The 212496-nt window shown below is 45.8% G+C and overlaps 2 protein-coding genes and 1 pseudogene across 4 annotated transcripts; all 3 read left to right on the plus strand.

Moving 5' to 3' along the window:
- Window positions 1-17660: 17660 nt before the first annotated feature.
- LOC129497685 (anaphase-promoting complex subunit 15-like) lies at window positions 17661-18025 on the plus strand (annotated as a pseudogene).
- A 6523-nt stretch (window positions 18026-24548) lies between these two features.
- On the plus strand, window positions 24549-161343 carry UBASH3B (ubiquitin associated and SH3 domain containing B). 3 transcript variants are annotated; one of them, XM_055306931.1, is made up of 14 exons: window positions 24549-24995; window positions 130286-130339; window positions 131097-131283; window positions 132555-132753; window positions 135842-136011; window positions 140262-140470; window positions 144740-144869; window positions 146411-146531; window positions 147161-147283; window positions 148762-148854; window positions 150030-150174; window positions 156959-157065; window positions 158592-158701; window positions 159947-161343. In XM_055306931.1, the coding sequence occupies exons 1-14, from the start codon at window positions 24835-24837 to the stop codon at window positions 160082-160084; spliced, it is 1947 nt and encodes a 648-aa protein (XP_055162906.1). In that variant the 5' UTR covers window positions 24549-24834; the 3' UTR covers window positions 160085-161343. The 3 variants fall into 3 exon arrangements, with proteins under 3 accessions (XP_055162906.1, XP_055162908.1, XP_055162907.1); XM_055306933.1 differs by having other exon boundaries at window positions 24944-24995; window positions 130286-130343; XM_055306932.1 differs by lacking the exon at window positions 24549-24995 and adding an exon at window positions 105794-105872.
- Window positions 161344-175546: 14203 nt separating this feature from the next.
- On the plus strand, window positions 175547-202636 carry CRTAM (cytotoxic and regulatory T cell molecule). The gene is made up of 10 exons (XM_055306928.1): window positions 175547-175592; window positions 182574-182720; window positions 185728-185880; window positions 188361-188504; window positions 189442-189603; window positions 194497-194577; window positions 196993-197076; window positions 198871-199017; window positions 200474-200560; window positions 202506-202636. The coding sequence occupies exons 1-10, from the start codon at window positions 175547-175549 to the stop codon at window positions 202634-202636; spliced, it is 1182 nt and encodes a 393-aa protein (XP_055162903.1).
- Window positions 202637-212496: the final 9860 nt, after the last annotated feature.

Raw genomic sequence — 212496 nt, forward strand, 5'->3', positions numbered from 1 at the left:
GCATCTCCTGGTAAGACTTCAGAATGAGAAAAAAAAAAAAAAAGACTTCAGAATGAGTGCTTTACCTATTTACCTACAGTGTAGAGGATGGATGACAGTCCAGACTGACTCCTTTCCTAACTCCACCTTCAAGATTGTCACCAGGCTTGTCCTGCCCTTGGGCATTCCACAGTCTGGGTCTCTCCAGAACCCCCTAACCCCCCCCCAAAGCTGACTGGCCCTGGAGCTTTGGGGTCTGGTTCTGTGACAGCAGTCACATAACTAATCTGCTAATGTGCTTATAGGGATCAGAGTTCTTCCAGATAAGGAAGTAGGGTGCAGAGAACATGGTCCAGAGTCAGGACACCCGAAGTTAATTTTGGTTTCAATTATAGCCAGCTATGGCACCTGGGGTGAGACACTTGTGGCCCTACCCTCCAGGCAGGGTTGCTGCGAGGATTAAAATCAAAGTGACTTTGAGTTTCAGAGAAGAGAAAAAGGGTTTTTTTTCCCACCAAGAGGAGAAGGGAACTAGAAATGTTTCATGGAAAAAAAAAAAAAAGGAAAGAAAAGAAATGTTTCATGGCATAAGTACCATTTGAGCTATGCAAAAGCCTAGATCAGAGTACCTGGGAATTTTTGAAGGGTTTATTCTCAGGGAACAGAAAATAATTTAAATATCATCTCAAGAGTAGCTTTGGAGATTGTTATAAACTGAGTGTGTGTTCTTTACCTACCCTCCGCCCACCCCCCCCCCAAACTCATATGTTGAAACCTAATTCCCATTGTGATAGGATCTGAGGGTGGGACCTTGGGGATGATCTGGTCATAAAGGTGAAGCCTTCAAGAATGGGATTAGTGCCCTATGAAAGAGACCCAGAGAGCTCCCCTGCCCCTTCTGCTATGTGAGGGCACAGCAAGGAAACAGCCATCTAGGAACCAAGAACTGGGCTTTCGTCAGACACTGAATATGCTGGTGCCTTAATCTTAAACTTCCTGGCTTCCAGAACTGTGAGAAGTAAATCTCTGTTGTCTGTAAGCCACCCAGTCTATGGTATTTGCTTGGGTTAAGACAGAGATCCAGATGAGTAAGATTTGATCTCAAAATATTTGTCCTAGGGATCTAGACATCCTGGCTTCTGAACAAGGCTCAGGTGGTGCTGGTTTTTACTGTTTTGGCTCCCTTTTGCTTATGCTTTTAGAAGACCACCCTGCCCTGAATTAATACACTATTATCTACAACTCCATTCCTAATTTAATTGAAAACATGACAGCCACTTTTTAAAAAATAGATTTATTTATTTACTTACTTACTTATTTTTATATAGAGAGAGCACGCACAGGCAGGGGGAGGAACAGAGGGAGAGAATCTCAAGCAGACTCTTCTGCCCTGAGGGCGGAGCCTGACACAGGACCAGATCTCATGACGCTGCAATCATGACCTGAGCTGAAACCAAGAGTTGGTGCCCCAATGGACTGAGCCACCAGGTGCCCCCATGACAGCCCTTTTAACATTAACCATGTTCTAGGCTCTTGCTTGGATTTGGGTCAAATTCTGATTATCTTAGTACAGGTGTAAGAAATCTTCTAAGTGAACAAATGTGTGGATGAGCTCAAACATGGCTGAGCTCATGTTTGTTCTACTGGATTCTAAGTCACATGGTGACATTTTCCAATTCTATCCTTCCATCTGGGAGAAAGGAAGACACTACCACATTCAGGATCCACAGGCTTCTGCACACCTCACACTCTGGATGGAACCAAGTAGGAAAGCCAGATACTTCCATTCATCTAAGATAATACATTTTTAGGGGGTGCCTGGGTGGCTCAGTCATTTAAGTGTCTGCCTTGAGCTCAGGTCATGATCCCAGGGTCCTGGGATTGAGCCTCACGTTGGGCCCTCTTCCTGGTAGGGAGTGTGCTTCTCCCTCTCCCTCTGCCTGCCTCTCCCCCTACTTGTGTTCTCTCTCTCTCTCTCTGTCAAAGGAATACATAAAAATCTTTTTTAAAAAAGTTAGTACGTTTTTAGGTATCTCCTTAACTGACCAAAGCACTGAGAAATGCTTATGATTTTTCCAACAGGGTGATTCCGAATTTCCTTGAGAAACAAGACAATGCTTAGGGTTGGGCAGGGTTAGTGGAGGGGTGATATGTCTAGAACATTTCCACTCTTTTGTGGATCATTCTTATTCCAGTTCTGTTAAGGTGCAAATTTCATCAGAGAATTGTCTCCTTCCACCTCACACACACTCACCACTTCTCTCCTGAGCCAGACATAGAAGAGAAGGGAAAAGTCAGGGTTTGGAGCCAGAATCCCTGGGGTGGAACCCCAGTTCTGGCACTTACAAGCTACATGATTATAGGTTAATCTGTTCACCTCACAGAACCACAGTCTCTCACTTGTCCAATGGGGCTAACAATAGTAAGAGACTTTCTGGGGTCCCACATAGTGTCATGAATGCAGAACGACTGTAAATGGTGGTATTCAAATGCTCATGCACTTACTTGCCATTATCTCTCCTTTTTCAACCCCTCTCTGTCTGCATAGCTCAAGTGCAACTGAGGTAGAGGCTGATGAGTTGATGAAAATGGAGGACTAAGAACCCTGGGGTAATGAACGATGCAAGAAGATGCTGGGGTGATGTGAAGAGGGTGAGCAGAGTAGAGGCTGCAGCAAGCATAAGTAAATGGGAAACCAGCCCCCCTTCCTTTGTTCCTACCTCCCCTCCCGCCTTCCTTCTCCCCCGATATAGCCTTACTTGAAGAAAGCGATCAGAGAGCAGACACTGCATCTTTCATCCAGTGCCTCTGCAGTCAGGTAAGAGGAGGGTGGGAGAAGGGGGCTTGCAGGGACAAGTGGGGGCATGAGTGGCCCTGCAGGTCATGAGCCAGCATCAGCAGTGCCCCTTGTGGAGAACCCGATGTGTCCATAAATGGGAAATGGCTGGAAAGTGCAGGTGTTCTGTAGAGAATGCACTTGCTGGGGTTGTTGCACCAGATGCTGTTCTTCTGGAACCCTCTTGCAACAACATGTCTTCTAGTCATTTCTAGAAAACCCTAAGAGTAGCTTACATGTGTGTGTGTTTCAGTTACAAGGTATTTCATTTATTTTCAACAACTTTATGCTCTAAATGGTATGATCTCCATTTTACAGGTGAAGAATCAGAGCCCCAGTGGTTACATGACTTACCCAAGGCCACCCTTCAGGAAAGCAAGAGAAGCCAAACCAAATATCAAGCCCAGAGACTAAACCCAGCGATTGAGGGACATCAAACCATAGGTGCTGCTCAGAAACCCTTGGACTTGCACATGAGGAAGCAGCCTTGGTGGGAGGGGAATAGTCTTGAGCCACCACCCCTGTGGCTCTTTCCCACCCTCCTCCTATGCTCTGCTAGCTCTTTTCTCTCTCCAGAGTGTCCACCGGCCCACACCATCCCCCACAGCTGCAATTCTATGACCACAAAACACTTCCCACTTCGCATCCTGCCACAGCCCTAGAAGAGCAAGAGCCACCACAACAAAAGGAAGCAGTTGAAGTAGCCAGTCCCACTGTGTCTCCTTCCTTCTCTCCTCCCCAAACAGCCCCTCCATGTCTACCTTCTACATACAGCAAGGCTTCTAAAACTCCTCAGACTCACAGTGAGGGACATCAGTGAGGGGGCTTCTGGAACTGGCTTCTCTCCCATCTGATGGGCCCAGGAGATTTGAAGTTACCAGGCATTTCAAGAAACTTACTTATTTTCATTTCTGACCCATCATTCCTGCAAAACCCTGCACCAGCTTTCATTCCATGGTTGTTACTCAAAGGGATTAGTATTACACAGAGAACTATCACCCTCAGGTTTTAATGAGTAAGAGAAGGAAAACTCTGGAATTTGCAGGTGCATGGGCCCAGACTCTGTTTTTGCCCAAACCTGTTTGTTTCCTCTTTTCCTGTCCTCCCTCCCAGTCTAATCCCGGTATTACTGGCCATCAGCAAGTCAGCTGGACTGAATCCCATTGTAAAGCCTGACTCCTCTCTCTACAGCAAACATCTGCCAACCAGATGCCCTTTAGGGGCAGCCTGACTTTAAGTGTCATGTCTTATTGTCAGGTCATGTCAGCTGATGTTGGGTCAGAAGATACCATCACCTGGTTTATAGGTGGCTACATACCTTCCCCTGGGGCCTAGCAAGGCTTATTTCCCACCATATGTTTCTTGGAGAAGAAAGCCAGCCTGGCTGCCTCCACCTTGTCTTCATTTTTGAGGTGTGTGCTCTCACATCCTGAGTTGAAAGGGGCCTTAGCAATGAGGAGAAGCTAAGAAGATGAAAGGCACCTATGTGAACATCCACTGTCCAAGTCCTTATGAGCGACAGCCTTGCCCTTCAGTGGCTCCCCACCCCCCCCACCCCTGGTAGTGGAGGCAGGCATGTACCTCACATGTAAGCATGGTCATTTCAGGCATGTCATAAAGGTGATCCCCCAGTGTCCTCATCTGTCAAATGGCAGCAGTACTGCAAACTTCTCAAGGCTCTTGGGGTATAAATTTTTTTTAATATTTTATTTATTTATTCATGAGAGAGACACACAGAGGGAGGTAGGGACATAGGTAGATGGAGAAGCAGGCCCCCCGCAGGGAGCCTGATGTGGGACTCGATCTCAGAACCCCGGGATCATGACATGAGGCAAAGGCAGATGCTCAACCACTGAGTCACTCAGGCAATAATTAATTATTCAGGTGTAATTAACGTGATAACTGTAAAGCACACACAAATGAGAGCTGTCCCAATGCCTTCAGTACCCCAAATAATGAATGAGTCCTCTGTGCTGCCAGAGCCAGCAGGACCATGAATGAAGAAATAAAGAAATGTAAGAAACAGTGAGTGAATAAATGAAAGTAATAGTTTTTTTGGTCAGTATAGGAGGAATGATGTGCTCACTCACCTTTTATGGGATTTTATAGTCTGCATGGCACATGTACACACTGCCTTATTTTAATATTCAAGGTCCTTTAACATAGCTTTTTACTCGTTTCTTTCTGCAGACTGGAAATGCAAGATCCAGACTTGTCTACAACGAACAAGGTGAGAAATAGCAGAATGGGAACTCGAGCTCAGGGCTTCCCCACTGAAGCCCAGCACCACTGCCATTCTCTGGCATGTCTATACCTCCTGTTGAATATTTGGGTTTGAGCTTCAACTTCACCTCTTCAGCGCCAGCCTTCCCTGTCTGCTCTGCCAAGTGTTCTCCTCTATCTCACCCTCTTTCCTACTCACCTGTTTTACATCCTTCACCTCATCACCAGTGCTATTTGACTTCATCATTGTTGTTTTTAGGTCTGTAAGGCATTCTCTGGGCTGACTTTGACCTTCATTCTTTAATAAAAGAATCACAAGAGACTTAGGAAGCTAGTACACTTTTATCTCTATGTTACCCATGCAAAATCAAAGTTTATGGAGTTTAGGTTGCTTTCAATATTTTTTAAGGATTTTATTTATTTATTCATGAGAGACACAGAAAGAGGCAGAGACACAGGCAGAGGGAGAAGCAGGCTTCCTGCGGGGAGCCTGATGCGGGACTCGATTCCAGGACCATGGGATCATGACCTAAGCCAAAGGCAGATGTTCAACCACTGAGCCACCCAGGCGCCCCTCTGAGTTGAAACAGTAATAGCAGAGCTAGTATAAAAAGAAGAGTTCAGATATTTGCTTGCAAAGGTCACAATTTTCAATTCTGCACAGTCCCCTAAAAATGCCTTTTGGTTGTTTTTACAACATGGGTGTTCGCTGTTATTATTTTCAGAATGAATGTGCAACTTCTACAATACCTCTTAAGAAAATTGGTGACATCCTAATATCTACCGACTTTGGGAAGATTGAGAGTTATTGAAATCGGTGATTTCATTGATGGATACAATTACGGAGTGATTCAAGTGATTTTTCAGAATAATGGAGACAAGCAGCTGTCTGGGCCTCATTAATATCTGGCTTGAAAATGCATGTTCTGATTCTTCCCTACAGATTTTACTGAAGATCATTTCATTAGAAGCAGACACTGATTGGCCCTGAGGAGAAGACGGCCCAAGAAGAAGATGTCTGGGGGTGAAAGGAAATTAGCAATTTAAAACCTGCTGGCTATCACCTGTCAAGCAAACACTAGCGTTGACCATAAATTACTGGAAACAGTAGACAGAGCATGGATTTCACTGTCCAGTCTTTCTAACCATTTTTGGGTAAGTCCCTTAACTCTCTGAGTTTACTTTTCTTATCTGTAAGATGAAAAAAAATAAAACCTTATTTACAGGGATGTTATAAGGATTAAATTAAACAACCTAGTGTGCAGTTGGTGATAAGTTTGCTCAGAACATTTCTGGAATGCTTCTCTCTACCAGTCAGAACTCTATGCAGAAGATACTCACAGGAAGTGAAATCAACAAGTGGTTATTCATCCATCACCGATTGTTACTCATCCTGAACAAGTGAACGAGTGATTATTTTTCAAAACAGACCAACAGACAAGCAAGCCACAACACTAACACCACTTTACTGAGTGGCCATTCAGCAACCCCATCAAGTATCACTCAACTTTCCAGAACTTTTGCCAGATATGCTCAGAGAAGAAGCACTCCTTGGCGACTTCACCAAGGAACCACTTTCTAAATGGGGAAGTGGATTGGCCTGAGGACCAAAGCATGTATTAGTCACAGGAGGTGAGAGATGGTGACATTCTTGAAAACAGAGGGGACCAGAGATAGAATTACAAATATCTAGAACATTGTTTTCTCTAGGGAAAAGTTCAAAGGCACTAGTTGTGATGAGGAAGAGTTGGTGGTGTGTAATCAGGCTAATGTGGGAGTGAGACAGCCCCATTTCAGGGAATAGAGCTTCCCTGGAGATGGTCTCAAGAGTCCTTATTTACAGAAATGTTTGCTTTGACTATGAGCATCCTGAAGAAAAACCACTTTAGTTAGATTTCAAAGGCCGACCATGTGGATGCTGTCAACTAGTGATTGCTAACTAGATCTGTGGATTTATGAGAAGCCTGAATCGTGGTGTGAAAGAGGAAAAGTCCATGAATAAGAAGCCAAGCAGCAAGAATGGCTCTGAGGCTTTGGGGCTCTTGCTGCTTAGGCTAGGAAGACCTGCATCTCCAATTTCATCTCTAGTTGTGCTAGCTCTGCCCCAAGGCCACAGATCATCCTCTGTTGGAGTTTGACATCTTTCCTGCAAACACATCACCACTACTAGAGAGAACCCAAAGTAATTTGCAAGGCTTAAGTGCAATTTCTTACTTTTTTTTTAATTTGAAAATTTTTAAACTCATAGGAAAGTTGAAAGAATAATATAGAAAATACCCATATGTCCCTTTACCTAGGTTCACCAATGGACACATTTTTGCCGTACCCATCTTACTTCACGCTGTACATATTGATACATAGACCATCCTTTATCTCAACCGTTCAAAAGCAGGCTTTCCCAAATCACGATATTTCACCCTTAAAAGCCAGCTTGGGATGCCTGGGTGGCTCAGTTAGGTAAACATCTGACTGTTGATTTCAGCTCAGGTCATGATCTCAGGGTTGTGAGATTGAGCCCTGTACTGGGCTCCATGCTGAGGGTGGAGCCTACTTAGGATTTTCTCTCTCCGTCTTCCTGGGCCCCTCCCCAGAGTACATCCTCACTATTAATTAATTAATTAATTAATTAATTAAAATAAAATAAATGAAAAAATAAAGGGGGCACCTGAGTGACTCAGTCAGTTAAGTGTCCAATTCTTGATCTTAGCTCAGGTCTTGATCTCAGGGTCAAGAGTTTCAGCCCCATGTTGGGCTTCATGCTGGGCAGGGAGCCTACTTAAAACTAAACAAAAAACTTCAGCTTGCATATCCCAAGGACAAGAATATTCTCTCATATAATCACAACACCACTATCACCCCTTAAGAAAACCCACGGTAATAATATAATAGCATCCAACGTTGAGCCCATACTCACATTTCCTAAATTGTCCCCAAATGTCCTTTAGAGCATTTCTTTCTTTCTTTCTTTCTTTTTTTTTTTTTTTGGATCTAGGATCACATCAAAGTCTAACATTGAATTTGGCTGTTATGTCTCTCTACCTTTCCCAGTGTAGAACAGTCCTCTGCTCATTCCAATGTCCTTGACACCATGTCCTTCCATGAGCCTAGGCTATCTGTCCTGTAGAAGGTCCCACATTTTGGATAAATGACTATTTCCTTGGGAGACGATCCTGACAAAGGCACCTCATTGGCTATGATGAGTCCCTCCCACAGCATCTCATCTCAGGAGTCACAAGTCAGGCCACCCCACAATCGCCAATGCCAATGTTGAGTTCTTGGTTAAGGAGGGAACTACTAGATCTCTCCATTGTAATGGCCTGTTTCTCCCTCTGTAATTAATAAATAATCTATGGTGAGGAGCGTATTTGTGGTGATGAGCACCAGGTGTTGTATGGAAGTGATGAATCACTAAATTGTACACCTGAAACTAATGTTGCACTATGTTAACTAACTGGAATTTAAATAAAAACTTGGGAAAAAGGTTAAAATACATGAAAAAAAAATCATCTATGGGATGATACTTTGAAGCAATGTGAATATCCTGTTCCCTAACAACCCTTCTACTCAGTGATTTTAACATCTATTGTTATTCTTACCTGAATCTGGCATTACACTGAGGGCTACAAAATGGGGATTTTCTAATTATATCAACATTTCTATATTTATCTGTCAGCATTAAAGAACAACTTCCCCCTTTCTCTCCCTACTTTTCCCTCTCTCTTTACCTATTAGAGTATCACTATGGACTTAGGGATTTTTTTTTCTGCTACAGCCTACTATAATCCAATATCATCATTTGCGGGCAGGAAGAGGAATGATCAACATGGATTTGGCTCTGGGAGTTCCTTCAAGCTGGCTCTTGGTTTTTTTGTTTTTTTTTTTTAGCTCTTGTTCATATAATCCCACTGATCTTAGGGGAATCCTCTACTTTATGGCACAAGATATCCCAGGCCAACCTTGTGCTCTCCCTATCTCTGACCTGGAAGCAACATCTTTTCTTTCCATGGAGTCCTGGTTCTTTTTAGTAGGAAATTGTACTTAGCGATCAAAATCTATGCACCTGGTGTGCTCTCAGCTGCAATTTTTCTAAAGATTTTATTTATTTATTTGAGAGAGGGGGAGAGAGAAAGAGTGCAAGCAGAGGGATGAGCAGAGGGAGAGGGAGAAGCAGACTCCCCACTGAGCAGGGAGCCCGACGCAGGACTCGATCCCAGGACTCCAGAATCACGACCTGAGCCGAAGACAGATGCTTAACTGACTGAGCCACCCAGGTGCCCCTCAACTGCAATTTTGAATTCACTTGGCCTCACCAGAGAGATTGGTCTAGAGTGCTTTAAGGAACTTGCCCTACCCTTGTGAGAGTACCAAGTCATAAGACATTTTTGGAAGCAGTCCAAGAAAGAGAGCGGACCATTACTAGAACGGCTTTCATTTCTGAAAAAGTTGAGTTTAAATACTGACTTACTCTCCTGTGTCACTGTGGTATCGTGGGTCTGTTGCTTCATTTTTCTGAGCTGGGTCCTTTTTTTTGGTCCCTAAGAAAAATGGATTTAGTGTAACTTCTTCATATTGTTTTGTTTTCTAAAGAGGGATAATAATTAAACAAGATACAGTGCCTGAAAGTGCTTAAAAATTGTAAAGAGTGATGTAAACACAGAATAGGAACAAGAGTGCAACATTTTGGGGAGGCAGAAGCAGCATAGATCATTGAAGTTCAAGAAAAAACTCAGTCCCAGCTCTGTAATTAGTTTTTAACTAAGGGGCTGATTTGAACTTGTATTTCTTCTTCTCTCTTGGCTTCTCTTTATATGAGCTTCCCACTAAGGAGCAGAGAGCAGGCTGTAAGGAAATTCTAGGAGTGGCCTGGAGGCTCCATTCATGCTCACATGGGACATTTGACCCCAGGAGCACCCACACTTAGTTAGCCTGGTGGGAGGACAATGACTAATGTAAAAGTCAGGGCCTGAAACAACAGAGTCATTGTCATCTAGAGACACATGTCTCCCAAACCATTCTTGCCCCTGGACATTGGAGATTAACTGTCACTCTCTTCCTGGTTCAGACCAGCCCATTCAAGGAGGGTCATTTTCCCTCCTATGGTCTCTACCAGCTTCCTGTCACAGGATCACCACTCCCGGTGTGTGCCCCTGGGACCTTTCCACAAAGACTGCTGTGAGGACACTGACTCCTGGGCTGTTCACAGGATTCTCAGCAGCAGGGACACAAGCTAGGGATGAAGATGTGTTAAATCACTGAGGAAACTGAGGCAGGGAGATGAAGATTTTGATCAGGGCTCTGAGCCAGGCCAGCCAGGGTAGGGCTGAGGGGTGGCAGAGGGAGTCGCTTGGCCTTTGTTTCAAAATCAGAGAAGCGAGGAAATGCAATTGCACTGGTACTGCCAGGATGCCTCTCATCTCAGCTGGAACGCAATTCAAGTCCGATCAGCAGACACTTATTAAGCACCTACTGAGAGCGCAGCTCTGGGCAAGGCACAAGGAATTTTAAGGAGCTTACATTCCACTCTGGAGGGGAGCAATAAGTATATGATATGCCTTTCACTGTGCTTTGTGCAGTTATAAAGGGGGCAGAGGACAGGTGGGTCATAGATTTCACCCATGAGGTAGGGGCAAGGAAGGGAGGTGAGGTCAGGCAAGGCCTCAGAGGAGGTCAAGGGAAGGAAGGGTTTTAGACAGAGGGAACAGGATAAATTGAAGAAGGCAGTTTTTTCTAGAAGGACCGGGAAAGTATGAGTTACTTACTCATTTCCTGCCCCTCTCCATGATCTATCTCCACCCCTTTACCCAAATCATGAGCTCCAAGAAGCTTCTGAGCCATGAAGTCCATCCAGCCTCCAAATTAACTGCTGTAAGGAATACTAGTACAGTAGGCTAAAGAATATCCGCCCACAGATAGCAGGTCCCCATCTCTGGGGAGTGTAAACATTTCTTTATAAAGAAAACAGGGTTCTTGCAGATGTAATGAAATTAAGAGTTTTGAGACAGAGACATTCTCCTGGATTATCCGGGTGGGCCCTAAATGCAAACACAGGATTCCCACAAGGAAGAGGCAAAAGGAGATTTCAGACAGACGCACACAGAGGAGAAGGTGACGTGAAGATGGAGCAGAGGAAGATTTGCAGATGCTGCCTTGAAGAATGGAGTGACATGGCCACAAGCCATGAACACCAGCAGCCACCAGAAAAGGGGAGGCAGGAAGTGGATTCTCCCCTAGAACCTCCAGCAGCAGTACAGCCCCGCTGCCAGCTTGATTTCAGCCCAGTGACGCTGATTTAGGGCTCTGGCCTCCAGGACTGAGAGAGAATAGATTTCTGTTGTTCGAAACCACACAATTTGTGACGATTTGTTATAGCAGCCACAGGAAACAACAGATTCCTACAGAGATCAAGCATCAGTTTTGCCCGGTCTTTTGAAAGAAAGAGGGATAGGAGAGAGAGAGAGGGTAATCTGTTGCTTGCTTTATTAATTTTGCTCTTTATTTTTCAAGTGGTAGTCTGGCCACCCACGCCAGAGGTGGATCCAGCGTCCCTCTGGGATATTAGACAACACTGGGGGTTTCCATTCTAAAGAAACACACTTGTGTAAAGACAGTCCTGTACTTTTGAAGATGACAAGGCTATGTCCTCTTCTCTTCTGGGCTTTTCACACTACCCACTCGGGGCACAAACATGCGAGCAAATCTACATTACCACGCTCTTCGGTCACTTGCCCTGGTCCCAAGTAGCTGGGAGCTCATAATCCATTGAGCACTGTCTCCATCAATGACAGTATTTAAGGGGCTCACATGAAAGGTAAAATGTGCTACAGTGAGAGTGTGTGATCCCTACTCTCGAGTCATTTAGAGGTGATTTAAGTAGACCAGACCATTGATTATCAATTTTACTAAAAATGATAGAAGGAAATGTGTTAAAATGTTACCTTGGATCACTTCTACTTGAAGTGATTTTTCCTTTTTTTTTTGGACATTAACTTTATGATAAATAAATGCCTTATTGAATTGCTTATATATATACACATATATATTGCATATATATATTTATATCTTTAAAGTATTTACATTTAAATGAGAGAATGAAGAAGTAAAGAGATGAAAAAGGCAGTATATTATACATTATCTACAAGATCTTAGGGTTTATTTATTTTTTATAAGATTTTATTTACTTATTTCTGAGAATACACAGAGAGGAGAGAGAGAAGCAGAGACACAGGCAAAGGGAGAAGAAGGTGCCAGGCAAGGAGCCTGACGCGGGACTCGATCCTGGGTCTCCAGGATCAGGCCCTGGGCCGAAGGCAGCGCTAAACCACTTGAGCCACCCGGCTGCCCAAGATCTTAGGGTTTTAAAAGTACCCTGAGGCGCACCTGGGTGGCTCAGTGGTTGAACTTCTGCCTTTGGCGCAGGGCACTATCCTGGGGTCAGGGCATAATACAACGGTCCTGGGATCGAGTCCCTCATCAGGTTCCCCACAAGGAGCCTGCTTCTCCCTCTGCCTATGTCTCTGCCTCTCTCTCTCTGTCTCTCATGAATAAATAAAATCTTTTAAAATATATATATATATATATAAAGTACTCTGAGAGTTCTAAATAAATTGGCCTTGGGAAAACCTTCCCAGAAATTTCAGGACTTCAGTTGAACCTTGAAGAATGAGCAGTATGTTGAGATTGAACTTTGATTTGCCCTTGTGTCTTAGTCTGTTTAGCTGCTGTAACAAAATACCACAGACTGAGTGGCTAATAAACAACAGAAGTTTATTTCTCACAGTTCCAGAGGCTAAAAATCTGAGACCAGGGTGCCAGCGTGCTCAGGTGAGGAGGGCCCTCTTTGGTGTTGCAGCCTTCTCCCTATGCCCTCACGTGGTGGAAGGGGAGAGGCAGCTCTCTGGGGCTTCATTTATAAGGACGCTCACTAATCCCATTCATGGGGGCTGTACCCTCATGACCTATCACCCACCCACACACCCCACCCTACTACCTCCTACTACCAGCACACTGGGACTTAGGATTTCAACATACTAATTTGGTGAAGAGACAAACACTCAGACCATAGCAGCTTGGATTCTAAGTGGCTTTGGATTGCTACTAGTCATCAGGTAATGATGGATTTCTCAATAGGGTGTCTAAGCCAAGTAGACATCAGCTAGGGAAATATTACCTGTAAAGAAGTCTGGTGGCACAGACTTGTGTGGCACAGTGGGTTAAGCATCCGACTCTTGGTTTCAGCTCAGGTCATGATCTCAGAGTCCCCTGTGTTGGGCCCTAAGCTCAGCAAGAAGTCTACTTGGGATTCTCTCTCTGCCCGCCCCCACCCCCCATCCCCCACTCTGCTTCTCCCTGTGCTTGCTCTTTCTCTCTCTAAAATAAATAGATATATATTTTTTTAAAATAGGACTCTGGTTCTGTAGTAACCTAAATTCTCCAACACTGTGCCAGTATCTGAATTTCCTTTATTCCCTCCAAACCCTATGTTTCTGCCATGTATATCTTCACAGATAACCTGATCCCTCCCATCTCTGGCCTTTTTAGTGTGTGGCATATTTCCTGCCAGGGAACATCCTTCCTTTCATCTCTTTCTACCCAGCCTCACCTTACCCCTACCATGCCAGTCTTTATCTCGTTAACTTCTATTCAGCTCCCAATGTCCAGCTGGGTGTCACCTTCCCTGGGAGACCTCTCTAAGCCTTTGTCCCAACATTTTGCCCCAGGGCCAACCTAAGGCAAACATCTATGTCTCTCAATCATCCTGTGTGGTCTAGGCTTGGTCGTGCCACTCTCCCTGTAAACTTGAGGCCAACACTCTCTTGGAGCCCAGTGTCCAGACAGAGTAGGTATCCAATTACTGTAGAAGGGAAGAAAGAAGGCAGAGGGAAGAATTTGGTCACCTACTTGTTAGTCACCTGAAGACCTAATGAGTTTAGTAAAGGTTACTTTGATACCAGATTTGCTGCATCCACTTTGACTCACGTTATCTTCACCAAATAGTCTTGACCTGTGGGTTCAAGCAGTCATGTGGTTCACTGAACTACATTACCCACTGAAATGAGTGGCCAATTAAAATATTTTGATTGATATTAATTTCACGAAGGCTAATTGTAATAGATCCTGATGTCAGATTTAGATGTTTTAGTTTTTCATGCCAGTTCCAACACTTAGTGGCTGTGTGACCTTGGGCATGTAAAATAACCTCTCTGAACCTTACCAGGTGGGTCAGTAAACTGCCGTTATAGATATCTGCCTGACACGTATGAAGCAATGATATGTGAGAGTCTGAGCCTAAAGCAACCACTCAACATATGTTTGTTCTTCTTCCTCCAAGGACCACCATGAACGGAGTGTCGGAGGGCCACGAGGCTGCGGAAGGAGCTCGAAAATTGGCAGAAACAGGCCAAGTCTCTTTCATCATTTTCATCACACTTGGCATGTGCTCTGGGCTTTATGCATACCAGCTTATTTAATTCCCACAGCAACCCCTGGAGGTTACATTCTGAGAGGTTAAGTAACTGGGACTCACTTTTTAACTGCATCTGTTCACAGACTCACGCTCAGGGCCGGTGGGGAGCAGCCCCAAAGAAGCACTTGCCAGGTAGTAGTGTAGATACTCCCACTGTGGCTGAATTCCAGCAGCTAATGGTTCCACCACTGGCTCCAGGTACTCCCGGGGATTTGACAGGGGGCTCTGACACACCCGCTGTCTGCCTTAACTCTCCAGACACCACACGATCCCACCTCCGTGCCCTTCCTTATGTTCCTTTTTTGGTTTTTACATTTTTATTTAATTCAATTTAATTAGCATATGCTGTATTATTAGTTCAGGGATGGAATTTAGTGATTCATCAGTTGCATATAACACCCGGTGATCATTCCATCACGTGCCCTCCTTAATGCCCATCACCCAGTTACCCTGTCCCTCCTCCCCGCTCCCCTCCAGCAACCCTCAGTTTGTTTCCTAGAATTAAGAGTCTCTTATGGTTTGTCTCCCTCTCTGTTTTCATCTTATTTTGTTTTTCCTTCCCTTACCCTCTGTTCATCTGCTCCTTAAATTCCACATGTGAGTCAAATCATAGGGTATTTGTCTTTCTCTGACTTATTTCTCTTAGCATAATAACCTCTAGTTCCATCCACATCAGTGTAAATGGCAAGATTTCTTTCTTTCTGATGGCTGAGTAATATTCCACTGTATATAGATACCACATCTTTATCCATTCATCTGTTGATGGGCATCTGGGCTCTTTCCATAGTTTGGCTATTGTGGACATTGCTACTATAAACATTGGGGTGCAGGTGCCCCTTCGGATCACTATGTTTATATCCTTTGGGTAAGAACCTACTAGTGCAATTACTGGCTCATAGGGTTGCTCTATTTTTAACTTTTTGAGGATGCTCCATACCATTTTCTAGAGTGGCTGCATCAGTTTGCGTTCTCACCAACAGTGTGAGAAGATACCCCTTTCTCTGCATCCTTGTCTTTGAACAGTCTCACCTGAGAGCTTCCACATTTGCTGTGCCCTCTGCCTCCAGCTCCCACCGTCCACATCTTCATTGGCCTTTCCTTCTTGTCATTCAGACCTGAGCTCTGAAGTTCCCTCCACACAGGTGACCCTCCCTACCTACATGGGCTAAAGTAGCTCCACCCTCAGTCACTCTTTAGCACATCATGGCTTTCCTTTCTTCATAGCACATACCACTGTATGGAATGTCTATTTACTCATCATTGTCTGCCCCTCCCTAGCAATGGAGACTCCGGGGGAACAGGGACCTTATCTTGTTTATTTTTGTGTCTTCAGCACACAGTAGATGTTCAGTGAATAATTGTTGAATGGATGAATTTGTTCAAGGGTCACATTAAGGAAGAAAACAGAAGTCAAACATAGGCCCCATATCTTCTTCTTTTTTTTTCTTTAAAAAAATTTTGTTTGTTTAATCATGAGAGACACAGAGAGAGAGGCAGAGACATAAGCAGAGGGAGAAGCAAGCTCCTCGCAGGGAGCCTGATACGGGACTCAATCCCAGGACCCCAGGATCATGACCTGAGCCAAAGGCAGACACTCAATCTGAGCCGCCCCTAGGTGCCCCTAGACCCCATATTCTTGATCTCTCTAACAATATTACCTCATCCTCAAGTGGCTTGTAGAATAGTCTAGAACATAGAATAATTACCTAGCTACAGGAAACTACAGTGCAAAGAGATCTCTTATGTGCTGCTGGTGGGAATGTAAATCGGTGTAACTGATGCTGGCAGAGCAGTCCAAGGACTGAACAGGGGTCCTGCAGGACCAGCTGAGAAGGTCTCTGGCTGTGCACAGGATAGAAATCAAATGGGAGCCAGCAGGAGGCGAAAGCAGACTTTACTGAAGGTCTGGAGAGAGTGCCAGTAATGAGTGTCCAGGAGACTCAGAAAGAAAAGCAGGGAGTCTTGCCTATGTTCAGGGTCTGGGGTTTTTACTGAGGATGACAGTCTAGAATATGTGTCCTCTCTGGCATTCAGAAATGGTGAGAACAAAGATGAGGGCACAAGTGTTATTCCTTGGAGCTAGAGAGTCCTTGGCATGGAGATGTCCATGCTGGTGGTCTGATGCATATGATGGCTTCACCTTGTCATTCTCACCTGGTCCTTCCTTAGATGTTATCTGTTCTAGAGAACTCATTCACTCCTTGTCCCTTACAAGGAGGACAACACTATTTGCATTATGACACATGTATAAAGTAGGGGGTGCAGGTCCTAGCAAGAATAGAAACAAGAAAAGGAATAAAGTGCAGATTTTTATGGACTCCTGAAATTTCGTCTTATAACAACTTTGGAGAACATTTTGCCTACCTTCTAAGTTGAAGATGATTTCTTCTAGGAATATACCCAAGAGTAATTCTTATACGCATATGGCTGGAGGCAGTGAACAGTGTTCATAGTGGCAGAGTCAAACAAGCAAAAATTTATAAATAATCCAAACATGAATGAGAAGGAGAGTGGACAATCATACAGCAACCGTGTCAATGAACTACCCCACATTCACCAGTCTGGCTACACTTTGGCCATACACTACTGAACAAAAGACAGGAAACCCCAAAGGACTTCAAACAGCATTATATCTTTCTGTGATATTAAAAATATCTAAAAAATTTTAAATATCCTTTTTAAGAATACTTACAGATTCACTAAAGTTAAATGAAAAGGAAAACAAGAAAATGATGACTATAAAATACAAGATAAAGATCCTGGGGCATAAGGAAGGCAGGGGATGGGCTCCTTGGGGGAGAGAGTGGTATCTGGTAACATGCAGATTGTTGTCAAGGTCCTAACCTTTGCTTAGATGAAGGGTTCGTGGGTGATTATTGTATTTTTAAGAATAAACTGATAGCTGGCTGTTGCCCTTCTGCATAAGGAAACCGAGGTTCAGAGGAGTTCAGTGACTTGGCCAAGGTCAACCAGCTACCAGCTGGTTGTGGTGGAGCTAGGACTCAAACCCAGGTCCGTCTGACGCCCACAGGGAATAGTTACTTCTCCGCTATCTTCAACTCCACCCCATCCCCAAGTCATACTGTAACCAAATAAAAACCCAAACTAAATACATCTGAAAACTGAATTCATCTGATCCTTTACCTCCATTTAGAAGCCATGCCCACTTTTTTTCCCTCACTCTTCCCCTGTATGACCGAGACACTGTGGTTTAATCTGGATCAACTCTGTGTGGATGAGATGGAGCCACAGCAAAAGCAAGAACAAGCCCATTGGGCCTGGCTCTAGAACATCACAGAGACCACAACCTGGTACCTATTGGCAAGCTGGCCTAAGAGCACTATCACAACCAGAAGGAGGAGGAGGAAGAGGATGATGAGGATAATAAAGAGGACTCAGAAGAAAATGAGGACATGCAGGACAGGGATGAGATGAGTGACTACATGGAGTCACCCAAAGTTGGAGAGGTCAGTGAGGTGGACAAGGGAGGCAATGAACAGGATTAGGACCAGTGGATGATCTAGGTAGACAAGGCAAGTGGCTGAGCCCAGCTCACCCTGCACCCCCTGCAGAACCAGCTGGTTGCCTGGGTGCCTGAAAGCTCACCTTTGGGTATCTCTTCAGGTGCTGCCAGGAACTGGTCTCCTGGGCCCCTCCAGGGGCCATTGGTTTGCCCTTGAATTCCCAGGGCCTGAGTCCACCCCACCTTTCTGCCCAATACCTTACTCCTTAGTTGCCAGGTATAGTCTCCTTCTAACTCTTTTTAATAAAGACACAGGATTTGAAAAAAATAAAATAAAATAAAAATAAAAATGAACGGATAACAGAAACTAGCTAAACAGCTAAAGTTAAGCCCTATGGGCCATGGATTGGGATTAATTTAATTCTGCAGTCCTAAAATCTAAGTAAACAAAGAAACTACAGTCATGAGAATGGGAAGGGGGAATCGTATATAGGGCAAAAACAGTTTCATTATGAGGGAGGTGTTTTTAATATTTTCATCCCTAGAATGAAGATGTAAGACATGTTGATGGGGGAACAGAGGACTAGTTGAGGACAAAACGCACTGACAAATCCTTGAAACACGCAGAGTGACATTCCTCTAGGGACTCAGCTGCCTTGCCATACTTTGCTAAGGGCAAAAGGCAATCTTAGCCCAACCCCCAAGATCCTGGAAGTCTACTTTAACATATAAAAATTCCTTTAGAAATTTCCTTTATCTCTAAACCCCCCAAGATACATGTTGACAATCATCCCCCAAGCACATGGCCCACCAATAGACATCTGAAGGGTCTCATGACTAACGTCTTATTAGATGGTAATAAATGACCTTTTCCCAACACTAGCTAGCCCCCTCAAGGTCCTGGAAACCTGGCTTCCAAAATTCCTTACAGAGTAAGCTGTCCTCAAACCCCTCCCAACTCCCAGGTATATAATCAGCCACCCCTCACCGCCCTGGGCAGCAGCTCTTCCTGCCTACGGGTCCTGTCCCCATGCTTTAATAAAACCACCATTTTACACCAAAAACATCTCAAGAATTCTTTCTTGGTCATCGGCTCTGGACCTCACCCCACCAAGCCTCATCTATATTCCAAAACTTCATCGATATCACTAGCCAGAATGTCATTCTGCCTATGGTTTGGCTTAAACAAAATTTTCCCTATTTGTATAGCTCACAAGTTATTTATGTTTATATTATTTAGAAACAAAATTAAACTGAGTAAAAGTGAAGGTCAGATTGGGTTTATTCAACAATTTATGAATTGGGCAGCATCCCATTTAGCACGGAGAGAGGGACACCCAGAAGCTGTGCGAAATGGATGGATTTTTCTAGGCAGAACCAGGAAGCGACCAGGGGGTTAATTAGCAAAAGAAAAGCAAGGATTGTTCAAGGCAAGGTCACCTTCCCTTAGGGGGAAGGCAGGGGTCTTAGGTAGATTACTTCACTAGTGCTGATCAGCATATTCTGGACTGATTGGTTTAAAATTCCACTCCTGAGAGAGGCTGAAATTGCAGTTACGTTAATCTTGGTGGGGTTTAGCAAAAGTGACTCCATCTGAGGCCCGTTGTTTCTTTTTAACAATATATTATGCATGAATTAGATATGAAACATATCTAAAGCAATGTACACAAGCCCACAAAGATTCACTAAAATGTCTTTTATAGAATTTTAAAATAAACTTACATTTTTAAAAACAAATATTCAAAAATTATATCTTGCAACCCCTGAGATCACTGCATTTTTATTTTTCATTTTATTCATTTTTTTTATTTTCTTAAGTAGGGTCCATACCCAGGATGGAGCCCAACTCAGGTCTTGAACTCATGACCCTGAGATCAAGACCTGGGCTGAAATCAAGAGTCTGGCACTGAACTGACTAAGCCACCTAGGCACCTAGGCACTGAATTTTTAAAGGTTGAAAATTATTTTTCCAACTATCTTGGTCCATGACTATTGTTTCCACTCTTTTACTTTTTTTTTTTTTTTTTTTACTTTTGTGATATTTTCTTTTTAAGTAGTCTCTAAACCCAACAGGCGGTGGAACCTACAACCAGTGGAAAAAAGTGGCATGCTCTATCTACGGAGCCAGCCAGAAGCTTCTCCATTCTTTTAAATCAAGGGGAAGGTTTGTCTGTTTGCCTCATACCTCGCTATTTAATTTTATTCTATTTCTTAGAAATAAAATTTCCCTTTTGCTGCTTTTACAGAAAGGAAGTTGTGTGAGAAGAGGAAAACCATTTTTTTTTTTTTTTGTGCTTGTACCATATTTCACAATACTTCTATTGTTCTGCAGCAAGTCAGAAACACAAACCCTAGGGCAATGACATTTGGGATGAGGCTTTTGCCAAGAGAAAACAGGGACAATGAAGTGTCCCCTACAAGGATTCCAGAATGACACACTGGGATTTTTGCTCAGAGATGGGCAGGGGTAAATTAATTAATTAATTAATTAATTATGCTCCCTTCCTACATCCTCCACCCCGCTTCCTTTTGCAATGGAAGGAGGGATCTTAATTTTTCCAATGTGTGAGAAAAATATAAGGTTTTTGTTGGTTTGGAGTGATGCTCCAAACTGTGTTTCTGTCTTAGTTTTTCCAACTGCGTGACATGGCTTCATAGATTAAACGACTCATCAATAATTGTAGAAACACTACCACAGACTTACTATGTGCCTGTACTAAGTCCTAAGGACGAGTATAACACTGTGAAATAGTCACCAATCTCCGGGTCCTTGGATCTGTTAGGACTGTGCTTCAGGATGGGGTAGGACTGACATGAGTTTTTTAATTTTTTTTTTTCTATTGAGGTGTCATTGTCATATAACATAGTGTAAATTCAAGGTGTATAACACATGGATTTGATACCATTTATATTGCAATATGATTCACATTGTAGCATTCTGTTGAGTCGCGTACTTATCATTTCTTCTGGTGGTAGAGTCTGTTTCTCTAACATGTGACCTGTGTGGAACCTTCTCTCTCTCCAGCCCACCCCTCACCTGTCCATCTCTTCCCAGCAGCCTCCTCCCCTTTTGCCAAATCCACTCCATTCCTCTTGACTTTCCCTTTTATTAAACTATCGTCTCTGTGAACTAGACTGGGTCTTAAAGATCAGCTCGATTACTGGGTTTCAAGATGTTTTTTGATCCTCTAAACCATCTCCCCACAGAAAACCTTACATAAAATGCCCATGATACCTGTACCCACTCCAAGAAGAGGAAGAGAAGGATGCCATGCTTCACCCACACAATCTTCAGGTGATAACCCCAACAACCCCTGTCTATGAAGGGTCCCTGAGCATCCGTTGGCACAGTCCACGGGCTCCCCATCTTAAACCAACACCCTCATTTGGCAGGTGAGGTAGTGGAAGCCCAGAAATGGGCAGAGAACATAACCAAGTCACAGCCAACACCTTGACATCCCAATTCCTAGTTCTGGAGTCTTCTCATGCCTGTCCTTTCTTTTCCTTCCCACACAGTTTCAAAATCTTCTGGCCATGAGGAATCCCCTTGAAGTTTGGGGGCTAAATCCATGCCCAGTGACTCAATAACTGCCTTCAATTGCCAAAGCAACATCCCAACCCTTGGGACTGGGAACATTTTGCAGTCACTTGACCTTTTCTCAAAGACAGAGAGAAGAAAAAGGCATGAGACAGGCTTCAGAACTTAGGAGTATGGTTCACTGGACTCATCCTCAGCACCCCTGTGTCCAGGAGGGCACCACTCCAAGATAGTGTCTGGGGACAGCAGAGTGGACTTACACAGTGCTCACAAGAGCAAAAAGAAGTTCACAGGCCAGGGTGGACTCTGATATGACCTGTTGGTGCCGGGGGACATGACGGTGTGCTTTCCCTTGGTGCTGATGTGTTGGGACCCCTGTCCTGCCTCCCTCCTCCCCACTGCTGTCAGACATCCTGTCTTGTGAACAGTCACCCCTCTTTCCTGTGTGATATAATGATGTGGACATGTATAAAGCTTCCCCTAGCTTTTCAAAGTTAGTACAATTGAAATACAAGTCATCCTAATTGCCAGCCCTCCATCCCGTGCAGAACAAACGGCAGCAGTTCTAAATCTAAGGAGTGCCAACACCGAGCTGAAGCAAGGTAAGGAAGCCAGGCTGGGATTTCTGTAAAAGTGCTCCAGACCAAACAGTTCCCATTGAAGGAGTCTGGTTTTCCATGGTGATTTTTCCAGGCTACCTAAAACTATTTTTATATCCATCACTTCCTCTCACAGTTTGCTTCAAGGCAGGGAGAAAGACAATTAATTCAATTTTTCTGGAGAAACAGAGATTCAGCAATTTTGTGTCCAGGGGCGTAGGACGAGTCCAAAAGGTAACCAAGTTCTTTTAATGGTTGACATCTCTTCGCCATCCTAACAGTGGCAGTAAGTGGTTGTTTGGACACATTTTAAAAGTTCAAAACCTGGCTCTACCATTTACTAGCACTTTGACCTTGGACAAGATGCTTGACCTCTGTCTGCTTCAATATCCTCGCTGGTAAAGTGGCCAAGTGACAAAATGGCAGTACCTACTTCAGTGTCTTGTCAAGGGATTAAATGAGTTATATATATAAGAAGCTAAGAACACCACCAGCATATAGTAAGTCCTCGATATTATTTGCTTTGTACTTCCACAAAATGCTTCCACAGACATTATTACCTCCTGACTAGCCTCCGGATCGTTTGACTCTCAGCCCAGGCATTTGGAAGAAATTCAGAATATTGGGAAAGGTCCAGCATCCTTTACTGAACACGCTCCCCGGAGGCCAGTCTACTAGGTATGGTTTCCTCAGTCCAGTACTGTCTTTTTGCTTCATGATCTGGAAAAGCACTCTGCGAGGCTCCAGGCAGCTTCCTCAACTCTGGCAGAAGCCCTCACCCAGGAAGCATGAACTTTCCCTCATCCCTTATACAAGCAGAAGGGAAAATTATGCACATTGTTACTTAATCCCTGGTAGCCCTTATCTCCCCATTTTTAACATCACCGGACATTCTTTAGAAAAGGGATGCTAGCCCAAGAGATTTAAGCTGTGTCATTTCCCCTGGTAAAACCTTTCAGATGCCTTACAAACCAGCATCAAAAAAAAAAAAAAAAAAACTATTCTGTGAGTTCTAGTCACCATCTCTTCTCCACGCTCCAGGCAGGGAAAGGAGTTGACTCTTTTGGAGAACCCCACGTGCGTGAGCTAGGTTACTATGCTGCACACAGTTGAGGGCATGGGGCTGTAGAGGACAGAGAAGCAGCTTACCGGGGCACCACAGTGGATAAAAGCTTTCCTTACATACACTTACCAGCTCTCTATGATCTTCCTCAACCTTTCTGAGCTGAGTTTTGCCATCTGTAAACCGGGGTAATTGTACACACCCCGTAAGGGTCATAAACATTCAATGGGTCAATTCATTTACTATGCTTAGCACCATGACTGGCACGAGAGTCCAATAAACGTTAGGTAGCATTATTATTATTACCTGAAAAAGAGCAGAGAAGGTCTACTCTTCCTCTTTTCCATGAAACCAAGCCCTTGTCCTTGACTGAGGACAATAAGTCTGTCTCCAAAGGAAAGAGCATAAAGACCCCTAAGCCAAGTTCATGGTGTGGAGTTATGGGGGGTGGTGGTGGGGGGTGAGTGTGGTTCAGACTCCCGCCTTCTTTGGGGTGGGAGTAGTTTTGTTCAACCTACGATGCAAATTCACTTAGGTCACCACGGAGCAAAGATGATCTAGTCTTTCCTTGAATCCTTTCATTGACGAGGTGCTCATTCCCTAACGAAAACCAACCCCTTCCCTTTTGAACACCTTTTAAAATTAGAAAGTGTTCTTTCTCTGTTCCTTCTTCCGCCCCCTCCTTCCACTTCCCACTTTCCCTGTCCTCCTCCTTCCTCCTTCCATCTTCCCCTTTCTCTTTTTTTTTCTTCTTTTCTTTTTTTTTTCCACCCTGCCCTCTCTCTCTCCTTCCTTCCCCCTCCCAGGCCAGAGAGCCCGAGAGTCCCCTATCTTTGTCCCGAAGTCGCTCTCTCAGCCCTGGACAGCCTGGTAGGTCTTTAGGGTGGCCAGTCGGCCCGCTGATGGGAGCTTGGGCGCCCATGGCCATGCCCGCGGTCCGGATGTTGCAGGGTCTTTCGGAAGCAAAACCTTTCATCTGGGCTTGGCCTTCTGGTTCATTAATGCCATCCATCAGTTCGCCCAATTTCCATGATTAACCCGTCTGGAACCGCAGGAACCACACGAAACTTGGCGCGGCTCGCTGCGGCGTCCGGAGGCCCCGCGGGCTGCAGGCGCAGGCGGCGGCGAAGGCGGGGCCCGGGGCGCGGCTCCCCGGCCCCAGGCGCGCGGGCGGCCCCCGGCGGTTGGGACCCTCCGCGCCGCAGCCCCGCCGCGCCCGCCCTGCCCGGCCCCGGGGCGCGCCGGCCGCGCTGTCGCTTTAAGAGAGGGGCGGGGCCCGGGACGGCGAGGCAGGGCCGGCCCACCCGGCTCCTTTTCCTTTTTGATCCATTCAAAAATTACTCATTGCAAATTCCCGGACCGCTGGGAGCGGAGAGGGAAGGGGGCGGCGGGCCGAGGGCTGCTGCGGGCGCCGCGCGGGGGCCCCGGGGGGCGCGAGCAGCTGACCGCGGGCCCGGCCCGTGCAGCCCGGGGGCCTCACCAGGAAGCGTCCGCCTCGGCCCCGGGGAAGCTCCGAGCGCCGCCTCCCGCCTCCCGCCTCCCGCCCTCCGCCCTCCGCCTCCCGCCTCCCGCCGCCGCCGCCGCCTGGCGCCCGGCCCCCGAGCCCCTCCGCGGCTCCCCCCGGACGCTCGGGCTCGGGCGCCGGCCCCGGCATGGCTGGCCGCTGAGCCATGGCTCAGTACGGCGCCCCCGGGCCGCTCGGCATGGCCGCGAGAGAGGAGCTGTACAGCAAAGTCACCCCGCGCAGGAGCCGCCAGCAGCGCGCGGGCACCATCAAGCATGGGTCGGCGCTGGACGTGCTGCTCTCCATGGGCTTCCCCAGAGCCCGCGCGTAAGTGGCTTCCTCGCGCCCGCGCACCCGGCCCCCGGCTTCGCCCCGGCTCGCCTCCCCGCGCCCGCCGCACGGGCGGCGCGCTCCCCGCTGCCCCCCACCTGCCGGGGCGGGGCGCCGCCTGCCTGCGCCGGGTCGGGCCCCCAGGTGCGGCGCCCGGGTCTCGCGGGCTCCCCGAGGTCCCCGGCGCCCCGGGGAGGCGGCCCCCCCCCCCCGGGTGCGGGACGCTGGGCCGCCTTCGGGTCCTCCGAGGGCTGGGAAGGGGCGCGGAGAGGCCGGCGCTCTCCGTGCAGCGGCTTCCAGCTCCGGATGTCGCTCGGGTTCGGGCCCCCTCCGGAGTAGGAGGAGCGGGAGCGTGGGTGTTGCTGCGTGTTCATTGATGGGGAGGATGGAACGAGAAGGAGACGCGATCCCTCCTGGGGACCCGGGTGCTCGTCAGTGGTGACGGCAGCGCGGAAATCTGTGGGTGCCTGAGAGTAGGGAAGGGAACTGTGGTCCCGCATCCTTCTGCCCCTGGAGGGTGGGGTGGGGAAGGGCCCGGAGCGCAGGTGGCTGTCCCTGCAGCCCGCTGGGAAGAGGCCTGGCCGCCCGCGCAAGGCAGCGGCAGCAGGAGGCTCCTCCAGCTTCCGAAGCTGGTCAGCCGAGACCGTGGGGCTGGAACCCTGCCGAGGAGGAAGCCGTGGCCCGGCGGCCGGGTGGCCGGGTGGCCTAGTGGCCGGGCGGCCGGGCCCTCCTCCCTTGGTTAATTTCTCCGTGCGGATTTCTTAGGTAGGGGACACCAGGCCTGCGATCCGGTGGGGGCGCTCCTTCTTTGAATGACATCACCTGAACGGCAGAGTTGGGCAAACTTTATCAGAAAGGGCCAAGTTAATGAAAAAAAAAATTTTTTTTTCCTCCCTCTTTTCTTTTCAGGTAGTAAGTCTAGGTTACCCTTCCCCAGCCTCTGGGCAAATCTCGCTTACTCTATTCTTTGCAAACTTGGCTGTGAACCCGGAGCCAAAAGCACACCCCTGGTTTTACCTTTCCACCCAGCCGGCTGGGACAGTCAGGAAAGTGGGCCCTTGGGAAGTCAGGAAATAGGCCGATGCTTTTGACTTGGGTTGACTTCCAAGCAGTGGGGCTCGTTTTCCATTAAGGAGGGAAAATTCGGTGGGCTCTGCAGGGCTGTGTCAGGTGTGGATGCTGCAAGGTATGCCCTGATTCTGGCTGATGGACGTGCACACCTCTCCTTAAGCACGGGAGGTGGGGCCTGGGGAGTCTGCTGGACAATGCTGCAGAATTAGCACAGTCCCTGGCATCTAGGCCAACATTAAGGACCTAAGTTGCTCAATGTAGGGAAGAAATACTTAAGTGAACTCCTCAGACTGTCGTGTTTGCTATTCAGACCTGCTTTCAAGGGGCATCTTTTGTCCTGCACTCGGTCCGGGAGGCCTCGTCCATGTCCCCACAGATTAGCATGATGGTCTAATTTTGACTGGCTCAACCCCTGAGATCTCCTAATGGCTAGCATTTATTGAATATTTATGATATACGATTCTAAGTGCTTTACCTTTATTAACCATTGTGCCCTAGCAACACAGTGAGAAAGCTAACACACATGCCCATCTTATGCATTTAGAAACGGAGGTTTAGTAAGGTTATATAACTTGCCCAGAGTCACAACACCAAGCAATAAGGCTGAGGGTTGGATCCACGGTGTGTCTGCTTAACCTCACATCCAGAGCCAGTATGTAATGAGTTAATGTAAGCGAAATGCTTAGTTGCAATGCCTGGCACATTGTGAAAGATTATTAAGCGTTAGTTGTTACCGCATTCGTTTCTGTGGCTGCTAGAACAAATGACCACAAATTGGCGGGCTTAAAACAACAGAGATTTATTTTCTCCTGGTTCTGGAGGCGAGAAGCCCTAAATCGGGGTCACTGGGCTGAAATCAGATGTCAGCATGGCTGTGCTGCCTCTGGAGGTTCCAGGGGAGAATCCACTCCTTGCCTCATCTAAGTCTTGGCGGCGGCTGGCATTGCTTGGCTCGTGGTGGCATCACTCGGATCTCTGCCTGCCCGGTCCCATTGCCGAGCTGTCTGTGTCAGATCTCCTTCTGCCTTTTTACTGTAAGAGTGACTGCTCTTAGGGCTTCTCCAGATAATTCAGGTTAGCCCTCCCATCTCAGGATCCTTTATCACATCTACAAAACATTTTTTTCCCCCTCTTTTTTATTTTTACCATATGGGGATGTTCACGGTTCCAGGGATTAGGACTTGGAGAACTTTTGGGGAGCTCTTTTCAGCCTGTCACAGCTCTGAGCATTCTGACTAGCACTGCCTCTCTTTACTGAAGGGGTGACCGAGTGGGTCCTGATGGAACAGTCTGAGCAGGAGGGAAGTTGGCTTTGCTGTTCCGTCTCCATCAGAGCCCCTGCCTGGGAGGGGGCGGAGCCCCTGGCTGTCACCTAATCTAGTTCTCCTCTCACCAGGGCTGCCAACTTGAAAAGACAGACAGCCAGGGCATCAGGCTGAGCTTCTGAGAAGCCTCTTTCTTAGGCCTTAAGCCTGGAGGAAGGCACATGAAGAAATTTGCAAGCAGCAGGGAGCAGAGACAGTTTCCTGGGTTCTGGGAGATCTGGCTGGGATGCCTTGAGAAGGGATGAGAGCGATGTCTGGAACATGGCCCTTTGGAGAGGCTGATGCAGTAGCCAAGGCTACAGCTCTGGTTTCCCTTTGGGTGTGACCAGCTCTGGTGTCCTGCAGCAGCAGGAAGGGACCTTCCACGGGGCTCTGAGGGGCGGGCAGAGAGCTCCGGCCAGCCAGGCCCAGGTCCCATTCCAGCCCGGGCTGTGGTCTTGGATAAGTCACCTACCCTTTCCAGGCCTCACTGGCTCCCTCTGAGGGGAACGGAATTAATTAGTGCATGCTTATTAACTGCTCAACAGAGCTAAGGGAGAGGAGTGCTGAGCCAGCAGGGTGACCTCAGGGTATGTTCCTTCTAGCTCATCACTCCCCCGAGCTGTGTTAGGTTTTTTCCATCCCACCCTATTACCTTCGGTTCAAAAACACTGCTGTAGAAAGACCTGCCATTTGGAGGATTGAGAAGTAGCGGTTTTTTCAGGGTGTGTGTGTGTGTGTGTGTGTGTGCATAAGGTGAGGAGGTGTTAGGGAAGCCTCAGGGAGGAAACCTTCAAGGGACCAACATGATCTGTCCCTCTCCCCCCTTTTTTTTCTATACCTATCAGCTCTTCTAAAAGTTCCTGTTCCGAAAGTTCTAAAAATAAAGATCTAGCTTGTTCAAGACCGGAGGGAGATTTGTCGGAAGGAAAAGGAACCGTGTGCAGAGCAAAGGCCTTCGGGGAGGAGGATGCCCGGGGGTCAGGAGAGGAGGCAGGAGGGGAACTCTCATGGGGATTGTTGCTTTGCTACCTGTTTCCACACCTTCCCCTACTGGCCTCTGTGGTTTGTGGGGGAGTGAGACTCTTATCTCTGATCTCTTCTGCAGCTTGAGGCCAACTGTGGGAGCATCACTTAACCAGTGAATTTGAGGAGTCTTTGCTGATACACCTCTGACCTATTATTTTGTTTTGGTTGGGTTTGTTTGAGGCTGCCTGTGACGCTAGAACTCTGTCTCTAGCAAATGACTCTAAGGTTTGCTAATGATCGAGAGATACAGTCTTGCAAGAGTACATGGTGGCAGGGATTCCATGGCCCAAGTGCTAGTCCAGCTCCTGACAGAGGAAGCTTGTAGGACTTCTGTTTTCCTCAATATCCTGATCAGCTTCTGTGCACGGTGACACCTGTCCTGTGTAACTCAACGAGGCTCTGTGAAGACAAAAATGAGACACGGGACAGATAGGATTACGGTATCATTGTGTTGGATGGGAAGAAAAGGAGGTGGGGTGGTTGCTGGCTGTAGGCTCCAGCAAATATTTACATGTGCTATTAGGCGGTCCTTCTTTCCTATGGAGAATATTTGAACAATGCCTGGTTTAAGAGCAGGACGGTGGAAGAAAGAAAGTGCTGGAACAAGCACCACTGACTGCTTTGAACAGTAGTGGCGTTAGGTATGCCTCGCTGCCCAGAGATAGAAACATCCTCAGAGCTGGCGGGACGGGGAACCGTCAGGCACCTTGCAGGGCCCATGAATGAAAGTATCCAGTTTCTCGGGCCTTCTCCAGATTACCTGCTAGGTTGACAATGGATCCTCTCAAAGTACTTGGTCCACTCAGTGTCTGAGGGGTGGCCGGTTCTGGGTTGGGGCCTAGCCACTTTCCCCCGGGGCCTTGAGTAGCGAGAGAAGGCAAACCATGGCCCACCTGGAGCCGAAGGGACCTTACAGGTGGACAGGGCAAAGAACTCTCAGCTACCCGGCCTCACCATGCACTCACACAATAGCCCTCTACGTCTGTGTGCTATTTTGCAGTTGGAAAATGGCTCTCACCTGCACCAAATAGCCCATTCTGTTGGCACTGCAGTCCTGTGAGGTAAAGCACAGGATGAAAGCCTTGTTTTATTTTTTTAAGATTTATTTATTTGAGAGAGAGCAAGAGCACAAGCAGGAGCAGAGGGAGAGGGAGGAGCAGGCTCCCCCTGAGTAGGAGTCCGATGTGGGGGCTCGATCCCAGGACCCTTGGATCATGACCTGAGCTGAAGGAGGCAGAGCTTAACCGGCTGAGCCACCCAGGCATCCTGCGAGCCTCATTTTTTAAAAAATATTTTATTTATTTATTTATTCATGAGAATACACAGAGAGGAGAGAGAGAGAGAGGCAGAGAGCCAGGCAGAGGGAAAAGCAGGCTCCATGCAGGGAGCCCGACGTGTGGGACTCAATCCCGGGTCTCCAGGATCAGGCCCTGGGCTGAAGGCGGCCCTAAGCCGCTGAGCCACCCTGGCTGCGAGCCTCATTTTAAAGATGAAGAAGCTTAAGGCTTGGAGGAGCTTGGGAACTTGCCCTGCGAAGGGCCTGGTCACCATGAGAGTCCTGAGCTAAAACTGCAAGCCCAGTGCACTTCCCAGCCTGTACAGAGGCCTTGGTTCACAAGGGGAGACTTTGACGTGCATTTTTATTTTTAGCTTTATTGAGTTATCATTTATATACCGTAAACTAAATCTATTTACAGATTGACCCGGTTGACAAATGCATATACCCGTGGAATCACCACCGCCAGACCCAGCACCTGCCTGTCACCCTTAGAACTTTCCTTGTGCCCCTTTGCAGTCCTTCACTCCTGCACCCTCTTCCTGGGGAACTATATATTAATATTTGCATTTTCTAGCCTTGCATGTAAGTGGAATCCTACCATGCATACTCTTATGCCCACCTGGCCTCTTCCTTTCAGCTTAGTTTTTTTTAAGATTTTATTTTTTCATGAGAGACACAGAGCGAGAGGCAGAGATACAGGCAGAGAGAGAAGCAGGCTCCATGCGGGGAGCTCGATGCGGGACTTGATCCCAGGACCCCGGGATCATGCCCTGAGCCGAAGGCAGACGCTCAGCCACCAGCCACCCAGGTGTCCCTCTTCAGCTTAGTATTTTCGAGATTATTCCATGATGCTGCCTGAATCGGTAGTTCACCTCCTTTTATTGATAGTAGATCTCTATGTATCTGAACTTGTTGGTAATGTCATTGTAATCCCTTGCACAGGGCTTCTATGGAAATTCCACAACGCCCTAATAATATTACCCTAGGTTTTTAGGCCACTTTAGCGATGACAAAGCAGATTTGTATGCATCACTACTATCAAGGCTCCGACGTTGATAGTTTCATGAGAAAACTAAGGTTCAGAAGAGTTAAGCGCCACAGTGAAGAGCATCATGCTCCGTGACTCTGCCCTGTGGTTTTTGTCACCACCCCGCCCCCTGGCCTCAGCTGCCTCAAACTCCAGCTGCTTTCCACTGAGTGCGCAATATTTAGTTCTCAGAGCTAACGGCTTGGCTTTTCAGAAAAGCAACCAACCTAGGGAATCTGCATCTCCTGCCAGCTCTCCTCCGGCCGGTGACAGTGGTGGCAGAGGTGTCAGTGTCACCGGGAATCCCAGCAGGCACCTGCTACGCGCGTGCGTCTGTGTGTGTGACGGGGCGTCCCTCTGCCTGGGTGGCGGGGAACCGAGGAGGCCCCCCCACTCTCTGCCTGAGACAAAGAAGTCTAGACTGTGGCTGGTCTGACAGCCGGGGACACTTTGGGCGAGTTGCTGGCAGGGCCAGTGCTTGAATTTCCTGGCCTGTGAAATGTTGATGATAACAGTACTTACCTTGAGGGATGGTTGTCAAGGCCAGTGATGCCATTCCCTGCAAACAGCCCCAGACTCTGTGGCTTTCACAGGCTGACTGTCATGTCCACCTGGATGTACCTGCTACTCTGGGGGCAAGGCTCCTTTGTCACCTGGTCCCTGGGGATGGCTCCACGGGTCCTCTCCCTGGTCCTCACTGCACAGTGGGCGTAAGGTAGTGAGGAGGAGGTGGGGCTGCACCTTCCCCTGGTACTTGGGTTCAGTTTCCCTGCACCCAGGTCTGCAGAGTGCCCCGAGGGGTGCTAGGCTGAGTAGAAGCAGGCCCACGGCACAGCCAGTGCCGCCCAAGCTGCTGATTATAATAAATGGCCTGGGTTGGGGATTTGCGGGAGTGCCATCTGGTCGTCTTCTGATTAGTCTCAAATGGAATCAGACTCCAGCCCTGGAGAGCGAGGGGAAAAAACAAAAAAACAAAAACAAAAAAAACAACCATCCCACTCAAGAATGGCTTTCCTGCATTGTGATGGGCACAGTTCCAGCAGGACCGAGTGGCTGCTGGAGAGTGAAGATGCTTGTGGTCCCCATCAGGGCTGGAAGCTCTTGTCTTCTTCTTTGGAGGATTTTCTCAGGGGCCACTTCTGGGTGTCCCTCAGAGGCTTATGGGAGAAGTCCCTGGAGGAGGGATGGACAGATGGAGCGCTGGCCTCAGGCCTCCAGGCCTTCCGTCAGGTGCTCAGGGTTTTGAGATAGGAGACCTTTCTTGTTGGCCCCTCTCGCTAACATCCCCATTTTCCTGATGACGCTGTGCCCGCATGCTCTTTGCCACCTACTGTCTATGGGGATGCGGCCTCTTGTGACTGCCTCAGATGAACATCCGGAAATTGCCCGAGCTCTTACTACGTGCCCGGTATCCTACTAAATTCTGTGTGCTTCTCAGGAGGAAAAGATGAGTGCCAAGTTTCACCACCTGGCGCTCTGAAGTCAGCTGTCAGAGGCAGCCTGGCACTCTCTCTAGCTGGCTGCGCATCCCCCACAGTGACCCTTTGGGGAGCAGGTGTGCTTTCTCTAGGCCTGGGTGAACAACACTTTACAGATAGTGTGAAGCCTCTGCACTCAGCTCACACCCCACCAGCAGCCCAGTGGTAACGGAAAGCAAATTTAGTTTGCCTTTCTTTCAGACCCTGGCTTTGCGCTCTTGCTCTGCCCTCCCTTACTGGCTGTTTGGGTTTACCCCCATCTTTGTCCTTCCCCAGGCCTCAGTCTTCCCAACTCTAAAAGTGGGTTTACCCCCATCTTTGTCCTTCCCCAGGCCTCAGTCTTCCCAACTCTAAAAGGGATCGAAGTCAATCGCATCCCAGGCATTCTGGGGACTCGAGGGTGACACGGACAAGTGTTTTTGGACAGCACAGGAGGTTTCCACTGCTTCTCGTAGGCTTTTCAGTTCCAGAGCATTTAGCTTTTCAGTTTTTGTTTTATTTTCTCCAAGTGCTTTACCATCAAATTCTTCTCCCCTCCTTTTAAAGAGAACTCTTCAGGACTGATTATTTATTATTATTTACTCTAGAGAGTAAATAAACAGAAAGAACGATAGGAGCCAATTACAATGGGGGGGTCATTTAAGTAGTATACAATAGTATAATTTTCAAATTGGTACATAATGTGCTTTCTTGCATAAAACAACCAAAGTGCTAGTTAAATGAAAGAAGAGGTTAGTACCTTGAGCCCCACCCCTGGGGGGACATAAATTGCTCATGGGCACCGTTTTTGTTTTTCTTTTTTTTTTAAAAGATTTTATATATTTATTCGTGAGAGACCCAGAGAGAGAGGCAGAGACACAGGCAGAGGGAGAAGCAGGCTCCCTGCGGGGAATGCGGGACTCGATCCCAGGACCCCAGGATCACGCCCTGGGTAGGCCCTCCACCATTGAGCCCCTCAGGCGCCCCTCTCACGGACACCTTTTTAATGAAAGGGCCACCTTCCCTCCTGGAAGCCACCAGCTGTTTGTGTAACAATTCACATTGTGTTCGTTGCCCCAGTGGAAGTGTGAACATTCTCGTACATGAAGCAACAGTGGCGGTGAACTCCACCAGGACTAGGGCTGTTGCCACACACGGTGGGACGCTGGAGGAAACACCGGCAGCGAGCAGCAGTCTGGAAAATGCCAAGGGGAAGCTGATAGCACAGATGGCCAGAGGCAGCCGAACATTTCAGATTTCTTTTTAGGTTTTGTGGGATCAACCTTCACTGTGAATCAGTTAGCAGGCTTATTTAGGATCCTGCTTCCGTGTGGCCTGCGCCCCACTCAAAAACATTTAGGGTGAGCGTTCACTCTCTAAGCATTTACTCTCTTTTTTTTAAAATTTTTATTTATTTATGATAGTCACAGAGAGAGAGAGAGAGAGAGAGAGAGAGAGAGAGGCAGAGACACAGGCAGAGGGAGAAGCAGGCTCCATGCACCGGGAGCCCGACGTGGGACCTGATCCCGGGTCTCCAAGATTGCGCCCTGGGCCAAAGGCAGGCGCCAAACCACTGCGCCACCCAGGGATCCCAACATTTACTCTCTGATCTTGGCTGGGAGGCACTCGCCGAGCAGGGAAGGAGTCTGCCTCCGACGGCTGCTTTTGTGTGCAGTCCATTGAAACATGGACCCACGCACCCAGAACAGCACAGAGTTGCTGGAGTCCTGAACCAGAAGCATCTCCTACGTCATCTCTTAACCAGCCTATCCTTGAATTGACTGGGGGACCCAGCGTTTGCTTTCTGCCTAAGCAGATTCGCCCACCCTGGGGAAACCAGTTCAATCACAATGCATTTGCCTTCTCTTCCCTGTGTTTCCCTCACTGCCTCCCTTCCTCTTTATTCCTCCTTTTTTTTTCCCCTAGTCCTTTCTTCCCCAAACCTTATTAGGCTTCACCCTATGAAGCAAGCAGGAAAAGAGAGAGGGTCATTCCTCTATTGCCTGCAAGGATACCAAATACTTTGTCCAAGGTCTGTAGCCACTTCAACCCAGTGTGATATATATATATATATATATATATATATATATTTTTTTTTTGTCTTCGGGGGCCTCTTCTGATGTATCTTGACAAATGAAATCCAAAGAATGAGACAAGAAGAAGAAGAAAAAAAAAAACCCAGGGGGATACCATATGGTTTTACATATATGTAGAACCTAAAAGACAAAACCAGCGAATCAACAAACAAACAAAAAGCAGAAACAGGCCCATAAATACAGAGAACAACACTGATGGTTGCCAAAAGCGGGGGGACGGGCCACATGGGTGGAGGGGAGTGGGAGATAGAGGCACAGGCCTCCAGTTAGGGAATGAATAAGTCACAGGGGTAAAAGGCACAGCACGGGGACTATAGGCAATGGTACCACACATAGTAGTGTTGTATGGTAACTGATGGTGGCCGCACTTGCACAGCATCACGTACAGTCTTGCCAAATCACTATGTCATACGCCTGGAACTAATATAACATTGTGTGTCAACGGGACTTCAACAAAATTTAAAAAACAGCAACCCAATATGGCATATGTCTCCATCAAACGTTTCCTTGACAATGCCAATTTTTTTTTTAAATATGTACTACTTCACCACATATTTATGGGCAACTATGATAGCCTGTTGCAACGGGAGCAAGAAGGAGGACAAAGTATCCTTATATATGGTCTCTGCCCTCAGGAGCTGGCAATCTAGTGTGGAAGGCAGAAAATTATGATAACATGTGATCGTGTGCTCCAAGAGATAGAAGCAGGGCATGTGTGTGTGAGGAGAGGAGGAGGGGGCTGTGAGCAGACCAGGGAGCCCTGTGGGAAATTCAAGGTGTGAACAAGATTGGCAGCAGTTTGAGAGGTGGGAGTTTGGGAAGATCAGTGGACCAGTTGAATGATTTCATATTATCCACATGTGAAGACAGAGCAGATTTCAATTTAAACTTGGGTATCTTGGGGTGCCTAGGTGGCTCAGTGGTTGAGCATTTGCCCTTGGCTCAGGTCTTGATCCTGGGGTCCTGGGATTGAGTCCCACATCGGGCTCCCTGCAGGGAGCCTGCTTCTCCCTCTGCCTGTGTCTCTGCCTCTCTCTGTGTCTCTCATGAATAAATAAATAAAATCTTAAAAATAAATAAATAAACTTGGGTCTCTTGACTCACTCTACTCATCACTCTTCACCTTTTCCTTCTGTTACCATCTAGCTTAGAAAGAAGAGGAAACATAGTGGCCAATAAAAGACATAGCTGGCGCATAGTTGGGCCTGACTTTATTGATGTTACTTTGTTCGCTCTTCCCCTGGACATTTACTGAGTGCCTCCTCTGTGCCAGGAGCTTGTTAGGGATGCGAAGGGTATCTTTCTTCTCCAAGAGCTCAGCCTTCCTCAAGAGAGAAGGACATAGAAATCTTAAATGTGATATAACAGTAGGATTATTGCTGTAGTTGAGGTTTGGAAAAAACCCTGTGGGATCACAGAAAAAACAATTAGTGTAACTTGAGAGAGTTGAGGAAAGAAGAGGAGGTGATAATTAAGGCAGACCTTAAGTAATGAGTAGGGATTTTCCTGGATGGAGAGGAGAGGAGGGGGGAGGGTTTCCAGTCGAGGGAACAGCTTGACTTCAGAGCAAGCTGCCCAGGGGGCTGGGTTTGGTGGGAAGGAGACAGAGAAGTAGTGAGAGGTGAGGTGGTGAGATTAGTTAGGACCAGACTGCTTCCTGGAGGTTGTGGGAAATAACTTCTTAATGAGAGAAGTCTGTAAAGAGTGGACCAGAGCAGGGATGCCTGGGTGGCTCAGTGGTTGAGCATCTGCCTTCAGCTCAGGGTGTGATCTCGGGGTCCCGCAGGGAGCCTGCTTCTCCCTCTGCCTGTGTCTCTGCCTTTCTCTCTCTCTCATGAATAAATGCATAAAATTAAAAAAAAAAAAAGGATGAGGTGGAGCAGAACACCACCATACATGGAAGCCGGTGAGAAGGTTCAGGTGGAAGATGAGTAGTACTTGGATTAAGGGGAACAAGGACCAGATTCTAGAGATATTTTTGACATTGAATTGATGGGATTTATGAGCTACTGAGTGGGAAGAAGAGGACAGCAGAGAGGTAGCCCAAGGTTTCGAGCCTGGGAGACTAGAAAGGTGGAGGTGGAGACGTTACTAACCAAGTTAGGACACCCAGGAGGTTGGGTGATGTAGAGGATGAGGTGATGAGTGTGCTCTGAGACATGTTATAGGTTCTGTGAGCACACAGATCAGGAAATAGGGCTCCGGAGCTCAGAGGGGAGGTCAGGCCAGGAACCGATGGCAGCAGAAGGCATGGCAGTAGGTGTAAAGAATGGAGTGAAAAGAAAAGGAAAGGAGCCAACCCCCCAGGATAGCATTGTGGGGGACCAGCTGGTGGGTAGAGAAGAAAGAAGGTGAAGGAAGCTAAGAGGGATGGTTCAAGAGGCAGGGAAAGGACAAAATGACAGGTGTTGTGGAAGAAGACAGGGGAGAAGAGAGTTTCATGAACAAGACTGAGGTCAACAAAACCTTCTGTTCCCTTTGCAATTCCAAAGTGAGTGAACTTGTTGGTTGTGAATGAGGTGTTCCCAGATGAAGATTGCAAAGCCTCTCCGTAGGGTTTCTGGTAATCCTTTTGGGCACGCCCAAGCTCCTGAGGATCAGGACCCTGGGATACTGCTCCACTCTCTCATAGCTCCCTCCTTGGACAGCTGGAATCTTCTTCCTGAAACAGGCAGCTGAGATCTGACTGTAAATGGACCTATTGTCTGGAATCTCTGACGGAATAATCATCTTCCCTTTAGAATTCCCTCCCTGCTAGAGATTTTACATGCTCCCCCTCCTGTACCTCGGTACCCCCCCTCCACCCAACCATATCTGAACTTACCTGCCCTCACTGGAACCCATGCCGAGATCACCTGATCATCCTCACTGGAGCGCCCCTTTCCTTCACTTCTTTATTCAACAAACCTCTCCCGATGATCACTGCATACCAGTCAAGGCATTAGGTGCTGTGGCTCAAGCACTGAGAAACCTTCTCAGCTCCTCCTTTCTTTGGTCCCCAGCTGCTGACAACTCAGCCTGCCATGTTCTAAGCTCATTTTCTCCAATTTCTTCTCTTTAGTAAGCTCCGGCCACCAGCACCTCGCCATCAGAAATAGCTCATCAAGGAATGCTGGGGATCTATGCTGTGTTTGTGAGACATCAGGATTCATGAGGTGGCCAGTGGCCAGGGACCAGAGCAACTTCTGTGTCCCAAGGGAAGGTGTTGTCCAGTCTTCTAAGTCACTGCAAGTTGTCCTGCACACATGGGTCTCCTGTGCTCACCTACAGCCTGGAGATGAGTGGGGATATGTGGAATATGAATGGGCGGTGGCTTTATTGGGTGCTCTGGAAGGAAATGCTAGAGGAAAGCAGAGGGAGAAGGAAACAAGCAGAAGACCTTGAAATGAGCATACCTGAATCAAGGCTGGAGAAAGTACATCTACCCCAAAGAAAGGGAAGTTGTACTTTACGTGGTAGGTTTTATGTTTGTGGGAATTGAATTGCTGAGAGCTGATGGACATGGGCAATGCAGACACAGAAGATCTGGTTTTCGCTTTGGGTGGTTTGGCAAGTGAGGACTCTTCAGGGGTTGCCAAAGGTTGTGAAGATGAACAATGTCTTGAACACAATACTTTGTGAAAGCTCTAGATCACAGAAAGTGTGAGTAGATAAGAGTGTTTAAGAAATGTTAGTTATTCACATCTCAGACTGTGCCTCGTGTTTAACTGCAGGATAGAGATCACTGGCCCCTGGCTTGAGGGTTACGTATGACAGACGAGAAGATTTCCTTCAGGGTGAAGAAGCCCATAGAAGGGTCCTGCCCTAGAATAAGAAGCTCATAGAAGGTTCCAGTATCTCTCTTGAAATAGAATATTCCTGCCTAGAAAAGACCGGTAGAGGTAAAATCTCAGAAGTGTATAGCTAGAATTGCCGGCGGAGCTTATCCAGTCCAACTTCCTCTTTTTACATAGAAATAAAATGAAACAAACAAATGAAGTGACTTTTTCAAGACTAACAGCTGGTCTGTGACAGAAGCAGACCTTAGGCCTCCTGACTCCCAGGCCAGAACATGGTTTCTTTTTTATATACACCAGGCTACTTCCCTGAGTCCAGGCTCTGCCTCCAAGAAGGAGATTGCTAACAAGGCTTTTTGGCTCTGTTTTCCGGAGGAATGGTCTGGACTATTATCTTGATTAACCCTGTCGCACGGTTCCTCTGCCTTTTCTTTCTCTTTGGCTCCCCTCCTTCTACCTGCCATGTGTTTAGATCTCAGCCTGTGGAAGAGGCAGCTAACTTGTCTATGGCCAGTTGGAGTGGTCATCTCTGAGAAGGAGGGTGGGCTGAGCGGGTGAGGGAGTGTCACACCAGTGGTACAGGCGGTGTTGGAGGGGACCCATAGTTGTCTCGGTCACCTGCCTAGGAGGGTAAGAACAAATGTTGCCTTCTGCTATGGCAGAAAGAAGACTGGCTTTAGAGACAAAAGACTGGCTTCAAATTCTGGATCCGTCACTTTTTCAGGATGCGGTTTTGATCAAGCATTTCGATAGGTTGGATGAATCAAAATGAGGCGATGTATATACGTATAATAAAAATCACAAAAGTCATGTACATGTAAAGTGATACTACTTGTCAGTGATTGGGTCCTGGTACCTTGAGGCTCTTGCAGAGAGTCTGTGAACTGTTGGTTTTGTGTGACATTTGGTGAACTGCTCTAGTCCTCCCTAACCAAGCTCTGTTGCTTCAGAGAAGCTAATTTTGTGAACGAGGAACATGAGGAGCCACTTGACAGGCTAGTTCCATCAAAGTGAACGCTTCCTTCTGGAAGTTTAAATTTTCACTTCACCCCTTTTAGGAAGTAGGGACGTGAGTCACAATGAGTTAGCAAGTGGCTTTTGTGAACAATAAGAGGTTTTGTGAAATACAGTACATGTGACCAAAAGCATCTGTAGTATAGTTTCCTATTGCTACGCAAAAAAATTTACTGACTTAAAACAACACACATTTGTCCTCTTAACATCAGGAGATCAGAAGTCCAAAATGGACATCATGGCCTAAAATCAAGATGGCAACAGAGCTGTGCTCTTGCTGGAGGCTCTAGGAGGGAGCCTGTTTCCTTGACTTTGCCAGCTTCCAGAGCGCACCTGCATTCCTTGGCTCATCACCTCTTCCTCCACCGGCAGAATGCACCACTCCCATTTCTGCTTCCACCTGTCTCTGCCTCTCCTGCCTCACCGTCTCCCTCAGAAAGGCCCTAACAACTGCAACACTCTAGCTCAAGATGCTGAACTTGGCCATGTCTGCAAAGTCCCTTTCGCCCCAGAAGGGAACAAATTCATAGGTTCTGGGGATTAGGACGAGGCTATCTTTGGGGACCATTGTTGTTCTACATAGCATGTGTGTGTGACACTCTCAGTCTGCATGTCCTCTTAGTGCGTGATGTTTCATGCACAACAGAGATCCACCAAGTCTCTTCATTCGCCTTTCCTATTCCTAACTCCTCACTGGTTGTCTCGTTGCCCTCGTCACTACAACCCCAGCACCGAGTATACATCGCTGATCCTCACTGAGTGCCTACTGTGCGCCAGGGAGGATCTTAAAGCTTTGCATGGGCATTATTTTGTCGATTCTTCATAACAACCTCATGAGATGGGAACTGTCATCATACCCATTTTACAGGTGAGACAACTGAGGCACAGAAATTTTTGAGTTGCCCAAGACCACACAGCTAGTAAGTGGTAGACCCAAAGGGCAAACCTCAGGTGGTTAGATTCTCAGGTCTGAGTTCCTAACCAGCACCCACTGTGTTGATGTGTAGCTGGTGTTTAGTAAAGTTTGAGAGTATCAGGAGGAAGCAAACTTGAGGTCCAGAGAAATAACGTGGTGCCCTTAGATTCGTAGAACTGGGGTCAGGAAGGCAACCTGATTTGCTCATTGGTTTAATCCCTTACTGGGCCCAAATAGTTGCAGTGTGGTTGGCTGTCTACTGATTTCCTATAGAGTTACAGTGATATCATCCTTTCTGAAAGTGTGTGTGTGTGTGTGTGTGTGTGTGTGTGTGTGTGTGTGTGTACACTACCCATCTCACCTCCAGACTTTGAGAAGACAGGCACAGGATTATACTCAGGGAGTTTACAGAACCCTCCTGGCTGCTACCTGTGTTGCAAATTGAACCCTCCACAGTAGAAATAGGAAGTGTCCTCCTGTTGCGTGGCCTGCATGAGGGGCTCCTTGGACAGAGTATGTGGTGGTTTGCCTATGAAATAATACACACAAAATAGTGCAGAGCCCAACTCTTCAGTGCACAATAAATAGTAGATATATGGTGGTTCAGATCACTAGCTTTGGAATCACAGGGTTATATGGGACACAGTCAGGGGGACTCTGGGTATAAGTTAACGAGCCACTGTAAATCTGTGCATTCCTAAGTTCTCTTCCCAACATCCTTAAGACCTGGGCCTAGGGATGATTTGTATCGCATTCGGTTGATTGGATAAGTGTTCTGGGGAGGGACAAGGGGATGAGAGGGGTTGGTCCAGGCCTGTGGAACGGCTCTTTGCCCTGGTGCAGAACTCCACGCACAGCCACACCACTCCTGGCTCACAAGTACACAGAGCTACTCTCCTTCTCAGGAAGAATTCCCGACACGTCAGCAGTGTGGTGATGATGGCAGGGGACCCCGGGTAGTCAGCTTTTAGGTGGTGCTTATAGATCAACAGATCATCAAGATGAGCCTTTAGGGACCTCCAGCCTCCCCCAGACCTTCAGCAACTCTGTGCATCAGGATGGAGGAGCACGTTTGAAGTTCTTATCTTCCTCCAACTGTAAGATCACAGGGCTCTCAACTGTAAGGCTGAACAGACGGGCCTACCCCTCTGCTGTCTGACTGCTTTAGGCACTGCAGACCTCTGGGTGTCACTTCATCCATCAAACCATGGCAGGGAGGCAGCAAGGGCGCCTGTCCTGTCATGGCCTGTGGCTGCCAGCCTGTGGGCCTGCAGAGTGGGGAGGTGGGCCAGCGGGGGGAAGAGGGGCTGGATGCCAGGGAATCCACTTCAGCAACATAGCGTAATTGGTGGAGGCTTTCAAATCGAATGACTCTCAGGGGACCTTGAATAAACAAAGAAGGTTGATGCTTGCTAGACAGCTGGCTCTGAAAGATATGGGAGATAAAGGGGCGAGTCTCATTTGAATTTCTTAATTTCTCCTTTCCATCTTAGGCATGCTGGGGAACTAGCCACTGCTTTTTTCAGTTGACCCAGGAAACAGATAGTGTGGGGCTAACTGTGTTTAGTCTGAAGATTTTTTGTTTTTAAAGATTTTATTTATTCATGAAAGACAGAGAGAGAGAGGCAGAGACCTAGGCAGAAGGAGAAGCAGGCTCCCTGCGGGGAGCCCCATGTGGGACTTGATCCCAGGGCCCTGGGATCACACCCTGAGCTGAAGGCAGACGCTCAACCGCTGAGCCCCCAAGCATCCCTAGTCTGAAAGAAGATCCTATAATTCAACAAAAAGTTACTGAGCAACGATTTGGTGCCAGGCACCTGGGATTTGTGCTGAGCATTGGAGGTACTGATATGAGTAAGACCCCGTCCCTGACCACAAAGAGCTCTCAAGCTCTTGGGTAAGATAGATGCAAGCAGAAGCCTGCAATATCATGTGATAAGATAGAGAGGGAGGAAGGTTCTCTCCTCTGATGTCTAGAGGGCTGCCGTAAGAAAAGAGGATGCTTATTTTGTGGACTTCAGTGGGTTAGTTACATTGTTGGGGGTGAGAGGAGTGGTTTGGTGGGGGCAGACTCTAGTTCACCAGAAAAACAGTTTGGAAACCAGTGGCCCAACTGTGCTGTGCTCTGCATCCCGAGGTAGTATTTTCTCTGCCAGTTATGACTGTGACTGAGCTTCCTTTTCAGCCTCCTCAGAAGGATTGGAGTTCTAGGTTGGAGAGCATATCTGAAGTCCCTGCAGGGAGTAGGCTGGGCCAGCCTGGGATCTGAGGTCTGTGTAGAAGGATATGAAATCTGAGGGTGTCCTTTATGAGGAAGCTTCTGGATAGGTGCTTTCACATGCATGATTCTACAGCTCTGACTGTATAACCGATCATTTCCTCTATTTAAAATATGGATGGGTGAAGGGATGGGGTACCTGGGTGATGGGCATTAAGGAGGAGACTTGATGGAATGAGCACTGGGTGTTATATGCATTTGATGAATGACTGAATTCCACCTCAAACTAAATAATAATAAAATAAATAAAATGAAATAAAATAGGAAAAAAGGCCTACAGAAGTGAAATGCACCCAAAACTATTAAGGGGTGCAACTAGGCAATCCCAGGATCATGAACATACAGATATTGGATAGCCAAGAGGTAGGGAGAGCTCGTGAGGGGGGTGGATCTGACCTCCAAGCCTGCTCTCTTTAAAATGTCTTGGTGCCAAGTCTCTGGATTCTCTGATCACCCCCTTCCCAGGCATCCTTTCTGGAGCAGCCCCAGTGGGGTTGGTTAGAAATGGATCATCCACACGCAAGGGTTGAAGGGACATGTAGTGCTGAACTCAGGGAGTCAGACGAGGGGCTTGGAAGGGTGAGCCTCAAGCACTCACTTGTTGGGTACGTACTCACTGATGTGCAATCATCTCTAGGCATGTGATCACTTTGGGACGGAGGGAGTGGGCAGAGGGTCAGAGAAGCAGCAGCAGTGAGCCGCATGCAGAGGAGATGTACAAGTCCAGTGTAACCAAGTCAGGGTAAAACAGCCGCCCTAAGAATCGGCCCTGAGAAAGAACTTGTAAGTTGGACAGAATGGGCAGGAGGGTGGCTTTGAGTTTATAACACATTTAGGAGGCTGGAGATTTCAGCCATAAAAGAAATAGCCTTAAGTCAGCCTTGAACTCTTTGCAACAGAAAATTCTAGAAGGGCTGATGTCCTTTCCGTTGTCACTGCAGTTTCTGATGATGGAGAGAACGTATGTTGCAACACGTTTTGCTAAAGAATCCAAGGTTATTTCCTTGTTTGGTTTTCTTTGCTCTGGGATTGCCTTTCTACAAAGGGAGTTTTCTCCTTTAAACAAAAAGGAAGAAGGTCACCATGAAGGAGGAAGTACTACCATGTTTTTTTAGCCTTTCTCTGCTCACTGCGGGACTCCTGCCAAAATGTTGGGAGTACCATCAGAGAGTTGTATGTCGGGGTCCAGGGTGCCTCTTTCTCCCCCGTGCACCAATTTCCTGTTCATGGGGTGGTTTTGTTTGTTTGTTTTTTAAACACACAATTATCAGGCTTGCACCCTGCCAGGATCAAAAGAAAAAATGATGTGTAAGGAATGGCCCCTGCTGCCTTGGTGCCCTCAGTCTACTAGGGAGGAACAAGACGTGATCAAATAAGTGCATTGCACACTGCTATGTGCCAAGAAACAGAGAGATGTAGACTGTGCTGTGGAATGGCCCAGGAGCTAGCAAATCACTCTGCCTGGAGACCCATGGTTCTTCCGAAGATCCGGACAGTGTGAAGTGCATTTTAAATACAATTTTTTAGGGGATCCCTGGGTGGCTCAGCAGTTTAGCGCCTGCCTTCGGCACAGGGCGTGATCCCAAGGTCCCAGGATCGAGTCCCACATTGGGCTCCCTGCATAGAGCCTGCTTCTCCTTCTGCCTATGTCTCTGTCTCTCTCTCTCTCTCTATGTCTCTCATGAATAAATAAATAAAATCTTAAAAAAAAACAAAGACTATTTTTAGAGGTGTTTTAGGTTAATAACAAAATACAGAGATTTCCCATTACCCCTTGCCCCCACACATGCCCTAGCCTCTTCCATCCTCAACACCACTCACCAGAGTGGTATCTTTGTTACAACAAACGAATCTATAGTGACACATGACAATCACCCAAAGCCTGTAGTTTACCTTGGGGTTCACTGTTGGCATCATATATTTTATGAGTTGGGACAAATGTAAAATGGACACGTATCCATCCTAATAGTGTCATACAGAGTATTTTCATTGCCCTGAAAAAGCCTCTGTATCCTACCTATTGCCTATGCATCCCCCCACCCCTACCCCCACAACCCCGGGCATTCCTCCTCCTCCAGCCACTCCATAGTTTTGCCTTTTCCAATATATCATATAGTTGGAACCCTACACCATGCAGCCTTTCCAGACAGGCTTCTCTTACTTGATAATATAATTTGATGTCACTCCGTGTCTTCATGGCTTGATAGTCCATTTCTTTTGAGCACTGATTAATATTCCAGTGTCTGGATGACCACAGTTTATTTATCCATTCACCAAATAAAGGACAACTTGGTCGCTTTCAAGTTTTGGCAGTTATGAATAAAGCTGCCATACACATCTGCGTGCAGGTTTTGGTGTGGCCATAAGTATATTCAACTCCTTTGGGGAAACATCAAGGACCATGATGTTAAATGCCATTTATAATCATCTCATATGTGCCAGTCACTAGCCTCAGCGCCTTACAAACACTATGTCGGTTACTCTTCACTGAAAACCCGTGCAGTTAGTATTAATAGACCCATTTGCAAATGAGCAAATAGGGCCTCAAAAGGTGATTTACCATGCCTCATGAATATGTGACAGAGCTGGGTCTCTAACCCTAGGGTTTATTTTCTTTCTTTATTTCTTTCCTTTTTTTTTTTTTTAAGATTTTATTTATTCATGAGAGACACAGAGAGAAGCAGAGACACAGGCAGAGGGAGAAGCAGACTCCCTGTGGGGATCCCGTCCTGGGACTCGATCCTGGGACTCTAGAATCATGCCCTGAGCCAAAGGCAGAGGCTCAACCACTGAGCTCCCCAGGCGTCCCTAACCCTAGGGTTTCTGACGCCAAAGCCCTTTCCGTTAGACCTTCAGTCAGGGTGCCTCAATTGCTGCTTTACTGGTTTATTTTTGTTCCTGGATGACAGCTTTAAGCTCACACACAGAGCTCTAGCACCCTGACTGGCAAATAAACGTTACTGGCAGCTCAGCCAGCTGCTGCTTCCTGTGTTTATAGCCCACATCGCAGGAAGGTGTCTTAAGAGTTGTTTCGAGTGTTGTGTCTGCTTCTCCTTGTGAAAGTGTGGATGCCACCTCTGAGAGGGAGGAAGATGACATGGGCTGCTCAGTGTTGGGTGGCAGTTCCCATGTGGTGGGGACTTGGAGAGGAATGTGTCTGTCCCCGGATGAGATCAGAGGCTTTGTTCTGTTTGGTCTGTAACCATGTGGTCTCAAGAAGTCAATGGACTGTGAGGTCAAAGTTCTAGAACGTGCTCCTCGGCTGATCTTTCCTGTGACTTTGGGTAAGACGGTTTATGGCTGCTTTGCCCATCTGTGCAATTAATTATCCAGAGTTTCCAGGAGCGCCTCGGATGCGCCCAGGGTCATGTAGATTGAGGAGCCTCAGAGAAACAGGATGCATTCCTGGCCCCCCGTGGATCCCTGAGATTAGGAGAGGGGCAGACAGATACAGAAGCAGTGGATAATCACCAAACAAGGAGGTAGGACGCGCTGCAAGGGGAGCCAGCTTTCCTCCAAGCTTTCTTTCTTTTTTTTTTATCTTTTTATTTTTATTATTTTTTTATTTATGATAGTCACATACAGAGAGAGAGAGAGGCAGAGACACAGGCAGAGGGAGAAGCAGGCTCCATGCCGGGAGCCTGACGTGGGACTTGATCCCGGAACTCCAGGATCGCGCCCTGGGCCAAAGGCAGGCGCCAAACCGCTGCGCCACCCAGGGATCCCTCCTCCAAACTTTCAAACGGCTGTCTTGAGACTGCAGGGTTTTTTTTTTTCTTGGAGCTTCTTAATTAGAGATAGCTAGTAAGATCTTACTTTTGTTGTGAACCTACTGTGTGTGTGTGTGTGTGTGTGTGTGTGTTACTCTTTTCTTCATCCTGAGGGGACCACTAGGTAGTGTTTCCATTTTACAAATGAGAAATGCCAGGCAGATCAATCAAAAACTTTTTGTAACTTGTGAATGGCTACACCAACATGGCCAGGTCAGGCTGGTTTTGGAGCCTTTCCCTTCCCACCTCCTCCTAAAGATTCTTTGAAGATTTTATTTTAAGGGTTCAAGAGTACCCAGCAGGCCCATGGTGGGCTGCTGCTGAAAGGCCTTCTGCTACTTTCCCTTTGGCTCCCTTGTCTGTGTTTCCAGGTATCATTTAGGAGGTGATCACCACTTGGTGCTTGCCTGTCCTTCCAGCCCCCTCATCCTCACCTACCCCCGCCACCCCCCCCCCCCCGTACTCTGTAGAGCTCAGCTGTCTTTGCTCAAGTTCCCACAATTTGAACACAGTGTTAATCGATGAATCAACAGGAGCCTTCTTCCTGGGTGTGCTTTTTTTCTCAAGTGAAATCATAAACGTCCTTTTCACACGGGCCACCCTTTGAGAACATTTCTCAGATTGCAGTACTCGTTTCTCACTTCTGGGTCAGGCTGTCCCCACTGCCATCCTGGGGCAGGACAAGGGTGCACAGAGGTGGTGGGTATATGTGTGGGCATGCACATCTGTGTGTCCTGCCCCAGCACGCTAGATGCGCCCCATCCCATGCCTCTTTGGAGCGCTTTGCCTATCACATCATCATGGTTGGTTTACACGTCTCTCCCAGACTGGACTGTGTCTCCTTGAAGTGATGGTGCCTTAGTTTTTCTTGTTTCCCTAGTACTTTGCATGGTGCTTAGTACTTAGTGAGCACTCAGTATGCTCATTCCTTTATTAACATTTATTATTTCTTCTCTTTATATATTTATTCATTTGAGAGAGAGCAAGCATCAAGAGCACCAGGGTGGGGACAGAGGGAGAGAGAGCCTTTAAACAGATTCCACTTAGCATGTAGCCCTTTACCAGGCTCAGTCTAATGACCCTGAGATCATGACCTGAGCCCAAACTAAGAGCTAGACGCTTAACCGACTGAACCATCCAGGCGCCCCAACATTTATTATTTGTGTGCTCTATACTACGTGCCAGGGGGACAATGGCAAGCAGAACTGGACTGGTCCCTGCTGCCTTCATGAGCTTAATGATGAAGATTCATTAAAGGAAATGGAGCTTGATCAGATTATCTGTGAAGGGAAGCTGCGGTGTAGTCACCCTGGGCTGCCCGGATAAAGTGCCACGGACTGGGCAGTTAAACCACCGTCAGCTACTCTCTCATAGGTGTGCAGGCTGGAAATCCAAGATCAAGGCCTGGCAGGGTTAGGGTTCTGGCGAGGGCCCTCTTCCTGGCTTGCAGATGGCTCCCTCCTCCCCGCATCTTCACATGGCCTTGCCCTGGGCAGGTGCCTGTGGAGAGAAGTGCCTCATCTTACACGGACCCCGAATCCTATCAGATCTGTGCTCCCCGCTCATGAACTTATCTAACCCTCGTGGCCTCGCAGAGGCCTCATTTTCAAATACCATCAGATGCTCACATTGGAGGGTAGGGCTTCACGTGTGAGATTGGAGGGGACACAATTCAGTCCAATCCGTAGCAGCTCTCAATGGTCTTCTGGAGAGAGCAGCTCTGGGAAGTTAAGGATGGAACTTTCGGCCAGGTGGAGGAGAGGTGGGGAAGATGCCACACCAGGCATCCAGCACCCTCCACACAGACTGCCCCCGACCCACCCCCCCAGCACCCTCCACACACACTCCCCCCGACCCCCCCCCCCCCCAGCACCCATCCTCCTTCCCCAGCCCTCCACTAGCTGGGCTGAGGGGATCGTGGCGCCTGCCCTTCTGTCCACTGGGCCTGCGCTCCGCCTCCATCTGGCCGGCTGATCCACATTCCTCTGGCTTCAGGTAACCAGCGAGGAAAGAGAAACCACAAGAAATGAGAAGGGAAATGCCTTCGGCCTCAGGCATCTGCTCCCGGAGCACTTCTGGGGGCACCTCGCCGAGTCAGGCCCAGGACCAGGGTCTCCCCGCCGTGGGCGGAGCTGCCGGTACCGGGCCCGCACGGGCTCCGAGTTCCAGGGGTGTGTTTGCAGGAGCCACTTCAGGAGTCCTCTGACTCCGCAAAGGGGCCAGCCCCGGGAGGAGGCTGCTAGCCCCAAGCTCTCTGAGTCTCAGAGCACAGGCTGACTTTCCGTCTCCTTGAAACACTGATACAACTAATTCCTCCATCAGTTGCAATGGAGAGCATCGACCTCGGAGGCCTGGCTTGGGAAAAAGCAGACACGCACCAGGATTCAGACAGCGCAAGCTGCGGCCCCAGCTTTTCACTGGATGTGCTGGTTCTACAGGTTCCTCGGTTCTACAGGCCTCATGGTGTCTGTGGGTATTTCTGTGGTTCCGTTCCAAATAATGCGTGTTGTACCCCTGCCATGTGCCGAGCGCTCTGTTTGCTTAGTGGCTGTGCAGGAGTACGTGCCACGGCCTCTGCTTGAAGGACACAGGTCCTGGGGCGTGTGATTCAGGCCATGAAGAGGGTCAGGAGGCACTAAGGGACCTCGCTAAAGGGCCACTCAACTCAGCCTCAGAGAATCCAGGAGGGCTCCTTCCTTTTCTTTCTTCTTTCTTTCTTTCTTTCTTTCTTTCTTTCTTTCTTCTTTCTTCTTTTTCTTTTCTTTCTTTCTTTTCTTTTTTTTTCTTTTCTTTTTTTTTCTTTTCTTCTTTTCTTTTATAAACGAGAGACACAGAGAGAGGCAGAGACACAGGCAGAGGGAGAAGCAGGCTCCCTGCAGGGAGCCTGATGTGGGACTCGATCCCATGACCCCAGTATCATGACCTGAGCCGAAGGCAGATGCTCAACCACTGAGCCACCCGGGCACCGTGGGGAAGCTCCTTTCAAAAGAGGTGCCCCTTAAGCTGAAACATAAAGGACAAGAAGCTGGACAGTTGAACACGTCCAGGGTGGAGGGATGGGGAGACGAGAGAATGTTCTAGGCAAAAAGGCCCGTGTGTGCACAGGCATGTGAATGTGGAAGCCCGGTGCATTGGGGAGCAGAAGGCATGTGTGTGGATGTGTGGGAACGTGTTTCTGGATGTGTGTGTGGGATGCACGGGGGGGACAAATGAAACCGGACACAATTGCCTGGTAGTAAGGAGTCTGAGTTTATTTTGAAGGCTCTGCAAAGGCACCAGAGGATGTTGAACAAATCATGGCATAACCAGATTTGGCTGATTAGAACCTACCCTTGCCACTCAGAATGTGGTCCCTGGACCAGTGGCTCCGGCCCACTCTGGAGCTTGGCAGAAATGCAGAACCTCAGCTCCACCCCAAACCCACTACTTTTTTTTTTCTTTTAGATTTTATTTATTCATGAGAGACAGAGAGAGAGAGGCAGAGACACAGGCAGAGGGAGAAGCAGGCTCCCTGAGGAGAGCTCGATGGGGGGATTCAATCCCAGGACCCCAGGATCATGCCCTGAACCAAAGGCAGATGCTTAACCACTGAGCCACCCAGGTGCACCCCCACTACATTGTAATAAGATCCCTAGGTAATCAGTGTGACATTAATGCTGGAGACCTACTGTCTGTGATAAGGGTCAGCAAACTTGATAAAGGACCAGAGAATAAATATTTTCAGTTCTACAGGCCTCATAGTCTCTGTGGCAACTATTTAACTTCACTGTCGTTGTCGTGCAAAAGCAGGCAGATGATATATAAACAAATGAGCATGGCTGTGTTCCAATAAAAGTTTATTTATGGACGCTGAAACTTGAACTTCATGTTATTTTCACCTGTGACAACAATATTCTTTTGGCTTGTTTTTTTTTTTTTTTCTTTCAACCATTTAAAAATGTAAAACTCATTCTTCTCTTGTGGGTTATAGACAGGAGATTGGATTTGACCACAGGCTGTAGTTCGCTTGCTCCTGACTGTAGGATTCAGACCTTCGGCTTTCATATGATGGCTCCTGACCTTTATGCCGTATTGTGAAAACCTAGTGAACTGGGAATGACGTGCAAACCCTCATTTTCAGATAAGGAAATGGAGGCCTAACTGGGAAATTGACTTTGTCACAGTAACACAGCTACTTACTGGTTAGGACTCAAACACAGACCTGCTTCCTTCCAAGCAAGTGTTCATCCTTTACACCAAGTATAACCAATTTGAAAGGAGAACTAGAGCCTTATCTTTTTTTTTTCCATGGCATAAGCAGAATAAGCAATGCTTAAAAGGCAAATTACCTTTTTCTTTCTGATAAATTACAAACAATTAGTTACAGGCTTTTTAATGTCAAAGCCAAATGCTGTGAGCAGCCCGTCCGGGGAAAATGTATGCTGCGGGGCAAGACCCAAGGCTTTTCCATACCCAAAATAAGATATCAAGCCTCTTTTTCTTTTCTTTTCTTTTCTTTTCTTTTCTTTTCTTTTCTTTTCTTTTCTTTTCTTTCTTTTCTTTTCTTTTTTCTTTTTTCTTTCTTTCTTTCTTTCTTTCTTTCTTTCTTTCTTTCTTTCAGCAAAATAAAAGTCAGAGTAGGTGCTACTCCATAAGAAGTGAAGTTTGGCTAGAAATTATTTCATGGATACCTATTTGCTATTATTCTTACCTTGTTCTTTACAGTCCTTATTTACAAGCATAATAGAATGAATGAAAGGAGTGTCCCACTTGTTTTCTTGCACAACACTGGAGCAAGCCTAAAGGATTCTTATTGCAAAATCCAAGGCGTTGTAAATTGTTTTTTAAGAGTCCACCACTAAATTCCACATCCATAAATACACATTCCCAGCTGTCACCCCTCTGCCCAGCCCAACTCCTCAAACAGGAACAGTCACTCACAAAGGAAGTGGAGCTCTTGCCTCCTTAAACCTCTTGTGTTTCAGACAGTGATGACATTCAGAGTATGGTCCTGGATCACTCAAGCTGAATATACTCCACTCTGAAACCTCATATGCAGGGAGGTCCTCCAGGAACATGACTGAGCACACCTCAAAGTAAAGTGGGGCCCAGGAAAGTGGGGGTCTTGCCAGCTGTCTTTCGGGTGTCCTGTTTCCTGTTCTTCCACTCTGGCACTGAGATAGTGCCTGGCCCCGCTGAGGTAATGGGTGTGGGTTTACATCCATCCTCCAGTACGTACACACACATATGCATACACACCCATGCACGCATATGCACGCATGTCCCTCTTCCTAGCTTGGTCCCTGTGATTGGGAAAAAACATGATGCTGCTACTCAGAACCTGGAGAAACTGGTGAGGTGGCTGAGTGCTGCGGGGCACAGGGACACAAAGAGACAGTCATCTGTTGGCCATCATACAACCACCACTTGGTCAGGGCATCCTAGCTGCTCTGCTTCCGCTTGAGAAGCCTTGTGTGCTGAGCGTGGCAGCAGCAGGGCTGATTCATCCCTGCCACCCGGGGTGGCCCAGCTGTCAGAACAGGAATGGCCCATCTCCCTGCACTCTGCAAAAAGCGACTGGTGGTGGATCAGCTGCCTGCATTGAGCTGTAAGAGAAGCTCAAAGGTTAGTGGCGAGGACAGCCCAGTACAAATCCTCCTCCCCAGTACTACCCTGCTGACTCAGTTTGAGGCCTTGAACCAATTGCTTTTCCTTAAATAATTAATTGTAACGGTGTTCATTTATTTAGTACTTGACTGTGTGTGGATGGTACAGTGGAGCCACAGTTCAGACCCAAGTATCCGACCCACCGTGTCACGCTGCCTCTCGCCACCCCATGTGACATCCCATCTTCACACCAGTATCTCTGATACAGATGGCAGCCAGGTTCCCGTTTTCTGGATGAGATCACTGAGGCACTGAGAAGTTCATGGTTCCAGTCATGGGGAAAGGAGGGAACCCAAAACTTCTGATTCCAAAGTTTGTCTTCTTTCCAGTCCGCCTTTCCTGAGCATTTCTTTTTCCATATGAGAAATTGAGAAACATTTATTTCTCCCTCCATGTGTTCCCAGAGCCTGAGATACACATCTCTATCTAACTGGGAGCTTCTCTGAGGAAGATGTGTAGTCAGGTCTCCAGAGACCGGCTGTCCTCTCACTGTATCCCGGCAGGGCTGAAGAAATAACCCTGCTCTGGCCACGGCAGGTGGGCCCCCCCTCTAGGGAGGGCAGCCACCGAGTACCTGCAGCATTGGCATGGGGTAGCCTGCCCCATCGAATTCATCAGAGTCACCCCGTAGGGATGAAAACTTTCATAAACTAAAAAAACAAACAACTTTTGTAAACTACCGATTATTTTATTTAATGGAAATATTCAAACTTGTATAAAAATAATAAGAATGGTATAGGGGAAACAAGTTTATTGAGTCCTTCCTGCTTGATCTTTGGGCATCTGTACCATGCACTCCCCTACCCACTTTTCTGTTCTAATTTTTGAAAAGTAAATCCTAGACAGCATATCATTTTGCCTGTAAATATTCCTCTTGAAGATTATAACTTTTTAAAATACAGGTTCATTATCATACCTGAAAAATAATTATGTCAAGTATGTAGTCAGTGATCACATACCCTCTATGGCCTTATAGTTTTGTTTTTTTTTTAAGATTTTTCTTTATTTATTCCAGAAATAGAGAGGGGGGAAAGTGGAGGGAAGAAGAGAGAGAGGGACAAGCAGACAGCACAGAGCCCTACGTGCCCTACGTGCAGCTTGATCCCACAACCCCGAGATCATAACCTGGGCTGAAACCAAGAGTGGGACGCTCAACCAATTGAACCACCCAGGCACCCTGCCTTATAGTTGTCGTTTTTTAAAAATATTTTTTTTGGGTGTACATTACAGAACTCATCATTATCAGAGAATTATCGGTTTTTAATGTAGATTTCATTTGGATCAAAACCTCACCTGACCAGGAACTCTTGGTAAGACACCAGATACAGAACAAGTCCTTACAGGAGAAAACGGAAAGTCTTTGAAGAATAAGCTAAAATAGGGTATTTGTCCTGTTAAACCAACTGGCAAAGTCTGTCCTATAGTCTGTGTTCATGTTTAGCTCATCTACTAAGTTGACTGTAGACACGAGATTGACTAATGAGAAGCAATCTTGTGAACAAGCATTTATTGAGTGCCTACTATGTGACAGTAGATGTTGGAGCTTCAAAATCGAATGGAGCACAGCCCTGGCCGAGGATGCTTTTCCTCAAGCCAAGGACAAACTGACAAGTCAGGGATGATGGCATATCATGAAAGTGTTGGGTGGAGTTAGAGACGCCAGAGCTGCGGAGAAGGGGGATGTTAGTCTCATGGGCTGACACGAAGCTTCCCCGAGGAGGTGACATTATGAAGGATAAGACACAAACAATTTTAGAACTGAAAGTATTTTGTGCAGTTTCCTGGATGTGGAAAAACAAGAAGAGAAAGGATGCAGGCCTATATTCCTTTTTAAAGATTTCAATGAAAAAAAACAAAAACAAACAAACAAACAGACAAATAAATAAATAAAAACTTCAACGAGGATTCCATGCTGAGGTTAGAAATCCTCACGTAATTGGGAAATACTTTGTCTGGATCTCTCATGCCTTAACTTTTCTGGCTCATCAATGTTTTATCATGTCACCATGCCAAAAATATAGACAACCAACATGTCCTCATGTGCCCCAGATCTGAAACTGTGCATCTTGTCCTGGCAAGGGCAGGGATTAACGCAGAGTTTGCGGCCAGCGCTCCTGCAGCCTCAGGATGAGGAGATGGGCAGGGTGAAAGCCCCCTTGTACCTGTAATGGGAGGAAAACTTATCTTGATCTTGTCTGCTTGCTTGCTTATTCTCTGCTTCCTCTCCCACTAGAATGTAGCTTCCTGAGAGCTAAGTCCTTGACTATCTCCCTCCTCACCCTGACCCTACTGTCTGCCAGAACAGTCTGCCACAGCACATGCTCCGGAATATTGTACAGTTCATCAACGTGTCCATCCTTGTCCGCTCCCTGTGCTTCTCCCAGGGGTGGTCTTGCCCTCTGGATGTTTCTTGGTGGGAGTGCTCCCATGTGTAGGCGGAAACAGACTTCTTACGTGTAAAGTCTTAGAAGCAGAAACATCTCCATGATCATGATGACACCTCTCCTTGTTCTAGCACATTACAGTTTATGAAGCATTTCTGTTTTTTCTTTTTAAGATTTTTTAATTTATTCATTCATGAGAGATACAGAGAGAGAGAGAGAGAGAGAGGCAGAGACACAGGCAGAGGGAGAAGCAGGCTCCATGCAGGGAGTCCGATGCAGGATCGATCCTGGGTCTCCAGGATCACACCCTGGGCCGAAGGCAGGCGCTAAACCGCTGAGCCACCCAGGGATCCCCAGTATTTTATTGTCGTACACAGCAGCTGTGTTAAGGTGATGGCTGAACAGATACTATCACTGCCATTAACGGATGAGAAAACCAAGGCTCCGAGGGGCTGCGGTGCACAAGGATCCAGAGGCAGGGAGGGGTGAGGCAGCATCAGAAACCAGGCCTGCCTGACGCCTCCTAAGCCAGGGCACGCTCTCCAGTACCAGGCTGCCAGACCAGTGGGTGCAGCTCCTTTCTCTGCTCGTGGAAAACACAGACCGACATAAAGCAGGTTTCATCCCAGGCCACTCAGAAAGCCCTCTGGGGAAATCTGAACCCATCTTCAGCATTAAGTGGTTTGGCGTGTTTAGGGGAACACAATATTCGGGGCTACCTAAGTGCCCAGCAGAAAGTCTGCCAGATAAAGCCTAAGTGGATCTGGAGCAGACTTTTTTCTCCATTAGGCTGAGTGAGGTCAGGTCAGAGACAAATGCCCACAGAAGAAGAGTATGTAAAAAACTGGTCACCATGTGTCCTGATGTAGAAACTGCGAGACTCACGCACAGTTCTATGAGGGAGCTCCGAGAGCCCTGCTGTGGGGCTCCCAGCTGCAAGCAACTGTTGCTTTTAGTTGGCACTTTGGGGTGCTGTGGGCTGTGCGGTGGCAGATTTACCAGAAACATTGAAAGGGTGCTGACGTGGTCTTAAAGGTTGGGAAAGTGAACTATAAAGCATATTTAGGGGCTAGATCTCTGCAGGCTGAGTAGGCTGTTGGCCATGAGGCACAGGGAAAGAATGTGGCCTTGGAGGAAAGGCCATCTGGGCACGTGAATAGAGCTCAGGGTGGTGGACTTGAGGGGGAGAGCAGAGGGCAGACTATTCCATCTCCCCTCCCTGTCCTCAGTGGAATAAGTAGCCCAGGCATTAACTTGCACTCTTCCCCTGGATCCCCTTCTTCCCCCAGCTCCACTCTCCTGTGCCAGCTGATCACAGACAAGTCAACTGATCTCTGAGTGAGCTCTATGTTTTCCCAAAATGAAGGTGTTTCCTGTTTTTCTGCACCTCCAGGGAGGTGAAGTACAATATGAAAAGTTGAAAGTTTATCCTCAGCCACACAAACAGTTGATGATTATTTTTAAAGATTTATTTATTTGAGAGAGAGAAGGCGTGCTAGAGAGAGCATGAGCAGGGGGAGGGGCAGAGGGTGAAGGAGGCTCCCCACAGAGCAGGGGACCTGAACACTGGGCCCCATTCTGGGACTCTGGGATTATGACCTGAGCCAAAGGCAGACACCCAACCAACTGAGCCACCCAGCTGCCCCAAACAGTAGATGATTTTGATACCATCACTTCAGATGCTTTAGGAGGATCTAATAAATGGGATAAAACTGTGACATCTCCAGGTATGCATAAGATGGCAGTGGCCATTTGTAGGATCCTGCCTGAGTCCCATCTGGTAGGGATGGCTAATTACATGACTTTACATGACTTGGCCCTTCGACTCAACCTTCTATTTGAGATAGCCCGTCATAACACCAGGTTTCAAATGGGAGGCTTTGTGCTACGTTCCCACGAAGGGGAAGAGTTTAGAACTTGAAGATGGTGGAGAACAAGTGTGTTGTCCTGGGGAAAGGATGGTTGAGGAAGGGCTGGGAGGGGGATCAAGCCAATTGCATGTCTCCTGCTACGCTGTACATTCTGCACACTATCTCTATTCCTTTGGATGGCCCCTTTAAGCCCATCTTACAGATGAGAAAGTTAACAGTTCGCCCAGTGTCATCCACTTGATAAATGGGATCAAGGTTCCAACTTCTGTTGGCCTGAAGCCAAGGCCCACTTCTTTTCCCCACAATCAGAGCCTTGTCACTTCTCCATGTCCACTTTCCTGGTGCTCCCAGGACTCCAGGCTGAGAGAATTTTCCAAGTCACAAAGCTAAACTAACTCTGTACTGTCTCATCTCCCTATCGAGACACTAATGCCTCATTTAAGTAACTGCTACTACTACTGATGATTATGATGATGATGATCACAATAATAATAATTGAGCAGAGACAGTGTCTGTGAATTTTGTTTTTTATTGGGTGGATTCATTTTGGATTCTCTGCTTGACTTCTTTAGGGTGTAGCCATGGGGGCCGGTTGGTATGGTAGAAGCCACAGCCGTAGACAGAGAACTGTCCGTCTGCCTTCAGTTCCCACTCAATCCCTCACTCATGCACTGTATCTCTGGAATAAGGGGAGCAGCTGAGGAGGCCTCATGGTTCTGGTTGAGGAAATGTCTATTGTCTAGAACTGATCCATTAGAGAGGACCTTCTCCAGGATGCAGACACTAAGTGGGAGGGGGATGGGCTCTTGGTTACATCTGATGGGCCTTTAAAAAGCCCCACAATTTAAAAAAGTGATACATGTGTGTTGTGCACATTTTGGAAACTAGAGAAAATTACAAAGAAGAAGAAGTGCTATATTCTATATATTATATGTAATTACATATGAACTGTTGAGACTCGTACCTAGCAATTTGTTGTGACATATTTTTCTGTCACTAATTATTCTAACATGATTTCTCATGCATTTCTAGTATGCCATTAGATGGAAAAGCTATTTAATCAATCCCCTATTTTTAGAAATCTGGGCCATTTTGTGGCAGTGAACATTCTCACGCATACATCTTTGTGTCCTGAATAGCAAAGTGAGATTAGGGGCATTAGTTTTATCTTTTGCAAAATGGAGGTAAATAACACCATTTCAAAGTACTGTCACAAAGGTTATATAGAATAACACATATAAAGTACTTAGCAGAGTGCCTTGCACACCGTTAGCTACCCATAAATGGTAGCTCTCAAGACTAGCTTACTTTCCACCCAGTTATTTTCTTAGGTGCCAAAAGAAGTAGGCTTACACTCTCAAGGTTTTTGTGGGCTATGTGGTTTCATTGTGTTGGCCTATCTGAAGGTCCTTGGGAAGAAGAGCAGGTGAAACAGGAAGCCAGTGTGTCATATCCGCTCGGCCATTGCTTAAGCCAATTAGGTAAGGCACCCACTGGCCCACAAATGGGGTCATGGCAGCCAGACTGCCACTGTCCCCGGCATCCCTGGCTGAGACCTGGACTCCTAATCCATAGATATTTTACATGGCCCAGCGGCTGCTAAAGTTTATATATATGCCCATGAGAGCCAGTGAGAGCCACCCGAAGCCATCCCTCCCTCTAAAACTCATCCTTGTCCCCTTATTTCACATCTTTGTGCCTTAAGTATGAGGAATGATGGCTCAGGATGGTGTACTAGCCCACCAATTATCATCGCTGCTACTGGAAGAGGACTCACCTTAGGGTGGGAGCCCTAAGAGTGGGCCACATATGTCCTCTTAATCCGTATGACATTCTACCTACTAGCAGAGACATCCAGAGCTGAAAAGAAACTTCTTGATAATTGGGCCTGATCTCGTCCCTTCTGGGAAAGACTGTAGCCCAGAGCGCTTAAATGATTTGTTCAAGTCATAAAACAAATAAGTGGCAAAGCCAGAACCAAACCCCAGGTCTTCCGGAGCCCTCCCCAGCCAGGATTTTTCTCCCTGGACCATGCTTATTTCCAACAAAAGGAAAGAAACCCAGGATTAGAGGTCACGGTTAATCCAGATATGTGTGCCTCTTTCCAAAGTGAGTGTTTCTCCTGAGAGGTTCATCACTAGAAAAACGAAACCACATGGCTGTGTTGTCCTGCCCTCTCCCCGTGCTGGACCTTTCCTATAAAGAATCTGTTAACATCATCAAGAAGCAGGAAGGAGCTTTTATAAGATACCTCTCTTTTCCCCCCTTCCTAAATTTCATACCGCGTTTGAGGCTGGTTTTTCTAAGATAAAGCCACTGTGTTGTGCACAGAAACTTCTGCAGCCCAGCAGCGTTTCTCAAACTGGAGGAAACTGGCCTTTGTTACCTCAGATGGTTGTCGACACAGGACTGTGAAGACCAGCTTTGGCCTTCTCGTGCGGAGAGAATGCAGTTATAGAAACAGTGCCAAGACTCGTCCTCCCCCTTGGGTGCTGCTGGACTGCCACTTAGCTCTTTGGTCAACTTAAAGTTTACAATCTTCAGGGAGTATTTTTGGGGGTGCCTGGGTGGTTCAGTTGGTTGAGTGTCCAACTCTTGGTTTTGGCTTAGGTCATGATCTCAGGGTCATGAGATCGAGCCCTGCATTGGCCTCTGCGCTGGGCATGGAGCCTGCCTAACATTCTTTCTCTCCCTCTCCTTTTGTCCCCCTCACCCTGCTCTCTCTCTCTATTAAAAAAAAAAGTGTTTTACTGAGATTTAAAAGATAGCAGTTCATCTCTTATTGTGGTAGCCACTGCCATTTGCAGGAAAATCCCTAAATGTCAACTTGTGGGTTGTTTTACAAATGAAAAAGAGACACCTCTGGAATCAGTGAAAGGCTGCCTTGATTGGCCTTCTGCTGGGTAGGTGTGGAGCTGGCAATTTTGCTAAGTCCCACAGCTTAGGCAAGAGGCCATGGTGGCTGTTTTTTGAGGCAGGGCCTGCTTGGTGGCACAATTGTACTCCCAAAGGACACAGTCAAAGTTACCCTCCATGGGCCCAGGCTCATCTGCCCAGGATTTGGCTTCTGACCATAAAGGAGGGCAGTGGGTCGGACAGAGTAGGGTCACAGACTGGGCCAGATGGGGAGTTAAGAACACTGGAGACTTTCCAGCCTGGGTCCATTCCTTGGCTCTGCTACTTATATAACCGGGGAAAAGTGACTTCATCTCCCCAAGCTCAGATTTCCTCACCTGCAAATTGGCATCAAGAGAAATGCCAACCTTGCAAGGTTGTGGGGATAATTAAATGAGAGAATGCTTATAAAGAACCTGGCAAATAGGAAGCACCCTAGAATGTCAGCAATACATTTAATATTGTGATGCTTTTACTGACTGTGACTTTAGGGAGTTTTGGAGTTGGTAAGAGGAGAGGTAAATAGAAAAATATTTTTGTACTAGACATTGATCCCTTCAGAAGCTATGTAGTGATTATTCACTCCATGCCAGGAACTCTCTAGGCCTTGGGGATGCAAAATCAAGAAGCTCCGAGCTTACCAAATTGTACAGAAACACAGAGTTGCACTGACCAGGGGTTAATCGTACAGTACAAGGGATACCAGGAGGCATTGTGGTACAGTGGGGAAGGAAGGAAGGTCACAGCTGGCTCTGGCGACGGGCCTCCTCAGAGCAGGAATGTGGAAGGGAGTTTGCGTGCTATGGAAGATATTCCAGGCAAAGACAGAGCCTGCACAGAGGCTCAGAGAAGGGCAAGGCAGCGTTTGTCTGGTGCAGCAAGAGCATCCAGGGAAACAGCCTGATAGGCTTTGATTCAGCACCAGAGATAGGAGGCACCATTTCTTCCCCTCGAGGAGTTTAGGGACTGATAGACAAGGATTGTCCTATTACCATGTGATAATCCCAATAATCAAGAGACTGAAAAAGATTCCTAGTCTCTCCACCCAAAGTTGTAAGGAAAAACCATGAAGGGATGATGACACAGCTGAAAGACTAGGAAAGTAGAGTTCATCAGTTGGTGGAGTGGGGGAGGAGAAACATTCCATAAAGGGCACAAAATGGAAAGGGACGTGGAGGTTTGTGAATGAGTGTAGGTCACCGGATGGCACACAGGCCAATAGGTATGGCTGGAAGAAAGAGGGCTGAGATGCATGCCCTGATTCATTTGGCAAATATGTGTGCAGGGCCTTCCGTGCTCCTGCATCACTCCCGAGGCTCCGGGGATGCAGCTATAGAGACCCAATCCTGAAGTGCTGGAGGAAGCACAGATGGTATGTGTGGACCACAGGGTCTGATTTGGGTGATATGCAGGCATAACATTAAGAAACAATGAATCACATGGTGAGCAATGACTCCTTTTCTGATTCTGATTACAAGGTTGCGGGGAGAGTCTCGGTTCTGAGCCAGTCAGTCGAATACTTATTCATCTTTCTAATAGGGAGCCCTCGGCCTTATGCTCAGAGCACTGGCAGGCAAGAGTGTGCAAGCGGAATTTAGTGAAAATATTGTGTTTCCTGGGCTTTGTTTTCATTTTTTAATCAGTGGATATTTTCTGTTTCTGGCAAGTGGTGCTTGTTTTCTCTTCCTGGAGGTTCTATGAAATTTTCTGTACAATGTATTTTGAGTCAAGTCAATCAGAGAAAGACCATTATCCTAGGATCTCACTCGTATGTCAATTTAAGAAACAAAACAGAGGAGCATAGAGGAGGGGAGGGAAAAATAAAACAAGACAAAATCAGAGAGGGAGATAAACTATAAGAGACTTTTTTTTTTAAGATTTTAATTATTTCTTCATGAGAGACACAGAGAGAGGCAGAGACATAGGCAGAGGGAGAAGCAGGCTCCCTTCAGGGAGCCCAATGCAGGACTCGATCCTAGGACTCTGGGATCATGCCCTGAGCCAAAGGCAGAGACACTCAACCGCTGAGCCACCCAGGTGCCCCCATAAGAGACTCTTAATCATAGGAAACAAACTGAGGGTCTCTGGAGGGGAGATGGTGGAGGGACAGAGTAACTGGGTGATAGGCATTAAGGAGGGCATGTGATGGAATGAGCACTGGGTGTTATATGCAACTGAGGAATCACTGACTTCTACCTCTGAAATCAATAATAATACATTATATGTTAATTGAACTTAAAATCTTTAAAAATGCTTATAATCAAAAAAGATATAACACAAAAATAAAATAAAATAAAATAAAATAATAAAATAAAAATTGTATTTGAGTTAAAGTAAATGAGTTATTTTAGAGGGAAATTACATAAATACAGTAGAGTATAGATGCAGATGTAGCCAAACTAATAAGCTGATAGGGGAATGGCTGAAGCCTAGCAGGCACTGCTGTGGCCAATGGGAAACCACTGTAAGTAAGCACAGGGGAGGAAGATTTGCTAAGAGAGACTTACCTGGGTGGGAGCTCCTTGGATGCCAAAGTTAAGTGTGTCATTGGTGTTGAGGTCTCAGCTCCTAGCATAGAGCTTGGCACTTTGCGTGGGCTCAGTTTGGGGTATCCTAGGGCGTGACACTCCCAGATGATCTGCATTCAAATAGAACACTTGCATTTATTCCTTCCACTCTGATCATCACTCTGTTGCATGGGTGCTTGGAAGGAGCTGGAAGCTCTGATGATGGCAGGACAGGAGTTCTTGAATGAGGACCAGCAGACCAGAAAGCAGGTGCACTCTGGTCATCCTCTGCAAACATGTCAAGTCCTCCAGACTGTGTGGTGATGACTCCTGGGAACTGTCTCCTTGGAGCCCATGGTGGTCTCTCCATTGTTTTCAGAGAGATGACACCCAGAGATGGTGGGTGTTGATAAGCAACTAATACTGTTGCCATTCCAGTAGCTCTAAGAGACCTTGTGGGGTTTCTTTTTTGTTCCTTTAAAAAAAATTTTTTTTTTCACGACTTAGAAGCCTTTATGTAAGCATGTCATGTTTTATGCATCATGGTCCTCTTCGCCCTTGGCTATGTTGTTTGGACCCTTATCTGCACTGTGCCTCTCTCCCTGGAGGTCCCACGATGCTCAGGAAAAACAGAAAAGAACTGCCTTGCAGCACTTTTGTCCTAGCACCTCGGTTCCTGCAGCCCTGCCAGGTCAAAGGGGTTTAAAACGAAGTTTCCAAGCTGGCAAGGAAAGGAAAAGGAAAGAGAGCACGGTTCGGTTTCTATAATGGAATGAAGCTAATTGCACGACCAGCTGTTCAGAACATATGAAAAAGGTTTCACTGCATATATTAAAAACTAAATAAGTTAAATAAAGTTTTCAAAGACATCACCTGGGGCTTCCCGTAGTATAGAGCCTTCGGGAAGTTACTGAACACACACATTGAGCTTACAGTTCTTGGCCTGATGACCACACAGTTTTTAATTCCTCAGTTCTGAGCTACAGGTAGGATTTGAGCCTTGATGATGATTTCTCCGGGGGCACTAGGCCACTACGAATATGCTTCAAAATGCAGTGAGAGGTGAGGGTGAGCGAGCTGGCCGTGTGTGTGTGTGTGTGTGTGTGTGTGTGTGTGTGTGTGGCTGGCTGACCTTCCCCGGGCCAGGCCAGGTTGGGCCACCACGTCCGTCTGAGGGCAGCGCTGCAGGTGCGGCCTCTGGGCCCCCCTCTGTGCAGAGCACACGGAAGGCAGCCCCGCTCTAGGGAAGGCCCGAGTCTGTTGACAGACAGTGCTCCTTATCTTGTTTTCACATCGGTTGCAGCATGATGTGTGTTCAGAACAAGCGTGGGTGGGGGCTCCTCCTGCCCGGCCCTGTGCTGGCTGTTAAAACAAGAGAGTGGTTTATCGTACTGTTTTTCAAGTTTTCAGGCCGCCGGAATTGGTGATTCCGATGAGGCAAGGGGGGCGGGGGGATTTGGGGATTGCAAAGAAAAACCAACTCACTTCTTTTGGGGAACACGTCCACCATCTACGTGATAGTCATTCCGTGTTGGAGGTTAGGGTTTGTTTGGCTGCTCAGGGGCACTAGGTACAGGGCCCAAAACACTTGAGCTACAATTTCCACCCCAAATCATCACATCAGTCTCCGGGAGTCCTAAAATGCCATTGACCGCTGGGATTCCAGTTGCACTTTGCAATCCACAGAGCACTTTTACATACGGTTGGGATGACAATACCGAAGCTCAGAAACATTAAGGAAATTTTGACCACAGTCCTATGTTTTTATAGCTAGTGACTGGGTCGGGTAGAAATCAAATCCAGGCCCTCCGGCCTCCAGTTGTGGGTCCTTTGTCCTCCACCTGGCTGCCCACATCTGGTTCCATCTTGTCCAGACTGAGCTGTCCTTTAGGCACTTCAGCGCCCTGAGGATTGAGGATTCGGGAGGGCAGGGTAGCCAGGCAAGATAATTGGGAACTGACTCAGTGCATTGAGCCACAGATCCAGAATCCATAAGTTTACAGCGACTTAGAGATAGAAATAAGGATGAGATGATATTATTTACTGAGGAGCAACCAGCTGCTAGACTGTGAGCTTCCTGGACCTGTCATGTCAAAAGGGTATATATTGAAATACCCTCTGCCTTGATCCTCCGCCAGCTTCTGGAGACAGGGCCTCTCGTCCCCATCTGACAGATGAGAGCACTAGAGCCTAGAGACACAAAGATACTTGCCCAAAGTAAGTGGTGGGGCCTGAATTCGAGACTAGGTTGGTCTGATTCCAAAACCAGCCCAGTCCAACCCCCACACTCCATCGCTGAGGAAATGGGAGTGGTGGAGCCGCTGCTGTGATCTCTCAGCAATCACGGAGCTGGGTGTCTCCGACGTGATCCCAGTCCTCTTCCCAGCTCAGTTGGCGACCTCCTCTCTGAGGGTTGGGATTCCCCTCTGTCCCATCAGATGAAACGTTGTCAGCATCACAGATGACCCCCCCTCCCCCGACCTGTGCCCCTGCCCTGGAGTCATGAGAGCTTTTTTTTTTTTTTTTTTTGGCAGTTCACATCAGCCATTAATTCTTTTTTTCACCTCCTGTTGCTCTCTACCTTCCAGAATTTTCCACATTCCTCATCTAGGCCTTGACAAAAGTTGTTCACAAGTAACCCCATTTGACCATTTGATTTGTCCATTTTCTTCGTACCTTGCCACCCGCTATGAGACTACGGAAAAATAGGAAAGCATAAAGGCAACGTAGGTAGCGCCCACAGTATGTGAGAGTCCACTGTGAGGAAGGCACCAGCTTTGAGGACACCAGAAACAAGGCCCTGGGGCACCATGGGAGCCATATGGAGAGGCTACGAAGGCCAGAACCTAAAGCTGACCCACCCCCATCCCCAGTCCCACAGTCCTCCGTGCTCTACTCTTGTTACACCTGGCACACCCACCCCCTTTGGAAATCACCTTGCTTCAGTGCTGTTGTTGGTGCTCCTCCTAACCTGAAGCTGTGCAATGAATACATAGTGTAGGCAAACCAGGCCCTGGGATTGGTTCTCAATCTCTTGGTCCTGGGCAGGGGCAGTGAAGGGGTTGTCTGGAAGGGAACTGGTATCTATTAGGTGCCTGCTGTATGCAAGTTATTTCACTCAAGCCTCACAACAACACTGTGAGGTGGTTTTCGTCCCATTTAACAGAGGAGCAGACTGAGGAGCTGACAGTGGTAGGGAATTTGCTCAAGGTTTCCCAGCTAGCAAGCGGCAGAGCCAGGATTGAGACCCAGCTCCCCCTCCAGGGCACATACTCTTTCCACTTTGCCAGCATCAGATGTAGCAGAGAGCCCACCTCCAACATCTTACAGAGAGGGAAACAATATGACCTCCGACCTCAGGGAACTCACAACGCACAAGAGCGTGGCACGTGGAGCCCCAGAGCTGGGTTTGAGTCTTGGCCCAGCCCATTCCTGACTGCATGTGATTAGCGTGTCCTTGCCTTCCTTCTGTGAAAGATCTTGTAAATAATAGTGTCTACCTTCCAGGATTATTGTGAGAGGACAGGTTTTTCCATGATGTGTGATCTCTTAAGCTCTCCATCAACGGTATTGTTTAATTTTCAAACTCGGTCAAGGAATGAATTGACTGGTACCTGCAGGCCAGTGGTGGGAACAATCAGGGCCTTTAGTCACCTGGCCCCACCTGGTGGGCAGGTGTGTGGTGTGAGCAGTCAGGTGTGGGTATTAGAGGAAGCCCAGCACGCTGGTGATTTGGTGGTAGGCCTAGAAGTTATTCTTTACAGATCTGGTTTGAGACCCGATTCCATTAGGCTTTTTTTTTTTTTTTAAGATTTTATTTATTCATGAGAGAGAGGCAGAGACATAGGGAGAAGCAGGCTTCCTTCAGGGAGCCTGATGTGGGACTCGATCCTAGGACCCCAGGATCATGACCTGAGCCAAAGGCAGACGCTCAACTGCTGAGTCACCCAGGCGTCCCTCGTCTAGGCTTTTGATTAAGTGCAAAGCCCCCAGTGCTGGGTGGTGGTTTTCCTATGGTTTAGCATCAGAAGCCTTGTCCCTTCCTTGGTTTGGGCCCTGACCAGAGTTCTGGATGGTGAGTACTTTTTTTTTCTTTCTATCCTTCTCCAAAGTGAGGATTTCTGGTTAAACTTTTACAGTTGAGCGGATAAACTTAACATTTCTCTCTCTGATTTTTTTTCCCATTTTTCCATTTTGATTTTGTGTGTTCATCTTATTCGCTCTCTTAATTGAATTCTGATGTTGACGTCTGCAGCTGGGGATGTAATTTGGAAGCGTAGAGCTGATGGCGAGGGAGAGCTTCACCCCCGGGGATAAACCGGTGCACTGCCCCGGAGGATGAGCTTCGTGCCACGGGAGCAAGCCCTGGGAAATTCGGGGTCTGTGTGTGTTCAGAGCTCAGAAAAAGGCACTCTGTTCCACATTTAAACAGAACCATCTTGTTTCATCACAAAAAGAACACTAGTGCTGTGATTATCTCTGTTTTATATTAAAAATTAATTCCCAGCCCCCCGCATCATAATCCTGTCCAGCCCATGGGCCTGTACTAATTTGCATGGTTGTGCGATTCCCCATCTGCTTTGAATTTCTTGGCTTCTTTGTCCGAGGGCATTCACAAATCTGGCTGTTTGTTGGGAGGGTCTAGGGACAGTATTGATTGATCTTTGGATTGCAAAGAAACAAAAAGACAGTGGGAAGTGTTCTAATTGGTCTTTTTTCTTGTGTGCTGTAGGCTGAAGTCCCCCAGAGTAATTAACGCGAAGTGCAAAAAGTAAAATGTTCCAGTCTAAAAGGCAGTAGAAATTGCATAGCATGGAAATAATAAAATGAGGTCTTATTAATGGGAGCGACGCACTTGCAGTGGCAAGTTCTGCTGGTTGCCCGATGGGCTGGGAGCCTTTGCAAGCTGCTTTTTGGGTAACACTCACAGTTTCCGACATCTGTGGGCTTTTTAGGAGGAAGCGTGTTCTTCCCTCTGACACCCATCTCAAGGCCCTGAGCTACGCAGAGGGGAGAAGTTTACCCAAAGGTGCAGGGGTGCATCTGTACGCACCACTGTGGCACCCATGTGCCAGCTCACTGCTTCTCATGAGGAACTAAGGGTGTTCAGGGTAGAATGGATGGAGGGCAGAGAATAGGACCAGTTCTTTCCTTTTGACTTTCACTGGATGGGTCCCTGCCTCCGTCTCAAAACCTGTCCCGGCAGCTTTTGCCAACAGTAAACCATCTCCCCTGAATCCTAAGTTGTAAGTAGAGAAGTTGGCCTCCCTTACGAGGCCTCGATGCCCAGTGGAGACTACAGCCTCCATGAGGGCAGAAGCCATGTCTCCTTTTGCTCTAATCTGTGGCCTGCCAATACTATAGTGTATGCTGGGCAGAGGGATCAGCAAACACCCTGTGAGAAGTGGCGCTTTTCCTTAGAAAATGGAATTGTTTGCTAGAATAATGAATCCAAGCGCAACGCATTTATGTGCATGGAAACCTTTCATCCAAAACATTAATGACCTCAGCACAGAGAGAGACAGAGAGTCTAAAATAAAGATCTATTGAAAGTACTTTTAAAAAGGCAGAGAATATTATCACATAAAACAAAATATAGGACTTTATCCCCCAAAGGCATGAAGACTCCTTGCTTTCATTATTCAAGGTCAGATTTTAAGACTTCAGAGAAACTCAAATTGCTGAAGATTCTAGAAGCCAAAGAAAAATGTGTTTGGGGTTTGAGGGGGAAGAGAAAATACATTACGAAGAAGAGCCATCAGATTTTAACTCTGGAAAAATGTATATTCTCCTTCCTCTTCTTTGGACTGTATTAATCCAATTAAATGAAGGAGAAAAATTGCTATAAAACTTAGTGTTAACCCTGACTTTGCATTCCTTCATCATTCATTTGGTCATTTACTCCTGCTTTAAAAACCTCCCGCACTCCCTGAAGACAAGTACTGTGTCTGGTTCATGTTTAGAATGTCTTCTTCATCCTCCTTTTCCTGAGCTTGGCCCAGAGCAGGTCCCTCCATACAGTTGTTGAGTTGAGTTGGTTGCAGACATGCCACCTACTACTTCAAAATTTCTTCCTCTCCTTTTCAAAAACACTCATCAAATGGTGCTAATCCTCTTGAAAAAGATGGAAAAATCTGCCCCACTGAGGGTCATAGGCAAAGTTTTGAAACTTGGGTGGTTTATTGATCTCAAAAAGTTTAGACGATGACTAAATAGAAACATTTAGACACTGTGCATAGGTAGGGCCATGTGAGACTCTGGGATTTTTGGCATAAGTATAATGTATTATCTTATTGTAGGTTTGAGCCCTTCTTTTTGTGAGGGCAAGCATCCTGCCTCCCAGGACACAGGAAGTGACTAAGGTTCTGTGAAAACAAGGACTTGGACCTGGTACTGGTTTAGAGGTTGATGGAAAAGCGCATTTTTTTAGGGTAGACGAGATGTTAGCAATGACATGGGCCCTGAAGGGTACACTTTAGAAAACTGGCATCCTTGGCATGTGCCCTACTGGCTTCTGAGTGGTCATTCCTCCCTATCTTGGTGGACAAGAAGATCTCTCGGGGGCCACCATCCCCTACAGGCCAACAGTCATGGTCTCAAGAATGACTCACTTGGACTCAGAAACCAGTCTGGTTTGCTCAAAGAGCCTGCGGCTTTAAGGTCCCATAGAGACCAAAGCAAAGTTTTGCCAACAGTGGCAAGTGCTTCATAGGCTGTGTGTGAACTCAAGAGAGACCAGAGCTGGTTGACCTTTTACACAGAGGCTGAGTCCTTGTCCTGGGGAGCCTGAAACTTGAGACTTGAACATTCTAATCTGGCCAAATACAGAGCCTCTGAATCACAATCTCCCAGTGTCTTCCTTTGAGATGGTGGCTGGAAGAAGTTTAGTTTTCAACTTTGAAAACAACTGCTGCTCTTTGCCTTGGTGGAAGATTGTTTTGTGACCTTGTGAAAGGTCACACAGGCCAGTGGGTATGAGAATAGTTTCCATGGGGACCTGAGCACAGGGGATGAGGAGGCTTTGGTTGTAGCTGATCATAAGAGCACTGTCCAATTAGAAGGCTGGTACCTGATTTTCAGAGGCCACCTTCTCCAGGGGGATTATGGGCTGATATCTCTGAAGAGAGTTGGTGAAATTGTTCGTTTTTAAATCGAGAACTTTACTCCAGGGTTTCTTTAAGGGCTACACTTGCTAGAGGTGGCACTGTGGGTAGAAACAATCAGCTCTCTTCTGTTTTCTTCCTTGTGGAGGTTAGGAGAAAGGAAAAATCATCCAGATCTATGGTTAAAGAAGGATTTATGTCAGGACTCCAAACCTAGTTACTTAAATAATCGGAGAGAACAGGTACTAACCTGGCCAAAATGATCTGTTTGGCCATATCCTAGCCTGTTGGCCCTGCAGGGAGAGGAACCGCTCCCATGGACACAGGCTACCCTGCTAGCTGCTGGCCAAATTCATGAATTCCAAAGGGAAGTGGCTTTGAGGTTGCAGCTGGCCCAACCTAAAGTCCTCTTCACTCCTGACAATCAGTCTAAGAACCTACAGCCCACTGCCTGAGGGCCAGTGACCTCCCTTCCCTATTTGTACTATGGTCATTTCTCATGGAAACTATAGAAAGTGAAGCTTGCCTTCCATTCCTAATGAAGATGGATTGTTTTCAAAGAGCTAACATCCCTAAATGTGCTTGTGCTCTTGGGCTTCTTCACCAATGACATTGAATCTCACCAACCCAGTGGGGCATCCCCACCTCCAACCACCTCATGTGTTTAGTTAGCAGGGAGGCTGAGCAGCCTTATGAGTGGGTGAGGTGAGAAAGAACACAACTGCAAAGGGGTTCTCTCTGACCTCCCATCGTTTCCACTCAGCTGGGTCACAGGACTTTGTACTTCCCTTGCTGGCCATTCACCCCTCAGGGGCTAATCTCCTTTTATGAGGGAAGCTGTTAAAGAGCTGGAATCCTGTGATCTCGGGTATCGAGGCAGTCTCCACAAGTCACGCTGAGGCACTAGTGCACATGCTTCACTTGCCTGGGTCTGGACCTCAGTCTGCACGTCCTAGGGGTCATGCCTGAGGAGGCCAAATGTTCATTCATTGTGAAGGAAGAAAATAAGAACATTCCTCCTTATTTGTCAAAAGCTTTAGTTCTTAATGCCACCCTCAGATTCAGATCTAGGGCTTGGGACTTGAGAAAGTGGGTTGTGTTTGAAAGAATCCATCCCCTTCTCAACAAAGTTGAAAAAAGAGATTGGAGAAACTTCTCCTCAGCTACAACCTTTTGGTAGCTTCTGTAGTCTCTGCACTCAAAGGCATTCAAAGGTCTTGTTTGTACATCTGGCTGGCTGTGGGAAAGTTCCTCCATTAAAGGTCTGCAGAAGTGGCTTTGTTGCCAACAACTTGTGTTGTTAGGCCAGAGTGTACATTTTGCATTTTACTCCGGTACCCTGGATACAAGCTTCCCTTAGGAGTTACTGATCCTCCTGAGTGGGTTGAGGAGGGGCTAGTTTGAGTATAGTCTTCAGAATAATGAGTTTTAGGCTTGTTGCTCTCCTGATGCTAGAACTTAAAAGGAGTGGAGTTCTTTCAGGAGCACTATGTAGATGGATGGTTCTAGAGATCCTTGGCTAAAAGGGGTACCAAAAATCACATACACAAAAATAACTTAGGTTTCGTTCAAAGACTAAAAGGGGACACTCTGATGAATAATTTCAGCTGCACGTACCTGTAGATTGTCTTAGGTATGCCAAGCAGAACTTTGCACCATTCCAGATAAAAGAATATGGTTTGCCTCTACTTGATTCTATGGAAATCTAGCATGGCCCATGGGTGATATTCTTCAGTCATGACTTGGGTCCCGATTCCTGTCCACCTTGTCATCAGTCCAAAGTGAAATGAGTATAGTAAAAAGAATACTGCTGGAAAGTTTCCTGATGGTCTTCCTCAGGAAGAAGAGCCCTTTATCCTGTGATTGTATCCTTCCTAATTTTTTTTTTTTTGTATTTAAACATTCTTTCTTTTGTGAACTAACGGGGATGATTGGTGTTGGGGATTTTAGAATAAGTTGTTAATTGAGAAAATCAAAAGTTAACTCCATTCGATCCACCTGCATCCCACTGGCCCCTGCTCTCAAAGCATATTAGTCCATACACTGCAACTATCTGGGACCAAGTGCTCTACTCATGTTCTTGTAAGCCACCAGGCAGACAAGACTTTTCTGCTCCCTGCCCTGAGAGAAGACTTACTCCGTAGCCTTTTCCAATACTTTCTTGTCCCTGTTGGGGAGCAGTATACTTTTGCTAGCCCATGCCTTCTCTGCCTGATGCTTTCATTCCTTCTCTCAGTGAAACCATCTAGAAATCCCTTGCAAGAGAGCTAATTTGCATCTTCCTCCTCTGGGCTGCCCAAGTGCCTTGTCTGTACTTTGTTATAACCCTTACCATGATAAATGATAGTTATTTGAATGGACCTCTTTCTCACTAAGCTATGTGGTCTCTGATAGTTTACCTTTTTATCTTTTTTTTGTTGTTTTGGTAATTTCTAAGCAAAACACCTGCTAAATATGCATTTGTTGAATGAATAAGCATTTGTTGCATGTTGCAGTTCAAACTATCATCTCCTTTGTCTCCCTCAGTAGACATAAAGAGCTAATATCCCATATAATAATCCTTATGAAGCAGAACTACTGTAATGGATTCCCCCTTTTGGTCATCTCTTCTGCGGGCATAAAATAATACTAGTGGAGAAGCAGTGGGACCAGGAATCTGAAACCCTGGGCTCTAATTCTGTCTTTGGACCCTTTGGAAACTGTCCTCTCTGTAAAGGAAAAGGGATTGGGAGTGATTATCTTAAAGGTTCTCACCATCCTCTAGAGGAGAGAGGGCCTCAGATGTGAGATGCAGGACTCTTCTCTAGGGAATTTCACTAAATTATTATTATTATTAATTTTTTTTATTTACGATAGTCACAGAGAGACAGAGAGAGAAGCAAAGACACAGGCAGATGGAGAAGCAGCCTCCATGCACCGGAAGCCCGACGTGGGGTTCGATCCTGGGTCTCCAGGATCGTGCCCTGGGCCAAAGGCAGGCGCCAAACCGCTGTGCCACCCAGGGATCCCCACTAAATTATTTTAAGCATCATTTTACTTTGATTTTTGGTAACCTAGATGTTCATTCTTCCAACAAATTTTGTTGTCAACTTCAATTGCCAGTTTTATTTGCTTGTGTCCCTTGAAAGACCTACACAGGTTTGAGAATGAGAACATCTTCAAGTTTGATGTTTGAGTCCTGGCTTTATGTTTCAGGAGTCATGTGATACAGGGCAAGTCCACTCTGGGCCTGAATTAGCAGAATGTTTGTAATAATTCCTCTGTCATAATTGTCAGATATGAAAGGAGCAAATGTATATAACACATCTAGCATGGTCCCTGGTGTATAAGTGTTCAACACATGGTCCTTTCCTGTCACCCTCCTTAACGCTTCTCATGACCATCCAAGAACCAGCCAACTGAACCCTTTATGTGTACTTTGGAAAAAGTAGGCTCTTTGTAGAAGGGATTTCAGAAAGCAAGCAAAGCCAATACCTATCCCAGGGGAAGAATTCGGTAATGATGGAATTTCAGGAGGGAAGGTTTGGGTAAAAGAATATGGCTTGGGGGGAAGAACTAGGATTTTATCACTTATGGGAAGGCCCCAGTGGAAGCCAAGTGTATTCCCTGATGAGTGAGCTTTAACCTCAGTAAATCAGAAGAGGAAGGGGAACATGTGTAGGTGTTGGAGGGATCAGAGATTCAGTGCATGTGTGTCCTGCTACTTTGATCCCTTATTAAAGACCATGAAACTATCCCCAGCAGCTGACGGTTAACTCTTTCCAGGTGTGGGCCTATGATCAGCAGAAATATTTCAAATCATCAAGCACCTGACATCTTTGGTAGACTTGTCCAGTCCAAGGCTTTTGCAAATGGAGCACTTGAGTCCCCACTGTTCTGCCAGAGACTGGGAAGAGGTTATCACAACATCTCAGAAGCTAGATCTCTAAGCCATTTTTTTTTGTTTGTGTTCATTCACTCACTCACTTACATATTTTCCTGGGATTGAAAGTGCATTCTCAGTCATGGATATAAGATAATGGATAATAAATGGCCTGGCATGGCTTTCCAGCTCTCTTTCACAGGTGGAAGGTGAGACCAACGGAAGTAAAGTTAGAAGACACAGGTAAATGTGGTTGAGGGCAGACACTCAGGCAAAGGAGGAAGAGCAAGTTTGAGAGTGTGCTGATTGCTGTGGAGGGGAGGCCATGATGATTGCACAGCCTTATTCCACACTAGGCACACTGCTGTCCCTGCATACATTATGTCACTTTGCATCACTATCAATCTACTAGGTGGGTCCAATCTCCTCCCATTTTGCAAGAAGGCAGCCCAGAGACGTTGAAGGCTATATTTGATGTCCTACATCTGAAAAGTGGTAGAGCTGGAAATGAAATCCTTGTCCAAGTGGTTGATGGACACTTGTCTCAGAAAATAAGGTCACCGGTAAAATCATGGGGTTAGGGCGTGTGGGAATCCTGTCACTTGAGGACTGTTGGAAGCAAGACTCATGGAAAGGAAAGTGTGAGCACTCCTGACTTTGTGCCTCTATATTCAGGCAGGATCACCATTGCTCCTCTTTAAAAAAAAAAAAAAAAAATCTCTGGCAAGGAAACTTCTCCGGCTTGCTGTTCAAGGCTCCAAAAATCTCTGCAGCAGACATTTTGTTTTGTTTTTGTTTTGGGGTTGGGGGACCCCATCCTCTGTCTAAGCCCTGGGATTCTTCATCTTTCTAGTTTTTTAATATTTAGGGAAAAGAGAAGAGAGGCAATAGCAAAAATCCAACTCCTTCCTTTTCCCTTGCCTTACTCTCCTGCTAGATGGGTCTCAGCCCAAGTCCTCAATGACAGGATGGCCCCTGTAGTCCCAGGCGGTCTCATAGGACACAGGATGGAGCTGAGCTCAGGCCAGGATGTGGAATTGTTGAGCAGGTCTGAGGGGTAGGCAAGGAAGGCTGGGCTCCAGGAACCCTCAAGTGCCTTTTGAGGACACATGCCAGGAATCCATATGTCTGTGATTCTCTTGAGCATGCTCTGGGGCCCTCCAGCCTGGCCTTGGCCTCAATTACTACCTCATTCTGCATACTGGGCAACAGATGCATTGTGGGAAAGAGGATGGAGGTTTCCTGACAGAACTAATTTCCTGTGTTTAAGTTTGGGGAAATACTCTACTTTCCTGGGGCCTTTCTTCTTCCACCTCTAAAATGGGGATACTGATTTTGTCTCTGCTGAACACAGATACCCCTCACCAGGACACTGTGAGGACAAGCGAGTGTAAAAGCAAAGAATTCCAAGGCTGAAAACTGCCCTGGGTTCATTTTGTCCATTCTCTACCTCCAGCCAAGTTCTCTGCACAACAGTACCCAGACCAGACCCCCCCCCAAAAAAATGTGCCAGGGCATAAAGACCACCTAGGAGGAAGAACCCACAGCTTCCCCTTGGCTTAAAGCCAAGTTGGAAGTTGTCATGCCAGCTTTTTTTGCAGCATTGCTGTTCATCATCAAGTAATTCAGGCCATTTGGAAAAAAAAATAAAAAAATAAAAAAGCTTCTCTCAAAATGAGGGAGTGATTTGCAGCATCTGTTACTTCCTTTTTAATTGAATCTGTTCTTCTCAGATACCAGGAGCAAGTGCCAAAGTCAGCAGTAGAATTCAGCTGTGTACATTTTGAAGGCATTGGGAGATAAATTTATGTGCGCTGTATGAATGCAGATTGTACAGAAACCAGATGGCCGAGGTGTCCTCAAGGTCCTGTCGAGGAGGGTGGCTGATCTAAAGCTCTAGGGTTGAGGAGGCAGGAGGTTAGTTAACTTTGCTGGGGAGCTGCCTTGGTAGATACATGGCAATATGGACCTGGGAGCTTCCTCCAGAGGGTGGGGAGGCAGGGGTGTCCCACGAGATGGGCTTTCTTGGCAGGCCAGATGGTCCCAGAGGTTCCCATGTCTCCCTCCATCGTGCCTCTGAGTGATGGGTCTGTGCTGCGCTTGGTGCTAGTCTCTTGCACTCTCCGGCCCTGTTGAGTACCAGGAGGGCTCCCAAAGGAGGCTAGGGAATTTCCTGTGCCAGGGAGTACCTTGACTAGATCTAAGTGCTGGGGTGCAAGGGGGGGGGGATAGATGGGCTTTGTGGGTCCCTTCCTACCTATGATGTTTAAAGAAACAAAAAACCTATGCAAAAGAAATCCATGGAACACATAAAGCTTTAGTAGCCTCCAGCCTAGCTGCTTAAAAGCAGTTGTTTCCAGGAGAAATGGGGATTTTGCTTGAGAGTGGATGAGCAGTGGTGAGCCCTAGATGGTTGGACATTCACCTTCCTTCTCTAAGATGCCTCCTTTCTGGGCCTTCATCACCAGAATTGAGAGGTAGTGACGAGTCCACCTTTCAGCCTTCCTTTGTGCTCCTGTGCTGTGAGACCACACAAGGTAGCTTGGCGTTGGTGTTCCTTGTCTCAGGAAAGAAGGCTCAGAATGGGGCTGAGGCTTTCCTTTGAGCACAGAGAAGGGAAATCTTAAGAGCAGCACCCCACGATGAAGGGGGGGTCCTTGGTTTGAGAAGTAAAAGGCCTTGCGCTAGTCCAGCATTGTGGCATTAAATAAATGTGCACAAAAACACGGATCTCACCTACCTGAGGAGGGCCTAGGATTATCGTAGGCTGTGGTAAAGATCTGTAGATGCAAAAACCCTTGGAAAGGAATATCCTGTGGAAACAGTAGGTATCTCAGAACTTTAGCCTTTGGAGAGTATATGTCATTCGTCCGAGGAGCTCGCCTTCTTGTTAGCAAATGTACCCACAGTTGACCCTTGAACAATGCACCTCTGGGTCCTCTGAAACACAGATTTTTTTCGACACCGTACTATAGATGTATCTTACAATTGTCTTAATAATGTTTTCTTTTCTCTAGCTTAGTTTATTGTAAGAACGCAAGATAGAATACACATTACATACAAAACACGTGTTAATCATAACACATAAACACAACGTGTGTTTGTTATTGGTAAGGCTTCCGGTCCACAGGAAGTTGATAGTAGTTAGGCTTGGGGGAGTCCCGAGTTACATGTGGAATTTCCACGCTGCATAGGTCAGTGCCCCTAACCCTTGCATCGTTCAAGGATCAGCTGGATAGACATCTTGCATTTGCCTGGGAGCCATGCCCAAGCTCTTGGTAAGAGTTTTTTCAAGAATCATAGTATTTTATTTGGGGAACTGTAGAGATTATTTATTCCAGCCTCTTCCAAATCTGGCTACATGTCAGAATTATCTGTGGAGCTTTAAAATACATAGATTTTTCTGAGTACACCTCTGAAGGCTCTGCTTCAGTAGGTTCTATTGAACTTGGGAACTTAGAATCTGTATTTTCACTGAGCTGTGCCAGTTGCCGGTTGGTGGCCAAGTCGGTGACCTGATCTAATACAGTTTTGAGTTAAATGCTTATATCTCCCTCTGGCTAACTTAGAAGATTTTAGGTAGCTCAAATAACTGATCTGGAACTTGGATAGCCAGTCTCTGAAAACAGGAACCAAGGACACTTGCCACACTGCATTTCGGTTGTGCTCATTTCTGTGCTCTTAAGATTCTATGTCCTTGATGGGAGCAGTTGAGTTGCTAAGTCTAGGTCATAACCCCTGGGTGTTATCTGGCAGGAAGCTGAAAGAGAACATCTGCCCCGTCAGCTTCCTTACCGGGGCTTCTCTCTCACTTATATTGGGATGTCCCCTACATATGAAAGTTTTCAGATATTGAAGAGCCAAAACAACAGTTGCTCCCTACAGATTTCCTCTCCAGAATCACCAGATGTTTACCAAGGTTGTGCTTGAACTTGTTCATCATTGGGGAACTGTCCACCTTACAAGGCAATCCCTCCCCACCCCACCCCCACTTTTTTTTGGCCATATTTGGTGATTAGAAAGTTCTTCACGAATCTGCTTCCCTGAAATTGCTACTCACAGGCCTCAGGTTCACATCTTTTCTAAGATCCCGGCTAAACCCATTTATGCAACATTTAAGAAAATCTGAGTTTCCTTTTCTGTCTTTAATATGTGACGTGTTTGAGAGGCAGACCCCTTCCTCCAGCCATTCGGTCCAGAGACAATGTGATAAAATGGAGAAAGCACAGGACTGAACCCAGGCTTGCTGATTCCTTGCCAGTTTGGGAAGTCATGGCCCTGCTGTCAGGGTCTGTTAGGAAGGAGATAGGGCATGGGCTGCTTTATTATGCTTCCATAGAGGCCATCCAGAAAGTCTGATTCAGTAGATCCCCATGAGTGGTGTAGCGTCAGCTCAGCTATTTGTCTTTTAGGGCCATTTACCCCATTTGTCATGAAAAGGGACAGCAGACCTTGCTGGAGAAACCCTGCTCAGGAAGCCCACAGTGATAATGGCCACTCCTCTTGTGTCTACTGTCCCTGCCCCCTTCAGAGCACACATGTGGACACACAACCCCTTTTTCGGTCTCTCCCAAAACAGGGAATAATTAAACAACCCAAATCCAAACATCCAGCAGAAGTTTATGCTTGAGTCTCAGAACACAACATATGGCATCCTAGTCCTTGCCAGGTTCTGCAAACCACAAAGCCAGGTCCTCAGCTTCCACCACGGCCTCCCAGTTGGAGGACCCATTTGCAACCAAGACGGCACCCCTCCCTCAAAGACTAGGAGTCATGGAGTTCAACCCCTTGAATTGGAGTCAAAATGACATTTTATTCTCTTTTGAAAATGTGCCAAGGATGGAGGAGATTCAAGGGTTTGTCTTCCCTCTCATCCACACTAGCGCTCACCTTCTGGCATTGGGTTTGGAGGCAAGGGGACCATACAGAGGGGACTCGGAGGTGGATGGTCTGATGCTGTCACAGTGGCCCTCTGCAGAGGCAAAAAAGCTGTGTGGTTGTGAGTCCTGTCCTTACAGCTTCATCTCCTCCTTCCCTCCTGCTTCAGTCTCCTTAGTGCAGCCAAGGCTCCAGGATCACAGTGATACAAGACCACAAGAGCAGCTCGGGATCAGGGCTATTCTTAGGATCAGCCCCATCTCCCAGACTTCCCCTGTGGCTCCTTCTTGGCCTGGGCCTGGCTGCCTCCACATGGCAGAGACCCTGTCCCCCAGGTCTCCTAGGTTCCAGAATAATCTTTAAATACACCCAGACTCCTTGAAGTCTCAAGCATAAGGTGGGGAGCTCCAGAGACAGGGAGCTTCTCTCTTCCTCTTCCTTATAGGGCCTACCTTCCAAATACCACTGTCCCTGAAGCTGCTGTACCCCAGACTGGCTGACAGTGGGACTATCAGGTTCCCCACCCCCTTTATCCCTAGAGAAGTGACCCTACCCTAGAGTCCAGCAAGATAATCCCATCAGGACCTAGAGGACCTGCAGCAGTGTAAGAGAGGTCTTGGCAGGAGTGAAGGTTGGGGGGTGGTGAGTTGTCCTCACCCCACCCAGGCTGTCTGGACCCTGTGGCCTCCACCACATGCATTAGGCGTGGCTGTGGCTACAGATCAGTAGAGGGAGAAGCACTGCGAACAGAAAAGGCACTTAGAAATGTCAATTGCCCTCGGAGCGGGCTGGGGACCTGGTGGTTATAATTAGCTTCTCTAGTGCTCATGTGCTCACAGAGGGGGAAACAGCCCCTTGGAGATCCGTACATTTTCCACTGCCACACCCCGTGATGTCACCGCAGGTGCCTTCTGGCTGACCCCAAGATTCTGGTGGTTCTCAGGGACTGCTTTGGCTGTTGGTGGCAGTTCTGTACCTCTGAGAAGTCATAGGGGCCCTGGTCAACCACCAGAAAATGATTTCCTGTTCCTACCCCTCCTGCCCCCCAACAGCCCAGCCCCCACGAACTGTTCTGTGAGAATGTATTCAGCTGCAAGTGAGGATTTCACACCTAGGTCTTCAACCTCTCCAAGAAAGTAGATGCACACTTACTTTGTCAGATGCTTAAAATACAGTTCAGGGGTGCCTGGGTGGCTCAGTGATTGAGCATCTCCCTTTGGCTCAGGGCGTGATTCTCGGGTCTTGGATGGAGTCCTGCATCGGGCTCCCCACAGGGAGCCTGCTTCTCCCTCTGCCACAGGCAATTTAACACTTTGTTCAGCATTTACCATGTGCCAGTGTCTCTGCATCTCTCATGAATAAATATAATTTATAAAATAAAAATAAAAAAATAAAAGTAAAAATATTTCCCATTCCAAAATGACCTAGCAAAGCCCTAGAGGCCTCAGATTGCTGGCAGATCGCTGGGACCTTGGGACCGGTGTCCCCACTCAGTGCTGGGCAGGCTCATAGAAAGCGAGGCTCTGGAGTCCGAGGGACTTGTTTGAAATCAGCTGCCACGACCCTATGACCTTGGGCATGTTATTTAGCCTTTGAGCACCAGCTTCTTGACCTGTAAAATGGGCTAGTTAAGTTGCCTCAGAGGATCGTGTGGGGATTAAATAGGATACATATATATAGAAGCAAATTAACAAAATGCTCATCAGACCCTTGGTAATAGTCCTTTTTAATTATTCTTAATAGTATGGAATAAAGAAAATCTTTTTGGCTAGAGCTAATAAAGGGATAACAGGCCTAGAGATTAAAAGCTCATTCATGGGTGTCTTTTGTGGAGGGAAGGATAATGTTCAATGTCAGGATTCGTGTCCTATTGGAGTAGAAAGAGGATGGTCTTATCTTTTCTTGCTACTTTGTCACAAATCTGAGTGACTTATACAATAGAAATTAAAAATAATGCTTTTTTGGGGGGTGCCTGGGTGGCTCAGTGGTTGAGTGTCTGCCTTTGGTTCAGGTCATGATCCTGGGGTCTCGGGATCAAGTCTCACATAGGGCTCCCCGCAGGAAGCCTGCCTCTCTGCTGTGTCTCTGTCTCTCTTATGAATAAATAAATAAACTCTTTAAAAATAAAGTAACACTTTATTGAGCATTTACCATGTGCCAGCCACTGTTTTGAGAATCTTGTCTATAATGATTCTCTTAATCCTCATTATAACCCAAGATGGTGGGTGTTATTATAATTGCCCATTTTACAGATGGGTTAACACACTGAGGTTAAAAGTAACTGCCCACGGGGCACCTGGCTGGCTTAGTCAGTGGAGCATGAGACTCTTGATCTGGGGGTTATGGGTTTGAGTCCCGCACTGGGTGTAGAGATTACTTTAAAAAAAAAAAAAGAAATCTTAAAAAAGTAACTGCCTGAGACCATACAGCTAATAATTGGGAGAGACAGAAAGTCGGTTCCTCTCTCTCTGAGCTTCATTTTCCTTATCAGGGGCTTGGTTCAGATATGCACAAGTGTCCAAAATTCTACATCTGTGCTAAGCTGACCCGGGGAACCTCCTGGAGTTTGTAAGCATTTTAGAGTCACTTTAGTCTGTTAGTGATGGAAAAGAAACCACGTAAAGAAGCTTTAAATGACCTGCAAGTCTTTAAGAGGGTTTTATCCCTTCCTCCTCCTCCTCAAGGTAAGAGGCAAAGACCTGTGGCAGCGGAGGCTCAGCAGAACTGGGCCTCTGTCCCGCTATGCAGGCCAGGGAGTCTCCGGGCAGAGGCACTGTCAGGCTTAGCAGCTCGAGGGGGATCACCGTCGCGGTTTCTCTTCTTGCAAAACCTAAAGCATTAAGGACAGATTTCTTGAAGAGTAAAACTTCTCGAAGCATTATAGGCCCTGGCTCTTTCCACGTCCTGCCCTCCTCTTCTCTCCTACGCTCCTTGCACTCAGGCACCTGCCCTCCCTCCTGCCAGACGGCCCGGGCCAGTGCCTTATCCCCCCACCCCACCCCACCCCCCACCCCCACCCCCGCTCCCCAGGTCGAGCCTCCATCCTCCCCGAGTCTGTCCGCCCATGGCCTTTGATGCACCTGACCCCTGCTTCCTTCTGCCCCTGCTGAAGCCCCGGGCTGCCAGGGGGTCCGTCCTAGCGTACTGGCCCTACCCCAGGAGCTGCTTCAGCTCTGAGCCGTGTGCCGGTTCCTGCCTGTTCCCTATCATGGTTGGAGGACCCCCAGCTTGCAGCCCCCAGCTCGCCCCCCCAGCCCTCCAGCTCGTGGCCCCTCCAGCCCTCCAGCTCACAGGTCCCCCCCAGCCCTCCAGCTCAGGGGTGCCCCCAGCCCTTCAGCTCACGGGTCCCCCCCTGCCCTCCAGCTCAGGGGGAGCCCCCCAGCCCTCCAGCTCGCGGGTCCCCCCCAGCCCTCCAGCTCACGGCCCCTCCAGCCCTCCAGCTCGCGGGTCCCCCCAGCCCTCCAGCTCGCGGGTCCCCCCAGCCCTCCAGCTCTCCGGTCCCCCCCGCAGCCCTCCAGCTTGCAGGTCCCCCCCAGCCCTCCAGCTCTCCGGTCCCCCCCCAGCCCTCCAGCTCGGGGGCCCCCCCAGCCCTCCAGCTCACGGGTCCCCACCAGCCCTCCAGCTCGCAGGTCCCCCCCGCCAGCCCTCCAGCTGAGACATGCACCTCTTCTCTTCTGTCTCATCAGCCTCCAAGCTTCAAACATCAGCCCTGTGCTGACGACCCCTCCAACCCCTCCTGGTCCCCAGCCCAGGTCCCTCTGTTTCCTGTCCTCTGGGTGGGTGTCACGACTCTGCCCACACCATTCTCGCTCCAGGTGTGGCCGCCCCAGTCCCCAGTCCTCCAGGTGTGCCCTCAATGCAAGCCTGTCCTCCCACCGCCCTCCTCTCCTGTTTGCCTCCATACAGCTGGCCCCCCTGCCTTCGCTTCCGCTTCCCCGCCAGTCAGACCTCCTCACAACCACCAGAGAACCTTCCAGGAGGTAGGAGAGGTGGTACTAGCCACCGCTCAAAACGCCCCTGTGTTTTCTCGGTCACGATAAGAGTGAGCTCTGAGGCCTGCAGGTCCCCACCGGCCGTGTGCCCTTTGCTGCCTGCGTGGCTTATGTCTTCCATCACTGTCCCTGCTCATCCAGCTGGAGCCACAGGTCCTCCTTGTTGTGGCTCGAATGCATGGAACTCGGCACTGCCTCTGCCAGGCCTTTGGACCTGCTGTCCCTCTGCTGGGAATGCTCTTCACATAGGTGGCCACATGGTTCACGCCCTCCCTGGTTCAGTTAGGATTTTCCTTGCCCACCCTGCGTAAGATCCCCTCCGCTTTCTCCACTTACTGTGGTCCAATACTTGCTGTTAGGATGCACACGTGTATATTTATTTGTCCCTCTCCAACAGTGTAAACTGTTTGAGGGTGAAGACTTTTTGTCTGTTTTGTTTACTGCTGTATCTCCAAGGCCAGAACAATGCCTGGCACAAGGTAGATGTTCAGTTAATATTTGGTTGTGGGGGATTTATTTATTTATTTATTTATTTATTTATTTATTTGAGACACAGAGAGAGGCAGAGACACAGGCAGAGGGAGAAGCAGGCTCCTTGCAGGGGCCTGATGTGGGACTCGATAACAGGACCCTGGGATCATGCCCTGAGCCAAAGGCAGAGGCTCAACCATTGAGCCACCCAGGCGTCCCTCAGTTAGTATTTGTTAAAAGAATAAGTGACTATGTGGCTCAGTTACAACATCCTAATGACTAGCCAAGCTCATTATGGGATTCTGTGCACAGCGCTTTTGGGGTAGGGGTGGGAGCAGGGTGGTGGGGAGGGCCACCAGGCCTCTCTGGCTCTAAAAATTCCTTTTCTGGGGGATGGGCTCTGGCATTCCAAGACTTTAGCTCCAGCTGCAAGCTTGCCTAGAGATACTTGTCAGGACGAACTTGCCTGAGAATTCAGTGACTCTCAAGATGATTTCCCTGCGAGGATCCGTGTTGGAACACCATCCCTTTAAAAGTCCTTAATCCAGACTGCCTGTTCTGGAGACATTCTCAGATGCATTATTTAAAGTTATTTCCAGGGGTGCGTGGGTGGGAGGTGGGAGCTACATTTGTTACTTAGTGGTTTTGAAAAGCCTTCCAGGATCTCTTTCACTTTTAACCCTTCTTTTCGGAGTCACCTAACGTAACCCCTTAGACCTCGCAGAGCCTCCTCAAATCTCTTGGTGCGCTTCACTTGCGCATCCGTCCCGCAGCGACTGAGAGCCAGGGCCCAGCCGGGCCCTCCTGGGGGGATGTCTCTCAGGACAGTGAGGTTTCTTTCCCCTCAGGAGGCGACGCATGACCTTCACAGAGGATGCTTTTTTATTGAATGAATCCATTGCGTAGACCTTTAATTCTTTGGAGAAAGTTCCATGTTGGTGGTAGGGTGCGGTAGTTGTCATACTTCCAAAGGACAGAAACGTTGCATGGTATTTGTGTGGCTTTTCATAATCCTCTGCAACCCTTCCCACCTGTCTTTTCATTTGATGCTCATTCACCCAGCTTCCTGTAGCAGACGAACTGTATCCACATTTCTTTCTTCTTCTTTCTTTCTTTTTTCTTCTTTCTTCTTTCTTCTTCTCTTTTTTTTCCTTCTCCTTCTTCTAAGATTTTATTTGTTTACTCATGAGCAACACAGAGGGTCAGAGACACAGGGAGAGGGAGTAGCAGGATCCCTGCAGGGAACCTGATGCAGGACCGATCCCAGGACCCCTGGGATCATGCCCTGAGCCAAAGGCAGATGTTCAACCACTGAGCCACCCAGGTGCCCCTGTATCCACGTTTTACAGACAGAAGCAGAGGCACCGGGAAGGTAGTGGTTTGCTCATGGCTGCTCTTCGTTGGTGGCCCAGTGGGCTCCAGTCCCAGGGCTTCTGCTCCTCAATATGGATAGGTGTTCCCCTGGGGTATGTCTGCCCATACAGTTCTCTGGGCCATGAGGCCTCAAACACTTGATGATTGCCTTCTGTCGGAGTCCCTTTGGATACCTAATGGATGACTCATGCCGGGTTCTGAGACCAGAGGGGTGATGTCTGTGTTTCTCTGTGTATCAGGAGACTATTCTTTCATATGAGACTGCTCAGAGATAGGAGGAACCCTCTATACCTCCATGGAGAGCTGCCCTCCCCAAATTCACAGGTTCCCTGAGCTCCAGCTCAGCAGAGGGTTGGACTTCTCTGAACATCCATCATGAAGTCACCTGCCCTTAGGAATCCTCCACTTGTAAGTTGGGTGGCTCTAGGAGGCTCCCTGGGAGCATGGTATTCAGACCAGGTATCTCTCCACAGACTTACAAGCACTAACCATTATATGGTGCTTTAGGATTGTGGCTGTGCTTTAGAAGCACCCAGGCGGTCTTTGAAAATACAGATTCCTGAATGCCTCCTCTGGGGATCCTAATTCAGTAGGTTTGAGAAGAATCCAGAAATCTATAATTTAAGAGAGAAAAAAAAAATCCTTGGCGATCCTGACAATTAATGAGGCTTGGAAACCACTGTTTAGATTACAAAGGCCTTTTGTATATAATATTTCATTTGTTCCTCACAACACATCAGGAAGCTGTTAACCTCTTTTGCAGATGTGGCCTAAATACGGTAAATAACCTATCGCGAGTCTCTCTCCGCTAGGGAATGGTGGGGCCCAGCCTGCAGCCTAAGGTCTCTGTCTCCGACCCCCAGTCTCCTTGTACTGCATTTTGCCTTGGGAAGCTCATTCCCCCATTTCTCCATTACCCTGAGGGGTGCTGGTTTCGCCCCTTTCTCTGCTCACTAGTAGTCTCACTCACGAGATCCAACTCTTCTTCCTTGAGGACAGCTCTGAGTGGGTTTGGAGAAGACCATGGAAGTACAGGCCCCGGAGGAAGCATTTTGGGGCTTCCACCCATCTCCGTTATCTGGGACTTGAGACAACAGTAGTGGATGGGCAGCAATGGCAGGCAGGCCAGTCTCAGCCTGAGGGAGGTGCCCTGTCAGGAGTTGAGTGGTGCGGGGGCCCCAGACAGGCCTTCATGCCCAAACAGACCCTGCAGCCCAGTTCCAAGAAAGAATTCTGAAGTGCATGAGCAGAAACCACTGATCACTGGCATGGAGAGTTGGCGGTAAATCTTTCCATGTGCATTGTATTTGGAGCTAGATCATCAGGAGGAAACCTCAGAATCTCAAGATTCTTTACGATGGGAAGGATGCAGGGTGGCCCTGGGGGTGGATATGGGAAACTTTGAGTGGGTTTTCTGGTGCTTGTGGATAAGGAGATGTCAGCGTGGAAAAGTAACCAGAGAGCTGGGCTCTTAGGCTCCAGCCGGCCCCGTACCGTTCTGAGCTCCTGCAGTTGCAAGTCTTGTGTTGACTTCGCAGGTGCCCTCCTTGCCCAGATCCCCCGTATGCTGCTGTTCTTGGGACTTCACAGATTGGAACCTACAGGACTTTGCCTTAGGAATAGGTGTTTGACTTCTAGCTACTTTATTCATTTATTTATTTACAGGTATTATGACATCGTTGTTAAAAGTAGGGCTCTCGGGAATGGGGGGAGAGAGTAGAGCTCTCGAGGCAGATTACCTGGACTCAAAATCTGGCTGTGCCACTTCCTGGGCTTATAATTTATGTTGCTGTGCCTCAGTTTCCTCATGTGTAAGGTTGCACTATTAAGAGTACCCACCACCAAGGGTAAAAATGGGGAGGTTGATGGAGTGCATGGAATGGAAGTGGGCACAGGGAAGGGGTCACCTTGTGCTAGGTTCTCCGCTGTTCAACAAACGTCACATTCTGTGTCCACCGGTGTGGCCTAAAGGACAACAACCATCGACTCCCACCTTGCAGGAATTCACAGTTCACTGGGAGGCTGACCCAGACATGGATTATTACCATGTTAAATGGCCCAGTTGGATGGAAGTCCTGTGATAGGGGTCGTTCAGAGAGGTGTGTCACAAAGGGGCTGAGCTAGAGGTTGCTTCTCAGCAGAGCCAGCATTTGGTTTTAAAGTCTCAGGAGGAGGGCACCTGGGTGGCTCAGTTGGTTAAGCATCTGTCTTTGGCTCAGGTCGTGATCTCAGGGTCCTGGGATCAAGCCCTGCATTGGGCTCCCTGCTCAGCTCCCTGTTTCTCCCTCTCCCTCTGCCTCCCCGCCCCGCCGCCGCCCCGCTCATGCTCTGTCTCTGTCTTTCAAATAAATACTTTATTTTTTAAATTTTATTTAATTAATTTATCAGCAGGGCAATACCTGGCTGCCTTAGCCAGTAGAGCATGCGGCTCTCGATCTCAGGGTTGTAAGTTCAAGCCCCGTGATGGGTATAGAGATTACTTTTTAAAAAAAACAAAAACTTAAAAAAAAAACGAATAAAGTGGAGAAATTCACCAGGTGGAGGAAAGGGGAAAAGCATTACAGTAAGAGGGAGCACATGAGCAGGGCCACAGAGCCTTGACGACTCTTGCTGTGTGAGGCAATGAAGTGAGGTAGAGAACGGGAAACACCAACAGGAGGTGGGAGGTGAGACAGGAGGAGCCAGTGGGCTTGATGGCAAGAACCTTCAATGCCAAGGGATTTTGCACTTCATCCAAAGGGTGAAGCGAGTCATTGGTGCCTTTGAGCAACACGATCAAGTTTGTATTGTAACAAAATCATTCTGGTTGCTGTGAGGAGCGCAGAACAAGACAAAAGGAAACCAACCATCTGGATGACTTGAGTTTCTCCCGCTCTTTAAACGTGAGTTGAAGGTTGTCCACCATTTCCGAGAGGGCCCAACACCATCTGTGGCCAGCAGGCAAGGCTGTGGAGGATTTCCTTCTCCTGTGACTTTCAGGGTGACCTTGAGAAGGTCCTACCTCCTGTCCTTCCCTTATCTTTAGATAACGTGGGGGCAGTGCGCTGTACTCTGGTCACCCCAAGTATAGCCTACTCAGAAGGAAAACTGGGGGTCCCTTGCTTGTTTTATCTTTATGTAAAATAAATTTGCATTTGACTTTATTATTTAATAGGAAAGCAGCATCATGATTCAAAAAGCAAAGTGACAGTCTTGCTCCTATTTTTTTTAATATTTTATTTATTTATTCATGAAAGACACAGAGGCAGAGACACAGGCAGAGGGAGAAGCAGGCTCCATGCAGGGGGCCCAATGTGGGACTCGATCCTGGGACTCCAGGATCACACCCTGAGACAAAGGCAGGCGCTAAACCGCTGAGCCACCCAGGGATCCCTCTTGCTCCTATTCTTATACCCACCCACCTTTTTGTCCCCATCCCTATCCCCAAGGAGCCACTGTTACTCACTTTCTTGGGTACCCTTCTAGAATTTATTTATGCAAATCCAAATTTAGATTCTTACCCTACCCCTCTTCTTATAGAAATATGGGCCCTTTTAGAATACATGCCCTCTCTTCAGGCAGAATTATCAACAAGCTCTTTGAAAAAATAAAAATGGTCCTTGTTAAGGAATTTCTGACCATTCCAATTATTCCTTCTAGAATAGAATAAAGGAGACTGGAAGCTTTCCTGTGTCTTTGCCTCCCCGCTGTGCAAAATAGAGACAATATTCTGCGTTGATTCCCATGTGGGAAAGTTAGAAGCATTTTCACATTCATAAATGGCTTTGAGCTTTTTGGTGGAAGGGATTCTCACACTTGGTGCTCTTTTGATGATTTCTCAGTGAAATAGTTCCTCTCATCCTCTGGTCTCAGGACCTTCCTTTTTTTTTTTTTTTTTTTTTTTTTTAATTTAGACTGCTAATTGTTAACAAGTCGTTAGGGTTTTTTTCCTCCCCTCCAGCTCTTCCTCTCAAAACTTCTGAGCCTTAATTGGCATCCTTGGTCTCTGCTGGGGCCATGTGTGTCTGATTTTAAGCTACATCCTGCTGGATCGTCCTGCCTGCGCGCGCACACACACACACACACACACACACACACACACACACACACACCTTCAAGGGCTTCCCATGGTATCTGTTGCAAAGTTCTTGGTTTTCCCCACCACATGTGCTGAGTTCCACAAAGCACAGTGCAGCAGTGAGCCAGCACTGGCAGCCACCGGTTAGGATCTTAAACTCCTGGTCAGAAAGACATGGCATCTGCACTTGCTGGGGAGAATTTCTCGCATCCTTGAGGGTTGCCGGGGAGACCCAGAGAAAGGAAGTTGTCTGTGAAGTGGTGGAGGGGCTAGCCTCGATGATCTCTAAGAGCTCTGTAGTTCTAAAATTGTGCTTTAATGACATGGTCTGGAGGCTGCCAGTGCCAACACCAGGAGTGAACCGTTATGCACAGTACACGTTTACTGGATGGTGGGATGGGAGAGAAAGGACGTGGATGCTGTTGTTTGGAATCCACAGAACCCAGTTAACGTTTTGAGAGGGATTTGGGTTTTGTTTTACTGGAAAGCTTCCTGGAAGTCCTTTCTCGGTAGTATGTTTATGTTGGCTCTCAGGTGGAGCATAAGCCACTGTCTCCCAGATGAGGACTTGGTATTAGGGGCTTTACTTCTGGGTCGTGATTCAAAACCTTGCCGGTGCCAGCTTTGTGAATTCAGGAAATTCTTGTCCTACCCAAGGACCAGAGGGACTTGGCACAGTCACTTCACACTCCCCTCCCAGGCAGGACAGCCGCCAGTGACCTGTTCCCAATGCTGAGGCCTCACTGGAAATCTGCGCACTTGGGACCCTTTCCTGCCCTGTCGTTTTAGCCCGTGGTAGGTACTATGCAGTTGTCCTGGGTCAATCTGTACTCAATTTTCAGAAGGATTTGAGAGTCCTTGGGTTTGTGGAGCTTTGGAACTTTGAGCAATCTGCATCATTCCCGTGGGCCTCCCTCTGGGAAGGCTGACCCTTAAGAGGACTCTGGGTGCTGCTTGGGGGATGTCCCCCTTTGTAGATTGGCACAGGCAGCCTTCTGCACTTTAGGTTTGCTAGGACCACTCCTGTTGGGTTCCTGTTGGATTCCGTGGTTTCATGTGAGAAGCAGGAAACCCGTATATTGCAGCCACCAGGGCAATGTGTATATTGTAGGTCTGAGCTATTCAGACCCACAACCACTTCTGCTAGAGAACTTTCCTTCTCTGCCGAATAGCTCTGTCTTGAAATGTCAGAGATATTTGTGAACCCTAACCCAACACAGGGTCTGGTTCGTGAATATCGTGAATATTCAATAACTGGTTGTCGGATCGTTTTTCACTCAACAACATCATCGATTGAGTGCTGACTCTGTGTTTGGCACCATGCTGGGGTCTGGTGCAGCCAGAACAAGGCACAGCCCCTGCCCATAAAGAGTTGAGAGTCTAGGAGGGGAGACATCTGCATACCCCCACATCTATCACAGGGCCGGAAATGAGGGGTTACTTGGTGGCTTTTTAGCTTGGAATTGTAGAGTGATAAAGCTGGAGGGTCTTGGGGATTACAGAGCCCCTTCCTCTCACTTCAGGAATGAAGGAACAGGTGAGTGAGAGGCTTGGGGTCACAGAGTCCAGTCCCATGGGGTAGAGAGACACATTGTCCACAGTCCCTGCTTTCCGTTCTTTGTAGCGCCCCATGCAGTTTGCTTTTGGCCTTTAACTACAAAGATCAAATCCTGAAAAGTAGAGGCAGTACCCAGAGCACATAGGAGCCCAGTTTCACTGAACATCTGCTGTTACTCAGTGACCCAAACCTTGTAGGTACTTGGAGGCTCTGGACATTGGTTCTCACCCTGGGACTGCAGATCTAGCTACTCATGGGCAGTGGAGGCTCAGCCACCTGCAGTTCCCACCGGGACGTGGTTCTGGAGAGGCCAGAACCCCCAAAATGAAGGCTCCTCGGTTTTGACCTTGTGGCTCAGTTCCACTGAGATGCTGAGTGGTTTTCAGGATGAGGTATGGGAGAGGTGCTGGTTCTTAAACCACACAAAAGGGCTTTCCATCCGGCTAACATAAGGCTGGACCTTGTCTGACCCTGATTTAGTCAAACAAAATGCAAAAAGACCTTTTTGAGGCCATCGGGGGAAAAGAACGTGGGCTTGGTATTCAGTGATATTAAAGAATGATAGAAAATGTTAGATATGATAACAGCACAGTAGTAGTTATGTTAAAGAAAAAAACAGTTATTAGAGATGCTTGTGTTGTTTTCAAATATTCTGGGGGTAGGGTGGGGAGAAGTCTTCTAATAAGTGTTTCGGGGTGAAATGGTATGATGTCTGGAGTTTGCTTTAAAATATTCCAGGGTGAGAGAAGTTGAGGAATAGATGAACAGTTTGGCAAAACATTGATCATTGTAGCTATTGGAGCTGGGTGATCGTTGTAATTATTGAAGCCGGTTGATGGATGCGGGGTGGGGATGGGGGGGGATGTTATTACCATACTCTCTGCTTTTGTATGCATCTGGAAAATTCCAGGATTAAAACAAAACAAAAAGTTAGGGTCTGGATGTCTACACCTGGCGGTCCCTGCTTACCAGTGAAACTCCTGATAGGATGGAGGCTGGCACTGCAGTGGCCGAGCAGATGAGGATGAGGCTTCAGAGGCGCCAGGGGAAGTGGCCTGAGTCCCCAGTTATCTCAGAGGATATAGGAAAGGCCTGGAACACTTCCTTTTGAGCACGTTTGTTCCAGGTCCTGCGCGATGTCCCCGCGCCCCGTAGCTCACCCCTGACTCTGGAAGCTGCTCTTCTGCCGCTGGGGGAAGACAGTGCCACCCTTGGTGGTTTCCATTCCTGCTGCAGGCCAGCCCCTCAGACCCATCTGGAGAGGCCCATCCTGAGGCAGTTCCCTTGCAGGGCTGTCACACATCGCATCACTGACACCAAAGCCTACCTCCTTAGTCCACTGTGACACCTTCTCTGACTCCTTATTCACTCCGCGTGTCCGCGTCTGCCCCTTTCTTCTCCGGCCTTCCCCAACGGTGACGCCGTCACCGCATCTACCTCCTGATGGTTCAACAGAAGGATCTGCAGTCACCCATAAGCCTCTACAGTGTAGGGATTTCACTATTACTCATTCATTTCACCTTTTTCTCTCTCCTGTAACTCATGGGGCTTTTGTACCTAAATCTGCTCTTGGCCAGAAGGCTCCATTCCGGGCTTCCTATGGCCTTGCCCTTGAGTACAGAGTGAAGACTCCTTAGGTTCATGGAGATTTGCCTACCTGGAGCCTGTGCCCCACAGGTCCCCTCTCACACCCACCCTCGCCCAACACACACACTACATATAGGGTTTTGGGGACCCAAGTGATTGAGAATCTGTGTCTGGGGTTTCTTCCCCACGTCCAGCCTCCCAAGGACAGACACGTCCAGCCCTGAGAATGACCAGCTATTCATGGATGTAGAGACAAAACTTTGACATCCCCTGGGGTGTCCATGCGCATGCATGTGGAGCCCTTCCTGGAAGCCAAAGAAGCGAGGGGCAGACTATAAAGTGGGTGGGGGCACATCACAGGTGGAGGAATCAGGGAGTGTCAGCTGCGGTCTCTGGCACAGAATGCCAAGGAGTCTGAGAAATCTCACCGGGCCATTTTGAAGGGATATTTGTCAAGTAGGAGGCTAAGACCTATTTAATTTACCAGTTTGTTCACTTGATTTATTACTTCCAAACATTTAGTCAGCGGGTAGCTGGGCCTGCCTTCTTCCTCCTGCTCAGGCCCTGCACATTTCAGGTACCTAAGTTCTAACTGAGACTCAGGAATTTTGCTCCTGGCTGGACTTCATCTCGCCTTAAGGTAGGCTTATGTTCTCCCATGGTATTTCCTGCAGCTTGTAAAATACAACCGGGGAAGTCCTCTTGTAGCGCCACTCATTTCCTGTGTTTATAATGGAGGTGAAATCATGGTTTGTCTGCCCACCGCCCCTCTTCCCACTCCCAGAGAGCCTCAATTATGTAAGCTAACAAGCCACTTTAAAATTGCCTTAGAGTGAGGGTTGCCTGAGTATGCCAACAACTTTATCATAAAAGGCTTCCCCTGAAATTTCCTATGCCCCTTCAAAGGAACTGACAGTGTTCTGGACTCCATTCAATAAGTATTAACCATAAGGCCTAAAAAGTTGAGCTATTTTTAAAATTCTAGTTTCCCCAAATGACTCTTTCTCTTCAAATAGTACTAGAACTCCACCTTTCCTCCCTCTCTCCCTCCAATGAAACATTTTCAGCTCTTCCAATAAGTTGTATTGAAATTCCAGTCTTACTATGGTACACCCATCACTGAACTTACATAATATCAAACAGAAGTTTTTTTTTTTGTATGTTTGTTTGTAAGATTTTATTTATTCATGAGAGACACACAGAAACAGAGACATAGGCAGAGGGAGGAGCAGGATCCCTGTGGGGAGCCCGATGCAGGACTCGATCCCAGGACCCCGGGATCACAACATGAGCCAAAGGCAGACGCTCAACCACGGAGCCACCCAAGTGCTCCCAAACAGAAGGTTTTAAAGACCTTTGGGATATTAGGGTCAATGTCTCTTACCCATATTGGTTATTTTAATGGGCTTTCCTCTATTTAGGGACCCAAAGCCTTGTGCTAAATAGGAATTGAGAAAGGACTGTGGATATGGGGAGTGAGTTTAGGGGTGGGGTGAATAAAAAAGGTGACTTCACACAGAAAATGAGCTCTCCTTTGCACAAGAAAACCTACCTTTCCTTCCCAGTCACTCCATCTCAAACCCAATTAAATTTTAATCCAAATTGTCACAGATGCAAAGTGCTTTCTTCAAGCTCCTTTATTTCTGGAGCTCCCTGATGCCCAGTTTAATAAGTGCTTCAGGAGAAGAGGTCTGGTGGTGACTGAGAATTGACTTTGGAAAGGGGAGTGTTAACATCCTCAAGTATGTCACTGATAAGTCACTGGAAGCAAATCCCAGCCCTCTAGTCTGCTTGTTTATGTGGCTTGGGTGTCTTACACCAAAGCTCAGCCCAAATCCAAGTCTCACATGGGAAATAGCTGCCATTCAACTTGTTTGACTCTTGTGTGTCTAAAAGGGTGTCAACAGGGGCACCTGGGTGGCTTAGTTGGTTAAACTTCTGTCTTCTGCTCAGGTCATGATCTCTGGATCCTGGGACTGAGCCCCATGTCAGGCTTCTTGCTCAGGGGGGAGTCTGCTTCTCTCTCTCCCCCTGTCTTCCTCCCCACCACTTAGTGTTCTCTCTCTCTCTCTCTCTCTCTCAAATAAATAAAATAAATAAATATAATCTTTAAAAGGGTATATAACAGACAAAATCTACTTCCCACAATCACCCTTCATTCAGAAGTGCATTCATTCATACTTTGATTCCACAAACATGTATTGAATAGCTTTGTGGGAGGATTGGCGGAAGAGAGACTTCCAGTCCTTGACTTGAAGGCACCCCAAAGTATGCAACCAGCTGATCATAGTAACGATAGAGGAGTACACGAAAATAGAGGTATGTATAGTAACCTATTAACTCAGGAGGAGTAGTGGCTTGCTGCTTAGGAGAACTGGATGAAGTATGAGAGGAGGCAGCATTGACTTGGGTCTTGAATGATACACAAGAACAGGGACAGCTGAATGGGGCAGTCAAAATTTAACTTCTCCTCTCTTGAAATTTATATTTCAAAAGCCTTCGGTTTCATGAGCACAGAAAGAAAGCTTTGGAAGCCTGGAGGTCCACTCGGGCCTTGTCATCAATTGTAGGAGAGACAGAGAGAGAGAGCGAGCTGAGAAGAGTTTAGGACTGGCTGAGCCAGAGGGAAGGACTCTGCCTGGCAGGTGGGGATTACCAAGGAGAAAGGAAGGAGTTCAAGGCCTTACCCCACCCTTTTGCTTGGGCAGCATTCATAGGTTGACTGGCTGTTGATGGCTTCCAGTATGCCACTGGGATGGGAACCAGCTGTCCAGAAAGGCCAGTGGGAACAGTTGTCAGCAAGCTGCTCATCTGGCTCAATTTGACATCCTACAGACATGGCGTGCTTCACATACGAACCTCACTACAGCCACCTCCTTGACTTCACATCTTGAAATAACTCCTCATCACTGAATGAGTATTTTAAGATGCAACTCTCATCAAGAAGTTTCCATTAAAGCAATTCCAGTAGGGTGAATAATCCTTTTTCCCCTCTCATCAGACATGCTTGTCTTACAGAATTATGAGGAGTTCAATTCTCACTTTTTTAGCCCTATCTTAAAAAACAGAAACAAACAAAAAAACAAAACCTCAGAGAAATGAATGATCTTGCATCTGTGTCAAAAAGTTTCCCTCTGCATTTTCAGATAGTCTTTTTGGGTCAGCATTTCTCTGTCCTTATCACTTTTTTTTTTAACTTCCTGTTTCCTATCAAGCTTTATATAAACTAATTTTATCATTTCTTAAGCTATTTAGGAGTGAACTTTTCCCCTTTTTGGAGGCCAGTACTTTTTCTTCACCTCCTTACTCACTGTATGCACAAAGGTCGCAGCTATTTAAAATGTTTTGACAACCCTCAATTATTTGCACTTAAGAAGTTGAGTAGAGAAGGGGGAACTGCATAAATGATCAGCAAAATGACATTAGAGCAATCACTCACATAGATGATACCAATGGCATATATTCCTCATTTGTTTATTTGCCCTTGCAATGCACTTCAGATCATGTTTCAGAACACGAGGCTGCTTTCATTTGCAATTCTTAAACATATAGTAGATGGGTAACAGAATTTACAGTGGATTGCCCATCAGTGTATGGGTACCAGAAAGCTAGAATAGTAGAAGTCTTCTCTAACAAGAACTGTTTGGGGATCCCTGGGTGGCGCAGCAGTTTGGCGCCTGCCTTTGGCCCAGGGCGCGATCCTGGAGATCCGGGATCAAATCCCACGTCGGGCTCCCGGTGCATGGAGCCTGCTTCTCCCTCTGCCTCTGTCTCTGCGCCTCTCTCTCTCTCTGTGTGTGACTATCATAAATAAATAAATTAAAAAAAAAATAAAAAAAAAAAAGAACTGTTTGTTGGGGCCCCTGGGTGGCTTAGTAGTTGAGCATCTGCCTTTGGCTTAATGTTGTGATCCCAGAGTCCTGGGATCAAGTACCGCATTGAGTTCCCTGCAGGGAGCCTGCTGCTCCCTCTGCCTATGTCTCTGTCTCTCTCTCTCTCTGTGTCTTTCATGAATAAATAAAATCAAAAGAAAGAAAGGAAGAAAGGAAGAAAGAAAGAGAAAGAAAAAGAAAAAGAAAGAAAGAAATCTGTTTGTCATGAAGAGAAGCTAAATACCTAATTTTCTAATTAAGAAACAAAAGCCTAGACAGATAGGGAGCACTCTTTCCACTAACCTGACTCACAAAGACCTAGACTTTTATTGAGCACCCAGTATATGATAGGTGCCAGAGAGTCAAAGAAGTAAAAGACACTGTTCTATCTTCTTTGGGTTCAGTAAAGGCAAACACAGCTTCACAGATGCCCAGACAGATCTGTGAGCCCCTGGTGAGGACAGCTAACTCCACTTAAATTGCAGAGAAACACATGGTCTGGGTATAGAGAATCGTGTGGAAGACCTGCCGTGTGGAAATGGGGGAGCAGTGTCCCAACATGTGCAAAGACAAGGACGGGAACGATGTATTGAGGGGGAGAGAGAGTTCAGGGTTGTTGAAATGTAAGGGGTATGGAAGGGAAAGGGCATGGTTGAGCCTAGAAGGGTAGATTTGGGCACCATCATGGAACACCTTGGATGCCATGTGGAAAAGATTATATCCTATAGCTAACAGGGTGTCTAAAGGATTAAGCAGAGGTAATACAGTCAAATTTATGTTCTAGAATAATGACTCTGCAAGCAATGAGGATGGTATATGAGAGAGAGAAAAGGCTAGGGAAAACCAGAGTGGACTTGACAGGTAAGAGCTGAAGATACTCTGGCCCAAGACAGAGCAAGTGCTGACGGAGCAGAGGACGGACAGTCAGCCACACTCAGGATGTTCTGGTACCTGTTTGAGGAGTGGGCATGGGAATGATGGGAAAGTCCTGGATGGTTCCTAATTTCTGTTTATTTCAATGGTATGGTCAGTTTTTTCTTTTTTAATATTTAATTTATTTATTCATGAGTAACTCAGAGAGAGGCAGAGACATAGGCAGAGGGAGAAGCAGGCTCCCTGCAGGGAGTCCGATGTGGGACTTGATCCCGGGACCCAGGAATCACGACCTGAGCCAAAGGCAGACGCTCAACCACTGGCCACCCAGGCGTCCCAGTATGGCCAGCCTTTAAAGTGCAGTTACAGATGTCTACTGCCAAAGCACAGCTTCTGCTTCTCTCTGCTCTTCCATCTCCTTTGTGAAGTGGAGAACTCAGCTCTAGAGTTTTTTGGGAAACAATCTTTTTCCAGGTCTCTGACTTCTTTGTAAGGCACAGGGCTTGTAACGTTACAGGGCTTAGACTTTTAGCCCTTCCCTTGTTAATTCAGTAACATCCTTGGCACCATGCAGGACAAAGACCTGGTCTTCTTCCTCAAGAAGCTTATAAACTCATAAAGGAGAAAGGCCAGTAAAGGCAGAATGAAAACCGAAGGGCTATGGGAGCACAGAGTGAAGCCAGAGGGAAATTCAGGAGGATTTCACATAGGTGATTTGCACTAGGCTGTTTATTTTTATGGAGCATCTGCCATGTATCATGTATGTCTCTTGGCACTGAGAATAATAATTATATATATATATATAATATATATATATATAAAATATTTGACCATATATATTTATATAAATATATATATTTACCCATATATATATAATATTTGACATATAGTCAAATATTACAGATAAATTATTATAAGCAGGATGAATAATGGAAAAGAGAAATTCACCGTGTCATGAGAATGAATAACTGTGAAATTAGTCTAAGCTATCTGGGAAAGCAACCCAGAAGATTTAAGCTGAGATAAGGAAGGTGAAGAGAGACATGGACAGAGGGACGTGTTCCTGAAGAGAGAAGCACATGTTCACTTGCTCAGTTGAGGGAAAACGAAGCATGTTCAAGGAACCGAAAGAAATCTAAGGTGACTGGTGTGTAAGAGCAGGGGAGTGGCCTGAAGGAAGGTGGGAGGGGCCAGAACACAGATCATATGGTCTCACTGGCTGTATTAAGGTTCTGAAATTTTATCCTAAAGGATATAGGGAGCTATTGAGGTTTAAAGGTTTAAAGCAGGTGTGATTGTTTATATGCGAAGAATAAATTGCAAAGGGCAAAACTGGAAGGAACAGATCTGCTAAGATATGTTTACCGAGTGACCTGAGACAAGTCACTGAATTTTGCACTAAGCCACACCCGTGATTTGGAGTGATTGGAATGATTATTTCATATTCAGATCAGCATCTAAATGTTCAATAAATAGTGGCCATTATTTTTCACATTATTTTTGGCATGAAGAGCCTTAGAGCACTTTCATTTTTATTTTATTTTTTTTTTTTGAGAGAGAGAGAGAGAGTGCAAACCTGTCAGCCTCGACCTGGGGTGGGGGGAGCACGGAAGGAGAAGTAAAGAGAGAATTTTAAGAAGCAGGCTTCATGCCCAGTGTGGGGTTCAACACGGGGCTTGATCTCATGACCCTGAGATCACACAACTTGAGCCAAAGTCAAGAGTTGGACCTTTGACCGACAGAGCCACCCAGGCACCTCTTGAGTACTTTTAGTGGTGAGGTACAAGATTACTAAAGCTTTTAGCTACTAGGGAAAGTGAGATTGAGGATTGGGAAGGATCACAGAGATGTAAAGGAGGAGTTCCCAGGGAGGAAGAAGGCGAAGATACAGAAGATGCGTTGGCTTTCAGTGGGAATGAGGCAAACAATGCAGGACAGGCATGCGCCAAGGAAGCTGAGGCATGGACTGATGCAGTATGAAAAGGGAACGTGGTCGAGTGTGATGGTTGCGAAGAGGCAGGATGAGCCAGAGGAGGGAGGTTGAGCCTGTAGAGAATGTTACATTAACAAGTTTTAGAATTTTTTTATTCTATGAATCTAAGGGAACTGCTGACCGTTTTAAAGGAGGATGGCGCATAGCATACCTTATTTTAGGAAAATTAACAGGAGGGAGGAGGATAGATTACAGCAGAGGAAGATTTAGATAAAAGCTCTCCACACTATGATTGGTGATGGACAAACTTTAAGACAGAGCAAAAAAACCACTTGCGAGCATTTGACCTTGCCTTGGTCACTTAACCATGCCGAGATCCCATTTCCCCATCAGTAAAGTGGCAATGATACAGTTTACCTCTGAGATTCTTTTAAGCGTTATATTTTGTGTCAAGGATCAAGGATGGTGGTTGGCATGCAATGAACTCTTCAGTTGGTGTCCTTCCTATCTGCACCACCACCCCGCCCCCCACCATAGATACCTGCAGGTCTTGCTCTCACCTGATTTTTAAGAGACCTCATTTTGCTTTCCACAATTCTGTGCTTTACTGAAATAAAACAATAATCTTGTCTTCCAAAAAGTTTCCTTTCAAGAATATGGCTAACTTGTCATCCCTGCTCCCTCCCTGATTTGACAAATGGTGATCCTTGATTTGCTTTGTCCCAAGCTGTCTTGATGCAAGAGTGTTTGTGTTTGGGGCTGGGCAGTGACTCAAAAATATCCCCTTCCCATTAAACTCCTGAGGTCCTTACCTACAGATGGATAACAAGCCTTCCTGGAAAGATAGCAAAACCGTGAAGCCATTCCCCTAATTTTTCCTCCAATTTCTCTTTTTCTCCTGTGTTCCATGACATCTGATTTGGTTAAGTTCGTTTCCAACCAGAAATAACTGGTTTCTGGAAGAGATCTAATATGGATTATATTTCTCTAAAGCCATATGCTCTATACATCCTGGCATCCACGCAGATGCCATTTGATTCCATTTTGTTTTATTCATTCAATAAATATTTATTGAGTGTCTGCTTAGGTGCCTGGCAGTGCATATGCAGTGCAAAGAGGAGTAATATTCAGTTCTGTGCTCTGAATGTTCCCAGATTTTGTGGAAAAGCAAGACCCGACAACATAATTTCAGTAGATTATGGCTAGGTTATGTAGGAGCTTCCAAGCAGCTTTAAAGTGGGTGGGGGAGAGGCAGCTGCAGGAAAGGGTTTTAGCAAAGCTGGTATTTGAACTGACTCTGGAGGTGTGAGCTTGGTTTTCCCAGGTGAAGAAATAAGGATGGGCTTTCCTGACATGTTTCCTGATGAAACAGCATGTGATTTGAAAGAGGACGTTTGGCCCTGAGAAGCTTGAATCATTTGTTGTCACAGGATTCGAACGCCTGCAAATGTTCACAGAGAGTTCATCATGTGCCAGACTGGGTGCTGAGTTTTTGGGGGGTTTTTCTGGTTTCACTTGATTCACGGAACAACCATAAAAGGCAGGTCCCAGTATTGTTCCCATCTTAGACAGGAACTAAGTGATGCTCAGAGAGGTTGAGTAACATACCCACAATCATATAGTGACACAGCTAGGATCCAAACAGAAGCCACCCTACTCTAGGGTCTCTGGACTCTGAAGCACCATGGCATGCGAGCTGGGTGCTGGTCACCCCGTGGGGTGGGGGAGCAAGCAGAAGGCAGAGGGGGAATGAGGCCAGCTTTGAGGTACTGAACACTTAGTGGGGCTCATAGATATACCTTTGCATGTTTGTTTTTTAAAAATGTACCTGCATTACTTTTTAAATGAAGCAGGACCCATCATTTAGACACCATTTATAGCAGAAGTCCTGCTTTGGTGGGAGTTAATTGTGTCAATGTGATAAGAGTTTTGGGATGAGATTGCTAACTTAAGAGTCAGTTGTTCTTAGTGATTTTGATTCCGGCTTATTTGAAAAGTACCTATGGACACACTTCATTTTCAAAGTAAACCCCTATAAGGTAAAAGTACTTCTAAGTTGTTCATTCTCTTCATCTTAAAAATGATGGAGTTTTTTTTTTTTTAATTAAAAAATCAACGAAAAGGGGCACCTGGGTGGCTCAGTTGGTTGAACGTCCGAGTCTCGGTTTCAGCTCAGGTCATGATCCTCAGGGTCATGAGACTGAGCCCTGTGTTGGGCTCCACACTCAGCAGCGAGTCTGCTTGAGATTCTCTCTCTTTCTCTCTCTCTGCCCCTCCCCTACTTGCTCACTTTCTCTAAAATCAATCAATCAATCAATAAAAAAAATTCAAGGAACGAAGATGGCTTTAGCCTCCAGTTAGTTTAAGGACTAACATTGTGGTGTGATTGAGATTTCTGCAAGAACTTGCACAAAAAAAGAATATCTGTTCAATTTACTCCTAGTTCATAGAATATTTTCATGTTCTGGGTGTGTTTGGTTGGTTTTTCCTCATAGTGAATTTTCAGAATCATGAATTTGATCGTGGTACAAATATATTCATGACCTACGTCAAAAAGGAAATGAACCTGAACAAACAAAACTATCAATCGACCACAAAAGTAGCACAGTCGTGTTGGCTGTTCACTAATAAACACACATTGGGTTCGCGGCACAATGGAGCTGACCCGTGTAGATAGAGATCATATATGTCTCGTTTCAAGTCCCTCCCTTTTGGATCTATCTCTGTTCTTACAGTGGCTGTTCTGTGTCCCAGTTCCCAGGACCTAACGCAACAGTCGAATACTCCAGATTTGCAATCTCAGTTAATCTCCTGGTAGGTGTGCTGACCTCCTTGGATGGTGAAGCTCAGTGAACTTTGCTTGGAAAAGCACAGACCCATAGCGAGGAGCCCAGCTGTTCCTCTTCCTCCCACCAGGCCCCACAAACATGAACTTGCTGAACTTGGGTGGCCAGGTTTCTGGAGTGAGCGGCCCAGTTTCCCTCCCACGGGTTCTGCTTCCTGGGCCCTTTTGCTGACCAGTGAAACCAGCCTTGAGCAATTGCTTGGTGTGTGACCCAACCCAAGCTGGGCTGTCCAGCTTCCCTAGGAAGCTTCCCCGCCCCTGCCCCGATCTCTTCTGGAACCCCAGACCACACTCACCACCCACACAGGCTGGAGCGCAACCGCTCCTGTCAGATGCTGGAGCACAACCCAAAGTCTCTCCCCCCTCCCAAGGACAGTACAGTGACATCGGTGACATTGGAGGCTCAGAGTTGGGTGGGGTGCTGGGTCCTCTGGGCATCCGCTTACTCACTGTCAGTCAGCAAGACTCTGGGGTCATGGTCTCTGGCCTCAGGGAGCACCAAGGCCTGGAAGGGTCAGGAGAGGCTTCTAAGAAGAGGATGGGACTTGGATGGAGAAAGAGAGCTTTGGACAGTTTTCCAGACGGGGGAAGGGAGAGAAGCCAAGGAGAGAGCAAGAAACCCTCCTGAGTGCAGGAGCCTCTCCTTCCAGTCCTGAAGATCTCCAGGAAAGGAAATTCCAGGGCTTCCCCTGAGTCTAACCCATCCTTTTTCCTGTGACCTCCGATGTCCCGTTTTATAGGTCCCGGCTGTGCAATCTGTGAAACCTGGAAGGAAGGGCAACAAGGAAAGCAGGCCGTGGTCTGACGGAACTGCTAGCCTGGCGGAAAAATCCAGCCTGGTCTCGGTTTTTGGGGTTTGGGGTTTGGGGTTTTTTGGTGCCCTCCTGTCTCCTTCCAGCCGCATACGTGCTCTCGCCAGATTTTACTCCCCTGGGCTGGCTGGGAGGGCGGGCGCAGACGGCCCCCTCTGCACCCCAGCACCCCCTGGCAGGAGGTACAGTCTCCTCTGCAAGGTCACTGCCGGCGGGGGGTGGGGGGACACACTGTCTTTAACTCCTTCTCTCAGCCAGCGAGGAAAAGCAGAGCTCTAGATTCGTCCTTGGCCCCCAGAAAGGCCCTCTCACTAGGGCTTCCCTTCAGTCTTCTTAGGCTGTGGAAATCAGACCCAACTGCCTCGGGCAATTAAACTGTATAAACGGACCTGCCCCCCTCCTGGTGCCAAGCCAGCTAGGATTTATTTCTCTGTGTGTGCGTGTGTATGCGTGGGTGTGTGCATGTGTGTGTCTGTGGTCTGCTCTGTGTGTGTGTGTGTAAACGTGTGTCTGGTTTGCTGTGTGTGTCCATGTGTGTGCGTGTGTGTGTGGTTTGCTCTGTTTGCGTGGATGTAAGCCTGTGTGTGTGGTTTGCGTGTGCCCGTGTGTGTGTGGTTTGCTTTGTGTGTGTGTGTGTGTGTGTGTGTGTGCGTGTGCGTGTGTAGACGTAGGAGAGACGGGGAAAGCCGGTGCATCCACGCCCAGGCCGTGCCGGGCTGCTTGCCAGCCCGTGGGTGCACCTTATGCTTTCTTGCCTCTCAGCCCTTCCTACTCCGGGTTTTGCCCCGGCTGCTCCAATGCACTTGGCCATCCTAGACACCCCTGGGGTTCAGAGCCAGGAAGGAGGTAGGAGCTGTGACTTTCTGGAAGACCAAGAGTCAAGGTCAGAAGGTCTGCCGTGGAAGGCGGGCACGTGGGACTTCACCTCTCTGCTGTCAGTCTCTGCATCTGTAAAGTGGGCCCACGGTTCACAGTGCGGGGCAGGGGGTGGGGGGGTGGCGGCCCTGAAGATTGAAGGACATGCTCATTGTGAAAAAACTTTGGGACACACGAGGTGCTGCAAGGATTTGGTAAAAAAAAAAAAAAAAAAAAAAAAAACAGGCCCCTGGTAAATTCCACGTTAGAATGGGGGGTGGGGGCGCAGGGCTCAGGGCAGGCTATTCCATTACAGAGGGGCCTGGCTGAGTAAGTAGCAGAGGCCTGAGGGGTGTGAGGAGCTCCCCGGAGTTAGTCCTGGAGGGCTCCCAGAAGAGGTGATTTCCAAAGGAGAGAGGGGCTCCCCGTGGCAGCCAGGAAGGCCTCAGGTGCTCCCTCCTTCCCCCCAGGAGCCCCCTGGCCGAGGGAGAGATGCCATTTGGTCTGGGTGGTCTTGGTGGCTGCATCACTGCTGCGGCCTGGCCCTGGACTGATGCCACTTAGGGGCTGGGCTGGGCGGGGGGACTCTCCTGCCCCTGGAGGACCGGGGGTCAGCGGGATGACCCTCCTGGGTACCCCCAGGCACCTGGGCCCCTTTTCATCAGCTCTCAGTACACCAGCACCTCCCCTGCCCGCCAAGGCTTCCTGTTTTGAAATCACCAATAAGTGGAAACTGTGAGTGCTGTCACTTTAACAGCTCCGGCTGGGAGTGTGTGTGTGTGTGTGTGTGTGTGTGTGTGTGTGTGTGTGTGTACACTCACATGCGCATGCGAGCACCATGTAAATGCATGCGAGTTTGTTGTGAGAGTAGGAGGGTGCATGAGAATGTGCAAGGGGGCAAATGTGTGTGAGTGTTGGTGCGTGTGAGCATGAAGTATATGTGACCGCGTGTGTCTCTGTGTGTGAGCATGACTGCCTGAGGTGGGGGGGCTCCCCGTCACAGGGGACGCCAGCGAGGAGCGGGCTGCAGGGAGCTCTAACCCTCCCCGCAGACCCATCTGCCTGAGCAGAAGAGGAGGGAGCACCAAGAGGAGTGACTGCAAGCACCCCAGGAAGGTGGCTGAGGCCTTTCCTGTCAACTGGAAAAAAACTCCTCTCTCAGCTTGCAGGAAGATCTCCCCCCCCCCCCAAGCTGTAAAACAGAAATAATTTCTTTCCAGTCCAAAACTGGCTCCTTAAGGAACTCTAGAGCACAGGAGAGTGAGACTCCAAGCCTCCTCATTTGAAAGGAAGGCAGCGTGTCTGGTCCATTTCTCTACCCCAAGTACCTACTATAGCTCCTGGCAGGTGGCAGGAGTCCAGTGAGTTCTTTAAGTATTTATGGGGTGCTCACTCTGTACCAAGCAACCGCAGGCTCCTGAGATTCCACGCAGATCATCACAAAGTGTCTGCCCTCAGGTAGCCTACGGTCACCAGGGGGAGACCATTGCGATCCCACGAAAACATAAATAGGTCATTGCTGCTAGTGTAGGGTGAAAGAATAAATTCCTTTTCTTTCCTGAGCTTTTTAGTTGGGCTTCTGGCTTTTTCTGGCAAGTGGCAGAAGGAAGGCCATAATTAATATGCCTTTTCATAGTTGATGTTATCACTAAGATGATATGATTGACTCACAGTCTTTTGGAAACAAAAATGTTCCCACAGAGAGAACATGTACCTGGGTAAGCATTCCCTCCTGCCACGCCCCCTCCCCTTGCCTACATTGCACCTGCTGTTCCTTCTCCCTTCTTGTCTGGATGGCAAATTCCACTCATGCATCAAGGCCCACCCAGCTCAGATCCTGCCCACTCTGTGGGCAAAGTGAATCTCTCCCTCTCGGTCGCCCACCAGCACCCTGTAAATGACCACGGATGCACATCACTGGGCATTGTGATTGCCTTCTATCTCGGCCGAGCTCCTTGAGGCCAGGAATTATGTTTTCTCTGTCGTGGAATTTCCCAGGGCCTGGCAGAAAGCCCGGTCCTCAGATGCTCAACACGTGTGGGATAGATAAACCGATAGATCAACGACATTCCCTCTCTTTATGTAGTGAAAGGCCCTATAGAGACGTTGGCCTACAATGAGATGGGCAGATTAAGGACCTTGCAAGAGATGGCGTTTGAACAGTGGCTGATGCTGACTGAGCTTGTTTTGTGTTTTTTTTTTTAAGGGTGTTGAAAAGTTATCCTTTTTAAAAATTGAAGTATAGTCGACATCCAGCGTTAGGTTGGTTTCAGGCGTACAGTGTAATGATTTGACAATTCTATACATTATGCTCACCACGTAAGTGTAGTCGTTTCCATCTGTCACCACATGACATTATCACTGCATTATTACTGTGTTGCCTCTGCTGTACTTTTCATTCCCATGACTGGGCTTGTCTGACATATTTGTGAATGATCTGGAAAAGGAAATTCAGAGCGAAAGTTGCATATCTGGATGACTCAGAGCTCCATGCCAGTGGGGTAGACCGTCGGAGGAGCTCCTGAGATAGGAGTTGACAGACAAGTGGAAGGGGGCTTCAGTGTGACAAATTTAAGCCCCTGCATTGAGACAGAGGTAATCTGAGGTATAAGATGATGCCTCGCTGTGATTAGCACTGGCAAGAAAGAACAAAGACCTGGGAGTCACGCCATTCAATTAACTAAACACCTACCATGCGCTAGGCTTTTTGCTCAAGACTGTTCCTCCCACCCTTGAAAGATCTGAGTCTAATGAAGAGTATTTCCAATATAGTGAGGAAAACAGACACAGAAGGGGAAATAGTTGAGGACCAGCAAGTACTAATAAAAGAATATTATATACTGCTATGAGACCTCAGAAGATCGCTACGTTGCTGGAGTTGGGGGCAGCAGGGGAGGACTCATTCATTCATTCCTCGGTTTCAAGGCTTTTACTACGATCTGTATTTCAAAGGCACAAAGTTAAACAGATGTAGAGCCTTATCTCCAAGGAGCTTACAGTCCGGTGCAGGGATATAGAGAAGTAAAGGGTGGGAGAGACAATGAAGGAGAGGTGTGATTCAGAAGGAAGTTCTGGAAAGATTCCTCTAAGGAAGTGAAGTCTTGGCTTAGTCTTAAAGTCATCCTTTAAGTTCTTTTTTTTTTTATTTTAAGATTTTATTTATTTATTCATAAGAGACACACAGAGAGAGGCAGAGACACAGGCAGAGGGAGAAGCAGGCTCCATGCGGGGAGCCCGATGCGGGACTCGATCCGGTGACTCTAGGATCACGCACTGAGACGAAGACAGACACCCAACTGCTGAGCCACCCAGGGATCCCCTTTAAGTTCTTTAGACAGAAAAGAGGAGGTATGGACAATTCCAGTAGAAAAAGCCAAGGGGGCAAAGGTTCAGGAGAGCTTCAGGGTATTTCAGGCAACTATGGGTGTCGTGTGGCTGAAGCAGGGCTGTGTGGTGGAAGGGTAACAGGTGCGGGGTGGCGTCAGGAGAGGCAGCTAAGCTGATGGGAGCCAGCACAGGGGGCTTGAGGTCAGCAAGACCGTGACATGATCCAGGTTAATATTCTAGGAAGATTGTTCTGGCCCCTGTGGAGGTGGGCTGGGAATTGGGAGGTGGACGTGGGGTGCAAAACCAGCAGCCAAGAGAACCTCTAAAATCATAAATCATCCAAGCGAGAGCGTATCCACTGAGAATGGAATGAATGCACTCAGAGTGACTTTGGGGGTGAAACTGGCCTGGACATCAGCCAGTAGGCTTGAGGGAACGTTATTCTCTCTCTGGACCCGCAGGGCACCCTGTGGCAGGGACCGTGCTGAGACAAGTACCTAGAAGCAGCCAGGCTGGGATGGCGGAGGGGGCACCGGAGGCGTAGGGACTGGGCTGCACCTGGCTCTGTGACCTGGCCGGCCTGAGCCCCCACCAGAGCTGCTGGGAGGATGAAATGACGTAGCCTGAGGTCTGTGTAAACAGCAGGGGCAGCTGCTGGGTGGTTTGGGCGCCTGCACGTTCAGAGAGAAAACAAAACCAAACAAAACCCAGTGCTGGAGAAGGTCCAAGAGAAGGCACTGGGCTGACTAAGGGGTTGGAAAGGTTCCTTTCTGGAGATGTGATGAAAATATTGGAGCTCCCCGGTCTGGAAGAACAAAGGGAGCCTGCCAGGCTCAGGAGCAGCGCCGGGGCAGACAGGGCCTCGGGCCAACTTCCTGGGTTCGAGTCCTGACCCTGCAATTTAAAGTCCTCCTGTTGGCCCAGCCGCTCAGCATCTCTGAGCCTCTGCTTCCTCATTCGTCTAGGAGGTGACGGCCCCAAGCCGATCGTTGTGAGGACCAAATGCCACAGGAAGGCGAAGCGCTTCATGTGAAGAGTGACACCTGATAAGCGCTTCTATCAGCGTTCCCGTTAACTGGGAAGAGGGTAGCTGAGCCCAGAGTCCCCAGATCCTGGAGATCCCTCTGGGGGAATGCGTGCGGCGAGTAAGGGGAGGTAAAGCACCCTCATGCGGGGGTTGGAAACTGCAGAAACCCTCATTTCTCAGGGCCGTGGGCAGCTCCGAACTCCCATCTTGCAGGTTGGAGGGCACTTGGAGGTGAGACGCCGCTGCCTTCTGCACAGCACCCCCCATGCCCTAGTCCCGGGGTCACTTGCACATACCAGAGCTTCGTGCTCGTTTGCCACCTACCAATTCTTGGCTGTCAGTGCGGGATGGGGGGAGAGTCCTCAGCTTCGGCCCCGCTTAAATGGACAAAATCTTTGCAGCCGGGCAGCTGCAGGTTCTCCTGGCCCCGGGGTGGTGCCCCAGTCCCACATGGCAGTGTGTTCCCCTCTCCATGGGAGGAAGGGCCTCTGCTGACACATCATGGCAGTCCCAAGGTCCGATCCCTTGTGGCTCTCGCTGTCACCAGAAACCCTCCCCTGAGACACGGCCCAATCATGGGCTGCGGGTCTTTAGTCGGCCTAATTGGTAGGGCTGGCAGCCGGGAATGTAGTTACTGCAAATGACCCTAATCTCTGAGCCGAATTCCAGAGCGAAGCTGCTGCTGAGGATGCTGTAATTACACGAAGCAGATACTCATTATGCATTTACTATATGCCAAGCGCTGCACATATTGGCCACCCTTGCCCAAAGCCTAGAAAAGCATCACAACTGTTTGCACGCGCATTGTGCTTCACATCTCCTGCCTGCCACGTTAACCGGGAGAGTTACCGAGGGCCCACTGTGCACCAGGCACTGCCAGCGAAAGCTGCCAAACAACACCCTGAGTATCATTACCATTCTCTGGTGTCAGGCGAGACCTGTGGTCAGCTACAGTCAGTAGATTTGAGCATGTGAGTAGGGGGCCGGTATTCAAATCCAGGTCTCTCTCCTGAAGCCATGGGTCTGACCACTATGCCACACGGTCTCTTACCTCTAACAGGAGCCTTGTGAAGTAATCATTACCATTCCACTTTTCTGGCTGAGCTCTCAATGCCCAAAGAGGTTTCCCCTAAATTGGTCACTAACAGAGCCACGGCTCAAAGCCAGATCCTCTGATGACCTCGTGCTCAGTATATTCATTAGCGTGACTCCCGTCTCCATCAGAATGGCTGGGCTGCTGATGAAACAGGCTTGCCAGTGTGGGTGCCCCTGGCTGAGATGGGGTTCGTTTGCAGGCACCCCCCCCCTTCTGGGCTACTGCTCAGGCTGGATGGGAGGGGCAAAGTATTTTTTCTTCACTCACCGGGCACAAAAGTACCCTCAGTTACACCCACCTAACACTGTTGCTGTGGTTTTGGCCTAAACCCCAAAAGCTACGAAGATCGGCACTCAGCCAGTGGTATGTGACTGATTATATCACCCAACATGAAGTGGGGGATCAAATCCATCCATCTTTTGCTAGTGCAGAGAACCAGAAGCAGCATCTCCACCCCCTGCAGAGAGCCCAGTGAAATGATTCCAGAGAAGCTGCGAAGCCAGGCTCCATCTGGATTCAGCCCAGTGCTTATTACTCAGTGGTCCATGTGCAGAGTGTTCCCATAGTCAGCTTCGAAAAGATGATCCTGAGGCTTGTGTTTTACAGTCCCCTTCCAAGCTCTAGGGGATCTGGGCCGTGCCACTTGAACACAGAGCCTCCATTCTCCACCAGTAAGTTACAGACGTCTATCCCTCTTGTCAGCCTCATACAAATGTCGGACTGATGTTCCTAGGATACTACAGAAACTCATCGTATGTCGGTAGCACTGAGAAAGGCATATTAAACATCAACAGTGCGCCGTGATCAAGGTAGAGCTGAGAGAGTAGTTCAGTGCCTGGCAAGAGGATGAGCACCTGCTGCCAGGAGGAGGAGAACTGTGTTTTGGGCCTTTTGGGAAAAGCATATAATCTATTGCAGCCTTTCGCCAAGAGCAAGGAGCTTTGAAGTTACTCCTGATAGCACTTATTTCTTAGTCATTCTATGAATCAGAGATTCCATTTTATAGATGAGACGACAGAGTCCCAAAAATATGAAATCCTAATTGTCTTGCACCAAGGAGCATCATCCAGGAAGCTGCCTAGATGTTCCTGGGGAGAATGCTCTCTCCACAGGCCTAGGAGCTACGAAATGCCTTATTCATCTGTCCACACGGAAGCTCATTCCAGTCTGAGGCCAGCAGTGGCTAATCTGGGAGATGCTGGCAGCCTGTCTGTCATCAGGCTCCAGGGCCACCAACAAAGTCCCCCTCCTGGTTCTAGCCAGCCTGCCCTGTAATTACGTGTTTTAATTGGGCCCTCTGTTTATACTCAGCCAGAACTGTTGTGCTGGCTTAGGCCTCACACAGGCGGCGGCTGCCTGGCTATAATCCTGCTCTGCCCTGGGGAGAGGCATTTATTACAAAGGGGATGAAGTGTGGGGTCACACACTTGGGCCTTCTGCAATAGATTGGGAGCCTGAAATCTTCTTCTGGGATGATCTTGGCTAATAACCATACTCTGCTTCTCCCTAGAATACCATCTTAGGTCACCAAGCCCCTCATCACAGCTGTCATTGCTATACATGAGAGGTCTCTAGATGAATAGTGGGTGTCCTAGAGGTTTGATCCAGCGTGAGGTCATAACTATAACCAAAACAGTCCAGTCTCTAAAATCTTTTTTAAAAGATTTTATGTATTTACTCATGAGAGACACACACAGAGAGGCAGAGATATAGGCAGAGGGAGAAGCAGGCTCCCTGCGGGGGGCCCGATGCAGGACTGGATCCCAGGACCCCGGGATCAAGACCTAAGCTGAAGGCAGATGCTCAACTGCTGAGCCACCCAGGTGCCCCCAGTCCGGTCTCCAAACCCTATGTTCTTTTGATTGGGCTGAAACTACATCAATTGCTATAGTATAACAATTGGGGGAAAGAATTAATTATTAATAAACATAAGGTACTTGAAATGTTTAAACTAAAACATGGAATCCACATAAGGAAAGGCAGAGTTCACCTGTACAAAGCCTGTCTTTTCAAACCTGATTTTCTTCTTGGCCTACCTCGTTCCCTATCCCTCTGGCCTCATCTAAACCCAGGCCTCCAGTGTTAACCACCCTGTCCCCATCCTGAGGTACCCAAACACTGCTTTGTTGAGTATTGTCCAGGGTTGTGGAGGAGATGCCATGCATGAATCAAGCAGAGAACAACCCCCTGTGGGGGAACATATTATATAATGTGCAAAATGAGAGCCTTGCTGAGAATGCTGGAGTTACCGGGGGCCAGAGTTATAGACAGGGTGACCTGAAGGGAGCAGGTGCTATTTGGAAAGGTAGAAAGAGGAAAGACATGGGTGATGCAGAAGCACATTTGTAACAGGAATAAGGTTTTCCTGCTTCGGGAAGGTCTTGAGAATTGTGAAATAGGAGCTCCCTAAGCAAATGGGGTGTGTGACGGTATCAAATATTAGAAGATGGAGATTCGTCTTGATCTTATGGACACTAAGGGGCCATTTTGTATTGGGAGGCATGGTATTTTAGCAGAAATATTTCCTTGCAGATGTGCATGAGGGATCGAAGTAATGATCCCTTGGGGAGGCGGCATTTGGAGAAGGCAAAAAATTTTTTTTTGTATATTTTTTTATCGGAGTTCAATTTGCCAACATATAGTATAACACCCAGGGCTCATCCCATCAAGTGAAAGGCAGCAGGACTCGGAGACAACCTGATGGGAAGGTCAATAACACAAACATCCAACTCTTTATTAGAGTTTCCATAGTATTCTCTGTTATCTCATTTGGTTCATACAAACCAGTGCTTGGATGTAGTATTGTTAGGCCCATTTTACAGCAGCAGAGACAGCTGACTCGCTCCCACTTGCCCTTCTGAACACAGTCTGGACTGGAGCCCGGCCCTTGACTTTCCCAACGCTCTGTTCCTTCTATTACATTTAACACCCTCTTCTCTTAGTGGTGGTGGTTTGCATATCCTTCGTTGGGGATCACCGGGGGGACCCAGAAACCTCTTAGAGAATGAATGCCAGCATTTCTTAGAAGTCTAAGAAGTTTTAGAAGTCTTGCTGTGCAATGTTGAATTACTAGCCCAACCGTACAGACGCTATATCCTATTCTCTGCACTTGTCCGACCTGCCTGTCCATGAATTCGGTATATGCGTTTGAGAAACTGAGGGCCAGCCGTGTGCCAGGCACTCCCTAGGTACTGGAGATCCAGGAGCGAACAAGGCCAAGCCCCTGCCCTTGGGGAGAGAACATCCTGGAGCAGCGCTGTCTGCCCAAACGTCCTGGGGTGATGAGAATGTTCACACCTGCACTGCCAATATGGTAGCTGCCGGCACTTGAAATGCAGCGAGGGTGACGAACTGAGTTTTTAGGTGTAGTTCGCACGTGGCTAGTGACTAGCACGGTTGTGCATGGGATGGTTCTGCGGAGCATCGTGAGGCAGGGTGGGATTCCACGTGGTGCACTCAACTGCTAAGAAAGACCAAAGTACTGGGGGTGGGGGGAGGGGGGGAAGGAGTCTTCTTGGAATAATGGGGCCTGCCCTTCTAGCACGTCACTGCAGCTCCAGAGGTGGGAGGGCAAGTCAGCGCAGGGGTGAGACAGAGCAAGGATGGCTTGGACAGAGGAGATGGTCCCTGTGAGGGAGGATGAAGCAGAATGGGGCTAAGTGGCCACCTCAAGAGCGGAAGTCACCTTGAAATGGCAGTTTTTGTTGTATTGGGTATCATGAGTGTGGCTCTAGCTGTGGTATCTGGTGTCCCTTCCCACTGAGGACTCTCAGGACCCCCCACTGTCCCTCCCTTGCAGATCGCTGGTCATGGTCAGCCTGCACCTGGCCCCTCGGCCTCCTCCCTTATTCCTTCTAAGGTTAAGGAAGCAGCCCAACCGCCTCCCCCTGTGGTAGAGGAAGAGCATCCTCAGGCTGTTAGAACTGGAAGGGCCTTCGCGATCCATCAGAGTCCCTCGCCATTTTCCCATAGTCCTTGGAGGGTGAGGAGGACTGGCTCTGGGGCACACAGTGACAGAGCCAGGACTCCAAGCCCGGCTGCACCACCGGCTCGGTCCTTCCCCCAGGGCGGCACTGCACACAATCCAGAGGTAGGGGAAGAAGGTCTAGGTTGTGGTGGAAGAAGGGGGTATAACTAGGACTCGTTAAGTCCCAGGTTCTAAGTTAAGCTCTGCACCAATTTTCCATGACCCTCAAGAAGTCGTGTTTCCTCTTCCCGCCTCCGTTCCCTGCTCTATAAAATGAGGAAACGAAAACTGCATGTCTCCCCTTCACAGTCCAGCAGCGAATGTATATGGAGATAAATATTTGAGTGGAGCCCCAAAGCTCATAAGCACATTTAATGAAGTTAATACCCACAGCCACCTTAAACTGCACATCACTCTTGTTGAGAAAAGAAAATTCAGTGCAGTATACTTATTTTTTTTTAAGGATTTTATTTATGAGAGCGAGAAAGTGCACACACGGAAGCATGAGTGGCGGGGGGTGGGGATCCAGACTCCCCACTGAGCAGGGAGCCTGATGTGGGGCCCGATTCCAGGGCCTCGAGTTCATGACCTGAGCCAAGGGCAGGTGCATCACGGACGGAGCCACCCAGGCACCCCCAGCTGAGTCAATGTAAAGATCTAACTGGCTTTGTTCAACAGTTTGTGAGCCAAGCAGCATCTCATCCGACAAGGAGGGAGGAGCACCAAGGAAGTGTACGAAGTGGAAAGATTTTCTAAGCAGAAACAGGACGGGGTTTATTAGTGAAAGACAAGAAAGGATTGTTCAAGGCAAGGTCACCTTCCCTTAGGGGAAGGCAGAGGGTTGGTTTGTCTTGTTTTGTCAGACGGATTACCTCGCTAGTGCTGGTCAGGGTACCCTAGACCGATGGGTGTAAATCTTCTCTCCCGGGAGAGGCTGGAACTGCAATTAAGAAAGTCTTGGTGGGCTTTAGGGGAAGGGACCCCATTTGAGGCCTGTTTCTTTGTAACCCTGTGAGTTCTGTTTAATACATAAGCACAAAGAACATGTAGCTTCTTCCCCTTCCCAGCTTTTTGCTTGTTTGTTTTAGATTGATTTATTTATTTGAGAAAGAGACAGCACCAGTGGTAGGGGCAGAGGGAGAGGGAGAGAATCTCAAGCTGACTCAACGCTGAGCTGGGAGCCTGACTCCGGCTCCATCTCAAGACCCCAGGATCACGACCTGAGCCAAAACCCAGAGTCAGCTCCTCAACTAACTCCACCACCCAGGCACCCCATCCCCTCCCAGCTTCTTGATGTCACACATTGCCCATTAAAAGAATCAGATAAGCTCAGATAGCAGTTGACCCTTTCACGTGTGGCCTTCTGTGGAAAGGGCCTGAACGTTTTGTTATTTTAAAGGGAAGTGAGGATCAAGCTATGGGTCGAGGGGAAGCAATTAGGGTTACAGAGTGTGGCCATTCGCAGTGGCGGTCTGGCACCAGGGGCTTTGCCAGAAGCGCTTACAGTGTCTAGTGTTTCTGCCGAGAAAGACATGCCCTCTGCTGCTGAATAATGCCAAGGTGGTTCTCAACCCTGAGCTCCTGACCATTCCCTCCCACTCGGAGGGAAGGCTTATCAGGCAGGAGGGGGAAATGAGTCATTGAGGATCCTCTTCTGAGCTGGGGACAGTCAATTCAGCCGTTAGGCTCAAGGAAATAGGATTTTAAGACTGGATTTATATTTAGAAAAAAGAACACGGACCAGAAAGCACTTTTGTAAATCTATGGTTACAGACAAAACTGGTCTAAACACAGGTAGTTAATTATAAACTGCTTTTGGTTTTTTGCTCATTGGTTAATTTGATTGTCATTTCCCTGGGTTTGGAGCTAATTGCAGGAACCCACTGTAGCCCAACTGTGCAGAGCCCCTCTCCCTGTCACCACGGAGGACGCTGGACATAGGATACAGGTGTCCCTGGGTGATTCATGAGTTGGTGAAGGGAAGAGAGTTGCTTAATTCAGACAGAAGGAATCAAGCCTGACATTTAGGCAGGAGCGCTACCACATGTTGGCGTAAGAAGGCTCAAGGCTGGCTGCAGTCAGGGGTGACATTTGAAGGTGGCAGGAAGAATGAACTGTGTGAAAAATTCACACAGTTGGCCTTGAAACACCCATGCAGTTACCCAGAGATGAGTCAGGTCTGTATCGTCACAGGACGATGTCTCAATAATTGGAGCTTGGGACTGGACTGGATTTTTTTTTTAAGATTTTATTTATTTATTCATGAGATACACAGAGAGAGAGAGAGGCAGAGACACAGGCTCCCTGCAGGAATCCCAGTATGGGACTCGATCCCAGGACCCCAGGATCACGGCCTGAGCCAAAGGCAGGTGCTCAACCACTGAGCCCCCCAGGCACCCCTGAACTGGATTCTTGCATGTCCATAACCCTAAACCCTAATGTTTATCTGTCTCCCTCACCAAGCTTTTCAGCATCCTTAGCTTTAAAGCCTACCTGGAAGACCTTCCCTGAAGCTAAGGAAGGTGCTGTTAATGTGAGCAAAGGTGCTGAAGCCAGTGTCAGACAAGGCCTTGCAGTGCTTCCTTCTCCTGCCTCGTCCCCACGGCACACCATTTATCTCCCGCATCTTGTCCCCAGAGCCCACCCAGAGCCCACGGAAGGGGGCACGTTCAGCTAGCTCTTCGCACACTCCGGCCTTCACATCAACGGTGGTTCTCCAAGGCTGCAGTGCCCCGCTGTGGAGGGCCAGGGTAGGGCCTGGGGTGACCAGGGTGCAGAAGTCAAGAGGTCAGGAGGTCCGGGCAGCGACCTGCTGTGGAGCCCAAGGCAGGCCAACAGGTGGTCTCTTGACCCAGCTCCCTGTGAAGGGGGTGGGGGGTGGGCTCTCGACAAATTAGCACCTGCTCAGGAAGTGGCACTAGATCAAAGGAAATTAATCATCACAATCTATGCAAAAAAAGGCAAAGACACAGCAGTGTAAGGTGCAAAGAGCACAATGTGGGGCCTTAGGAAACCCAGCTTCCTGTGCCTATCTAGTCACTTACTTCGAGGGACCCTCATTCCTTCTCTGTAACACGAGAGGGTTGGAAGAAGTGATCCAATCTTAAAACCCAAAATTCTCTGACCAGCCTAAATGTTGTATATTTTTTCTAAGATTTTATTTATTTATTCATGAGAGACAGAGAGAGGGAGAGAGGGAGAGAGAGAGAGGCAGGCAGAGATGTAGGAAGAAGAAGCAGCTTCCCTGCAGGGAGCCTGACATGGGACTCGATCCCTGGACCCTGGGATCATGACCTGAGCTGAAGGCAGATGCTCATCCCCTGAGCCACCCAGGTGCCCCCTTAAATATTGTATCTTAATGCATAAGCTATTAGCGTATCGCAAAGTCACTGACACACACATGTGTGGTCATGCTCAGGGTCGTGTCAGTTCCCCTGAGCGTGAGTGGATATCTGGTGAATCTGGGTAGTCCAAGCTGTGGAATACTCGATAAATTCGCTGCATGGTCTCTATCCATGATGTAAAATTAACAATTGCCTTTAGGTCCCTCTTTCCTTCTCTCCAAAGGCTCAGGAGGCGTAAGGGCTCTAAGCTCTCGGAAGCCCCATGGGAAGTAAGAGATCTTACTTTTATTTTTTAGATTTTTGAAAGAGATTTTATATATTTGAGAGAGAGAGAAGACGGCGACAGAGATACTGAGACAAAGCAGGAGCAGGGAGGAGAGGGAGAAGCAGAGTCCCAGATGAGCAGGGAGCCCGATGAGGGGCTCTATCCCAGAACCCTGAGATCATGACCTAAGCCGAAGGCAGATGCTTAACCAACTGAGCCATGCAGGTGCCCTGAGATCTTATTTACAAAAAAAAAAAAAAAAAAAAAAAAAAAAAAAAAAACCACCCCAAAACCATACTCAGGCCACTCCTTTGAGTGAGACTTCCTCAGCGTCCCCGGGCAAGCAAAGGTGGCAGGGTGTTTACTGCTCTCCAAAACTCATCGTGATACTAGGTTCTCTGAGCTCCCAGAGCTGAGGCCCAGGAGGCAGGACTGAGGGGCAAGGGGGCCTGGGGTAGAGCGGGGGGGACAGAGATGGTTGGCTGGAGAGTTTGGTAAAGTCCCGTTTGGGCCCTAGAGAGCACCCGCATGGAAGGGGGAGGACTAAGTCATTGAGGAAATTCAGCCTAATTTTTCAGCAGTGTTGACACAGGCAGGTGGAATTTCCTAGGATCTTAGCCACAGTACAAACCTCTGAGGCACCAGCCAGGAACTCTGGTCTTAGGGAAGGACACCATCCAGGAGAATCCCAAAGCCCGCTTACCCCTTAGCATGGAAAGCTGGAGAAGGCAGTCAGCGGGGTCACAGGGGAGCCAGTGCCCGGGAACACAGACCTCGAGCTAGCCACTTTCTGCCATTCCCATGACCATAATGGCTCGATATTGAGTCTCTGGGGACCTAGATGGCTGAGCTGAGGGAGACGTTAGGTCGTTTCCCCCAGAGTCTCACATCCATCGAGCAGCGGCTGCAGATCCCACCCCCACTCTGTCTAACTCCGAGTCTGTGTCCAGGCCAATTCAGTTTACCGTCTCCCTTATGTACCACTCTGTGACTCACAGATCACAGATAAGACCGTGTAATGATCTAAATCAGGTGTAAGCGGTGGCAGGAATGAGATGAGGATGTATTTAAGGGGAAGGAATCAGGTCAATTAGTTCTGGGATTGAGCCCTCCCACCTCCTGCATTGGTTGGATGCCTGCATCGCTCCCGGATGCTGAGGTCGCTCTCACCAGCTCATACCAGCCAGCGCTCAATCGGTGTTCTTAGGCCAAGACACCAAGACTCAGTTGGACACCCACACACCTTTGAGAGGCCAGGCACTCGAAGCCACACTTCCAAACAGGTGCCCGGTCTTCTTTTGTCCAGGAGTGATTCCTGCATAAAGAGGCCAAGGAAACGGGTGTCACTAAAAACTTAGATCCAGGGCAGAGGCTCCAGGGGTGGGTGTTGCTTTGCTTCCTATTTCCCCTTTCCTGAAAAGCTGGGCATCCAGGAGTTTTCTATTACTCTGCACTAGCAACTTAGTGGCTTGAAACACATACATTTATCTTTCTCACCGGTTCTCTCCACCAGGAGCCCGGGCTTGGCTGGGTTCTCTGTTCAGAGTCTGGTTGCAATTAAGCTGTTGGGCGGGCCGGGTCCTCCTTGGGAAACTTCACCAGGATCCTCCTCCCCCTTCACTCAGGTTGCTGACAGAGTTTGTTTCTTTTTGGTTGTAGGACTGAGTGTCCCAGCTTTTTTTGCTGGATATTGGCTGGAAGGTGCTCTCCAGTCTTAGGGACCACCTTCCTCCCTCCATAAGTGGTTCATAGCACACTGCTTCGTCAAGGCCAGAGAGCAAGTCACTTAGAGTCTTCTATGTGTGTATCATAGTGCAATCACGGGAGTGGCACCATCCCCTTTGCCTGTTCTAAGTCTTGGGTCTCATCTGCACACGATGGGGGAGGGGATTACACAAAAGAGTGAATAGTAGAAGGCAGGATTATTACTAGGGTGTCACCTTAGAGCCCCTCTGCCTTCAACGTCTTCATGAAGTTCACGCTTTTTAAAAAATTTATTTAGGACCCACTCTGTGGGGCACCTGGGTGGCTCAGTCAGGCGTCAGACTCTTGATTTCAGCTCAAGTCATGATCTCAGGGTCCTGGGATCGAGCCCCACACCTGGTTCCATGCTACACTTGGAATTTGCTTGTTCCTCTCCCTCTGCTCCCCCCAGCCCCACGCTCTTACGTGCTCTCTCTTTCTCTCTCTCAAATAAATAAATAAATAAATCTCTTTTTTTTTAATAAAACCTACCATATGCCAAATTCCATGTCAACTATTGGGGCTACTAGGAAAACAAGTAATGGTCTCTTCTTCAAGTAGCTCACAGTCTATTGTGGAAGACTTAAATCAAATGTGGAATCACTTAAATCAAATGTGGAATGTGCTATGATACAGTTGCATACAGGGTGTTTGGGGCCAGACCAGTCTGAGGGCCACTTCCCAGAGGAGATAAACCGTATGTGGAGTAGGTGAAGGATAGGAGGCAGGAGCCAGATATAACTGACGGTAGAATGGGCCTTGTAGAAAAAGGAACAAACAGGAGAAAGGTTTAAGTGTGAGACAGGAGTCAGAGAATAAAGTACTTGAGGGTGAAGCGGAGTCCATGGAGGGCTTGGCATGCATGGTAGGGCGTTTATACACGTTCTTGGAGACGAAGATCTTTACAAATCAGATGGGGATGTTCTATATTGGACCCTGGATGGCAGCAGGTGTCTACAGTAGCCAATCGCCTTTGCTCTAAATCCCTGTAACCCTTACTGACTCCTCTTTTTGCCCCTTTACGTCACATATATAACTATATTGGCCATCACTTCATTCAGCAAACTCTGAGACTGTCCACTTCTTTTTCTAGTTTGCATTTTAATCTCCATGAATCTCTTGAAAGAAGCAGTCGGCAAAATGGGATCTGATCTGGGAGAGATTTGCTCTGGTGGAGTTTGCGACACTTGTAAGACTCTGTGGTGTCCCTCTGCCTTATATTCTGCTTCAAAGTCCACTCAAGAATCCCATGATAGTAACTCACCCTCCTGGTAGGAAACCCTCACGTTCTTCAAATTCAGGGCTCAGTGTTGTTTACCCACATAGACTCCTTTTGAAACTGACCTCATTCGATGGAGGGAGAGATGAGGGGCAGTTAGGGGGTGGGAGGGACTAGCATTTGAGTTTGAAAATAGGGCCTGTTCTGACCTTATTTCAGTACAATTTGTTGGAAACAAAGCTCACATGAAGTCAGAGGAGGGAGTTCAGTTTGGGCTTTGTCACTGATGTGCTGAGCGACCGTGAACCACGTATTGATCAGAACCTGCCATGAAGAGGTTTGATCACATCATTGTGAAATAACTTAATAGTTGATGAAACTTACTGGGCATCAGTTCTGCATATGTGGCTGTGCCAACTGGCAATTGTAATCATATGTATAATCATTTATTTCATGAACATCTGTCAATATCAAACCCTGTGGATTCAGCTAAGGCCTTTAGGGGGAAAAAATCTCAGAAACAGAAAACCAGAGTCTCTATTCTTGATAACTATAATATATTCTGGATTTTCTGTCTAGGCTATTTATTCTTAGCCCTGCCTCTGCCACTAAGTGACAACATTTATGGCTCCTTTCTTCCAGGAAATGTGAATGTGTAGAGAATAGCAATTCACTTAGTGTTAGCCTAAGTACGTACAAGGAAGTTAGTCTACAAAAGAAATTAAATATCATGTTCTCATAAAAAATTAAATAAGACCTGTTTTGATCCCAGGACTGTCACTAACTGTATGCCTTGAACGATGTTCTTAATCTTTTTACATCAGTGTTTCATCATGTATAACATGGAGACAATAATACCAACCTCACCAAACTGGTTTAAGGATGAAATAAGATCCCTGTAAATTGCACAGCACATAATAGGTACTTTTAAGATTTATTAAAAAAAAAGATTTATTTGTTTATTTGGGGGGGGCACAGAGAGAGAGAGAGAGAGAGGGAGAGAATCTTCAAGCAGACTCCTTGCTGAGTGTGGAGCCCAACGTGGGGCTCAATCCCATGACCCTGAGATCAAGACCTGAGCCGAAATCAAGAGTCAGATGCTTAAACTGACTGAGCCACGCAGGCACCCTAGGTGTTGGGTTTTACAGAAATGGCCGTGCTTCACCTTACCATGATCCAGAAACAGCGGCCACCACTGGTGCCAACCTCCATCCGCTTGGGAGGACATGTGACCCAGTGGCTTGAGCACACACTTGAACAACACACCTTCCTCTTTTCAGCTGATGGACCTGGACCAAGTTCTACAATCTCGCTAAGTCTTGTTCAGTGAGGGAAATAATGGCTCCAGCCTCAAAGGGTTGAGTAAGGAGCCAATGAGATCATTTATATTTAAAATGTTTAGTGCAGCACTTGCTTCCTAGTAAACTCAGTACCTGTTAGCAAGTACAGTACTTACGGGAAGAGGTTCAAAATGATGACAATGGCTCTGTTTGGTCTGTGCTCTTTCCTCTGACCCACCAGTGTTGAGTCAGAGCCTCTTCTGCAGCTTCGAGCTGAAACAATTTTGAAGCACTAGAAATCATCCATGTTTAAGTATTTGTAGGCAATTCTAGTAGCTTAAAGAGGAGGGAAGTGGAAATAGAAGAAAACAAATGACTTTTACACCTGGAATTACTCCTCATTTTCTTTCTTTCCTTTTTTTTTTTAAGATTTTATTTATTTATTCATGAGAGACACAGAGAGAGAGAGGCAGAGACATAGGCAGAGGGAGAAGCAGGCTCCCTGCGGGACTCAATCCTGGGATCCCAGGATCACGCCCTGAGCCGAAGGCAGATGCTAAACCACTGAACCACCCAGGTGCCCTGACTCCTCATGTTCATCTATTTTTCCCAGATCCCTTTGGTGGGAGGTGGGAGATAGGGGGTGGGGCTACATCCTCTCTGTTTGAAATTCCACCTGCTGGTTGGTAGAGCACACACCCTTCCCACTCCTCTGCCCCCTGAGGCCCGGGCATACCTCAGAGCTCCAGACCAGGAGCAGTAGGCCCGAGCCCCAGTCCCAGTTCCACCCTACACAGCTGAATGTATCTCTTCACCCCTCTGTTGTCTCCTTTTCCTCTTCTATGACAGAAAAATAACAACAATAATCTGCCTGCCTCTCAGGGCTGTTAGGAGGATCCAAGAGTGATTACATAGAAGTCTTAAAAGCCTCTTCACTATGGTGATGCTGGTACTACACACCATTTTTATCAGTGAGCTCCATCCTTTTCCTGGGCATGTCCTGCCTCCCTGAGGGCAGTCACTGCCTTCTTGCTGCTCTGGATCTTCCTGCAAAAGCTTTCCTGCCTTCCATGCATGTCGAAGCACTTCTGCACCCACCTGCCAGCCCGAAAGGCATCTGGGGGCTCACCGTGGTTCTGTATTAACCCCCCCGCCTTCTCCAGTGCCCCATGGGGACACACCCTCTTTTATCTGATGACATCTTTGCCCTCAACCAGCTGGACTTTCCTCTGCAGGGACTCAGAGACTCTGCACAACAGACACTGCCCCGCCAGGGGTGCCTGATTTCCATGGTTTTCTATAGAACCCGTAACCTAAAAACAGAATCTTCTGGGCTGAGCACAGCCTGAGCCTTGCTGCCTTAACTGTGGAGCTGAACCAAGTGGCCAGGTGAGGCACCAACCCACGCTCCATTGTCAGGTATCTCTTAGGGGAGGAAAAGTGTGTGAAATCAGGCAAAAATGGTAAAGTTCCTGGAGAGGGAGATAGTCCTAAAATTATGAATCCTGGCCATATTTACTGAGCACCTATTATATCAGAGGACGGTGCCAACTCTCACTATAACATTCATATTTTCATTTGCTCTGGGTCTGGGATCCTCGTGTCCCTGGCTTGCTGTGTTGTCCTTGGGCAAAACAAAGGTAACTTCTTCTGAGCCTGTCTCTTGGGGAATAGCCCTAATTCAGCAGGTATGAGGGATTGAACTTTTGAAACTGTTATTCTATTCCCTTAGGAAGTACTTTAGGCAGGGAGGGATGGGTACGACTCAGCAACCCCAAGGACAGCACTGGTAACTTATTAGGATCTTCGAGGAGAAAGGGAAACCCTGGCCAGCCTCCCCGCAGTGCATGACAACTGTTGACCCCCTGCTCTGGGCTGTCCCTCTGATGCTCAGAGCTGACTCTCACCTTCCCTCCTGATCTTTTTTTTTTTTTTAAGATTTTTATTTATTCATGAGAGACACACAGAGGCAGAGACATAGGCAGAGGGAGAAGCAGGCTCCTTGTGGGGAGCCCGATGTGGGACTGATCCCAGGGACCCGGATCATGCACTGAGCCACCCAGGTGCTCCCACCTTCCCTCCTGATCTAACCTGAACTCCCCTGGCCACCTCCTGACCATCTGGGTGGTGTCCCTCTCTCCTGCATACTTCCTTTATGATAGTCACACGTCACTAACTGATTTCCCCTCTGCGCCTTTTCTTGTGTTTTTATCTGGAGGAAATCTTCCCTCCCGCTGCAAATCCCATACACTCCTCAAGACCGTGCTGTGTGGTTTTCGATGGTTTTAGCAGAGAACAAATCTGGGTTTTCTGATGCCCAGTCTTGGGATATACCTATTAGCATGGAACATACATCTATCTGTTTTAGGAAAATTGCAAAGATCGTTAGATAACACACATAGGCATGTGTGCAGTGTAATTTTTAAGTGCCTACTATATGCCATATGCTGCACAGAGCTCTTCAAATTATCTGATATGGATGTTAATCAGAACCATCCTACCTTATGAATTAGGTACTGTTATCTGCATTTAAGAGACTGGGAAAATGAATCTTAAGATAATTAACTTGTCCATAGTCTCATAACTAGTAAGGGTTTGGCTCCCAAAAATGTATGCCTTTTACACTACACACACTCTACATGTGTCTCTGTGCAAAAACTCATTGATTTTGGTGGGGGAGGGGGGTGGAAAGATATTGTCTAGATCCTAGGGAGACTTATAACAGAAGCAGAAAGAAATGTGTTTTATTATGTCACCACCCATGGTCTAATGGCTGGTTTCCCAATTACAAACTACTGCCTCCCTGCAGCAGAGGCCAAGCTCCAGCCCCTTTTTAGAAAGAACAAAACAAGGTCTCTCCATATGGGCTGCTGGGCCCTGCCACATAAAAACGTCGGGGAACCTACACAGCATTTTCCCTGCTAACCACCCCCCGAGGAGGGCTGCTTAATAGGCTCTTTATGGGTTGGAACATAGTCTTGTTGAGAGAAGAGAGAGACGGGCGTCACCACAGGTTGGATTTCTTCAACTGGAAGGCCTTCTCAAAGCCCCCAAATAGCTCAAGCACTTTTCCCCCCCTTCTCTGATTAGCTTTATTAAAAAAAAAAAAAAACCCACAGCATTTTCCTTCCTGTTGGCCAGCCTTTTGGTGGTAGCGTCCCCAGCACCCCTGGTAGGCTTGATATGCCATTGATTGTTAGATGTGCAGCTCTGAAACAGGCCCCGGCAGCTGAAAGCATAGGCCATTAGCCCCTGCTCGCTGAAAGGGTTCACCGCCAGGAGACTGGTTCTGAAATTCGGTCTTTATGATCAATATATCTTTCTCCATTAGGTTCATTTCCTCCAAAGGAAATGGGGAGGGCCATTATGGTTTATGTTTATTGACGGGCCTCTCCACTGGCCTTCTCAGCTTCATGGGGAGGAGGCCACAGGAGGCAGAGACCTCAGAGATGAGGTTAAACTGAACCACCTGGCCTCTTGCAAACCTATCTTGCTGGCCTCAGTGACTAAAAAAAAAATTAAAAAAAAAAAAAAGGAACTGGGATTGCTCATGTGAAACTGGGATTTGCTGTGTAGGAAAGAGTGGCCAACTCTACCAAGTACAGAAAAGGTGGCATGAATTTGGGCCCAGTTGGAAAAAATCCAGATACATGGAAGAAATTTTGGAGCACATGGTCCATTAGGTCATCCAGAAACACAGTAGGATTCCCCTTACGGTCTGTAAGGTCTCTAAGATTCCTTCAAGGGTACATCCTCAAAGTAGTACAGCCTTATCTGGTCATAAGGAGGAATCTAGATCCTTTGCAAGCACAGAACCCCTGTTTATTACTTATGGTTGCTGCCGAGGACCTCACAACACTATAGATGTCCCATCTTTCTTTTCTAACCTCCCTGCATGGGCGCTCATCACTTTCTCTTTGAAGACGAAAAACTAAAACATCAAATTGGGAAATCACTTCCTTTGAGGAAAGAGCACCTGAAAACCCATGCCCATGTCTCGGCTCCTGCAGGGACCCACTAGGGCCACAGCATTTGACCAGTCCTTGATTTTACTTCTGCCAAGAAGGTTTGGCTAAAATACCACCTCTGTTGCACCTTAGCTTGTGTGGCTCTTAGCTATTCCTCAAATGTTCCCCAATACTCATTTTTCTTCTGACCATCAGTTAAAGGCAGGACTAGATCTATATGGATCTTACAGGCCACTAGTAGCTGAGAGGGTAACTATGGCAGAAAGTGAAGTCTTGATTAATGGTCAGTGATGGATGAGAAGAGCTGTATGTGAATTCAGGGGATCAAGTTGGTTGGTCTGTAAGCATCTCCCGTCCTTGGCCTCAACTCATGTCTGCTCCGTATTCTGTGTCCATTCCATCCTCACATCTTACTACCCTGCGCATAGGTGACACTCCATCCCTGGAACAACCTAACCCAACAGGAGAGAAAGAGGAAGCAGGCTGGTTACAGTTGACCAAACCTTCACCAGAGGAGAAAGTTAGAATCCAAGAGGAATGGGTATTAAGCAAAAGCCCAAGAAGCAAATCATTTCTGATACATAGAGAAATGGTAATGGGGGAGCTTCTCCTTTTTAAATTAGCAGGGATTTTTTGGATTTTGTTTTTTAGTCATAAAAGTTTTCTTCCTGTCTAGATTTTCTTCTTCAGAGAATAGATTCCGTTTTACTCACTTTTATTTGAAGGAAAAGAAGGAAGGTCTCTGCTGATTGACCTGAGGTAAATGCACAGGAAGGCAGACGCTAATATTCTCAACATCTCCAACTCCCTTTTCTGCCAAGAAACCCCATTCCAACCTGGAAGGTACCCATAGGTAGGAGCAGATCTCAATGATCATACCCAACAAGAGGGGTAGGGGCCACTTCATCCCGGGTTTCCAGAGAAGAAGAAGCTTGGAGGCAGTTGGCAGAAATGCTTCCCAGGGCTATAGGCTCAAAGCTTTAACTCTTCAGTATACTCCTTTCACTGATTCGGAACTTAGCCACAGCCTCCAGAACCAGCCCCTGGATTGGGACAACCATAGAGATGACCAGACAGCTGACCCATCAGGCAAGAGCTGCCCAGGCCAGGGAGGCTTCTTACCGATACCAGTTTCACCGTTTTTTCATGAAGGTTTAAGTCTGTGAAGTACCTGGTGCATGGAAGGCCTCCAATCATTATTGACTTACTGAATTTCTCCTTTCTACTGGAGAAAGAGTAACAGGATCACCTGCTTGCCTGTGTTCTCAGGAGAGCTGTCAGCCTCAGGCAGGCCGTTAACCCACCTCAAATCCTCCTGTGAAGAAGGTCTATGCTGAGCCGACAATTCTCCATAGAACACAATAAAAGCCTCTGATATTTCTACCTAAAACCACGTCACAAAACGATGTCTATTTCTCAACACCCTAGAAGAATCCCTCAACTCCGTTTAATGGGACCAGTGGCCCCTTGATACGACTGGACTCTCCAACCAAGAAAAATAGAAGTTGGGTTCTACCTAAGTTATGTGCACTCCCCAGTCTGGTGTAGATCATTAAACTAACTCTGAGGAAAGAGAATGAGGAATCTGATTAATTAGGTCATCTTTTAATTGAATTCAAAGTATTAGATGTAGAAAATTTAACATCTGGTATCCTGGAGGTTGAGAACATTTTTTTTTAAAGTCCTACGGTGAGCATTAAATGTCGCTAATATTTGCGATCATCTTAGCTACATGAAAGATCTAATTTTCATTGCATGGGGAGTTTCATCCACTTGAAGGATTGCAGACTTGACCTCTCATCTTCTCTTTTCTGATACAACTAAATTTTTGGTCACAGAGAACCAAAGCATAGGGCAAACACACTCTGGAGGCCACAGGTATGTGCTGGTCAACAATCCAAAGCCAAGGACAGAACAACTTCAAGTGATTGGCATGCTCGACTTAACTGAATCTAGGTCTTATTGCTTTGACGGAGTATGTTTCCTTTTCTCTTAGTATATATGTTGCTTGTTGTTTTTTGATTCAGGTGTCAGATATTTGAGTTCTGTCAAGTGTAAGAAAATAGGGGGAGGACTGTTTTCCAAAGGCACATAGAGATGAGCCACCCTGGAGAACCTGGGAGTCTGGGCCAACTGGTCTTTCTGAGCCAGGCATGCCTTGAGTATTTACTGATGTCAGTACTGGGTGATTTGGTAGCTGAAGGTACTCCTTAAAGACAGCAAATAGGGACTCACTGCATAGCCTAAAAGAAATGTCTGGCTTACAAACAGAAAGAGATGAGGAATCATAGGTTAGGTAACAGAAGAAGCTTCTGGAGCCTGGTTCCCACAACTAGAAGCAGTGTCTGGCAATGATACGTGGTCTAGCTATCAGCATAGAATGGTAACGGAAATTGCTGATGCTCACCCCAGCCCAGACCTGTCTGTACTGTACGCTCACTCATCCCACACAGACATTCAAGCTTTGTTCAATCAGCGACCCAAACATTTTCCTACTATTCCCATTATCATTCTGGTTCAACCTCTCAACGTCCCCCTTCCGATCCTTGCCAAGGCCTTCCACACAGCCTCGAGGATACACTTTCACCTCCCTTAGAGCCACCCCTCACATGCAAATCTGATCGTGCCTCTTCAACTGCCCTCCCATCATTTCCCAATGGGTAGGTCCAGGCTCTTTCAAGCAGCACAAATGCCTGTGAGCTGTTCCCCTACCTACTTTTTAAGCTTCTTTAACCTTATTCTAGGTCTACCATTTTTTTTTCTAGCATCACCAAATTAATTTCCCTGAGTTCCCTGTCTTCTTGTCTTAGCTCCTGCTATTTGCTCCCCTTCCACTGCCTTTTTTTCCCTCTAGCCAGCTCTTAGAGCACCTTTTTTTTTCCCCTCCCCTCTTAGAGCACTTTTAAGATCCTGGCCAATGTCATTTCTTCTAGGACGGATTCCCACATTTTCTCAGTTTACAACACCTTCAGCAGCTCGGTCATTTTTACATTGAGCACGTAGGCAACATAAATACCTAATAGTTCGGTTTATTTAGCAGTTAGATCCAAACAACTTAATGAGTATTTACCCCTTTCTAGCTTAAGGGCATGTGAAAAATACATACACAACATTGAAAGAAAAATAATTTTTTATTTCACTCTTAAATAACCACAACTACTTATTAATGGGATGTGTGTGTCTGTCGGGTACTGTACAACTGTTCAAACCCTAGAATCAGGTTGGGCACTGCACTCTCCTCTCCTGTTCCACCTTGGTTTTCTCTGGGCACTTTTTATTCTGGCGGTTTGCAAAATCCCAGTTTCACCAAGAAAGAATGCAACACAAGCTAATAGTGAAACTAACTCTCAAGCTTATGGGATGACAGATGATGAAGTTTGCTAGATTTCCCTCAAAAATTGAGAATATTCCATGGCACCTCTTGCAGTTTGCTGTAGGGTCCCAACCTAGGGTAGCTCGGGATACAATTTAAGAACCTCAGCCCCAGAAACCCCCTTTCCTCTTCTTCATATGTCCAGTGCCAATACAGTGCCTGATGTACAGCTGGTGTTTGGCTGAGAGGAACCCGAACTACCCAGGGGGTCAGAGGGCACAGTGGAACCCCCAGAGAGCCAGAGGGGTTGCAGAGAAAACCAGCCTGCATGACAATTAAACAGAACATCCCAGTCAAGCTCAAAACCTGTGAATCTGGGAGGGAGCAGGGATCCTGCTGGGCTCAGTATGGGGCCGAACCCAACCATGGGACCCAGAGGTGATGGTCTCCAAAAGGACACCCACCAGTCAAACTTCATTGACTGTAGCCTTTCTGATCTCAACCCTTGGTTGTGTTTATGGTTTTCATTTGGTTTCCCAGTAAGAGTTCCTGTGGTGGAAGTGAAGGAGGGAGGAAAGAATGCCCTCTGTCTTAGGCAAATGGGGATGAGATTTTTCCTTTCCAGCCCTTGTCCAGACTTGAGGGCATCTCTGTGACCCTTGTGATGGGCCAGAGCAACCTGGAACCTAAAATTCAGCAGAGCTAAGAGCAGCCAGTGGGAGGGAACCCAGGCAGAGCGAAGGAAGCAAAGCCATCGGTGGGTGCTGCTGGTTTCTCCCACCTGGGCTAATGTCACCCAGCTGCTTGCCTGAGTTTTCAAGGAGCCATTGCTTTGATCTCACTGGTGCTGTTCTTTCCCTACCATTAGCAGGACATCAGATTTCGCATTTTTTTTTCTTCTTCTTCTTCTCCTTCTCCTTCTCCTTCTCCTTCTCCTTCTCCTTCTCCTTCTCCTTCTCCTTCTCCTTCTCCTCCTCCTCCTCCTCCTCCTCCTCCTCCTCCTCCTCCTCCTCCTCCTCCTCCTCCTCCTCCTCCTCCTCCTCCTTCTTCTTCTTCTTCTTCTTCTTCTTCTTCTTCTTCTTCTTCTTCTTCTTCTTCCACCTTCTGTCAAGAATGAACCTTAGACGTAATTGGGAAGGTCAGGAGCAGGGTCAGAGATTAAATGTGGGTCCCCTAGTAACAGCTGTAGCAGCCCACATGCCCCAGGGTCTCTAACCACGAAGGTCCCATCTGACTAATCAGCTGCTATGGTGGCTGGACCACTGGCCTTTGAGCTTAAAGGGACACTCTGCCTTTGCTAGAGGTCGGCCGACTTCTGAGTCACTCTGAGGGTAGCAGCTGCTCAGGCTCAGCCTGGTGTTTGGGGTCCACCCCCCACAGCCCGCTGTTCTTGGCATTGGCCCCATCGATGGGCCGTGGAGGTGGGAGCACTATGGCAACAGTCTTCCTTCCACGGGGTGGAGGGGGGAGATGTGTTCTGCGGCTGCCCCTGTTCAGTCTGTTCTGTGGGCAGAGTTCTGGGAACAAATTCCCCCCAAATCACTGTCAGCCTGGCGGTGCGGGGAGGAGCAGCAGAGCTCTGCCTGTGGCTTGTGACCCTGGAGAAGTGGTGATTTTACTCCTCCTCCCACCAGCCTGCCTAGAGAATCCCACACCTCCGAGGCAGGTCACTAATGGCTTTCTCTCCCCTAAAAGAGGAAAAGAAAAGAATACCCTATAATCTTTATAGTACCTTCCTGTGGGAAAGTTCTTTCTGGTATATACCTTGAGCCCTTTGTGCTATAGCCAAAGCTTATTTTACTTTGGCTGACCCTCTCGTACCTCATACATCAGATACGAGAACCTTCTGTAAAATCGAAGCTTTCTCAGACTTGTCTTCTTCAGGAAGAAGAATTTGGGTTTTCTTAATCTTTCACCAGAGCCTTATCACCCAAACCTTTCATTATCTTTCTCAATTATATCTTTGAACCCTCTCCAGAACCTGTCTTTTGAGTTACAGGAACCATAACTTAATTAGATCTTTCATTTCCAGAGGATACTCCTAGTGCTTAAGGAAAAAAAAATGAATTAAATTTCAGTCAGATATATTTCACTGGGGGAAGGGCCTAGGAAAAAAAGAAAGAAATTGGATCCTATATATAAATAGCCCATTATATCACAAATGAGTTTTTCTTTTCCCAATTTTTGAAACAATGCATCCTTTTGGGGGGGGGGGCTGAATTTAATTCCGCAGAGATCCTAATCTAAAAGGCTATAATTTGCATTCTTTTGTGGGTATGTGGCTTCTGGATTCAAAAAGAGCGTTAAGATGTGTGCCTCTGTCTAGTAAGTGGTAAAGGAAACACTGCTGGCAATGTGGCAGCAATTAAACATCTTATTCAGGTGTGGGATCAATGTGTGTGTGTGCGTGCGTGTAGTGGTTGGGGGAAGATGTCCCTGGATTTCCAGTCTTTTCTGTACCAGCTTTTTTTTTTCCTTTTTTAAGATTGTATTTATTTATTCATGAGAGACACAGAGAGAGGCAGAGACACAGGCAGGGAGAGAAGCAGGCTCCCCACAGGGCTCCATCCCAGGACCCTGGGATCACACCCTGAGTCAAAGGCAGACGCTCAACCACTGAGCCACCCAGGTGTCCCTCTGTACCAGCTTTTGTTCTGAGTGGCCCAGATGCGTCTGTCTTGCTTCTCCATAACGTCAGCTTACTGCAAGCAGCCTTGCTTCCGTAATGCTGTTTTACTAGTTCTGTAATGCTGTGTAGATTTCTTGATTTCTTGATCCTGATCGTTTAGTGTCTGTGCTCAGGGAAAGGGTATTTAACTGGTCTTGGGCTGTGGAGCAGAGTCACAGAGCCATGACCGCGGCCAGGCTGTTTAGAGCACGTTAGTTTGCTTCCTTCACGTGAGATCCCCCTGTGCAAAGTGAAGAAGCTGAGCTCACAGATGATCTGATGGTCCTGCCGATCTGACCCCTGGGATTCCCAGCACCAGCCAGCCCTTCTTGTTGCTCCATAGAGGGCCCAGAAGATAGGGGAGCTGGGTTCAGCAGCCCATTGAAAAAAAGGGTGCTCAGAGAGTGTCAACAGCAACTGAAAGAATTCCCTCCCCCTCACCTCTCTCTTCCAAGGAGCCTGAAGCTGTAGCATGGAAGGGATGAGAATGGCCATTTGTTGGTCACCATGGTGTCAGGCAAGAGTTCAAGGCTCCTTATGCCCACCCCTCACTACGGAGTAGACGTACTGAGTGTCTGACACCACAACCACCACCCTGCCCACCCCTGCCCAGGGGAGTCTACACTCCTCAGATCCCACTCAAAATGTCACCCCCCCAGTGAAACCTTCCCTGGCCCCTCAACCCAAGCTCGATGTCCCTGTCCTATGTTCTTATGGTTCCCTCTGCTTTCTCTTCATTGCACTCGCCACCAATGTCATTATCCGTATAATCAATGCTTTCATGTCAGCTCGAGCAAAAATTTCAGGAGGGCCAGGACCATATAAGTCTCATTTTCTACTATATTCCTAGAGCCTAGCACAGTGCTGACAAAATAGTAGTTCAGTAAGTATTCGTTGAGCGAACGTAAGCATGAATGCAGAACCAGTGGATGAATAGCAGAGCTGCCTGCAAACCCAGAACTATCTGGATCTGGGACACCAGATTTCAGATGCTCTACTTGCATGCATGTGCACAGGCCCTCACTGCTGTCACCTTCCTGTGACAAAGCCCCTCCTGTAAATAGGGCTTTGATTCGTTTCCCCAGCAGGGGGAGTGATGGCGGCCCCACTCTGGCCCTAAACAACCTGTGCTACTTGTCCCCAGGGAGGTCTAAAATAGTTGGGAAGACTATGGATCCAGGCCTGAGGCTGTTGGTGGTGGTTGGCTGTGGGTGGGAGGAGTCACTGAATTGCACCAAAGTAAATGTCCTTGTGGGCATTAGCCCCACTTTCTAACGTGCTTTGCCAAAGGGGCTGCAAATTTTAAAAACTGCTCAGCAGGGGATCTGGGTCAGTAGGAGTGGGTGAAAAGGAAAGAGGACAGACCAAGACATGACAACCTTTAGGGAAGCAAAAATAAAATTCTAATGTGGAAACTGCTCAAAATAGATTGCATGGCTGTCAGGCTGCATGCAAATCGAGTGCTAATTACATGGAAATTAATTACAAAGTCCTAATTTCCATATGTCTTGCTATGACCCTAGGGGCCGGGGTGGGGGTGGGGATCCTGCCGCAGGTGTCTCCTCCACACCACTGAGGCGGCTGTGATGTCGCCTACTTCACACTCCTGCCACGATAGTGAAAAAAGCTGATAGGAGGCTAAAAATACTAACAATAGAAATTTGATTTCTTCTTCCAGACAAAAGGCTTTGGCATCCACAGGAGGAAGAAGTGTTCAGGCAGCATGTGACTGGTTGGTATGAAATAAATAAATAGAGAAAATAGCATATAATTAACTCTGAGTGTATGTGGATGAGCAGGGATGTGCAGCCTTTCTCTAATGGGCTGGGCGGGGTGGGGGGGTGCTGGCGGCACGAGCCAGAAGACCACGTGACAAGCCCATGTATCAAGCCAGTTGCCTCCTCTGTCCGGGCCCCAGCTGTTTGAAAAAATTCAAAGTGTGTCCAAGGTAGAGCCCTTATCACAATATCTGTCCCTGTTCATCACTTAAAGATACACCTTAGGTACGTGAGTGCTAGGTGAATCAGCTTAAAAAAAAAAAAATCCTATCTGCTTTGCATGACATCACTCCAGAGCAGACCCCACAAGGCTATGCTCCTGAAGCTCTCCTGATGTTTGGAGGCATGTGGGTTTAACTATAGGCTGAACTGGAGGGACAGGCAGGGTTGGAACAGTGCTGATGGGCTGGAAAGGGATTTGGGGTTTGTCTGAGGATATCTGGAGTTTATCCGGAGTGGCTTTAGGATTTTTTATGGAGTTGTGGGATGTGGGTATGCAGCATGATAGGTAAGAGAAGTTGGTGCATCTGAGAGCTGGTTATGCAGTATGAGCTTTGAGGGATGGACTTCTTTAAAGCATACAAATGAAAACCCATCCCTTTGCAGGGCCTGGGGTATGGAGCATTTGGAGAGTGGATCTGTCTCTTTCGGGTCTTCCTTCCTTTCCATTGGTCTCCAGTGAGGCCTGCTTGGCTCCCTTGTCTCTGGCAGGTTGTTCTCTCACGTCGGCGACCCCTTCCTGGATGACCCCCTGCCCCGGGAGTACGTCCTCTACCTCCGACCCACCGGCCCCTTAGCACAGAAGCTCTCCGACTTTTGGCAGCAGTCGAAGCAGATCTGTGGGAAGAACAAGGCACACAACATCTTCCCCCACATCACCCTCTGCCAGTTCTTCATGGTGAGCCACGGACCCTCCCCAGCCCCTGCCCGGGGGAGCCTGGCTGCCATAAGCCAGCCAGGGCCTTGCAACCTGGAGTCACAGTGCAGAGCCTCCCAGGCAGCTGGCAGAAAGAGCCACGGGCTCCTAGGCTTGGATGGGCCTTCGAGGAATGAGTAAGGCCCAGAGCACCACAGGTGTGACGTGCCATCACTATGACGGCTGTTCCTCAGGACTCTAGGGACAAGCCTGACCCCCTGAGTGAGGATCTGCACAGGAAGCCGCAGCAGTGAAACTAATGCAGTGTCTGCCCTTGTCCGTTGTAGGGGGGGAAATTGGCTGGGACCAAGAAATGTGGCCTATAGGTGGGAGGAGGTGACCTTTGCCTCATGGACATTGTCTGCAGGTCTGTCTCACCAGGTCTTTCTGGAGACGACAAAGATGACCTGCAACCTGCCCTGGTTACCTAATCCATCATCCTAGCCATCACAGAGCTTCCTTAATTACCAAATTAATTCCCCTCCTATAATAAATATCAATACATCTCATCTACTTCAGTTCTCTGTGGAGGAGGAGCAGAGCTGGCTTATCCAGGCATATTCAAGAAGAAGCAGACTTTAAGATTATTTTGAGATATTTTTTCCAGGTTTTCTATGTCTCTTTAAGGTAAAAATGTGTTGCTAACACTTTCTTTCTTACCGTTCACTTGGAAAATTAAAATGATTACCACTTCCTCTTAGTCATCCCAGGATCTTTCTCAAAAGCATTCAGAGTTCTAGAGACACTCTTTTTTTTTTCTCTCTCTCTCTCTCTCCAGTGCTCCAAAGAGGGTGGGAGAATGACATCACAGCTGAGCCCCATTCTTCCCAACTATCATGGGACTGGCAGTCAAGTCAACTTCTGATCATATAAGGGGAATAGGCACGGCACAGATGGTGGGAGGAGATGGAGAGCACGCCCTTCACCCTGGATGCTGTGCTCTTCGGGAACATTCCTCCACTCCTCCCTTCCACTGGACCAGTCCCGCCTCCTGGCTGGGCTCAGAAGCACAGCAGGGCAGGGTGGGACAGAAGAGTTGGTCCCTGGCCCTCATTTGATCTACCAGTTAGTTAAGCCACTTCCAGATCACTGGAGCCTGCAGGTCCTCTCCCTCCTCGCGAGCAGACGTGATGATTTAGTAATGGCATCGTCAGCCTCCAGCTCTGACGGTGGAGGATGCCACATGCTCAGCCCCAGTAGGTAGACCTCCACCCCCACCCCCCTCTGAATGAAGCATTTGCTTTCCCCGCCAGTGTGAGGACAGCAAGGTGGACGCCCTGGGGGAAGCCCTGCAGACCACCGTCAGTCGCTGGAAATGCAAGTTCTCGGCCCCGCTGCCCCTGGAGCTCTACACATCCTCCAACTTCATCGGCCTCTTCGTGAAGGAAGACAGCGCTGAGGTCCTCAAGAAGTTTGCCGCCGACTTTGCTGCAGAGGCTGCATCCAAAACAGGTGAGCTGATGGCTACTGGGCCCCGTTAATCAAAAATCTGGGGAGGAAAGGGGTAGGCATGGAGGTATGGAGGAGTGGGCTGGGGCCAGGTGGCGGGATGGGACAGGAGGTCCTGCAGGAACGCACAGAACATGACAAGGGACCCCACCCTTTCCTTCACCCCTTTGCTCCCTTTTTAACACGGCAACTGCCGTTTTGCTCAGCCTCCTGCGAGAACGACCATTGCCTGCCCCCAGGCCCGAGCTGAAGGCATGCACATGGCTGTTCCACACTGAACCATGAGAGCATCCTTTGTAGCTCTGCCGTCTTTCCGATGCAGAGTTAAAGAATCTTGCTTCCACCACCACCTCCCCCGCCGTGCAGGCATTGGTCTGGGTCTCACAGCTCACTCTGTGAGGACCCAGGGCTGTGCCGGGGGTGGTGATCCAACACAGAGTAGAGTGGAACCGCTTAGTATCAAATCATACATCCACTGAGACAATGTCCCACACTCACTGAAACCCATCAGATGGGTCCCTAAAGCCTCAACAGTCCAAAAATGTCACTTTTTCAAGATGTTCCTTGCTCCTTCCATGGCAGGTATTAGTTCAAGCCAACTGAGATTTCCCAGCAAAGGAATTAGTGTAGAGAGAAACTCAGGATGTGTGTTGACGTAGGTGGGAAGCACAGAAAGGGGATAAATGGGAGAAGTTGCTAGGGCTTTCCTGTCTGCCTCCCAGTTCAGACAGGCTCACGTAGGTCAAGGAGATCCTTGCCTCCTGCAGGGGGGCAGACAGACAGTGGCAGTGGAGGGAGGGAAGAGTTGGCAGGGGGAGGTTTGGATGACCCCCACAGACAGAGAAATCACAAGTGGTGGGTATTTATTAGGGATCCACTATGTGTTTATCCATGAAGCATGCAACAGAAGAAGTGGTTTCTCCTGGCCAGCGGTGCAGGTTCAAGTACAGGTGATAACGGAGCTCTGAGATGAGAAAGGCCACCCAAGAGCAGAGTGGTTCCACCGTCAGGGAAAAAAAGGAAATGCACACTGGATGACGTGGGTCCCTACCATGGAGGAAGGGCCTGCGGGTGGCACCTGCTATTTTGCTCAGGGCTCTTTACCAGAAAAGCCCCCAACAGGGCTCAGGATTCTAGAAAGAGTGTGATGAAGGCTCAGCATCACCGAGCAGGAGGGTAGGGAGGGCTCCACTCTCAGACGGGCTCCGGCCCTGAAGGTACCTGTTCTATGTGGGGGAGCAGGGCCTCCTCAGAGCCCCTGCCCAGGCACGCCTTCTTCCCCAGGGACCAGGCTCTGCTCTCTGATGGCCCTGGAGCCCACCATTTCTTAGCTTAATAATTCAGAGAAATAACATAATAGGCAAATTATTTCCTGTTCCTATCCCTCTAACTCAGGGAAATGGCTCTTTTTCATCCCACAGTAGCTATTACCAAAACCACTAAAACTCCCACAAGACCCAAATCTGGTGTCGTAGCCACAAAACCCAAATCCCTCACAAATGCATAGAGCAGGTCTCAGCCAGGACTACGGCCGATTCTGATGGCCCATGATGAGCGAGAGGCCAGAGGCCCTTGCTTCCTTTATTTGCAGGGAGAGGTAGGGCCAGTCCTCTCCAAGACCTGGGGCCACTCTCTTGAGGAGCCCAGCTGGCTGGGTTCCCTGCCCCTGTGCGGCCCCCTGGTGGTGACTGGGACAACTGGGTGGCTGCTCCAGCTCCTTGCCTTCTTGTGTGCAGAGCTGGCCATCCCATCTTGGCCCTAGAACTCAAGCCTTGTTATTCTAGAGTTTTGGGCAGATCTGATTCCTTCTGCAAGTAGATTCAGTGCCCATCATAGGTGGTTTAGGGAGATTCATGCATGTGTATTCAATCATCTACCGAATACTAAAAGCCTATAATGTTCGGAACCCTGATATGTTGCGAACAGGACCCAGAAAGCCCTTGTCTCATGGGGACTCACACCACAGAAATACACTCCAGTATAACAGAAAGAGAGCCAGCTGCTACTTCTATCTCCCTGTGACATGAGCAAGCCGCTTAATTTCTCAAGTTCCCTATGTTCCCTCTGGTTGTATCTTCTTGGACAGTAGATGGATCTCCCCCGTGCAAGAATGTACAAAGGAGAAATAAAATCCAATTGTCTATGTAGGGAGATTGGTTTCTTTTTTTACTACTTACAGGGTCTTAGAGGAATAGTCTGTATACTTTAAAAAAAAGAAAGAAAGGAAACCACTGGTTTAAAGATTTTATTTATCTATTCATGAGAGACAGAGAGAGAGAGAAGCAGAGACACAGGCAGAGGGAGAAGCAGGCTCCTTGCAGGGAGCCCAACTTGGGACTCGATCCTGGGTCTCCAGGATCAGGCCCTGGGCCAAAGGTGGCGCTAAACCATTGAGCCACCCGGGATGCCCCTAAACCAGTGGTTTTCAATCAGGGAGGTGATACCTCCCAGGGGACATGTGGCAATGTCTGGAGTCATTTTTGGTTGCCACAGCTCAGGGTGGGTGCTACCCGAATCTAGTAGGGAGGGACCAGGGATGTGGGTGAAGACACCCCCCGCCATGAAGAATTATCTGCCCAAGTGCTGCTGGGAAACCCTGTTGTGAATTTTGAAAATATTCCATCTTATTCCCTGGTTCCTCCATCAGAGTCACCCAGATGCTAAGGGACCTGGTCTCAAAGTGAAGGCAATATAGCTTTGGCACTCACATAATGAAAAAACTTATTTCTACATAAATTAGCTCACCCTTCCATGTCTTGGTTTCCTCATCTGAGTGGTGGGCTGGTGATAGTGTGTTGGGAGGAAAAGCCAACCCAAACAATGAGCCTTCTGCTGATCCGCAGCTCCTACGGAAGAGCCAGGTTGTATAGCTCTTAACCTCTCAGATTGTAGGTTCATTCAGGATCCTTTACCCCCTCCGCTCCCCTTATTCTGCTGCTGTGAAGGAGGGAAATGGGTTTTGTCTGGCCAAGGGACTCCCTCCTTTGTCACTTGGGAGCAGAATTTACAAGGGCACCCTTCTGTGCTCCTTGAGTCTCCGCCATCGCTATGATGACCACCTTCTAATAACCGTTTCCTTCCTTCCTTCTAGAAGTCCATGTGGAACCTCATAAGAAGCAGCTTCATGTAACCCTGGCTTACCACTTCCAAGCTAGCCACCTACCCACCCTGGAGAAACTAGCTCAGAACATTGATGTCAAACTCGGCTGCGACTGGGTCGCCACCATATTCTCACGAGATATCCGGTTCGCTAACCATGAGGTAACGTCTCACCGTGGCTTCTGACACCACTGGAGGTGCAGGGGCACAGACACAATCAAAAGCACTTGCAGCTCACTGCTGTAGAGAGATGGGTGCCAAAGGAAAGCAGCGAAGTGAGCACCAGACCAGGAGTCAGTCGGCCCACAATTTTCTCCGGGATCTCCCTGCCTCCCCCGGGAAGCTTGGAGCTGGCACCCTTCCTCCCTGGGTCCCAAGCGACTCCTTGGTGTACTGCTCCCATTGCTTTGTCTGCCCTGCCAACCTCACTGGGCTGATGCAGAAATGAAATGAGAGGATAGAAAAGTATGTAGGAAAAATTTTAATTCTATAAATTCATGGGGTCCATGAAAGACCTCAGCCAGATTTTAGGTGAGGAGAATGCAGAAATACCGGGGGGAAAAAAAATCTGTGATCACATAATTAACAGATACTTGCTAAGTATCGATGGCATGTAAGTTACCATGGAACATACGAGAATTTTAAAACATGGTCTTGTCCTCAAGGAGTTTGAGTCTAGTAGGGGAGAGAGAAGAGACACACGAAATAAAAACAGAGACCACATGTTGTGACAGTCTGTGTGCTTCCTCCGTGGGAGGCAAGAGTGGGACCACTGGCTCCCAGTGCATGTGGAAAGGTTGGCATAACCCCAGCATCCTCCTTTGGAGGGAATCGGTATTGATTTCCAAAACAAGCCCGCGTGCCACTCTGAAGAGTAATATTGCCCTTTATTTTCCTGAAGGAGAAGCTGAGATCCAAAGAGAATAACTGGCTGGTCCATAGCAAACTAGCAATTTAGGGCCAGAGCTGAAGCCAGAACACAGGGATCCTGAGCAATGAAGACAAGCAACACATCTTAGGGAAAAAAAAAAAAAAACAAAACAAAACCCACAGTTTGATGAAAAATTTGTCATCCAATTTAATTACATTTATGAAACAGTATTTGATTTGCTTCCCAATTTTTCAACAGCAAAAGGACTGACATTGTTGTTAGTTTACCTAGCTTTAAAAAAAAAATCTCTGTTAGAGATTAAAAATATATGAAAAACAGTTGGAGTCTCAGGGTCTCAGGGTCTAGAGAGTGGGAATGTTGAAAGGAGCCAACCCATGAACCAAGGGCCTGTGAGTGTCAGGGACATGCAGCTCTGTCAGACCCTGCTGATGGGAATGTCGTGTCCTCCTTCCAAGTTCATTTGACGGAAGTTTCTGGAAAGGCACAACAAGGAGACGGGGCTGGATCTGACTTAAGAATTGTGACAGCTCCCGGAATTGCTTAGGAGGAGTCCTAAATATAACAGGGGAGGTGTGGCTGACTAGGTTCCTTACAAGGACAGAGCGGGGGGGGGGGGGGGGGGGCGGTGGGAAAAAGTCAAGGGTTGGGTGTAGATGGACGGAGGGAAGTCACCTTTCTAGGAGAAGGAAGGTGGCAATGGAATTTTCCAGGAGTATCTTCTAATCAACACTGCCCTCCAGTTAACTCAGAGGGTAATTGCTTTTCAGCCTGACCCACATTCCGCTCAATTGGCATGGAGGAAAAGAGGCAGCAGGCACCCACGCGAAGTATTTTCTAAAAATAACTTGGCCTCTTTTATCTCGTATTTGTGAAAGCTCATTTATTACCCTTCCTTCTGATACAGCTGGCTCTCCGAGGTCATCTGGCTCTACCTGAGCCCCCCTTGCATATAAAAACCTTCCCTTGTCTGCCTTCTTCTGTCCCCCGGGAGGGAAGTTGGATGGATCGTGCCAGGGAGGCCAGCAGACGTCCAGAGACAGCGGTTTGGACAAGGGCACTCAGCAGGCCACACTTAGGAGCGCATCCAGGGCTCAGCTCTCTGCCGCCGCCCACTTTGGTTGAGGCTTGCAAATGTATCTGTACGTTGTGTAGTCTTCCCTGTTCGTGATGACGTGAGGCCACGCCGGTTTTCTATGCCAAGTGATAGAAATCTGAAGGAGGACAGCAATACATAAAAAGCTCCCATGACTCCAGATCCCGGCTCCATCCATGTGGCGGTCGTTAGGTTCGCTTCTGTAGCTCCTAGAACACTCCCATCCTTGGTTGTGTCATGGTACAGTGGCGAGAGTATTTTGCTGGACTGTTGCTGTCGTGTGGGCTCCACGAGAAGATGACGGAAGGGTCCTGGTAGAGGCAGCACAGCGTGGCTGCAGCAACAGAATTGCTGTTGCTACGAGAAGCTTCGAAGTCAAGGAGGTTAGGTTCCTACAATCACAAAGGGCTGCTGCTGCCCATACAAAGGGAGAAAAACTAGACTCAACCATTCTTACAGGTAAACACTAAACATAAAGAAGTATAATGCGGTGCAGAACGGGGCCTGTGTCCTGCCAACTCTCGAACGTAGGTTGACTTTTCGCATGTGCTTCTGGTGAGCGGAATGGGCTGCGGGGACACGGGCGCCAGTTATAATTTGAGATTTGTTGCTATGTCTTATTTTATTGTTTATCCAGTAAATCAGAGCTACCCTTTGCTTAGGGCACACGGCCCCCTAACACTCCTTTGTTGTGCCTCTGTTTCCCGGGAGGCAACCTAGAGATAGAAAACTCACCCCCACCAAGTGATCGGAGGAAGGAGTTCCCATCCGAAGTCACTTTGAGTTTCTCAATGGAAAAGAAAGTTCTTGACCAAAGGCATAATTAGTCAAAACTATGCTGTTCTCGAGTATCTAAGAGACATGAGTTTCAACTTGTTCCCCCTATGACTTGGTACCCCTCTCCACCCTGTTCCAGGAAAGGGAGGGTTCCTTTGGGTGCATCACCACATACCTAGCTTAGAGAGTTGGGTTTTTTTCTTTCCTAAGCTGTTTTCACAGCCCAGCAGAAAACCTTCCTGGCTAGTTCGGAACGGCGGTTTGAGCGCGAATGTGTCGGAAAAACAAGGGAAGGAGTGGGAGGGGAACAGGGACAAAGATCTGGAGCTGAAAGATCTGTGTATTTTCACTTCCATTCTCTGAGGAAAAAAAAAAAAAAAGATCACCTCTTTTTGCCTATGCCCTCCTTAGAGAATTCCAGAAGGAAATCCATTATAACGTGTTCCGATGTGTCTCCTTGACAGACACCGGCAAGCTGGTTAGCCCACAAGCCCAGAGTCCAGGGGTCAGGCTAGAAGGAAAAATCAGGCGTCATGGTTCAATAGACATAATTATGCACCTTCTGTGTACAGGCTCTGATCTATAGAGTTTTTCCTTAGATTGTCTTATTAACTTTTATAGTCCAGGCATTATTTTACAGATGAGAAAAGGGAAGCCAAACAGGGCTAAAAACCTGAAGGTGGAACCAGAAGAGTTAGCCTGCCACTAATGACTTCAGGACTGTGGGAAAGACTGTTCAAGCATCTCCTTCCATGGTTGTGTTCCATGTGAAATAAATAGGAAAGGAAGTATTTTCCTTACTATGGAGGGCCCTTGCTATAAATGAAGAAACAGGAAAATGTTTTCTAAAGCATCTTCATGCTGATGCCATTTATATATATATGTATATATTGAGAAAGGAGGCAAAAAATCAAATAAGGCAACCCAACAGCGTGGCCAATGGTTGGCTCTGAAGGCTCTTTTGGAGCCCAAAGAAGGAAACACGTGGTCTCCATCTGTTCGCTGGTGAAAGCTGGTTACATGGACAAACACACCGATGGCTCTGAAAGATATTTTTCTTTCAAGGTCTTTGTGAGAAATGTAGGTTTAAAGAAAGCTCCTTGAAGGCAGAGACTGTCTTGTTGAAGCCTCTGAAATACACATAAAGGGAAATGCATCGGTCCCCACGCCTGGCTACAGAAGAGTGTCCCCACCCAGCCCATCTGTAACCCCCAGATGGAAGACTGACTTTCCATAAGCAGAATTTCAAGTGTCTATTATGGTGCCGACCCCAGCACATGGAGAAGGGGAAACCAGGTCCAACCCCATGTGTACAGCAGCTTAATAGAGCGCCTACGGGCTTGCAGATGAACTCCCCAAAACTGCATGTGAATCCTGACAGGAAGAAAGACATGCCCGAAGGAAAGTCTGGAGCCGTCTAGTAGCACCAGGCACATGCCCATCATACCCTGGGAAAAAAGGGGGGAAAAAAAAAAAGACATGTTTTCTGATCTGAGTCCAAATCTATTCCAAGTCTGCAGACCCCAGGGGCGCCTGTAAATGTCAACATCTGGATGTGCGCGCCATTAAAGTGGGACACACAGATGTGCCCTGGAGGCACTCACACTGGGTGGGATGTGGGCCTTACTCTTCCCTCTCTTCCTCTTTCAGACATTACAGGTGATCTACCCCTACACCCCACAAAATGATGATGAGCTGGAGCTGACCCCGGGGGACTTCATCTTTATGTCTCCCATGGAGCAGACCAGCACCAGCGAGGGCTGGATCTATGGCACCTCCTTAACCACGGGCTGCTCCGGGCTCCTGCCCGAGAATTACATCACCAAGGCTGACGAGTGCAGCACCTGGATATTTCATGGGTGAGCAGACTCAAGGTCTTTGCCCGCTGCTTTGGGAAGAACACTGCAGCCTGGGAGGAGATGGTGGGGAAGCAGACGTGAGCCTGGCCACACGTTGCAGCAAGAACAGGAAACAGAAGTTCATGGGGAAGAAATCTGTAGGTTCAGGGCATTCGGGATAGGGCTGGTGGGGGGGGGGGGGCATGGGAAAAATGATGGATGGATCCACTCTCCTGCTGTCTGCTGAGTTCCTGATCAGAGACTACCTAGAAGCTGCTCGTTAGGGTCCATCTCTCTGGCTGAACTGTGGGGCATCCCAGTGCTGAGACTTCATGGCCATTGGGCTTCTGGATCCTTCATCCTGGGTCATTGCTCAAGAGTGTTCTGACTCCCCAGAACAGCTGGGCAGGTTCCCACGATGCCAGCCGGACCAGTAGTGAGAGGGTTTGCAAGGCTCAGGGGACCTACCTGCCCCTCGCCTGTTGGGCAACCCTGAGCAAGTCCCCAGACTTGGCACATAAATGCCGAGATGAGGGACCGTCTAAGGACATGGGCAACTGCCAGAACCTTAAGGTGACACACAGTGGCCCTAGTCCTCTTTAGAGTCATAACTTTGCACCCACCTCTCACTACTGTTTTACCCGCCAAACCAAACTGGTCCCATGTTCAGAGCGGCCTGTGTCATATGGCCAGCTTTGTCTGGATAGATAAATCAGGAACGAGAGGCACCTTCTCATTCTTCATCGGAGCAGCGCAAAGCCAGCCCTTCCCTGGCATACTCGGGCATTTGGCCAGGGCGTGCACGCTGGTTTGTTTTTCCTCCCTCTTGTTCTTGCCATGTGCCAACGTGGCTGAGAGCCGGAAGCTCTGAGCACCAGCTGCGTGGTGTGTCGAACATTGTTATTACTGCCATAAAAGAGAAGCAGAGAGGGGCAATTTTCATGAGTGTTTTGCCTGGAGGGAGAAAAGAAAAAAAGGTTCTCTACCCCAGTTAGTGGCAAGCAGACAAACCACAAACCCAGAGATGGGAAAGAACATCTTCCTTAATGATCCCCTGCCCCACAATCCCTGCCTCTTCCTTCCAGCCCTCCCCCTATCCCCGCCCAGGAGCATTCTGTGGCACCATTGGGAGGTCAAAGCTGCCTCATGTTCCCCCCAAACGTTTGTTGTTTGGAAAGGTTTCTGAACATCTAAGTTGGATTTCCAAGGTCAACATTTTATCCTCATGAAAACAAGTGAAGCGTAATACGTGAATACAAGACGAGGAAGATGATTTGTCTGGTGATGCACAGCTCTCACATCACTTTTTATAAAGTCAGCTTCTAAGTGGGAGAAAAGGGAGAGAAGCCCTCCTGACCCCTTTCAGATCAGTGTTTCCAGATCCACTCCCATCCAAACTGGAGCTCAGGCCGAAACATGGGAACACTGGTTCATGGACCTCAGGGAGGTTTTCATGTCCTCTCCTTTTAGTTGAAGAGATTACCAGCGATGATATCGACCTGGGAACCATGGCTGAAATTATTTTTTTTTTAAGATTTATTTGTGAGAGACACACAGAGAGAAGCAGAGACACAGGCAGAGGGAGAAGCAGGCTCCCCGCAGGGAGCCAGATGCGGGACTCGATCCCAGGACCCCAGGATCATGACCAGAGCTGAAGGCAGGTGCCAAACCACTGAGCCTCCCAGATACCCCACCATGTCTGAAATTAAACTCTCAGCTGTCATATCCAATGCTGGTCAGAGTGGGGAAGTACTAACTAGGCTTTAGGACACCTTAATTAAGACTTTGAGTGTTTATTCCAGTAGTTTCAGGTTCAATTCCTAACACTCCTACTTAAAAGCTGTGTGACCTTGGCCAAGTCAAGATTTAAACATCACCCGTCTGAGCTCCTGTAAGATGGTGATAACAATTGCATTTGCCTCACAGGGGTGTTATGAAGACTGCAAGAAAGGACTTTACATTGATCAGTGCCACAGGTGCAACAGCACTGAGTCTAAAAGAGCCGTCAGCTTTTCTTTTCTCTCCAACTTGTGTTTTCCAGTCCTCTCCTACATGCTTGTCGAATCAAACATCTCTTCTACAGAGGTGACCCTACAGAAGAACTGCACTTTCCTATTTAACCCCAGAAGCAGAAATGACTTAAGGAGGCTCCCTCTAAGACAGATCTTCTCTCTCCCCTAACCAAAGTTAGCCTTGAGGGGGTTGGGGGTAGAGCTCCACGAGATGCTCAAATCACCTGGCTGCCTTGATGGGAATTTGCCGAGGGGATCCAAGCAACAAGTAGGGACGTAGGGTCAGTTACCCTTCACAACCCTTTCTTTTTGCCCTGTTCTTCTTCTAAGTCCCTCCTAAGGAAAGTTTTTCCTACCACCCTTATTAGGGCATCTTGCCCAGTTCCAAGTGTCTCTAGGTACTTGTCAGTTGGTGAAGCCCCATCATGTCCTTTGAAGTGCAGGTGTGGGCGGCTGGCCACCCTTCTGGGCTATCTATACAGGACTGATGTGTCCTAGGGAGGTGCCAGCGTCCCCCCTTGTACTTGAGATGTTCTGGGTATCAGGCATCGGCTTCCTCCCTGTGCTACTCTCAACATAAAGCCTATGACTATTGTCTTAATGGAACTGACAGCACCCAACTGTCTCAGAGTGAGTCAGGTCCTTTGATTACAATGACAGTCGAGAAGGAGGTTGGCATTCTCCTTGCCAACGGAGCGGAAGGAGAGGGAGAGGGAGAGAGACAGAAGGGATTCTTCAGTGTCTTCACAGCTATAACAAAGCAATGAAATTAAGGGACGTGTACAAGAAGTGTCAAGACGATTCCATCTATCCAGACATTTCAGGTCCTGAGGCTTTGATGAATCAGACAGTGAAACTGAATTTTCCTTAATGGTGATGTTTGCAAAGAGAACGCCTGTCTATCAGACTGTGCAAATGGCACTAGATTTTCTTGGTCTACGGTTGCTTAATTTTTTCAGCAGGTCTCCTGGGCTGCACATCACACTTGCTGACGCAGCTTTGTTAGGCTGCTGCTTCCCAGGTCCCGCCCCAGATCTGCTGAATCACAATCTGTGACAAGTCGGGCCCAGGCTTCCCCGGTGACTGATGTGCGCAAGGGCTGAAATGTCTCGTTTTCAGGGCAGGAGGCTTCTGAAACCTTCGTGTCTAAGCAGGATGAGTCTGTATGCAGTCACAGAGGGGGACACTTCAGAGTCCCCAAGTTATTAAAAATCATAGCATTTAAAAAGATGTTTTCCTGACAACCACTAAGCTTTATAATATTGAATATAAAAAGTTGTTTTCCAAGCTGAATTTCAAGGACTACTACCGTGTTAAAATTAAATATACCTGAACAGATGAGGTCAACAGGTACAAGCCAGGACTGGGCTGAGCCAACTGGAATGAATGGCTCCCCTAGTTCTAAAGAAGCAGGAAATCTAAAATGTAAATGCTCTCCTTTGAACACTGCTCGGTGATGCAGAAGGAGATGTTCATTGGATTTGCCTCATGACCATATTTAAATTGCAGTGTTTATTAGATAAAGCCTTTTGGAGGCCCTGTTAATCAAAATAATTTAAACATGGCATAATTTGCTGCCTCCCTGTCAGCGAGACCTCTTTGGGGCTTCTGTAGTTAGTGTTACACCCAGAGATGAGAGTTCTTGGCTCACAGCTCTCTACATCTGGTGAGAATGGCCTCCTCTGAAATAATTCTGTATTTAATCGTCTGGTTGGAGGTATTATTACAACGGGGAGAAGGGCAGGGCGAGTGAAGACAGAGGAATGGGGGAGAATGGCCACAAGGCTTCCCTGATCATTAGGACCCGCAGGCCAAGTGGTAGCGATAGTAAAAATCCTCCCTCTAATTTGTCAGTTCCGATGGAAGTCACCATGGACAAATTAAAGGCAACAGGGATTGGGTGGGTTTTTTCTTTTTCTTTTGAGTCAGAGGAGTAGCTGGAAACAATGGTACAAAATTGATAACTCATTATTCTTTAACATGCCTCGGCGCCAGGCACGCCTGTGGCATGCTGATTGGCACAAAATCAGGGTCCCTTCCCCACCCAGAGAGACGAACACATCTGTTCCAAGTACAGAAATCCATCCACCCCTCATTTAGTGAGTGCAAGGCTGCAGTATGAAACAAGATGTTCCTCTCCAGAAACGGGGTGCCCTCTGCTCAGCTGCCCTGCCCAGGGCCTGGGTCCTGCTACCTCCTGCACTCCCATGGACCTCGAGGGTGACTTGCTGATGACTTCCGCCTAAACAGTTACCATCTTTCTTATCTTCTCCTGCAGTTCTTACTCGATCTTAAACACAACATCTAATGCTCTCTCATTTGGTGATGGCGTGTTGGAGAGGCGGCAGTATGAGGACCAGGTTCTGGGGGAGACGGCGCCCCTGACTATCATCTGCCAGCCCACGCAGGTAACGCTGACCGGCGGGGTCACATCCTCAACTCTACTCAGGATTCACTGGGCACTTACTTGCTAAGTAGGAGGGCTTGCCCTGGCTGCCCCAAAGGGTCCCCGATCTCTTGGGGGAGAAAGGGGCACAAAATCATAAAAGAGATACAGGAATTCAAGGCTAGGAAGAGCCATGTAGGTGGTCCTGGCAGCGTCTACCGCATGTGGGTCTAGACTGGTAGAGAAGGTGGCTCTGCAAAGAGGAGGATGTGTTATCTGTAAAGTCAGAATGGTTCTATCTCAGAGGTCAGTGTGAGATTTTTTTTTTTTTTTAAAAAGGCCCTTTGCACAGTGCCTGGCACATGGTGAGTGCTCACTTATGTCTGAGGGCTTGATATATGCCAGGAGCATTGCAGAAGGGAGGAGTGGGGGTGGGGATCGTTCTGAACAACCAAGACAAAGGAAAGTTGAGGATCAACAGACTAGATCACGTTGGCTGGAGCCCAGAGCTTGAATCAGAGAAGAATGGGAAAAGAAGCAGGAAAGACCATCCCTCTATCCCACATATTAACCCTGTCAGGGCAACTAACTGGCTGCAAATGTAAAGTGTTGGCCACACTAGCGAGACTGGGAATAGCTGACTATCGGAAAGAAGGAACATAGAAACATCTATAAGGATCCACCTAGCAGTGATAGAATCCAAAGTCATTTGGACATGCCTTTGACTAGACAGGCCTATTTCATCACTCAGAGGGAACAACTGTCCTCCTGAACCATTTCTGGGAACACCAACAACGCATGTAGTCAGACGATAGCGCCAAAAGTGAGATCAGGATACTCAAAGCTGGGGGAGACCATGGGGCCAGATGGTCTAACCACCATGTGTTAGAGGTGAGGCAGGCCGTTTTTTTTTTTTTTTAATTTTTATTTATTTATGATGGTCACACACACTCACAGAGAGAGAGAGAGAGGCAGAGACACAGGCAGAGGGAGAAGCAGGCTCCATGCACCGGGAGCCCGACGTGGGATTCGATCCCGGGTCTCCAGGATCGCGCCCTGGGCCAAAGGCAGGCGCTAAACTGCTGCACCACCCAGGGATCCCGAGGCAGGCCGTTTTGTGATAAAAGTCCTTGCTCCCTGAAGTTGTTGATGAAGTATCCCTTTAGGGGAGGACTAGATGGCTGGCTGTACATACTGGCTAGTTTTCCCTCTGGGCCATAACTCAAGTGGTCTTCACGTTTTAGTACTGGCCAAATGCTACTCCTTCTAACCACCACAGCAACAGCAAGGGTGAGACGTTCTTTGCAACCCTCTGGTTTTGCAAAACAGCTGCAATTCATCTCATATGAGCCTCAGAATAACTTGTGAGGTCTGTAGGATGAGTCTTACTGCCCCCATTTTACAGACAGGCCAACCTAAATCCGAGGTAGTTATGGGATTTGCCCTCGTTCTACACTGGTAGAATTTGTTCTAGAGCTCAGCTCTGTTCATCGGGCACCTGGCTCCAGGACATGTTCACTTTCTTATGTGCTTCCCCCACTAATAGCCTTTCTTTCCCTGCAGCCTCTGAGGGTCAGTAGCCAGCCCGGCCCTCAAAAGAGATGCCTCTTTGTGTGTCGGCATGGTGAGAGGATGGATGTTGTGTTTGGGAAGTACTGGCTATCCCAGTGCTTTGATGCCAAAGGTGAGTGGTTAGTTGACCTGCTTAGCATTGGCATACTTATTATGGCCTCTGGGGGGCACAGTCCAGCTACATTTGTCTAGATGGAGTCCTGTATGGTCTCTGAGCTATAGGAAATGCCTATAATCTGCCACAATGTAAGTCCTTCCTAATGGTCTTGAATGTTAGTGAAGAGGAAAGTGTCCTTGTCCCCATTCTATTAACTGGGACACCGGGGACCAAAGAAGGCAAATGTCTTGCCCATGGTCATTTGGCAGAGGCCTAGACAGGTGTCCTGATTCTGTGGCCAGAATTTCCTCCATTAAGTCACCCTGGCTAATTTTGGTTCCAATTTCATTTGAATGGCATGTCTAAGACTGGGAGGTTTGCATCTCTCAGAATCTTCCTGCTTTAGGGTGTGTGGTTGTTACTTTCACCTAAAAACTATCTCTTGTCACTTTTGTCAACCAGAATGCAGGAGTGGATTCCCAGACTCTACCAAAGGAAATGTGTCAGCTTCAATATTTTCTAGAAAGGTTCAGTTCCCTTTCTTTGGCCAAAAAGGAATGGAAAACGGAGGGCCATCAGGATCAACAACAGAAGTCCTAACCTACAAAGTCATCCTTTGACTGACTTTTTTTTTTTTTCCCCAGGCCGCTACATACGCACCAACCTGAACATGCCTCATAGCTTACCTCAGCGGAGTGGTGGTTTCCGGGATTATGAGAAAGATGCTCCGATCACCGTGTTTGGATGTATGCAAGCAAGACTGGTGGGTAAGTGTCCTGGAGTGATTGCACAGCCTTTCCTGGCTACTTCTACAAAAGACTGGTTCCAGTGGGTATGCCAGGACGCTTTCTGCAGCTTTCTACAAGTTTCCTACAAGTAGTTTATTTGCCCAATTCAAAAGCGATTTATTTATTACACAACCATGAAGTTCCAAACACTGTGCTTGGCACTGGGCTAGTTTACCACAGTGAATGAGGTATAATCCCTTGAGGTCTGTATGGCCCAGTGATGGGGCAAGGTCAGCTTCTAGTGCAGGGGTGAGGAGGAGAGGAGAGAAGCCTGGAATGGCTAGATATAGGGAAGCCAATTGATCCTTTGAAAATAGTCAGTTCTGGGGTGCCTGGGTGGCCCAGTTGGTTGGGTGTCTGCCTTCGGCTCAGGTCATGATCTCAAGGTCCTGGAATTGAGCCCTGCATTAGGCTCCCTGCTCAGAGGGGAGAGTCTGCTTCTCCTTCTGCCTCTGCCCTTCCCCATGCTTGCTCGCTCACTCTGTCTCTCAAATGTATAAATAAAATCTTCAAAAGATGAGGAAAAGAAAGAAAATGGTCAGTTCTTGCAGGTCTATTCCATACATACCAGGTGGAGACAGCAGCCCTGTCCTGTTCAATCCTCTAACACATTCACTGATCGTTTACTTTGTGCAAGGTCCCATGCTAGGTGTTGGGGATCCAAGTGAGAGCCCCTACCCTCAGAGAAACAGCTTAAAAGTGAATAAATATCATACATCTTGAATAGAACTGTGTGCAGAGTATTATGGGAACATAAAACACACACACACACAGAAGAGGGGAAGAGAAGTCACCTGGACAGAGAAGGAGCAGCAGGGTGGGAAGTGTGTGTCTGGTGGGGAGAACCACAAAAAGTCATAGACGTGGGAAGTAACATCGAAAGTACTTAGAGAAAAGCTCTCTCCTTCTAGACCATGGCTTGTGAGCCACACGAGATAAGGCTGGTGAGCTGGATAAAGACAAGTTCATAGAAGACCTTGCCCTGCATGGTTATCAAGTAGAGAAAAGAAGCATGTTCCATGAAGAAAGTGTTGAAGTATCGGGTGTTGGGATTTACCTCTGTTATCTAAGAAGATGACAGGTTGAGATCTTGTTTAGCGCAGGATAAAAGTAAAACAAGATCTAACTGTCACAATATGAACCATCTCGTTTATATCACAAGTGTGAAATCAGAGCATTCTCATGTTTCTGGATCTCTCCTAGATGGATATTTTCCGGCTTGTTAGCTTCAGAGAGAAGGAAAGAAAAAGACGACAAGAGGGGTCTTCCCTTTGGGCTCTTTCACAGAAATGCTGATGAGGGGATGGGCTGGAAACAAGGCTCAAACTGTTGGCGTCTGTGAGCCTCCATTGAAAAAAAGAGGTTTGCAGGGTCTGCCTGCCACCTGCTCCCACGTTAAGCTCCAGCGGAGGCTGCATAAATCCAGCAAGCTGATTCTCCTCTGCCTTCCTTTGCAGGGGAAGCCTTATTGGAGAGCAACACTATTATTGACCACGTCTACTGCTCCCCATCGCTGCGCTGCGTTCAGACCGCATACAACATCTTGAAAGGTTAGACTTGATAAAGGCCCACGGGACTATCCTTCTGCCTCTAGACAGCACTACGCCTAGATTATCCTAGACTTGGGGAACATGCACCAATTGAAAGCTTCACATTTGGAATTTTTAGCAATGATTCTTTTGGAAGGCATCTGTGCAAGAGTCCCCAAATCATACTCTGGTGTCATAAATGAGACAAAAGGAGGTAGAGAGAGAATTTTTCTCTTGAAAATGTAAAGCCCTCTTGGATGAATGGTAAGCTTGTGAAATATCGTTGTCTGGCAATAATTTGGAGCCTACAGAGTGTGATCCTTTTTTTGCAGTGAAACAGTGAAATCATTTCCTCCCACTCTGCTCTGTTTGCTTCTTGTTTACAGTAGCAACGGTGCTCCTAAGTATCTACAAATCTTAATCATCCCTGTTTCTTTAGTTAATTGGATGACTTTAAAAGCACCGTTGCTATAAAGATCCTCAACTTTCACCCTATAGGGATCTCCATCCTCATTTCACTGGAAGGAAAACTAATAGAAACAGAGTAGAACTGCTTGTACAAAACAAATGAATGAGCCAGAAATAGCCAAGCCAATGAAGAATTTATACTACCTTGGAGGCTTCTATTTCTTAAGTAAACCAGAATGCATTTATGTATTAAAAAACTGGGCTAAAGCAATATAAAGAAAGCCAAACAGGGACTAGTCGAGTGTGATTACACTTCCATAAAACACCAGACTTGTGCACTGGCACTTGCAAATATTCAAAATTGGATTTTCTGCTGGAGAAAATGAATAATTTACGTGATAACTCAAAAACAGTATAAGCTATTGTGGAGTGGTGGATGCTGAGAGAATTTCTGAAGTCTCTTGGTGAGGCAGTCGTGGGACTTGACCTTAGAAAAAGAAAATCTAGCAGTCACAGAAGTGTATACATTACATGGGTAATGACTTATGTTCTTTTTTCAAAGTCAGAGACCACTTAAAGCCAGCATACATCCTGTTGGTGTGGCCAGAGTATTAAACTCGTATGTTTGTCACACACGGAAATTAAAACCCCTTGACCAAACCCACATTCTTCCACTTTCCTTTAACCATCTATAGCGACTGGTAGAAAAGAGAATAGAATTTTTATAACAGTTTGGCCACTGAAACACAGTGCCCATTCCTTCATCTTTGTTTTATTTTACCTCTAAGGTTTACAACAAGAAAATCACTTGAAGATCCGTGTCGAGCCCGGCTTATTTGAGTGGACAAAATGGGTTGCTGGGAACACATTACCTGCGTGGATACCTCCATCAGAGTTAGCTGCCGCCAACCTGAGTGTTGATACAACCTACAGGTAACCGTCTGAGCTGCTGTCTCCCAGAGTCAATGTGGAAGTACTTTTCTACACCAGGTCAGGCTGACTAAGGAGATGAAGGACCAGACCTAGGCCATGGGCAGTTGTCCATATTGGTGGGCGTCAAGTTATGATCTGAAAAACCACAACCGGAGAAAGCCAGCATTCCCTTGTATTTAGTGTGAGTGTGGGTTATATCTCCCTGCACACACATTGGGCTTTCTTGACTTTATTATATCTCTTTTAGTGAATGATAAAACCACTTTGCATTCCAGGATTCTGTACCAGCTGAGGATAGTGCTGTTCCAGAAGCTTGTTGGGGAATAAGGGAAATGACAAGGCCTTGCCTTGGACTGTCATTTTTCAAAGCATTTTTAATTATCTTTATCTTCATTTGTTATTGGCTGTAACCCCAGAATATAGGCAAGCCACTTTGGGAAAGCCACTTGTACTCTCTCGTATATTAAAGTCATACATTTAGTGACCACAGAAAACAATGATGGCAACAACAACTAACCCCTCTTGATCATTTTCTGCATGTCAGGTTGCACTCTGTAATCTGCTTTACTGTCTCCACATCCCTAGTCCTTTCCTTTTTCCATTAGACCAGACTGTACTGGGAGTAAAAGGAAGTGTTTGTAGACAGACTGTAAATGAATAATCCACATGTAAGCAATTAACGTAACTATATTATTATTGGTTAATTCTTAACTATCAAGACTCCACTCAGGTGTTTATAAAATGTCCCTGAGAAGGGATATTCATGCCCATTATAGCGGAGAATTAAGTTCATATTTCTCAAGGCAGAATTTGAACCAAGTGACCAATATAAACAGCAATTTCCTCTTTATGATATCCTGTGACCTTTCATTTTAAATACCTACCCAAACCATAAATGAAGGAATGTGAGCTTCTGGCCAAGATAGGAGAACGTATCTTTCTTCCATATTCCTTTTCCTCTTCTATAAATAAAACTTCGGATAACTCCATATCCAAATGTGTGCTACTTGCTTAAGGGAATTAGCATTCTTCAAAAATAAAATCAAACCAATCAATCAGATCCCCTACAAATAATTCAGTTGACCCTTGAACAACTCAGGGGATAAAGGGTGCTGACCCACACACAGTCAAATTCACATATAACTTTAGATTTCCCAAAACCTCAACTACTAATTGCCTACTGTTGACCAGAAGTATTACCAATGACATAGTCAATTAATACGTATTTTGTATGTTTTATGTATTCTACTGTAGTCTTACAATAAAGTAAGCTAGACAAAAGAAAATGTTAAGAAAACCATAAAATAAACTTACAGTACTATATTTATTTTTTAAAAAATTCCACATATAAATGGCCCCACACAGATCAAACCCATGTTGCTCAAGGCTCAACCGTACTTCACATTTTGCCCGATCTACCCGATGGCAACTGTTTTTTCTGCCCTTTAGGGAAAATGGCAATAAATTGTTGTCCCCATGCCAACAGCCCTCATTCCTCTGGACTGGAAAGATGGTGAGTTATTGCCAACATTGGCAAAATGACTTTTCTCACTCACCACTCAGCCCCTCCCAGCCAACCTGGGCCAACCACGTCTTCAGTATCCCCCTTAATTGCATCCTGCAAGTCTTCCCAAGCTCATTTACAAAGTTATCTAGAATCATTCTGTCTGGGCCTTTCAATGCATACGCAGACACACGCACCAATGGTCATACAAGCAGAAGAATGAACATCAGGAACTCGAGGGCAGGACATGGTTCTTATTCCAGATTTTCTTCTACAGAAAATCAAAATTCATTTCAACCACTTTGCACCCGAGGAGGAGAAAAGGATCAAGCCTAATTCTATAAATCAATTGTGAACATCGACAATAAAGCATGTGAGAGGCGCAGCCCCTAGAATTAAGTTACCCTCTGAAATTAATTATGCCAAATGAGCAGACCTTTTGTAGCAAGTAGTGATGCCCAAGTGATTGAATAAATATGGTGAGCAGAGGGACAAGGACTGGCAGTATTAGAAGTCAAGCAAGCACCACTTGAAGAGCCCTGTGACCTTGGAACAAAAAGGAGGTGGGATGGAAGCCGGTTAAGGAAAACCAGCCTGGTGACTAATACCCAAGCGTCATCCACAGGCACCAAGACCCAGCCTGGGGGCTGGGTGTAAAAAGCAGTCCCAGTCTTTGGGAGCTGGGCCAGAAGGATTAATATAGAAAAAAATAAAACATACAGCAGCTGGGATAGGGCTTCAGAACAAGCTCTAAGGATGATAGGGGAATGGCATGCAGATGGGGCATGAGTCCAGAATGTCAGAGGGGCAACAAATCATACTTTGGTGTAGGGCTCAAGGCAGAAGCCTGCACTATAGCTTAGATCAAAGAAGAATAGGGAGTAGAGCATGTACCAGGGAGGATACTATTCCAGGAATGTGATCTGAGCACCCAGTGCTCTGGATTCCAGGTCTAGTTGGTGGTTGGAGGCCTACCTGACTCTGAGTACAGTACGTGAGTCCTACAGCTGTGGCTAGAAACATGGTTCATGCTGGAAGGAAGCCTAGGGAGTCTAGGAAGCCTAGACTCTGTCCTCCCACTGTCAGAACTAGTTCAACCATTGAAGCCTTTCATAGGTTGGACTTCAAGACAAGAACTGCCAAAGGCAAGAGCTAACCAAGAGAGACTGGACCCCAGCATCTACCTGCATCTCAGACAATATGATGTGGTCTCACCATGGAAATGACTCCCTGAGCCATACAAAGTCGCCTTTTGTCACCGTGTAGAGCTCCTGGGAGACCAAGTGATGTAAGGGGTAATGGAACTAGATGAGAGGTGGGGATAGAAGAGTTTGCTCCAGAACAATGAAGGATGTCCCTAAAAGTGGTGATTCATGCCTCCCTCTCTCAGCCAGGGTGTTCTGAGACTCAGAAAGTTGTTTCCTAGGAGAAGTATGCTTGCTGAGGGGATGTGATTTTGATGAGGGTGGGTTTCCTTCAGATGGATGACGATGGCTTTGAGAATGCCATTCTTCTTCTCTAGACTGTAAACCCAAGTACACAGAACGGCATCCTTGAGGGGACATGCTGTCAAAAGCCATCCACAATACCTCCAGGTTTAAAGGTAGCGATCTTAGACCCAGATTCAAATCCAGGGCCAAAGAGTTGCTAACGGTATAAGTATAGGCATATCATCTCTAGCCTTCCTGAGCCTCAGTTTGTCAACCATGAACAGCATTTGCAAAAGGGTTGTTAGAAGGGCTACATTCAAAGAATGCAAGTAAGGCACTTTGCACAGGGCCTGGCACATGGGAACCTCTCAGTAAATCTTTGTAGTAGTAGTAGTAGCCGCAGCAGTAATGTGATCAAGATGCCCCGTGAATTCACTTTGAGAACTCACTACCACCTCCATTCACCATCCACTAAACATCAACAAGGAAAGACAAAATACAGAAAATATGACATAGTTGTACTCAAAAACCAGATCCACATCTCCTAGACTAGTAACTCTAAGTAGTAAAGGGAGATGCAAGCAGACAGAAGTGGCTGAGATGGGTGGGGTGCCTGGGTGGCTCAGTCAGTTAAGCATCTGCTTTTGGCTCAGGTCATGATCCCAGGGTCTTGGGATCCAACCCCGCATTGGGCTCCCTGCTCAGTGGGGAGTCTGCTTCTCACTCTCTCTCTCTGACCCTCCCTTCTGCTCTTGTTTGTGCATGCTTTCTCCCATTCAAATGAAAAAAAAAATCTTTGAATACATGCAGGGTCACCAAGATGAGAGGGTCCTAAATAGATCATCCTCTTATACTCTTTTGTATGATGTGCATAATTATCATTTGCATCAATAGCCTATATGCTCCAATCACACACTGAGAGCTCCTTTCAAGCACAGAAGCTGGGTTCTCTTCATCTCTATGTTCCCTGAGCTTTTCCTATTTCCAAGTGTATGGTCTGTGTTCAAAATAAGAAAGAAAAGGGTAAAGACTGATGAAGATTCTATAAGTTCACAGATCCAACAGACATAATATCTGCTTTTAAAATCTATCCTTACAATTCCCTCACTCCTTTTACAAGGGCAGCATTACCCTGATACCAAAGCCAGATAAGGATACTGTAAGCAAAGAGAACTAGTCCAATATTTCTAATAAATATAGATGTAAGAATTCTCAACAAAATATTAGTGAACCAAATTTAACAGCACATTAAAAGAATCCTACACCATGATCAAATGGGATTTATCTCTCAGATGCCAGTATGGTTCAACATACACAAATCAATATATGATGTACTGCATTTGTAGAATGAAAGTTAAAAGTCATATGCTCAACTCATGAAGACAAATCATTTGATGGAATATCCCATATTTTAACAATAAAAATGCTCAACAAATTGGGTATAAAAGGAATATATCACAAGATAATAAAGGCCATATATGACAAGCCCACAGCTAACATCAAATTTGTGGTGAAAGATTGAAAACATTTCCTCTAACATCAGGAAGAAGGCCCAATCTTACCACTCACCTTCAACAAAGTACTGAGAGGGCTATCCAGAGCAATTAGGCAAGAAAAAGAAATAAAAGGCATCCAAATTGGAAAGAAAGAAGTATAAATGTCTTTGTAGGTAATACGATTTTATACATAGAAAATCCTAGACTCTGCCATAGGACTGTGAGAACTAAACAAACTCAGTAAAGTTGCAGGATACAAAAAATCAACATACAAAAATAATCTAACAACACATCTGAAGGAGAAATAAAGCAATCCTATTTTCAATAGCATTAAACATAATAAAATAATTAGGAATAAAACAAAAGAGGTGAAAGATCTACACACTGAAATATACAAGACTGATTAAAAAAATGGAAAAAGACACAAATGGAAAGATATCCCATGTTCATGGATCTGAAGAATAATAAAGTGTCCTTACTACCTCAAAACTATCTAGAGATTAAATGCAGTCCCTATCAAACCGCCACTGGTGTTTTCCACAGAAATAGAAAAAACAATCCTAAAATTTGTATAGTACTATAAATGATCCTTAAATTGCCAAAGTAAACCCAACAAACAACAACAAAGCTGGAAATATCACACTTCCTGATTTCAAACTATACTACAAATCTATACTAATCGAAACAGTATGGTAGTAGCATAAAAATAGTTACAGACTAATGGAACAGAATTGAGCCCAAAAATAAACCCTCAAATATACATTCAACTAACATTTGACAAGGTTGCTGAGAATACTCAGTGGGGAAAGGATAATAAACGGTGGTAGGAAAATTGGATAATAGCATGCAGATATACCAGTCACAAAAATTAACTAAAAAATGGATTAAAGACTTAAATATAAGAACTGAAATCATAAAACCCCCAGAAAAAACACAGGGACAAAGCTCCTTGGTGTTGATCTTGGCAACAATTTTTTAGATGTGACCAAAGCCCAACTAACAGCCAAAATTAATAAGTGAGACTCCATCAAACTAAAAAACTGCAAGGCAAAAATGAAACAATCAAAAGAATAAAAATAAAAAGCAAACTATAAAACAGGAGAGCATATTTGCAAATCATATATCTGACAAGGGGTTAATACCTAAACATGAAGCACTCCCACAACTCGATAGTAAAAAAAAATCTGATTTAAAAATAGGCAGAAGAACTTAACAGGTATTTTTCCAGAGATAACATATAAATGGCCAACAAGTACAAGAAAAGATGTCAACGTTACTAGTCATCAGGGAAATGCAATTTAAAACCACAATGAGATACAACCTCGCACCTGTTAGAATGGCTGTCATCAAAAAGACAAGAGCTATCCAGCAGTGGTGAGGGTGTATACTGGTGCAGCCACTATGGAAATCAATATGGAGATTCCTTTAGAAATTAAATATAGAGCTACCATAGGATCCAGCAATGCCACTTCTGGGTATATAGTCAAAGAAAACAAATACAGGAGCTCAAAGAGATACCTGTACATGGTATATGTGAAATCTAAAACGCCAAACTCAGACAAACAGCAGAATGGTGATTTCCAGTGACCCAGGGGATGGGCAAGATGGGGAGATGTTGGTCAAAGGATACAAACTTCTAGTTCCAAATTCTGGGGATCTAATGCACAGTGTGGTGATTACACTTGATAATATGGTATTATATACTTGAAAGTTGCCAAGAGGGTCGATCTTAAATGTTCTCACCACAAAAAGGAAATGGTGATTATGTGACGCGATGGAGGTGTTGGCTAACAGTCTGGTGGAAATCATTCTGTAATGTATAGATGTAGCCAATGAACACCTTTACACCTTAAACTTACACAATGTTAAGTGCCAATTCTATCCCAATAAAACTGGAAAAAAATCTTTAAATAAAACCAATCCTTACAGTTTATTGTATATAAGGCTATAAAAGAGGGGGTTGGGAAATCTCCGGTGATCTACAGAGAGAAAGAGATCTAACCCCTGCTTTGCTTCCTGTTTGCTGTGTGCCCTTGCACTGATGGTCAGTGATAGTAGTCAAACTACTTATGAGTCATCCTGCAGGTGGTACAGGCACTGAATGTTTCACATTTCCACTGGTCACTCTGACACCTGGCATGCACAGCTTTTATTTATGCACATTCTGTGCATTTCGACCCCACTTCCATCAAATGAAACCCTCTTCCTGTACCTCCATCCTTTCTAGGGAAATGGATAAACAGAAATATGGGAACTCTAGAAAGGTCTTGAAATATACATTTAGAATCCTATCAATTGCTTTGTCTTGGGATCAAAATGTTTTCATTGCCTTTGTTCATTTTTTTCTCTTACAGACCTCACATTCCAGTCAGCAAATTAGTGGTTTCAGAATCCTATGACACTTACATTAGTAGAAGTTTCCAAGTAACAAAAGAAATAATAAGTGAGTGTAAAAGTAAAGGTAGGTGATATCATTTTGGACTCTATATTTAAATATGTGATCATTCCTCCATCATGGTCTATAAGCTATTCAAGATGTTTCAACTTGCTTTAGCAGACCTGCTTAGTAAGAAAGAAAAGTCTTTCCCAACTTTCTTATAGACACGTTCATGTTGAATTTATAGTATTCTCTCAAGTACCTAAAATGCCATGGGAATATTCCAGACCTAGTTACTACACGAAATAACTTCAAACTCTGCATTATACCTATTTATCTTGCACTCTATGACTATGTTATGACTAAGTAAAAAACTTCCAGAAGTTTTTTAGGATAACACTATGGTTGCCTATGATTTGATCCAGAAGCGTGGACACCCACACACAAGCACACCTTCACCAACACACTGTCAACTCCTACCATGAACCAAGGGCAGGGTTCTGGAAGACTCAAGTCCGTTACTGAATTTGATAAACACTGAACTCAAATATTTAATGATACATAAGATTATTCATTATCAATTTTTAGAGAAGGAGAGATTACAAAAGTATATGCACCTTTCCATGCCTTTTTAAGTTATCGTCATAGAGCAAAAACTGGAATTCTATGCACCAAAATGTTAACAGTGGATAGCCCTGGTCAGCAGTGTTGTGGTTGATTCCCACCTCTCAGCATCCATGAACCACTCATTTCATTATTCCCCCCACTGTAAAGATACTCATCAGCATATTCTATCCACCAGAAGGTATCAAGTGCTCACAGTCTACAGTGGCAACACTGAAAACTCTAGAAGAAGTTGCAGGAAGCCCTGTAGGCATAGAATAGTGTTGTATCTTGATTGTGGTGTTTACGAAGAGTTACACATGCAATAGTTAGATGAACCTGGTCAAATTTAAATAAACTGTGGGTTGCACCGACACCCATTTCCTGATTTTGCTAGGGTCCCATAGCTAGGCAAGGTGCACCCACTGGAGGAGGCTGGAGATCCAGCCTAGTATGTGGGACCTCCCTCATGTGCATATGTGTATATATACTATATACTAAACTATACATATGCTATATGCTATACGCACACACATAATATGTGCATCTATATGTGTGTATACAAATTACACAATATGTAGGTCATAAATCTATTTATGTGTACAGATACGTAATTTTACACATTGTATATAGTCACATATTATATACGCATCTATAATTATTTTAATATTAAAAGGGGTTTTTTTTTTAAATGATATTAGGCTGCCTTAACAACACAAAGCATTTCAAAATATTACTTAGACAAATTGTCTCATTCTTGAGAATGTTTGTCCCTCTCTGGAACATTTGGCCTCCAGTGTTTACAAAGTTCACACACGTCTTTATAGAAATGGTCTTACCAGGAGCACCTGGGTGACTTAGTCGGTTAAGCATCCCACCTTGGGCTCTGCAATCAGTGGGGAGTCTGCTTGAAGATTCTCTTCCTCTGCCCCTCACCACTACCTCTCTCAAACAAATAAATGCATCTTAAAAAAAGGTCTTCCCAGTCCTTGCTCTTCTCCCCCCAGGAAATAACATCCTGATTGTGGCTCATGCGTCTTCCCTGGAAGCGTGTACCTGCCAACTTCAAGGTCTGTCACCCCAGAACTCCAAGGACTTTGTACAAATGGTCCGAAAGGTAATTCATATTTATATCTCAGAGGCCCGTGGTGCCAAGCAGTTTTAGACCAGTGGCTTGAAGTATGTATTTTCTCTGAGCTGGGAAGATGCATTTATTGATTCACTCAACCAAACTGTACTGAGTGGTGCTCTGTGTAAGGCACTTTAGTAGGCCTTGTGTAAGAGAAGATGTGTTTGAGCTAGTTTTGGTTTCTAAGAGCACAAATTTAGGAAGTAGCTAAGAACTGTAAGCAAATTGCCTGGATTTCCCTGAGGGGCCATGGATTACATGAAGAGGGCTGAGTGGACCCACACACAGAGCATCTAGAAATGAGGGCCTGGCTGGTAAGCCAAAGGAGGCGGTGGTTTAAAACGATCAGGCCAAAAGGCAAACCAGGAACAAGGCCATAAGACAAAACCCATGAGATTGACCAACACATCTGGTTTCTTCCTTTTCATGCTTGTGGGAAGAGACTTTCCCATCAGCCCTCCCACACACTTCCCTCCAGGCTGACCTACATGCTTCCTGTATCTGCCCCCAGAGAACCTGATTCAAATGCGATTAGGATACTCTTCTCATTGTTTTTTTAAAGCTTATTTATGCATCTGTGCCTACCCATTACTCTATAAGCTGCCTGAGGGCAGAGACTTTTGTCTTGTCTATAACTGCAGCTCCAGTCCCATGCACAAAAATATGTTTAGAGATGCCAAGGCTACTGACCTCAGGAAAGAAGGGCACACCTTCAGCATCAAATGTTACCAAAACCCATGCCAAAAAGGGGGAAAAAAAAAAAAGACGAAACTGGGTGAAACATTTTTTAAAATAGAATAATCTCTCCCATTGTCCAAATATAATTTCTGAAATGTCTGAGCTGCATTTTTAACTCGATTCGCAATTAGGAATTAACTCTGAGCATTTTAGCTTTCTATAGGATTGTCCTCTCTCTTCCCACACTATCAAGAAGAAGCAAAACTGTAAACAATTATTTATTTACACTAGAGGTGCTCGCTGTTTAATGAATCTTTCTGATGAATCCCCTTGCAATATAAATACGCTTCCCTCTAATTTGTCAATTTTATCCATTTCATTTTTCTTTATCGATTTTTGGAAGAGATGCAGATCTACGAAGCCCCTATCAATTCCTAGGACTCTTCCTTATTCCCAAGGGCTACCCGAAGATCTTTGTGGGTAGGTCAAAGTGAAAGCACTAAACCTGTTTTGTTTTGTTTTCTATTTCACCTTTTTGTACTACTCTGACTTCAGATCCCATATTTGGGGTTTTGTTCCTGTGAAGAACTAGGAGAAACTGGAATATGGCAGCTGACAGACCCACCTATCCTTCCTCTTACCCATGGACCAACTGGGGGCTTCAACTGGAGAGAAACCTTGCTACAAGAATAAACCACACCAGTGAACGGGAAGAAAAGGCTCTAGAAAGCCTTCGGGAGCAGTGTGTTTCTGTGTGTTTAGTAACCGTGGCAAAGTCTGCACCACCTTCTAAGTGGACAGCTCAGAATAATTTAGCAGATTTCCTTTCGTGCTTTAAAGCTCTGATGGTGAGACTGTGTCAATGAGACAAGGACTTGATTCAGGGATAAAATTAATTGTCTCTGGATGCTTACCTAGCTAACAAGGCTTTCGAGAATTGTCTTCATAAATCAAGGCACCTGCTACAGCAGAGGACATATTCTTCCTTCAGTGCATGGCTAAGGAGTCGGAGTGCTCTCAAAGGGAGCACAGCCTGCTCTAAGGAAGAATGCAAGAGGAGGGAGTGTGTCCAGAACGCAGCTGGAGAGACACTGAGCTGCCAGTTTGGTGATGGGATTTTCTTTTTATCTCCATGTTCCAGTTAGGCAAAGCCAAGCTGAGGAATTCTTTTAAGGTTATTAGAGAACATGCCCCTGCCGAGAGTTGTTCTTAGATTACACATCAAACTCTACCCTCCATATGACCCACACACCAGTGCTGCTGGCTCAAGATGCCTGCTTGAGGACCCACAGCTACCCCGTTACTGCCACATTTTCTCTAGAGCAGCTGGCTACAGCTTTTTGCTACGGCCCTTCCCCTTTGCTTCTATCTGTGAAACGGGGAGACGAAGCACTTTTGGATACTCAGGAGGAAGATAAATGTGTGAAGTATTCAATTGCAGGAGCAAAGGACTTGCAAAATATAAAGTGACCTGGAATTATACGTGTTTTACAGCACTTCCAAATCACCATGATTTGCTTGTCTTTGCCCCTAGAGTCTAGCCTGTGGTAACTGGTTAAGGATGTTGGGAATTTGAAAGCATGTACGTTCGCTCCATTATTTGAGTCAGCAAAAAGCTCATTCCTGTGCAATATGGACATCTTTACAAACCATACCAAGGGTCAGGTCACTGTACACTTAGAGTACCTGTCAATCATAGCAGAACATCCACCAATGCATCAGTTATACCAGGGATGTATAAAGAAGTCAGGGAACTAATTTAAAGGATGACAGCCACGTTTGCTGTCTGTGCTGTCATTTTTGTTTGTTTGTTTTTCTATAACTTAAAATATGTAGGTAGGGCTACTTAAGAAAAGGTGGGAGAGCCGTATCCTGTGGTTTCTCAGCACACCTGCTTCCCAAAATCAGAGGGAGTTTATTTAAAAGAAAAATAAATGACAATCAAACTAAAACATCAGTTATCAATGTGTATTTAATTGTGTGACTAGCTGACTGTTGGCAGCAGACAATGGTCTGGTGCGGTATAGTTCACTATGTATGTGCAAATAAAATCCCAGACACTTAAACAGTGTAAAACAAATCAATATACGTGGTAGCACTGACTAAGCTTCAAACCCAAAAACATATAAAACCTGGTATATCAAAATAGATTTATGCTATTTGAAACTGGAATTTGAGGAGCTCTAAAAAGAAGGGGAAGCGAAAGGATGCTGGTTATGTATGTTAACAACAAGAAGGTTACAGTTGGGGGTTTTTCAGGCCAGTTAGACAAATAGATCATGAATTTTAGATTTTAAGACACCAGCACGATTTATTCTAGCATTGCACAAACATTCATCCAGCTACTGGGTATAAAAATACTCTGTGCTGATACTATTGAGTAATAGAAATGCTTTAACCTTAAAATGGGGGAAATATTCCCATTAAAAGATTCTAAAAGAAAAATCACATTAAGGCTGATGTAATGTCACTACTATTCATTCTTTTATCTGTAATGAAATGAATCTACTGTTTAATCAGATCTGTAATGTTTATTAGATTCTCCACAAGTTTTCATGGACTTCCAATGTTCAGAATAATGCTTGAACGCCTTACCTCTGATTTCCTTGAAAACTGTAGCAGTGTGTTCTGGGCAGCATCTCTACCTGAACAGAACAAAGTTCAGGGTAGGTTATCCTCTCCTTCCCTGTTGGCTGTCTTGGTCCTATGTCGGCCCATGTCCTTAGCACAATAGGTCAGAGCCTTAGGCTGTCATCTATGCGAGCAGGAGGCAGAGATCTGAAATCATTTTCTGGATAATTTAGGTGGAAAACCCTGAATTAAAGGGTTTATTCCTCTGCTTTTGCTTATCAAAATGGCCTGAATGATCTGAATTCACATTAAACTCTCTTTTCACGTATACCTATTTAAAAAACTCAGACTCCAACTGAGTTCTTTGAAAATCATGTTGAATCTATGTGTAGTAAAAGGAATGCACAAGTGTATTACATGATTTCATTTTCATCCAAAAATTCTAGGTTGACATCACAACCTGAAGTTCAGCTTGGTTCTTTCTGATCTGAGGCTGATGCTTATTAAGAACAAATGTTGGGGGCGGGGAAGACAGAAAAGGAAGGAAGGAAGGACATCAAGATAAGAAGAACCAAATGTTTCTTGCAGAGAGGATTTTTTTTTTAATGTAGAAAATTATGTGAAACGGAGATGAAATTAAGTAAAGGACTTAATCTGGGATTGAAACTCTGCAACAGTTTGCTGCTCGTACGAGTGTGCCCCATCAATCCGCTAATGTCCGTGTATTATTCATAGGTAGGACTTTGGTTTTGGTGATTTTAACATGCCACATCTATTCCTTGTGGACTAGAATAATTGGCACATTTTAATGCACAAGCTGGGGTCTCGCTTTCCCAGGCCCTCTTCTCCATCACTGCTTCGGTAGCTAGGAGCTCATTGCTTTACCCCAGTGTGGAGTTAGAATACAGTGTTTTCCATTACATTTAGATTCACAGAATCTGAATGGCTGATTAAATGGCCATCTGATGGCTGAAAGAGGGGGGTATTTTTCACCCTGTAGTGAAAGGCTTAAAGGAGTTTCTACTTTTTATTTGAATTATACTTTAACCAAAGAATTATTTTAAAATAACCTTATATTTAAAAGATGATTTTGCAAAAAATAAAAAATAAAAAAAAATACTACTTCCTGGAGTCATGTCAGTTTGGTAAATCACTGTGGATAATTTTCTTGCATTTTAGGCTGATGTGGTCATTTCCCTGTCAGTGGTATTTGGATGCATATACACTGTCATCCAACTGTGCTTAGCATTACCATAAATGTATCTTTTCCACTCAACTAGCTGTGTTCGTGTTAAAGGAGGTCTTCTATTTAAATTACCTAGTGTCATCGGGAACTAATTGAAGATCTACAGTAAGAGAAGTTCCTATCTCATAGTCTTGCTAGAAAAGCAGCCCTGAGTAGCAAAAAGGGAGGCATTCCTCTGTAACCTAGGCACTCTGCAAGTTTAAATTTGAAAGCAGTGATGAATTGCTCTCTTGAATCGACACTGAGTAATGCGTGTGTTCGAATACAGATGAACCTCCCCTTAATTTTCACAGGCAGAGTCACAACTCTACTGTGTCTGTACGAACTTCTCAGATAATGAGGCTCGGGGCCATTTGCATTTAAATTGTAGTCCCAGCACATTTGAGAACTAAGAGGCGCTAGTCAGGTTGGGGTGCCTTGCCAGGAGGGATGACACTGGCCTTGGAGTGCAGAGAAAAGAGCATTTTAACATCTACTTAGGTTAATATTCACTTTACAAAGGTAATGGGGGGGGGATATTTTGTTCAGTGATGGCAGATGCTTTTCATGTTTAAACATAGGATTCAAATTGGATTTGCTTCTCTTTAACACTTCAGTGTAATGAATTTTCCTAGGAAAGTAACCAGCTCTAATGAAAATTCAAGGGAAGGGGAAAAAATGCCGCTAAAGACAGAGGAAATAACTTGATCTTTAAATACGTATAATATTATGTTCAGTGTATGTAAGTTTAAAATTATAGTGAGGAGTAGTCAAACTTGATATACAATCAGCTCTTAGGAGTGTTTTTACACAGTACCACTTAGCTGCCATTACCCACACAAAAATCAGGATTTTGCAGATGTTTAACTATTCTTGGACTCTGTACAGGATACATATGTATAACAGGAAATGTGTGCTGGTTCTTTCTCTGATTGCCACTCAAGATGGGAACACCATCCCAAAGCATTTTGGTTATGCATAGACCATTCTCAACCTGCTGTTTTGAGAGGTATTATCGGTTTCTTTCTCATTTATAAGGTTATTGTATCTTTTTTGTTTATTCTATGTGATTCAGCTGTATTTATTTGAAGAAAAAGGTCTGTAATTATAAAAAAGGAAAACCACACCGAATTGTATTGCCAAATTCCTTGTAAACTACCTGTGGCATTTGCGCTTTCCTGGCTGTGTGCTCTTCCTCTGGATACAGCTCTGGCACCATTGTAATTAGATCATTCCATTCCATGAGCATCTCCGTTTAAGTGGTTCACAGATGATTTAATAAAGAGGAACTGTGTCCTCAGTCAATCCAGAGCAATCTCCTCTTAACTTCTGAGTGGTCTCTATTCCTATCATGTTTTTAGATGTTACTGTGGTCATTATTATTTCATAAATGTCCATTAAGAGTGCGATTCCTCTCTCAGAGGGCCAGAGGGGCATTTGCTGCTGATGGAAATGGAAGTATGGTCCTGCAGCACTGTGGGTCTCTGGTTCCCTCTGGTGAGGCATCTCTCTCTCAGTCACCCAGGCTGGAGAGGAGACACTCACCCAGGAGTGAGAAAACAAGCTCCAAAATGCTCCCGCTGCCCATGTGCGAGCCTTCATCCCTCACCACTGCTCACCTGGAGGAGGTAGGCGTACCAAGAACAATTCATAGATTAAGAATTTGGGGGGGATCCCTGGGTGGCTCAGTGGTTGAGCATCTGCCTTCGGCTTAGGCTGTGATCCTGGGGTCCTGGGATCGAATCCTGCATCAGGGTCCCTGCAGGGAGTCTGCTTCTCCCTCTGTCTGTATCTCTGCCTCTCTCTCTCTCTCTCTGTGTCTCTCATGAATAAATAAACAAAAATCTTTAAAAAAAAATAATTTGGGTAAGAAGGGAAATCCAACTCAACCTACGTTCCACATTACCAAAAAGCCATAACAGACCTCCTCTTTTTTTTTTTTTTAAGAGAGAGTGTGTGAGCAGGGGGAGGGGCAGAAAGCATCTCAAGCAGATTCCCTGCTGAGTGCAGAGCCTGATGCAGGGCTCAATCCCACAACCCTGAGATCGTGACCTAAGCTGAAAAGCCACACATCAATAGACAAACTATACTCAAAGGAATAGATGATGTCAAGGGGAAATTTTTTCTTCAACTATGAGCAACACTGCACGCTGTTGTACAACTGGTATATTACAATAAAACATTCCACACCTCAAAACCACTACTGAAGATTCTCACCTCTCAAACGGCCTTAAAAACTGTCTACAATTCTCTGGGTCAGCTGAGTGGCAAGTGGACCCTTGATGCTCAGTAAATTTTGAATGACCTCACAATAATCTTCAAACAAATTTAAGTCACTCTTCTATATCTGTGGTAAATAATTATATTTTTAATACAAATTACTTACAGATCAATTTCCATTCCTGAGGAAAATGTCACTGTATATAAAAGTTGTATATGAAATTAAATACACAGCTGCTCTATAAATCTATTCATGTAACATTTAATAAAGTATACTTTTAATGTAAAAAAAAAAAGAGTTGGACATTCAACTGAGGCACCCAGGTGCCCCCGACCCCATTTTTGAAGTAAGGTATGTGAGGCTAATAGAAGTTAGAATAAGCCATGTATGCAAATTTATACTCAGGACACGAATGCAGGTTTTGGGCTTTTTTTAAAAAAAAGATTTTATTTGTTTACTCATGAGAGACACGCAGAGAGGCAGAGACACAGGCAGAGGGAGAAACAGGCTCCATGCAGGGAGCCCAATGCGGGACTCGATCCCGGGTCTCCAGGATCACAACCTAGGCTGAAGGCAGGTGCTCCATCACTGAGCAACCCACGTGTCCCAACAAATACAGGTTTCCATGGACAGAGCCAGCTCTGGGCACAGTTTACTTCCTGTGGAAATAGCAGCTAATGCTCATATCTGACACAAGACCAAGCTACGTTTAGCCTTGTGGCTGGTTCTCGGTTATTCTGAATAACTCAGTTCTCTGCTTGACAGATTCCCAAACTCCTTTTGCCCTCTTGTGCTGTATGTAAAGTCGGCCTGCACATCCAGAGAAAATGAACTCATGTGCTTTGGATTTGTTTAAGCTGAAATCAGCAAAATGTCTTTTTTAAAAAAAAAAAAAAAAGTTGAGAACCAAAAAAAAAAAGAAAAAAGAAACACACAGTCTTCCTTCTGAAGAAACGGAATACTTCATTTCGCCAGAAATAAACCCAGATGGCTTGCTCCTGGCCATGAGAAGCTGCAGGTGTAGATAGCTACTGTGTACCACTGCGTTGATGGGGCAGTCCAGAAGATCTGTCACTCGAGAAGAACTTCATGCTGTACCAGAGAGACAGCCCTACTTCTGGCATCAGACAGAGCTGGGTTATTATCCCGGCTCAGTTGCTTACTAGATGCCTTAAACTGTTTTCACCCATAAAATGGGTACATGGGTCTTAATAGCGTGGTTGTATGATATGGGGTAATGACTATAAGATGCCTAATTGGAACGTCTGGGTGGCTCAGCCAGTGAAGCGTCCCACTCTTGGTTTCCACTCAGGTCATGATCTCAGGGTCCTGGGATCAAGCCCAGTGTTGGACTTTGTGCTCAGCATGGGAATCTGCTTGGGATTCTCTCTTTCTCTCTCCCTTTCTGTCTGCTCCCTACCCTGTTCATGCACGTTCTATCTCTAAAGTGAATGAATAAAATCTTTAAAAAAAAATAAAGATTTTCTCTCTCTGCCCGCCCTCTCTTGCTCCCTCTCTTAAAAACAATAAAATAAAATGCCTAATAGGACATGCTAATAAGATACTACCTGCTAATAAATAAAGAATTGCTTTTGCTAAGGCCAAAGTAAAAATATCACACATGTCGCCATTTTCTTATCTGTGGAAAATATCAGGGACAAGGAATGAAAGTAGCCTCATTCATACTGGCATTACTTTACTATTATCTCCCTAGGTTAGCGTTCGCAGTAAGAGAATGTGTTGGTCCAATTCTGGGTGCCTTAATGATTTACCACCTTCCTTTTAAAAACACATTTTTCTTTGATCCTCATTCTACGAGGTAAGGAGGGCAGGTATTATAAACTCAATATACAAAAGAAAAAAAAAGACACTGAGGGTGTGGACTCATTCATCATTCTACAATATTGATTGAACACAATGTTCTTGGCAGGGTGGCAGGCTGGTGCTCCAGGAGCAAATAAAGCAAGGTCCTTGCTCTCATGGAGTAGAGAGAGAGACACTGAATACATAAACAAGATAATTACACAGGTTGATCAATGTTGTCTAGGAAGAAAACTGGGTTACCCGAAAGTAACTCTGGGAGGGATGTGGGGCAGGGTGTACTTTACATAAGGTCAGGTGTGGTGTCCCCAAGCAGCTGGCAAGGAAGCTGCCAGCTAAGGTTGAGTAGAAGCTGGTCATGGTGAAGAGCTAAATGACGTTTCATAAAGACAACAGGTGGGGCACCCGGGAGGCTCAGTGGTTGAGTGTCTGCCTTCAGCCTCAGGCCATGATCCCAGGGTCCTGGGATCGAGTCCCACATCAAGCTCCCTGCAGGGAGCTTGCTTCTCCCTTTACCTGTGTCTCTACCTCTCTGTGTCTCTCATGTCTAAATAAAATCTTTAAAAAAAAAAAAAAAAGACAACAGGAATGCAGATGCCCCCACATGAAAAGGAGTTTGTTGGGTTAGAACACAAGGGATCAGGGAGCTAAAGCTTAGTAAGTGCAGCAGAAAGTAAAGAGAAGCAAGACTGGAGAGGTGGGTGGACCCAGACATAGGATCCTGTATACCAGGGGTTGGCAATCTACTGGCCCACAGCCTATGTTTAAATGGCCCATAAGCTCAGAATGCTTTTACAATTTTATTTTTTTGTTGTTTTTACAATTTTAAATGGTTAAAGAACACCAAAAGAGGAATGCTAGTCCTTGACACATGCTAATTATGTAAAATATAAATTCCACAGCCTATCAGTAAAGTTTTATTGGCCTATAGCCATGCTCATTCATTTACATGTCACCCAAGGCTGTTTCCAGCACACAAGGGCAGAGGTTAGTAGTGGAGGGCCCATAGCCCACAAAGCCTAAAATATTCACTACTTGGTGTTTTACACAAAAAGTTCACCAACTTCTGTTGTAAACTATGGTGAGCCATTTGGATTTTATTCTAAGCCCAAAGAATCCAGCACAGAAACTTGTTTCCCTGGCATAACAAATCAATAGATTGGTCATGTTTAGAGACTGGCAAAGTGATAGCCAGCATTTGTTGAGTGCCGATGTGGATCAGACACTTTTCTAAGTACATAATGGGTGTAAACCTCTTCAATCTTCTTGACAACCCTATTCAGTAGATACAAATATTATTCCAAGCTTACAGAAGAGGAAATAATCTTACAAAGATTCAGTAACTCACCCAAAGTCACATGGCTGGTTCGTGTTAGCGCAGAGATTCGAGCCATCAGTCTGGTTCCAAAGCCTAGACTAATCGCTTACGATATTTTTGCAAAGAAAATTTAAGGAAAATATTGCCCAACCCTGAGGCACCTGGGGGATACTTGGTTGCTAATGCAGTTGGAAACCGCTGGTCTCATTTAATCCCCTTGTTTGCAGAAGACCACCCCCTGGGAAGTCATTTGTCCTGGGAAAGATGTGTCAGCTGAGACGTGAAGCTGCCACTTGCTGGCCTGTGGTACATTCCCCCAAACCACAATCATCATCTCTTCTTGGGTTGTCTCTTCAGCATGCTCCAGTTGATTTAATTCTAGGCAGAAGTCTTTAGAACAAAAGCTTAGCAGACTTTCCTTTTGCAGGCACGTCTAACCTACCATGGTTCCTGTGGGCATGAAATGGAGCCCCAGCCACCTGGGGTCTTCAGATTAATGGAGGATCTTTTATGTGCCGCTGCACTGGGCACTTGGGATGCTATGTTTCATTCATGCCTCCCAGTCACCTTATGCTGTAATTATTCTCCCCATTTTACAGATGAGGAAACTGACACCAAATACGTCAAGGGCTAAAAGGCCACTAGTGACCGGGCCCAGGTGACAAGTCCGGTCTGTCTGCCTCCTCCTCTCCACCTCATACTCATCCCACTAGCCTTACTGCTGCCAAAAAGCCTTTTCTCAATAGCTAACTACTGTGGCTGCTGCTCTAGTTTCGAAACTCCGCAGCCACTCTGTGCCTACTGCAAGCTCGAAGCCTCCCTCCACCAGCTATGAACTAGCCACCTGAGGCATCTGCTGGGAAATGCAGGCAAGGCCACTTCTTGCCCTGGCCTTGGGAAAGGCCACAGGTTCTTCACTTCAGCCAAGAAATGTCAAGAAGAAAGTTTAGGCCCCTCTCGTAATTACAACAAAAACCCCAGTGGCATCTACACATGGGGAAATCCCCTATCCTTTCTGACCCTTAAAACAGTCCATCTTTCATGTATTTAATAAATGTCTCCTTTTTCAGGTTTTTATTCCCCCTCTGACAACCAAGGTTGACCAACGGTGATGGTGGGAGAGAGAGGATGTTTTATTTCTCTAAAATCTGTCCCCACGCCACCCCCACCCCCACCAAATATGACTTCCTATTGGTACTGGAACACACAGTAGGAGGATTCATTAAGTGAAGATCAAAATGACAACCGGCTGTCAGTGGCAAGGCTTCACCTACCAGGTGGTCAGCAGACACCTTCCATTTGAAAACAGGTAGGAGGTCACTCCCTGACCACCGCACTCCAACCTCATCTTTTCCTTCCGCTGGGCTAAGCAGCCACAAGAGTACCTTCCTCTGCTGAATCCCCGGGGGGCCACAGGCTGAAGTAGGGGCAGAGAGGGGGTAGGAAGAACCGTGCAAACCACAACTACTTGTCATTCACAGTCCTAAGCCTCCCTGTGGCTCTGCCCCCACAGACCATTTTAAACCTCAGTCCAGTGAACTATCGTGACGTCTGTCATGGTCTGTGACCAGTTTGATGTCACAGCCGTGGGTGAAAAAGATACACTCATAATTGCCCACAGTGCAATCTAAAAAAGGTAGGGTCTTCTTTAATGCTCTGAAAGAATTAGAAATCACACATCCTTTTAGGCTTCAGAGCAAAAAAGAGCATCTTAAATGGAGAGTCCATTCTTCCATTCACTCGCTCACTTGAGAATTTATTTCACCTGCTGTTGAGGGGCCGGTGCCCCAGTTCTGATGTTCAGATGGAGATTTATGTGCACAAGTTTAAGGACAAAACCTGTGAAAGCAGCCAGACACGGTAGCCACAGAGGCCTTCCCTGAGCCCAATCCCACAGAGGGCTCTGGAGCTAGAATGTTTCCCTTCAGAGTTGTTCCACCTTGAGACAAAGAGGACACAACCACTTAGCCCCCTGCTGGGTGCCCCACAGAGGAGGGAGGATGTTGGATGAGATGGGTCTCTTCCAGGGACAGCAATATCCAGAGAGGGACCCAGCTGGCATGTCCCATCCTTCCAGCCCCTGCAGGGGAGGGAGATCAAGGGAGAGTCAGGGGGTGCACTCTAAGTGCCAACTAAAGACCAGCACTTAATTGAACTAACCTGAACTTTTTTCTCTGAATTAGATGATCATGAAATGTGGAGACATATCAGGTTCTCCTTAAAGTGACCCTACAACTGATTCAACATAAGACACAATCATTAAAAACTCTCCTACAGTAAACAACCCGGAAATCAAGCTACAGGTGAACAGGTCAACAAACTGGGGTGTGTTTACATAGTGAGCCACTACTCAAGGCTAGAAATGAATGAACCCAGAACACACGCTACCTCACGGATGAACCTCCAAATAATTATCCGAGTGAAAGAAGCCAGACAAAGGAAAGTGCACACTGTATGATTCCATTTATGTAAACTTCTGGGAAACAAAAACCTAATCGGTAGAGACAGGAAGCAGATCAGCAGTGGCTTCAAGAGGGGAACTGGGGAGGAACAGGAGGAAACTTGTAGGGGAGATGGGACTGGGATGTTCACGATCTTGACTCTGATGACACTTTCACAGGTGGATGCATATGCCAAAATGTGTCAGATGGTACACTTCAAATAGGCACAGTTCATTATGTCAGTTATACCTCAGTAAAGCTATCTGAAAAACAACTGTACCATGGAAGGCTCCATGCCAGCCCTCAGGAACACCAAGGTAAATGAAACAAACTCTGCATTCAGGAAGCTGGGAATCTAGCAAGGGAGACGGATGCATACTGAATGGAGTAGAATGCAAATCAGAATAAAAACTGGTATGATAAAAAGAAAAAAGAAAATCTAATTATGGGGCAAAGAAAAGTGGAGAGGTGATTTTTTTTTTCTAGGAGTACAGAGGACAGTCATGGCTAACTATGTACCAGGCACTATGTATATTAACTTCTTTTTTTTTAAGATTTTATTTATTTATTTGACAGAGAAAGAGAGAGAACAATCAGGTGGAGGAGCAGAGGCAGAGGGAGAAGCAGGCTCCCCACTGAGCAGGGAGCCCAACACAGGGCTCCATCTCAGGACCCTCAGATCATGACCTGAGCCGAAGCCAGATGCTTAACTGACTTAACCAGGTGCCCCTTAACCTCTTTCATTCCTACAGAAACTATATGAGTGCTGTCATTGTACCCATTTCACAGGTAAGGAAATAGGCTCTGTATCCAGAATCCATATTCTTACTCACTAGCCTCTAGTCCTCTCTGAGAAGTGTCACATTTGATCTGGGTCATAGAAGAGGGCTGGAATAGCCCCAGAGAGAAAAGGCCATTTTTGGCAGAGAGGGTAGTATGAACTATGACCCAGTAGGACCACAATTACCAAATGTACTGTATGCTTGAAATGTGGCAAGAATTTTCTATGAGCATATTTTGGGTCAGGATAGAAAGGAAGGGCTGAAAAGTAGATTAGGGCCAGGGTGTGAATGGTCTTTGATGATTTGCTAAAGAGTCTGGACTACAATCTTCAGGCAAAAAGAAAAAACTGAAAGTTTTTGAGTCGAATAATATTTGGGTTTTAGAAAACAGAAAAGCTACCTGTCTGCAGTTAAGTGAACACCTGGAACATTTCATGGAAACCCATTCACAGGTATTGCGCTAAAATCACATTAAATCAATAGATTGGGGCTGGACTACACTGTGATTTTAATTATGACCTCAGAATATTTTATTCTGTGGTCACATGAGTCCTATATTCATTTTGTTTTCACCTAAGTTTCCATACATTTTTACCCAACAGAGAAAAACACAGAAGATCACCGTTGGAAAAGAGAGAAGCAAGGGAGGGTACCTGGGTGGCTCAGGGGTTAGGCGTCCAACTCTTGTTTTCAGCTCAAGTTGTGATCTCGGAGTCCTCACTGAGTTCCTTGTCAGGCTCCACACTCAGTGGGAAGTCTGCTTGAGAATTTGCTCTCTCCCTCTTCCCCGGCACATGTATATACACTCTGTCTGTCTGTCTGTCTGTCTCTCAAGTAAATAAATAAATCTTTAAAAAAGAGAGAAAAAGCAAAGTGATCCTTCTCCAAGCCTCTGCTGAATTTAATTCAGAGCTGGACCAAGATATTCTTTCCACCAGCTTAAAATGAAAAGTCCCATAATGACATTTTTACTTCTGTTTCCTATAAAAGTGGTTTTTGACCCCCTCATACATTCAAGTCACAGAATATGCTCATGATCTGGAAAATAAGCATCTAGGTCCAGACATGGATGCTAGCTAGCTCCGTGATGGCCCATGTGACCACCAGAAGTAAATTCCTTTTCCTCTGTGCTTTGACAGGAGTGTCACAAAACCCTACAGGGAATAGCACTCTTCCAGGTGAAAATGTGAGAAATTATCAACTAACCACAGGCAATGCACATCTCCCATGGGAGGCCCAAAGAGACACCTTATGCCCCATTCTTTGGGCTTTCTTAAGGAGATTGGAGACAGGGTACAAAAATGAGGGATCACCCTACAGCAAGGACATGGCAGTAACGGGAAAATTAAATGCTTAGACACGACCAAGCCTTAACTATAAAAACTGGAAGTATCTGGAAGGAATTTGCAAATGCAAAAAAAAAAAAAAATCAGACCAAAGACTGAAGTCTTGGCTTGTCTTCTCAGCTCTACCACTGACTATATTACTTCAAGCGAATTCCTTAATTCCCTACTTTTATTTTTTAAAGATTTTATTTATTTATTCATGAGAGACAAACAGAGAGAGGCAGAGACATAGGCAGAGGGAAAAGCAGGTTCCTTGCAGGGAGCCCGATGTCGGACTTGATCCCAGGACCTTGGGATCATGCCCTGGGCCAAAGGCAACACTCAACCACTGAGTTACCCAGGTGTCCCTAATTCCCTATTTTTAAAAATGGTAGGATGCAGCCTATCCATTCCCTGCTTCCATAAGCAAGTCAATATATGTTAATATAGTCAACAAGCAATTTATGGAGTCTCCTTTGACCCTGGCACACCAGCTGGTAGCAGAATGAGAGCTAGCTCCTTTATGTCTTGATTTCTGTTCCACAACACTGTCACTGTGGCTCCAACTTGACTTATGATACCCCGGAGAGCTTGTTAAACACACAGGTGGTGCCTTACTCAAGTGAGATTCTGATTAAATCACTCTGGGGCTGACCCTAGCAAACTGCATTTTTTGGCTAGAGGCCCAAAGCATTTATATGATCATACAGTTTGGGAAACATTACCTTCTATCATGCTATGCCCTACAGGAAAATTCTATATTCTCTCCTCTTTTTATCCTATATGTTAAAATGGGTAAAATATTTGAGGGGTGCCTGGGTGATTTGTTCAGTTAAGTGTCCAACTTTTGACTTCAGCTCAGGTCGTGATCTCAGGCTCCTGGGATTGAGCCCCACACTGGGCTCCACGCTCAGCAGAGTCTGCTTGAGATTCCGTCTCCCTCTCCCTTGCCCCTCCCTCCACTTGCACACACTCTCACTCTCTCTCAAATAAAATCTTTTAAAAAATAATAGGTAGGGATCCCTGGGTGGTGCAGCGGTTTGGCGCCTGCCTTTGGCCCAGGGCGCGATCCTGGAGACCCGGGATCGAATCCCACGTCGGGCTCCCGGTGCATGGAGCCTGCTTCTCCCTCTGCCTGTGTCTCTGCCTCTCTCTCTCTCTCTCTCTGTGTGACTATCATAAATAAATAAAAATTAAAAAAAAATAAAAACAAAAAATAATAGGTAAAACATTTGAAAGACATTTTTGATGAATAAAATTCTCTACTCAAGATATCAACACAGTTACAGAATAAGAAACACTTTTTTTTTAAGATTTTATTTATTTGAGAGAGAGAGTGTGTGCAAGTGTGCTCAAGCAGGGGGAAGGGGAGGAGCAGAGGGAGAGGGAGAAGCAGCTTCCCCACTGAACAGGGAGCCTGATGCGGCTCCATCCCAGGACCCTGAGATCATGAGCCGAACTGAAGGAAGCCACTTAACTGATTAAGCTACCCAGGCACCCCCCTCTTTTTTGTTTTTAAATTTTATTATTTTTAAAGTAATCTGTACACCCAAGTGGGGCTTAAACCCACAATTCCAAGATCAAGAGTCATGTGCTCTGCCAACTAAGCCAGGCAGGTGCTCCATCATTTTAATTAGAAACAGCAAATATTATTTCCTTTATGACTTTCCAAATACTGCAATCTAGACTCTATCTTTTAAATAAGCCTATTAGTATTTTCTGTGTGGCCTGGAAAAAATGAAGTAGTATATCTCAATTTGCCCCAATTAATGACAATTAAATCCTAAAATGGTTCATTTGCCTATTATGGACTGGAGTAGTCCCCCAGTAGATCATATTCTCCTCAAAAACAAGGAATTGGTCTTTTACATATATGACATCTTAGAACAATACATACTAGATGTCTGGATAGATGTAGATGGATGGATGAATGGATGAGTAGCGAAGATTGATACCAATTTTTTAAATGATCAAATAATGTGAATGAATGAGTTCTGGCCCTAAATACCATAATACGTTGTTGTGGAAACAAAACATATTCACAAAGGTTTAGCAAAAATTGTCTTGTTATCATTGTCTAATATACTAGAAAAGTAAAAACAGGGTTACCACTGCACGGGGAAATTTTAATCTCTCCCCCACCCATCCTCCCCCCAAAAACCTTGCTACTAGTTGATTTATCAGTACTACCCACATGTGGCAGAATGATTTGTGCCACAAACACATCACTCACACTTCTCCACAATCGAGATGACACATGCGGTTCCCTAAATGTTCCACCTGGAGGTATTTTGGGGGCAGCTACAGAGGGGGCTTCCAGAACCAATGGAGGAGTTGAGACACATGAGGTCACAGAGCTACTGCCTCTCCCCCTTCAAAAGAAACCACTCTGCTCCCTTTATTTCAGAATCTAGAGGAAGTTGACAAAGTGTGACAACAGCACAGCACAGTATGTGGTGGAGACTTTGCAGCTTGCTGGCTTGGTTCCCCTTACAAGGTAAGGATTTAGAACTAATTTTTTATGATACTCAGTTGACTTGACTTTATCAGTTGACTGCATTCGCGGAGGGCCTACTACAGAAGACAACCCAGGTAAGTATGTTATTACTTTCCAAGCTGTACCACGATCACACATGGGGGGACGTTACCCCTTTATTTAATCTCTTGTTCAATTTCTAATGGGTATGGGTCTCTGGGGGGTCCATGTTATGGCAAAATGTGACAAGCTTATCAGGCTCTGTCTTTTAAGTAAGTGTAAACCAGGGGCAGAGCAGAGTTTTGGATTTTAAAAACTGCCTCGCTCTATAAGCCTTAGCCAGATAATTTAAGTGCTCTGAAAACTCAATTTCTGCATCTTGAAATGAAGATGATTAGCAATGTTCAACTACCAAGCTCCCCGGATTTTTAAAGGGATCAAATTCCAAAACATAAGAGCACTCTGAAGATGGCAAAGTGCTATACAACTCTTCATTAGTTCAGAGATCATAATGAGCCCCGTGAAAAACTCATGCTTAGATGAGGCAGCTATACTTGACATTTTATTATAATTTTCAAATTTGATTTTTGATGCTTACTTAATTCTAACGTAGCACATGAAAATTAAAGACACGGTTACCTTTTTAGCACAGGTCAAATTATTCCTGCTCTAAAGGGCGGGGGGAGGGGCCAGGGCGTAGGTGTCTCTAAATCTCTGATTGCAACTTGTACCAGATTGGATTCTCGCAAAAGAACCCGTATGTACATGTACTGCTTGCTTGTTGTGTGTACTTCCGAATATTGAACTGAATTATAGTTATATTTCAGGTAATGCACCTGCCCTTCTAAATCTCCATTCACCATAGAACTGCATCTGAATGACTCGATTTTAAAAAGCTAGATTTCTTGTTTTATGGAGTATTTCAATTTCTTATTTTAAACAATTAAATTAAGTGTGTTCTTTTTTGGTCCCTTTGCTCTGAGGCACTTAATATGAATTCAATATTTGGTAATAAATAATATTAGTTTCTTCAATAAGTGGCTTAAAGGACAGCTCCTACATTCAGGAAAAGTACACTTAGACAGCTAAAATTAGTAAGTTTTCAATGATTCCAAAATTTAAAGCCCTTCACTGACTTTCACTTTTTGAGGATTCAAGTTATTGCCTCATAAAAATACCTTACAAAAAAAGTTTTAAAATAAAAACAATAATCATGACTTAAGGCAAACCTAAAATAACTCTTAGAATACAGATTATTCAAATACTATTTATAGAGACAGGAGAAAAATTTATTCATTGTGCCAGGCACAGGAGTGAGCACTTTATACTAATAATATTTCAGCCTAGCAAATTGACTGAGGTATTAATGTCCCCTACCCTAATTTCCATGAGAAAATAGAGTTTAAAAGCAGTTAGGTAACCTGCCCACATTTTCATAGCTAGTAAATCAGCCTGCACAGCACATATATAAGAATTATCTCATGAAACATTTATTTTTTTTAATTTTTTTAAGATTTTTTTTAATTTTTATTTTATTTATGATAGTCACACACAGAGAGAGAGAGAGGCAGAGACACAGGCAGAGGGAGAAGCAGGCTCCATGCACCGGGAGCCCGACGTGGGATTCGATCCCGGGTCTCCAGGATCACGCCCTGGGCCAAAGGCAGGCGCCAAACTGCTGCGCCACCCAGGGATCCCTCATGAAACATTTAGAGTGTGTGTGTGTGTGTGTGTTTCTACTAGATTATGGTAGAAAGTGTTTCTTAATGCAGATCTAAAGTTTGAAAACCACTGATGTATATAATTTGGAAGATCTGTTATTGAAAAACCCCAATATGTAAGCTCACCCAAAGGGCCACCCAAAAGGCAGGTACGCTCAATGAATACAAACTGTCCCCTCTGACTAACCTTGCTCGGGCCAGAGTCCCAAACAGGGAAGGAGTTGACCACGTTGCTTTCTTGTTACCAAAAAGACATCAAATCATCAATTTTGGCAACACTTTACATTGCCAGCTGTCTTTAGCTATGAATCATGGGAAGATCACTGTACCTTCTACTAAGCAACTTCTAAGGCTGCCAAGAATTATGGGCAAAAGTCCCATAATCTTGGAGCCTGACTCTTTTCAAGGTCACTACTCACATAGATAGCCTCTAGATGGGTAAAATGCAGTAAGAATGAAGAATCTTTCAAAATGAATCCCATTCACCTATATCGTGAATGATGAAAATCTACCAATTTGAACCTTCTATTCTGGCCTTTACAAAGAACAGCTGCATATTTAAGGTTCTGTTGAGATTCCTTTTGACCATTAAAAGGTCCCACTTTTCTTGACACTTTGAGATGTCTTCTTGAAAGCCATACTGGAAATAATTTTGGCACAGCCAGATTCATCTGCACCCTTGCGATTTTCTCTGTTGAGTCAATCTAAAAAAAAATACTAATAATCCTTTTTTATAATGATCTAAATTGAAGCATTTTTGTTTATGACTTCATAATAGTCATGTACGTAGGGCTCTGATTTGAGACTCTCATCCTCAGTCTCTGGTTTAACTTAGCGCAAGTCTTTCTTATACAACATAATGATAACAGAGCCAAGGTGGCATCCTATTACATTGTTTATTACTGACTATATAAATGTCCATGCTTTTAGCCATTAATTCAACTAATACTTAAAATATTATTTTGAAAATAAAATCTTGGTGTTAGGTCCTGGGACTATAAAACAAATGAATGGCAAACAACTTTCCTATGAGAAGTTTGCAAACTCCACAGAGAGATACTTATAAGCAAATATAAAGCAATGTGCTAAGTGCTATAAGAGAAGTCCATTCAAAACCTTTAAGGATCTGGAGGAGAGGGCAGGTCATCATGGGGAAGGAGGAGGCTAAAGACTGGTTAGGTGGATTTGACAAAAGTGGTGTAATTTGAGTTGAGTTTTGGAGGAGGTAAGAAAAGTATCCAGGTGGTGGCATGGCACCTGAGTGGCTCAGTCAATTAAGTATCCAATTCTTGATTTCAGCTCAGATCATGATCTCAGGGTCATGATGATCTCAGGGTCCTGAGATGGAGACCTGCCTCCCCGCATCAAGCCTCCAGGCTCCTCACTGGGAATGGAGCCTGCTTAAGAATCTCTCTCCATGGCAACCTTCTCAGGTCCCCTCCCTCTTCAGGAGCTTAGTATTATCACTCAATAAACTTTGCTTTGCTGCCCACTAGAGAGAGAGAGAGAGAGAGGGAAAGAGAGAGAGAGAGAGAGAGAGAGAGAGACTCCTTCTACCCTTCCCCCAACTCTTAAAAAAAAAAAAAGAAAAGAAAAGAAAAGCAAAAGATATCCAAGTCAGTAGAACAGTAGGGACAAAGGAAAAGTGTCTTCTTGAGACTGGACCTGGCAGTGGCTGGTGACCACATTAGATACAAGCAGAAGTGGAATGGAGCTGGTGGTGTATCTGTGCTAGGTGTGTGTGGAGCCTAGGGGGACACAAGAAATGATGAGTTCCAATGGGACATCACAAGTTTGGGGGCCCTACAGGACAGGCTCATTTGATTCTGGAGTTTTAAAATTTATTGCATGTAATCATTAAGTTACTAAGGTAAGAAAAAAATAACATTTTACTCTTTCTTGAATCTACCATGATAACCTCTCATAGAGAGGAGATCAGACACTGCAACTCCCAACATCTTGGGGGAAAACCAAGGAATCTTAAGAACTGCTCAGGTTTTATCTATGCAAGCTCTGGTAGATGGTTGTGACTGCTGCTTGCCCTTTGGCTTGAGGGTCAGTCACAGGTGCTTTGGCATGAATCCACTGCCCTGACAGGACCATTAGAGTTCATGAGATTGCGGGTGGAGATGATGAAGGTCACAGCTTCTATTTCTATATATAAACCAGTCACAATCTATAACCCCAGCAGCCTCCTAACACATGGCCTTGCATGGATGGATGAATCTAGTCAGAAGTCAATAATCCACTCAGTAAACACCTACCAGCAATAAGTGGGGGACCTCCCAGGAGAAACACCACCGCTATTCACTGCCAAGCTTTGCACACTCAGCATCTGTGGAACCACATAGGGCTAACGTGCAGACTGGAACTCTGAAGCCCTGCTGGGGAGCACCAGGAAGGAGGCTCACAGCACTTGGGATCTACCCAAGAAAGGCTAAGAGTGCATACGGATATCTATGTTTCTAGAGCCTGCAAGGGGAGGAAGTGGTAAGCAGAGAAGGTAACCCACACCCCACTTCTCTGACAAAGGTGAAAGTAGGACTCCAAACTTAGATGGAAAAAAAAAAAACCATAAAAGGTGGTTCCAGTTTAGTTTGCAATGACAAAGAGAGAGTCCTGGGGAACTTCCCCTTAGAAGATGTGCCATCAAAATGCAGGTACAGGGATCTTCCTCTTCCATGCTTGAGCAGAGCCTAGACCCGCCGAGCTATCTTTTTAAGCACTTGCAGCTGAAGCAGTGTGAGTCTGTGGCTTCTCTCTGGGGCTATTCTTCCCTTCTACAATGATTTCCTGTCTCTAAATCAAACATGGGTCTACATGATAACACTAAACGAGAAATCAGCCTGTAAAGCTAAAGGCAAGGCTTGGAGCAGAGTAGAGAAAGCAGCAACTATCCCAGGCCTCAAGCATCGTCCTTTCCAAGTGATACCCAGGCATTTATATTTGTGGTCTATAGGCTGATATTAAATTCTCGACAACAAAAGCAAACACTAATCTCAGGAGATACGATTCTTTAGCATATGCTAAAAAGCCCCCTTATATTTCATGACAATGTCTTCAGCATTATAAGAATCAAATAACAATTTAATTCAAAAACACATATCCCAAGAAAAAAGACATCCTTAAAGTGGATGACATTTATTCATAAACAGGCTGCAGATAAATACCACTCCCATTTCCCCAGATGCAGGCTTCCTGTCTAGACAATCACTTTGCCAAAGGTAAAAACATGAGCAAAACGTTTTAGTATCAACTTCTGGACTGGAGGATGAAATCAGGGCATGTTGCTTAACTGTGGTCTTTTTTCTATCATTGATTCAACCTAGTAACTTCCCTCCTGTCTCAGTATTCTTATTAACAACAGGAGACCAAAGACCTGTCCATCACCTGCTCTATGTTGCCATCATGAAAGCTGGCGCTAAACCATTACTTTCCAAGCTCACACTGTGATAGTTTCTATAAGGAATGAATTTTAGAGAAATATAGTCACTGCCCTCTAGAAACTTCAACCTGTGGGAAGCAGGATAACACATAAGAACTAAAAAATAGAGCAAGAGTCACGATGGGAATGATCATGGAAGCAATGGAAAGTAGACAGTTCTAGATTCAATTTCTTGGCTCAGAAACTCCTTAGCCTTAGAAGAAATTCCATTGTCATTTCAAAGCCTCTCTACTAATATTGTCTTTATTACTCAATTATGAGTTGATTTTATAGATAAAAGTATTTCCAAATGACGCAACCTAAGCAGAATCCTGGGCTTATGCTTCAATGCGCTTATGAAAACACAGTATCTTTTTATCGACTCTTCATTGTTCATTATAGTATTGGTGATGATATGGGTATTTTTCCATTACAAGTCAAGCAAACTTTTTTCCCCATGAAAGTCAATACGAATACAATACAATGATTCTGGGTTATTATTGCCAGAAGCTAAATTGAAATTAATGGCCTAGGAATGGGACAAACTAAAAAGTCTACATCAATTAATTCCCAGGGCTCTCCAAAGCACTTTTCTTAATACTTGAAATTCATCACAAGCAAATAAATTCCTTGTTTCTTTCTCTCTCTCTTTTTTAAGGTTTTAGATGATGCAGTAAAACTCATTACCGTGGCTATTCATAATTTATAACTCCCACAGTATTCTTCTGTTTATGGAAGTGTTTTGTACTTTCATTGATAAGAATTGTCTAGTCCTCAGAAAAAAAAGATTTTTTTTAATTTAAAACTTGAAGAAATAATGGATGGCAATAAATGTGCCAAATCAGCAGCAAAGCCAATTTATTTATTTTTTTATCAATTTCCTTTTTGGGAGAATACATTTGCAGCTGCTTACAACCAATTGTTTATCATTCTTTGGGGGTTGTGATTTGGGAAAAATAGATTCTCATGTTTGCCTGGAGAAAGTGCTGCTGTGGAAAATTGAATTGAAAGAGATCTTAGAACATGCTCCCTCTGACATACAATCTCTTCTGCAGGTGGGGCTTAACCACTCCCTGTGAAGGTGCTCACAGGAGCACTACTTGGGATCCTAGACACATAACTTAAAGCCACAAGTCACCTGTTTCATAAATTGAAGCCAGAAAGGTTGAGTTTTCTGGGGTCTCATCATTTAGACAGTCTGACCTAATTACAAGACCATGGACTTTGAAGCCCATAGACATGGGTACAGAACCCAGCCCCAGAACCTGTGTCACCTTCAGCCTCTATTCCTTCATCTGTAGAGCCAGAGAGATAATTCTTTCTTTACACAGTTAGTTCAAACGCTAAATTAAATATAGGTTAACGTGGCTGAGCAGAGTTCCTGGCCTATAAGAGAGCAAGTGTCCAATACATGTTGTTCAACATTTTCCTTCTTTCCTATCAAAAGCCCACTCTTCATTCAGGCCTCCTTCAGGTGACATCTCCTGCTCCTAGGTAGGAAGCTTGCTCCTTTATACTGATTTATATTTTGTTTCTCTAGGAAGTATGTAATGAGGGGGCCCCTGGGTGGCTCAGTTGGTTAAGTATCTGATTCTTGATTTTGGCTCATGTCATGATCTCAGGGTCATGAGATCAAGCCCCACCTTGGGCTCCATGCTGAGCATGGAGACTGCTTAAGATTCTCTCTCTCTCTGCACCTCTTTCCCTGCTTGCTCACTCTTGCTCTCTGAAAAAAAAAAAGTATGTAATGAATGACAGAATGAATCCATGGGTTGTGTTGAGAAGACGACCTTGGCTCAGCTTGGAAGTGTCTTGGCCCATGCCAGTCTGACCGTCCCCAATTCTCTTTCTCTGCAGAAGCCTTTCTGACTAACCACATGGAAACAGTCACCGTGGAGGAAGGCCAGACGCTCACTCTCAACTGTGTTGTTTCTCCAGAGAAGACCACCTCCCTGCAGTGGCTGGCCCCGTCAGGGTTCACCATTTTTTTAAATGAGCATCCTGGTAAGTGAAAGAAAAAAAAATCGCCACCAGACCTCAACCTGAGGGATTTTCCAGACAGACAAGTTGGTGGGATAGAAACCAGCATGAGTCACCCAAAAGGTGGACTTGGCCCACCTACTATTACATGAGGATCACACCCAGAGGCCTATCATTTTACACATGGCTGCTTTTTCTGACAGGAAGTCTGAAATGGAAACCCCACCAGAATGGTTAGTAAAGGGGGCTCAAGTTACAAAGCACATTTCCTTGCCCACACCTCACTGCCACGTCACTCTTGTACTCAGCAGTCATGAAACTGCCAGCAGCACCAATGACAGGCCGCAGACTAACCTGAGGCCTTTTGTCCTCGAGCAGCTAACACCATCGCCCCACATCTGGAGCCAGCTGCTTCGTTTTTCATCTGTGCAATTCAAAGTCCCATCACAAAGCTCCCTTCCAGATATTGCCTTTTCTCCTGCTGGTCTCAACACAAAAGCAAGATCCCTGAGCACCTGAGGAATGGACAGGACATAGACTTTGGAAGAGAGAGCATGCATTCCTATTTTCACAAATACACACTGAGTCCCAGATGTCTGAGAGGGAAAGGGACTCTTCCCCCGGCCCCTAGTTTTATTGAGATCTAATAAACAGGTAACACTGTATAAGGTGTAAAATGATCTGATATTTCATATATACTGCAAAATAACCACCACAGGAAGTCTAGCTAACATCCATCACCTCACACGGTCACAAAGGGTTTTTGGGTTATTTTCTGAAGGAAAGGGATTTTTTTTTTGAAAGGGATTTTTTTTTAAATTTTTATTTATTCATAATAGTCACAGAGAGAGAGAGAGGCAGAGACACAGGCAGAGGGAGAAGCAGGCTCCATGCACCGGGAGCCCGACGTGGGATTCGATCCCGGTCTCCAGGATCGCGCCCTGGGCCAAAGGCAGGCGCCAAACCGCTGCGCCACCCAGGGATCCCCTGAAAGGGATTTTTAAAAGTCTCTTTAGTTCATCTCTTTGGGCAGGATTTTACTAAGCCCTCCCCTTCATAATGAGACCATTGTAAATCTCCATTTAATATTCTGAACTGCCAAATGCTTGGAAAAGTCTCTGAAACAGAGAATTTCATTGTGCCTTGTAGAAGTAGAGCCTCTAAAAAACTTGATATGGTATGAAACATTTTTTTTAAAGATTTATTTATTTAGAGTGAGAGAGAGAGCATGGGTAGGAGGGGCAGAAGGAGAGGGGGAGAGAGAAAATCTCAAGCAGACTCTGCACTGAGCATAAATCCCAGGACCCTGAGATCATGACCTGAGTGAAAACCAAGAGTCAGAAGCTTACTGAGCCCCTCAGGCACCCCTCTGCATGAAACATTATTAAATATCACTATGTTCAATGTAAACTAACCATATATTTCAAGCTAAGTAAACTATTCATAGTAGATTCCAATAAAGTAAGTAGATGTGAATTGTTCTGAGAGAAAAACTTTGAGTGGAGATCATTCCTGTTGAATAATGCTTTCTCGTGTTTCAGTTTGGTTTTTAATAAACTGAGAAGATGAGCACTGTCAAATTTCTGCAGAATACCTTGATTGAACTCGGTGATGTCCAACTGAGGGTCATTCTTGCCTTCAAGGGGACATCTGGCAATGTCTGGAGGGAGTTTGGATTGTTGTAACTGGAAAAAGGCAGGGGGGCGGGGTCTGGCATCTAAGGAGCAGAGGCCAGGATTGCTGCTAGACATCTTCAGGTGTACAGGGTAGCTCCCACAACCAAGAATTATGGACTCAAAGTCAATGTGCTGAGGCTGAGAATGCCTGAATTCTAGCCCAGGTAACATCGGTGTCAAAGGACACAGAACCATTAGTTCAGATGAGAAACAACCTTCCTTGGTCAGCCACTCAAGGTTTAACTATTTTTGGCTTGTTTATGTTACAAACCTAGGAAGGAAGGAAGGAAGGAAGGAAGGAAGGAAGGAAGGAAGGAAGGAAGGAAGGAAGGGAGGGAGGGAGGGGAAATGAAGAGAATGAAAGGAAGAGAGTACTTGATTCGGCAGCACATATACTAAAGTTGAAAGAAAGAGAAAGAGAAAAAAACAGTCATTTCAGGAGCCTCTGATTTGTTAAGGGACCTATGACCTGAGATATAGAATCAAACAAACAGCAACAACCTCAACACTTGCTATAATCTTTAGGAAACTATAGGGGCACTTGGGTGGCTCAGTTGATTGTCTGCCTTCGGCTCAGGTCATGCATGATCTCAGGGTCCTGGGCTCAAGCCCCATGTCAAGCTTCCCTGTTCAGCAGGGAGCCTGCTTCTCCCTCTCCCCCACCGCCTGCTCATGCTCTCTCTTGAGATATCTCTTTCTCTCTCTCTCTCAAATAAATAAATAAGATCTTTTAAAAAATATTTAGGAAACTTCAACTAATAATAGACCTCTAAAAAATTAAAAATAAAAGGGGGTGCCTGGCTGGCTCAGTCAGTAGAGCCTGAGACTGACTCTTGCTCTCGGGGTTGTGAGTTCGAGCCCCACATTGTATGTAGAGGTTACTTAAAACCTTTAAAAATAAAAAGCACCCAAATGGAGTAATGGATAACCATACATTTATCATCCACTCTTCACATCCATCTTGACAAGACAACCTCAGATCAATCAGATTTCAAAGAGGTAAGTCTAATGGGGCATTTTTTGTAATGTAAAAAAAGAAAAGTAAATTTAATCCTCCTGCAACCCGAACCCTTCACCAGCATTGGGTTAATCTCCTACGTGCACAAATAAAGCAAATGGTCTATTTCACAGGTCCCAGTATCAAAATATTTCATTTCCTAAACTAATGTCAAGCTATTGAGAGGCATCCAGCTGGGAACACTAGGATTTGGAAGGCAGCTCAATTGAAGATGGGACATTTGTTCTGTCGAAGTGTAAAATTCAAAAGCCATTCCTGCAAATAATCAATCCACTAAGAGATTAGATTCTTCTGATCGCTTTCTTCCTAACAGCTCTTTTTCCCCCCTCTTGTCCAGCTTTACAAAATTCCAAATACAAGCTTCTTCACCACTCCACCAATCAGCTCTCCATCAGCGTGCTTAACGTCAGCCAGCGGGATGAAGGCGTGTACAAGTGCTTACATTACAGTAACTCCGTGAGAACAAAGGAAGTAAAAGTGATGGTGCTAGGTAGGTGCCTGACAGCCAGCAAACCCCCGCACGGGAACAACAAGACTTAGGAACAGGACAGATCGTTCTCAGACTTAACATTTTACTTAGAAATACTGCCTAGTGCAGAGCATTTTCTAGGGCACCTCCAACCATCTTTTGTTGAAAGGAAAAACGGAAAGGAGCATTTTGACTGGCGAGCCCTAGATTAAAATGTGACTCTGTGAAATTTGCCCTTGGCATCAACTAAGTTTCCTGTCTCGGAGACTAAGAGAAAGGAGAATTGATAGGTGATAAGCTGCTACGAGGCGCCAGGCGCTGTGCTAAGCTCCAGGGAATCAAAGAGGAACCAGGCACATCCCTGCCCAGGGGGGTGGGCACACGAGTTTAGGAAGGCAAAACATGCATGTAAATAAAGGTGAACCCCACAACAGCATATCCTAAGACTGAATGAATTCAGATGTAACTGCACTGGACACTTGGCTCACGTCCTCTGCCGAAGCCAGTTCCTCTCTTCCGGTGGGATGTGGGGTTGGGAGGTGTGGGTAGGAAGTGACGGCGTCCTGATTGCCTGGGACTCGCTCAGTTCTGTGGATGGTCGGATGTGTTTGGCATCAGTCTTTTTTTTTTTTAAGATTTTATTTATTTATTCATGAGAGGCACACAGAGAGAGGCAGAGACATAGGCAGAGGAAGAAGCAGGCTCCATGCAGGGAGCTGGATGCGGGACTCGATCCCAGGACCCAGAGATCACACCCTGAGCTGAAGGCAGACGCTTAACCACTTAGCCACCCAGGCCTCCCTGTTTGGCATCAGTCTTACCCTCTTTATTTTTCTGCTTTTTGTGACGGACCAGATCAATTATAAACATTGATTTTTGTTAATCTCTAAGTGATGCAATTCCACATATCACAAGTGAGTTTCTCAGGCTTCTCCTGTTGGATGAATACACCCGGGGGCCTGCCATAAAGTAAAGGCACGGTGACAAAGTATCTGGGAAGGAACAGCTCCCTAGGGGTTTTGAGAACCGGTGTGACTCAACCCATCCTCCTGGCCACCCCTCATAGCACTCTGGCTCACGCTGCTTGCGTGCCCTTCTGGGCTCTTGTGCCACTCCACTCGTACCTCTTTCCCTGCCCTTAACACATGATCCTTTAACTAACAGCTTAGGGGCTGAGTCTATCACACTGTTAGCTTCTCAAAGGGCTTTATCTTTTCCATATTTGTACTGTCAGCATTGAATGCATCCAGCGCACACTTGGAGCTGACTTTGCAATCTCAATGGCAGATAAGTGAGCAAATCAGTGTGAAAGGGTGCAGGCCTGGACCAATGTGTGAAGTAGAATGGGAAAGAGGAAGAAGTTAGCCTACTTGACCCTGGAACCACACAGGTTTAAATTGTGCAGGTGCACTTATATGCAATTTTTTTTCGATAAATACAGTCCAGTACTATGAATGTATTTTCTCTTCCTTGTGATTTTCTTAATAACATTTTCTTTTCTCTAGCTGGCTTTGTTGTAAGAACACAGTACAGAATACATATACAAAATATGTGTTAATCAACTGTTCATGTTATTGGTAAGGCTTCCCATCAACAGAAGGCTGTTGGTTAAGTTGGGAAGGAGTCAAAAGTTACACAAGGATTTTCTTTTCTTTTTTTTTTTTAATTTTCTTAATTTTTATTTATTTATGATAGTCACACAGAGAGAGAGAGAGAGAGAGAGAGAGAGAGAGGCAGAGACACAGGCAGAGGGAGAAGCAGGCTCCATGCACCGGGAGCCTGACGTGGGATTCGATCCCGGGTCTCCAGGATCGCGCCCTGGGCCAAAAGGAGGCGCCAAACCGCTGTACCACCCAGGGATCCCTACACAAGGATTTTCAACTGTGCAGTGGTCAGGGGAGGCGTCAGCACCTCTAACGTCCACATTGTGTCAAGGGTCAACTCTATTTCCAAGACAGGAGTAGGAAAAAAAAAAAAGACAGATGGGCCCTTTATAAGAGAAATGCATCTTTGATGTTAGCAGGGAACAGAACTAACTTACCTCGAGGTGAATCATACACTCAGAAAAGTCTAGAACCGTAGCAGCCAACTCATAAACCAACTCCTTCGTGTCACAGACAAGGAAACTGACCCACCAGGATGTTGAGGGACATACAATAGTTCTTGCAATCACAGGTGGACCTAGAATTCAGGTCTGTACTCCTCACCTAGTGCTCTACCAATCAACTACAGTCATACATCAAATGTAAAAATTGTTGTTGTATCCCTGGGAATTTCCAGGGACTAATCATACACTGGGTAACCAGCAATGTGACCAAGATAGCTTTACAAGTACCTAAAAGCCTTTTGAACCATAGTATGAGAAAGATCAAGTTTAAAAACAAAAAATGCCCATTATTTAGACCATATGGTACAACGATCCCTTTAGATTATTATATTCCATGCTTTCCTGGGATATGTAGACCAGCTAACTGAGCACAGAAAAATCAATTCTCTTCCAGCAACACCTTCCATGCCAACCCTGGAAGCTTCAGTTATCAGAACGCAAAATGGAAAGGAACACGTTACACTTAGATGCTCCACTGTGAGAAGTAAGCCCCCTCCGCAGATAACCTGGATTTTAGGGAATGACATAGAGCTCTATGGTAAGTGGGGAGCTGGTTCTGTTTCCTCCTTTGTTTTCCATCCTACTTACATTTCCAAGGAATTTTTAAATCCTCTGGCACCCTCTGGTGGCATTAGGTGTCCGAAAACAACACTCAATAACTCTTCAGTTCTTCTCCAAATTATCTTTATAGCCAATCAAGATGATGCTTTCGTCTTGAAAGCCTATCACAAATAATGTGATTACATATATATATTTAGAATAGAAACTTAAAATGGAATATTATAGCTTCTTAAAATTCAACAAAAGTTCATATCTAGGTACAACTATTACCTCCGCATGAACTTGTTAGCAGACATAAAATAGAAAATACATTTAACATGATGCTTGTGTATTGGAATAGGTAAGATCCTCCTTATACACTACAATGTCATACCCTCAATAAACATATATTATGGAGAAAGAATCTAAACTCTGAGTAGATTGAAGCAGGGTTCAATGAACTGAAGCAGGATAACTACTTCAGAACTGTTTATAGTTTGCTGACATTGTAACATATGTTACATTGGATTTTACATAGAGAGAGGTTCGGTCCAGTGCCAATTCTACACCATTATAAGACCTATTCTTTCATTTGCCTTATTCATTCAACCTGAGTAAAGTCTTGGATCTTTGTGTTTGACAACATCAGGCTGTCCTTATGTAACCACAATAAGCTTTGGAATTTTTTTTTCAGCAGTGAAGGTTTATACCAACCTAACCACTGTTATTCACCTGCTTCCCTCTGTGACAAGGGCCAAGTGTGTATGAGGTTGCTGACTGAAGCTAGAATGAGCTTAGAAGTCTAACAGCTAAAAAAAAAAAAAAGTCTAACAGCTTTGTGAAGATGTCCCAGCCGTTGGTCCCTGAGAGAACTAAACCCATCCAGTGATATTACGTAGCCACAACCTCATACATCTATTTAACTTGCTCCACAGGTGAAACCCACCATGAATTTGAAATGGATGGGAAGAAATGTAATAGCAGCAGCCTCCTCAGAGTCCACAAATATGGCAAAAACTCAACAGTGAACTGCATCATCCGACACAAAGGTCTACAGGGAAGAAAACTGGTAGCACCTTTCCGATTTGAAGATTTGGGTAAGAAGAATGAATGACGGTCTTTAATCATTTTTAATGATTACCCTAACATTACATTATCAAACAAAATTAAATGGAATGGGAAGAGTCCTTCAGAGTGAGATCACTGTCCACAAAGCTCTCCTTAGCAGCAAATTCCTTTAATGATCGAAATTTCTCCAGCTGGGTGCTAGAATGCACTTGTTCCAACATTCAGAACCCCAGTTGTGCAGAAAGCCTAGCAGGGCGCCATATGCAAATAGTGTCATGATTCCTTTTTGGTAGTGACAGCTGGCATAACTCGGCCTTCAACAGTTTTATTGCAGTCATGTTTTCAGAGAAGTATCTGTGCTTCAGATGGCCTCTGTGCTTTATCTTTGTAGTCAACCCAAAAGGAGATAACAACGATTGAAATAAATCTAAACTTGCTGGCGTCATTTTATGTTAATATAAAACTTGTGTGACTCACACAAATTAAGCCACAATTACTCTTTAGATATATTTTGTTATGACGGTTTTTGCAGATTTTCATTTAACCATGTTAATATTCTGGGGAGAACAAATACTAACACATAAAATGCCAAATGGTAAATGTGAAGAAGAATTGCCTCCATTTTCAGAATGGGTTCTGCAATTTCTTCACCAAAAGCAAATAATAATAATAATAATAATTTTTAAACTCTAGAAAACTTTCTCTTTTTTTAAAAAAGAGAGATAAATTGTGAGGGGGTGGGGGCAGAGGGAGAGAGAATCTCAAGCAGACTTTTTGCCCAGCACAGAGCCTGAGACAGGACTCGATCCCATGACCCTCAGATGATGACCTAAGCCAAAAATCAAGAGTCAGACACTTAACTGAGCCACCCAGGTAGTGCTAGAAAACTTTTTGATCCAAGAAGTATCTAATAAGAAGTAGCATGAATCACACATCTATAATTAATAAGACTCTGACCTTTGTTATTTGTAAGGTGCTACTCAGTGTAAAAAGAATTCCTGAAGTGCAAGGATTCACTCACACTAGTGAAGGAGGGAGCTGGATGAGTATATGTTTGTTGAGAAAGCTCTACATGAAATAACTGCTCATGCAAGACACTCATTAAGGATAATGCCATCATGGGAAAAGCGCCCTGCAGCCCTGTGGGGGCTGCTGCTGTGGCTAACAGCTCCCCTCTCACTACCACATGCTTTCCATCAGTCACTTTCTCAAACCAAAAGTAGCAAGTCTTGAGGAAGTTGCCTCTAGAAGCCTGGGGCCCCCTACCCTGGGCTGCCTACTGTCATCTGATGCAGAGTCCTGCCGCTCCTTCACTGTTCCCCTCTAGCCTCTATGGTCAGTGGAGCATAGTGCATGCAGGGCATGCTTCTGAAAAATATTCAGGTTATTATTATTTTTTAAGATTTATTTGAGAGAGGGAGAGAGAGAAAAAGAGAGAGCACATGGGGAAGGGGGAGAGAGAGAATCTCAAGCAGATTTCCCATTGAGCATGGAGCCTGACGCAGGGCTTAATCTTACAACCCTGAGATCATAATCTGAGCTGAAACCAAGAGTCAGACGCTCAACCGACTGAGCCACCCAGGTGCCCCAGACATTCAGATTCTTAAACAAGAGAACCAATGATGCTGGAAAAAAAATTATATATATATAATTTATAATATATATAAATATATTTATATATTTATTTTTTACTTTTTAGCTATTGTTCAGGCCATCTACAAAAATTACTCCTGAGTGGAAATGACAGTTTCTTCTCCATTATGGCCATGGTTCTGTAGGACTCAAAATCCCAGCCATAAGATGCTTCTAATTAGAATAAAACTTGACTTTTATTTCTGATCTATCGATTACTTAGCACCCACTGCCAAGATCTCCATAAATATTCAAAGAGCAACTTCAGTATCAGCTATTGGTGGCTTCCATTTGTTTACAGCTTTTTTCCCTTTGGCAAACTATTACACTGACATACAGATATTACACACGTTTTGTTCATCCAATGAGTTTAAAAAGTTTGATTAGCTGAGAGGTGCTTTAAAACACATTTACAAGTAAGGATTCTGACCCCTTTCCTTCCCACACTCTGCATGGTAGGACCTGGGAAAATGTAAGCATCATATCCGGGGCTATGAGTAGTGTCTTCCTTTGAAAAACCCACACTTAGATATTGTGAAAGGGTGATGCTTGGAGAAGGAGAACAGAACAGGAATAGAATCAGACCCTCCTCAAAATGATTTACTTCATTTATTTAGTGTTCCAAAGTGAGGGATCTTGATTTCCTATTACTTAACTGGAGGTGAAATAAAAACAAAAACTTGAGTGGCAATTCTCAAACTTACTGATTTCAGGACCCCTCTACACTCCAACAAATAATTGAGGACCCCAAAGAATTTTTATTTATGTGAATTGTATCTGTCAATATTTACATATTAGAAATTAAAACTGAAAAAAAGTGTGAATACTTATATATTTAAAAAATAATTAGTCCACTACATATAAACACAAATAGTATATTTGTGTGGAAAAAATAACTATTTTGCAACAGCAAAATATTAGTGAGAAAAATGGCACTGTTTTTCATTCTGAAAATCTCTTTGGTATCTGGCTTAATAGAAAATAACTAGGTTCAGGGCACCTGGGTTGCACAGTTGGTTAAGCGTTTGACTCTTGGTTTTGGTTCAGGTTGTGATCATAGTGTCCTGAGATCAAGCCCCATGTTGGGCTCTGTGCTCAGTGAGGAGTCTGCTTGAGATTCTCTTTCCCTTTCCCTCTGCCCCTCCCACTCATGCTCTCTCTAAAATACATAAATCTTTAAAAATTACATTCTCATAACTTCAGCATTCAATCTCTTGCAATACATTGTTTTGCTTGAAATATATACAAAAATATAGCCTCACACAAAAAGGTAGTATATTAACACACTTTTCAGATAATTGTGGATTTTCTTCTTTGATACTACCCTAAAATTCAACAAGAGGTGATTTCTGAAAGGTTAGTTGCTATATGGACTCTGGAATTCTATCAATGAACTTTTCATACTCTTGTCACATTAAAGTTATTTGACAAACTTGCACTTTAGATAAATCTTTTGTCCAGGAATGATTTTGTAACATCATGCTTTGGTCGTTTGGAAAATATCAATTTACTGATTTATACAGATCTTTCAAATGTTGACACATTTCACTATCAAAATCCCACTCATTAATATTATCACTGAGCTCATCAGCAATCTAAGCATTTAGAAGCAAGCTATCAAGCTCACAGTGGTGGACACAGGTTTTTCAAAATGGAAATGAGGCTGGTGCAACTGAACAACTAACTAAATTTTTAATATTAATTTGTATTAATTTAAGTTTAAATAGTGTAGCTAGTGGATGCTGTATTAGATAGCACAAGCCTAAAACATTCTAACCAACTAGAGAGAGCAATCATAATGCACCAGTAGCCACTTAATCAAAACAAAATTCAGTCTAATTGAATCTATTCACTAGTTTGTTGATCGTGAGGATAAATCAAAGTAAATATGAACTCATGTGTATCTCCTCTTTTGTACAAAAGTATATAATTATCTGAATTCATATAGTACCATCTACATTACTCCAGAAGATCTTGATCATTATTGATAATTTTTCTTTGTGACCCCAATATTTCCCATATTGTGCTCTTCTTATAATTTGCCTCCAGTACCTTGAAGTATCTTTCAAACTTTTCCCTCTTTCCATTGCCAGTAGCTCTCTCTTCAATTTCCTCTGGCATCTTTGTGGTCACAGAGCTCATTTTAGCCTTAGAGTATAAATTACTATTTCTCTATCGTTTCCTTACTGGTGGGTCTTCCTTTTCTCAGAGCTCTTGCATGCAACTCTGGCATTTTTATAGTTTCCAAAATTTTTAAATGTTTTATTAAGAAAGTAAGGTTTCAAAACCACAGAAAATTATTTGATAAAATAAAAAGCTGAGACGCACTCTCAGATTCTATAAAGATATTACCCACCTGTCTCATATCAGTATCAATATTTATAAAATTTCAGGCACCTTTTCTATATATTACCTGGTTGCAGGCCTGTTCATTGGTCAAATCGATGTTAAGCTGAATGTCTGGAATCATTCCCAAACATTAGGTTTTTTTTGTTTGTTTGGTTTTTTTTTGTTGTTGTTGTTTTATAGAGAGAGAAGGGGGAGGGGCAGGAGGAGAGGGAGAGAGAGAATCTTAAGCAGGCTCCATGCCCAGCATGGAGTCCAATGCGGGACTCGATCTCACAACCCTGAGATCATGACCTGAGCCAAAATCAAGAGTAGGATGCTTAACTGGCTGGACCACCCAGACGCCCCAAACATCATATTACATTATACAATAACATTTGTAAGCACTGTGCTAAGCCTGTTGTATGAATTAACTCATTAATTCTTACAAAAAAAAAAAAAAACCTCCAAAAGTAAATGCCATTAGTAGTTCCATTTTACAGGTAAGGAAAAACTGAGCTCTCGAGAGATTAGGCATCTCGCTCAAACTTACTCAGCCGAAGGCAAGTTAACAGCACCAGAATTCAATCCAGTCTGCACCTGACTCCCAAGCCACCTAACCAATAAGGAGGGAGATAGGTGACCAGGGAGACAGACAGACAGAGGGACTGATGGATAGATGGGGACAGAGAGAGGCAGCATATAGCTTTGCGTGCTACTGAGAACACACAAGCTCCAGATCCAGCATGCTGTACTTCTCAGCCAGGCAGCCTAGCAGATGGGCAACCAGCAGGATGCAGATTCAAAAACCAGAGCAAAGGCTGCAGAGCACGGAGTGCTGAGGTTTGTGCAGAGCCTCCACAAGCGGGTAGCAGCCAAATATACTCTCCAGCCTATTGTCCTGAGCACCATGTGGGTGAAACTGCTCTCTGTAGTTGCTGATTTCTGTTTTTCCCCTTTCCTAGTCACTGATCAAGAGACGGCTTCAGATGCCCCGGAGAAAAGCTCCCCATCCTCTCAAGACCCTCAGCAGCCCGCTAGTACCGGTAAGTCAACCCATGAAGACTTAAAAAAAAAATCATGCCTCCTTGAAAAGGGTCACTTTTCCGATTCTCATTTCTAAGATTTTTTTAAAAAAATTTTTAATACTTTTTTTAAAAGAGAGGGGAGATAGAGGTAGGGTAGGGGGCAGAGGGAGAGGGAGAGAATCTCAAGCAGGCTCCACACCCACCATGGAGTGTGACCCGGGGCTCCATCCCAGGACCCTGAGATCATGACCTGAGCCGAAATCAAGAGTTGGACGCTTAACTCACTGAGCCACCCAGGTGCCCCTGAAATTTTAACTTTTAATAAGACTGCGCAGGACCCCTAGCCCTGGCTCCAGCTTCGTGGTGTCCTGGAGGAGCTCCAAACCAGGACGCTCCCTTAGTGGGATGGACTTCAGGGTAACTAATGCCTTGTAGGTTCAGTGCTGTTTTGCTTGATACACACACACACACACACACACACACACACACACACACACAGGATTGTGACATTTGAATTTCCTCTGTGGTAAAGGGCAAGGTTGAATTCATTTACGGGGAGACACGTTTCTTTTGTTTTCTCATCCAGAACAGACCAAACACAAAATAAAGACTTGGTTTCAGCAAAGGGCAAAGAAGCAGGATCTGGAGATTTGGGGCTTTTTGCTGTTGAATAACAAAAATCACCTCTGAAAGCACATCAGTTCCTTGGTTGTCAAGAAACTGAGATAGTTTTTGATGACAGGATTGAGCTCTAAATGCAGAATTTAGGAAGCCCAGGATATAATTCCAGTTTTTTAGACAGTGAACCCACCAGGTGGTTAGCCCTAGGCAATGATCATATATTTAATTTATCTTTGTATTTTACTTGGCATAGCATCTGGCACTAGCAGGTACTCAGAAAATGCAATAAAAATGAATAAATACACGTATGAATACATTTGTTTGTTACGGTGTTTTGAGCAAGATAGCCTCATCCAGAAAGGGCATAAATGCCTACACGGCCCCTTTCTGTTTCAAATAGTGTGTCTGTAAGAATTTCCTTCTGTGGAATAAGTGCTTTCATATCATTATCATGTTCATAGTTCTGAGGATCAGATCATGTTTAAAAATTTTTTTTATCTGGAATAACATTTAAAAGTAAATGTTTGGGGGTTTTAACCACCGATAAAAACAATACGTACTATCCAGTGTTTTGATGGGCAGTGGAAATTGAAAATAAGCTGAAGTAGAGCAGCCATATCCCTTGCTTTAATAATCCAATATTTTTAAACGTGTTTAGAATCTACTTGTCTTTAAATTGGCTCACAGCGCCACTGAACAACCCAATTTTCTGCCCTGCTTTTTCATATATAACATAAGATTTAATATGGTTTCAAAATTTCCTTTCAGCTTTCAATTTCTACGATTTTATTACTGCTAATAATACGCATTTCTAGTAGAAGGGGTGGTTTCGATCCCCGAGGGATCCACACAGTGGCGCTGTGTAATGGACTAAAAAGCAAGAGACCCAGGAGGGGTGGGGGCAGGAATGGGGAGGAAGAGCAACCAAATCAGAAAACAAGATCTTTTAGAGGTCCCTGGATGGCTCACCGGTTGAGTGCCTGCCTTTGGTCCAAGATGTGATCTTGGAGACCTGGGATCAAGTCCCATGTTGGGCCCCACATTGGGCCCCACTTTGGGCTCCCTGTATAGAGCCTGCTTCTGTTTCTGCCTTTCTCTCTGTGTCTCTCATGAATAAGTAAATAAAAAATCTTTTTTAAAAAATGAGATCTTTTATAATTGTGACTTCTCTCACCTAGCACAAGCATCACAGTACGTGCCCCTTCTAAGGGGAGAGGCAAGCATAGGTCTGAATGGCAAAGGATCCTATTTTTCAACATAAAAATCACTGCTTCCCAGGCTGTTGGGTTTTCTTTCCACAGAGCTTGGGGTGCCAGGCTTCAGTGTTCTCGCATCATCATGTACCGTTCTGAAGACCTTCTCACGAGTGGGCGTGACTCAGGAAGGAAGTGCAAGACAGTAGTTTACATTTTGCATGCTGAGCTTCGGCACTGGCTCTGTCACCTACTTACTCCCTGACTTCAGATCATTTATTTACTGAACCTCTCAGAGCCTCTGTTCAGAGCCACAGTGAGGAACCTACCAAATGCTCTGCTTGGGGCTGAGCCCAGAGGTGGTGTTCAGCAAACATCTACCTTTTAAAAATAAGGCAGAATGAGCCTGGCCATTTGTAACTATTTCTGGAAGAAGTCAGCAGTTCAAAAATGGTCTCCTTGTTGGTTTTTTTTTTTTTTTTTTTTTTTTTTTTTTTAAGGAGGACCACCTAATTGGATTTCCCAAGCTGTTTTGCTGCTTTGGGATGGCCGTGTATATATACACACTATTCATATATAGTCATAGGTACATGCCGTGTCTTCATTTCTTTCAATCTAGTTGCAGTAATGGAAGATTCTAGTACAACAGAGAGTGACAAGGAAGAGAAAGAACAAACCACTCAGGACCCTGACTTGGCCACTGGTAAGCATCCTCACAGTATTTAGAACAAACACTTGGCATTTTAACCTCTTAATCAATGAATCCAATGGCTTTTTTTTTTTTCAGTCCCCATTTTTCTTGACCTTTCTATTGGCTAATCACTCCCTGGGTTCCTGACTCAGCTGTGTCCCTGGCTCCCTTGACGTACTCCGCCTGGTTCTGTCTCTGTTTGCTAACCACTCCTCCTCTGTGTCCATCAATGCATCCCTTCCTCCTCTGGCTTCTTATATATGGATCTACTTCTGACTTGACTTCTCCATCCTTGATTCTTCACTGAATTCTTCAAGAGTTTACCTATTCCCAAGGTTGCTCCTATTGCCACCAGGAAGAAAAATTCCATACTTCCAGAACATTCTCCTGAGAATTTATCTCTGTTTCATTCCACCTCCTACATCCCTGTTGCTGAATTTTTCTGCCGTCTTCTCGAATTCAATATCACTAAAAACCAAACAGCACCTTTTCCTCCAAAATCAGCTTGTCCAGATGATTACACAGGCCCTAAACCTTGGTGTCATCCTTCACTCCTGTGTGTATACACACAAACACATATAAAATCAACTCATCTCCAAGGACTTGTTAGTCCTTTTACTGCCATCCCTGGTCCAGACCCCCATCATCTCCTGCACAAAGTCCTGTGACTTCAGTTTCTCTTGTGGTCCTTTTTTTAGGACTATGATCAAAACATCCCTTTGTATTCTGCACACCTGTGTTCAGAAAAACATCTGCGGCTCCCACAGTCTACCAGGCAGAGCAGGAGCCTCCAAGCCTCCATCGAGTGTCCTCCACCCCCTGCCTCTGTAGTCCTGTCTCTAAAGTTCCAACAAGAACACACATTTTTCTCCGACAACATCATCTCATTTTGACTGACCCAGCCCTCGCCGGCCTGAACTGCCCCTGAAGAATAGAAGAGACTCATCTTCCTTCTCCTTACCCTTCTTCCAAGGCCAACATCTCCACTGAGAACTTTCCTGACTAACACAGGGACAACTCTGGCCTCTGAATCCCTGAACACATTATGGTGTTAACACATATGGATCTAGAATTTGGCATAGATATATGAATTCTGTTGATTAATTTATTTGTCTCTATATAGAGAGGGAACTACCCTCTAAATCACAGGGACTGTGTCTTATGCAGCTCCAAGCACAATGTTCTACACATAGTTAATGCTCCTTAGCTGCTTGTTGGTTGAGACAAGGCCAGGACATCTGGGCAAAACTGGAGCCCACAGAATCAGAATGTGAGGTTTAGAAAGATCTTAAAGACTTCACCTAATTTATGTCCAAATGCCTTCATGTAGGACCACATTTAACCTAGCCAACATTTACGAATTTCATTTTATTTGTATAGTTTTTCACACTCCTTAACAACCTCTCTTGCTGATTAACTACACCTTGCTGAAAAACCATTCCTTCCAGCTCCTTTAAGTCCCCTGACTATAATTTAAGTCAATATTCTTGCATGTTTCCTCTAAAAATGAAAAAAAAAATCACAGCTTTGATATCTACGTAACTTAAGAGCATTTTTCAAATCACCTCACAGAATTGCTTTGTTTGCATGCCTGTTGGCTTGTTTTCAGAGAATGAATAACATGAATCTCTTTCCCTTCAGGGTAGGACTCTCTGTTTATCTGAGTTGCCTCTCAGCCAACACAACCTTTTGAAAGTATTGGACAAATTCCTCAGTAACAATAGCAAACCAACTTTGAACTGTCTAAATTCTCTCCATTTTCCCTATAGAAAGAAAACTGTCTAATTCCTTTCATTTTCCCTGTAGAAGCCAATATTCAGTACTTGGGAGTGGTACGGAAGAAAAATGGCATTCTGCTGCTCACACTCGTGTCCTTCCTGATCTTTATACTCTTCATCATCGTCCAGCTCTTCATAATGAAGCTTCGGAAAGCACATGTGGTGTGGAAAAGAGGTGAGAGGCAGTGGACCCAATGGGGCACCAATGGGTGCTGTAACACTTGGCTAGGACAAAGGAAACTCTGCCAACTAAAGCTTTTCTGTTAGATGCTGCACAATATGTTTGATAAGTGTTGTCATTCAAATAGCAATTGCTTGTTCTGTAGTAAATGCAGAATGTGAATCTCCAGGGGCTATAATCAAAGAGGGTACAACCAAGAGGAATTAGGGTAGCTCTGGGAATTGATATTAAATTATAAAAGCTCCTACTCACAAAAGGATACTGAGTAGAAAATTCATTCATTCATTCAAAAAGCATTCAATGAGCACCTCTCATGTGCCAGGCACTGTTCCAGGTCCTGGGGATACCTCTGTCACCAAGAGAGACCAGGTCCCCGCTCTTGAGGAGTTCATATCCTAGGGATATGGCCACCCCTGATGAAAAAGCTATCATTGGAAACTATATAATTTATCTAGCATGGAAGAAATCTATTAAAATGCATAGATTCAACACGTATCACCGCTGGAAGGGGCCTTAGAAAGTTATCCAGGATAACTGTCTCCTTGATTCATTCCATCAGTGTGAACGAGGATTAAATCCCCTCCTTAATTCTGAGTGATCATTTAGACCTATGCTGCCCAGTGCAGTGGCCACAATATGGCTACTGAGCACCTGAAATGTGGCAATCGCTTTTGAGAGGTACTGAAAGGATAAGATAGTCACCCAACATTGAAAGCTCAGTACACATACACACACACACACACACACACACACACACACACACGAATGTCTAATAATAATATATTGGGTTTCCTAGGTAAACATTAATTTCATCTGCTTCTTTTTGCTTTTTGAGCATGGCCACTAGAAAACTTAAAGTTACACATGTGGTTCACATTCTAGTGTTGCTGGACAGTGCTGATTTAGCCATGCAGGACTCCAACACCTCTAGTAGCAGAGAACTCATTATGTCCCAAGGCAAAATACGACCTCTTTATATGGCTCTTGCCCTTTTAAAAATATACCGTCTCCTAGATTGGTGTCAATCTCTCTATATATTCAGTTGGACTAACCTACATCATATATGGACCTAGAGACAGGGTCTGGCTTTTCAGCAGTACCTGCACAATAGGCAAATGCCATAGTATTGTTTCAAGATCTCCCATTAATCCTTTACCCCCATAGTTCTTTAAAGGCTACCAGAATTATTCCATCTCAAAGAACAATACTTGATTCTACTCTGCTGTCATTTGCTTTCCACAACTCTTACACTGCCCAGCATAGTGCTTGGAGGGATCAGAGCAAAGGACAGAAAGAATTCTCCAAATGAATGAGGACATGAGGTATGGGAGGGGGTGGTAGTAAGTCCACTATTGTGTAGACAGAGGGATCATATTATTCAAACATACATCTGCATGCGTAGGTGATGTCTGGCACCAGAAATTAATAACATCATTTTTTTTTCTTGCAGAAAATGAAATCTCAGAACACACTCTAGAAAGTTACAAATCGAGGTCAAATCATGAAGAAACATCATCCCAAGAGAAAAATGGCCAAAGTAAGTCAACTACATGACCTCAAATTTGAAAAATGAGGTTCATTAATTTGTTGCTGTTAAGGAGGAGGGTAAAAATCAAAGTCTAATTTTTAGCACTAGAAAGTCAATCCCCTAAATCATCTTGTAGAACATAAGTGCATCTTCCAAAAATGAAAAGTAGCAAGCATTAAATTCCTAGGGCTGCAGATATGCCCCTTTGGGAAGCCATCCCAGAGTTCTCCCTGTCACACACCAGCACATCCCTGCACTGTGTCCCTCTTGTGCCCTGGGTATCTTGCATACAACTTAACAATCCGGTACTTTCCACATCCTACACCCTCTGGTCATTTTTAATGTGTTGATTTAGCTACCACAGTACTCCTCCAGGTGGTGAGTAGCTGGGTTTATCTATGTGTGTCTCCAGTGTCTATCACACGGCCTATGTAAATGGAGTGTTTGATAAGTTGGTGTTGAATAAATGAACACAAGACTTAACTTATTCAGGCAGAGACGTTTTGGGTCTTTTGGATGACTCCGTTGTAGTTTCTCAAGCAAAAGATGTAAAGAAAGTGAAAGGAAGAGTTTCTAAAAGGAGAGAGAGTTCATTCTTGACAAAAATCTAGTGGAGAGCAGCTCCAGGAAAGCAAGAATCTTCTACCTTTCCACCATTTTTGTTTCCTCCATGCAAATTACCTTATTCTACCTCCCAAGAGTTGCAAGATGTGCAGAAAAGCTCTGCTGCTAGTTTTTATTGCTTTCACTGAGGTTTCTGTAGGAAGCTGGCCTTTCACAACACCTCTGCCTTTTTTTTTTTTTTTTTTTTGCTTTGACCTAGTGGGGTGTGAAGAGGAAAGAATCATTGTACTAGCCAGGCAGGGGAACAAGAGGGCAGACAGTGAGAACTGGGGGTGGGGGAGGGAAGAGTGTGCAAGAAGCAGAGAGTCTGTGGTATTGCATATGTTTTCTAGAACGTCAGTGTTCTTGCCTTTGACTGACAAGTAGGAGAATTTTGTCAGTATGATGTATTAGTTGGACAGTTTCCTATGCCAATTTTTTTAAGCAAGAGGAACAAAAAGTGGGCGTAGAATGATAACTTTTAGCAGGGAGAGAAAAGACCTTGGCCCTGCTGCTGAACAAGCAGAAAGCCTTAACATCTCAACTTTAAGAAAGCTGAAAATTCCTACCTTTGGGGCACTTCAGTGACTCAGTGTTTTGAGTGTCTGCCTTTGGCTCAGGTCATAATCCTGGGGTCCTGGGATTGAGTCCCAAATTGGGTTCCCCGCAGGGAGCCTACTTCTCCCTCTGCAAGTGTCTCTGCCTCTGTGTGCCTCTCTTGAGGAAGGAAAGGAAAGGAAAGGAAAAAGGAAAAAGGAAAAAGGAAAAGAAAGGAAAGGAAAGGAAATGAATGACTACCTTCACTCAAGGCTCTCTTCCCAGAAAGGCCTATCTGTAGGGGCTGGGCCAGAGATTGTGGGAGATGGTTCTTCCTCCTGGGCTCTAACCTGCACTTCCATCTTCCTTCCCTTGGCACCCTCAAACCCAGGATTTCAACTTCACTATTTTTGCTCACTTAAAGGGCATTCTCTGGAGCTGTCTCCACCCTCTATGTATAGAATTACACGGGCTTTGAGTGGCCAGCCTCAACCCTATGTTTACCATTTACTGTTACTTTTAGTATGAAATATGCTGAATTACACTGTGGGGGTTTTTTTGTATTTTCAATGGCAGAAATGTCTATATATATTATTTCAGGTTTATTAGTATATTTATGTAAGAAGACTTTTTAAAAAAAAAATGTCAGGCTATAACAATGCATTCCGACCACTGATGAGATGCATCAATTTCAGATTTGATTTTTTAAGACATTAACATACGAACTTAAAAATACCATGTGTAATCAAACTGTCTCAAATAAATGTGTGCAGGATTGTTCAAAATAGTCATCTTTGACATGTTTTTCTTTCAGCTTTCCACTCTAAGAGCTACATTAACTACATCACACAGTTGTACTCAGAAGCAAAAACGAAGAGGAAGGAAAACGCACAAAATCCAAAATTAGAAGGAGAGCCCACTCATATACCAGAGAGCATTGTGTAGTGCTTCCTGCAACAGAAAACTGGATTTCGGGGCAGCCACATCATCACAGTGGAGCAGCCTATGGGAAGGAGCATCATTACTGTCACATGAAAAATATACTTTGTGTGCAATGCAAGATGGTGCCTTGCCAGGGCAATCTGCCCTGGATTCAGAGCTGTTAAATGAGGACCAAACTGTGGACACAAAGCTTCATAGTTAAAAAAAAAAAAAAAAAAAAAAAAAAGAAAAGAAAAGAAAGAGAGAGAGAGAGAAGAGAAAGAATCAATTATGCCTGACACTACTGACGAGCAGGAGGATTCTCCTAAGCCTTGGAGATCTGGGTTGATCTGGGCAGCGAACATCTTACCCTAAACGGAAAAGGAGGTTTTAGATGCTAGGCTCTTAACAGAACTATTTAAAAGAAATTTTTCTAAAATCTTCCCTTCTGGTCTCCAAATAAAATCTTCAGGATGAAAAGAACCTAGAGGAGGTTTGTATTCCTAGGAGCTTACTTTCAAGATGGACTTTAGGAAGATGTGAGCAGTATATACAGCGTCTGGAGAAGGGGTACATAACAATGAGTGGGCACTGAATCATGAGCATGAATGCCCCAAGATTCATGCCCTATGACTCAAGCATCAGTTCCAGGTAGGCCCAGAGATTCCATCTTCTAAGGGTTTCTTGCTAAGTCATAAGACCTGATCTAACAAACAAAGTTTTCTCCAGGACACTTCATTACAAAAACATACACGAATGAAAACAATGAGCCTAACTTACTATGACCTGATGAGTGCTTTTTAAAAATTATTTTAAAAAGAGCTGAATATATGTTTTTCTAGTCACAAGTAGTCCAAGTTTTACTTGTGAAAGTGGCATGCCTTTTTTCCCCCATCAGTTTATTTATCTATGACATTTCTCAGTTTGGTTCTGAATAATTCTAAAATAATATCCCCCCACTCTATCATACACATTCATATTATGAGTTTAATTTGTTACAGGGCCAGATCCAGCTGTGATTTTTTTTTCTCTTTATAAGAAAAAAATTAAGTAATTCCTTCATCCAACGTGGGCCTTGAACTCATGACCTCAAGATCAAGAGTTAGATGCTCCACCAACTAAGCCAGCCAGGTGCCCTGAAAAAAAATTTTTTAATAATCATAAAATTATTGAAAGGCATCAGAACAGAGCACTTTTTCCTCTGAACCATTTGAGAGTAAGTTTTCATGCTGTCTGGCACCCCTCAAATACTTGACCTATGAGCAAGGACACTTTCCCCTGGAACCACAAGGTGACTACTGAAATCAGGAAACAGACATTGGTGTATTCCTGCTACCAGTCTTCAGACACAGTTTCTCCAATCGGCCCAGTTGTCCCAGAGGATCTAGTTGATCACAGATTTAATTTTAGTCTCAGTCTGTTTGGAACAGTTCCTGAATTTTTCCTGCATATTCATGACATTTTGGATACTTTTGAAGATTGCAGACTAATTATTTTGTAAATCGCCTCTCAATTTGCATCTGATTGGTTTCTTCGTGATAAGATTTGGGTTGTGAAAAACTGGGACAGGACTGTCACAGAAGTGATGTTTGGGTTACCTCACTGTGTTTTATTTACCCCTTTACTGATGTCACTTTAATCACTTAAGGGGCTGTCTGCCGGGACTTCCCCCTGCAAAGTTGCAAAGTTCTTCTTTTCTCCTCTGTAAGCTAATGTCTTGTGCAGAGATGTTTTAAAAATGTATAGATATCCTGTTCCTCATCAAACTTCCAAGTTACTCATTTATTTATATCTGTATGGATTCATGGTTTCCTGTTATTCAATGAGACACAATCTGTTACTCTCCTAGCTCACGCACTGGGTTATAATCTGTTACCATCAAATTAATCTCTTGCTAACTTGGGTGATCAAATTGTGGAAACAGGTTTTTGTGTCCTTATTCTCAACCTTGGAGCATTTTCTTCCTTTCTGGTACAATATATTCCAGGCTCAACTTTAACTTCTTCTGCCCCAGCCCTGTCATGAGCCATTTCTCCAAGGATCCCTGGTTCCTTTTCATGGAAAATGATATTTAGAAGCCAAACTCCAGGGTCTGTGTATACACATTGTTTTTGGGGTATCATTTTCAAGTCATCTGAGTACACAGAGCTACGGAATATATGAAAAAGTGTGCATATTGCTGACCCTTGAACAACATAGGTTTGAACTGTCGAGGTCCACTCATATATAACTTTTGTTCTGAAGAGTCAACAGCAAAAGCCACAGGATATTTATTTACAACTGCCCGCCCCATTCTCTCAGGCCAAATTGAAGGTAACTGGTGTAAAGGTCATACCTGCTGCCCTGTGAGTACCGTGGGAGACCCCTGGAGACCATCAGCAGCCTCCAGAAACCCTAGATCCCTCCCCCGCCCAAGTTCTCTATGATCAGGGTTCCCTGCTGGTGCTAGGGTGGCTGCAGGCCTTGGGCCCCTCCCAGGCAGGGCACAACCCCCTGCCCCCAGCAGCACCCTGGCCCCATAGCCATCAGGAGGCTGGAGGGCTCAGATGTGGTCACAGCTGCCCACCGCCACCGGCAGTGGTGCACCTGCAGGCAGGTGGGGCGGCTGTACTGCATTGCCAGGTCGCTATCACTGCCTGCAGCACCAAGGCCATCAGGCTGTGAAACATCACCATCCAGGGGCCAGACCTCTCACTGCCACCACCTCTGTCCTGGCCCACCCATCCTGCATTTTTTTTTCAATAAATATATGTACAGTATTACCAATGTATTTTCTCTTCTTTCTTTTTCTCTAGCTTCCTTTATCATAAGACTACCGTACATAATACGTAGAACGTACATAATACATGTTGATTGACTGTGTTATCAGTAAGGCATCCCGGGCCACAGCAGGCTATTAATAATTCAGTCTGGGGGGAGTCCCAGTCATACAGCAATTTTTCATTGGGAGGGTTGTTGCCCCAAACCCCGCGTATTCAAGGGTCAACTATATATATGGATATATGTGTCTATGTGTGTGTTCGTATTTAAATCTATTTAAAACCATGAGTATATTCTAGTTTTCCCCCTAATTGTATTTGTAGCTCCCTTTTCTGAGAAACCCAGTTTCATTATCCATAATGTACTTATTTGCCCAGTCCCCTGTAGACATGTCATCTCCCATCTCTGCTACCTTCCTATTCTCCTGGACCATATCTCCCCCATTCCTGTGCAAATGCAGACTCCACCTGCTGTGCCCCCACCCCACCAGGTGGATGCTGTCCTCACCCAGCTCGGGCTCTTACACCGCACACCAGATCCCCCTGCTCCACAGATGTCCTGGCCACACACCGCTGCGTGGCAACCCCCCACCCACCCACTCAGGTTCAGGCACCCATGCAGGGCAGCCTTCCTAGGAGCACCACCTGCTCATCAGGCTCGGAGCCCCCCTCTCAGCCTCCACAGCTTCCCCACCAGCCCCAACGCAGACCCCCACTTCACTATACCCCACCCCCTGGCTTTAGGACTGGACTGTTCAAGGAGAGAGGAAAGTAAGGAATTCTGAGAAAAGGAATTAGTCAGAGGTCCTGATTTTTTTTAAAGATATTTTTTAATTTATTGATGAGAGACACACAGAGAGGCAGACACAGGCAGAGGGGGAAGCAGGATCCCCATGGGGACCCCAGTGCAGGACTTGATCCCTGGACCCCAGGATCACGACCTGAGCCACCCAGGTGCCCTGGAGGTCCTGATCTCTAAGAGACTTTTAACATGACATCGAAATGAGGCATGCCATGTGCAGTTTTGTAGCAGCTCGGAAGCAGAAATCATTCACTGAGCCATTTGTGTTCTGAAAACAAGCCAGAGAGATGAACAGTTTCTCTTCAGAGATGGTGCTCGTCCCAGCTGGTTAAACTTTGCTTGCACCATGCTACTTTAAGCCCATGTTCAAAGTTGATCCTCTCCAAAGATGCTCACTGGGAACATTTCCATTGCTTTGGTGCCTTTTACACAAGAAGCCAAACTAAGATGCCAATGTTACAGCACCATGCAGAGGGATGCAGACTTAGCCAATCGTCAGGATCACCTGAGAGGATTTCATAAAACTGGGATTCCCAGGTTTGTCCTCAAAGATTGGTCTCGGGGAACCTGGGTGGCTCAGATTGGCAAGCATCTGCCTTTGGCTCAGGTCATGATCCTGGGGTCCTGGGATAGAGCTGAGCAGGGAGTCTGCTTCACCCTCTGCCCCTCCGCCCTGCTCATGCACTCTCGCTCTCTCTCAAATAGAATCTTAAAAAAAAAAAAAATTCATCTCAGTAGACCTAAAGATGGGGCTTTGGGGTCTCTTTTTAAGCTCCCTAAGTGATTCCAATAGGTGAGGGTGTCCTCTTACAGCATAAACCAATTTTTTTCAAAACACAGCTGAAGCAGATATACTATCATCAAAACTGAATTGGGAATCGTATTTCAGGGCAGCCCGGGGGGCTCAGCAGTTTAGCGCCGCCTTCGGCCCAGGGCCTGATCCTGGTAGACCCAGGATCAAGTCCCACATCGGGCTCCCTGCATGGAGCCTGCTTCTCCCTCTGCCTGGGTCTCTGCCTCTCTCTCTCTCTCTGTCTCCCATGAATAAATAAATAAAATCTTTTTAAAAAAAAAAAGGAATCGTATTTCAAAATATTATATTCTGGAGGCAAAAGGAGCTTATGAGTCATCAAGTCCTACCCAAGGTACAACTACACCCCAACACCAAGAGCAAACACATTCTGTGGGCAAAGAGCATCCAGTCTGTACAGAGCCTAGCTCAAGGTAAGTTTCTCAATTTATATTTGGCAAAGAGTCGAGGGAAGACAGGAAAATGAAAGATTTCTGGGCTCAAATAAGGTTGAAAAATGCTGACTGCTACATCTCCCTAGAGGTGATGCACAATAGTATAGCAAAGGCTCTGACAGGTCTTCTTATAAAAGTATCTCTTGGTTTATTTAACCCAGCAAAGCTCAAACTTAACCATCTCGAGCAATTCATGATGCCTGCCCACCCAGTGACCATTTGCCAGTCTTTCTCCTTATTCATGGATCTGTGATTTTTGTTCCAGTATCCAACCCACACTATGTAATCCTTTTGGTAGGTGAACCTCATCCCCAGCCAAAAAGAGAAATTATGATTGGTCTGAACCAATCATGGTTCCATCCCCTCTGTTCTTGGTTAGTTCGTGCCAGATATATCACACTTTGGGACATGAATGAATGTTCCCAGAAGGCTTCTGGGAAAGCTCTTTCTTCTTCTTTCTTCCTTTCTTTCTTCCTTTCCTTTTCTTTTACTGTCCTTTATTTCTCTCCTTCCTTTCTTTCCTCTCTTTTTTTTAAGAGAGAGAGTACATGTGCATGTGCACACGAGCCATGGGGGTGAGGGGGTGAGGAGGTGAGGGAATCTTAGCAGTCTGCATGCTTAGCGCAGAGCCCAATGTGGGGCTTGATCTCAGGACTCTAAGATCATGGCCTGAGTCGCAATCAAGAGTCTGACACAACCAAATGAGCCACCCAGGCACTGGGGAAACTGTTTCTTAATGATTTAAAAAAAAAAAAAAAAAAAAAAAAAGGTAGTCAGCATGAAAGCACCTTCCTTCCCCCAAAATGTTGTCGTAACTATGAATGATGCTTGGAACTGCTACAGCCGTTGTAAGCCCATCAAGGAACCTGAGCCAAAGTGGTGAGAAAGCCATAGAAAAGGAACAAAATGACATGGAATCTTTGATGATTTTGTTAAACTGCTAAATATTTCAGAACTTTTTGTTAAGTGAGATAAAGAGCCCCTTATTGTTATTGAAACTAGGTGAACTGGATTTTAAATTACTCTCAGCTCCAAAACAGAGCATCTTTTGAACCACAAAACAGTTGTTTTATGAAACATCAGTATACTAACAAACACAGTTTGGGAACCACTGATCTAGAGCAATTCTTTTGTATTACAGATGAGGGCCCTGATACGCAGAAAGCTTTCCTCCGCCATCAGAGACCACACAGCAATTTAGTAAGATAGCTGGGATTAGAAACCTGATACCCTTGGCTCCTAAAAAGACCAAAACAGGATCCCGCTTCTCTCCTTACTGTATAACTTAAATCCCCAAGAGAGCATTTCATGCTCACATCTTCTTGTTCATCGGAAGATGGAGCTAAAGAACAACTCAGAAATTTCCATTGAATGATCCTTCTTAATATTACTTTTGGGGAACTAGGTCAAAAGGCTGCTTGTATTACATTCTCAAAAATGATTTTTTTTTAAAAAAAAGCCAAATTTTCTGGCTCCAAGCATCATTTGTACCACCTACCATTAGGTGAACATAACTGAGAGCAAAAATTATACTACCTAACAGACTGAGCACACATCAAGTAGTGAGGCTCCCTGCAGATGAAAAAGATGGTTTGAACTGCCAATCATTCATGAGTCCACTAATTTAGCCTAACAACATAATGTCTTGTTACTTCCCCTGGTTGAGGTCATGGTAATTTGCTATATTTATAATGGGGTTTTGATCTAGATGAGAGGTAGTTCTATTTTTACATTACACCTTCTCGGAGAGAGCCCTTCCTTCCTGTGATGCACTCATGAGCAAATCTGTCATCACAGGTCATTACTCCAGACCGGGTGAATATGTTAATTTTTTTCCTACCTTTTCTCCTCTACACCTGATTTTCAGACAGAAGCAAACCAAAAGGAAGCCAGCAAAAGCTTATAATCTCCCCACCCCCCCCCCTATTCAAAGTCTCACAGTTGATCTAAAAATGAGAGTGGGGGAGAACTCTTGCCTAAATGCAGACAGAGGGCTAACTTTGGGAGAGCACCCTGTATAGACATTTTTTAAAAGAAAATAATTCTGTTAGGTCTTCTGCAAACCCATGATATGATGGGTCACAATTTTTCATTAAGTCAGGACATCTCTTTTAAATTAAGTGCTAAGGGATCCCTGGGTGGCGCAGCGGTTTGGCGCCTGCCTTTGGCCCAGGGTGCGATCTTGGAGACCCGGGATCGAATCCCACATCGGGCTCCTGGTGCATGGAGCCTGCTTCTCCCTCTGCCTGTGTCTCTGCCTCTCTCTCTGTGACTATCATAAATAAATAAATTTTAAAAAAATAAATAAATAAAGTGCTAATTTGTGACATAAAAACTGTGTCTCAGAAAAATACTAAACTCTGTGACTTCCAGTGTGGTTTGAGGGAGACTGAGCCTCAGTTATCCAGACCAAACTATTAAATCAAATTATCTCCTTTACTGGAGACAAACATAGAACAAATATTTCTTATTTTTTTAAGACTTTATTGATTTGTTCATGAGAGACACAATGAGATCACAACCTGAGCCAAAACCAAGAGTTAGCACTCAATCAACTAAGCCACTCAGGTGTCCCTATATCCTAATTTTTAAAAAGTTGAGTCTTGTCCCTTTCCCATTAGGTTTCTTTTTTTAAGATTTTATTTATTCATGAGAGACAGAGAGCCAAAGACACAGGCAGAGGAAGAAGCAGGTTCCCTGCAGGGAGTCCAATGTGGGACTTGATCCCAGGACCATGACCTGAGCCAAAAGCAGATGCTCAACCACTGAGCCACCCAGGTGTTCCCAAATATTTCTCTTTAAAATGAGAGAATGCTCTCTCTTTTTTGGTTTCCCCTAATTCCTTATTCCCAAATTGTTGTTGGTTGGTTTTGGTCTTGAATAGCCTCTCGTATCTTCAATTTCTTCATCTGTAAAGTGGGGATAACAATTCTCCTCACACAGGATTAATGTAAGGATCAAGTGAGAAGATATAATGCAGACAGTGTCTAGCCCAATATTAAATACATAATAAGTATATAACAAGTGTTAGTATTTTTCTCTTCTACCTTAGATGGTTTTCTCCTTGTACTAGTTTGAGACAATGGTATGGAGACCACAGAGTCTGGGTTTCTTTCCTTAGAACACCCCCAATAACTGATGATGCAGAAGTTTAAAGCTAAAGGGCACAAAGGGACTGCTACCGAAGACAGGCTCACAGAAAGACCCAGTGGCACTGAAGACTTTTGGTTAATTTGGTCATCTCATCTCATAATAAATCAGCAGCAATTATAGGAATAGGTTTTAATGTTGACTATCAAATGAAAGTGTTACATGTGATACAGATAGTATCTCAAATCAGTAGGAAAAGATAACATTTTACTAACTGGACATCCATACAGAAAAAGGTAAAGTCAGAAGTATTGCTTCTATCATAAACCAGAAATAAAATCCAAATGGATGCAAGATTGAAATGTGCAAAATGACATCAGAGAAATACTAGAAGAAAACATAGATTGAGTGCTCTATAACCTGCAAGTGAGATAAAGTTTCCTCAAACTGACTCAAAATCCAGAAGGAAGGGGGCAGAAGATTGATAAATTTGACTACACAAATTTGACTACTTAATGCCTTTTTGTGGCCAAAAAAAAAAATGTAAACACCAAATGATAAACTGATAAAAAAAATCCTTGCAAATTATACCACAAAGGATACTTAGGGAAATATAAAGAGAATTGTGGAATCACCATATTGTACACCTGAAACTAATAGAACACTGTATATTAAATATACTTCAGTTTAAAAAAAAGATAAGAAAAACAAATACCATTCCACAAATAAAAAGGCAGGAAGAAAGGCAAATTATTTTTAAACATATAAAGTGATACTTACATAAGGCAAATGCAAAATTAAAATGGCACTGAAATACTATTCCTTATCTGTTATACTGGCAAAAATCCAAGCATTTCACAGCAAGCATGCTTTGTTGGCCAGGTGGTAGGAAAGCAAGCACACTCATATGTTGCTAGTGGGAATGTAAAATAATACAGCCTCTATGAAGGGGAATTTGTCAACCTTTAGCAAAATTATGTTAGAACTTACTTTTTGACCCAACAATCCCACTTTTAGAAGTCAAACCCAAAGGTAAATGGCAAAATTACAATTTGACATACGTACAGGGCTTTTATGAACTGTTTGTTACTCACAAGACGTCAGACAACAAATTCGTGGCTTTTTTCCCCTCCACACCAACCAAGTTTCTAGCTCTCTTGACGTTAACTGGGTGTCCTACAATTCAATTCAGTTCTGACACTAAACACCTGGAATCAGCCCAGACCCCAAAAGTTAACGGCTCAGTCCCTCAATACTGTCCCACTTCAGATGCCAATCACAAGGTCCAGGCCACCTGTACTTCTGACCGACCAGCTGTAAACCATGGATTCCCAGGGCCTCCCCCTCAGGTTCTAGAATTTTCTACAACCACTTACAGAACACAGGGAAACACTTAACTTACTGTTACTAGTTTATAATAAAGGACATTGGAGGTGATACGAATGACTATCCAGATGAAAAGGCACACAGGGGCAGGTCTGGAAGAGTCTCAAGCACAGAAGCTTCAAACCCTGTGGAGTTGGGTTGCATTACTCTCCTAGCACATGGACACATTCACCAAACCAGAAGCTCCCTGAGCACCATTATTTGGGGATTTTTATCAAGGTTCCATTAAGCAGGCATGAGTAAGTCATCAGCCATTGGTGATTAACTCAATCTCCAGCCTCTCTCCCAAGTCCTGGGAGGTGGGGTAGAAAGTTCAGACCCTCTAATCACATGGTTGGTTCCTCTGACAGCTGTCATCCTGAAGCTACCCACCAAGAGTCACCTCACTAACATAAACTCAGATGTGGTTGAAAGGAGTTTATTATGAATAATCAAAGATACTCCTCTCACCTCTATCACTCAGGATCTTCCAAGGGTTTTAGAAGCTTTTATCTCAGGAACCTGTGACAAAGACCAAATACAATAATAAAATATGCTCCCATCATCCTTACTGGTCAGGAAATTACAAGTGTTTTAGGACTTCTGTGCCAGGTGTCAGAATG

This window comes from Nyctereutes procyonoides, unplaced genomic scaffold (assembly GCF_905146905.1).
Source record: "Nyctereutes procyonoides isolate TBG_1078 unplaced genomic scaffold, NYPRO_anot_genome, whole genome shotgun sequence".
Taxonomy (NCBI): Eukaryota; Metazoa; Chordata; class Mammalia; order Carnivora; family Canidae; genus Nyctereutes; species Nyctereutes procyonoides.

Excerpts from the sequence above, each read along its gene's own strand:
- UBASH3B (XM_055306931.1), top strand. The coding sequence starts at position 24,835 with ATGGCTCAGTACGGCGCCCCCGGGCCGCTCGGCATGGCCGCGAGAGAG. Across the intron at positions 24,996-130,285 it reads GGCTTCCCCAGAGCCCGCGC|ACAAAAGGCTTTGGCATCCA; the intron begins GTAAGTGGCTTC and ends TTCTTCTTCCAG. Across the intron at positions 146,532-147,160 it reads CCAGTGCTTTGATGCCAAAG|GCCGCTACATACGCACCAAC; the intron begins GTGAGTGGTTAG and ends TTTTTTCCCCAG.
- CRTAM (XM_055306928.1), top strand. The coding sequence starts at position 175,547 with ATGTGGTGGAGACTTTGCAGCTTGCTGGCTTGGTTCCCCTTACAAG. Across the intron at positions 189,604-194,496 it reads TTTCCGATTTGAAGATTTGG|TCACTGATCAAGAGACGGCT; the intron begins GTAAGAAGAATG and ends CCCCTTTCCTAG. Across the intron at positions 200,561-202,505 it reads CCAAGAGAAAAATGGCCAAA|CTTTCCACTCTAAGAGCTAC; the intron begins GTAAGTCAACTA and ends TTTTTCTTTCAG.